At 52.1% G+C, this 282,133-nt stretch overlaps 4 protein-coding genes and 4 long non-coding RNA genes across 24 annotated transcripts; 5 read left to right on the top strand and 3 right to left on the bottom strand.

The window, feature by feature from the left end:
* The first annotated feature begins 10,725 nt into the window (after positions 1-10,725).
* On the top strand, positions 10,726-13,815 carry Camk2n1 (calcium/calmodulin dependent protein kinase II inhibitor 1). Its single transcript, XM_005317542.4, has 2 exons — positions 10,726-11,012; positions 12,452-13,815. The coding sequence occupies exons 1-2, from the start codon at positions 10,847-10,849 to the stop codon at positions 12,520-12,522; spliced, it is 237 nt and encodes a 78-aa protein (XP_005317599.1). The 5' UTR covers positions 10,726-10,846; the 3' UTR covers positions 12,523-13,815.
* Positions 13,816-50,885: 37,070 nt separating this feature from the next.
* Positions 50,886-56,814, top strand: LOC120890656 (uncharacterized). The gene is made up of 5 exons (XR_013427560.1): positions 50,886-51,048; positions 51,178-51,261; positions 51,771-51,899; positions 52,173-52,314; positions 56,105-56,814. It is a non-coding gene; the product is annotated as an uncharacterized LOC120890656 (long non-coding RNA).
* A 22,643-nt stretch (positions 56,815-79,457) lies between these two features.
* On the top strand, positions 79,458-127,202 carry LOC110599226 (uncharacterized). Of its 11 annotated transcripts, XR_013427557.1 has the most exons (7): positions 79,459-79,883; positions 107,581-108,303; positions 108,614-114,807; positions 115,008-115,104; positions 116,165-117,985; positions 118,217-118,269; positions 126,277-127,202. It is a non-coding gene; the product is annotated as an uncharacterized LOC110599226 (long non-coding RNA). The 11 variants fall into 11 exon arrangements; XR_013427559.1 differs by having other exon boundaries at positions 79,458-79,883; positions 108,614-110,223; positions 110,714-117,985; XR_013427554.1 differs by having other exon boundaries at positions 107,581-107,615; positions 108,219-108,303; positions 108,614-117,985.
* Vwa5b1 (von Willebrand factor A domain containing 5B1) lies at positions 118,414-170,987 on the bottom strand. Of its 7 annotated transcripts, none has more exons than XM_078025477.1 (23): positions 170,792-170,987; positions 170,225-170,436; positions 154,288-154,452; positions 152,603-152,755; positions 151,162-151,432; positions 149,642-149,787; positions 148,749-148,880; positions 148,156-148,280; positions 144,236-144,412; positions 139,979-140,089; positions 138,154-138,356; positions 137,589-137,703; positions 135,960-136,145; positions 133,924-134,089; positions 132,515-132,705; positions 128,679-128,871; positions 127,948-128,262; positions 125,823-125,960; positions 123,600-123,722; positions 121,887-121,961; positions 121,216-121,285; positions 120,417-120,534; positions 118,414-118,928 (listed from the first exon to the last, which is right to left on the bottom strand). In XM_078025477.1, exons 3-23 carry the CDS (start codon positions 154,424-154,426, stop codon positions 118,422-118,424), a joined length of 3,654 nt encoding a protein of 1,217 aa, XP_077881603.1. In that variant the 5' UTR covers positions 154,427-154,452; positions 170,225-170,436; positions 170,792-170,987; the 3' UTR covers positions 118,414-118,421. The 7 variants fall into 7 exon arrangements, with proteins under 7 accessions (XP_077881603.1, XP_077881604.1, XP_077881605.1 ...); XM_078025478.1 differs by having other exon boundaries at positions 170,225-170,329; XM_078025479.1 differs by lacking the exon at positions 170,225-170,436.
* Positions 169,978-182,399, top strand: LOC120890653 (uncharacterized). Its single transcript, XR_005735002.2, has 6 exons — positions 169,978-170,129; positions 173,455-173,589; positions 174,115-174,221; positions 175,809-177,704; positions 180,871-180,966; positions 182,033-182,399. It is a non-coding gene; the product is annotated as an uncharacterized LOC120890653 (long non-coding RNA).
* Positions 182,400-249,503: 67,104 nt separating this feature from the next.
* On the bottom strand, positions 249,504-257,568 carry Ubxn10 (UBX domain protein 10). Its single transcript, XM_021733931.3, has 2 exons — positions 257,401-257,568; positions 249,504-252,368 (listed from the first exon to the last, which is right to left on the bottom strand). The coding sequence occupies exon 2, from the start codon at positions 252,351-252,353 to the stop codon at positions 251,508-251,510; it is 846 nt and encodes a 281-aa protein (XP_021589606.2). The 5' UTR covers positions 252,354-252,368; positions 257,401-257,568; the 3' UTR covers positions 249,504-251,507.
* Positions 257,569-259,975: 2,407 nt separating this feature from the next.
* Positions 259,976-270,338, top strand: Pla2g2c (phospholipase A2 group IIC). Its single transcript, XM_078025475.1, is given in 3 exon segments — positions 259,976-264,796; positions 266,751-266,889; positions 269,973-270,338. Coding segments are annotated over 3 exon segments (297 nt in total). The 5' UTR covers positions 259,976-264,750; the 3' UTR covers positions 270,085-270,338.
* Positions 270,339-277,127: 6,789 nt separating this feature from the next.
* Positions 277,128-280,228, bottom strand: LOC144367921 (uncharacterized). The gene is made up of 2 exons (XR_013427548.1): positions 279,201-280,228; positions 277,128-278,926 (listed from the first exon to the last, which is right to left on the bottom strand). It is a non-coding gene; the product is annotated as an uncharacterized LOC144367921 (long non-coding RNA).
* Between the last annotated feature and the right edge of the window lie 1,905 nt (positions 280,229-282,133).

Raw genomic sequence — 282,133 nt, 5'->3', positions numbered from 1 at the left:
GTAAGAGAAAAATCTGAGACTGAGTCATTTACAATAAACAGATTTCTCTCTTGAGGTTCTGGAGCCTGGGAAGTCCAAGAGCAAACACCAGCATCTGGCAAGGGTTTTCTTGCTGCATCACAACATGGCAGAGGGTGTCACATGGTGAGGAAGCCCAAGAGAGACCAAAAAAAAAGAAGAAAAAAAAGAGTAGAACTCATCCTTTTAATAGGACTCCATTCCCACTCTTTCCATAATGGCCTTAATCCACTCTGTGACCTAACCACCTCTTAATGGTCCAAGGGCAATTAAATTTTAATGAGTTTGCAAGGGGTCAGTCAATCCATAGAGGGTCTTTGAGGTTGGCCAGGTTGCAGCAGATCTCTGACCCTTAGAAATAAACCAATGAAGGGCAGTGTGTCATTGCAGGAGAGCCCACGAGAGGAAAAGCATGCCCCTCCAAATCCAGGGTGATTTATTTAAGCCACCAACCTGACCATGTCCCTCATAACAAGAACCTGAGCTCCTTGCCACCTACAGAATCAAGGTGTGGCTCTGTCATGCAAAGCTCTGCATGACCCAGCTCTGGCCAGTGCTCTAAGCCTGTCCACATCCCTCTTGGTCTCACACTTGTGACTTCAGCAACACTGAGCCATTGAGTTCCCAACACTTGCCGTGCTCTTCCTGCCTTTGCTCATGCTGATCCTGCTCTGTAGTCGAGGCCTTCCTTCACCATCTGAGTCTATCTACCCTTTAAACTGTGCTTGAGGTTTCGCCTCCAGAAAAGCTTCCCTGACCCTTCCCCTCTGGACTGGTTGGATGTCCCTCTTCTGAGATTCCAATTTTTTTTTTTTTTTTTTTGCAGTACTTGGGATTGAACCAGGGGCCCTCTACCACTGAGCTACATCACCAGTTCTTTACATTTATTTATTTATTATTATTATTGGTACTGGAGGTTGAACCCAGGGATGCTTAACTATGGAGCCACATCGCCAGCCCCTTTTTGTATCTTATTTAGAGACAGGGTCTTGCTAAGTTGCTTAGCATCTCACTAAGTTGCTGAAGCTGGTTTTGAACTTACAATCCCCCTGCCTCAGCCTCCCTAGCTGCTGGTATTACAGGCATGCACCACTGCATCTGGCTATTATCTTTTTTTAAAAAAAATTTTTAATATTTATTTTTTAGTTTTCAGTGGACACAACATCTTTGTATGTGGTGCTGAGGATCGAACCCAGGCCGCATGCATGCCAGGCAAGCGCGCTACCGCTTGAGCCACATCCCCAGCCCTTTTTTTTTTTTTTTTTCTTAAATAGTGTTTTTAGTTTTTAGGACACTATTTATTTATTTTTATGTGGTTCTGAAGATTAAATCCAGTTCTTCACATGTGCCGAGGCAGGCACTCCCTGAGCCCAGCCCTAACCCTGTTTTTTTTTTTTTTTATTACTTTGAGACAACCTCTTGCTAAGTTGCCCAGGCGGAATTGAGCTTGTTTGGGATCCTCCTGCTTCAGCTTCCTCAGTGGCTGGGATACGGGGTGTGCTCCACCATGCCGGGTCCAAAATACATTCTTGTTTCTCTCTCTCTCTCCCCTTTTTTTTAATGTTTATTTTTTAGTTGTAGTTGGACACAATACCTTTATTTCACTTATTTTTATGTGGTGCTGAGGATCGAACCCAGGGTCTTGCACGTGCGAGGCGAGTGCTCTACCAGTGAGCCCCAGCCCAGCCCCACATTCTTGTTTCTGCTCTTAACCATATTGTACAGATCTCAGGCAGGGGCTGTATTTTTTCATTTCCTTCTCCAGCTTCGGTTGTCAGTATGCACTACTTAGGGTAGACACCAGGGCTGGCTCCTTGCTAGGGACCTGATGAGTGCTGTGTGTGATTGCATTCTCACGTGTCTCTGTGTGTGTGTGTGTGTGTGTGTGTGTGTGTGTGTGTGTGTGTGTGTGTATTATCCATATTTTAAATAAAAGGAAGTTGAGGCCCAGAGAGGTTGAGCATGCTAGGGATAGGATTGAAACTCAGGCAGCCCAACCCCCGAGTCTGACCTCTTAATCCTGAATGTCCATGAGATGGAGGAGTAAACCAGTGAGTGAGACAGTAGGTGTGAAAGAAACAATCCTGGAAGGCTGCCTGGAGGAGTTAGCTCTCGGACTGGAGAGGACAGCCGTGACTTGGTTGTAATGAGTAAGGGGAGGGTCTTCTTTAAGGCCTGGGTGCCAAGAGGGATGAATTGTATAGGAAGAACATCATGTCCAGTGACCTGTCTAGAGCTTTGGGACTCTACACAGGAGATTTAGGACAACGTCATTGGATGGTGATAAATCGTCGAACTGGGAACCCAAAGATTGGCTTTCTCTCTGGTGCTAGTACCATCACTTTGTGATTTTTTCCCCCCAGGGATTGAACCCAGGGGCACTTAACCACTGAACCATCTCCCCAGGCCCTTTATTATATTTTATTTAGAGACAGGGTCTTGCTGAGTTGCTAAGGCCTCCATAAGTTGCTGAGGCTGGCTTTGAACTCATGATCCTTGTGTCAGCCTCCCAAGCTGCTGAGATTATAGGCATGGGCTACCGCGCCCGGCTTGCTATGTGATCTTGATGCAGCGATTTGACTCTCTGGGCCTTTGTTCTGTCTCTAAAAGGAGCAAGTTGGATTAGAAGCTCTCCAAGGTTCCAGACGGCTCAGATATTTTGCATGTCCACAAGATGGAAAGCAAATGAGGGACCTGGAAGGGCGTTTTGAAGCCCTCCTGTGGGGCTGTGGGGCTGAGAGATGAGACGTGACTCCCTCCTGGCTAGCTGTGCCCTGGCCTGCGTTCTCAGAAAGCTGAGCTGGGGCGCACAGCACATTTTCTCTCTAATTAGAGAGTGTGAAGTTATCCATTTTGAATGAGATAAGTTTCCATGCATGATGTCCCCAACTGCTCCCTGAAGTGCTCATTAGTCACTTCCCTGCAGCTGCCTTATTGTTTTCCAGATGCCACCAAGGGACTTGGCATTTCCCTTTCCAGAGATGGGGCAGGCGCTGCTCAGAGGGGCTGAGGAGGCCCCAGGTCCTTTGCTCTTCATCCCTGTCCCTGCCTGAGTCATCATCTAACATTGGAGGCCTCAAAGCCGAAGGTGTCTGCTTTGGGAAATGGCTTTGGAGGGCCACCGCTGAACTGAAAAAACACTGGTTGAGTACTTAACTCAAGTAAGGCACCTTGCATCTGGAATCTGAATGCTCCCTAGACCTGGGGGGTACAAATGAAGTCATCCTAGTGTTAATGTCCAAATTACCATAACCGCAGCCTGGCCCCCTCAGAGCCTCCGCTCAGTATTTAAGTTGCCCGTAGGGTAGTGCTTCCTACTTGCAATAGCTTGCTCCTGGGCTGCCTTTCTTCCTATCTTCCCCAGCCCCAGGATGTGCAGTGGGACCCCTCCTATATGGCAGTCTCTTCCACGACCGCCAGGTGGCACTGTGACCCTGCAGTTGAGGCAGCAGACACCGTGGAGGAGAAACAGGTTGTGCAAAGGGAGGCCTGTGCCAGTCTCTTCCTTGAGGCCTGTGGACCAGGCCTGAGAAATCTAGGGAGGATGCTGGGCCGCTGGTCCCAGGACCAGTGTGACTCAGCCTGGGAAGGCTGAAGCAGAAATCCTCTCTCCACTCTCCTCCTTCCTCTGCCCAGCTCATCAGGGAACTGATTGCAGCTGTGAAAGTTTTGACACACCCAGAAAATTCCAAGGGGGGAAATTTCCCACATGTTTTCTCTATAATTTTCCAGGCATTCAGGTCTTCAAATACATTAACCATGATTTCTTTAAACAAAAAACGAGATATGCATAATGCATTGCACGTTCTTAAAATACGCAAATGACTTCACACTGGGAAAGGAGGAGGCTTGGAAAAAACTGTATGACAGAGAGTTTAGATTGATTTTCTTCTGTGAGAAATTCTGCTTCTCCCTGACGGGCTCTTTCCTCGCTCATCTCCCTCAGTCCTGTCCTGGCCTGTTGCTGTTTCTCTCCTGCTTTGAGCTTCCCCCTTTGGTCTCAATTCCTCTTCCCTGGCCCTCTGTGTCCCATCCCTCCGTGGGTCGGTAGTTCTGCTCCTTTTCTGCTGTCTCTTGCCTCTGAGCACGTGGACTGGTGTCTTCCTCTGTGTGGCTGTCTTCCTCTTGGAGGTTCCTCAGCTCTGATTCTGTGAGAGTGTCTCAAGCCACAGCTACTTTGCCTGTGCTCCACCTTCTTCTCAGCCCAGATGGCCCCCTGCTGCCATCCCCTGCTCAGTCTAGGTTTGGGCCCAGTGGGGCCTCTGTGCCTGTGTGGAGAGTATCCCTAGACCTCTGCTCTCCCTATTCCACAGGAAGTTCTCTTTCTAGGAAGAACAGACCCTCTGTCCACCCCTGCAGGCCCTGTGGGCTACCTGGAGGGTCTCCCTGCATGAAACTGTTCCCTGCCCTTACTCTAATGACTCTGTCTTCATGTCTTCTGAGACACACCCTAATTTTATAGTTCAGAAAGAGCAGTGACTACCTCAAGGTCACTTAGGTGATGCAGATAGTGGGGCATGGAGCTGGGATTGGACTCAGGTCTCCTAGTTGACCTTCACTTGACTTGTGCTTCTCCAGATACTGGAGAGGGAACTGTGTTGATTGTTGAGAGAGTTGGCTGTGGAGCTGGTGGCTCTGTCCCCAGATGGGCAGCTCATCTTCCTCTTCTGGGACTCACCTTTCCCACCACACAAAAGAGATATCCTTGCTTTGCCTTGCCACCCTGTGGGGTTATCATGGGCATCAATTTCACATCTATGGGATGGGAAAGTGCTTAATGAATAAATAAATTTAAATAAAGGGTTTGAAAAATAAATTGAAAGATCTGGAGCTGAGCATGACCAGCCCCCTTGGTGGGATCTGGGCTCAGCAGGTTGTGGCCACATCTCTGATCAGACCCTAGTGGGTCTGACCCCAGATTTCTGGTGTCTCCTTGGTTGGTCCTGCTGCCTCTGGGCTTAAGGTATAAAAAGCTGTTCTGTTCGCCGGGCACAGAGGCAAGATCCTGTAGTCTGAGCAGCTTGGGAGGCTGAGGCAGGAGGATCATGAGGCCACAGCAAGGGGCCAAGTAACTCAATGAGACCCTGTCAATAAATAAAATACAAAATAGGGCTGGGGATGGGGCTCAGTGGTTGAGTGCCCCTGGGTTCAATCCCTGGTACCCCTGCCCCAAAAGCTGTTGGGTGGTCACAGGACAGGATCCAGCCTTATCCAGATTGGGAGGACCTTAGGTCTCCTGGAAATTGTGCGCACAACAGTGTTCTCTGTCTTGGGAAAGAGAATGGTCTCCTCATCTGATTCCCTCCTGGGGAGTCCTTGGCCTGTGACAGGTCTGGGCTATCTAATCTACATCCCCTTGGCAGTGACACCCAACCGTGGAGAGAGTGACCTCTGGGATGGGACTGGCTGCCTCTCATCCATCAGCTACGTGACTTTGGGCTGCCACTCAGCTTTTCTGGCCTGAAAGCCCTTGACTGTAGCATAGAGGCCACAGTCAGCCCCGGCAACTCCCACCAGCCAGGCTGGGGCTGGGGGTTATGGGTAATTTCTCCTCAAAGTTCCCAAACCCAAGCTGTTGACATGGAATGATGGGGGAGGGCACAGGCAGGTGGCAGAATTGCCCCCCCCCAGTGAATGGGGACCTCACTCCCATCATGGTGACATTTGGTTCCTACACTCCCCTGACTGTCCTCGCTGTTGTCTGCCTGAGAGTGCATGGGACCCAAGTTTTGTGGGCATAATAAACACTTTAAAATGACTGTGATCTTTTCATTTTAAAGAAGAACACAAAATCCATTGTTGAACCAAAATCTCTTTGATATTGCAACTGGTGGTGCGTGGCAGGGACTCCCTCCCCGCTTGTGACTCTGAGCATGAGGAGTGACAAGGCGGTGGGAAAGGATGAGGTGGTAGGAATCGAGACTGTAACAGGGGAGACCTGGCCTCGGCCCTTCCCCTCCTGGGCCTCCGTTTCTCCACTGTAATGTGAGGGGTCAGGCTAGATGGACTCTAGAAGTGGTTTACAAACTGAGCCTGCAAAGTTTTGGCCATTCTTTGGGGGACCCACTGGGGGCAGGGGGCCCAAATGGTGGGAACCGAAGCCCCAGTAGCTCCAGCGGATTCCCTTTTATTTTTCATTCAAAAATAAAAAAGGGCCTATGATTGGACAAATGGCGACAGCAAAGCTGACTGAACTGGGAGTGGCTGGGCCTGGTGCCGAGGCCTCCGCAGATGCTCCCTGAATGCTCCTGCATCTAGATCCAAGCCTCTCACTCAGCCAAGGTGCTCACCCCTCGCTCCCCCCATGTGCATGTAGTGACATGGGCAGTGGCTCTGCCTTTCCAGGAAGGTGGGGAACTGGCTGCCACCAGAGTTCCAGTGACTATGGTTTTAATCCAATCTTGGCTTGCAGTGGCCATTCCTGCTGGGTGGCTGCTTAGCCTCTCTGGAGGTGACCGGCTGGCCACTGACGTGGACTGCATCTTATCCTTCCCTCGCATCATCTAGGGCCTGAGCCAGTCTTGGAAAGGCTTGGCACTCTCAGCTTCATCCCTACAGGGGCCTGGTCCTGGCCTGCCCATGGATGCCTTGCAAGGCTGTCCAATGGGTCTTATCACTGATGCTGCTGCCTGTGCCTCAGTCTCCTCATCTTGACAGGAGGGATGGGATGGGAGGGAACCTCTATTTCATGCTGTGGCTTGCTGGGCTGGCCTTCCCCAGTACCCCACAGTTGTAGCCTAGGGCTCAGAGAGCAGTAGGGGCTTCATTTGCAGTGTTTCAATCCTTGAATGTCTATACTGAAAGGACCAAGCCTGAGGAGATGGTTCAGGCTTGTGGTTTTTAATTCCAGAGTCCTGCAATTAAATTTTCTGTGAAGGAGTTTCAGGTGAATTTCAAAGGGAAAGCTGAGAGGTAGGGAGGGCTCTGTGACCCCCACTTTGTGTATCTACTTTAAATTTAGGAGACTTGAAAAAAAGATGGGATCTTTCCTATTTTATGATGTAAAGTCAGAGGACTGAAGAGAAGAGGCAGTTTATTAAAAGCCACAAAGAGAATCAATGGCTAATAATAATAACTATACCTATGGAGGACGTACTATGTGCCAGGCATGATGTATGGTTGATCTTTTTTAGCATAAACCACTGAGTAGGATGATTATATCCTCAATTGGCAAGTGAGGAAACTGAGGCACCGAGAAGTGAAAGGATCACAGAGCAGGGATTTGAACTTGACCACCTCTGGGAACTCTTCACCTTGGTCTAGTGCTCCTGACTGTGCACTACTGGGTTCCTTGCTGGGCACCAGGGAAGGCAGCCTTTTTTGGTCCTTTCCTTCTCCTGGATCTGGCATCTTCAACACAGGCCTGGGCTTCTGACTCAGAGCCAGCCACTCGGCATCTGGGGTGGGGAGAGATAGTAGGAATGGAGTCCCAGGATGGAGAGATGTACTCTGAAGATGGAAGAAATGGAAGATTAAGTGAGGCCTTTGTAATAAAGACAGCTGGGAGGAGTAGAGGTAGAAAGATGCCATTCTGACTCTTTCCCTTGTGAAATTTCTATGTGACCTTGCAGAGATCACCTAACCTCCAGCCACCTCATCTGTTAAATGGGCCAGAGACTCCCATTATTCAGGAGATAATAGTCAAGGAGACCTTTTCAGTTCGTCAAGGGCCACATGTTCAGGCGGGGTGTGTGTCATGACAGTGGGTACTGAATAGGGTGAGATGCTGCCACCTCTGACCTTGTTTGGACAAAGCAAGGTGAAGTTAAGAACAGCTGGGATTTATAACTGGCTTCTTGCTCTTACCTGCTCTGTGTGCCTGGATTCTTGGACCCTCTCTGTGTCTTTCGGCCATGGTACATGCTCAGTGTGTAAATTGCTTCCCACTGCTCAGCAGCAAGGAAGGAGCCAGATGAGTGGGTAGTCTAGCTTTACATGCTGCCACCATTGCAGGGAGTTCCCTCCCAGCACCTGAAATCACAGCTGGAAGAGTGGCTTCTCCTGGCTCCATCGCTAGCCTCTGACCTTGGGTAAGTCACTTACCCTCTTTCTGCCTCATCGGGATGAGGGATGAGGGATGCAATGTTTCCTCTTTGGACCTTGAGAGGTATTTTATTTTGAGAAGCAAGGTCGAGAATGGCTAAAAAATGCTTTGGGGGAAAAACAGCCTAATACAAATGTAAGAGCTTCTTGTGACTTTATCATCCTGCTTGTTATGCTCTTGCTTTCTCTTCCAGCATTTGGCCTTGAAGCCAACCTGGAAGCAGATGCTTGGTAGAGCCTTAATGAATGGAGACAAGTCGCTGTGCAGCAGAGCAGAGGTGACCTGGAGACCTGCTGCTCCTGCCATGGACAAGTCATGGGATTTGGGGCTAGCCCCAACCCTCTTGGCTTCTGCTTCCCACATGAAAATCACAGCATTGGGCTAGGTAATCTCTAGGGATCCTCCCCCTCAGATGGCTCTGAAATGACAAGGAGTGAAGTGTGACTGCTCTTTCTCACCCATTAAGTGATTTCTAAGTGTTTATTGCTCGTCCACTCTCAGCCAGCCTCATTTCACTTTCCCCCTTACTACTGCCGGGAAGGGCAAGGCACCTCAGGCAGCTAGCTAGCCAGGCCCGTGCCCCAGTTTACAGCTGAGGCTCTGGAACTTCAGAGAGGATAGATGGTTTGCCCCAAGTCTCACAATTAGCAAATGTCAGGGCTGGGATTCAAACACAGGTCATGGGTCAAACCCAAAGGTCCTGCTTATCCCATCTGCCACATTGCCTGTCTCCCATTTCTCAGCCTGGCTTCCCTCTCCTCCCCAGGAGCTCTGGCCTCTGGAAGCCAGCCAGTCCTTTAACACGGTTTGGCTCCTTTCAGGTTGTCTCTCTACTCCCCAGACCATTAAACGGCCACCCCCTTTTCCCCTCCAGTCCCGTCCCACCAGAGTTCTAACTGTGGAGTGGAGAGTGAGGCTGACGGTGCTCTTTCACGGTCAGCCTCTTGCAGGTTCAGCCAGGTGAGAGTTCACCTGGCGACCTGGATGTGTTTCTAGCAGGTTGCATGACCTTGGGCTGGTTGCCCTCTACAAGATTAGGCCGGTTCTGCAGTGCGGGTCTCTGGGGGGAGAGCAGGTGCTGCTGGCTCCGGGCGAGGATAATGAGCGCTCCTCACGCACCTTGCTCCCTCAGAGTTACCATCTGCTTGGCAGATGCGCCTCCCAGGCCTCTGGGGTTGCCCCACTCTCCCCCATGGGATAGAAGAGCCTACTCTTCGGCTCAGGCCATAGTCTCTTGCCAGGGTTCATGGTTGTTGCTGGAAAGGAGGTCCCCGGGGGCAGAGTAAGGCAGGCCCGGGACGTCCCCGGAGGAGAAAGGAGGCGCCGAAAGTCGGGCAACCCGGGCAAGCCCGGCGTAATGAGGCGCTCCCCTCTCCTGCCGGAGGCGGGGCTGCCTTCCCTCCCCCTCCTCCCACCGAGGCCCCGCGGGAGCAGGGCGTCGCGGGCAGGGTGTCGCGAGCTGGGCCTTCAGGGCCTACGCAGTGAACCCGGGGCCGGGGGTGAATTTCTAGCCGCTGAAGGTCTGAAGTGGGGCTCAAGTGTGGTAGGGGACCGGGACGAGGGAGGCTCTGTCCGTGTGTCGCCCTGGTGCTCTCGGATCTTTTGCCCTGGCCTCTGGCCTCCAGGGAGGTCAGTATCCGCGTCCTTCCCCGCGTGTGCATCGCGGGTCCTCTCCCCGCAGCTGCCCTCGGGAGGCAGAGCTCGGGCTGGCGGGGCTCGGAGCCGGCGCGCACCGGCTCGGGGCCGGGTAAACACCCGGCGGGAGGGGCGCGGGCCGGGGCGGGGCGCACCGGGCCCGCCGCGCGGGCGGGACAGCGGGTGCTGGGGGCGGGGGCAGGAAGCCAGCGCGGCCCGGGCCGGCCAGCGCGGCCCCGTGACGTCGCTTGGCTTCCAGGGATCTCTCCCCCGGCCCGCGGGTCCCCTCCTCCCCGCCCTCCTCCCGCGCCTCGCTCGGCGCCGCGGCCGGCATTTCTGGTTCGCAGCTCGCTGGCTGGCTCCGCGGCCCCTGCCTCCTTCTCCCGCTCTCCTCCCTCTTTCCCTCTCGACCCTCTCTTTCCCTCCCGCTCCCTCTCCTCCCCGGTCTCTTCCCTCTGTCTTTCCGCTCTAGATCTACCCCCCCCCGTTTTCTCTTTCTCTCCTTCCTCTCCCCCCTCTCTCTGTCTCCCTCTTTTGCTTCCCCTGCCTCCCTTTCTCTCTCTGTCTCTGTTTTTCTCCGTCTCCCTCTCGGTTTCTCTCCCCCTCCCTCCCTCCCTCCGGGTTTCCTCCCCCCGCCCTCCCTCCTCCCCTGCTCCCCTCCCCCTCCGCCCCTCGCAGCCCCGCGGCTTGCAGCTCCCCAGTCAGCCTCGCGGATCCAGCGCCGCCGCCCGCACCAGCCGCAGGACCGGCCCGCCCGGCTCCCCGGGTGCGCCCTCCTGGGTCCCGCGCCCTCCGGGCTCGCAGGGACACCCTCCTCCCTCCCGGCTCGCGGCCCCGCCCGGCCGGCCCCCGCCCAGCGCCCCAGAGCGCCGAGGATGTGAGTCCTGCTCTCCTCGGCCGGAGCAGCAGCCACTCGCGCGCGGAGCCCGAGCGCAGCGCAGCGCAGCTGCGGGCGCTCGTTGGGTCGCTCGCGCGGGCTGCGCGCTCTTGCCCTAGCGGTGTCCCCCAGCCTCTCGCCGGCGCCGCCGCCGCCGCAGCCCAGGGGCCGACCCCGGCCGGCCGCCCCCGGCCCCAGCGCCGCTGACCCTGTCCGCCGCGGGCGGGGACGCGGGCGGAGGAGGTGCCGCCGCGGAGCCCCCGGACGCGACCATGTCGGAGGTGCTGCCCTACGGCGACGAGAAGCTGAGCCCCTACGGCGACGGCGGCGACGTGGGCCAGATCTTCTCGTGCCGCCTGCAGGACACCAACAACTTCTTCGGCGCCGGGCAGAACAAGCGGCCGCCCAAGCTGGGCCAGATCGGCCGGAGCAAGCGGGGTGAGTCCTCAGTCCCTTCCCCGACACCTCCTTCCTTCTTCCGGCGCTGCGGCCTGGCGGAGGCTTGCAGGGGTCTCCCGAACACCAGAGCCTGTTCGAACCGGATGGAATCCCCTCCCGCAGAATTGGGGGATCCCGCACTGCGGGTCGGGTTTGGGCAGACCAAGGGTAGGCGTCCCCCTCAGTTGGATCCCGAGTGGGGTCCACCGGGGGCGTGGCGGCCTTTAGCTGCGGCGGAGGCCGAAGGGTTATACCCGCTCCCCACCCGCGTCAAAGTTTGCTTTTTTATTTCTCACCCCCCTTCTTTTGCGCAGTGGAGTCGCAGCTGCGCTCGCTGTACTGTCCTGGGGGAGGGTCCCAGGGTCCCCCAAGGAACGGCGTGGGAAACCGCGTTGGGGAGGCTCCCACTCCTGCCGCGGTGGCTAGGGGCACTCGGGTCGCACGGGCTTTCGTGTTAGTTGGTAAAGGGAGGTGGTGGGGAGTTGCCACGGCTCGGCGCTCGGCTCGAGAGCTGGAGAAACCCCAGAGAGACCGAGACGCCGGGAGGTTCCGAGAGGAGCTCCAGAGACGCGGGGACAGGAGGTTGCCCGACGGCTGTCAGGAGAGACAGACGTAGCGGTGGAAGGGAGCGGGTACGCGGGAGAACGAGGTCGGCAGAGAGCCGGGGACAAAGCTCTAGGGGCAGCTGCAGCGGGAGAGCCCGGAGCCTGGGACGCAGGTCTCGGGAGGACAGGGAAGCAGTGTAACAATGAGCGTGAGCGGCACCCCTGACGTAGAGACCCCGAGATCTCCAGAGGCGACCGTCGCGCCGAGGGACTGAGAAAGGCTCGGCTAGGTCGAGATGGTGAGAGAGGCAGAGCCCCAGGCAGGCGGCGAAGGAAGACTGTCCTTTGCAGCCACCCGGAGAGTCAAGGGCCGGAGGCCGCCGGCCCAGGCCAGGACCGAACCCTCCGCCAGCTCTCTCGCGGTGGGAACCGGCCCTGGCGTCCCCTCCTGGCTCTTCCGCACCTCCGCACTCAGCCTTGGCCACGCGCTCTGCGCTGGGGACATCCGCGGGGGGGCTCAGAGCCTCGGAGACCCGGGGCTCCCACTCCTCTCCCTTCTCTGCGAAGGAGCCTCCTTTCTCAATAAAATGCACGGGGTGGGGGAAGGACGCGGCCAGAGCGCTCGCTGGCTGCAGCCCGCTGCTGCGTTCGCGACCTCTGGGCTTCCTTTTTTGCACCATTCAGCTGGCACCCAGCTTTCGGGGTAGCGCAGTTCAGAGCCTGGCTGTAAAGGGTCCCTAGGCAGCCTCCCAGGAGGAGGGGGCTGTCTCACCGAGCAGTGAGCCCTTCTCCCTCTCCCTCTCCCTCTCCCCCCTCCCCACTTGGCAGAAACATCGAAGACCCCTGGCAGGGCCCAAGCGTGCTCACCTCTGTTTCCCCCCCCCTTTTTTGCAGTTGTTATTGAAGATGATAGGATTGATGACGTGCTGAAAAATATGACCGACAAGGCACCTCCGGGTGTCTAACTCCCCCAAAGACAATGAGTTAAGGGAAAGAATAAGAACCTCGGCGGGAGCAGTTATTGGCAAAAAGCATGAAAAAGAGAAAGCACTTTGCAATTTATTACTAGCTTGCTACCCACGATGAAATCAACAACCTGTGTCACCTGTCAGGCCGGGCTGGAGACAGATGAGGCGTGTGGAGGAGGAGGAGGAGGAGGAGGAGGAGGAGGAGGAGCAGAAGGAGCAGGAGGAGGAGGAGAAGGCTCTGGGCTCCTCTGCAAAAATAAAAATAAAATACATAAAATTTAAAAAATTAAATCACTATATACACTATATAAAGAAATAAAAAAGAAGTCTCAGTTGCAGCTATTTGTCAAAATTAATATCTATTTCTTTTTCTATACCGTGAATATTGCGCAATTATAGATCTGGATTTTGAACCACTTAACGAAGGGGCAACACCGGATGAGGTGTTGGTATTCTTCGCTGATTTGGCTGTTCCCAATGTTTACATTATTTAATCTTGCAAAAATGATTCTGTGCACTTGGATGTGAAATGCTGTCTAGTTTTATTTTTTTATGTTGTTAACTTTGGATGTACAAAAAAAATCAGAAAATGATATCTGTAGATACTGTTTTATTTTGGTCATCTTTTGAAGTTATCAGGAATGTGTTTAAAACAAGAAGATAACTTTTCTAAGGAATGATACATAGAAAGGATCCTTGTCTTATTTTAAAATGAATTGTAAAGCTTGTGTTTCTTTGTTGCTGCAAGCTATTTGCCCAAGTTAATGCAAATGGACACATTTTATATGTCAGAAAAAAAAAAAAAAACAGGAAAAACAAAGAAAAAAATGCTTGAGCTTTTTCTAACCTCCCCGCTGCAGTCTGTTGTTTGAGCCGCCTGTTTTTTTTTCTCTAATATTGTGTCAGTTTATTCTCTCTAATGGACTGTAAAAAGAAAAAAAAAAATGTAATCACAAGAGTGCCAAATATCTTGAAATGCCAAAAGGCATTTTGTTTCCTTCCTTTTCCCTGTGCTCTGAGTCCACATAAAGGAATGCTTGGAGTCTTCTGTTATTTATAGGGATTCTCTAAGGCACAGCAGCTGCCTGTTTTGCATGGTATTTGCAAAAATGCCTCTTGCGTGAGGAATCTTTTACCATTTTTTGTTTGCAACTTTGGACCTCAAGAGGTTTCCCCTCCCTTTCTTTCCTGGTTCCCTATTTTCTTAAATTGGATATTCTGTATGTTGCACCTTGAACCAGCACACAGGGCTATTTCTCCAATGTACAATAAAATTACCGTTCCTGTGTCTCTCTCCTCTCTTTCCTCCACTTTGGTTCTGAGGGACTTGCTGTCAATTTTCTGGTTGCAGACAGGAAGGAAGGGATGGTGGTTTTGGCTTGTGAGGCAAAAACACATTGTGGGGGGTCCTCTGGGGGGCACTGTGGGAGGGAAGATGGGCTGAATGGGCAAGTCCTTACCCAAAGGGCAAGTTCACTCCATTTTGAATTTGCAGGCTGAATTCTCTGCCATCCTTGGATGGTGAGGAGAGGATGGCTGGGAGGCTGGCAGGCAGGCAGCCTTGTTTAGAGTAGTGCTTACAGGGTGACAGACTCATTCAGATCCCAGCTCTATGACAGGCTCTCAAATCTTCAAGTCTCAGTTGCCTAATCTGTCAAGGGGGGATAAGTCAGCACCAACTTCATAGGGTGGAGAGGAGCAGGAACGACACTCAGCATGCGGGAGCATTCAGTGTTGGGTCAATCTGTGTCCACTTAATGTGTCACTGAGGCCCACCTGTCCTCCAAGACCGGGCTGAGGATGAGCTTAGCTCTTTGTCTGCACCTTCACCTTCCAGAGCTCCTTGGTCCTTGCATGAGGATGAGCCCAGTCACCCCTTCCCGAGGCTTGTTCCGAAAACATCCCAGCCTCTCAGGGGCGGTTCGCGGTGGTGGGTCAGGCCTCTGGAGCAAGAGGCTTTGGAAAGAAAGACCAGGAGATTTTCCTCCTGGGCTGTTTCACATCCAGAAACCCCAGTGCAGGGAGCTTTTAATGTGTTTGTTATAAAACTGTCAGCCGAGGAGTCACAACACAGCTCACAGTGACAGGAGCCTCAGTGTGACTCAGACATCAGGTAAGAGTCCCCAGGAGGGGGTGAGAAGAAGGGGCTCCAGGGGCCCATGGGGGAGGGTGATGTCTCATCCCCCTTCTCAGGCAGTGGAGGCCCCGGCCTCAGCTTCCAGCCCAAGGTTCCTCTGGTTAAGAGGACACCGGAAGCTGGAGCTGGCAGGTCAGCGGGGTGACTGTTTGGGAATGCCAGCTTGGTTTCCCCAGCCACATGACCCTCCTCTTGACCCTGGCTTTCTTCCCTGCTGACCCTGGGCACCTCCAATGCCTTGGAGTTGAGGTTCTTTAGGTACTAAGGAGCACACCGATCCTCTGCTCTTTCCCCCTAGAAGTCCCAGGGGTGCTGCCTGGAGAGTTAGGGGCAGGGCCCACCTTCAGTTTGGACATCCGTTGTCCAGCAGGGGCAGGAGCCACATGAGAAGATTCAAAAAACAGTTTCAGTCCATGCTCAGGTTGCTGCCCCTGACCACCTGGTTCAAGCACAGTGCAATTACTGAGTTCCTTCCCACACCACGGCCCCAGCAACCCTGGAAACCCAGAGGGACTCACTGCCTTCAGCAGGTTAAAAAGTTGAGGCCCCAGAGGGGCTAAAAGGACCACACAGCCTCCACGGGAATTCTCCTGTATATCAGGCTCCCAACAGAGGCATGAAGAGGCACTATTATTACTCTGTTTATACAGTGGGAGGCAGGGCTCAGAAAGGGTAAGTAACTAGTGTGAGGTGACTCAGTAAGATGCAGAGGAAGAACTGGAACGCAGAGCCCATGTTTCAGGGTGGGGTTGCAGAACTATCTGACCCCAAACCCAGGCTCAGACCCAGCTGCAACCATGTCCTTCAGCCCTTGGAGGTCTTTTTGTGGGTTGTTGTCTAGAAGCCCTGGCCATCTCTGTCACTCTGTACAACAGAGGAGTGTGTCGGGTGGGCTGGGGTGGGGGCAAGTCTTGGATATGGTCAGTTATGCCTGGAGCTGCCCTCTGCTGCGAAGGGGGCAGCTCCGGAGCTCTGGGCCATGGCTGCAGGTCCATTTTAATAAGTGATATATTAAATGGGACCTGCTAGAGGCTGCCCCGACAGTGACCACAGGTCCTCTGCCTGGGAAGACAGAGTCTACCTTTCTCTGTGTCTCCATTCAGCCAAAGGGAATATAAATCTTTTAAACAGACTGTAACATCATGTGGACATTTGTTGGGAAGGCACTTTAGGGACTGGACAGATATAAAATTATACCAAGCACAGGACATATTTGAAGGATCTGAATAGGTAGCAGTAAATACGGAAAAGGCTATTAAAAGAGCAAGATAGGGGAGGGGATCTCTAAACACCCAAGCCTCGACTGGAGCACCCAGGGCTGTATGCTGGTAAGAAGCAAACGTCTCCCTGGATTCTGCTTCCATGGTCTGTCCAGGGTGCTGGCCTGAAGGAATATCAAGAAGAACTTCTAAGGTGGAAATGGACAAACTGAGTTTTAAAACAAAGAGACTTAAAAATGACAATTGTCTGCAGGCTGCAGACAAAGGAACGAGCATGGGGTGCCTCTTGGAGAGCAGGGCCTGGGCGAAGGCTCTGGTCTAGAGGAAGGGGACAGATGTTGAGGGGGCAGTGCGTGGATTTGGCTAATATAACTTGGATTTGAAACCTCTACCCTATACTTTCTAGTTGTGACTCTGGAGTATTTCTTAAGCTCTTGGGGGTCTCTGTTTCTTCTACAAAATGGAGTTGATGATCCTCACGATGGGAGCAGCTTGTACCTCCTCCACCTGCGGTCAGGTGCACAATAAATGGTGGCCACCAACGTGAACAATGAGAAGTGCCTGCTGTGTGATTTTGTCCCGTCCCTGGAGTGCCTTCCGCTGGCGGCACAGCACCCAGGACCTGGCAGACAGTTCTGACTCCAAGAAGCTTCTTTGCAGATAGTTTTTGGCATCTGGACTGAGGGATAGTGGTGGCCCTTTGAGGTTGGAAGGTGGGAGTTTGGATGAGGACACAGGGAATGTCTGGGAGGGCCAGTCTGCCTCTCATCTCCACAGTCCTAAGGGAATCCCTCTGCTTGCTCTCCAAAGGCAGTGTCCAGGAACGTGGCCTGCCCTCTTCCAACCAGACTGCAGAACTCTTTCCCGGTGGATGGAGAGTGGGAGGGAAGCTCTTCCTGGCCTGGCAAGGGCTGAGCTTGGCTTTCTGCTTGGATCCCTTCCTTCCACCGACCTCTTCCCGTTTCATTCATTTGACAAACACCGACTGAGCACCTGCTGTGTGCCTGACACCATAATAGTGAAAAAAAAACGCCCCCCCCCCAGGGAGGCCTTGAAAATGATCCTATTTCTTATGGAAGTGGAGATTGGGATCTGGGGGTTTGGACACCCCCAAAATCAGCAGCTCAGATTCTTAGTGCTGGCAAAAAGAAGGAACCAAAAGTCTTGGGGACTGGCCTGAAATGCAAACCTGTGATCCATTTAAAACCCTGTTATTCTAGAATGGGTTTAGGTGTACAGAAAAGCTGTGGAGATGGTGGAGAGTTGCCGTGCCCAACGACCCAGTTTCTTTTGTTGTTCACAATCGTGGCACATTGTCACGATTAAGGAGACACTGTGGGCACATTCCTATGAACCCCACTATCTATTCAGATTTTAGTAGCTTGTACTTATTGTCCTTCCTTGCGGGGGATTCTACCTAAAATACCACACAGCATCTGTCACCAGGCCTGAGGCTCCTCTGGGCCGAGTCCATTTCTCAGACTTGCCTTGTTTTAGGGGGACACTTGAGAGGCGTTTTACGTGCTCCACTCTGGTTTGTCTGATGCTTTTCTCAAGGTTCACCTGGGGTTTGGGGTTTGGGGAGGAAGACCATGGCGGGGACAGGCCATTCTCAGCACATCATATCAGGAGCACACGCTACAGACATGACTCATCACAGCCGATGCTCCCTTTTACCAGCCTGGAGTGGTGCTCGTCAGGTTTCTGTATTGCTAAGTGACTCTTGTTGCTCCCTTTCCATACAGTGCTCTTAGAAGGAAATCATTATGCTAAGCCCACACTTAAGAAGCAGGGAATTCTGCTCCTCCTCCTTCAGGGAGAAATACCTCCATAAATTATTTGGGATTCTTCTGCACAGGCGATTGGAGTGACCCATTTTTCAGTGGTTCGATCTTTGCCCCTGTGTTGAGCAAACTCTCTGTGGTTTAGATGTAATCGGGCATTGGGGGGAAGAGGGTGGGGTAGGGGGGATGGGGGGGTGAACAGGAGCCCAAGCATCCACAACGTCCAAGGTACTGCCTGGTGACAGATAGATGGAGCCTTTCCGAGACAGAGAGAGAGAGAGAGAGAGAGAGAGAGAGAGAGAGAGAGAGAGAGAGAGAGAGATATTAAAAAATTAATAAAAGCAACTTCCTGTGGGGGAACTGTCACCCTGGTTAGAAACTGTGCAGAATTTTTTCCTTGGAAACCTTCAGGCAGCTGCTCTGGTTTATAAAATCTGCCTATTGGAGGGAAGGGGGGGAGACTGTCATTATTCCAGCAACAGAGATTCTCTCAAACTGTAGGCAAAAACAAATCCCCAGTGACAGGGTCACCGAGGAAACCTGGCAATTGGGCTGGAGCTTGTGGGGTAGCCCTTGGGGACAGAGATCCTGTGTCCGAAGCCCCTCCCCAGAGGGACCAAGAGTCCCAGAAATCCAGCCCCTGAGCCTCTCCCACCCCCACCTCGCTAGCGCTGGCCCCTCCGTGCGCCCCAGGTTCTGGGGTGAGGATTTGGCTCACCTTGCTGGCCTCACATTGGAGGGATTTGTCCCTCAGCCCGGGGAAGTAGACTCCCCTGAAGCCTAGAGAATGGTCTTTGACCCAGAAACAGCTGTTTTGAGGACAAAGGGTCACCGAGGGGGAGGGAAGTCAGGGAGGACGGGAGGAGGGAGGAGGGGAACCCGGGAAGCGTGCCATGGGAAATCCTACCAGAAAGGCCCTGGGACCGGGTGCGACCGGGTGCGACGGGGGGCGGGGCGGGGTAGGACACGGTGGGGGAGCGGGTGTCCCGTCAGCGGGCCAGCGGCCGAGCGCTCCGGGCACTTGCTTTGGGAGGGTGTTTGGTAGAAGACACCGAGTAATTGATTAATCAAATCCATATTCATTCACCAACTTTCCGGCGGGCGTGGAGGGGCGGTCCGTGCGCTTGGCCCCGGGGGACCCAGCGGCTACCCGCGAGGCCTCTTCCGGTCCAGGGACCTCACTGCCTGGCCGGTGACCTTTCAATGACTGTGAACTTGAAGAGGAGCGGGGGGCCCCACAGGAAGCGTAGGCAACCCTTGGGGAAACCCCAGTAGCAGGCCGCCAGCATCCACCCTGGGCCACTGCGTTCCAGCCCCAGGTCGGCCAGCGGCAGGCTGTGTGACGCGCGGCACCCGCAGGTCTCAGGGACTCGGTTTCTCAGCGGGGACAGTTTGCACCGGCCCTGGCCACGGACCAGTAACGGTCTGCACTTTGGGCGTTTAGATCATTGACTTTGCACACAGCCCCTAGAACGCAGTTACCACGACTGTCACCCCAGCTAAGGGACACTGAGGCTCAGAGCGGCCAGGTCACCTGCCTGCGGCTGTCCCACAGCTGCAAAGTGCGGGGGCTGGGATTCCGTGGTCCCAGGGCTCCCATACCAGGCGGGGTCGCGGCCGAGGCTTCCCTGCGCGCCCGGCAGCCCCAGCCCCCGGTGCTGGGACGGGAGTCGGAGAGCGTCCTCCCGCGGGGGAGGGAGGCCGCCGAGCCGGCTGCCCGTGAACCCGGGACCGGGCCAGCTGGTTGCCATGGAGACCGCTGGGCGGAGGCGGCCGACAGCCGGGTTGCCCCGCGGGGCAGTTCCGGGGAGCTGGCTCCCTCCCTGGGAGGGCGTGGCACCCGGGCGACACCTGGGGCTGCGTTTTCCTGGCAGCCGGAGCCGCCAGAGTTGTGCCGTCTGAACCGGGAAGACCACGGTCCCCGGCAGCCGTCTGAGCCGCCTCGACCTGAACTCAATCCCCCACGCACGGCGCTATCTCGGTTCATCTGTGTGAATTATTTACAGTGTCTGGCGGCCTCCCGCCCGCGGGCCTCCCTCCGCCCGCCCGGTCCCCGCGGCGTCTGCACATCCTGGTTGGCTCTCCCCTCTTTTCTCACTAGTTCCAGTGTCAGGCCCTAGGGAACCTAAGGGAAGGTGCTCTCCCCACTCTCCAGCCTTCACCTGGAATCCTGGTCCAGGAGGCAGAGAGCACTGAGGTGGGAGCCAGGGGCTCTGCTCTTCTGCTTAGGTCCCCTATGACCCTCAGCTTCCTCCTCTGTGAGGGCACTGATCAAATCCCACCAGGTATCAGGGAGGAGTGGTGGGTATCCCTGCACAATGTTATCATTACGTGTGTTTTCATTTTTACTGTGTGCCCCGGTGGTAATTGTTCTGCATATGTTTTCTAATTTAATTCTCTCAGCAATTGTATCAATCAGGGCCACTCTAGATTATCCCCATTTCACAGAGGAATGAAACTGAGGCCCAGAGGGGGACAAGTAACCTGTTCTTAGGAAGGAGCAGATGGAGAAACTGAACCCAAGTCTAGCTCTCGGGTCGTTTTTTGGTTTTTATTTTGTTCTTTAAATTATTTTTTAATTTTTTTTAGTTGTCAATGGACCTTTATTTTGTTTATTTATATGCAGTGCTGAGAATTGAACCTAGTGCCTCACACGTGCTAGGCAAGTGCTCTACCACTGAGCCACAGCCCCAGTCCCACGGGTGTTTTTAATCCACTTGTCTGGGTGGTGTTACCTCCTTAGCCTCCCTAGGTACCTGAGGCCACTTGGACACCAGTCACATCCGTGACAGCCAAATGCATAAAGACCCAGCCCTGAGTGCCTGGCCCTGTGCTGGGTGCTGGGGACACATCCATGAGTGTGTCCCAGCCCTGCGCTCAAGTTCTTCAGTCTGTGGTTGGGGGTGGGACCCCAGGAGCAGGAGAGGACGGATGTGCTCAGAACTAGTTACACAGATGGAGAGACCCTGTGGTGATGAGGGCTGGGCATGGACTATGTGTTCTGGGGAGATTTCAGCCCTCCCTGGAGGGGAGAGAGGGGGGCCCTCTTGGTGTAGACCCGACCAAGTAGGGACAGAGATGAGCAAGCTTGGGTTTGCTTGAGAAAGGTGGGTCCTCTGGGGAGTAGTGGGAACAAGGTATTTCAGGGGGTATTTGGGTTGGAGAGAAGAAGACTGGGGTCAGACCATGGGGGTTCTTGAAATAGGAGTGCAAGGGTCCATTTGGAGCAGTGTCTGATCCTCCTGGGGACTTTGGCAAGGTCTGGAGTCATTTCCGGTTTTCCGCACTGTGTGGGAGGGGTAGAGCCCTTGGCTTCTTGTGTGCAGAGGCCCGGATGAGGATAGGAACCATCCTCCAGTGCAGACACTTTGACTTCTGCACTTTGGCACCACTCCCACGGTGGATGGTCCAGCCCACGGTGTACTCAGGCTAAGAAATCCTGTTTCAGAGTCTGGTGATGGTGAGATTTGAAATGAGTTACAACCTCTCACGCCTCGGCCCCTGCTCTCTGAAATGAGCTGATTATAACAGCTAAAGCTGAAGGAAGCTGCCACCTGTTCCTACTCACTGAGTGCAGTTAAAATACCCCACATGCACCATCTCGCAGGCTCCTGACTGCCCAGGGAAGAACAGTACACCACAGCTCAACATCTGCCCGCTGTGTGAATGGCCAGGCCCTGTGCTGAGCTTTTCTATAGATTAGTTTATTCTGTGCTCTGGATGACTCTGTGAGGCAGGCACTGTTGTATTCCCCACTTAATAGGCGGGGAAACAGAAGCACAAGAAGATGCTCCCTGAGGACAATCTGTCTTGTTTGTTGCCATCTCTAGAACAGCATCTAAATATTTGTTAAGAAGAAAAATAAAAATCCCTCCATGAGCTTCACTGATCTCCTGAAATTATGAAGAAATGAAGGCACAGAAAGGTTGAGGGTCTTGTCTGGAATCACACAGCAGGAACTTCCCTCTTGCTTTCTGGCTGAGGTCTTGGGAAAGCCCCTGGGCAGATTCTCTGGGCAGCTGGAGCCTGACTGTGCTCTTACCACTGGCAGAGAGGGGCTGAGGTCTGCGTTTCTGAGATTCCAGAGGGTGTGCCAGGCCGGGTTCTTCCTGGGATCCAGCTGAGCTGGAAAGGATTGCATCTTGGTGTCTGACCACCCTGGGAGCTCAGGGTGCTTCGTGCCTGGGATTGGACTCGTCCACTCCAGCGATGACTCCCGTGATGAATGCAAAGAGATTTCAGATACAACCCAACCCTAGTCCTGACCTCAGGGAACGCAGTGGCAGGTGTTCCGGGCTCCCTGGATTCCTGTGCTCTCCATCAAAAGAATCAGATGCAGCTACAACTGCGACGGGAACAGGACCCTGCAGTGGGACTTTCGTTCGAGCAGAAGAGAGATGTGGCATTGAGCTAGAATGTGTCTAGCTGCTCTGAACAATGATCGGAGCCAGCTCTCCTTCCTGGGTAAGGTCTGCAGGTGGGGACCAACATCTAGGGATTTTAAGTGGCTTTGGGAATGTTTTCTGAGGTGTCCTCTTTGCAGGTCCTGGGCACACGTTTCAACCTGAAGGGCAGTGGTTATTCTGTGGCTAATGCGACCCCTCTCCCTGGAGAATCATCTCGGCTTGTGCTAAGGGCTCAGCAGTGCCCAGAGGACACGTGGCGGGAGATTGGTGAGGAAGAAAACACAAATCATAGGAATAACAAGTGAAGGGTCCTGGGAATGTGCCGCAGTCCGGCTGCAGCAAAATAACTGGGGGGTGACGAACAACTTGTGTAGATTGATACAGCAGGAGTGGGAGCCGTTTATTGTAGGACAGGAGGGGTATATATACATTCCACACAGCTTATCTTAATTAACATAAACTAGATACAGCAGTCAACCAATAAGGAATCTCCACACTTAATGACTCGCTGGCGCTACTTCACAAACCACTCCCTCTGCAAAATGCCAGGCGCCATCCAGACTTGTTTACAGACCCTAACAGGAATGGGCTATTTTGGAGGCTCCTCAGCAGTTTGTCCTTTCTGTTGTTTGTCCTTGGAGAGTCATGGCAAGGGCATCCTGTCCTTCATGATGTCCCAGGTTTCTGGGGCTGATGGTGCTTCTGAGAGTGAGTGAGAGCCAGCCGAGGCAGAGGCACGTGCCCTGCTCTGCAGAGCTGACCAGCCATGACCTAGGGGTCCCTGGCTATCACAGGGCACGGGGAGGGCCAGCATGGTCTAAGGCAGTCGCGGCAGCGGCTGTGCCGTCCCCATGCTACCTGCTTTGGGGACGCTTCTCAGCAAGGCCCCCAGCAGAGATTGCGTCTCTGTCTTCACCCCATCGAGGGTTAGGGATGTGGCCTTTGGTCTGAGATTCCCACGGGGAGGCTGAGGACCTGGTCTCTTGGACACCTCCGTTATCCTGAGCCCTCAGCCCACAGCCGGCGAATGACCAGGGTTATCATTCTGCTGTGAAATGGAGTCATGAACCCCAGCCTCGGAGGATGGCTGTAAAGATGGTAGTAATAAGGGAACCCCCGTCCCTCATAGTGCTCAGGAAATAGCCAGTTATCCCCTGGAATTCCCTGGGGATCCATCTTCAAGTCTGAGCTTTGGGCCAAGCCTGGGACAAGGGTGTCATGGAAGGTAGGAGAGGGGAGATCCAAGGTAGGCAGAGCCTTGCAGGGGCTTCTAAGGACTGCCATCAGTGCTGAGGGTCCCTTCCTCTCATGCAGGGCCACCTTTGGGCTGTAAAGGGGGTGTTGTGACACCACACCAGGGGAGGGCATGGTGTGGCCTGTGTTCCCATTCTCTAAACAGGGATGACTGACAGGTTAGAAAGGAGACGGCGCTGGGTCTGCACCGCCAGCCTCATTTCCCTCCACTTCTCCCTGGGCCTACACCCCCTGACCGCACCGTTCTTTCCAGAAGGTGGCACTTTGACCTCTGCCCTTTGGCACATGTGCTTTATGTCCTTCTCTCCGCCTCCTGCTCTTCCCTTGCAGGCATCAGCCCGGACAGCACCTGCTCCAGGAAGCCATCGCTCAGTCCCCCCTTAGGCTCCTGCAGCCTGATGCCTCCCCTGTCCAGCACTCATCCCTGGGTGTCCCTGCTGGTCTGTCCTTTGCCACCAGGCCATGTGTCCCCCAGGGCAGCTGTGGAGCTCCCTCTCTTGTTTGTCTCCGTATCCCCAGGGCTTCGCACCAATGCCAGCTCCTAGCAGTCCCCGCAGGGAATGCAGCTGCTGTTAGAATAACAACAGCCCCCTGCCGGTGTGGTTTCCCAGTTCCCAAAGCCTCTGGAAGCACCTCTCACCTGATCCCCACAGGAAACTTGCGGTGGAGGTGGGGAGGGTTAGGAGTGCTGCCCGGTGGGCGGGGCCTGCTGCCCACCTTCTCTGCTCTGCAGTTGTAGCTGTATCTGTGATATATTTGGTTGCAAGTGGGAGTCTCCTCAGAGCTGATTCCAGGAGCTCTGTCTCAGGGGGTGGCGGGGAGAAGGCCAGGATTTGTTGCTTTCAAGGCGCAGTGAGGAGCTGGGCCCGTTTTGCACGGTGGTCCTGGTGGTGGCTGCGTTCCCAGGAGGGCAAACCGCAGAGGGGCAGAGTGCCGTGGCTCTTCTCAGTGAGGGTCCACTCACCGCTGTGCTGGGGAAAACCCAGGGAAAAAACATCCCAAATATTCCAAACAGGGGACTGACTGAGTCAACTGTCGTCTGTCCACTTGGAATAGCCGGCGACCCTTTAAAATCATGTTTCAGGGGCTGTTGTTCAGCAGTAGCGCGTTTACCTAGCACGCATGAGGCCCTGGGTTTGGTCCAAAATAATGGTTCAGCAGCTCCTGCCATAACATGGGAAAGCGCATTTGTCATATATTCAGGGAAAAAAGGAATATATAAGTTGTACCTATGATAGAAGGGACAGTGGTCTAAAACCTAGCCCTGCTACTTGCTGACCTTGAGCTCAGGCAGGCTGACCTCTCTGTGCCTCAGTTTCCCCATCTGTAAGATAAAATAAGAGTCCTACTTCAGGAGGGTTAAATGAGTTAATTCTTGCCAAGAATTTTTTTTTTTTTTTTTTTTAATACTTTTATTTTATTTATTTATTTTTATGTGGTGCTGAGGATCGAACCCAGTGCCTCGCTCGTGCTAGGCGAGTGCTCTACCGCTGAGCCACAACTCCAGCCCCCAAGAATTTAAAATAATGCCTTGCATATATCCTTAAGGTTTTGGTGTTATTATTAGTGATTATTATCATCTCAGCTATGTCAAATATGTATAAGAAAAAATAAAAAGATGGAAAAAATGTTAAGGGTGTTTTCTCTGGGATGCAGATTAATGGATGGTTTTCACTTTTTTTCTCCACTTCCTCGAATTCTCTGAATATTTTATTAGCGGTGCTGGGGTTGGACCCCGGGCCTTGCTCATGCTAGGCGAGCGTCCACCACTGAGCTGCAGCCTCAGCCCTCTCTAAACATCTTACAGTGAGAATATGTTAGTTTTATCCTCTTGAAATAAACTTTATTTCCCCCAAATAACAATAGTGAGAAGACAGACTCAGGAGCACTTTAACTTGGGACACAAGTGGGGTGGCCACAGGGAATCACCTCCATAATTAACACCTGTGAGTGAGAACACACCTATGTCAATATTTTGCTTGACTGAAATGGCAGCTTGCAGGTAATCTTTCTCCAAACAGATAAGGCTGTGCCTTCCGTCTCTCATCTGGTTGTTTTATAATTTTATATGATGCCTATGGAAACAAATAGCCAAGCTGTTTAAACGTACTCACAACCATAAACTGTCACCACCCGATGACAGTGACAATTCCCCAGGCAGCGCACATCAGAAATGAAACGGAATCATTCTGACCACTGCTGTCATTGTCGCACTCTCCCTCTACCCAGAGAGACAGGGGCATTCACAGGGAAAGAACCGCCCACTGCTGCCGTAAGCTGATATGGGATCCGTCCCTCATCTGGCCAGGCTGGCAGCCTGCCAGAGAACACCACACCAGCCAGCCGGCCAGCAAACGACTCCGCCAAGCACACAGTAGGCGTGCAATAACTCCTTATCAAGTTCTGTTGGAATGTCGTCATTCCCAGTGAATGCACGCCATCTGCCACCTGGTTGCATGGTATGATGAGGTGCCACTCGGGGAGGCCACAGGATGTTCCTCCTGCTAAGGAGCAAAAGCCAGCAGATCTTCTCAGGCCTTTCTGCTGGGACTTTTATGAGTTCTGGACTTTGGGGATAATGGTCCTGTGCCAGGGGGTCTATGCTAGACCTTGAGTTAATTTTTTTTCTTAATCTGTCTTGGGTGTGGGTTTATTTATTTATTTATATATTTTTTTTTCTTAGTTGTAATTATTTTATTTATCTATTTTTATGTGGTGCTGAGGATCGAACCTTGCATGTGCGAGGCGAGCGCTCTGCCTCTGAGCCACAACCCCAGCCCCGGGATGTGGGTTTAAATGACCACGATATCCTTCATTGCCAAGACCGTACCACCTGTCACCTCCCCATCTGTCCTCTACAGTTTTTCACCCGTCCACCCATCCCTGTGTCCATCCTTCCTCTGACCCTCTGTCCACGCATCCACTCATCCCATCTGCAGGGAAGCGGTATAATGGTAGGTAGGTAATGAGAACTTGGAGCCCAAATGCCTGGTGTTGAGTCGGATGTGGCCTGAGAGGGAGGCAGGTGACCCCTCGCTGAACTCACGGTGCAAGTCCAGGTGCTGTGGACACAGGGAGGAGGGGTTGTCACCAGCTGGAGTCTCCCAGTTCAGGAGGGCTCTCATTGAAGGCCTCATCACCGTCTCGTGGTCACCCCTGAGATTTCTTTGTCCAGGGATGGGGCTGTGGCCCGTTGACAAGGTGAGTCTGTAAGCCTTCCCCAGTGCCTGCATGCTCTTTGTCTTCAGCACTCTGACCCTTCTTCCTCTGGTCCCCGTGTTCTACTTTGCTGTCTTCCCTGGCCCTTCTCCATTCTCCCTCCCCTCTTTATTCCTACCCTGTGTCTGTCCAATGCACCTGTCTCCAGAGGCCTGTTGTAGGTAACTGACTGGTAACTCGGCTGTGCAAATGGGTCAGTGTCATCAATATGCACAGTGACACCCCTTTCCTGGTCTCATTTACGTATCATTGTGTTAGTCAGCTTTCCGTCACTGTGACAAAACACCTGAGAAAAATCAGGAGGAAAGATTAATGTTGGTCCAGGCTTTCAGCCCACGGCCACGTGGCTCCAGTACTATGGGCCTGTGGTGAGGCAGAACGTCATGGCGGGGGCACATAGCGGAGCAGAGCTGCTCACCTCATGGGGGCCAGGAAGCAGAAAGACAGAGAGATCAAGGAAGGGGTGGGGACAATACATACCCTTCCAGGCACACCCCAGTGACACACTGCCTCCCACTAGGCCCCACTTCCTACAGTTTCCCTCACCTCCTAATAGTTCAATTATGAAGCCATCGTGGGTTAGTCCAGGGATGAGGTCAGAGCCCTCAAGATCCCACCAGCCCCCAAAGCCCTACCCTTGAACATGGCTGCTCCGAGGACTAAGCCTTCAACATGAACCTCTGGAGAACATTCCAGATTCAAACCATAACACCGTCAGGTACCTGGTAAGTGCATTTACTGTGCACTAGGAAGCTGCCTACTGTGAATACTGGCCCTGTAATATTCAGTGCTGTTTGTGTGCGGTTACGTATTTTAAGCACAAACTGCATGCCTTGTGAATTTCAACCGAGTCTGAGTTTCAACTTTCTTCAAAAGGCCACATGTAGGCTTGGGGCCTAGCTCAGGGGTAGAGCACTTGCCTGTGTGTGTGAGGTCCTGGGATTTGATCCCCAGTGTGTGTGCGTGTGTGTCCCCGGATCTAAGGCAGCCTCTTGGAGGGATGGTGAGGGTGTGGGAAGGTCGCAGTCCGACAGGCCTGGGTTCCAGTCTTACCAAGCCTCTCGATAACTCTGTGTCCTTGGGTGAGTCATTGAACATCTCTGAACCTGTTTCCTTAAGTCAGATGGAGACGGGATGCCCACCTGCTGGGTGGCTGAGAGTCCTTTAAGGAACTTTCTGTGCTGGGCAGATGCCACCCCTCTCAGAGGAGGAGCCCAGGTAACTGGGGACATTTGGAGTGGGCTGAGATCCCCGTGGTTGCAGCCCTGGGCTGTCTGTGGCATGTATTCTAGGGGAGTGGCATATTGCCACAGAGTGGCCTAAGACGGATTGGCATCTGACTGTCCCCCCCACCCCGGGTCCAATTATCAAGGACCTTGCAGGATGTTTTACAAGATTTCACCCATGCTGATGTCCCCCAGGGTCTCTGTCGATATTGCTGGGTGACCCCTTACTTCTTCCCGGAGGATTCGTGTCATCCACCTCTCGGATCTCAGTGTCCCTGGCTGGAAGGCATGCTTTGGCCTCTTGCCAAGGGCCCCGACCCCCTTTCTTAGATTTTGAATCTGCAAAAAAGACGGTTCTCCCGCTGTGAGATTCCTGGAGAGGCCATGCCCTGCACACACGGGTTCACTCATGTCTTCCTTGGGCCAACCTCATCAAGTCCTGCCATTTGCTGAGCCCTGGAGGTACAGCAGGGTGTCACTGGTGACCGGTGCTGTGGTTCCAGACCCTCCCCTCCCCTTCCCAATGGTCTGTGGTCACATCCTCAATAGGCTTAGGCTCAGCAGTGGGGGGCTGGGGGCTGCAACTGGTAACCGAGAACATTGAACAGTGAAGAACACACACTGCGATGCTCCTGTGTCCAAATATTGTGTCAAAATGACTCAATTCTCTCAGACCACTGGAGATGGGGGCTCAGGAAAGTTGTTGGAGCCCGGGACGTTGTTTCTGAGCCCAGACTGAGCCTGGATTTGAGGTGATGGCTTTGCAGGTGGTGGGTCAAGTGGTAGGGGCGGGCACTATCACCTGGTTGGGGTTGGAAGGAGAAGTGAGGGGGAGAGGAGAAGGGAGGAGGGCACCTGGGTGGGCGCTCGGGGAGAGTCCTGGAGGCCAGAGGAGGTGCGTTCAGAGAGATGGGGGATGACAGCTTGAGTGAGGACCTGCAGTCAGCAGTCAGGAGACCCAGGGCCTGTGTCCAGCTGGACGCTGGTGACTTTGGGCATGGCCTCCTCTCTGACCAGGAACCAGAGCACAGGGAATTAGCTAGAAGGAGGCTGGGCAGGAGAGGCGGGACCTCAGCCAGTCTTTGAGAGGCAGCTGAGGGGGCTGGGGATGGAAGGAGGGGCTCTCCCCGGTGCTGCGCGTGTTTGGGGGGAGTACAGAGTCCACGCTGCGTGTGTGGAGCTGCACACACACAGGCCTCGGGACAGGGAAGCGGGCGATCTGGGAGGGTGGAGGAGCTGCAGGCCCAGGTGCGGCCCCTCGCCACCAAGATGGACCTCAGATGAGGGCAGCGGCGCTCCCTGCTCCACCCTGAGCAGCGAAATGAAAACCCGGAGCAGCTGCCGCTCTGCTCCCACCTTCCAAATCTCACGCAAATGTCTCTGCTCCCCACGCCACCCCGGCACCACCCAGGGAAGGGTATTTTGGGAACCTCGTTGCAGTTGCTTGGTTGTTCTGTGCTAGTTAGGTTGATTCTGTGCAAAGCGAGCCCGGGGATGAAGTGGGACGACGTTCGCCGTCCACGGTGACAGATGGGCCTCCGCTTTAGCTCAGGTGGGCGAGGGAAGCCCCTGTGAGGAAGGAGCATTGGCAACAAGACCCGGAGAAGAGAGCTGATGGGTCCCAGGGTCAGGAAGGGGGGCAGGGTGCTGGGCCCTGGAGGCAGGGGGAGAGGTGCCAGGAGGCCTGGGTGGGCAGCGGGAGCCGCGGCCAGTGGAAGCTCTCTGGCTGCCAGGGGTCGCGGGCGTGGTTGAGGTTGTCATTGGGAGTGTAAGCAGGGCAGTGGTGAGGCCTGTTAAGTTTGACCACAGCTCACCTGGGCTGCTGGGTGACGAGGGACTGTGGCGGGGGAGGGGGGGGGAGCGGAAGCAGGGAGCCCAGATCCAGGGAGGGGCCTCTTCATTGATCTTCAGAAGGGCCGATGACAGGGACATGTGATGGCCAATGAGAGGCCAGTGTGAGGGCAGCGAGGAGAGGTGACTGGATTTTGTACCTACTTTGGGCCAGAGACTGGGCTGAGGGGTTTGTGTGATGGAGGGGGGACAGGTGTAAAGTCCTCAAAAACAGCACACAGTATGCTCAGCTCCTTCCCTAGGTGGCCCTCGCCCTCAATGGCCATGAGAACCCACTCTCTGGAGCCCCTCCTGTCCCCTCTCTATCCCCCACCCCTCTGCTTGGGGCTCCTGTCAGCCTGGTGCCCCCAGGGTCCTGTGCCTTTAAGATGGGCTGAGAAGGGGCCACAGGAGATCCATCTCCTCAAAGTCCTGCCAAAGTGAGAGGAGAGAGAGGGGATGATAACAGCAAGAACCTGCCTGGGGGACAGAGTCGACTCCCCCCCCCCCGCCCCCCCCGCAAGTTCCCCTCTGGCTCTGCGAAGCCTCAGAAGAGTTCTCTCCAACATATGAGTAATAACCCGGCCAGGCGCTGTCCTGGGAGCCCAGGGAGGAGACCAGCCATTCTGTGTTTGATTAGAATTGATTTCCAACCTGCAGCCTCCCCGTGCCAGCCTCCCACGCTCGCCGCCCCCCGGCACAGCTTGGCGGCCAGAGAGCGAGGCAGGAGGAGCAGGCAGCGGGAGGAGAGGGGTCTGCGGTGCCCCAAGTGACCCTTGGCGATAGGGATGGGGAGAAGAGATGCATCTTCCACGGGCTGCCCAGAGGGAGAGGCCGTGGGGCTGCAGGTGGGTTGGCTGGGGTAGGGAGCAGCCCGGCAGGCATAGCTTAGACTTTGCTGTGTGATTTTGCGTAGCTCCTGTACCCTCTCTGGGTCTCAGTTTCCTCCTCTGGCTTTGACTAGCTTTTAAGGACCCTTAGAAGCTCTGATTTTAGGACGACTTGTCCTCTCTGTGTGGGAGCAGATTTAGTTCTCTCTGATTGGGTTGGGAGGTTCCTTGGACAACAGATTGGGGAACAATGTGGGGACAGAAGGGAGAAGACCCGGGCGAGACTGGATTATGCAGACTTTGGGTCAAGGGCTCTCTCCTTTTTGGGAAATGGCTCCGGATGCCTCTCCCTCATTTGTTCACTCATTCACTAGTTATTAATCCCAGGCTGCATGCCCAGCGCTGCAAGGTTGTGGTCACAATATTCTCAAGGTGTTGGAAGAGGGGCAAGTACAAGGTTCTGGGGACACCAAGGAAAGACCACTGAACTGGGCATCCCCCCAGAATCTCATGTTTAAGCTGGCACCCCACGGGTGAGCTGGAGAAGGTCAGGGAGGGAGAGGGAGGGAGGAAGCACCCGGAAGAGACAAGGGTCTCTGCAGAGGTGCAGAGGGAGAGCCATCAGGGCATGGGGGGCGGGTTGAAATGTGCCAGGGTGACGGAAAGGAGGCCCAGGGTGGGAGGTGAGGCGGGGGCTTCAGGTTTCATTCCCCGGAGCCTTCCGTATCCCCCAAGCAGCATCTCTGTAGGAAGCATCTGGTCAAGAACATCCCAGGCCTGTGGGTGTCTCCATGACACTCAGAGGTTAAATACCCTACTCCCTGGAGCTCCCTTCTCACCCTGGAAGAGGACGTGGCCATGGCTGGAATGAGTGTGAGGGGCAACCAGATTCCTCTAGCATGGATCTGGGGCCTCAGTGGCACCAGCATCAGAGAAACAGAGAAACAGATTTGGCTCTAGAACAAAATCTAGAGCTGGGTCTGGGTCTGGCTTCCCTAATGGGAACTCCTGCCCATGAAGCTGATGTGTGGCCATCTCTCATCTTGGGACAGATGGACATTCACCGCAGTGAAGAGGGATGAGCACAGGCAGAGCTGGCTTCCCGGAGATGGCTCTGCCAGGCACTTGCTGGGCGTCCTCGGGAAGGTCAATTAACGTCCCCAGACTTCAGTATCCTTGTTTGTAAAAGAGCGTTAACAGCATCTACTTCTGGAGGTGGTTTTGAGGGCTCAGCGAGATGATGATGGTATGATGAAGATGGTGATGGTGGTGACCATGATGGTGATGGTAACAGCTGACAGGCATGGAATCCTGGGAACCCTTCTGGGCACTGTTCGGTCTCCTCTTCAGGACGGAGGCGTTCACCTTGCAGCTTCCTGGCCTGCTGAGCGCCTCCCTGGAATTGCCTTCAGCCTAAGCCAGGGCCACACCCCTTTCCTGGGTGTCACCCACCTCAAGGGTGATGGATCCTGCCCCTGAGCTCCAGTCTGAGGCCACAGCAGAGCAGGTCCACATCTCCCTCTACCCAGTCCTGTCCCCATCGCCTCTCAACAGGCTTCCCTGCTGAGCCTCCTGCGTCCATCTCAGGAGGAATCCAACCCAGGACAGCCCTTTCCCGGCCCTGTCTCCTGTGGTCCTCCTAACAGCCCTTTGAAGGGGACACCACAGTTAAACCATTTACACACATGCAAACTGAGGGGTACAGAGATTAAACCTCTGTTGCAGCCCCCCGGGGAGGAAGTGGCAGGACTTGGATTGGAACACAGGGCACCTGGCTCCAGAACCGAGCTCTCAGCCGCCATGGGGAGCCCGGCCAGCGCTGGGCAGGCGGGCAAGGGGCAGAAGGTAGTAAACATCCCTTCCTGCCCTGCCGCTGTGGCTGAGGGTGACTCTGGGCCATTGCCACCTGCTCTGAGGCCCCGTGTTCCCCGATTGTGCCAGCAGCCAGGATAGTAGCAGCACCAGCAGCGCCTCCAGCCCCACGTGGAAAACAACACCTCCTGCGGCCGCCCGCCCCCTCCCCAGCTGCCGATGTAACACTGTGGTTCTGTGCCAGGGCGGAGCTCTGCCTGCTGCACCTCCTGTGGACATGCAGCTGCAAAAACTGCTGGGGGAAGAGATTTGCCACCTAATCTCCCCTCACCCTGAGATCTGAGACCTTGAAAGGCCAGAGACCCTGCAGCACCCAGGTGCTGGCCAGGCCTGGGGTGTGGCAAGCAGTCCTGAGCGAGTCTAGGTATCTCCACCAACGACTCAGGATTCCAGGGATGGGCAGTGGACCCCTAAGGTCCCTTCCAGAGCTGCTGTTGTGAAGTTCACGTCCATGCAGATGTCCCCCAGGGCTTTTGAGTCTCCCTCCCGCACACCCTCCGGATGGCCAGAAAGGCCTTATACACGGGGTCAGAGCTTTGCATGTATGGCCATGACAATGCACCAGGGCTGGCAGGACCATCTTCCCGTGTCACAAGATAAACAAAGGCACAGAGAGTGGGAGGGACATGCCTCAAGTTATTCAGTCTTGAGATCTCCCCACTTTTAATCTACAGATGAAAATGTGTATGCTGCTGACAATCAGCATTAAGAGAGGGCTTCGAAACCATCCTGTCCTGTTCATTTGCTTGACAGATAAGGAACGGGGAGGCCTGGAGTCCCCCTCTTTCCCCCAAGTTGTACAACCCCCAGCAGCGGAGCTGGGGCCAGGGCTCTGTCTGGGCTTCATTCAATTACTCTTGGTTGGGTGCTTTTCAAATTTCATGCCCTCAATGGTTCCCAGTTAAGATTAAAACTTAAACCACTACTGAGGAGGTCAATGCTGCAATAACCTTAGGGACAATTGGTTCCCTGCCTCTGATTTCCTGTTCAGGGGATGGGGATGGAGCTGTCACGGAGGCAGCATGGCAGTCTGGGGTGTACACGCTGGAGACTGCATTTATTTTCCCATGGGTAGCACAGGCAGCCCAGGGAGGGAGGGTGAGGGACAAAGAGATGTGTGTATTCTGGCAAATTTGGGGAATTAACTCTGAGGTTGTTCCAAGGAGAAAATGATGTTTTGAATCAGGAGTTATTATCCCTCTGAGCTCACTGCCTTTTAAAGAATACCTTGTTTACTTAACGGTTCTGCTTACAGATTTATTTATACCTGGCTCACTTAGAAAAAGAATCTGAAGTGGCTAATTATTCAATTAGATTGTGAGCTCCTCCAGGGCAGGAAATGCCTTCATTAACTCTGCTCCTCTGAAAGGCTAACTCCTGCCCACCCCTGCCCACCTCTGCCCCGGGGCCTCCCAGGCTGCATTCTCGGGGTCTCTGTGCATTTTAAGAACATTTCTGTCTTTGTTCTCCAACTGCGAGCTCAGTGGGTGGGATCAGGGGCTACCCATAATTACATCTCAGTGTCTCATCCATTCACCTGTCTGTGCATCCATTCAGTCATTTATCCATCAACAAATCAAATATCCATCCATCCCAACATCCATCCATCCACATATCTGTCTGGCCAACTATTCATCTGTCTCTACAATCACCCATTCCCACAGCCATCCACAGCCATCCACCATCTATCTAGTCCTTCAAAACCCCAGAGAGTTGCACAACTACAGCTAAATGGAATAGACGACAAGGAGTTGTCCTTTGGCCTGGGCCACACTTTGTTCCAAGCACTGCACCGACTTGCAGAGAGTTTTTTTGATGAAGCTGGGCCAGCCCTGGGCATCTCCAGCCATCTGGGCTCCCTCCTACCCCATACTCTTTACCCTGATACTGATGAGCTGCTTCCTGTCCTCCCCACCGGGCTGGAGTTCCTTGGGGCCAGCACCTTTCCTCATTTACCTCTTTAGGAACCTAAGAATCCTTATAAAGTGGATGAAGGAAAAAGTCAATCCCCACACAAATACTGCAATAGCTCAGGGGTTGGAATCAGGAGGCCAGGGGATTCAGCTTGACTTGAACCTTGTGCGATGGAGTGACAAACGTTGAGCAAGGGACTGTTTCCTGGGTACGTTCTAAGCACTTTATTTGCACTAATTGAATTCTTTCTCTGAGGTAGGTCCATTATTACGCTCATTTTACAGATGATGGAATAGAGGTAGAGCAGCCTGCCAAGGTGCACAGTTAGAAGAGGTGGAGCTGGGATTACCCCGCGACTGCTTCTCCTCGTTGCCCTGGGAACGGGTACGGGACCACAGGGTAAGAGGGAGTATTCCAGGCTCAGGCAACTGGCAAGCCAAAACTATCCCCGAGGGTAAGTGTGAGTGACCCCAATTCTTGAAGGGTACCTGTTGGGTGGGGATGTGTTTTTGGATGAGTCCTGAGAGTGAGAAGTGGTGGTGGGAAGGAGGACCAGGTGGGGGTGGGGAGCAGCTATTTGGAGATACGTGGCTGGGAAGAGGAGGGACTGAATCCTGGTGGTGGAGGCCACCAAGGTTCTCTGGGGGTGACTTGACCAGAGGCTAATGGACTAGAAAGCTCCTAGAACTGGGAGCAACTTAAAAGAAAGTTCAAGAAAGTTCTAAGAGGTCTGGAGAAAGTGGAGCCACCCGGGCCAGGGTGTCCAGGAATCAGGATGCATCTGCTAAAGCAAAATCCTCACACTAAGGTAGACAAGGGGCCCATGGACACCTGTCAGCTCCATGCATTTGCCATTTGCAGCCTGGGGGTTCCTTTGGTTCTAGGTGTTCAGTGCTGACTCCTAAATGAAGGCTCAGCTCCTCGCACTAAGGAGAACTACTGTTTCTGCAATGTTTCCCCCTTCGTCTCTTTTTCTTTGAGATAAGTTCTCTCTGTATTGACCAGGTTGGCCTCTAACTCCTGATCCTCCTGCCTCAGCCTCCCGAGTAGCTAACAGGCCTGTGCTCTCACACCCATCTTCTGCAATGTTTTAAGTGAAAAAATCCCTTTACTTCATTCCAGTGCCTGACCAGGGCAAGAAGGCATTGTTTCCATGTCCTTTCTATAGATTAGAAAATGGCTGCATGAATGAGGAGAATGACTTGCTGAAGGCCAAACAGCTAGAGAGGGGCCCAGGAAAGGAGGAGGGAATGAGAACTAGGTCTATATGAGTCTGGCTTCCATTCCTCGGCTTCCACTCTTGAGGAAGGGTATTTTATCCCGAGAACTGGAGCACCTGACGCGTCCGCGGGGACTCCATAAATGGTTGCCGAGTGGACACAGGACAGCGGCATTAGGAAGAGGTAGGACAGAAAGGTTCTTGAAGCCTTTGGATGGATTACTGAATCAACCCTCCTCACACCTGAGCTGACAAGAGCCGGGTCCTCCCCATTTCGCAGGGAGGAGAAGGACTGAGAGGACTTGATGACAGGGCAAGGGGTCCCACAGCAAGTGAGCAGGCAGGGAGGACTCCTGCAGAGACTGGGCCTCCTGTGGCCACTGGATGGTCACCTACCCACACAGACACACAGATAGACACACACACACATGCCCACTACACACACAAGTGGACACACACACACACACACACATACACACACGAATACACAGACACTCACCCAGCAATGGAGGTCTTCGGAGAACATTCCCTGATGCCTTGGCTAGTGCGTCCCCATGGGAAAATCCTGGGGAGACTTCTTTTGGGCTGTCTCCTGGCTGGTTCCAAACTAGTCCCTCCAGAGAATGCAAACAACTGGGTTTTCTGGAGAAGAACCCGCCCCCCACCCAGCTCCTTCTAGTTTTGGGGAGAGAATGATGGAAAATCCACCTGGGAAGGGGCTGGAGGAAGCCAAGAGCGAGGAGATGGCTGGAGCAGGAAGGTCCCACGGGACTGGATTGCTTTGCCTAGTTCTTAGTTCTTCCTAAAAAAAAAAAAAAAAAAAAAAAAAAAAAAAAGAGGCAGGCTAGCAGGCCATGTCCCCCCTAGTTGGCTGGGCTTTGGGGCTGCCTGGTGGCTCAGGATGATCAGCCCCTTTTCTATGCACCAGCCCCCCTTCCTAAGGTTCCCTTCCACTGGGGGAGTTAGTGCCCCTCTCTGTGCAGGAGGAAAGGACCTTGGTTTGTAGTCAGACCCAGTTTCAAGTGAAGCCCAACCCCTTTCTGACCGTGTAATCTTGAGCAGCTCCCGTTGCCTCTTTGGGCCTCAGTTTCCTCATCTGTAAAATGGGGAAAGTGGTGCCCCCTCCTAGGTGTGGGCAGGATCAACCAGAAGGATTTCTCTAAAGCACGCAGCACTGAGGCTGGCAGGAAGCAGATGCTCAGATAAACTGTTCCCTCTCCCTCCTCCCTCTGAGTCCTCCTTCTTCACCACTGCTGTGACACACTCTGGGTCCTGATCAGAGCCTCGGGGCCTGGCACATAGTAGATGATCAACATACTAGAATCCAGAGCTGCTCCCAGAACTCTTCCAGAAGAGCAAGCTCCTGTGCTTGGTGTTGGAAACCTCTACGGATCAGAGCCTAGAATGCCCTTGTCCTTCCTGTAGCCGGCAGACCTGGGCAGCTGGGCTGAGCACGTGCTTTCAGGGGCTCTGATCTGGGTTTCCCCTGACCAGGCCCATTCCTGAGTCAAGGAGTCTATGAGACCAAGGGTTGGGTCCCCCTGGAAGCCACTTTCTCTTCCAGACTATACTCCGGAGACTTGACCCCCCAATCTCTGCTCAAGTGACCCTGAATTTGCTTCTGGGGTCTCCTGGGCCTCTTCCCTGGTCATCATCCTGTAGCTGGACCACAGCGTGTGCATCCATATGTCCTAGAGATGGCCAGCCGTGGTCACGTGTCAGACCTGCCGATGGTGCGGGGACACACACCTGTGCACGTGAGGGCCCTTGCAGAGGAGGTTGGAATGGGAGCTGGGAAGGGGAGGGGTGGCAGGATGCTCCTTTTGTGTGGCAGTCCCTGGCCCGGCCCCTTCTTACCGAGAGCTGCTCAGGTGTGGCTCAGGAGGGACTGGAGACCTCTGTGCTTTGAGGTCTTCCTGTGTCCTCTGGACCCGGAGCTTCCCTGTCTGTGGGCATCACCTCTGGGTGGGGACAGGCTGCCTGTCCATGTTCTGGTCTAGGGGCCAAGATGGCCAGGAATGATGTCTGGAGGTCTGAGGAGGGAGTGCCACAGCCCTCAAGGCCTGGTGCAATGGCTGGCTCTGCCTGGGAGCTGGGGTCAGGCGGCTGGAGGAAAGGGAACGGGGGAGCAGGAGAGGGGGAGCCCCAGACCCCTCACAAGGCCAGGCCTGCTGAGGTTACAGGAGCTGGTACCACGTACAGCCCAATGACTTGGATGAGGGACAGTTCTGGGCTTTCCTCACCAGATGACCACAGCCTGTGCCCAGTGTAGGTGTGACTCAGCCCCAGGTGGACCCTCAGCTCTGGTGAGGGAGTTGGCTTGCTGAGGGGAGTGTGGGATCAAAACCCTGGGCTCAGCTGGACGCAGAGGCACACGCCTGTAATCCCAGTGGCTTGGGAGGCTGAGGCAGGAGGATCAAGACTCAAAGCCAGCCTCAGCAAATGCAAGGTGCTGAGCAACTCAGGGAGACCCTGTCTCTAAATAAAATATAAGATAGGGCTGGGGAGGTGGCTCAGTGATTGAGTGCCCCTGAGTTCAATCCCAGGTACCAAAAAAACACAAAACAAAAACCCAAAAAACCCTGGGCGCCTCCCCTCCCCTTTGGGGTCACTTTCTTGAGAGATAATAAAAATACAAGAAAATTCATCCATCTCAAGTGTAGCTTCCGTTTTGAAAAACACACTGAAGTCTTGTTGCTGTGACTGTGATTACGATGACAAAAAATCTTTCTCTATTTAGGACCCTTTCTCACTCCAACCCTCTGACACCAAATGCACAGGGCTTTTTTCTCCCTAGGGTTAGTCAGCTTTTTGTCGCTGTGACCCAATACCTGACACACACAACTTAAAGGAGGAAGGTTTATTTTGGCTCTTGCTTCCAGAGGTTTCAGTTGGTGGTCAGCTGATGCCATTGCTCTGGGCTGAAGAAGAGGAGTGACACCATGGCAGACGGGCTTGGCAGAGGCGAGCGGCTTGGCTCAGGGCAGCCAGGAAGTAGAGAGAAAAAGAGAGAGAGGTTAGAGACAAGAAAGAGTCCCAGGGCACACACTAGTGACCCCTTCCTCCAACCATGCCCCACCTTTTTCAGTTTCCATCACCTCCCAGTATTCCATGCGGCTGTTGTGGGTCAATCCACTGATGAGGTCAAAACCCTTGTGGTCCAATCTCTTCTCCAAAGCCCACCTCTGGGTGTTGCTGCCCTGGGGACCAAGCCTTTAACCCGTGAGCTACAGAGGACGTTCCAGGTCCACCTGTAGCCCCCCAAACTCATGCTCACTTTGCAACACCGAGTGCCCAGCGTCTTACCAGTTCCGGCATTACTCAAAAGTAAGTTCCACGCTTCCAACATAAAATGGCAGAGTAAACATTCCCATTCAGAAGGAAAAGGATGGGGCATAGGAAAGGAGGGTGTGAACAAGGCAAGGTGGACCCTAGGCAGGGAAGGCACTAAGTCCTACAGGTGCGCGTCAGGCATCTGGGGCACGCGGTGGTGAGCTGTGGGCCCTAAAGGGCTTTGCTGGTTGCAGTTCACGTGGCGTCTTCTTGGGCTGGTTCTGCTCACCGCCTGCGGCTTCCCTTGGCAGACACTCCACATTCTTGGCATCTTTAATGTCCTGGGGTCTCCACTGGAGTTTCACTCACTGGCCTCTAAGAGGCTACCCAGCAGCCTCCCAACCCTGACCCTCACTTCCTAGCTTCATAGGCCTATCTTTGAAAATCTCAGTGGAATCCTTCATAACCTCATGATTCTTTTTTTTTTTTTTTAAATACTTTTATTTTATTTGTTTATTTTTATGCAGTGCTGAGGATTGAACCCAGGGCCTCATACATGCAAGGCGAGTGCTCTACCACTGAGCCATAACCCCAGCCTCCTCATGATTCTTCCTTTTTCACGTCCGTTAAGCCAGTATCATGTGGATGACATCAAGGTCTGCAACAGGGCTACTGGGACCACATTGGAGGAGCTTCTTTTTTTTTTCTGTGTATTTCTGGAGGAGCTTCTGAATGCCTGAATGGCTGAACAAAGTGAAAGGAATCCTGGGAAACCACTTCCTAGGCAACCCTATGGAAACAAGGTACACAAGGGTTCTCTGCTTCAAGTTGTCTTTCAAATGAATTTTCACTTTTATACCCTTGTGCCTGTGGTGGGTGGGATCTTGCCGATTCCTGAGATGCCTTCAAAGTATCTTTGCCAGTGTCTCCAGACAAAGTACTTGGTTTCTCTTTAATGGTGCTAATCTCTTCAGCAGCCACACCTTCCCTAGCCCCAACTGTTAACATGAACATTTTTCTGGCCAAATGGTAAGATTTCCAAATCTTTCTTCTCTGATTTTTACTCCTGGTTATCACTGTAAAAACCTGGCTAAACCCCTCCAGCAATACCCATGCCATTGCCTGAATACTGTACTGTCTTGAAATTTCCTCTGCTAGGTTAATCAGTCCCTCACCCTTACATTCAGCACAAAGTTTCAGGACAAGGACAAAAAGTGGATAAGTTCTTTACTAGAATGTAACATGGGTGGCCTCTAATCTAATTCCCAATCAGTTCCTCATTCCCATCTGAAACCGCATGAGCACAATCTTTACTGTCTGCATTCCTATCATCTTTCCAGTCTTCTAAGATTCCTTCAGAATTGTCATTAAGGTCAGCTTACAACATCAATGGCTTCTCTAGCCAGAATCTCCAAACTGTTTCACACTCCTCCTGCAAACTAGTTCTAAAGACTTCTGAAACACATGGTCAAGTAGGGCAACAACCCCACTTCCCAGTACCACTTTTCTGATTATGTCAGCTTTTTAGCACTGCGAACAAACACCCAACACAAACAAAGAAGGAAAGGTTTATTTTGGTTCTTGCTTTCAGAGGTTTCCGTCCACGGTCAGCTGATTCCATTGCTCTGGGCTTGAGAAGAGGAACGCCACCATGGCAGAGCTTGTCCAGATTCCCTTGGCTCATGGCAGCCGGGGAATGGAGAAAGTGAAAGAGAAAGGGGTCAGGGACAAGATAGAGTCCCCAAGGGCACACCTCCAATGACATACTTCCTCTAAGTATGCCCCACCTTCCTACAGTTTCCGTCACCTCCACTGCCCCACTCAGCTATCAATGCATTAAGCCACTGAGGAGGTCCAGCCCTCGTGATCCAGTCGCTTCCCCAAAGCACCCCCTCTGGAGGTTGCAGGCCTGGGGACCAAGGCTTCAACCCATGAGCTTCAGGAGAACATTCTAGATCCCATACCCAGCAATTATCCAGTGCCCTGAGGACACCCACGGAGCATCCTACAGTTGAACTCAGTTGTGACCCTTATCAGGAGTCAGCAGGGACCTCACAGACTGTCCCCAGTTGCAAATAGTGGGGCCCCAGGTTACCCCCACTTCTGTCCCACCTGGCTATAAGTTGGAGGTTCCCACAACCACCTCCTCAGGTTCACAGGACGCAGGGCGGTGCTTTACTAATTTTTCCTGGTTTGTTTAAAGGATATGTCTAGACACAAAGGAACCCTCTGGTGGAGAGGTTCAGAGGGGAGGTGTGTGGAGCTGAAGCTCCAGGGCCCTGTCTCCGTGGAGTCGGGGTGCCCCGCCTGCCTGACACACAGACACGGGCTGTCAGCCCGGGGGCTCTCTGACCCACTTCCTCAGGGATTTTAGGGAGGTCTAGTTAGTACCCATGACTGATGGAATCCCTGGGCCTTGATGGTTAGCCCAATCTCCAGCCCTGACCCCTCCCCAGAGGTCAGGGGGTGGAGCCAGAATTTCTCTCCTGTAATCATCCAGTTGGTTCCCTTGGCAACCAGCCTCCCCATCCTGCGACTCATCACCGTAACTCAGGTGAGGTCAGAAGGGGATTCTTAGGCACAAAAAGATGCCCCTCTCACCCCATCCCTCAGGAGATTCCAAGCACTTTGGAGCTCTTATGCCAGGAATGAGGAGGACATTCAGGTGCCTTTTTCTTCCCGGGTTGCAGAGTCACAATGACACGCTGCATTTCATCACCACGATGAGTCCCCTTGTGCCCTTTGCAGTCGATCCCCATCCTTTTCCCCTGGGCCCAGGTAACCCCTGATCTGCTTTCTGTCACTATAGTCTTGTGCTTTCTAGAATTTCACACAAACAGGGTCATATGGCATGTCTTTAGTGTCTGGATTCTTTCATTCAGCGTAATCTCAAGACCCTCCCATGTTGTTCTTACATCCGTGGTTTAATCCCTTTTCATTGATGAATAATATTCCATTGTAGAGGTGTGTCTCATTTTATCCATTCTGCAGTTGATGGACATCTCAATGTTTCTAGTTTGGGGGTGACCATCCACGCTCCTCCAGGTGTTAGACTCTGGCCTCCAATCCAGGCCATGGAGAGATCATGAATGCAGGAGAGCAGGTGGGTGAGGGAGGTAGCCTTGGTCAGGTTGTGTATCTGTGAGGGTCTCAGACTGTCAGATCAACAAGAGCCTCTGGGAATCCTTAAGTTGTGTTGCCATTTTACAGATGGAAAACAGAGGCCCCAGGGTATAAGGGGCCTGTGCTGGTCCCAGAGGGAGTTGGTACTGCAGAGCAGGGAGGGGGCAGTAAGTGGAAGGATTTTGGAGTTAGATGATCCCCAGATTGCAGTCTCTGTTTACTCCATGACTAGCCTCTCCGTTTTTCCTTCTGTAAAATGGAGAAAAAAGCAACCTTACGGAGTGGATTGGGAGGATTAAGGGCTTGGAGCTTGATACTGTCAAGAAATGAATTTTTTGAATGCTTCCTTTGTGCCAGGCACAGTTCTTGGTGCAGGGGAAATAGTGGAGAAGAAGATAAACAAAGTCCTTTTGTTGTGCAGGCTCCTGACAGTCGGGGAGACAGATTTCAAATAAAATCAATAATTAGAACCTGCAAATGTGCTATTTGAAGAAGCCAAATTGCCCTCTCCTTCAGACAGTGTGGGTAGAGTCTCGGGGAAGAGATGGTGTGTAAGTGGGGCCTGGGTGGTGGGAGGAGCTGACCCCTGGGGGGGTGGTGGGCGCAGGTGCAAAGGTCCAGAGGTGGGCAGAGGCCTGCTGCATCTCAGGCACGGAAAGAAGTGTTCTGTGACCCTGGCTCCCAGATCTGGGGAGGGAGGGGGACAGAATCTCGAGAGAGGTGGGCTGGGATCTGCCCCCACTGGGCCTCCCAAGGGTTTGGATTTTATATAAAGAACAGATTTATTTTCGACACTGTGTTAGTTATTATTCTTCCTTGATTTCTCCGTCACCAAGGGTCTTGATTCCAGCCTCAGCCTCTTTCCCAAAGTCTCAAGCGGCAGGTGCAAGCTGGGGTCTGCGGCGGCAGCGCCCGGGCCCCTGCCCGGACCTCTCCTCTGCAGGCCTGGCTCGCTGCAGGCACCAGCTGGCGGCTGGGGGTGGGGTCCGGTGGGGGTGGGGAGGGGGTGGGGGAGACCATCTGCTGTTCCCTATTGTCCATCCTCCCATTGTCTGGTCCTTGCCCTCTGCTCTGAGGACAATGGGGGACAATGGGGAATGTGATCTGGGGGCTCCAGTTTCCAGGCCTGGCCCCTTGCCCCCTCTGTGACACCAGGAGGATGGCCCCTGGGGTGGAGGCAGGGGCTCTGCTGATTGGGAGGCAGCCGCAGGCCTCCCTCGCCGTCTCCCTGGCAACCGCAGCTGCCACAGCGCGGGTTGGAGGTTTTTTTAGCCTTTGGAGAGGGGGTTTTCTACTAGGTCCCCCTGAAGGATGGGGTGCTCATGAGCAAGGATCTGCTTGTCACCTCTGGAAGGCCCATGGACTCCCCAGGCCACCTGGGAGCCCAGCAGACGGTCACGTCAAGTCAGAGCAAGCTGTGCCTCAGGTGCCAACCAGAGGCAGGCACGAAAATAAACTCGGATGACACTTGAGACACGTCACCAGCATCGTCAATGTCCCTCCAAATCAGAGCATCGCTGAACTTCCGGGAGCTCATTTTGCTTCAGTGTTGTCTTTATGCAGACCTCCACAGCACAGCGAGCGGGGAGAGGGAGGGCGTCACCGCGTTCTCGCCTTGCTTAGAGCCTTTAAAAGTCCAAAAGACCCATTTCTGGGGGGCACAAACGGAGGGGACAGACCCTGGGTAGGTACTGGCCACCTGCTTGTCCTTCTCAGAGGATTCCAGTCTTGCAGGGAAGCTCTGAGCACTGAATCGCCTGTTCCAGAAGCCGAAAGGGCCAGAGAATGATAAGCATGGCCCACGTTTATTGAGCATTTACTACACGCCAGTAATCTACATTAACTCGAGAAATCTTCCCAACAACTTTAGGAGGTGGGGATGTTATTATCAGGGCCATTTTATAAACTGGAAACTGAGGTGCCCAGAGGTTAAACATATCACCCTAGGTCATCTAGGCAGCTGGTGGCAGAGCCGGGATTTGAACCTGGGCAGCATAGCTTCACATGCTGATCTCTGTGCTCTCTTGTCCTTCTTTGGCCTGGACTCCTCTCTCAGGAGAGGAGCCCAGCTGCCTCCACCACTGGCAGTGAGCTGGAGTGAGGCAGACCCACGTGTGTGTCCTGATACTTCTGTGAGTTTCCGCGACCTTGGGAGAGCCACTTCACCACGGGGCTTGCTCGCCCCTTCTGCCATGTGGGACCACCTTAGTGCCTGGGGTGGCGTTGAAGGAGGTCGCTGTGGGCACTAAACAAGTTTCCCTGTGTCAGCAGCCGGAAGGGGGCCTCCCTTAGAATATGTGCTCAATAAGCATCACGGGGGCTGATTATTAGAGCCTGCAGCCTTCCCTTCAGGATGATCGTGAGGCCCCAATGATGTGTCAAGGCACTTTGTATGGGAAAGACAATTGCCCAAATGTCAGGCCTTGGTGTGACTCATGTAAATATGGAGTGTTCAGTCTGGGTAGCGGGAGGGGCGGGGGCTGAGATGAGAACCATCCTCCTGGCACCCAGGGCCAGGTGCCAGCTCAGGGGGTGGGGTGGGATGAGCGTTCCAGGGGAGGGGCAGAGGAGGGCTGCTCAGCTCAGAAGGACGGGCTGGGGCTGGGACCCCTGGTATGCTCCTGGCCCTCTCTGGACCTCAGTCTCTTCATCTGCAGAATGGGTGATTAGGGCCCTCTGTCATTTAGAAGCCTCCATGTTCAGCTTTGATTTACTACGACTCTGGTAGGATAAGATGATGTGTAAAAATGGAAGTGGAGACAGCCGCGGTGGGGTAGGTTGACGGAGCCAGTGTGCCCAGTTCTTGCCTTTTCTCTGTTCTCGCACCATTTACCAAATGACTTTGCAGTTTCTCCTTTTTGGGGGGGTGGAGTGTGTTTCCCCAGCCCTTGACTCTGACTGTCCTGGCGATTTGCTCTGGCTCAGAGAAAGTGGAGGAGGTGGCACTGTGCTAGTTCCAAGCTTAGGCCTTGAGGACTTCAACTCCCCCTGACCCACACCCCCAGGTCACTGCCAGGTAAGCAATTCTGGGCCAGCTTGCAGAGGATGACAGACATGGTCATTTGGATCATCCTGGCCAACAGCCAGACGACGGTTAAGACACATGAGTGAGATAGTTCTAGATCACCCAGCCCCCAGCCCACCTGCCAGCTGTTTGGGGGACCTAGAGGCAGACAAGCTGAGTTCAGCCAGGGAGGGAAACCCAACCTGTGTCACCCTGTGCTGCAGAGGTTCTGTCTGTGGATGTTACAAAACGTTGCTGAAGTCCACAGATAACTGATACCTATGGTCAGCAGAAGGAAGTGAGCTTTGATCTGGTGTGACCTCTGCTGGGGACCCTATTGATCTCTTGGTGGGGGAGTGGGTTTAGGTTCTGAATGGAGCTGACACAATGCCAGCTGCTCTTTGTTCCAGCTGTGTGGCCCAGGCAAGTCACTTGACAGGAAGGACTCTGTTTTCTCTAAAATCTAGGTAATCAGAGGCTCCCCCTTCAGGGTGGTTCTGTGGATTCATGCATATGAAGTGCTTCAAAAAGCTGTGCCTATGGCATTGCGTTCACAGGTTCAAGTTCAGATAAGTGGGGGCAGGAATCCTGGAACTGCCATTTACTGAGGGTGTGACCTTGGGTCCTTACTAAGCTGCCGCATCCTCATCTGGACACTGAGGACTGTACTAGCATTTCTCACCAGACTCAGCACCTGCCTGGGCATGCGCAGGAAATCTCAGTAGCTAGAGGACCCCCACCCCCACAGATTCTCCCTCTCCTTGCTCTAGCTGAGACCACCTGCCAATTCTGGGGATAGGAATCCCGGAATGGCATGTCTCTTGAAGAACAGTTCAAGTTCAGCTTCTTCCTATTAAAGATGGGACAACTGAGGCTCAGAGTGGGACTTGCCCAGGTCCCAGAGAATCCGGGGCTGGACCTGCACGCTGACTTCTAGCCTGATGCGTCCTCTGAGATGCTAGGTCTGTCGTGCCCTTGTTAAGTGCATGCATGCTGCGGCTGGTGGCTCAGAAGAGCAGAGCCTGCCAGACCCTGCCTGACCCGTCCTACGGGCTGGATGGAAGGATGAGGCCATTCCTGGGTGAAGAACACCTTTCACTCATCTTTTCCATGTAGTCCTCCCGGCACGGGAGATGGAGGGCATCATGATGATCGTCCAAAGAGTGGGGTCAGAGATTTAGGTGATGAGAGACGCATGTGACCCACAGCTCAATATGAGGTCGGAGGGCATCAGGACCAAGGTTATTTCCTCTGGGTATCCATGGGGAAATCGAGGTTCAGCCTTGCCCAGGATGCCCAGCTGGGCAGAAGCAGAGCTGGGCCTGGAACCCAGGCCTCCTGAGCCCTACACTAACTAGGCTTTCTGCTCACAGTCCTCCCTGCATCTCCGTGGCTCCTGTCTCTTGGGTGTGACAGGGAGCAGGCAGCAGGCAGGCAGGATGGAGCCTGTCCTCCCTGGGGCTGACCTCTGGCTCCACCCCTGTCCCAGGTGATTACAGGGCTGCCAGGCCTGGCTGTGGCCCAGACACTCCCTCCTGGACCCCTCGCTGGGAATCAGCCCCTGACCTCATTGTCTGGGGAGGCCCTGCAGATGTTGAGTGGATGTTGAGTCAGGAGGTCCCCAGGCCCCAGCTTGTCCCCATGGGCGACCCTCTGGGTGTGTTTGCTCACTTGCCAGGGGAGGGAAGGGGTTTTCCTGCTTCTTCCGGCCCCTCCCCCGGGCCAGCCTTGTGGGCTGAGGGTGCTCTGTGTGCGCGCATGCGCATGGGTGTGTGCAGGTGCAGGGTGCCCCCTCTGCTGCTGTACTGGGGGGCACTATTTCAGGCCTGCCGTGCTGATTCTGCAGGCACACTGTGTACACTGCACGGAGGGTGTGGGTGTTTTTGCATAAGTTAGCACTGTGCTCTTTTCTGCCTGGTGTGTGGGCCTCCTAGGCATGGGTTGTGTGCACAAATTGTGTACCGTGTGTGTGTGTGTGTGTGTGTGTGTGTGTGTGTGTGTGTGTGTACACGCGCATGTGTGCGTGGAGTGCATGCACACAGGGGCCGGGTGGGCTCAGGGAGAGGGAGTTACCTGTAGGGAGCTGGAGGTGGGTGCATCACCTGGGGATGGGTCCTGCACTGGACCCTGTCCCACTCAGAGACCCAGGCCCCTGCATCTCCCCCTGGTGGAATTGGGGACATCTCTTTAACATCTGCCCTTTGACCCTTGGCCCCCCAAATCTGTTGGCTCAGGGTCTTCTGTTGTTTTTGAGTATCCTATACATACAGGTCCTTGAACTCTGTGCAGGGGGCACAGACTCCTGGCAGCCCTTTGGCGGCAAGGTCAGAGCTGCCTTGCTCAGGTCAGGAGGAAGAGCTGGGCAGCCTGGAGCCCAGGTCTAGCCTCATCCAGGTCCTGAGCCCCCGGGTGAGAACAGTGATATCTGAAACTTGCATCCCTGCCAGCCCCGGTGTAATCTGGGTCTAGGTGTCTGTGCACATTCGGTGCAGGCTCCTCGCCCCGTCCAGGGCTGCCATGGCAACGCAGAAGTTGGCTCGCCATCTGCTGCCTGTGGGGACCTCAGTCAGGCCTCTGCCCTACTAGGGATTACTGTGGGAAGGCAGCTGACTTGTTCCGGGGCCCTCACTGGGCACATCTGGCACCTCTCAGCCCTGGAGTGTTTGGAGATGAAGCTGGAGTCCCCCAGGCTGCTGGGAAGAGTGCACAGGGAGAGCCTGTAGTTCCCTGGGGGCTAATCTCTCCAGCTCTGTCCTCCTGTGCAGGGTCTGAGACTTAGTCACACCCTGTGGACAGTTAACCCCATTCTGGGAAGGCAGTGGGTTGGGGGATGATTCCAACCGGGACTTTCACTTTTTAAAATTTATTTATTTTTGCGGTGCTGGACCCAGAGCTTCCTGCGGGCCCAGCCAGGGCTCTACCACTGAGCTACACGCCCCCCCCCCCAATCCAAACCCGGCTTCAATGGTAATTGGTGGCTTAAATTAACACACCATCAACAGGGAAGATTTCAGGCATGAGAGGGAGGTGTAGGAATATAAAATAATTTTAAACTTAGTTGCTAAGGTAGCTCTGGCTTGTCCTTGGGCGTCTTGATGAGGGGCAGGAGGTGCCCACGCCCCATCTGGCCCGGGTCTCTGAGGCCTTTGCCTCTTTGGGGAAGCTGAGCTCAGAATTTCTCCCCCGCCCCCGCTCCTGGCACCTTTAAATTTGTTTTCTTTGGAGAAATGTTGTTTCTCGGATGCTCTGTGCTTAGTGAGGAGAGCAGTGCAGAGGAGGAGGGTGTCAGGATTCCAGGGGAGGCTGGGGGGAGGGAAGCAGCGTGGGGGGTGGGCATGGGGGTGGGTGGGGCTGCCGAACCGCTGGGAGAGGTAGAAAGAGAAACCTGAAGGAATGAGGCTAGACCCAGGGTCTGTCGAGTCTGCGATCTGCCACCAGAGGGCAGTGTGTGTGCGAGGGCGAGCGATTTCCCCTCAGTTTCCATCTCTGCAAAATGGGTACAATATCTCGCCCTGGATTCCAAGAAGACGGGGGAAGATCGATGGGGATGGCTTGGCACAGGGCAAGCACACTGCAGTACTTAGGAAATGGCAGTTTACACTGTTCTTCCCATTTGACCTGGATTCTGTGTCAGAGAGGGAGGTGTCTAGACCTGGTCCTTGGAGATCACTCTTAGAAGGAAGATCCTCTGGCATCTGAGCCCATCTCAGGCTGGCCTGGGTCCTGCCGTCTTCTGGAGTGAGGAACCACCTCCTGCAGGCCCTAGGCAGGTCCCACAGGCCTTCTCCTTGCCTGGCAACAGGTCCAGAAGCTGAGTGTAACCCAAATAAATCCAGGTCGGTGTACTGGGCGGAGCTGGGATGCCAGAGTCCTCCGCCTCAGGGGCCCCGAGCCCAATCCCAGGCCCGGGAACTGGGACAAACGGGGAGATAAACAGGGAATCTCTAACAAAGGCGGAGCCCACCTCCCTACCACACCCACCCTGGGGCCTCGACAGCACCCAGCTTGCTTGGGAGGATGACAAAGGATACAGATAGGTGGGGGAGGGGGATGGAGGCCGGATATCAAACCCTCTCCACCAATGAGCTCCTTTCTGCGAAATTCTAGCATCTGCAAATTTATTTCTGCCAGCAATTTACCTTTTCTGCAAGCAAGAGAAATCTGTTCTCGTTTATGAGTCACTGTTTTATGGGGAAAATTAGGAACAGAGGCGTCTGCAGTTTGGGAATAAGACAGGAAGGTGAAGTTCAGCGGCAGGGCCGGTTAAAAACGAGCCGTGGAATAAAGTTTAGTGGGGTCCCGCTCCCGCTCAAGCAGGGGTGATTCTTTTGATGGCTGGAGGCTCACGGCTTTATTAATAGACACACAACAGCCTTTCACATCAAGCAAGCCTTTTTAAAGTAAATGAACTTTGAGGCTGAAAATTGAGAGCTGTACTTGACATAGTATCATAAACTGGAAAATATGCTGTCGGTAGAAACGTGTTAGAAAGTGTAAGGCCAAGAGTGGTCTGAGTAAGGACCGGATGCTAGATCCATAGCAGGGGTCTGGGGAGGGTGGCTGGACCCTGTCTCTGGGAGTAACGCCACCATACTGGTCTCTTTGGGGCCCAATAGGAGACCATCTGGGGGCCCTTCAGGGGCTCCCCTCCTCCCCAATGGTGCCTTGATCAGGCACCTCAGGTCATACTACGTGGTAGCACAGAATCCACTAGTTGTCCCCCAGTAATCATGGTCTTCCTGCTCAAGACTACATTTCCCAGACCCCTTTGCGGCTAGTTGGACCACATGACTGGGATCCAGCCAATGGGAAGTGAATGGAAGTGAAGCCTGCAACTTTATAGAGTTGCACTTTTAAAAGGACAGGGGTGTGTTTCCCCTTCCCCTTCCCCACTTCTTGCTGGGTGGAGACGGCATGAGGAGGCTGGCTGAGCTGCCCTACTGGGCGTGCACCTCTGGACTGTTACATGAGAGGGAACTAAACCTTGATCTTGTATAAACTGGCCTGTTTTGGGGTGTGTTTGCTTCAATAACGTTTTGTATCCTGCCCTCTCCATGTGCCAAACGTGGCTTCATAACTAACCCCCGTCCTGAAGTGAGGTGGGAGTAGAAGGTCAGCCAGTGCTAGAATCAGCATAGCCTTGTGGTGAAAGGTACGGTAGACCTGCTCCCAGGCCCTACCCCTCACCTAGTGACTGTGTGATTTTGGGAAAATTACTTGATGTCTCTGCCCTGGGATGGTTGCCATGAGAAATACTTTTCATAGTCAGGATGGCGCTCGCTTCTCATCTCAGCTACTTAGGAGTTAGAAAGAATCCAAGGTCAAGGCCAGCTTGGGTGACTTAGAGAGACCCTGTCTCAAAATAAAAAGAAAAGGAAAAAAGAAAAGGAAAGGTCTGGAGATATATCTCAGAAGTAGAGTATTTGTCTGGCATCTGTGAGGCTCTGAGTTCAATTCCCAGTTCTGTGTGTGGGGGGGGAATAGGTGAAAGAAACAAGGTTGACATACATACGTAAATGAAACAAAAGTTCTTTGGAACAAAACTCAGCCATCTTACCTACAGTCTACTGTGATGCCTTCCAAACCTAGCAGTTCTCAAAGTGTGGTCCCTGGACCAGCAGCATCAGTATCATTCAGAATCTGTTAGAGATGTCAATGCTTGGGCCCCACCCAGATCAGCTGGATCAGAGACTCTGGGCAAGTGCCTAACACTTTGAGTTCTAACAGGCCTTCTGGGTAATTCTGATGCAGCTATCATTTGATTGGTACTGTCTAACTCTTAATTTTAAAAAATGCTGGTTATCAACTACTAAATGGATCTTATAACCCACTAACAGGAGTCACCGCTCATGTAGACTTGACAGATATCTAATTGTCGTTTTTTTTTTTTTTTTTTGGCTAGCATTCATTTCCTTTCAGACCCCAGAGCCTGGTCAGCTGAAGCAGTGATTGGCTCAGGGGTAAGCACGTGATCATTGTCATCCAATGAGATGCCACTTGAGCTTTTGCTCCAACTCTTGGGAAAGAGAGGTGCCCCCCCAACCCCCAGGGGGGGTTGTCGAGGTATAGGAAGAAAGCCGGGGCTGCGCTGGCACTGTTGCCACACCGGCAGGGGCTTCCAGAGCTGAGGGGTCTTCCAGCCTCAACAAGTTCAGTGCAGGGGGAAAACGGCCCTGGCTTCTTTTCTTCAAAAGGACACTTTCAGGACTCAGGTGCTTCTCAAAGATTCAAGGACAGCCCAGCCCCCGTGGCTGACTGCAGAAAATTTGAAAGCACGTTCTCTCCCTTTCCTTTCCTTTCTTCCTGTTCTCACGTTCTGACCTCAGGTTCTGCTTTCATAGAAACCCAAGCTGACAGATTCCTGTGGACATTTGAGCCCTGAGTTCCAGCTGTCCCTGAAACCAACCTACTCCTGGAGTTTCCCAGTAAGTGGGTCAAAAATCTTCCCACTTTTTTTTTTTCTTCCTCATGTATCAGTTTTGTATTTACTATGTAACACATTACCCCAAACCTGACGGCTGTCCACAGCAACACTGGTTATCTCAGTTCTGTGGGTGACAGTGCCGGTGTGGCCGAGCTGAGTCCTCCGGCTCAGGTTCCCTCACCATCTAGAAGGAAGGGCCCAGCTTCGGCCGCATTGTCTCAGGCTTCGCTGAGGAAGGAGCTCTCCTCCAACTCACTCCGGGGGCAGAGTTCAGTTCCTTGCGGGCTGCTGCATGGAAGTCCTCAATTCTTGGCTCTTTGTTGGCCACAGTCCTCTTCTCCCTGCTGCACGGGCCTCTAAAATAGGACAGCACACAACAAGGCAGATGGCTTCCATCTGAGCAGACCAGGGAGGGAAGAGAGGGGGCCTCGCAAGCAACAGGGGGGCCAGAGCTTGGAACCTCAATTTTAAAGTGACATCTCAACCCTTTTGTTGTATTCTGTTCCTTAGAAGCCAACCACGGGGCCCGGGGTGCCCTCGACAGGAGGCAGGGAGAAGTGAGACCCACCGTGGGCTGCAAGGGGGGCAGAACCCCAGCCTCAAGGCCCTGAGCTTCCAAATCAGCCTCTCAACTGGCGAGTAAGGAGGGCCGACAGGCACCGTGGGGTGAAGGGTCTGCAAAACTCTTGCTGAGCAGGAGAGGGAGCGAGGGGTCCCCCTTGCTCAGGGGAAACCTGCAGAAGATCACGAATGTTCCCTTTGTTTAAAGACTGTCCTTTCTGTTTAATTTCCCCCGTGCTGTTATGGTACTAGCTAACCTTTATTTAATGTTTATTCTGTGTCCAACCCTGGACTCAGAACTTCACCTTAAGTTGATCTTGTTTAATTTTTTTTTTTTTTTTATGAGAGCAGACCTGGAAATATCCCCCTTTCACAAATGAAGAAACTTAGGCCCCGAGAGGTGAAGTAACTTGCCTGAGGACACTCAGCTATTCAGTGGTGTCCACTGGAATCCATCAGAGACTGAGCTCACCTGCCAAACCACCTCGACTCTGTGAGTGTGAAGCGCTCCCTTCACCCTTTGTCAAGAGGCCTTGAATTCCCCACCCTAACATGTCCCTGTCACTGTTTTCATGCCTGGTAGTATTTTTTTTTTTTTTTTAATCTTATTTTTTTTTTTGGTGGGGTTCTTTTTTTTTTTTTGTCTTTTTTGGAACTGGGGGTCGAACCCAGGGCTTTGCGAATGCAAGGCAGACGCTTTGCCACTGAGCTACATCCCAGCCCTGCCTGGTAGTATTTATCCACCTTCTTGGGGTCATGAAAACCCTGGAAATTGTGTGCAATCTATGGCCTTCTGTCCCCTGCCCAGTGCCCTCTGACTCACTCTTGGCATGTGACCTCGGAGGACAACTGATTCTCACGGGGCTCCAGGGTGGACTGTCAGGGCTCACTCGGGTCATGTGCCCACCTGGTGCCGCTCGCTGCAGCCTGGGGGCTCCGTGCCCTGGTTGGCCGATCTTTAGCATCATGGCGTCTCTTGGTCTCATTTTACAGATGGATGAATTCAAGCCTAGAGGGAAGAGTGACTTGTTCAAGGTCACACAGCCTGGGACCCGAGACAGACTCCCCTCCCTCAGCCTGTGCTCCTCCTAGACGGGGGTGGGGGGTGGTGGGGGGGTGTGGGGGGGTGGGGTGGTACGTCTGACTCATTGATGTGTTCGCGGCCCCTTGTTCTGGGGCTGGCATACAGTAGGCATTTAATAAGCACTCGGGAAGCTGGAAAGCCCTCTGAAGGGCACAGAGAAAGCGTCAACAGAAGTCAAGGGTAAAGTCGAGTTTGTCCTTGGACACCCTAAAGCGCCACCCTGCAGGACGTTAGTAGTAGGATTTCCAGGGACAACAAAGGGTTCCAAGACGAAGTAAGTTGGCAAAACACCAGTCTGAGCCTGTTTCTTTACCATCTCAGGCTGCTCAACGGGCTCGGTGCACTGAGCCCTCCAGAAGGACTTAGTATGCAGTACTCCCCACGCTTGTTTGACCTTTTTAATAAGTAGGAGAAATGCCAGGCTGCCAGGGAAGGCTTCCTGGAGAAGGCGGCACCTCAACAGTTTCAATCAAGGATAAGGGGATGGGAGAATCAGGTAAGAGCAGAGGCGTCCCAAATGCACCACAGGAGAAGGCACCCTGAGTAGAAAGGCTTATATAGGTCAGGACTTCACTGGATAGGAGCACCAGAAGCGCAATTCAGACTGCTTAGGCAAAAAGGGGAATTTATTGGTCCATGTAAACTGATTTCAGGCATGGCTGGATCCAGGTGCTTGAACCATGCCCTCAGGGATAAGGATCGGCTTTGTTCTCAAGTAGCCTCTTTCCCTAGATACTTTGGTACAACAGCTTCAACAGAAGCTCCGTGGCGGACTTTCACTGGCTCGGTTTGGGTCAGGTGTCCACCCTGGAGCTGGTCCCTGCAGTCCAGGGGGCTAGGTGCTTTGATCGGCAAGAGCCTTAGGCAAAATGGAATCCCATTCTCCTGAATGACAGATCAAGAAACTGCAGCCCAGAGGGGGAAAGAAACTTGCTCAAGAACACACAGCCTGGGAGTGGGGGCGTGAGGACTGGCTCTCTCAGGGCAGGGCTGTTTCTGCTGCAGCGAGTGCCTGGGGCCAGCTGCACCCGAGTGGGCTGATCAGAACCGGGACTGTGATGGATTTCCGCCTGGAGGATCCCTGCTGGAGATGAGGTCCGGAGAGACCAAGGTTCTAGGACCTCGAGGGACCAGGCAGTGGCAGGAGCAGCGCTGACTGGGAACACCTAAGGGGTTGGCTGTGGTGGGGAGGGCAGAGGGGCAGAGGGGGGCTTCCTGAGGGGAGGGGGTGCAGGGGTGCACGTGAGATCTGAGATCTGTGAAAGAAGGTCTATCTGAGGCCGGGGAGACTAGCCTCTTCTTCCTGCCCCCTCAATCTCCCCATCCAGACCTCTGCTAGGCTTCTACCTCTGAGTCGTCACCAACAATTCAGCTGACCCCGGCCGAACCCCCCAAACACCCGAATCCCTCACGTCTGTTAAGTGACCTCAGCATGTCCACCGTCCCCCACCCCAGCCCCTGGCCATTCTCTGCCAGCTGTCCCGGTGCTCTTTAAAAAGCCCAAACCAGACTCCCAGCTAAAATGGCCATGGGAGGTGGGGGTCTGACTCAGGGGTACAGCCTGTGCCTGGGTTCCACCCCCAGTACCAGAAGCCAAAAACAACCCCCCACCAAAAAATGAACAAGAAATTCTTTGCCCTCAAGGTGAAATCCAAGCGGTCTCCTCCTGGGGAATTCTCCATAGCGCTCCAGGCTCCTGGCTTTCCCCTTTCAGCTCCTTGAACAAGCCCCGCGGTCGCTAACCTCTGAGCCTTTGCACATGCTGTTCCATCTGCCTGGAACTCCCCGTCTCCCTCCTCAAGCGGCTCAATCCTGCTCATCTCTTAGATTCCAGCTCTATCCATGCACCTGCCTTTCTTTTAAGGAATCTTTCCTAGTGCCTCCCCTAAGATGGGACGGGGTCCACCTGCCCTAGCCTTCCTCTGAGCCATCTCTCTGGGAGGTGAGAAAATGAGGAAACCAAAGTTCAGAGAAGGACGGGTCTTACCCAAGATCCCGGGGCCAGCGAATGGCAGAGCTGGCTTAAATTTGGCTCAACAAATGCATAGGGAGCACTGTCAGTCAGGCCTGCACCGACCAATCAGGCCAGGTGCCCTGCCCAGGGGAGACAGGTCTGTAAACAAGGAGGAGTATGGGGGGGGGGGGGAGACTCTGGACTTCATCTCAGGAAGGTAGGGAATTCTCCAGGGACATGATGTCTGAGCTGAGACCCTATGAGAAAGGCGTCCAAGCACGTGCGGACAATTGGTTATTCAGAGAAGTAACGTGCGTCCTCAGGGATGTATGTGTGCATGTGTGTGAGAGCCGTGTTGATCTGCATGCAGGAACGTGCAGTGTAGACGGTTCCCACCTAAATGGGTGCATTCGTGTGAGTCCATGTCTGGGAGTAGAGACGTGGATTTGCCTGGTGGGTACAGCCTGCAGAGGGAGTGGGACCCAACCATCTGTTCGAAGCTTGGCTCTGTCGCTTATCTGTCCAGAGCAAGTTGACCTCTCGGTCAGTCCCTGCGTGAATGAAATGGGGAAAACGAGGACATCTTCCTGTCAGGGGCTGGGCTGTTGGAAGCTGAGCCCGAGCAGCCGATCTTATGCAAGCGATTTATTGTGGGAGATGCTCAAAAAGGAACGAGGGAAACAGGACAGCGTCAGAGGAGCTGTGCCGTTGGCTGGCATCTGGTCCCAGCCTGATGCAGGCAGAGTGTCAACAGTCCCCTGTGTCGTCCCACCTTGAGGTAGGAGGCCAGCCCCTGCCAGCCAGTCACGGGCCGCGTCCCCCGCCCCTCACCTGGAGGGGGACATGTCACCCAGCATCTGTCAGTGAGGCAGCATGAGTCGCCTGAGGGCCATACTCCGTAAAGGTGGCTGGTTTTGCCATTAGAAGCCAACTCGGCCGCAGCAGGAGGATGGACCTCCTTGACTGCCCGGATGAGGTCCCAGGACAATGACACCAGTGTCCTCTGGGCTCTTGATAAAAATGCAGAGTCACAGGTCCTCCCTCAGGATCGTGGACCCAGAGCCTGCCTTGTAACGAGATCCCAGGCCCGGGCACCTTCGTGCCACGGAGGCTCTGTATGAGGCCATGCCCTGGGTGTCGTGAGGATAAGGACTTGGCACAACATCGGGCCCCACCGGGTGCTGTGAGGATTGGCATCAGGGGGGCCTGTGTCTATTTTCTTATCCAGACACATTCTTCTTTCAGTGCTGCGGACTGAACTGAGGCCTGGCGTGCAGGTGAGCTCTCCACCGCCGAATGCCCCAGCCCCTGGTACTCAGCGTTTATAAATCAACGAGGCCACTGAGACCCGGCTGCACAGTTTTCAGGCTCTACTAGGAGGTGAAGGTGGAGCCCTGGTTTGAAAATTGGGCAGCGCCTTCAACCAAGCACAGGCCACAGTGGGCCTGGGCCCCCCGTGACCACACCTGCCACACAGCTGTGAGGCTGGCCCTGAAGCAGGCGTGAGTGGGGACGTGGCCTCCAGGACCTCTCCATGGGGACTCAGTGCACTTTTCTGGTTTCACAGACGAGAAAAGCCTGTGTGTGTGGCGGGGTGCAGAGCAGGGAAGGAGTCGAGTGTCCCATCTTGGGGGTTCTGTTTCCATCCCACCCGGATACGCCCTGTGCGTGCCCCGGGTTCCCCTGCGCCTCCTGGGGCTGTGCCTGTCTTGGGGACTGTCTTGGGGAGTCATGGAGAGGCGCAGTGAGGAACGTTCCCTGGCGTCTGCACACTGGGAAGAGACGTGAAGCACGCTCCCCGTGAGTTGTGGGTACCCATTCCCGGGGAGCTCTAACTGCTTGGGAGAAGGGGTGTGAAATTTAATTTGCACTAATTATCCTGAAGTGAGAGGAGCGGGAAATGAGCTGGCGCTGCGCACGCGGCCTCTGCCAGCAGCTCCCAGCTCCCGTTCCCCAGGTTGCAGTTTATTTATGTGCAAGGGGGTGGGGGTGGGGTGGGGGTGCCGTCACCATGGCAACTGCAGCTGCTGGGATCCGGGGGTGGCTGGGCCAGGAGGGGGTGGGTGAGGGCTGGGGACGACCTGGGTGTGTGCGTCCCTGTGATTGCGGGGGTCATCTGCAGACCCTGGGGTGTCTCTCGGATGGGGAGAAGAGGTGGCAGGCAGGAGCAGGAAGGAGCTCCTTCTTCCCACTTTGGGGTGACAGCCTTTGCCCAGGGCAGCTGGCAGGACTGACCCAGGAAGGGGACTGCTCCAGTGTGGAGGCAGAGGATGGTGTCCCTTGTCTCAAGGATTCTCTGGGTCAGACAGAGTCCTTCTGAGGACCCCTGGGAGCCCAGGCTGAGCTTGAGGGCAGAAACCCAACACAGCTAGCAGGGGAGCCCGGGAGTGGGGGAGGACTCTGGCCCCCGGACAGCCCTGCCTGCCTGCCTCCTTGGCCCTCTCCCCATCTCCCCCTCTTTCTTCCCACCTCCTCTCCCTTCTCCCCTCCTGCCCCCTGGGGTACCTCCTCCTCCCTTCCCTTCCCCCTTTCTTCTCCTTCTGGTGGACTCTTTCCTGCCACCACTAGAGGGCGCTCAGGTGCCATGGTCACCCCAGGAGGAATCAGCCCTATGTCCAGCTGGGGGTGCCTTGGGGGGCTGGGGGGGGCGGGGGAGGAGGCTCCTGTGCTACCTGAAAGGAAAGAACCTGATTTCCATCCCAGTCCTCACACTTCCTGGTGGTGTGACCTGGGACCTGTCACATCACCTCTTCAAGCTTCTTTTCTTCTGTAAAATGGGGGCAGCCAACCCAGCTTCAGAGGCGGGCGGGAGAGCTGGACAGAGTGACACCGAGGAGCACATCTCACGGTAGGCACTGAGATGGGAGCTTTCCTTTGCCCAGGGAGGTCCACTGGTCAGTCAATAAAAGCTTATTGTGCTAGGGAGGGTCTCTACTAGGCTCTGGGGGAAACGGGGGAGGAGGCAGACATGGGGTGAGCATCATGGATCTTTCAACCTAGTAGGGATGAAATTGTTAGACATAAATGAAAACTCATTTTAAAATGAACTGTGAATCCTTAGGTAATCGTAAATGTGCGGGATATGTGGTAGAAGAGAAGTTCTGGGTACCATGGCATTCAGACCAGGGGAAACTGATGGGCTAACGTTCAGTAAGTGCTAAAGGGTGAGAAGGCTAGTCACACAGGAGGTGTGTTAGTCAGCTTCCTTACCATAATGAAATGCCTGAGACAGGCTAACTTTATCAAGACAAGAGGTTTATGGGAGCTCAATGTTCTGGGGGCTTAGGGACGTGAGGCTAGACTCTGCTCGCCTCTGGTGAGGGCCTTCTGGGATGCATCACATCAGTGGTGGATGGTGGTGGGGTGCATGGGGGAACAGGATTCAATATTTCAGACAGGAAGTCAGAGAGAGGCTGGGTGGGGCCAGGCACAGGCTTTTACAACAACTTCAATGAGAACCAGCTTTGGCCCTTCTGAGGGCAGGTCCCCAATGACCTAAAGACCTCCCCCCAGGCCCCATCATTGCCAGCCTGGGGACTAACTCCCACCCCAGAGATTCCTAGGGGGCAGGCCATTTCCAAACTGTAGCAGGAGGCAAGAGGGAGGGGCAGATGCCCAGTGAGAAGGAGGAGAACAGCACCTAGTCGGGCACCAAGGGCCGTCCAGCAGGGTGGAGGCCTGGCGAGACGGACCGACCGGTGGGGGATGAGTGAGGTGGGCCCTGCGGGCTGGCGCAGGTTGTGCAAGCAGAAGGCCCAGCTGCCTCCCCAGGGCAGAGAAGAGATGGCGTTTATGAAGTGGTGACAGCATTTTGAACAGGAAAGTGGATTTTGTCTTCCCCAAAGTCTCAAAGCATCTAAAAATAAAGCAGGCGTGTAGAGAGCGTGTTGGCGCGTGTCACTACGCTGGGCTCAGGGGTGGACAGAAGGGGACCCGAGTGGCCACGGGAGGCTGAGCCCATCTGCAGTGTCCAGGGCAGCGCGGGGAGTCAGCGTCCTGGTCTCTGGCGCTCTCGCGGAGGCCTTGGTTTACCTCTCTGTGAAATGGCCAGAGCTGGTTCTGGTCACCTCCTGGGGCCCTGGGAAGGGGCCCTGAACTTGTAGGTCTGATGTCACCAGGTCGAGGCTTCGGCTGTCTGGAGCTCCCCGCCTCTGCTGGCGGGCTCTGCGGAGCGGCTGGCAGCCTGTGCTGGGCCACCCCTCGGAAGTGCAAGTCACGCTGCCAGCCTCCGGGAGATCCAGCTGGAGGGCAGGCCGCGCCTGAATGTCACCGGAGCACAGGAAGCCGCCTGCAGGCTCCCGCCCCTGCCTTCCTCCCGGTGGTGTCTACCTGTCCTCACCGACGAGCTTCATAAGGAAGAAACAGGTTCCAAAATTTGAGTGACTTTGAGTGCCATGGCTCATGCCTATAATCCCAGCTTCTCTGAAGGCAGAGGCAGGAGGATCGTGAGTTCAAAGCCAGCCTTGGCAACTCAGTGAGGCCCTGTCTTTAAAATAAAATATATTTTTTAAAAAAAGGGCTGGGGGTGTTGCTCAGTGGTTAAGCACCCCCCCCCGTCCCCTCGGGTTCAATTCCTCATATTAAAACAAAAATGCTTTTTTGAATGATTTTGCCTTGTAGTTACTAAATTAAACACCAAGTCTGAATCCAAAGCTGCCTCCTCATTGCTCACAGTTTGTGGATGCATTGTGACCTTTCTCAGCTGTCATCGAGGTAATGATTGAGCAGCAGCTGTGGGTCATGATGGTGGCAGTAGGGGAGGAGGTTGGGGTGGGTGGAGGCCCCTGTCACTCTTTAGTGGTGCTGAGCTTGGGTGTTAGAGGAGAGAGTAGTAAGGGGCACAGGTGGCAGGCAGAAGGAGTCTGGGTGGGGTGTTGCTGGGGGTGGCTGGAGGCCAGGGGCACTAACAGGCAGGGCGAGGGTCATAGGTCTGCTTTGCTCCTGCTGACTCACTGGCCATCTGCCCATAGTGAACCAGATAATGGCTAAGGTCTCCTCCAGATCAGAAAGAGCCCCGGGAGTTGGCTGTGGGGCAGCCATAGCTGGCCTCAGAGGCCCAAGGGTGAACTGAAGCCCAGGCGCAGGTGACAGGTGGTCCATATCCAGGTGGTCCCAAAGACAGGCAAGAAGTGATGGACAAGGCAGCTAGTGGCTGGGCTGCTGGGAGCTCTGGGGGGTTGGGTCCTTGATCACTCTTGGTTTCTCACTGCGACCCACTTCCTGGGCTCAGATGTGGCTTCTGTGGCCCAGAGAGGAAGGGGCTTCCCTTTCTCCAAGCCCCTCCCTAACTCCTCCTGTGCATGGGGAAGCTCATAGTGAACAGGGCCCTGGGCTGGGAGGCAGTCAAGCTTGCGACCTCAGTCTGGCTCTTTTTAGCCATGTGGCCTCAGTCCAATGGCTAGGCCTCTCTGAGTCTCAGTTTCCTCATCTGTATCATGGAATAAACCCACCCACTTCCCAGAGTCCTTGAGAGGTGTACAACAGAACATCTGTGGAGGTGCCCAGTATTCAGAAGGTGTTCAATAAGTATCTGTGAGTTCTGGGTGGGCGTCAGCACTGAGGGTTGGTGGTTCCTTTGGACTGTCACATACTCTCCAGAGAATCCTCCCTGAGACAGGAGCCCAGGTCTGCAAGGCAGTGGGCAGGATCAGGCAGGGCTGTAGGCTTGGAGCACCCTCACAGACCCCCCTCGTCTCCTCTCTTCGGGGCTGGACCTCAGCTGCATGCACAAGCCTTCAGCTCTGCACAGCAAATCTGATGCCTCTGGCCAGCTCCACTCCCTGCAGCCCCCTTCCTCCTCCAAGCTCTGCAGTGGGACTGCGTAGGCCTCAAGACCAGAGGTTGCACTCACACATTCAAAGTCTTAATTTCCATCAAAGTTGTACGTGCATGTTGTTTAAAGAATGAGACAGCTCTACAAGCTTTATCATAAAACTCAGCTCCCTGCCTCACTCCTGGTTCCGCCATCCCAGAGAGGAAACCACTGCGAAGTCTTTTAGCTGATGATTTTGTATTTATATTCATGTTTCTAAACAACATGCTTCTATCACTCCTGCTTATGTTTCCATTTTTTTTTTGGGTGGGTTAGCTATTTGACTTTTTTGGTAGCAGCTTTATTGAGATACAGTTCACATACTATACAATTCACTCATTTAAAGTGGTTGTTTGAATGGCCGTAGCATCGTGCCGCCGTTGCCATGATCGATTTTAGAACATTTTCACTATCTCAGAAAGAAACTCAGTACCTTTTAGTTCTCATCTCCAAATAGCTACTTTGTCTCCTCCTGGCAATTACAGATTTGCTTTCTCTCTCTGTGAATTTGCCTATCTTGGCTATTTCCTACGAATGCTTTAGAGAGTGTTTGGCCTTTTGGGGCTGTTTTTTTTTTCATTGAGCACATCATCCATATTGTGGCCTGAGTTCTTCATTCCTTCATTGGTGGAATAATATTGCACTGGATAGATATATGCATTCTGTTTATTCATACATCAGTGGATGGGTATTTGGTTTGTTTCTACCTTTTGGCTATTATGACTAATGCTGTTGTGAACATCTGTGTGCATGTTTTTATGTGAACATACATTTTCATTTCTTTTATATGTGTATTATCCATAGGAGTAGAATTGCTGGGTCATAGGGTGATTTTATATTTAAACTTTTAAGCAACTTCCAGACCATTTTACACATGGGTGCACTATCTTACATTCCTGCCAGTAACGTGTATGTGGGTCCAACTCCTTCACATCTTTGTCAACACTTATTATTCTCTCCTCTTCAATTTTAGCCATCCTAGAGGGTGTGCATTGATATTGCTTTGTGGGCTTTGATTCATATTGCCACGATAGTGAATGATGTGTATTTTATTTTCATGTTTTTTTTTTGTAATTTGTATATCTTTTAAAAAATATTTTTTGGTTGTAGATGGACACAATACCTTTATTTTATTTATTCATGTTTATGTGGTGCTGAGGATCGAACCCAGTTCCTCATACGTGCAAGGGAAGAGCTCCATTGATGATCCACAACCCCAGCCCCTGGCATTTGTATATCTTATTTGGAGAAAAGTCTCTTCAGATCCTTTCAATATTTTCAGCTTGGATGATTTGACCTTTTACTATTGAGTTGGTAAGATTTCCTTACATATAAAAATGCATATTAAACCTGTGGCTGGCAAACATTTTCTCTCATTCTTTGGGTTTTATTTTTCATTTTCTTGATAGTGTCTTTTGATGCACAAAAGTTTTTCATTGTGATGAAGTCCAATTTTTTTTTTCCTTTTGTTTCATGTGTTTTTGGTGTCACATGTAAGATTTCACTGCCAAATCCAAGGTCATGAAGACTTGCCCTGTGTTTTCTTCTAAGAGTTCTATAGTTCTGGCTCTTACATTTGGACCTTTGATTCACTTGGAGTTGATGGTGTGAGGTAAGGGTCAAACGTCATTCTTTCTCATGTGGCTGCCTCGTTGTCCAAGCATCATTTGTTAATAAAACTGTTATTTCCCCATTGAATGGTCTTGGTATTCTCGCCAAAAATCTCACCCATAGATCCCTGGATTTATTTATGGACTCTCAGTTCTATTCCATTGATCTAAATGTCCATCCTTATGCCAATATCACACTGTTTTAATTACTATAACTGAGTAGTAGGCTTTGGAATTGGGAAGTGTGATTCTTCCAAATCTGTCCTTCTTTTTTCAGGATAGTTTTAACTGTGTGGTGTTTCTTGTAGTTACATTTTCAGGATTAGCTTTTCCATTCCTGCAAAAAAAAAAAAAAAATGCCATTGGGACTTTTGACAGGCTTTGCCCCGAGTCCGTTTGGGAAGGATTTCATCTTAACAACATTAACTCTGATGATCCATGGATATAGGGTGTCTTTGAATTTATTTTGGTCTTCTCTAAATTTTTCCTGCAATATTTTATGCTTTTAAGAGTACGAGTTCTACATCCCCTTTGTTCAATTTATTCCTGTTTTATTCTTTTTGATGTATTGTAAATAGAACTGTTTTTAATTTTGCTTTTGAATTGGATTGCTCTTTGCAAATGTTAAGAAAGACAAAATTTTCCCCACCGATCCTTATCCTTCAACTTTGCTGAACTAATTAGTTAGCTCTAATAGGCTTTAGTGGATTTCTTAGCATTTTCTATGTGCATGATCATGTTATCTATGACTGGAGGTATTTGACTTCTTCCTTTCCCTTTTCTTGCCTAATTTTGCTAGCTATAGTCTCTAGCGCAGTGTTAAAGTGTTGAGAGTACATATTCTCCTTTTGTTACTGGATTTTAGGAGAAAAGCATCCAGTATTTACCATGTTAGCTGTGAGGGTTAGTTCTTTTTTTTTTTTGGTGGTGCTGGGGATTGAACTCAGGGCCTTGTGCATGCGAGGCAAGCACTCTACCAACTGAGCTATACTCCAGCCCCAGCTGTGCATTTTTCACAGATGCCCTTTATCAAGTTGAGACAGTTCCCTTACATTCCTAAATTCCTAACTTGGGTGTTTTTAGCTTGAAAGGGTGTTGAATTTTGTCAAATGACTTTGTTGCTGTTGTTAATGAGATGCTCCTATGATTTTTAAAAATTCTATTGATGCAGTGTATTACATTAATTGGTTTTCTGATGTTAAATCAAACTTACATTTCTGGGACAAATCTCACTTGATCATGGTGTACAGTTATTTTTGTGTGCTGCTGGATTTAGTTTGTTAGAATTTTGTTCATGACTTTCCATCTATATTCATAAAAGATAATCTGTAATTTTGTTCTAGTGCTTTTCTCTGGCTTTGGTATCAGAGTATGGGAATGTCTTTACTTCTTTGTTTTGACGGGTAGTTTTTCTGGATCTAGGACTCTTGGATGGCAGCTTTTTAAAAACATTTTGAATCTGTCAGTGTTGTCCCATTGCCTTCTGGGTGTCATTGTTTCTGGAGAGAAGTTAGCTGTTTATCTTATTGTGTTCTCTTGGGAATGATGGATCATTTTTCTCTTATTGCTTCTGAGATTTTCTTCCCTTTCTATTTGCTGTTCAACATTTTTACAACTTTGCATTTATCCTGTGGGAGGGCTCTTAGCTGTCTCCTTCTCAGGTAATCTCTGGTACACTCGGCAGCCTGTGGTTTATATCACAAACGAATCTATCAGGCCCCTTTTAATTAATTGTATCACAACTTCAATTTTTTTTTTGAGGGTACCCTTGAGCTTAACTTCTCCACATTTTCTTGTAAATGAAATCGGTTCGTTTGAGACAAGCTTTGAACACTATTTTATGGTCTCTCTCTCTTTTTCTGGAAAAATCTATGAGCCAGAATTTTGGAGCTGGGGGGTGGGGTTGTGGCAGGTTTCTTTGTCAGGGACACTTCTACTCTAGGAGTTGGGTACTTGGTGGAGTAGGCTTGCCTTTCCTGGTGTGAGGCCTCTGTTTTACGAATAAGCCAAGGTGAGGGCAACTGGGAACCCTGTGTATCTTATTGTGCATGTTCAAATTAGAGCTTGTGTTTTACTGGTGTAGGTTGGGCAGAACAAAGGAGACCCCCTTCTCAGCTGCATCCCTAGAACTCAGCCTCTGTAATGGTAAATACCCTGTGTTGTTGGGTATGCCACTCCAGAGTGGTGTTTCCATAAAGCTCAGATGGGATGGGAAAGGGAGGACGTGGATCATGGCTTGAATGTCACACACTATTTTTCTTTTTTCTTTCTTTTTTTTTTTTCACAAAGCAATCTTTATTTAGCAGATTCCAGGGACTATGGAGATCTACTGACCCACACTCCTTCTCAGAATAAGACACATTAGCACTTCTGTGAAGCTGATGGTAACTCAGGGCCCCTTCAAACCTGTTAAATATATGTTCAGTTGGCATAGGGATTCTCTATTTAATAAAATAGATTTTTTAAAATTGGTTGTTCAACACATTACAAAGCTCTTGACATATCATATTTCATACATTAGATTCAAGAGGGTTATGAACTCCCATTTTTACCCCGTATACAGATTGCAGTATCACATCGGTTACACATCCACGTTTTTACATATTGCCATACTAGTGACTGTTGTATTCTGCTACCTTTCCTATCCTCTACTATTCCCCCTCCCCTCCCCTCCCCTCCCATCTTCTCTCTCTACCCCATCTACTGTAATTCATTTCTCTCCCTTGTTTTGTTTTTGTTTTTTTTTCCTTTCCCCTCACATCCTCTTATATGTAATTTTGTATAACAATGAGGGTCTCCTTCCATTTCCATGCAGTTTCCCTTCTCTCGCCCTTTCCCTCCCACTTCTTGTCCCTGTTTAATGTTAATCTTTTTCTCATGCTCTTCCTCTCTGCTCTGTTCTTAGTTGCTCTCCTTATATCAAAGAAGACATTTGGCATTTGTTTTTTAGGGATTGGCTAGCTTCACTTAGCATAATCTGCTCTAATGCCATCCATTTCCCTGCAAATGCCATGATTTTGTAATTTTTTAGTGCTGAGTAATACTCCATTATGTATAAATGCCACATTTTTAAAATCCATTCATCTATTGAAGGGCATCTAGGTTGGTTCCACAGTCTAGCTATTGTGAACTGTGCTGCTATGAACATCGATGTAGCAGGATCCCTGTAGTACGCTCTTTTAAGGTCTTCAGGGAATAGTCCAAGAAGGGCAACAGCTGGGTCAAATGGTGGTTCCATTCCCAGCTTTCCCAGGAATCTCCATACTGCTTTCCAAATTGGCTGCACCAATTTGCAGTCCCACCAGCAATGTACAAGTGTACCCTTTTCCCCACATCCTCGCCAGCACTTGTTGTTGTTTGACTTCATAATGGCTGCCAATCTTACTGGAGCACACACTATTTTTCTGATGGAGTTTTGGTAGGTTTTCCCAAATAAACAAGACTTCATTTGCTGTAAACTCCCAGAACCATTTCTGGAGACTTTAAATGGTTGCATTATAATAATTTTCACCAGGGAGCAAGTCTGTAGAGCTCATAGTGCATATCAGAAGGAGATTCTTGCTTATTTGATTTTATACCAAGAAAGATGACATATAGCTTTCTTTGCTATCCTCCCCATTCTCATCTTGCTCTTCCCAGTCCCCTTTCCTCCCATTTTAATACTATTATTTTTTTTCCTTTCTTAGTGCAATTTCTTGTTTTCCCTGGAGTTACTAGTTGACTTTTTAAAAAAAGTATATTTGTTGGCTTCTTGGCCAGTAGTATGAATCTCCTTTCAGGTGCATTAGGTTCTGTCAATTTCATCTTTCATTAGTCTTCTAGAGACTTCTGATTTGCTTGAGTTTGGACTGGTTACTCCCTACCTGGCATGTAGTTATCTTTTTTATTTTTTTAGTTGTAGTTGGACACAATACCTTTATTTGATGTATTTATTTTTATGTGGTGCTGAGGATCAAATAGAGTGCCTCACATGTGGTAAGCAAGGGCTCTACCACTGAGCCACAACCCCAGCCCCATGTAGGTATCTCACTGTCAACCCAGAGCATTCGTCTGTCTGTCTGTCTGTCTGTCTCTCTCTCTTTGGATCTTCAGTTTCCAGTAACCCCAGTATTCCTCTTTCTTTGCTTTGGTGGAGCACACTCTCCAATGCTTCCCAAGAAAAGATGCATGGAGTGTTGTTTTTTGAGACGGCATATCTGAAAACACTCTTATTCCATCTCCCTACTAGGTTGCCTGTTAGGCTAAATGTGTGGGATTCCGAGTTGGCAATTATTTTCCTTCAGAAGACTGGAAGGCTTTGCTCTACTACCTTCTGGATTTCAGTGTTTCTGTGAGGAGAAGGAAGCTGTTCTTGTTCCTAATCTTTTCAACCTGGAAGCTTAGAAGCTCTTAGTTTCCAGAGAGTGATAACATTTCTCAATGATGTGTCTTGGTTGGGTCTATTTTCATTTATTGTACTGGGCCCATGGTGAGTCCTGAAATCTGGAAAGCTGTTCTTTGGGTCTGTGAAATTGGTTTTCTTTTTTCTTTTTATGGTGCTGGTGATTGAACTCAGGACTTGCACAGACTAGGCCAGTATTCCGCCACTGAGCCACACCCCTCAGTACCCGGTGTGGAATGTTCTTGAATTATCACGTTGATGATTTCTTCCCCTACATTTTTTTTCCTGCCCTTTCTAGAACTCTTATTTGAAGATGAAAATTCCTGAATCAGTCCTCTCATTAAAACATTTTTCTCTCCTATTTTCCCCGTCTGATTTTCTAGAAGAGTTTGACCTTATCTTCCAACATTTCCTTTTTAATTTCTGCCGAATTATTGTTAATTTTTAAAAGCTCTTCTATTTTGTTCCATCCTTTTTATTAGAATCCTGTTTTGATCTCACCTGTGCATCTTGTTATCTTGTCTCTTGCTCCTTGCGATTCTGCTATCTTCAAGCTGCGTTTTCTGTTTGGTTTGTTCTTTACCCTTCAGATCAGAGGCTTTCTTCTGATGTCTAGTAAACCTCAGTTATCTTGAGCATATTTAAAAATAGGAATGCAGGGGCTGATGGGAAGTTGTGGGGTGGCCCTTTCAGGCTGTGGGCTTCCTTGGAGAGTGGTGCAGCTGGACTCTTTGGTTAGAGAGCCTCTAGTGCTGGGACCTCTAGTTTCTTTAGGTGTTTTCTTTTTCTTTCTTTTTAAAAAAAATATTTATTTTTTTTTAGCTATAGTTGGACACAATACCTTTATTTTATTTATTTATATGTGGTGCTGAGGATCGAACCCAGGGCCCTGCACATCTAGACGAGTGCTCTACCACTGAGCCGCACCCCAGCCCTCTTTAGGTGTTTTCTCCTTGGTCCATCGTTTTCCCCAGAGCAGACCCTTCCAATGGTATGTTTGCCTGGAGGGCAGACACCTGGCTGCCATTGTCCCAAGAATGGAGGTGATGGGGGGAGGTGACTTGGGTCTTGCTTCCATCCATGACTCTCCCTCTTGTCAGCTGAGTGCCACCCTCTGTCCTGTGCCTTGTGTCCTCATTTCATAGGGTCTCTGGCTTCTTAATCGGCCTCTGTATTTGACCTATCCTGTCCCCCATCCTTCATTTCTAGAAGTAACTGGTGCTGCCCAGGCCTGAGCTTTGGGGGATTATTTTTTTTCCTGGTTCATTTCATTCAAATGCCCATTTATTCTTCCAGTTCTCAGATGCTGTGGCTGTTGTTATGTCCTTGCTGTTATGTTCTTGCCGGTTCTCCCATGCTGTGGGCCCATACTTTCACACTCTGAAAGAAATCCCTTTGTTGTCTTAGCAGCCCAGGGCTGACTCTGGCACCCGGATGGACGTCCATGTTCAGTCCACCCTCTTTTTTGTGGATAGCTCTTCTCATAGCCTTCTCCATCCCAGCGTGGAATTCTACTGCTTCCAGTTGCCTGGGTCAAAACTCTGGAGCCATCCTTGACTGCCCTCTTCCTCCTACACCCCACATTCCACCTCAGAAAATGCAGTGAGCGCTACCTCAAAATATATCCTGAACTCGCCCCCCGCCACTCCCACCAGGCCAGATGCTATTGTCCCTCACGTGGAGCTGTGGAGCTGCGCTGGCCTCCCCCAGTCTTTCTCTTCTTAGCACAGCAGGCTGCTGTCGTCCTGCCACCTCACTCTGCCTCCTGAAGCTCCGTAAGCTCCATACACCTCCCCGCCACGTTGGCCCCTTGGCCACCTCTCAACACAAAACTGGGTGCCCCCTGCTCTTCCCTTTGCCTGGATCTCTTCCTCCAGGTATCTGCAGGACCCCCTCCTTCACCTCCTGCAGGTCACCAGGGAGGTGCTCTTGACCTTTCTATTTAAAAGTAAAACCCTCCTTACTCTGGGCCCTCTCCATCGTCCTGATCCCATTTTCTTTGTCTGTAGCAACTCTGGTGATGGGACGTATTTATAATTCCTTTTTTAGTTATGTATCATTGATCTTCTTCTCTAGAATCCGTAGTCTCGAGGGCAGGGATTTTGGCTTGTGTGCTCTCTGCTGAATCCCCAGCAGGTAGAATAGTGCCTGACACACAGTAGGTGCTCCACCGACATGCGTGGCCTTTGTGTGTGAATGCACGCTTGCTTGGGCCCAGCCCAGGTGCCGGGCCTGACCTTGCTCCAGCCAGGAGCTGCTTACCCACCTGTACGTTATTATTGTTGTTGTTTAGAATATTCATATTGCGTGGCTACGAAGTGGCAGGGAGGGGCTTTGTCCTCAGCCTGCCCGACTCCAAAACTCTGGCTCCTGAGCGTGATGTGGAAAGCAGGACCCCTTGCAAGGCCCGACCCATGAAGGAGGCCAAGACCCGTGGCCTGGACTTGCTGTGACAAGTTCGAAGGGAGGCTGCCTCAGGCTGCCTTTGCTCAAGTTTCAGCCTCCTGGAAAGACAGTCCCTAGAGCGAGTCCCACAAGGCCTAGCTCCAATGGTGCCACCTCCAGGAAGCCCCCGAGGACCACCCGGGGCAGAGTTAGCTGCTGCCCACTCATCCTTGAAGAGCCGGGGCCTCCTTCGGTCAGGGTGGGCCTCACTTGTCTTATAAACAGCTGCCACTCTCAGGCCACCCTCACTGCGAGCTGAACAGGGAGGGGTGTCGTGCAGTTCAGTGTTCCAACAGCCAGGGCAGGGCTGCCGCCTGGAGACACTAGGAGCCAGCAGGGCAGGCGGGCGGTGGCTGCCGTGGAGGCCTGGATTGGGAATCGGGCCCTGCCACTCCCCTGCTGTTGACCTGGGCCAGCTCCCAGGACTCTGGGTTTCCATTCCCAAGTCTAAGGAATGGGGAGAAAAGCGCTCCCCTCTCCTGAGGACGTGGAGTAGGAAGTCACTTTGCTCAGAGCCTGCCGCAGACTAGGCGTGCTGGACCAACGGCTGTTCCCGAGCCAGGCCCCCCGGCCCTGCCCACTGGCTCTGCAGCCCCCAGTAGCAGGTGCCTGCTCTTGACGTCCTCCTGCTGCCCTGGTCTACCCACTCGGTCCTCTACACCAGTGTTGGCCTCCACGCAGCCTGGTCCTGACGCATCGTGCCCTTGCCTACTGGACAGACTGGAGACAGTCATCACTGGGACAGAGCAGGCCTCTCTGGTGCAGCTACAGGGCGTGGGCATCTGATGGGAATTGGAGCCCAGGATGTCCCCGGGACCTGGGTGGCTGCTGGAGGCCAAGGCCAGCAGGGGCTACGAGCCAGTGGCATGAAGGGGAGGAGGGGGCTGTCTTAAGGTTTGGGCAAGTGTGTCTTTTGTTGTCTTTAAAAAGTCAAGAAGAGTTTTCCCCTATTTCGGAGGCCGCCTTCTTTGGCAGCTTGTCAACTCCAACTAAAATTGGGATCCTTTTATGCCTTTGAGGAAGTGGCCCTGTGTTTTCTTACTTGAGGCCTTGAGACTTGGGGCTGGGGACCTGGAGTGGATACTTTGACCTGATAGCACTCATCACCTATATTGTAATTAATTGCTAAATGCCTTCTTCCCTCCAAAGGAATGTCAGAGTCAGATCTATTCAACTTTGTATCATTTTTGTGTCCAATACAGTGCTTGCCACATAAGTATAATAGTTATCTTTCAATGAACACTTGAACCAACCCTGAGGTAGGTTCCATTATTATCCCTATTTTTGGATGAGGAAACAGGTTCAGAGAGGTTAAGGCATCCAGTCTTGGTCACACACCTGGGGTGGCACTGCTGAGATCTGGGCCCTCCTGTGTTCTGAGCAATGTGTCATACTCCTTTTGCCATAAATAAGTTTGCTGAATGACTAATAGTGATAACCAGCAGTGGTGGGTGGCTGTGTCAACAGTGAAGGATTTCAACAATTTGCTCCTGCCAGCTGCAGCCCTTGTCAGGGGCAGGAAGGAGAAGCGTGACCTGGGCCAACCTGTCCGGTGGATGGGAGCAGGCTTAGAGGTCTACAGAGACTCAGACGTTCTGGTGGGGCCTTGATAGCTGTGAGTCTTCTGTCGCCTTCCTTTTGGATGGTTCATGGCTGTGTAGACTCTGATCTCAAGGCAATGGGTTCTCCTTCCACCTTCCCGTGGTGGAAGAGCCACCTTCTCAGGGGTGCTTGGCCTTGAGTGTTGGGAACTGTCCCCTCACCTGGCCCTACTTCCTGCTTCCTCTCTTGGACCCTGCTTCTCTTGGGATCCTGCAGGTTGAATGGAGTCGGCGACCACCCTCTATTTATTAATATAAAGATGCCACGCGGGCCCTTGGGGAGTGTTGCACAAGCTAATATTCCCTCCTCACCTAGCCCTGGCTACTGTCCTCTGTTCCTATTGTTCTCTGCCCTGGGCCACCTCAGCACGTTGCTCAAACTAAGAGACCAGCACTGGTGCATCCCCGTGGTCTGCACTTCAGACTTTATTTCCATGAAGGTCTTTTTCCATCCTAGATCCAATCCAGGATCCCACCCTGAATTTAGTTGTCATGTCTCCTTAGTGTCCCTTGGTCTGTCTGTGACTGATTCTCAGTCCTTGGTTTTCATTTCCTTGATGGGTTTTGTTGTTGCAGTTCTGGGGATTGACTCCAGGGGGAGCTCTACCATGGAGACACACCCCCTGCCCTTTATTTGTGAGACAGGGTCGCACTAAGTAGCTCAGATGGTCCTTCCACTTGAGATCATCCTGTCTCTGTCCCCTGAGTTGCTGGAATTATGGATATGTGCTACCGCATCTGGAAACTGAGGCATAAAAAATTAAAGAAATGTGTCCACAGCTGGCAGGTCTTGGTCATAGCAACTTGGCTCTGGGACTGTGTTCTACCACTGCACTGGACATCTGTCTGTCCTGGTCTGAGCACCCTCCCTGGAGCCCTGGGTTCTGCCACGGCCTCCTTTTGTTTCCTCTCTGGCCTCATCTCCTACCCTGCCTCCCTGTCATGCTACTCCATGAAGGTGCCTCCGATTGCAGGGCCTTTGCACCTGACCCTGACCCCCGCAGTGCTCTGTGTCACCCAGGTGATTGGTCTGGCTTGTCTCCCCTCCTTTGGGCCTGTGCTGAAATGTCATCTCCTCAGTGAAGCCTTCCATGATTATTTTCCTGAAAACTTCAACCCCTGTTCCCTTCCACTTTCCTTTTTCCATAACTCTTACAGCGTTTGGCATCTCTTTGTTTTTTCTTATTTCTTGGTTAATTGTCGTCTCTCCCGACTAGAACGTAAAATCCACGAAGACAGAGATGGGTCTGTCCCATTCATGGCTGTGTCCCCAGTGCCTGGAACAGTTCCTGGCCCGGAGTCGGTGCTTTGTAAACATCTTGTGCCTGACTGCCCCTTGGGTGCTTGCTTCCAGGTCCATCGGTCAGCATGTCCTTGCTGAGAAGGACTGAAGGTCAAATCCCATGCGCACCCTCAGAGACCTCCTCCCGGCTGACATGGAGTGACTGACCCGTTGGCTGGATCACTGGGCAGATCCCAGATCTATTAACCACCCAATCTCTTGGACACAGCTCCTCCAGGAAAGAAGGAGGGTCTTCTTTGTTTAGTACATTGCCTTGCACACAGTAGGTGCCCCATAGATTGTTTATTGAATGAAACATCAAGAAGAGCCAGCAGTGAGTGACATGATGTCCTCCAAAGCAATCGGAAAACGATGTCATTTCCTTGTGGTGCTTGTCGGTCCCCAGCCATTCTTTCTCCAAGTGGCACAGACAGGCGTGGGGAACCTTGGCCTTGGGAGCATCCATTTAACCCCCCTCCGACTGCATGCCTGCCATCCCCGCCCCCACCGCAGTGAGGAAGAGCCATCTGTTTACATGCAGCGTCTCAGTGGCCCGACTGATCTGAAAGGAATGCACAGAGAGCGCAGGTGCCGCTCTCAGGGGAAGAAGGGAAAATATTATGCAATTTAAAGTAATTACACACAAATAGTTTGCTCTGATCAGAGGCTCTGGGGAAACTTCAGTGAGCCGGGTGGTGGGTGGGGAGTGCAAAAACATTCTCTCCCACCAGCAGAGCCACGTGGGAAACTGGGACTCCAGGCGCCTCTAAAAACAATATTTGTTTGGTGCCCACTAAGCCCCAGGAGCTTGGCAGCAAACATCTCGTCTTATGCTTCCCGCGGTCATTTCCTCTCTTGGAGCAGCAGAGATGGAGGGACCCGGAGGTGAAGTAACTGACCTGAGTTTGCAGAACTGGCCCACGGGGAGCTGGGCCCTGAGCCCTCCCGCTGCCTTCTCCTGGCCTGTTCCGGCTCTCTCTTTGGCAGCCTCAGCCTGAGCTGCCCTCCCTCAGCTTGGAGACTGCTCTGTGACATGGAAGAGGCCGTCCAGCTCTGATCTGTGATGGCAGAATGGGTGACGTGCCCTCCCGGGACCTCTGGTGTGCCCAGCCTCCCCCGACATCCCTCCCACCAGGTCCTTGATTGTGGGGCCGAGGACCTCAGGATGGCTGCCCAGGAGACCTGGGCCATCGTGTGAGCTGTGACCTCCTGCAGGCAGAGGCCCGGGACCGGGAGGGCGGGTGGGTCAGAAGCTGGGGAGAGACACCTTCCTGATTTGTGTAAGTCAGCCGTGGCTCTGGAAATGAAGTGCCTTTTAATTTCATCGTCTGATTTTCCTTTTTCCTTCTGTGATGCGGTCTGGTGCCAGGAGGCCCTTGGCCACAGGCTGAGTGTTCGACAAATCCAATAAAGCCTTTTATTTGTCTGGCCGCTTGCTTCCAGGAGCTGGGCCGGCCTGGGAGACATTGTCTCATTCAAGCCTCCCACCCGCATGCCGGGAAAGCGGGGCTGGGGTCACGGGCAGGCACTCTGGTGGCAGGGAACAGCAAGGGCCAGGGAGGCCTGCACTGGGTGATCTGCTCACGGGGTGACACCTTGGTGCCTGGGGCAGCATCCCAACACCTGGTCCCTGGTCCCAGCTCTACCACCTGCTCTCAGTGGGACCAGGGGTGATCCTGGATGGGCTGGATCAGCTTTTCTTCTGTAAAGTGACAAGATTAGACTATGTCAATGGACTATCTATCTACCTATCATCTATCTATCTATCTATCTATCTATCTATCTATCTATCTATCTATCTATCTATCTATCTATTATCTATCTGTCATCTATCTCAGCAAAATCCATTTCCCCCAATGGAATTGGCTATAGTTGTCTCACTTTGGATGACAGAACTGTGACATTATTCTGTTGTTCTCTCTCTCTCTCTCTCTCTCTCTCTCTCTCTCTCTCTCTCTTTTAAAGACCAAGTCTTGCTATAGATCCTCCTGCCCCAGCCTCCCAAGCATCTGGGACTGCTGGGCGCCACCAGCCAGCTCTTCTCTGTTTTTAAGATGGCGGATTTGTTTCAGCCCTTACCTCTTCCTCTGCACCAATGGCCTTTTCTTAGAATGATCTGTGCCTGTCTGGCTCTTGTCAGCTCTGATGTCACTTTCAGAGCCCCTGCCGCCAGCCTGCCGATGGCACCCTGCATCCGAGGCACCCGCGCCCATCCTCACCCCGCTGTGCCCTCAGCACTGGGCACTCTTGGAGGGTTCCTTGCGTCTGGTTTTGCTGACAGGATTTTGTCTGCTTTCCTGGTTGCGTGAGTTTCATGGGGGTAGAGTTTCCGCCCCTGTTCACTGCTCCATCCACGGCAGGCAGCTAAGGTCTGACGAGGGGCGATTGAGACGAGATCAGTCAGTGGGTGGAAGAGGTCCAGGGGCTTCAAGAGTCAGAGCAGACACAGGAGGCTGGGCACCAGCGGCTGGCCTCACCCCTGCAGCCTCCCTCTTCGTACAGTCTTTGAGACTCTTCCCCACTCTCCAGTTAGGGTGCCCCAAGGTCCACTCTGAAAACCACTTGGACTTGATTACCTGTTGGGCTCCTTGCCGCCCTGACAGTCTGCAGCTAACTCTGACAACCGTGGTCTAACCAAGAAGGGCAAGGTCTGTGGTGGTGGCTCCTAAACTGTCATGGAGATCTAGAGGTGGCGCATAGAGCCTTTGAGGAGGAAGAAGAGAGAGAAGCAAAGGGTTTAGGGCTTTTTCAGACACCCAACCAGGCTGACGAAGGGATGGAGTGGGCAGTGTTGGACAGGGCCAGATGCCAGGGGCCTCGGGTGATAAGGGGAGGTGTTTGTGCCTGTTTTGCAACATGTGGTGGGCACCGAAGGTTTGTGCAGGGTGGCAGAGTCATTGGGGCCATGGTGTAGGGAAGGCAGGACTGGAGGCAGGGAGACCAGGGCGGAGACGGGGAAATGAGGAGGCTTGGACCAAGATGGTGCAGGATGGGATCCAGGAGAGAATGGAGCCGATCTCTCAGAGAATTAGTGTGGTGGGAAGGAAGAGGGCAGGTTCTGGGGAGGGCTGGGTTTTCCTACCCAGCCTAGGGGAAGAGGCCTTTGTTCAGGGATTGCTCCAGATGACTGTGTTGGCAGGGGTGGTGGGGGAGGGCCGAGAGGGCAAGGCCTCACAACTCAGCACCCCCTTCAAGTGGCCAGGGCAACATGGGGGACAGCCCTCCAATGTCCACCTCCTCTGTGGGTCCCAGGATGAATGGTGCTCATGGTCACCCAGGGGATGAGCAAGGCCCAGCATAGAGTGCCCTGGGTGTGCTGGGCTGGGGCAGCCACTCGGACCGTGGCCTGGAGCACATGTGTGATGGTCTGAGTTTTGCTAGGCTGTCAGGGCCAGGTCTTCTCTTGCTTACCTCTGACCCTCTTCTTCAGCACAAGCCCTGAGTCCTCCATGATCCTTGTGGCTCAGAAAATCTATTCCCAGGAAGATTAAATTCAAGAGGAAGAAGAGCCGACAGGCACGTTCCAGCTGCCCAGGGACATGGTTAGGGCTTGGAAGCGCATACCTGGAAAGTATACAGAGATTGCCAGCAATGGAGGGTATTCTTTGGACATCGGGGATGTGTTCTGGACCTGGAATTAAATATTCTGGACTCAAGGACAGATTTTGGAATTCTAGGCTTGTTCCAGGACTCTGGGCTCTGTTTCAAAATTCTCAGGAATGTTTGAGAAACCTTAGGTGTATTCTGGCACCTGGGACAGATGTCAGAATTTGGGGGGCCTGCCTGGGCTGTCTCCCCATCATTACCTCCTTGGGCTTATCTCATTGGCTATGATCTGCCAGTGCACATGGACACAGGAAGGCAGTTGTTATAGCAACAGTAACCAGGAGGTGTATCAGCTCCCCAAATTTACTCTGAGCCTGTGACATTTCAGCTGGTGAAGAATCACAGTTAGCTCCTGAAAGTCTGATGAACAGGGATTCCTGCCAGCCCTGTTTTTGTGTCTCCCTTCCCCCCAACCTTAAATAACCTCCCTTCAGGCCCATAGATCTAGCTGTCTAATTCTCCCCTGGGCAAATGAATATTCAAAAGGAGCCAGAAAGCATATTCAAATCTTATGAACTTCCTCCTGCCTTGGTCCATTTAAATGCAACTGCAGCTTCTGTTTTGCCCCATTTATCTGCCAGCAAAGTGAAGGGTAATTCCAGGAGGTGAGAATAAGTGCTTTTCCCAAGTTGCTTTAACTCCTTAAGTGGGATAAGGAGGGGTGAGGCTGGGCTCTTCTCTTCTATAAATTGGGCCCCTCAGACAAGTCTCAGAGAGCCTTAAAATGTTGGAGTGCATCCCCAGAAACTCTGGTCCAAGGAGGGGAAGTGAGTCCAGGTAAATGGCAGAGCCAGGCTCAGCCCAGGTCTTGCAAATCCCAGGCCTGGGATCTCCTCCCGTGCCTGCCTTCTTAACCAGTAAGGCACAGTCCCAGCTGTTTGTCAGAGTAGGCTCTCTTGCCTGAGCCTCTGCTTCCATCTACAAAATCACAGACTGTCACCTGTGAAGAAACCTCGAGATCTCCTGGGCTTTACAGGTAGGGAAACTGAGACCCAGAGACATTTTTTCAATGATTCATTAGTGGCAGAGTTCCCGGCCCACAGGCCTTGCTATCACACTCACCTCTCCCCCCACTCTTGTACCAGCCATCTCCTTACCATCCATCTATCCATCCATCCATCCATCATCCATCTATTCATCATCCATCTATCATACATCCATCATCAGGCGCGTTCAAGGTGGTATGGCCGTAGACATACATCCATCATCAATCAATCCATCCATCTTTCATCCATCCATCCATCTATCTACCCATCCATCCATCCATCCATCCATCCATCCAGAAAGATATCGAGCACCTGCTGAATGTCTTGATGACAGGAAACACAGTCATCTCACCTTGGATCCCTGTATCCAGGCCATCTGGTCTACCACTCCTCATTCACCTTCCCTTCTACAAAACCAGTATTTTCCCACTCAGGCCTCCTTGTGCCTATCCTCCCACTCCTACCCTCAATGTACTGAGCTCTTTCCAGTCTCTACTCTTATGTTCATGGTGTCCCCCCTGCCCAGAATGCCCCACCCCCACAACTTATCACCCTACTCAGATGTCAAGGCCTGCAGAAAAAGACCCCCACCTCCACACAGTGTGTCCGTGCCACTCAGGCCACCTGAGTCCTCCTTTCTCCTATGACTTTTGACTAAAATGGCACAAATAAGTTCATTTCCAGTGGTTCACTTCTGTGCCAGTGTTCTATTTGAACCTCTGATTTTTTTAGTGTGTGGCTGTTGATATATCATGTAGGTGTTTTCTTCAACCACCGTAGGGTTAATAAGAGCTTAATAGAGAAAAACACACCCGTAGCACGTATATTCCATATACAGGTAGCACGTATATTCCATAGAGCTTATTCCATAGATAAGAGGAACGGCACTCAGCGAGTAAGTAGTTCTGAAGTCCAGCTTATGAAGTGTCTTCAGCAAAGAGCAGTAAGCTTTTAGAGAAGCGACAAGACAAAGGAAAAGGGCTAGCTGGACCCTGTGGTGCCGCCTGTGATCCCAGAGGCTCTGGAGGCTGAGACAGGAGGATCACAAGTTCAAAGCCAGCCTCAGCAAAAGCGAGGTGCTAAGCCACGCAGTGAGACCCTGCCTCTAAGTAAAAATACAAAGTAGGGCTGAGGGTGCACCGGCTCAGTGGTCAAGAGCCCCTGAGTTCAATTCCCGGTACCAAAAAAAGGAAAAGAGCTTCGAGTCTGAAGCAGGCGGCCATAGGGGGAAAGCCAACACATCACAGAGGAAGGCTAAATCAAAAAATCTTGTTCACGTAGCTTCCTCTGGTGTCACCATCTCCAGGTGACAAGGGTCTAAAGTTGTCTCCAGTGGCTACCCTTGGTCCTCTGTGGTGGGAGTGAGTGGGGAGTGGGCTTCTTCATTTCAGGACTGGAGCCCCCTGGCTCCCTGGGCTTGTGGTCTTGAATAGTTGCAAATGGCTTAGGGCACAGCCACCTTCCTCTCCAGTTCCTCACCCGGCCTTGCTCCAGGCGATGGCTCAAACCTTCCTTCTGGTCTCCTCCTGGGGAAATAGGCAAGGTGGTGGTGGGGACAGGCTGGGTTGGTTCCCCCCCCCCCCCCCCAGGAAGACTCATTCCCTCCACGGTGGGGCCGGCTGAGGCTGTGAGTGTCCCTAAGGGGACTTTCTTCCTAAGGGACAACCTCTTTTCTGGGAAAACAGGAAAGCCCTTGGCTGGCCCAAAGCCCCTCTGAGGGCCTCTGACTTTAATCTTGACCATGTTCTTCTTTCCTGACGGTGAAGGTAGCTCCCTGGGGGCCTGTGGTAGGAGCTTGAAGCCTTAAACACTATTTTCCCCAGTTGATTGGTCTTCCTTTCCCAGAATTAAGATCTCTTTACATCACAAGGAGAAAAACTCAGCTCTGATCTTTCCTTATCTCAATAGGAGTGAGAACACACACTAATATTGAGGTTAAAAAAAAAAGTGTAGCCTGTGTCAGCCTCAAACCCCACATCCTGGCATTCCCACCACCGCATACAGGCCCAAGTGGGCACATGTAGGTCACAGGCATGTGGGTGTGGGCTCATGGGGCTTGTTTACCAGACCGTGGCATTACTGGGAGATGAAGGAAATTTTGGGTGGGGCCTAATGCTAGGCAGTTAGGTTATTGGGGGCGTGGCCTTCAAGGGGAAATTGGGACTGCTGTCCTTCTTCTTTCTCCTTTTTCCTTCCCAGCTGCCAGGAGGTGAGTAAGTCTTCCTACCATGAGCTCCTGTCATGATGCACTAGGTTTCCCCAGGCCCAAAGCAACAGGACCAAGCAATCTCCGAGATTATTAACCAATATAAACCTTTACCTTTACTAAGTTGATTACCTCAGGTACTTTGTCATAGTGACAAAAGATGGTCCACCCCACATAGCTGGTCCAAGTTTCCACAGATGGGAAGAATGAAAGCTGGGGTTTGAACTCAGGTGGTGGGTACCCCAATTCACACTTGTAACCCGCAGGCTAACTTGGAAATGGAAGCCTTTTAGTATACATATGGTGAGGATTAGTCCGGTCCCTGGCTGGGTCTTTCCTGCTCACAGATGTGGAAGCAGCTGGCCCTTCTACCCACAGTTGTGAAGATAGGCAGGTGGTCAGGTGGGTGCACACCTGTACAAAGCTGTCCCTGTGGGAGCCACCAGAGCATTTCAGCTGTCCCAGGAGACCAGTGCCCTGCAGCTGCTGCACCTGCCTCTCTAGTGCCAGCGCCTCCGCTTATGTTTGCGTTTCTCAAGTCACTGTCCCCAGGCCCACGGAGCCCCCCAGCAGGGAAATGGGCTCCTAGAGCTCCTATTCCATCTGTTCCCGTTCCAACCTCATCTTCTCTTATTGAGATCACTTCTGGGACAAACATCTCCCCTGGGAAACCGTCCTGGACCAGCCTGAGGGTGTCAGGGCCCCTTGGCTGGGTATCCACATTATGGCTTCGGATCTCCCGGTTTCCCTGGCTCTGCTGCTTCTCAGTGGGTGACCTTGGGCAGACTCCTTAACATCTGAACTTCATTTCCTCATCTGTAAAATGGGGTCAAGGTTGATACCTATCTCAAGAGTTAATGGGAGGATTCTATGAGCCGGTACATGGGAAGGGCTTAGAACGGAACCTGGCACTTAGCCACTGTCTTTGTCCCTGGCTGGTTGTTTTTGCCTGGTTGGTCGTCAACTTCCCCTTGAAAGGGACCATGATTTATTTCTGACCTGGCTCAGTCCCTGGCACATCATTGGTACTGCTCAACATCGGCGGAGCACCCGACTGAGGGGCCCAGTTCTTCTTGCAGGGAACCTGTTCTTGCAGTGAGTAACATCGACCCCGTCCCTCCGTCCCTCCGTCCCCTCCGTCTCAGGGGTGGTTGAAGCTGCATGCCATACGCCAGGGATGCAAAGTAGGACAGGCCTCCCCAGGGGGGTTGCCGTGGCAACAGGGAAAGTTCTAATCAGCAGAGACACACGGGGACAGTTGGGAGGCATGGCGGCAGGGCCTGCCTGGGGTGGGGAGGCTGGCTGTTGAAATGGCTCTTCGGGCTTCAGTGACTCATTTGTAAGATGGGGGCTGAGCTCCCAGCTCACTGTCGGGGCTGATGTAAAGGAGTCATGGGTGGTGGAGGCTGTTGAGGGCTGCAGGACACTGTGACCAACGGGCTGCTTTATGACTACCTTCGCCACCAGCCCAGAGGCGACACACCTGAGACTGTGCCCGACCAGAGCAGGTGCTGCCGTGTGTCTGCCAAATGTGGAGTCAGCCAAGAAGGAGGTGGGGACATCGTGACATCCACGCGTCCCTAAGCCAACACCCAGGGTTCTAATAGTTCTTAGTTTGGAACTGCACCAGAGACCGCTCCATGCCACCTTGCAGCCCCCACAGTTCCTGAGCACCACCCCCCACCTGGCTGTGAACTCTGGTTGTGGGCAGGGAAGGGAGTTCCAGGTGGCACGTTTGTCCTAGACTGGGGATCCTGGGCTTGGCCACTCACAGAGGCTTGGGGTCAGGCATGTGAGGTGGTTGTGATGGATACAAAGCATGTAGGTTTCTAGGTCCCCCTAGTCCTGCCACATCAGGCCCCCAAGGCATGGCCTGGCATGGGGTGTTAGAGTTCCCAGCATTCTGGAGGTCAGCTAGGAGGGGATTTCTGGCTAGGATGCAGCCTCCTGGAGCTAGAGGGGCTTTAATGAGTCTCCCCAGCCCACCCGGATCTGGCACCTCTTGTACCCTGGGAGACTGAGGTCCAGAGAGGGGACATGGGTGGGCTCAGTTGTAATGCCGGCAATCCTTGCCCTCTGACATGCAATCCTTCCACCTCCTATGGCTTCAGCTTCTCCAAGAGCAATCACAGGGTCCGCCTGGTCTGGCTTCTCGAGAGGGCAAATGTCACAGCTCTCATCTTTGAATCTTGGTCAAGGTGCAACTGCAGAGAAGTAGCCAGGGTACTGCACTAGGCGGCCATCCTGAGTTTGCAGCCTGGCTCTCCCTCTCCCTGTTTCTTGCAGTACCTGTCTTTTCCTCTGCAAAACGGGTACAACAAGACCCATTTTGCAGAGAAATGGGTTGGTGAGGCCATTAAGAGCATGGGGACTTAGTTTATATTCTGGCTTCACTAGTTTGGTAGCTGTGTGACTTCAGGCTCCTGACTTCACCTCTCTGAGCTTTGGCTTCCTAAGCGAAGAAATGGGGAATGAGCTCGGTGTCGTGGAGGTAATGGTGAGGACTAAGTGTGAAGATGCTCACAAAACACATAGCAAGGAACGTAGCTAAAATGAATACCTTTTTGAAGGATGGCAGGGCAGATGTGACTCAGGTGTCACAGTGTTAGGGGAGCAGGTAGGGAGCTGTGCATCTGTATCCAAATGGCAGTCCAGAGCCGGGGTAGCGGAGGGGAGAGGTGTTTTCTGGAAGAGCTAGCAGAGCTGAGAGGCCCCTGGTGTCCATTATCCAGTTCCTGCTGAGTCGGGGGGAGTTGGAGGCTGGGGAAGTGAGGACTGTTGTCTCAGCTGTGCAATACTTTCTCCACTAAAAAGCCATTTCCAACTCGTTATCTGAATGTGTCCTCACCATAACCCTGGTGATTGTTGGCTTCCTGTCTCAGATGGGGAGGTGAGAGCCCAGAGAGGTTAACTGGCTTGGTCAAGGTCACACAGCATAGCTGCAGCTGGAAGGAGGCAACATGGAAGGTGTCTGTGTTTCTGAGAGATGGTGATAAGCCTTGGGGGCAGCCTGCCTGTCCTGTCTTTTGTCTAATTTCACTTCTGTTTGCCGCAGGTCTCAGTCTGTGGGTCCTGAGTTGCTTTTTTGTGGGGTAATGAAGGAAGATCCTGGGTTCAGATCCTGGCTTTGCCCCTTCTGCCTTAAGGAAGTTGCCAAGCCCCTTTGAATTGGGTTCTTCGTCCATCAAATGGGTCCTGCGCCTTTCCCGCAGTAGCCCAGCACGTGGAGGGTTTGCTGTCTGAGGCCAGGCTTTGCTGCCGCACAATGATGTGTGCCCCTGGAGGTCACATCACCCGTCTGGACCTCATTTTTTAAAAAATCTGTCAAATGGGATGTTCTCTACTGAGCCCTTATTAGGGGCCAGGCACCTGTCACTCAGGATTTCGTTTACTGTTCTCAGCAGCCAGTGAGGCTGGTTCTTGGAGGCCCATTCTCCAGATGAGGAAACCGAGCCGTGAACGGAACCGTCTGTGGTTACTTGGCTGGAGGCCAGGATAATCCAACGCAGTCTCAGCCCTGAGCTTCCGAGCCCCGTGACCTCTCTCTGACATGTTCCTTCCTCCAGGTCTCTCTCCAGGGAATCCTTTAGGGTTGTACAAAGTGCCTGGGACTTTGGAGTCTGGGGAGGTCACCTGCCGTCCACTGGCACCTGGAGCCCCGGTGCTGGCAGGGCCCGCTTTCCTACGGCGGTGCCCTGTGTTCTCCCTCCCTGGCTGCCTCTGCTCTGGGGGAAGCAGCCACAGGTTATGTAACGAGGAGCGGGTTATGTAAGGCAGTAGCTGGCCTGGAGGGGCTGGGGAACAGGGCCGCCTTCAGCCCCCAGAAGAAGCCGCAGCAGAGCGGGCCAGGCTCCTGCGCTCACAGCGCTCACTGGGGACGGAGCTGCAGGCGGGGCCAGGGCAGGCGGGAGGGAGGGAGCCCTGGTCAGGAGGCAGGAGTCCTGCTGGGGCCCAGCTCTCTCAGGACTTGACCAAATCCCCTGCCCTCTCTGGGCCTCAGTTTCCCTTTCGGCAAAACCAAGGAAGGGTGGGCTGGGCGTCTCTTAGGGCTCTCCTGGTTCTAGGGGTGCTGCCTGCCTGGCCTCGGGGAGGGAGAGCTGGATTCCTAGGTTCCACTCCACTCTCTGGGCACGTCCTCTCTCCGGGCCCTGATCTGCATCTTTGGGAGTCGGGGCTCCATTGCCAGCAGCCTTGGTGGGCAAGAGAGGGGAGCTGGGCATCCCTGCTTCTCCTCTGTGCTGGGTCCTGTCCTGGCCATGGCCAGCACGTCCTGTAGTAACCCGTAACATGAAGCCAACTTCCCCGGGCCCCCCGCGCTGGGCCCCTTGCCGGCACCCTCTCTCCCATTCTTACACAGCACCGTGAGGTCACCTGCACAGGCACACGGCCAGGGCACGGCCCAGCCAGGCTCTGATTCCAGGCGTGTTGGACCCTGGCACCCGTGACACTGGGATTCTGAACAGAGCTGGCCTGGTTCTCTCTGAAGCCGAGGAGTGGGTACGGCCAGATGGCACCAGCAGCCCTGTTGTCTGGTCTAGGCTCTGAGGAGTGTCTGTCCTCCTCACTAGCCACCCCCGGGCCTCTCTGGACTCGCTGCACCCCCACCATGTTCCCTTTGTGCCACCCACAGTGGCTATGATGGCATCCATGGAGTGGGCACACAGCCCCCAGGCTATGTGGGCAGTTGGCACCGAGGATACTTGGGCACTTGTATTTTTAAACTCCAGCGCTGCCCAGCCTCTGTGGTTGGTGCAGGCAGGGCCACGGGCTACTCAGGACCCCGTTGACCGAGCAGGAGGCTTGGGGACCACTGGGGTCAGGAGGGGCCCCGTATGCCAGCCAGGGAGGTGCCCAGAATTGAGCTGGGATCTGTGTCCCTTGGACACTGGGAGCTCTGGCAGCCTGAGAAGAGCTAGGGGAGCTATGAGGTCATGGTTTGGAAGGAGAAAACCAGGAAGGGCCTGGGAGAGGAGAAGGGAGGCTGAGGGAGGCTGAGGGAGGCTGAGGGAGGCTGAGGAGCCCGAGATATAGGTGGAAGGACCCCCAGGAAGCATGCAGTCCACCCACTCACTTCCAGACGGGAAGCCGAGGTCCCAGAAGGAAAGTATGAGATTCCACTGTAAGTTAGTGGCAGAAGGAGGACTCAGTCCCACAGCTCCTGATGTGCAGGTCAGGGCCATTTGGAATTACTTCCCACTTTGACCCCCAGAAGTTCTCTTCATGGGGGGAGGGCTCCTGGGCAGGGGCTTTATCTGCCCTGTAGGGAGGTTGAGGAGAAAAAGGAGGAGAAAAAGGAGAAGGAGGAGGAGGAAGAGGAGGAGGAGGAGGAAGAGGAGGAGGAGGAAGAGGAGGAGGGGGAGAAGGAGGAGCAAGGGGAGGAGGGGGAGGAGGAAGAGAAAGAGGAGGAGGAGGAAGAGGAGGAGGAGGAAGAGGAGGAGGGGGAGAAGGAGGAGCAAGAGGAGGAGGGGGAGGAGGAGGAAGAAGAGGAGGAGGAGGAAGAGGAGGAGGAGGAAGAGGAAGAAGAGGAAGAAGAGGAGGAGGGAGGAGGAGGAAGAGGAGGAGGAGAAGGAAGAGGAAGAGGAGGAAGAGGAGGAGGAGAAGGAAGAGGAGGAGGAGGAAGAGGAGGAGGAGGAAGAGGAGGAGGAGAAGGAAGAGGAGGGGGAGGAGGAGGAAGAATAGGAGGAGGAGGAGGGGGAAGAGAGGGAGAAGGAGGGGGGAGAGGCTTCTCGCCCACTGTATACCTCCATGCTGAAGTAGGAGCTAGGGAGGATTTCCTACTGGAGGCTCCATGATGGTGGGGGAGAAGCCGGAGTCTGTGGATGTCACTGGGGAGTAGAGAGAATTAAGAAAGCCCACTGGGCCTCCTGGGGCCGCCTTGCTTCCTCCCCTGACACTTGGCAGATCTGCCAATTCCCCTGCGCTGACCCCCGCCCTGGAGGGTCCTTCATACGCTGTGCAGAGCAGGAAAGTGGGGACTGGAGGAACACCAGGGAGGTGGAGGACAGGGCCACAGAAGTCCTGGCTCCACTCCCGGCTGGGATGCTCTGGAGCTGCCTAAGTTTGTCACAGCATGTTTTGGGCCTTGGTGTCTTCATTTCTCACATGAGGACAACCGTTAGCATTTACCAAGTGCTGACTGTATGCTAGCCACTGGAAAACGTCTCTTGTATTCATGACTTTATGACGATCCACTTTTCAGATGAGGAAACAGAGGTTCAGAGAGGTGAAATGTCACTCAGCAGATGAGTGGCAGAAGCTGCCAGGTGCTCAGCTAGTGTCCAGTGCCCCTGCCCAGTGAAAGGTGTGTGGGGAGAGAGAGGGCTTTGGAGAGTGGGTCAGAGACGCACATGACCAGGTGTCATTAGCACCCTCTGCTGGCCTCTCCCGGATTCCTTCCTGCCACCAGGGCTAGCCTTTGAAGACACAGACATGACCGCCTCACTCCCAGTTCAAAACCCTTCCGGGGCCCTCACTGCCCGTGCAGAGTCCAAACTGAGCTGCTCAGATCAGGGTCCTTTGTGTCTGGCCCTTCACCTCCTCCCCATGGACCTTCTACCCTGGCCACACCACTTCCTGGTCAGGCCTCCCCCGCCCCCCCAGCTCAGGCAGCTCCTGCTGCCATTTCCACTGTGTCCTTAAACTCCTAATCTTCCCCTGCAACAAGCCAATGTCATTTCTTCTGTCACTCCCTCCTGGTGTTCCCATCACCTCAAGGAGCGCTCTGCTTGCCTTGTTTTGAATTTGATGATGAGGACTTTTCCCAACCCGCCTGAGCCTGCCTAGAGTCTTGGAGGAAAGGAAGCTTGAGAGTTGCCTGGTGTCCCCAGCCCCAAGACCTGGAACCGTGAACATTTGTGGCCGGGTGAATGGATCAAGAGAGCGGATCAGGAGCTGTGGAAGATGGTATGTCAGAAAGGCTCTCTGGGTCAAGGCCCGGGCCCAGGTTCTGGACAGCTCCATCTGTATCCCACTCACTAGGTTTGAGAGCTGATGCCCACAGCTGGTCAGATCTGGAACTGAGCTGTGTGACCTTGGTAGGTCACTTCACCTCTGAGTCTGGTTCATCATAATTCCTCTGGTTTGTGAAATGGGATAACAATATGGCTGCTAAGAGGATTCAGTGAGATAGTGCAGAAAAAACTCCACAGCAGACCCTAATCTGCAGGAAGGTAGGTGCACCTGTCCTCCTGGCATTATCCCCATCAAGATCACCTCCATCAAAGCTGCCACCACCATCACCACCACATTCACCACCATCACCACCACCTTCACCATCACTATGATCACCATCACCACCATTATCACCACCATCATCACCACCACATTAACTACCATCACCATCACCATGATCACCACCACCATCACCACCACATTCACCACCATCACCATCACCATGATCACCACCACCATCACCATCACCATCACCGTGATCACCATTACCATCACCAACACCACCACATTCACCACCATCATCATCACCATGATCACCACCACCATCACTACCACATTCATCACTATCACCATCATCACCACCATTACCACCACCATTACCACCATCACCATCACCACCACCACCATCACCATCACCATCACCATCACCACCACCACCACCATCATCACCACCATCACCATTGCCATCACCATCACCACCATCGTCACTACTATCATCACCATCACCATCACCACCACCATTACCACCATCACCATCACCATCACCACCATCGTCACTACTATCATCACCATCACCATGATCACCATGATCACCATCACATCACCACCATCATCATCATCTTTCCATTGTCATGTATAACTAGAAAGAACAAATAAAAAAACAAAAGAAAAAAATAGATGGGTGAACCTCAAGGGTATTATGGAGTTTTTTGTTCTTTTTTTAAATAGGCCCCAAGGGTCGGGATGAGGTTCCTCCTGGAGCATGGGCTGAGGCCTTTGTGGTTTGTGTTTCTCAGCCTCTCCACTGGGTCTCCACTGGGTCTCCACTGGGTCTCCACTGACACCACCTGGCTGGGAGGAGCAAAGGCGGCTCATTATTGCTTCCCACGTGGCCTCCATGGATGGTGGAGCTGGAGAAGGCTTACTGACTGTTGGATGGTGGTAGGAGATTTGGTTTCCACGGCTGTGGAATGCCAGCCTCAGAACATTAGACCGAAAGCTAAAATTACAGACAGCTGCCAAGGAGGGGAAGTTGATTGGATGAACAGCCCCAGGGCACGCTGAGGTCAACCAGAACTGAAGCAGGAATGGGCTGCAGGTCCCGGAGTGAGCAGGCCTTAGGTAGTTCAAGAAGGAACGTTTCAGTATCTTTGTGCCAGTTTTAGAGAGTTGGGGACCAGATGGGAACCAGGAACTGTCATGAACAAAACACCTGGGCTGTACTTAGTAACTCAGTTTATACTAATTCTAGAGTGCAGGGCAGGGGATGGAATGATCTGGGGTGTCTGTTTTCAGAAGTTCTTGTCTTTATTGTCTAAACACTATAGTCTCTCAACAAGTTACTTAGTGTTTACATTGCATGGGTAGAATAAATAATCTACAGGTGAATTACGTGCACAGGAAGCTGTGCCTGGTTATATGCACATACTATGCCATTTCATCCTTAGGGACCCTAGGGGGGCCTGGAACCAATCCCCTCCAGACACCCGCAATGACTGTACAGCCACCCGCCAATGCATGCTCCAGTCACCCTGGGAGCTAGTGTCTTTTCTCTCCTGTTTCATCAGGAGGATCCAAGGCCCTGGAGCTGATGTGACTCACCTGGGGCCCTGCAGGGAGAAGGTGTGCAGGCATGATTTGAATTCCTGTCTGTTCGTTTAGGGTTCAAGTTCTTAACCGCTTGGCTTGACAGCCAGGGATGGTGGAAGGGGTTGGCAGGAGGGGTCTGCTGGAGCTGGGCCCCCACTTAGGAGGGCTCTGGAGAGCTGTCCTGAGTGTCCTCTTGCTCTCTGGTCCTCGAGTGAGGAGCCTATTTGGTGGCTTCAGGCACACATGCCAAGCCAGGCCCCCTGGTGCCTGCCCACTGAGAAGGCCATGGGGCAATGCAAATCATGTTTGCCCACACCCAGTATGGATCCGCAAATCCCTGAATAAAAATTACACATTGCTGTAATTTACCAACACCGCCCTGCCACTCACAGCCGCGGGGGGAGGCTGAGTGCCGGGAAAGCCGTCAACAGCCTGGGGCCTGCTGGGCGGCTGCGGCTCGGGAAGGGAAGCAGTCTCTCAGGGCTTCTGCTGCCACCACGGTGCTGGCAGAGGGAGGGCCTGGCTCTGTGGAGGCCCCGAGGGTTGACCCAGCCCTGGTGTTGGACTAGCACTGATCCCCGCCCCCTGGCCAGAAGCCCGTGGTGGTGACCATCAGAAACCAGTCAACGCAGCTAACCCCCCTCCATCACTGCCTCCTCCTCTCCATTCTTGCAAGAAGCCTGAGAAGCAGGTACTTTGTCACCCTCATTTTGTGAAGGTGGAAACAGGCCCAGAGAGGCTAAGAGACTCACTCAAGGTCACCCTGCCCAGTAATTGGTGGAGATGTTCCCAAATTAACTCGGATTGATTAAAACATCTGGCTCTCAGCCACGAGGCTGCCCTGCCAGACCTGCCTCCCGCCTCCGAGACCCATCAAGAGCCATCCCTCCAGGGCGCAGGCGCAGCAGTGGACTCCGAGAGGATCCCTGAGAACAGACCTGGACCAGCTTACTGTGTGTCTCAGGCCTTTGAGCCTGTAACCATTCCGTGTGTTCACATGCAACTCCATTTGTGGACTTGGGATTTTGCACGTGTCCAGATTGGGTTGTGTGAGTTCCGCACGTGTTCCCTTGCGCATGCGTGCTGGCGGTGACAGCCGGCTGCTTGGTGCGCTTGTCTGTAGGTATTAGCATACATACGTGCGTCATGCTAAAGTGCTTAAGAGTATATCTGATTTGTCTTGGGTACTTACTAGGTTCCAGACACAATCCTAGGTGCTTTTACAGGTATCACCTAATGTCATTCTCCAATAATCCAAGAGGCAGGTACTGTTAATATCTCCAAATCACAGGTGAGGAAATCAAGGAACAGGGAGAGCTGGAGTTGCCCAAGCTTCCCTTCTTTTGCGGGGACAAAGCTGCTTTGTATCTTAAGCATCCTTGCTCCTTTTTGGCCCATGTGGCTTAGGCATTGGTTTGTCCCCCTCACCACACAGGGGCTGACCCGGATGGGGCAAGTCAGAGTCGCTGGGGGGGTTCAAGCGGCTCCAGAGCAGCCCCGGAGGTAGTTCAGTGTTGCTCAAAGAGCAGCCAAAGGTAGGACTGTCACCTTCCTGGGCCGCGCCTGGAACTTGGAGCTGGAGTCTCTACGCTGGGACCTGTGTTTCATCTGCCCTCAGGTCACCCTTGTGCACTTAAGAACCTGGATCCTGGAGCCACACTGTCCTGGATGGGGGTTGGCCCTGCTGCTCTGCCATTCCTTAGCTAAGGACAAGTTATATCAGCTTTCTGTGCCTCAGTCTGCAGCTCTGTGAGATGCAGGTAATACTAGACCCGGGTTTTTTGAGAATGAAGTGGGTTAATTTATACAAAATGCCTAGAGGAGTTCCCAGCATGTGACCAGCAGCAGGGGGGCCTCCTGTCACTGCCATTATGCAGGGATGACTTGTGACCCGGTCCTGCTCCAGTGAGCACCAGCCTTGGGACTTTGGTTGCAACCATGGGGAAAAAGTCACCTCTCCCTCCTTAGGGTGGAGGCCTGGAGATGCTGATGACTGCTTGCCACCACAGAGGGACAGTTTGTCTGAGAATAAAGCCCCAAAGAAGGAAGTCAAAAGGAGAGGGGTCCCTGAGGACATTCTTGGAGAACCTGGATTCCTGCCTGAAACCCCTGGACGTGCATTTCGTTTGAGTCGGGCCCTTGTCACGTACCCTGGAAGCACTCCTGCGGGGGGCTGATCTCACCCCAGCATTTCGCACGTGAGCCCATGGCTGGTGAGTGGTACAACGATCGAACACCTGATCCCCGGACTGGCACCCCTTTTTGGATGCTGGGCCCAAGCTCCCTGTCATCCACAGTCGTGGCGAGCAGAGCACTTGAGCTGTGTGGGGACGTTTTGTTGAGGCTCCTTGGCCTTTGGATGTCAAACAGATCTTTCTCCTGCCAGGCCTCCCTGGAGCAGCTGCTGGGCTCTGTCATTGAAGACGCCTCGGTCCTCAGCCCCAGGCTGGTGATGGGCTGATGCCAGAGGCTGGGAGCCCTCTGGGGCAGTGACTGTGACCCGCTCCTTTCTTCCCTATTCAGCCAAGGGGTGTGTGGGGTGGGCATGGCCAGAGGCCACCTTCTTGCCTCCGTTTTTCCAGCCTGCCGCCCTGGCTTCCGGTGTCTGCCTGCCTTTCTGTCATCTCCCCCAGGGTGTGCCCTATATTTTGCCCAGCTCTCACACTCCTCCCTCCATTTCAATTTGGCCTCCCCATTTCAATTTCCACCTTCTTCTTATCTCCCCAACTCCCAGCCTCCTTTAAGCTCTCCCATCCGGCTTCTCCCCATCTCCCCCAGCCTCGCTGCTCACCCCAGGGACCCCCCACCCCTATCCTTGACCTCTTCCCAGGGCTCCGACTCTCCCACCTTCCCCTGCCTCAGGCAACAACTCACACCTGTCTCCCTTTCTCTCTCTGGCTTCTGCAGGTGGCCCGCTGCCAGTCGGGTACCAGCCGGTTGCCATGGGAACCACTGAGTAGCTTAGGAAGCTGCCATAGATCTAATCACGGGCTGTGAGGCTTCAAGGAACAGCTCACTTTCTGGATGAAAGACTGGTGCTGACAGCCGTTTAGGCAGATGCTGGGGGGCGGCGGGAGGGGGAGCAGAAGCCATGGGTGATACCAGCCTAGTCGCAGGTCACCAGGACAGGAGGCCAGGTCCATCGTGTCTGTGCCTCATGGTCACTGTCAGACCCTCTGGGATTTTCCTGAAGAGGTCGTGGGTACTGCATTTGTTTTCTCCTTGTTCCCCCATAGCTCAAATCCATTCATTCATTTGCTCAGCCGATGCCCCCTGACGGTCCTGTGCTCTGGGCTTCCCTGTGCAGTCAAGGAGACAGATCCCTACCTAGAAACCTGTCCCAGAGGGCCCAGGGTCCCTGGTTGGAGGCATCTAGTGCTGGGGGAGGCCTAGGTGGGCAGGAGGCCCCTGCTTGCGGGGGAGAGTGGGGGTCCTAGGATGTATCCTTGAGCCACGTCTCAAAGGGAAGAACAGGAGTTTGTCAGCCAGGCTGATGGTGAGGGCCTGCAGTTCTGTCTTTGAAGTGGGGCTTGGAAACTGATTTTGTGTGTCCATCCTGGGCAGTTCAGACACAGCACAGCAGGAAGCATGAGGAATGACAGCGACAGACATTTTTGCAAGGGCTTTTTGCAAGAGCAGCCCTCTCTCATAGCTGTGCTGACAACCATGTGGGGGGATTCCACTCCTAGAGAAGTAGCCCCAAATTCATAACCCCCAGGTCTCCTGGGGTGCGTGGCCTGTGTTTGGGAAGGGCAGAGTATGGGGGCTGGGGGGGTCACCTGGTGGCCATTGTAGTTTTGTAGCCAACAGGGCTACAGCTCAGCTTCCCAGGACAGAAGGCCTGAAGCTCGGTCTAGTTTTAGATGGCTTCCCCTGGTTCCAGGCTTTTGATTTCTTTCATCCAAGCCAGAGACTGTGTTTGCACATAATTTGCATACATTTGCATGTGGTGTTGCAGGACCCAGCACAACATGCAGAAAACACGTTTTTCTCGCCAGGGTGCTGGCAGCCTGGATCCGAGCCCGGGTGTGCAAAGACCAGGCCTTGGCCGCTCCTCCTGCCTCCAGGGCCTCCAGCCTTCCTTCCCCAGCCATGAACACAGACCCAGGCCAGCAAGGCCTGGAAGCCGCTGCACATAGGAAGCCTGGATTCTTCGGGTCCTGCCCAGGGCACTTCTCTGTCTCCACCTGCCTTCGTAGGAGTCTAGGGTTGACTGGACAGGAGGGAGGGAGGGGGTGAACCAGAAAGTTCTCTCTCACTTACCCACTCATCTGAGTCTGCTCACCAGGTGCTCACACTGTACCAGGCAGGCCCTCTGTTGTGGAGTGAGTCAAACCAGCCATGGTCCCTGCCCACGGGGAGTTACGAGGAGAAGGGCTTTGATCTGATGTCCGCCCAGATCAAAGCACGATTGCAAGTTTGATATGCAACAGAGACATCTGTGGTGCTGTGTGTGAAATCAGAATTAGTCTTGAAGATCATGGAAGAATTTCTGGAGGAAGTATCTCCACTGAGATGTTAAGTATGAGACGCTAGGTAAAGAGGAATTACAAGAGCCTTCCAGACAGGATAGAAAGCATGTGCAAAGGCCCTGAGGTGGGAAGGAGCAGGAGACCGAGCAGAAGGGACAGGAAGGCAGTGTGACTGAGGGAAGAGGGCTGGGAAGTGTGTAGATAGGAAGCCAGGCTAACTCCTCACCTTTCTGGCACATTCTAGAAGGCTCTCTTTAATGAAGATATGCCTTTATTTAGCCATCACCATTAAGCAAGGAAGTGACATTAGGAGAGTGTGAAGCATGGATAGAGCTAAAACAGGAGCACAAGTCGGAGCTGTGGGGATCACGCAGGTGATAGGAGGCAAGAGCTTGTGTTGGGGGACTGTGGGTGGAGGTGGAAGGAAGGGCAAGGAAGCGTGAGATCACCAGGGGGCGCCAGACACAGATGAGGCTTGGTAGGAGGTCAAGGGTAATTGACAATTAGGACTAGATTTCCGAGCACCTTCCGAGTCAGGAAAGGGAGCCACTGAGGGAAGTGATGGATATGGGGCTGGGGGACCTGGGGGGCCCTGGGTCGGGGAAGAGGAGCCGGAATTGAATTAGGGTTGCGCTGAGTTTGCATTGCCTTTGAGGTCTCCTCCTGGCCGCTGGGTAGAGGGTCTGGAGTCAGGGAAGAGGTGGGGTGGGGTTGTGTCCTCCCACCGCTGCTCCTCATTGCAGGAATCCCTCTGCATCCTGCACCTTCTAGAAGCACCCAGCCTCATCCGTCTTCAGATTTGCATTTTTGGCTTATTGCCACCCTAAGGGGAGGCCCATTTTGGCCACCGCTCTTCTGCTGTTTATGTCCTCATTGGTCTTCCCCCACCAGGCTCAGAGCCTAGAGGACAGCTTCTTCTTTTCTCAGCATCCCCAGTGTCCACCGCGGGCCTGATGGAGGCCAGTTGTGGTGTGCATTTGTGGAAGGAGTGGCCAGATGCCAGGGTTTTATTTTCTAGATTCTGCCTTCCCCTAGGGAGGGGAAGGCTTTTATTTTCCTCTTTTGGGTGTTGCTGATTGAACCCAGGGGTGCTCTACCACGGAGCTACGGCCCAGTCCTTTTCTTGTTTTGTTTGTTTTGAGACTGAGTCTCACTAAGCTGTCCAGGCTGGCCTTGACATTGTGATCCTCCAGCCTCAGCCTCCCAAGTAGCAGGGGTTGTACGTGTGCATCATGGTGCCTGGCGTGCCCTTGGCTTCTCAAAGGTAACAACTGGGCTTCATGCCCAGCTGTGCCCTGCGCAGAGCCGGGCATGCACACAGTTGGTGCTCAGTAGAGGCTTGGGGTTTCCTTCCATAGGCAGCCCCTTCCCAAACAAGTAGAAGCCAGCCTCTGATCCACGTGGGTGGCCTGCGTCCCCTGGGTGTAACAGATCTGCCTGTCTCGTTGCCCACGTGTCCCGCCTTCCCCGCAGAGCACAGGATTAGATGGCTGTTCAGTAGCTCAAGTGCGCAAATATTCCTTTCAAAATTATTACATTCACCCTTTGTTGGCAGAACATGCCACACAAAACATCCAGCCTCTTATTGAGTGTGGGAGTCTGTTTTCTGCTTCTGCTTCACCAGCAGAACTGAGGCCGACAGGCCTCATCAGGGTTCCAAGTGTCTGCTTGGCCAAGTTGTGGCTGGAGCCGAGGGCCAGTGGGAGCTGATCCTGGGTTAACCCGGGCTGACCCAGGCAGGGCCGTCCTCACCATCACCTGGGCGTCTTCATCACTGACACCAATACCAGCATCACCTCTGCCATAGCTATTGCCACCATTGCCAGCCACATGACCGCCATCACCACCACCACCACCACCACCACCATCACCATCATCAGCTTTTTTGCTGCTGTGACCAAAAGACCTGACAAGAACAGTTTCAGGAGGAAAAGTTTATTTGGGGTCTCACGGTTTCAGAGGTCTCAGTCCACAGATGGCCAACTCCATTCCTCAGGGCCCGAGGTGAAGAGGAGCATCATGGCAGAAGTAGGTGGTGGAGGAAGGCAGCTGGGGGGCATGGCTCCAGGAAGCAGAGAGAGCTCTGCTTACCAAGGAGAAAATGTAACTCCCAAAGGCAGCCCTCCCAGACCTCCTCCTCCAGCCACACCCTACTGCCCACGGTTACCACTCAGGAAACGCCTATCAGGGGTTAATTCACGGGGTTAAGGTTCTCAGAACCCAGCAATTTCACCTGCAAACCCTCTTGCATTGTCTCGTGTGTGAGCTTAGGGGGTCACTTCACGTCTAAATCATAACAACATCATTACTAACATCATCACCACTATCACACCGTCACCACCACTATCACCGTCACCATCACCACCATCAGTAACACCTTCACCACCACCACTAACACCATCACCATCAATAACACCATCACCATCACCACCAGCACCATCACCATCACCACCACCACTAACACCATCACCATCAATAACACCATCACTATCACCACCATCACCACCACTATCACCACCACCACTAACACCATCACCATCAGTAATACTATCACCATCACCACCATCACCATCACCATCACCACCACCACTAACACCATCACCATCAATAACACCATCACCACCACTGTCACCGTCACCATAACTACCATCAGTAACACCTCCACCACCATCAAAATACCATCACGATCCTCACCATCACTACCACTATCACCATCACCACCATCAGTAACACCTTCACCACCACCACTAACACCATCACCATCAATAACACCATCACCATCAATAACACCATCACCATCACCACCATCACCACCACTATTACCACCATCAGTAATACCCTCACACCATCACTAAAACCATCACCATTACCACCATCACCACCATCACCGTCACCATCATCACCACCACTATCACCATCATCATCACCACCATCACTAACACCATCACCACCATTGCCACCATAACTACCACAATTAATAATACTATTAATTATTAACATTTATAGAGATTATTACCTGAGATAGATTTAGAGCTAAGTACCTTGTGTGCATAATTTTCTTTAATTTTCCAAATGCCCTTAGGGGCAGGTACATTTTATATTCTTATTTTATAGATGACAAAACTCAAGCTCAGAGAGGTTGAAAAACTTGCACAACATCACATAGACAGAAAGTGCTAAAATTATTATTTTTTTTAAAACTCAAGTCAGACATTTAATGAGTATTTATTAGCACGCAGGATACGGTACCTCTTATGACTAGGGATGCCAAAATCAGTGCTTTCTGACCTTGGGGGGTCTTTATATCTGTTTTAGTCAGGTTTTGTGTGGCTATGACCAAAATGTCTAACAAGGACAATTTAGAGGAGGGGAACATTTATTTGGGGCTCATGGTTTTCAGAGGTTTTAGTTCATAGATGGCTGATTCCATGGCTCTGGACCCAAGATGAGGCATCCTGTCATGAGGGAGGGGCCAGCAGAGGAGAGCTGCTCAGCTCATGTGGGGTCAGGAAGTACAGAGTGACAGAGAGTGGGTGGGGGGGATACCCCAGGGAAGAGGCACCGCCGTTATCCAGGGCCTGCCCACCGTGACCCCCTCCTGTAGCCGTGCTCCCCCTGCCGACAGTGCCCACCCAGCCAGTCCGTTCCAAGTGGGATGGGTGGATTAGGTTGCAGCTATCATCCTGCATCAACAGGAGTTTCTGGGGGACACCTCACATCCTTACCTTAACAACATCCCCCCAGGGAGATCAGACATACAACTAATACGAAACAGCTTAAAGGTCTGTCTTAAAAGAGACGCAAGCAAACTACCCTGAGCCATGGGGAAAGGAAGATCAATCGTGGTTAAGACCCAAACTTAGAGGGACTCGACGAATACAAACATTTTGATAAAATCTGTCCGAGGAGTTTTGCTCACCTAAGAACCCTCCTGCCCCTCCGACCGCCCCAGGGGTCCGGCCAACTCCAGGGAAGCCTCGCTCTCTTTCTAACTCCACAGGCCTGTACCTGGGTCAATGGTTTCTGCTGCTCAGGGTTCCCCCGGCCCACCATCTTGGTTTCGGCTGGAAAGAGTTTCACTGGCCTTTCATAGACGGAGAAAACGGAGACGGAGAGGGGAAGAACTCGTCAATGGCAGACTCAACCTCCGTTTCCATTTCCCAACCGCTTAGCCATTCTGTAAGGACCCGGGACTCTGAGTTTATCAAGAATGGAAGCAGCAGCTCCCCTGTGAGCACGCTCCTTCCTCACCTGCTGGTTTATGCAGTGAAGAGGGGGAGTGCGGGGGACGCGCTGGCCCCTGCTGTCACTCATTCTTTGGCCCCTTCTCAGGGCAGATGGGCGGGTCTGGGGCAGGGGACCAAGACCTCTTTGTCCACCAGTTCTTCAGGGTTTCTATTCTCCGTGTCTGGCCAGGGAACCCTTCCCTTAGATGAGGAAGGCCCCAAGCATGAGGAGTGGTCTCCAGATCCCTCCTCCGTGAAATGGGCCAGCAGCATTTCAGCCTGGGCTTCCCACCTGGACTGGCAGGCAAGAGGGACTCCGCGTTGTTTGGTCTGAGTGCGGAATGGAACTCCCACCTTCTGGCATCCTCTCAAGAGACTGCAGAAAGGCTTCCACTTGCCTTTTGATGAGCTCGGAGTCTGAGGCTCCGGTTCCTTTGAATGTGACTCATGCTGAGGCTGGCTTCAGGGAGGAGGCAAGGAGCCTGCTCTAGGGGGTCCCGCTCCATTCCTTCGCTTGCTCATCCCACAAACAGTTTTGACCTCCCACGAAGGGCCAGGCATTGTGCTGGGAAGGGGGGACCAGGGTGGAGGACAAAGGAGACACGGGTTCTTTCCTTATGGGGAAGAAGGGCCGACAGATGTGACACCCAGAGTTATGTGAGGGGAATGTGATTATAAACACTTCCCAGCTCTACTCCAAAGAGGCAGGGCTGCGTAAGGACCCGGAAGTGCTCATGTGAGAGGCTGGCAGCTCTTCTTGAAGCTGCGCCTGCAGGCTGGGCTTCTGGCCGAGCACCCTTGCCACCTTGGCTAGACCTACGTGTGTCCGTTCCTCTGTCTTCTATCATATTCTTAGTGCTTTACCTCGTTCCTGTTAGCTCATTTCACTTTTATTTCTGTAAGAACTAGATGGGGAAACTGAGGCACAGAGAGATGGAATAATCTGTTCAATAATATATGACTAGGAAGTGTGTGTGGGGGGGTGAGGACTTGAACCCTAGCCCTCTGGGGCCCCGCCTCTTATCACATGCATTCAGTCTCTGGTGGGCGAGTGGGTTTAACGAGGCCGCAGCGTGGTGGGCCTGAGGAGCTGAGGAGCTGGTCAGGCAGACAGCAGAGAGTTGCCGGGAAAATGCCAAGAGGTGGCAGCAGCAGAGAAGCCGCATGAGGCCAGGGCTGCAGGCCCAGGAGGGCAGAGGGAGATGGGCAGGGCCATGTCACATGGGCCCTAAGAGGCGTGCTAGGGTCACGTTAGGGTTTGTTTTGGATCAGGATCCCGTGAGCTCCACCCAGGTGGCCTGTGTCTGTATTTTTCACCGAGTAAACCCGGCTGGGAGCAGTGTCTGGGCGTAGAGGTGCCCAGGGATGGGGACGGAGGGGAGTTCAGCCCCGACCCTACTTGGCTTCCTCAGTCCCCGCTGTCTGTCGAAGTTCCTGGGGACATTGTTAAAAGCTCCTGCCCTAGAAAGTCCAGTTTGGTAATATTCGGGTGGGCCTGGGGTTCACTCTTTCCACGGAAGATCCCAGGTGATTCGGACTTCGCCTGGCTGCCCCGGGGCACTCTGGGAAGCCCCCGGTTCAGCTGTCTTGGGCAGCAGGGGGTGAGGGGTACTGTCCTGCAGACACCTGCCAGGGGACACGCCTTGAACTCACTGCCTTCTGCTCCAGTGTTTACCCATAGCTCTGCGGTGAGACATGCCCATGGCAGGATCCAGTCCAGGATGGAGTCCAGGCAGCCCCGTCCTCTTTGGGGATTGTGGACATCATTTCCTGCGCTGAGTGTGGCTGCACAGAGCCAACTGGGTCATAGTTGACCTTGAGTCTTATGTATTCTGTAAACTACATAGAAATTTGTTGGGAACCAGAAGAAGGAGAAGGGGGGGGGAGGGAGGGAGGGAGAGAGAGAGAGAGAGAGAGAGAGAGAGAGAGAGAGAGAGAGAGAGAGAGAGAGGGGATGAATATGAGAATCAACCAACCAGTCAATCATCTATCCAATCTAGTCAATCCCAGGGAGAGGGGGACAAGGGGAGGTGGGTGGAGACAGGGAGGAGGACAGGGGAGGAGGACAGGGGAAGAGGTGGAGAGGAAATGAAGATGGAGAAGGGAGAAGAAAACAGACGAAGGTCAAGACTGAGGGGAGAGGAAGCCACAGTCGGGCAGCGGTGGTCCTGGCGGTGGGGTGGTGGGGCTGGGGTAGGGTCTGTCCTGAGCAGCAGCAGTTCTAAGCACCTGGTAGAAAGCACTGATGCCCCCAGCTGTCTTGGAGAGTCACAGGGGTCTCCGGGGAACGTGCACAGCTTAGCTGGCAGGTGCCAGGAGAGGGCAGCAAGCCCCACCCCACCCCACCCCCCTTCCTCGCCAGGGCTCAGGGCTTTGGCTGCCTGGAAGAGCCACTTCCTCTCAGAGTCCCAGACCCGGTCAGTCCTGGCTTCATTCTCCCCCAACAGGGATGGGCTGGCCACTTCCAAGGCCCCTCCTGGGCACAAAGGCCACCCCTCCCTGGAACCCATGATTTTCCAGCTTTGGAGGAGGTAAAATAGGTGAACCCGGGGGGAATCTGAAAAAGCAGCTAGAAAATAAGGGAAAGGGACCAGAGATTGTATCTGCTGCTACTAATAGGGGGTCTTGCTCCTGTGTCACCCTCCTTTCATGGGCCGCCCAGGACCCCCTTCTGAGCGTGCGGCCCAGTCAGCTTCAGCCCTGCCACTTCCCCATCACTCCCTTTCTTTCAACCTCACCAGCTTCCTTATTTTAGTCCATTTTCTGTTGCTTTCACAAAATAGCTGAGGCTGGGTAATACCTAAAGAAAAGAGGTTTCTTTAGATAACAGTTCTGGAGGTTAAAGAGCATGGTGCTGGCTTCTGTCTGCTGGGCTCTGGTAAGGGACTGGTGGCATATGGCATCGTGGCGGGAGTGCTTGTGGGAGAATACATGGTGAGATGGGAGTCTTGAGTGACTCTTGAGTCAGCCTCGTTCTTTTATGACAACCCCTGGATTCCAGGGGTCAGCGCTAATCCCTTCTGAGGGCAGTGCCTGCAATGATCCCATGGCCTCGTGCTAGGCCCCACCTCTTAAAGATTTCACCACCCCTTACATCACCACACTGGGGACCAAACTTCTAACACATGAACTCTTGGAGGACAAACCACATCCTTTTTTTTTGAAAAGAGACTGGGAGGTGCTGGTGCTGCCTGAAGTCACAGGCTCTGGGCTGTGGCACTCAGCACTGCCACCCACAGGTCTTGGGTGGTAATGCACCCAGGCATGGCCCTGTGCACGCAACTGATTCCTGCAGGTCCAGGGCGGGGCTGGGAACAAGTGGCCGCTGTGTGGTCTACCTGCCATCTCCAGCAGCTGGGTCCTGGTAGTGCCAGAGAGGGTGCCCAGTCAGATTGAGGCACTGGGGCACAGAGCGGCCCTTCACACCACCAGGCTCATTTCTCAGGCCGATTCTGCCCTTCCTGCCTGGGGAGCCTTCTCTGCAGCCCCGAGCAGTACCTGGCCCCTTGCCTTTGAGGGCAGCAGAGAAGGACCCTGTGCTCAGGCATCTGCTTCGTTGGCTGCCTACCGGCCGTGGCCTGCATCTCTGTGAACTCTGAGCTGAGGTTCACAACTCGTGGTTAAGGGGCGAGATCATGGCCAATTAGAGTCCCAGCTCTTTTGTTTACCTGGTGGGTGACGTTTGGCAAGTCACACAACTCTCGAGCCTCAGTCTCCCCATTTGTGAAAGGGAGATGCCTGGCTCAAAGGAAGTCATGCAAACAGCAGGTCATCTTCTCACCATCTGGCCACATTCAATACTCCCAGCTCCTGGCCAGTTCTGGAGAGCCCCCTGCCCCCTGAACCCCTCCTGGGACAGACTCCTCTTCAGGCACTTTTTATTTCCATGACAACACAGGCCCCAAATTTCCACTCTGCCTGGATGCCTTTCCTTGCCTGTCCACTGAGCCATATAGAACTGCCAATAGCTGCCATTGACCATGTACCTGCCATTGCTGAGTGCTCTAGGGACCTTGTCACACCAGCCTCTGCCATAGGCATCATGGCCATCCCATGTAAAGAGGCCACAGCTTAGAGAGGCCAAGGAAATCCTCTAGCCCTTGGCTGGAGAATCTCAGAGCCAAGAGTTGAACAAGGACAGTCAAACCCTGTGACCTCCCTGTCAAGGCCTAGGGTTTAGGAATGGCTTATTCATTTTTCTAAAATGTGCCAACACAGGCTGCCGTAGCAGTGTTGGCAAGCCAAGGAGTATTCAAAAAAGAAATGGAGTTTGCTTTAAACCAAATCCCCCCCTACTTTTTTTTTCTTTTTTTAATAAAACCACACGGCATATACCCTTTGGCGTCTTTTTTTCCCGACTTAACATTAAAGTCCAAGCGTTTCCCCGTGTGGGTAAAAACTCTCAGTAAGTATATTTTTAATGGCTGTCATAATGGCCTGGTCAGGCATAATATGAGGTCTGGCCTAATTTCCTTAGCCATTCCTTTGTGGTCTCCAAGGCTTCTCTGTTGTGAATGGCGCTGGGACACTCCTCTGGGCCCTCAAGCTTTCCCTATACTTTAGGGGCATCTATTTCTGGGAAGGAAATCTGGGTCAATGCAGGGCTGCCTTTGGGGTGGGTGGAAAGAGGCCGAGGGGTCCAGGTAGACCACCCTGAGAGGGGCAGTTTCCTTCTGAGGGAAGCCACCTTCCTGTGGACTAACAGGCATGCTCCCGGCTCCCGGCAGTGGGAGTGAACCTAGCACAGATGCTCTGATGACACCCTTTGCCTGCTTCTTCACCCTCTCCCAAGAGTGGGTGGGGTGCATGAGGGGCTCATCATGCATTCACCTTGGGACTGTGCTTCTGGAGGCATCTGCTGGTTTAGAGGGCTGGGTGGCTGTGTGAGTCAGCTTCCTGGGACTGTGACAACTTAGGGGAGAAAATCAACTTAGGGGAGGAAAGAGTTACTTTGGCTCCTGGTTTCAGGGGTCAAAGTCCAAGCTTGGCTGGCGCCATTGTTTTGGACCTGAGGTGAGGCAGAACATAGTGGTGAGGGCATTATGTAAAATTGTGGATGTGTAACCCACGTGATTCTGCAATCTGCATTTGGGGTAAAATTGGGAGTTCATAACCCACTTCAATCTAATGTATGAAATATGATATGTCAAGAGCTTTGTAATGTTGTGAACAACCAATAAAAAAAAGGTTATTATAAAAAAAATTAAAAAAAAAAAGAACATAGTGGTAGCTTCAAGGACACACCCCCAGTGACCCACCTCCTCCAGCCAGGCCCCCACCTCTCATTAGTGCCACAGGCTGGTGACCACGCCTTTAGCACACGGCCTTTGGGGGATACTTTGGATTCAAATCATAACAGGGTTCAGGTCATTCATCTTCCCAACACTCACACAGGCGCACTGTTTGACAGGTGGGGACACTGAGTCCCAGCAAGGGCAGGTAACCTGGTCAGAGTCACTCTGCTTGAGAGCAACTTTGCTGAGCCGGATGCAGGCTCCCGGACTCGCCTCCGTTTCCGTCACATTGGCTGCTTTGCTTCGCTGAATTCCAGGTCATATAATTCCATGCCCTGAACATAATGACTAGCAGTCACTGGTACCCTGGTTTCCATGACAACACAGGCCCCAAATTTCCTCCTCGAGGTGCTGGGAGTGGGACTTGGGGTGGGAGAGCCCTGAGGCAGGGGTGGGTGCTGGCCTGGATGAGGCCAAGTCCACAGGGCTCAGGCCAGCGGGATGACATCAGCCTGATGCCCTCCAGGAAGCCCCGGGGCTGAGCCCTGAGTGCGGACTGTCACCGCGAGGCTCAAGTGATGCTCGATTTCGTGCTGAGGCTCCTGTGCAGACAGAAGCAGAATCCAGGTTTCACCTTTATTTATTTATTTCTTAACCAGAAGATGAGAAGCGCCGCTGAGTCCTGATGCGGACAGCCCCACCGAGGAGGGAGGACTCGCTGCTGAGCAATCTCGCGGGGCCTTTTTGAAGTTCCAGGGAGGAAGCAGGGGAGCAGAAGCTCCTGGCGGAGGGTGACAGGTGCAGATTTCTACTGGGAAAACTGTATGGAAAAGTGCCTGAAGAGGAGTCTGGCCCGGGAGGGGTGCAGGGGACAGGGGCCTCCTCAGACAGTCCCGAGCTCGAAGGCAGACCTACCCTCAAGTCTGCCGGCAGCTCCCTGCAGGGCACTGTCCCCACAGGGACCAGGGCCTCTCGTGGTCCTGTGGAAGAAGGGGGACCCCCCACAGCTGCTCCTGGGGGAGATGGGAGGCCGAGAGGGCAGAGGGTCCCCGAGCCCAGAAGCTCAGGGCGAGTCCGTCTTCGCTCCCCTCTTTGCTCAGCCTCTCTCCCCTCCTCGCTCTTCTCCCCCTCAGTCCTCTCCCTTCCCTTTCTCCTGTCCCCCTCTTCTCCTTCCCTCCTTCCTGCATCACCCTCCCCTCTCTCCGTTCTCAAGTCTCCACAGCCGTTCTGTGCTTCCTGCACAGCAGAGCCTATCTTAATTAAAAATAGACGAATAAATAATAATTAAGAGATCCACACTGGGCTCCCCCACCTCCCAGTCATCATCTAGGTCTGCCTGTTTGCCCAGGGGATCTAGAGATTAGACCAAAAGAAGCTATATATATATATATATATAAAATGTGTTGCTCAAAATGTCCAAAGCTAAACAAGCGTATGTTTAGGGCCGTACTCCCCACTCTGTGGCTTATGGACCCCAGGCCCTCACGTTGGGATGTGGTGGAAACACAGAGGCTGGAGCCAGTCTGCCTGCCTCCCATCCCTGCCCTGCAGCACATCAGCCATGACGTTTTAGACAAGTCCTTGATCTTTCTGCCTCATGTTCTCTCTCTGCAAAATGGGAATAATAATAGTACCTGCTTCACAGGTTGCCATGGAGATTAAGTGCCTCTAAATGGAAAGATCTTAGAAGAGGACCCAGCACTTAATAAGTGCTCTGCAAGTGTTAGCAGTTCCCATAGGTGTTCTAGGAAAGGAAGTTTGGGAGGACCAGTTTTTGTGCCCCTGTCCCTGGTGCTGAAACATCACTGGTCACCTGAGTCCCCAATCCCCTGCTCTAGCAAGAATAGCTGTTGCAGAATCTCCTGGGAAGGAGAAGGAACCACATCATACTGTGTCTCCGGGGTCTGGCATGTCACCTGATGAATCACAATCCCCAGGGTTTGGCACAAACCTTCTGCGTGTTTGAACACCTCTTAGGGGGTGGTTTGGAACCTCATTCTCTTGGGTATTTGTGTATCCCAACTCTAGCATATCTGTCTCATGGATCATTGCTTATCAGTCATGTTATTTTCTGACATTCTGGAAAACATTGTAATTTTGATACTTTCACAGGGAAAAATCAAGATATGTTTCATATTAATGGCACAGATTTCACAGGCTGTTGGGAATTCTCTTATTTTGAAGGCAGGAGCATTGTTTCCACTCTGGGCCTCCTGCTTGGTATCTGTGATCCTCTGAAGTCCTCAGGAGCTAAATAAAGTCCACCCTTCCCCTGGGCATGCAGGCCTGGGGTTTGGGTGGTTGAAATGGTCTTAAGTATATTCATGGGCCACTGTCCCCATACTGCACAGCTCTGGAGATGGGTGAGAAGACTGGGTTGTGGTGTTTGCTCTTCCAGATACTGATTTTCTCTGGGACCCTGGAGAGAATCTTCTACTGTGAATAAAGAGTAGCATTGGGGGCGTTCTATTAGAAGGTTGGGAACAGGAGACTTCATTAGGACTCTCTGGCTTCTAATGCTGAAGAAAAGGGTAGATTGTACCTTTGCATTCTGTCTTGTCCTCTAAAGTGCTGGATTTCAGAGCAGGTAAGAACACAGGCTCTGAGGAACATAGCAGTGGCTACAAGTATGGGTTTTGCAACCAAATCTGGGTTCAAATCTTGGACTCTGTCTTTTGCCAGCTATGCAGCCTTGGACAGTTGTTTCAGCTTCCTGGGTCTTGACTGCCTAAGGTATATAACACACAATTCAATATGGACAGCACTGTCCATGTCTTTATGGGAAGAGATCAAATAAAAAAGCTGGCACAAATTGTCATCCTGTAAATCATCGTCACTTACTACAATCGTACAACTGAAATGTAACATGATATTCTTGGAGTCCTGAAAACTTCCACTGCTCTTTGTGAGTTCTAAGAATGAGGTAGAAGGCAGATGTTTGAGCTTGGGGAAGGGCAGGGCTGTGTAACCAGATCAGAGTGTTGGTCAATACCCTTTGTAATGCATCTTCTGCTGCCCTTTAAGGGTAGATGAATGAAGAAGAAAGGAAACAGGATCAAGGTTGCAGAAGGTCACAGTCTTTCCTGGCCCTGGTGTGGAAGCCCCGGATCAGTGTGGGCTTGGTGCTACTATAGCTTGTAGTTGGTCTGAGGGAGCCATTGGGCAGGTAGCAAAACAGAGGCCCAAAGAAGTCCAGCAACTTTCCTTAAGGCCTCAGGGGAAGTTGACAGCAGAAACAGGGTGTTCTTTTTGTCATAACACAAGGGATCTGGGACACTTGCAGTGACTCCAGCCATTGACTTCTTTGTAAAGAAGAAAAAACCCAAGGATATATGGGTCAGTGTCTGGGAGAAGGATTGGAGTGGCCTTGCAGGCCCTGGGGGTTGGGGACATGGACTTCAGCTACAGATTGACTGTCATGGAAGTTTTGACTCTGGTCCCCAATACCACTGTGAGCTTGGCCCCAGAGCCTCTGTTTCCTCATCATGCAGTGGGACAAATGGAACCCTGCTTCCTTGTCATGTGTCAGTAAGATAATCCAGGATGATCCCATGATGACACATGCTGCTTCTTTTGTGACGATGCCTCAGTTCTATGTCATGCTAAGATGTGGAGTGAGGAAGTGACGAGGTCTCAGGGTGGCCTTGTGCAGTGACATCATTTGCAGAATTGTACATGCTGTCTTCTGGAGGTGGAGGGGGCTGCCTTGGGACAGTGAGTGCCTCATCACTGGAGGGAAGCAAGCCCCTGGTGGAGGTGCAGCTGGGCGGGTGCGGCACCTGCTAGAGAAGCAGGCGAGAACCCCAGTGTCCATGAGGCCCACTCTCCCCCTTCTCAGTTCCCTGGCTCCTGCTCACTGGGGGCCTCTGTTTTCCAAAGCAGCAAGCAGTCTGCATGGTAATTACTTTTGGACTTATTAAGCATAATTATCCCCTAATCGCACACAACCAGTAATTACTGTGGCTGTTACCAGGGCCTACCCGTGCAGTGCCGCCCGCAGCACCGGGGTCCAACTCCCAGCTGGGGCTCCGGCCCTGGGGTTGGGGGTGTTGCTGGGTGGGTCTCCTGCATCCCAGATCCCCAGTCTAACTCCCTTCAGCCTGGACACCAGGCTGGCAAAGGAGCGGATCATATGTGCCAGCCCCAGGCCCACCCCAATCTCTGACCAGTTCCCATCCTCCCAAGCCCTCCCACACTGTTTGCTTGCCCACGCCACCCTGCCTTTGCCCCTGCTGTCCCTTTCCCCTAGGACTCTCTTCCTCTTCTCCTTTACCTCTCTCCTTCCCTCCAACCTCCAGTCCTCCCTCTTTCCTTCCTTCACATATTTATTGGGTATCTTTTGTGTTCCTGGAACTATTCTAGGCCCAGAGGGGTAGGGGTGGGGGGGAAAGCCCATGCCCTCAGGGAGCTTCAGCTCTGTTGGGAGGGAGGGTGGACAAACCCAGCAAGTCCCCTAGTGCTTTAGAAGGGGCTGTGTTCTATGGAGGAATAGAACCAGGGTGGTGATAAAAAAGTGTTTTGTTTTTTTTTGAGATGGAAGAGAAATTAGCAATTTTCATAGGCTGGCCATGGTAAGCCTCTTGGAGAATGGAATGTTTGGACAAAGAATTGAAGGAGGTGATAAGCTACTCTGGGGAATGTTCCAGAAAGAGGGAACATCCAGAGCCAGAGCCCAAAGGTGGGTGCAGGTTTGGTGCGGTTTGAGCATCAGGGAAGAGGCCAGGCCAGCCTCTTGAATGAGGACGGAGCTGTTGGGAAGATGGAGGGGAGGTTGCCTGGAGGATCTTTCTGAGAATTGTGACTTCCAAGGATGAAACATCTGGGCAGGGGCGTGGCCTGATCCCACTCCTATTTTTATAGCTCCATTCTGTCCACAGAGAAACCTCAGGGTCCAGGTGGGAGTCCAAGGAGGAGGAGGGTTGCAACAACCCAGGGAGAGAGGAGGGGGCTTGGCTGACTGGGAACCAGGGAGCTGGGAGGAATGGAGGGATTCTGGAAACGTGTTTAAGGTAGAGATGGCAGCATTCTCTGATGGGCGAGACAGAGGTGTGAGGGAGGCGTCAAGAATGACTCCCAGTTTTTGGCTTCAAGGGCTGGAAAGATAAAAGCTGCCTTCGGTGGAGCTGGGCAGACCGCGGGCGGGGCTGATTTCAGGGCGGGAGGACATGGCTCGGTGTCGGCCGGTAAGGCCTCCGCCAGCCCCAGCCCCGGAGGGTGTTGTTCTGGGTCTGGATGGAGGGATGCCTGGGGGCCGGCATGCACGATGGCCTTTAAAGCGTCCAGACTGGATGTGCTCATCTGGTGAGAGAGGGTAGAACCCAAGAGGCCCAAGGAGTCCTATTCCCGTCCCCCAGTGTGGGGACAGGGGGGGGGGACCGGAGGAGCCAGCGAGGGAGACTGGGAAAGGGCAGTCACGGAGGCAGGAGGACGTGGGCGCTTCGTGAGTCCTTGCTTCTTTCTCTCCTTTTATCCCCACCCTCACCCCCGCCGCCCCTCCCGTCTTGGTGCCTTCCTCTGTCTCTCTTGGGCTCTTTCTCTGGGCTTCCCCTCCACTCCTCCTGGCAGCTGGTCTCAGGCCCCAGGGCACGGGGATCCCTGGCAGCCGCCACCTGGGAGCGCCAGTCTCCTGCGGCGGGGGCGTCTCCACCGGCCTTGGCCGCGCCGCGCCTCCTGCCCGCCTAATGCGCTCTAATATTTATTTACACGCCGTTCAGACTATTATTTATCAAGGTATCGCTGCCAGCTGTGCGTGGGCTAATTGATCTTAATGTGCCACCTCCGGGTTCCCACGGTGATGCCTTCGTGGTGGCGGAGCCAGAGCTGCTCAGAGCAGGGAAACTGAGGACCGAGTGCGCGGTTGCGGAGACCGCGGCGGCGCAGAGGGCCGGGGAGTGCGGCCGTCGGGGCGTGGAGGGTGCTGGGAGCGCACTGGGGACCCGAGGAGTGCGGGGCGGGGTGGCGGAGCTAGAGCAGCTACAGCAGGTGTGTGTGTTTGGTGGGGGGCAGTTTGCCAGCCCCCAAGGGGCTGTTCAGGGAACCTGGGTGTATGTCTGATGTTTTCCCGTCTTGTCTGGCTGTCTTTCTCTCTCTCTCTCTGCAGAGCTGGAATGGAACCCTTGGCCTCATGCGTGCAAGGCAAGCGCTCTACTACTGAGCCCCAACTTGAGTGGGATCTTGCAGGGAGGTTTGGATCCCCTGCACTCGGGTCTGGTGCAGGCTACTGAAGGCTGTTGAGCCTCTCCCCGCCCCACCCGCATAGGCAGCCTCGCCTCACCTGGTTCTCCCAGCCTCAGCAGCCGCAGCTGAAGCTGGAGGGAGAGGTTTAATTGGCAGGCTTTTGGGTTAAGGAGAAATACTGCTTTGCTGGGGTGGGGACTAGTCGATGGAGGGGGAAGGGGGTTGGAAAAATACTGAGAGAACCGGCAAATACAGCCAGGCAACAACAGGATATGGAGGCCGCAGAGACACAGGAGGAAGGGAGAGGGGCCTTGCCAGGCTGGCTTGTGCCACTGCCTAGCAGAGGCCCTCATCCCCCCCTCCATGCTGGGGACCACCCAGCCTCCCTGCATCTACACAGGGCTTATCTGGGACATTTATTCATTTAATTTTATTACTGTACTGTGGGTACAGTGTCTGCCAACTCTAAGGCCTTGTCAGTGTTACCCCGAAAGTCCCCTCTCTAGGCTGGGAGTTACAGCATAATGAAACCCAGAGAACTCTGCCCTGTCCCTCACTTAGTAATGACTGATCTGAAGGCCTCTGAACAAGGGTCTCCTGGGACCACCATGCCTCAGCTGGGCCAAGCACAGACAACCCTGGTGAGGTAGGTGTGGTGGTTTTCAGGGTGGGAAACCAGGATACTCAGAGGTGAAGGGAGGTGCCCAGCGTGGGGGCGGGGGCAGATGCTGGCTGGTGGCTGGTCTGGCAGTTACTGCATTTTCCACTGTCTGGGGCTCAACCTCTGATGGTGGTTGTAATTTTGTTGGGTCCCTTTGCCCGGAGGGACATTTTCCTGGAAGTCACAGAGCTTACTAGAACTGAATCCAGGGATCTGCCTGGTTGGGGCTGTGGCCTGGGGCTGGCTGTCGGCTCTGTATGTTCCTGGGTTCGCAGAGCTCATTGCTCTGTCCTAGGACCAGATGCCCCCATGCTAGATCCTAGCTCCTGGAAACTGGCGCCTTTGGCCCAAGAGAAGATTCCTGACTCTGGGAGAGGTGACACAACCTCAGAGGGAGCTGGGGGAAATCCTTGCCACCCCTTTGTCTTTGAATGTTCTGGATAGAGGATGACAATGCTGAGCTCATGGCCTGAGAGTTGGAGGGAACCCTTGGGAGTCGTCCGGTTCTCCGCCATCTTGTAACAAATGGGGAAACTGAGGCCCACGGAGGGGAAGGGTCTTGCCTACGGGCAAACAATTGGAGCACCTGAAATAGGGCCCTCACTGAATGATGGCAGGGAGGCAGGAATGGCGTCTCTTCATCTTATTGCAGTTTGGGGGATCTGGGGGTGGGCATGTGTGTGCTTATCTCCCGTCTGTGCCAGTGTCTCTCCAGCTCACTCCTTCCCACCCCCCCAGCCCCAGCCCAAGTGGCTAGCTTGTGTGATGACCCTTCTGAAATGTCCTTTCTGGCCCTCACCTTTACCTGCATGCACTCACATTTCATGGTGGCTCACCTTTAGACCCCATGAAGGCATTTTTTGGGGGCACCTGAGTGACCTTGGTCCAGGCCCCATCCTCCCTGGGCCTCAGCATCTCCAGCTGTAAGGTGGAGGTGGGGTGGGCATTTGCAGGTTTCTAAGCATCCTTTCCAGCTCTGACATCTAGGGACTGCCCACAGCTGATTCGTGGGTCCTCTAGGCCAGGGCCCATCTGCTGCTTCCTCTGCTTGGGGCAGCAGTGGGAGCAGTACTGGGCCCCAGTGAGCAGCCGAAAGACAGGAAGATTTGTCACCGATTCTCCTCATGTGTCCTAAGCATCCTAGTCTCCAGCTGCCTTCCTGGGGAGGGACAGGAAGAGTTGGGCTATATTTGTCTTCTTGGGATGGGGTGGGGAGGGGGGACTTGGGCAAGGGGAGAGCGAGCCTGCAGGCCCAGCAGCTGAGCAGGGAAGAGAAGTTCTTTCTTTAACTCAGGCAAAAAATGAAAAGCTCAGTCCTTGAAGCTCCCCTTCCCTTCCCTCCTTGGCCCCATTAGCCTCTGCTGGGAGTACTCAGCACACAGTAGGTGTGGAGTGAGTCACAGACAGAGTGAATGAATGGAGAATGCCTTGAAGTAAAGGGACCTGGGTTTGAGTCCTCCCCCACCCGTTTCTAGCTGGTGACCTTGGGCAGATTGCTTGATGTCTTTGAACTTCAGGTTCCCCATCTGTCCCACCCAAATGATAAAAAACTTCAAGAGTTGTGAGGAATCAATGCAAAGGCCTTAGAATCGGGTCTGACATTTAGGACTCCTCCCACGGTAACTTCTGGTTATTTTTACTAAAGATAGAATGGCTGGGTCAGCCTCTAACGGTGCACTCGGGCATACATTTCCTGAGCATCTAAGGTGTTCCAGGCACTGCAGATGGCCTAGAGATGAGGGAGGCTCCGTCTCTGCTCTCTGGCCTCTCGTAATCTGATGGAGGAGACTCACGGCCACACAGCCTGAAAATAGCACTGAATGGCCTCCCGGTAGCCATTATGGAGAGTGCAAAGGGGCCACGGGAGCCGAGTCTGGACAGGACCAATCTGCTCTGCAGCGGCAGGTCAGAGGAGGCTTCCTGAAAGAGGTGGGCTGTAACTGTACTTGGAAGGACGCGGGAGTTTGCCCCTGGGGAATGCCCCTTCTAGGGAAAGAAAGGTGCAGAGACTTGAACTGCTTGTCTGGGGGACACTGAGAATCTAGTCTGTGCTCCTGTGTCACCTTGTCAGGAGGTGCTCTCTCCTAGCCCTGGATTAACAGCACCCTGTCCACTCTCACTCCCTCTCCCTAACACTGCTTCAGTTTTTCCGCCTGTCTTCTTGGCCTGGTGTTGGCCCTAAGTTCATGTTTCTCTCTCTACTAGAACATCAGCCCCACGAGGGCAGTGTAGTGGGGCCAATCTTGTTCCCCCCGAGCAAATATGTTGCAATTCTAGCCCCCAGGACCTCTGAAGATGACCTTATTTGGAGATGGGTTGTTTAAAGAGGTAATAAGCCAAAATAAGGCCATCCGGGTAGCCCTAACTAAATAGGACTGATGTCCTTATAAAAAAGGGGAGACTTGGAGACGGGCATGAACATGGGGAAGAGGCCACATGAAGACCAGAGACCTGCTGCCACAAGCCGAGGAGCTGCCAGAGGCTGGGAGAGAGGCCTGGCACAGATGCCCCTCTCACAGCCTTCAGAAGGAACCTGGCAACACCTTGATCTTGAACTTCGGGCCTCTGGAACTGTGAGACAATAAATGCCTACCGTTTATAAGCCCCTGGTCCTTTGTTATGGGAACCCTAGCAGATGAATACAGGCAGAGACTTTGATTTGTTCTTTGTTGCATCCCAGAGTCTAGAACAAGGCCTGGGGTTTAGAAGTAACTCTGCTCAGAGCTCTCGAAGGAATGGATATCGGCGTGACACGGAGGAAGAGAAAGAAGGAACCTGAAAATCTAGTTTGGGGCAAAATGGTGAAAAGAATCTTATATGTCAAGCCAAGTTTGGGAGGCAGGCAGGCAGCGAGGAGCCCCTGGAGGTATTTTAGAGGATTCCCCTGGAGGTGCAGAGGCCCACTTGGAGGCAGGGAGGCCAGGGCAGGGGTTAAACAGTACAAGAGAGCAGTGACGAGGACAGGGTGACGAGATGACAGTGCAAATGGAGGGAGACCTGCCAAGCAAAGGGTGGTGCAGGGAGGGGAGCTGGAGGACTTCATTCCTTACAGGTCTCCCCTGCACCCTTTCTCTTCCTGTCCAAACCTCACCTCTCTCTCACCTGATATGCAAAGCTCACAGTATCTGGGGTCATATCAGATACCCTTGTGGGAGGGTGGGAAAAGGGGCTGTCCCCAAACCAATCATGCACAGTGCTTCAGAAGGGCTGCCCCCAAGGGTGCACATGGAGGAGGCAGAGCCCTATTTGGGAAAACCCCTGTATGAGGGAGGAGGTAAGATCTCTGACTTTGGAGAACCTCCAATCTGGTGGGGGTGGGACCTGCGTTGGAAAAAGACCTGCAAGTGCAATTAGGAGCACCCGCCCGGTGTGTTGGGGAGACAGACCACAGATGCACGCATTAGTAAAATATGCCACAAGAAGTTGCCATGTTGTGGAGGTCTGGGAAGACTTCCTGAAAGAAGTGGGTTTTGCATGAGGTTATGAGGTGTGTGCCAATATGGCAGAGAGGAGGAGGAGCAGGGAGGAGCCGAGCACGGAAGGACCAAATGGTCACCTTCTCTTTTCTAGACAGGTGAGCCAGCCTGGTTGTCTGGACACACGCCGAATATGTGACAGCCTTTCAGTGGGCTTCTTGGCCATCATGAAGCACCCGTTTTTAGCAAAGAAAAAAGACTGTTGGCAGGGGACAGGAATAGCTTCCAAAGCTTCTCCTTCTTGCGCTCCTGGTTCCCCACTTCTGCTGTGAGGGACCCTGGGTGCGGAAGGCAGAACACACCCACAGCGCCCTCTGCTGGAGAGGCGGAGCCTCACTGTGCCCTTGAGTGCCAGCCTAATCCAAGCAAATAGCTCCTGCTTTCCTGCCCTGGGGAAGCCCCAGAATCTGAAGCCCCCAATGCAGGGTAGGCAGAGATTGGGTCAGTGCCTGGGAGGGCCCTATCTGCCATCTGGAGGATCTGGGACCCTGAGAATTATTCAGTTTAGGATGTCTGAACTAGTCCTGCAGCCATCTGATTGGGGATTAGGTCCCGGTCCTAGGTATCACCTCCCCCAGGCTAGGGAAGGACTTTTCCCAGCAGGTGTCACCCTAGATGCCCCCGTATTTCCGTGTATCATGGAGGAGGTGTGCCCCTTCTTTCTCTAAGGCCCTGGATCTGGGGCAGATGAACTTTGGGTATGGGTGTCTGGATGCTTCCGGGAGGGATTCATGACTGGGAAATTCCAGGTGGTATTCCGAGGGAACGAAAGCAACTGTGTCTCAATGCAGAACAAGAGAGCTGGCAGAGTGGGGCTGGGGATCAACTCGGCATTTTCTCCCCTGATCAGACCAGAATAAAGATGAACTGAGCCCAGGGGAGCTCAGGTTTCCTAGGAGGGCAAACAGTGCCTTGGGGGCAAACTGGCTGCCACAGGAGAGAGGACCTAGGAGACCCGGAAACCCAGCCACCGGGCTCTCTTCATTCTCCCCCTCAGAATTCCTGGAGCGAACCCAGGAGGCCTGAACCCCTGCTTTCCTTGGCATGTATTTCCCTGGGTGAAGGGTGAGGAGCCCCTTACTGCTATTCCAGACATACCACATGTGCATGCGCCTGCGTACCGCGCGCGCGCACACACACACACACACACACACACACACACACACACACACCTGGCTTATACAGGAGGCACAATGGGGGATGAGAGCAAAGAAGCACATTTTCTCCCAGAGTTGGAGGCAGTGTCTGGCTCACAAGTCAGGTAGGTGCTAGGTAGGTGCTCACAAGTCAGGTCTCCTTGTAGCCTGGAGCACCAATGGGAACGGTGAAAAGGCTCGTCTATCTCAGGATGAGCCCGCGGCCCTGCTGATCTCCACCAGGCCATGGCGGGGAGCAGGGTTCTACTGACCCTTTAAATCTCAGCCCGTTGGCATTTTTCATCAGCCCTGTTAGGGGCTCTTAGCATATCACAGAAACGTTTCTGATCTATTGGATTCATTCATCTGGCTGCTCACTCAGGCTGCAGGGACCTGCTCACCTTGTGTGCCTGTGGCAGGCCAGAAGCGCCAAGGAATCGATGCCCCTGAGTGGCTCACAGCCAGTGACTGAGTGGAGTTGGTGCACATGCCCCACTCCTCTGTGAGCTTTGAGATGTGCTTCTACCTGGAGCTCCTGTTTGGAGGAGGGTCCCCGCCCACAGCACTAACCAGCTTAGTAAGTTTCCTTGGGTCAGTGTCCTTCCCTAAGGGTATTTCCTGAGATCCCCAAGTAGACTGTTTGCACTGAATCCTTGTCTCAGGCTCTGCTTCTGGGCAAATCACCAGGACCAACTTGTCCTGGTTTGTCCAGGACTGTTCTAGCCTTAAAACTTTCCTGGCACCCTCCCTCAGTCCTGGGCAAACTGGGACCATTGGCCACCTTAGGAGGAACCCAAACAAGAGAGAGATGATTCACTAAGCGAGGCAAGCAGACCCCTGAACTGTTAGTTTAGAAGCCAAGGATTATGGGCTTTGAGAACAGAAGAGAAGACACAAGTATAATTTTGCCATATGGATGGTTTTTATGTGCTGAAGGCCCACAGGAGAACAGTAGCCACCAGGTACAAGGCATTCCTTTGAGAACAGACGCACGCATAACCTCGGGGCAGGATTTTCTAAGTGTGGTGGATGCCCAGGGCCCAGGACCCATGCCCAGGGCTGATCCCAGGACCTTTGCAACATCTATAATGTAATTGGCTACTGGGTGAGAAGGTGATGCAGATAAGGACGACGACGTGTGACAGGCACAGTGGGGTCATTACAGGGGAGCAGGCGAAGGGGTGGGCAGCATATTAGAGGCACTTGAGGCTCTGCCAGGGACAAGCACCAGCCATGCCACGGACCTGGGCAAATAGTGAAACCATATGACGTGTCGCCACGGTCAGCGCATTGAGGCCAGGCGCTTTGGCTTGGAAGCAGCTGTAAGCTCGAGACAGCTGGCCCCGAGCCAAGGAGACCTGAGCGGGAAGTCCCACCGTCAGGTACCCCAGGAAGGAGGTGCTGTTGAGCGACAGGCAATGGGTTGGGGCAGGGCTGGACACACGAGTCAGGGTGCTCTGTAGCAGGAGGCTGAAAGCCTGGCCGGGTGCTGCTGCTGAGCCCCAGATGGGGTGGTGGGGGGGGCTGATCTCTGCAGCTCAGACTAACCCAGCTGCAGAATGCCATAGCCCTGCCCTGGTTATTTTTACTCTGGCGTGGCGGAGGATGCTGTTCCCAGCTGAGCGATGCATCCTCTTTTTTGGTTGACTTCTCTAGTCCCTGCTCGGGGGAGAAAGCCCTCTTCCAAGAGTCACAGCTACGAATATGTGCCCTGTTCCCGGGGTGCCAATCCCTTCCCTTCCCCTCCCCAGGGTACTAAGGATATGGAATGTCTTTGGGACTGGGGTCACCTGGAGATGTCACAATGTGCCAGTCGTGAGAGGCAGCAGTGGGAGCCCTAAATGGTGAATGCTGGGGTGTCACGCAGTTCTAACCAGGTGGGTGACGGGGCAGCCAATCACCAGGAGGGGGAGGCACCCAGATGGGGGAAGGCCCCTTTCCTTACTCCTTTTCCTTGGGAGACCCTGATGACGGAGAGACAGGAAAACAGGAGGAAGCTTGGCTCCCAGATAAGGGTAGGGATAGCAGGGTGCAAACAGGAGTTAGAGGAAACTTCCAGAAATCTTTACTGCCCTAGGAGAGCCGGGGGAAGAACCCTTTTTCATGCAACTGAAGAGCAGGTGGAAACCCCCAGGAGCTTGTAGTGGCTCCAGCTTCTCCATTCATCAGCCAGAGTAAGTTCCAAAGCGGGTCAAGCGGGACAGTGGACACCGTCCCTTTTGCTCTCACAGGGGGCACTGGCTGGGAAATAGGCGAAGGCTGGAAACCGAGTGGTCTCTGTACAGTGGCATCAGCCTTCCTGGGCATGGGGCCAGAGTTCCCGGGATCTGGAATCGGTCTCCTCAGCTGAGGGGCCTCAGGTTCGGGGACCTGCCGGACCTGGACAAGAGGGCCTGCGGCGGGAGTTCTACTTGGTCGCCCAATGCCATGGCCATCAGGGAGTGTCTGAAACTCGGTGGGCTGGCTGTCCGTGCCAGGTGCTTGGGCAGTGCTAGTCTAAGGCTGGACCCACACGTGGGGGGACCTCGGGGCTAGGAGCACGGTCCGTGTAGACAACCCGTCTGGAACACCAGGGAGGGGGGCCGTGGTCCATGGAGGAGTCTCTTCAAATGCTTCTTGTGCAGCTCTAAAGGGATGGCGACAGCACCCTGGATGCCCACAGTACCCTCGATGCCTGGCAAACAGCAAGCACTCCACAAAGGCTTTTGAATGTCAATGCCAAAGGGCTCTGGGGGGATCTAGACCAGCTGAGTACCCTGGGAAGACCCGCATGCTGGGTCACCTCATTGGAAATGGTGCACATGAACTTCACATCCAACCTAAAGAAGTTTTTCCCTAATACTACACTTGCCCTCAGAATGGCTTCTCTTATTCACTTCTCACTCATCCTTTTGCCGTGGGGGTCATTACAGATGACATATGGCCACAGAGGAAGCAAGCAGTTTGCCAAAAGTCACAGCACCCTGATCGTGGGAGTGGGACTAACCCTTAAGTGCCTCACTTCTTGGCTCAGTCCCCCTGAAGGCAGCATGGGTGGGAGCTGAGCTGGACGCAGACATTGGGCATTTCATCCCTTGGTGTGACCTCAGAAGCAGGGGCTAGTTTAATGAACCAAACCAGATTAATCCAACAACCCAGATGACGGGTGCAGTGTTTGCAGCTAGGGGACCTTTGCAGCCTTCTGAGTCTCCCTGCAGGCGCACATCCCCTAACGTTCTCGTCTTTTCCTTGAAGCTGGTCTCGTGATCCTCTGCTTGACAATGCTGGAGCAGTTCCTGAGGCTGCGAGAAATCTCAACAATGCTGTAGACCTTTCAGAAACTCCTGTCCAGATGTCCCCTGCAGCCCTTGGGTTGCTTGAAACCAAGGGGATTTGCTCCTCTGCGCATGTGGTGCTGGGCAGGGGAGCCAAGGGTTGCAGAGATCAGCACTTTGCTGTGTTGCAGAAGCGCTCTGGTGGTCGCTGCAGGGGCAGGGTCTAAGGGGCTCACTGGGGAGGAGGGTGGTGTGCCCACTGCCTTGCTGGGTTTCTGGGTTATTCCTTCCAAGCATCTCATGGTATTAGTTCCATACTGGACAGTGGCTGGCCTGCTCCCAGCCCTGGTCATTGTCCACACCAAGGCCTGCAGACCCAACTCAGTCTCATGGCAGGGGTTTCCAACCTGGTCATGTTAGAGGAGGAAAGAGGCCCAGGATGCACATACCACTAGTTCAAGGCCACGTAGAGAGTATAGCCAATCCATGTTCACTAAGGTGGAAGCATCTTGGAGTCAGAAAATCTGCAATGTCAGAGGAGGAGGAAGATCCCCCAGCTCCAGGGAAACCACTGCCCAAACCAGAATCAAAGCTGAGACCTGAGTCCGGGTGTTCCCACTTGCAGACAATTTTCACATTCCTGCTAATTCTCGAAGTGGATGCCACCCCTCTCACCTTGCCCAGAAGCTAGGGCAGCTAAGGAAGCAGGGGAGGGGGATTGCAGAGAGATGACCCAGCTCGCCTCACTCCTCAAGGCCCCGAGCAAGACAACCTAGAGCCTTTATCCCCCGCTGTGGCTGCAAGGGCGGAGAGGGTCCCTCTCAGAGGATGCTGCAGCATGGCAGGGCGGGGCACACAGAGCGGGGCACCATGTCCTGTGGGCCTGCCTGTTCCCCCTTCACACCAGTGGCACTCTGCTGAGATCCCCCCACCAACCTCAGTTACACACTGTCCCCCTCTTGACTCGTCATGAGGCTGGGACTTGTGCCAGAGCCACAAGGCTCCCCGTTGGTGACTTTAAGGTCTCTCTGTGGAGGGATGTCTGTAGGACTTCACACCAGACCCCTGGGAGCCACCCTGGGTGAGGAATTTGATGAGAGACTCCTTGGTGAGGTTGAGACCCATCTTCTGGGGGGAGTCTGTGGGAGTGGCTGTGATTGACACCAGTCACGAGGGACTTTGAGGCTGGGGAACACCAATCCATGGCTATCCCATGGTGGGCCTATTTCCCCCAAATAAATCATGCCTCCTAGCCCAAAATGCCATGTCCAAATGCACTACAACTAAGAACCAGTTTGCAAAGCAGGCCCCCCCCCCACCCTCCACAGTGGTTAGAGAGGGACCCACTGTCCCGGGTTGTAGTGCACTTGGAGATGCCTCTCTAGCTGCTCAGCCCAGGGGATGGAGTTCACTTCCTCCAACTCCTGCAAGTGTGTAGATCATTTCAGGTGCTGCCTTAGCTTCTTCACTGATCCCTGTCAGCACGTCTGTCCTTTTTGAACTATTTCTGCACAGATTGAAGCTTCAGTCTAATATTTTGGCTCACAGATAACCTCCCTTGGTGCCGCCCAACACCTCTTCTTAGACAGGAAGTCACAAATGATCAGCAAACCAGTATTGAAATGTACAGAGGGAGCTTCACCCAAAGAAAAGGCCCTCAAGCAACTCTTTTGCAAAAGCTCTCTTGGGAGAGCTGTTTCTCCAGTTGGCTTGGAAGTGGGGTCCTAGACTGTCACCATGGAGACAAGAGCCTATCCCACAGCATAGACACAGGAGGCCTCTCCGTGCCTAGATGCAGATGGTAGGTCTGGTTATATGTTACTGGCTTCTCTCATCTCCCCTTTTATTTGAGCGGGGCGCTGCTGTTTCCGCTCTGTGCCCACACGGTCTTCCTCCAGAAAAAAACTCAGGTTTAATTGCATTGCCTCTTGCTATTCCCCCCAGCACTGCCTGAATGTCTGGGCAGCAAGTAGCATTGAACCATTTTTAAAGATCTAATCCAGATGCCTCATCTCACCCTCTTATTTTATAGATGAGGAAACTGAGGCCCAGGCATCGGGCAGGGACTGGCCTGTACTTACAAAGGTGAGTGGTGGCAAAGTTGGGGATTGAACTCAGGCCTCCTGACTGCCAGTCCAGGGCTCTTTCTAGCAAGTAGTATATTGGCTACAGTTTCAAAAAGGTCCCCACTGGGCGGAAATGGCCCATGCCCCCCTGCCCCCCGCCCCCTCCCCCCACTACACATAATTTGGGTTATAGCAAAGCATATTGAACTCCAGGTTCTCATCCCAGTGCCGCAGGAGTACGAACAGCTGGCGGGCTGCGGCCTTGAGTGTGCCCCGCGTGCGGCCCTCAGGTACTTCCTGCTGCTCCAGCCAGGAGTTGGCCTTGGCCGCCACCAACTCCCACTCAATGAAGTAGGAGGCCGAGCTGTGCTCCAGCCAGGCCAGCCCCACCACGGTGGCCCACAGCTTCCCCGCGTGCTCTATCAGCACCTTGGACTCCAAGCTCAGCCTGCTGTCTGCCAGAGGTTCCAGGGAGACACTGTCGCAGGACAGGTGTCGAGGCGAGGGGCTGTTGCACAGCTGGGGACTCAGAGTCTTGGATTCGGGCTGGCGGGCAGTGAGGGACATTCGGTGGCAGTGGAAGGGCGAGGTCCACTTGAGCTTCTCCATGGGGATGTTGATAGCCTCACAGAAGGCTTGGTTGAGCAGGAAGGCCCCGCAGGCCAGCTGCAGAGACACCTGTGTGGGGAAGCCCTCAGTGGGCCTCAAACTTGTCAGCCCGTGGAGCCCCCCGGCCAGGCAAAAGTCCCGCTCCTCCTAGCTCGCCTGCTCCTGTCCACCCTCCTCACCCTGTGGCCCCGGGGGATATTTGGGAAACTCAGGCCAACTGAGCATCCCCGCATCAGTTCCCACAGGGGCCGCAGACTGATTCTTTCTAAGGCCAATTCAATGTCTTCCTGCTCAACTTGCCTCTTGATCTGGGTGGGTGGGCCCAGCTTGGCCACTGTGACCGTCCAGGACATCCAGGGGACTCTGGCCTCCTCCTCCCTCTCCGACCCTGCACACGGATCAGTTTCCAATCCCAAGAGGATTCTACCTTCTGAATGGCTCACCCTCTGCTTCCTGATGAGCCCCTCTCCCCTCTCTCCCCCTCCCTCCTCAATCCGTCTGCCCTGCACCCAGGGGAATCTTCAGAAGGCACAGAGAGCGCATTGTTTGAATGCTCAGTTCCATGTTTTCAATTTTCTATTAAAGGAAGTTCAGGAGATGATTCACAAAGCCCCGTGCGACCTGCCCCTGTTGGCCCTGGGCTTTCATCCCCCGCTCCTCTCCCTTCCCTAGCTGCCAAGCTCGCTCTCTCCTCCCCAGGCCGTAGGCTGCAGCTCCTCATTCTTTGGGCTTGGCTTAGCCATGACCTTTTCTGGGAAGTCATGCTTGATCTTGCCACTGCCCCCCTCTCAGGCCTGGGTTGTTACCCCCTGTATTTCCCACCACCAAAATGCCTGGCTTTTCCTCTGGGTCCCCCGGGACTCTCAGCCACGCAGTCCCAGGAAACTAGTTTATCTAGTTGCATTGATCTAGTTCACGCTTGTCTCTCCAGGGCCTCACAGTAGCCTGGCTCACTGCTGAGTGCATAAATGCATTTTGAGGGATTCAAAATGACACGTGTGTGCCCTTGGGTGGACAGAGACAAGTGCCGGGCAGCAAGGTGTAAACTGTGCTCCTCCTTTGAACACCCTGTGATTCCCCCAAGTCCTAGAGGCCCAGATAGCCCACCCCAGACCTGGGCTCCTCACCCACTGCAGCATGTGGGGCATCTGCAGAGCCATGTGCTAAACGTGGTGCGTGTCCCTGGGGTGTTAATTTTACTCACTTGTGAGTCATTTCAAGACTTATTTTTATGTACTGAAAAACAGACACACATAGATGGCAAGTAGAATGCAAAATTCCTGTGAATTTTTAGGGTGAAGATAGCAGATTGCATAGAAGTTTTCATGATGCCAGCACTGGCCTCTAGCGACTCCCCAGACCACCCCACCACCTGGATGGGGGGACTCATGCTAACTCCCTCTGTCCTGCTGGCTACTGGGGCGGGGCTTTCTCGTAGGCTCCAGAACTCGGGATCTGAACTCGAAGACAAGGTCTCCTTCTCTCTGGGTGGGGGAGGGATGCTGGAGACTCACAGGCGGGGCTGGAGGGGCTCTGAGGCAGGGTGGGGGTACTCACCAGGGGCAAGTAGTCAAAACTCTGGCTCCCCAGGGTGGCCTCTGGAGTCTTGACCAGTGGCTTTCTCAGGAAGCCCTTGGCTGCTCGGCTCAGCAGCCTGGAATTGTTGAGAGTCAGCCTGTGTGGGTAAAGGCAAGTGTCCCCGGCCATCCCAGCCCCCAGGACCCACCAGAAGCCTGTGGAAGCCAGAGGCAGAAGGATCCAACAGATGGCCTCCTCCAGCCTCCCTCACTGGACAGCTGGGGAAATGGAGGCCTCCGCGAGTTAGCGGCAGCACGACAAGAACAGGTTCAAGTTCTTTTATGACCCTCTTTTTGTTTTGGGGGGGTACCAGGGATTGAACTCCGGGGCACTCGACCACTGAGCCACATCCCCCTATTTTGTATTTTATTTCGAGACAAGGTCTGAGTTGCTTAGTGCCTCACTGTTGCTGAGGCTGGCTTTGAACCCATGATCCTCCTGCCTCAGCCTCCTGAGCCACTGGGATTACAGGCATGTGCCACACGCCCGGCCTGTGACCCTCTTTTGATGCTGTAGCCATGACCAGCCCACTGACCGGAAGAATCCCAGGCCAGCCCTCCCAGGGGGCACGGGCACTCGGAGAGACCCTGGGAATGTGAGAGACGCGGTAACAGTGGCCGAGTCGGGGGTGTTGAGGCAGCGTGAGTCCTGGAAGACAGCGACCCCTCTTTCTCAGTGTCGGGCTGGACCTGCCTTTGTTCTTTGCAGCCAGGGACAACCCCAGGAAAAGAGGGTGCAGTAGAGCCCCCACCATTTCCCCGTTAGAAATTCTACTTACCTGGACCCAAAGACAGTCTCTGAGGCCTTCAAGGAGGAAAGAGCAGTGGTGGACAGGTTGTGCAGGGGACCTGGGGAGCCACAGAATGACAGACTGAGGCCCTGTAGGTGACCTGTCCAACTGCTCACTGCTCAGCTGGGGGAATAGAGGCCCAGAGAGGGGAAGGGACTTGCCTCTATCCCTATGCCTCCAGAGACCTGAGCTAACCACTAGGCAGGTGCTTCTGAGCCAGCTGGTGAAGAGAAGCCTGGAATATATAAGAAACTGACCTCCAAACGTCCTTGAGGGGTGGACCCTGGCCTATTCTGGGAGCTGTGAAAGCTTCACATCAACGTACCCAATGGGGACAGTGGGTTGACACTCTGCCCCTGCACACGGCTGGAGCGTACTAGGCAGAGTGGGGTGGTACAGTGGCCCCTCAGCTGGAATTGGGAGGCCTGACTCCAGGCCTAGCTCTGTCACCAACTTGCTGTGTAACCTTGGGCTTCACCTCTCCAAGCCTCAGTTTCCCCATCTTTAAACTGGGGATAATCCTCTTCTGCTCTTACAAGGCTTTTTGAAGAACCCATAAAGTCCCCAGCACTAGGTTGGTGCTGAGGTCTCCTGCTGAGCCCAGGACCCACCACGGTCACCGTCTTAATTAGGAGAGCCAGTCGCGGCTGCTCACTCACCTTCCGAAGCAGCGTGCTTATCCCGGCCGGGACCCAGGATCTCGCCCAGGGACGCAGAGGGGTTTTCCTCCTTGGCTACAATGCAGGAAGCCAGTGAGCCTGGGGGAGAATCCCGACTCCCCCATGGACTAACCACGGGCCCTTGGCCCACTCATTTTCTTTATAAGTTTGGTTGCTAATTGGAGCTAACCCATGCCACCGTGTCATCGTGAGGACTGAAGGAGGTGACACCAGCTCACGCTAGTGCCTGGCTAAGTGCTCAGCTGCCCACCCGACAGGGACCGGGGCTTGGTGGCTGGGGCAGAGGTGGGCATCTCCTCCCAGGGCTGTGCCTCCCTGAGGAGGCGCCAGAACATGGCACGGACTTCCTGAGGGGCTCCGAGTCCCAGTTCCTCACCTGTAAAGTGGGGGTGACAACTGCACAGACTATTTTCAAAAACACACAATTAAGGTGATTAGTCTTAGAATTGCCATTGCAAGGGTCAATGAGCTGGACCATCCACTCTAAGGGAGTATCCCGGTGACAAAAGCTTCATGGGCAAATATGTGCAGCAAAGCTTCTGTCTCCCCAAATGAGACTGTTCACACTATAAGGACCAGGTAGAGTTTTGTGGGTGACCCTGAGAAACCAGCACAAGAGTGAACTAGAGACTAATGGCTGACTCACTGAGGGGACCAGGAGGCAAATAGGATGATGCTCAACCTCATGGCCTCTGGACCAAACACTGGGTTCAAATCTTGGTGCCTTCACATATCCGCTGTGTGATCTCAAGTGAGTCACTGAGCCTCTCTGAACCTCAGTTTCCTCATATCTTAATTGGGAAACAAACAAACCAAAAAGACCCTTCTCAACATGGTTATGAGGAGACCTGGATAGTAACAGTGTCCAGTGCACAGAACACTCTCCATGTTAGCCATCACCTTCCTTAGGGAGAGAGGGGAGGTGGGGTAGATAAGAGTTCAGAGTTTGAAGAGTGTCAATAGAGGGACAATGGAAAGAAAGGGATTTGTGGTTTTGGTCAAAGCCACTGGCCACCAAGAGCTGAACTGTGGAGAAGGCAGGGGTAGATGGGAAATTCCATGGAGGTTCAGCCTGGCTCTAGGGTGGAGCAGGTGCCCCCGGGGTTTAAAAGCCACAGGGGCCAAGCCCTGGGCAGAATGCTTTAATTTGGAAGAGCAGCTTTGGGTTTCCGTCACCTCCTACAGTGTGGATAGAACATTCTCACCGTCTGGACGCTGAGCTGGTGGCCACAAGGGACCTCTGATGTCCTCCTCATGCATGGCGGAAGGCAGGGCCTCCTCACTGTGCATGTGAGGGTGCCAAGGAGAGGGTGAGGGCTGGCTCAGGCTGCCTATCTGTCTATTGGGTTTCCTGGCATCTAGAGCTGGGGGCGGCCTCGGAGCCTGGAGGGTGGACCAGCCCCTGGGGTTAGTGCCCGTGGGGAGGGGAGACGTGCAGGGAGACCCTGTTGCTCCTGGGCACCCTGCAGCCATCTCCCCAAAGACAGAGCCGTGTCAGTGGCGCTGTGCTTGACCCATGTGGAGGCCCTCTGCCCGTCTTAGGCCTCAGACAGCCCTGGGAGGCCTGGCCTGGTGCTGGCCCTGCCTAAGGAGTCCAGAGCACAGACTCGGAGAAGCCTCTGGGGCCTCCGACGTGGGGGTGCAGGAACTTCAGGGGCCTGGGCTTCTGAACATACCCCACGTGGCTCTTACTTAGGGTCTGAAATTTGCAGTCTCCGGCGGCCGAGTCTTCTTTGAGTGTGATCTGGGACTGTCCGAAGCCAGTAGAAGCGCCTCTCCACTGTCGGGAAAGGCTGATCATCCGCAATGGGGCACCTTCATGGAGCACAAGGAGAAGGATCAGTGGTGCACGCGTGCTTGTCCTATCTCCTTCCCCAAGGCTGCAGAGACAACTCTGGCTTCCACTCACAATGATCCCAAAGCAGGAGAGCAGAGTACAAGGCCAAACCATAAGCTCTGGAGTGAAAAAAAGACCTGGGTTGGAACCTTAGCCCTTCCTAGCCAGATGGGATGTGGTCCACTCTGACCCTGAGATTCCCTACCTGGAGAATGGGAATAACCATCTCTGCGTGGCCAGGTGGATACCACTGCTGACATGATGTGGGTGAAACAGCAAGGTTTCCAGGAAGTTAAAGGGCTGGTTTTCTCCAGACCACACCATTCTCCTCCTCCCACCGTAGTCCATGAGCATACTAAGGGTTCTCAGAGGTTCTGCCGCAGAGAATGTTCTTGGTCACTAAGTATACTTCCTGACCTGGGACTTCCCATTTTTGTGTTAAATGGATATTCGCAAGATGAGAAACTAGAGTTTGAATTTTTCAGAACACACACACACATGGGGAGGTGCTGGTCCAGGCCTAGAGAGCTCTGGGACTTGGGTTAAGATGCGGGCCAGGTCCTTGACCGTCGGGCTGCACCGGGCATGTTAGCAGCCCAGTGGGAGATGGGCGGGAGTGAGAGGCGTCCTAGCAACATGAAGGGACATGCAGTGGCCACAGCCTGCTATCCATGGCTGCTGACCCACGCCTGAGATGGCAGCAATCAGCAGTGATGGAGGGATGAGTGACTGATCATTGAGGTACCATAGATGAGAAAAGGGAACAGGGACAGGAGGAGGGAGAAAGGGCCCATTTTGTTTCAAACACTTTTTTTTTTTTTTTGCAGTTCTGTGTGTGTGTGTGTGTGTGTGTGTGTGTGTGTGTGTTTTTAAAAGGAACTGCAAAGAATAGGAAAATGAAATCCAGTAAAGAAGCAGCACAGAGTTCAGAAACACGAAAAGTATCTCATAAAAAAATTAAAGGAATGCCCCAGAGAGAGTCTTTTCTCCTCTACTAGGTGGGCAGAGTTTAGAAAGGTAAGCAGTACTCAGTGCTGGAGAGGAGGGGTGGGGAGGAACCTAGGGGGGCGAGGGGCAGTGTGGTAATGTGCACAAGGATTTTAGATGGGCACTATGGCCACGGAAGGCCTACTTGTCAGACGGGTGCACCAAGATGTTCTTTGCAATAGAATTTCCAGTCACCAATGAGAAGTCAACCAAAGGTCTAAACAGGCTCAAAATGTGACAGATCTTAAAAGGCAATGAGAAGAGACTCTGGAGCCAGGGCACTGGATTCAAAGCCTGGTTTTGCTTGTCACTCTGTGTGACCTCAGGCAAGTTCCTTAACCACCCCCTGCCCCTGTGTCCCATCTATAAAATGCTAGTAATACAATTACTCTGCGGAATTATCTTATGAGAGTTAAATGATTTAGAAAATATACAAAGCACTTTTGGATGCTTTCTGATTAGCTATTATTTTAAAATATTTTTAAATTTTAGATGGATGTAATAACTTTATTTATTTAATGTGGTGCTGAGGATCAAACCCAGTGCCTCACACTCTACCACTGAGCCACAACCCCACCCCCCTAACTGGCTATTTGGATGATAGCTGATCATCAAATCACATTCCGCTGCTGTAGAATATGCTACGACTATTAAAATGAGCACCTAGATTCCCCTTCGTAGACAGATTTTTACATACCCAGCTTTTGTAAAATACAGCACATTTCAAAATGTTCCCATCATTGTAACATTATCTGTCTTTTGATTTCTCTAAGTGTAGATACCCATCAAGAGAAAGTTATTTTATCTTTCTATACTTGGGAATTTTCTATAAGAACAACATAGCATTGCCCCCCCTTTTTTGGGGGGAACACAGTAAAGTAATTTTCATTTGGTGGGAAAAGTGAGTAGGATGGAGACTGATGTGTCCCCTGCCCGGAGGAGGGTGGACCATGGGTGCTGGGAACTTCCTGCTTCTAGGCCCTGCCCTGCGTCTCGTCTCCCTGCAGGTCTGTGCTCCTTTGTGTCTCAACCCCTCCTCCAGTCCCTGGGGTTGGGTGGCCTCAGCAGTGCCCGGCCGCCAGCCTCCTTACCGGAATTGGGATACTCCACTCCCAGGGGCAGGTACCGGCTCTTGCTCACGTCCACGGGCACGAAGGCTGTGTATTTGCTGATGACATTGCAGGCCCTGCTGGTGTGCACCGCGTTCACTTGGTAGCGGCGATGGGACCCTGCAGGGGAGGAACCCGAGTCACTACTTGGTCTTGGGAAGTCCTGCAGGACGGAGAAGCTCTAAAAGCTAAAAAAGAGGGCTCCTCCACTGTGGTCTCCATCTTTGGGATGAAATTGGCCTTTAAAATCAAGGGGTTGCCCACTTGCTCATGAAAGATGTTAAGAAAACGACCATCATTTCATTTCACAAAATAAAGGATGTTTTCATGTAAAAAGTAAACCCATTATCTGAGAAGAGAGCTAATTCCCTGAAATCAGTTCAGTGTTGATTCTTAAATAAACGATATTGTCTGTTTGTATATTTTAATTTTGCAGATGTCGAATGGAAACCTTGCCACAGGACTTCATAGGGGTGGGTGGGAGCCACCTACCTGACCCATTAAACGGCCAAGAAGATTGAAAATCAGAGAGGGAGGGTGAGAATGCTGGGTCACCCAGCAGATGAGTAATGGAACCTGAGATTCTGGCTGTGTGAAGAGTCAAGGGGATAAAAGGTGGAAATGTGCTTGGTAAACTGTAAGAAGTGCCCACAGAAGCAAAAACTAATAGGCATTATTCAAATATAAATAAAAAATAAACAACATCATTATGTAAATAAAACATAACCTCAGTCAAAGAAATCATACAACTCTATATCTCCTGTTGTTCTCCAAATGTGCTCCATTAAGATCCTAAAGTCACCACTTGGAGGAAAAAATGCCCCAATTTCTGGACTAAATGAACTCCCCTCAGTCCATTCCTATTGTACAGTGGCTTCATCCCTGGGTTTCTTCTTAATAGCACTTAGGAAAAATGCACTCAAGTACATATTTGTTCTTATCTTTTATTACTAAATGAGTATTACTTTATGTCATAGTAAGAATAATCATTAAAATACTTGGCATAATAAATACCTGAAAGACATTTTATTTTATGAATGTATTTTTCTTTCTTGCCATAATAGGGACATTATGAATCATACATTTGTATTAATGACATTTCTTAAAACAAGTCAATGTATGCAACTGTAAACTAAACAAATCTACAAACTATTGTAGGCATCTGGAAATTCTGTTGTAGGTTCTTTGTTGGAGTGTTTTAATCAGTAGATTCTGTTGTGAATGCATTTGTACATTGTTAGGATGCTTTTAAAGATGTTTAGTTGGATAAATGTCTTTGTTGGAGTGATAGCTTGGAAGTTGCACAACTTTTTATTTGTACAAAACTCTATTGTTTACAAAAAAAAATCACTTCTTGTGTAACTGTTTGATTAATGTCCACCTCTCTGCTAGTCTGTGTCAAGCCCTCCTGGGTGGGGAAGGGCGGGATCTCTTTTGCTCCCTTTGCTGAGTAGCTGAGTCTACGGCCTCGGCTGATTCTCAGTAAGTGTGTGGATCAACAGGTCTAGGGCCCTGTGGGAAAGGACTGTCCCAGAGGAGAGCGCAGGCTATTCCAAAGTTTATTACGTTTTTCTGTCTCCGGAGCTCTACAGGGGACACTGCAGGGGAGAAGCACTGCCGTGATTAGGGACTGGGGGCCTAGGAGATGGAAAGGAGGCTGAAGAGGACGGATCAACCCTTGGGGCTGGGAGGAGCCCAGGGATGGTGGCAGGGAGACCTGGAGGTAGCGGGCCGCTGGCTGATCCAGGAGCGGGTGGAGTCCCGGGCTAGGCGGGGTGGTGAGGGGAGGCACCTGGAGGCAGCGGTGGGAGGCGGAGATGGAGCACAGACAGAGGGAGGCGGTGGGGAGACTGAGGGGGGTCGAGCTAAGAGCAGGGCGGAAACCAGGCTTGGAGCAGAATGCGAAGGGGCAGGGCCGGAGGCGGGAGGAAGGTGGGTGGAGCCGTGGGGAGGGCGGGGAGATAAGGAAGGGGTGGGGCCTGGAGGCCCGCTGAGGGAGGGTGGATCGCGGAGGGAAGTGGGCGGGAACTGGGCGGGGCTATAGGAGGCGGGGTCTTGGAGTGGGCGGAGCACTGGGCGGGGCTAGGATGCAAAGGCATGGGCTCACCTTGCTCGATCTCGCGCTCGCGCTCAGCCAGCTGCTCGAAGTCGCGGATGATGGCGCGGGCTGCCAGGTGGTGGAAGGTCTCGCTCCACAGGTCGGCGTCGCGCGCGCTGCCCCGCTCCGGGCCAGGGGGCCCCAGCTCGAAGATCACTTCCCACTGCAAGCGTTGGCTCTCTTGCAGGCCTTTGACCAGAGCCTTGCCCAGCACCAGGCCTGGGGTGGTGGGCCTGCTGGAGCTGCCCAGCTCCTCAGACTCGGCCGTGGGCTCCCAGTCCGAGGATATCTCTGTCTCGAAGGCGGAGGGGTGATGGGATGGTTCTGTGGGCCCAGGGACAAGATGGTCACCCCCCAGAGGATATATCCTTCCCCATGGTGCAGTCATCCCTATGCAAGTAGAACCCAGTCTCCCTTCCCAGGGGCAGACAGCTTCTTTTCTAGGACGACTGGGTGGCATGAGCTTGTCTCCCAGAAAGGATCAGATCCCACTTCCCAGGAGGCCAGAACCTGAGGGGGCCCAATAGGACCAGGTGGGGCACTTGGGCAGAGGATGATCAGGCTGCCCAAAGGTAAGGTTAAATGGGGAAGATGGGATTGGTGAGGTCCTCAGGGCAGTGTGGGCCACAACAAACCTTCAGGGGACAGATAGGCATTGGCCCTCTGGGCCTTTTAAATCCTTGGTCACAGCCAAGGATTCTCCTTGTCCCTAGCCAGGTTCTGGATGTTCCTACACTTACCCAAGTCCCCTGGGCTGCGACTGTCCCGAACAGGCTTCAGGCTAGACCCAGAATCCGTGAGTCCCCAGGCCTGGGGCTCCTGGCCCAAGAGCAGGAAGGGCTGGCAGCCTTGGGGCAGCAGAGAGGGCCTGCGGGCCCCTGGGCCATGAAGTTTGGGGCCCCTGCTGAGTTCCTGGCCACTGTTCGGGAAGGGCTATGGGCACAAGAAGAGGAGGAGGAAGAAGAGGAGGAGGAGGAGGAAGAGGAACCCGAACCCAAACCGGTGGTGGCAGGACCCTCCTGCCCCAATAATGGATCTTTCCCTGGGCACTGCAACTCCCCTGAGGCACTGCCTTATCCAGGACCCAGTAACTCATAACTATTACTCATGAGAAATATCAACCAAATGATGGACAAATTCTAAGCCAAAAACTAAAATAAACAAACATAACCCCAAACCAAAACAACCATGAAAAATCACATACCATGAATAATTCTAAACCTATTTTTTTTGGGGGGGGCATAAAATTTAACATTTTTTTATGTGTGTGGTTAAAATTTGTCAACCCTTTTCCTTATGTCTTCCCATATGTCATGCTTAAAAGGTCTTTCCCACGCAACAATATTCTAGAATTTTTATTTTTGTTTGTATGTTTAAATCTTTGAATCACATGAAATTTGTTTTACTTTAGAGACAGAAACCAGATTTTTCTTGATTTTCCAAATGGTACAAACCTCAACACTGTTTACTGAATAGTTTATCCATTGAGTCCCTACAGTTTATCAGTTCCCCACCTCTCTCCCAACACAGATGCCCATTTGGACTTATTTATGAGCTTTCTGTTCCATTTTGATGATTTAATCTATCTATTCTTGTGCTGGTACACACATCAAAAGGAAAGTGGTAAACTGGGAAATAACATTTACAAGATGCATGACAAAGATCATTTTTAAGAAAATGCTCTTATAAATCACTGGAGGAAAAAAGACAAGCTTAATAGAATCATGGGTTAAGGGTGTTCATAAGCAGTTTATAGCAAAACGATCCAATAAACCCATAAAGAAGCTTAGCCTCCTGAAAAAGTAGAGCAATGGAAATTAAAACAATCTAGCAGATTGACAAATACAGGAGACACCCGGAGTCTCTCCTGGGCTGTAGGTTTGAGTGCAAATTGGTACACACGGTGGGAGAACAGTTAAGCAATTATTTAGCAACAATTAAAATGAACAAATCCCTGAGATCCAGGATTCCATTTTTAGGAATTCAGTCCTCTAGAAGTCCACAAGGGCATAAGTATCTATGTGCAAGCACTGTATATTTGTTGCAGCATAATTTGTAAAAGTAAAAATCTGGAAGCTACCGATCCATCCGCAGGGGAGAGTGAATAGGGTATATTAGTTACATCTGTACACAGGAACCTCACAACACTGAGCAAAAAGAGATTTCTTCATACCAATGTGGAAAGATGTCCAAGATAAAACTTATTTTTAAATATTAAGTTGTGACAGTTCTGTATTTTAATTGTGGTGACCATAAAAGACTTTTGCTAAATCTCACAGAACTGTTCACCAGAAAGAGTAATTTTACTGTATATAAAAAGTGAATGAAAAAGACATTTAAAAAGTAAGTTGGAGAGGAGTTTGTATGTGTAATTGTTAGAAATATATGTGTGTGTTGTGCGTGTGAGACACTCAAAATCAAGTGGTCTAGACTAGGGAATGGGGACATTTATTTGTACTTTATTCCTGAATGAACTATCTGAGAATTTTTATTGCAAGTGATGAGTGTGTATTATTTTCATAACTGAAGAATATTAAATGAATTTAAAATAAATTTCAAATTTCTGGGACCTCATACATCCCCTGGTAGTGGAACATATGAGGAAAACAAAGGCACTTACTATGTGTAACAGATTTTTTTTTAGGTCAATCATTAACCATGGGGCTTTTTCCTATTAAATATTTATTGGGAGGCGGAATATGCCTCCCCATTAAATGGGGGTGACATTCATGCTTCTGGGCCAGAGGTTCTAGGTATAGCACAAGACTGTGGGAGGAGGAGATTGGTCACTTTTAGAATGGCCTCCATGGAAGCTGGTACCTGGCCATGACTGTTGGATCTCAAGGGATCCTTAACCCCATCCCCTTCAGAGATTTGGGATTCCTCCTCCTTCCTTTGCCTTCACCATGATCCATGCTGGGTCAGACCCCTGCCCTCACCGTCATCCGCACTGGGTTAGAGGGAAACCCAAGTTACTATAGATGAATCTAAGATCCAGTTCTTCACAGGCCAGAGGCTGCAGGGAGTGTGTGTGTGTGTGTGTGTGTGTGAGAGAGAGAGAGAGAGAGAGAGAGAGAGAGAGAGAGAGAGAGAGAGAGAGAGAGAGAGAGAGAATGCACATGTGTGTAAGTCAGTTGGGGAGAATCAGACTGGGAAGAAGTCAGGGGTGGGTAGAGGTGGGAAGGGGAAGAGATGAGCAAAGGTGGGCCACAAGAGCTTGGGAGCAAGCTGAAGAGAAGTCAAGGGAAGCCAACCTGCCCCAGCTCTCGCCAAGTAAAGCTGCCATCGGATGCCCACTGCATGCTGGGGGCTGGTCAGCACTGTGTCCTCCACCAGCCAATGGCTGGAAGAGTCCTCCACTTGGAGTTGGCTCCCCCAGAATATCTGTTGTTGGTGGTGACTCCATTGCCCACGAAGCTACTCTCTCCCTCTCACTGATGAGGTAGTTGGGGCTCAGAGAGGCTAAGCGATGCAGGTGAGGAAGTGTCACCTGACTCCTAGGCCAGTGCCTTCCGGTTGCATGGGGTGGTCCCTGGCTAAGCACTGAGGAGAGCTCCCAGGGAGACAAGGTGGCAGTAGGTATCTATGGAGGCAAGGAGGGTTGAGGTGGCTTCTGAGATGGGGAAGGGACACTGGGAAGAGTTCCTGCCTGGTTCTATGGTACCACAAGCTCATGCACCGTTGACATGCAGTCCATTCTCAAGGAAATGGGTTAAACCACGCTTTGGTTTAACACAGTGGTTCTCAACTGATTGATGTAGCCTCCAGGGGACATGTGGCAACGTCTGAGGACATTTGTGGTTGTCATGACTGGGGTTGTTGTTGGTTTCCAGTGGGCAGAGGCCAAGGGTGCTACGGAACCTTCTATCATGCCCGGGATTGTCCCTTTCCCCAGCAAAGAATTATCATGGCCATGGTGCTGAGGTGAGAAACCTGATTTCACGAAACACCAGGTGACCTTTCTACCCAGCCCTGACTTGAAATCCCCTCTGCCCTGGGTGAATTTCCAGCTGCTGGGATTGGAAGAGAAGCAGGGGGGAAAGTGGAGCTTTGAAGACAGAGGGTCCTGGGTTACAGTTCCCTGGCAGGTTGTGTCACTCTGGGGAAGTTGCTTTACCTCTCTGGCCTCAATTTCTGAGTGTGCACTGAGTGGGAGTGATTGGACCCCAAACTACCTCCTCTCCCAAATGTGCTATAAAATCTAATGACAGAGTAGATGCAGATAAATGTGCCTTGCCAACTGGGAAGTGCTGTATGCAGAGAGCAGGCGATCTCATTGATAAGTGAGCATCATTATTAGACGGTGTCATTAGGGGTAGGACAGTTGAAAAATAGGAGGAAATGGCTCACTCCCTAAGCTGCCTAGTCCTTGTAGGTAATTGGTAATTATCTTTTAAATGGAAACCTAATGCTGTAAATTCAGATAGATCTGGACTCTTGTGTTCTATCCATCCATCCATCCATCCATCCATCCATCATCATCTATCTATGTGATAGACAGGCCCTCTCCTTGTGGCTCAGCTCTCCCCACTCATGGTCCCCCCTAGTTCCTCACCAACCTGCCCTGCTGGAGTACCTGCAAATCAGCCGGCCACTTCTGGGCGTCGGGACTGGTCTGATTGGTGAGATCCTGCAGCTTGGCTTTTCGCAGTGGATGTCTCCTGGCTGACATGGTGGGGTCGCTGGCTGTGGTGGTCCTTGGGCAGGTCTTGTGGTTGGAGATCTGGTTGGTGCTGTATGCCCTCCGTCTCTGGGAGGAGTCCATACCTGGGCAGGGGCAGTGAGAAGGGAGCTGTCAGGGCGGAGGACAGAGGGGAAGGAGAGGGGCTTGGATACCCTTTTCCTACTAGGAAACATTCCAAGTTCCTAAGTTCTCTATTGCTGTACCTGCAGGTGCCTCCCTGGCATCCAAAGCCTTGCCTCAACTAGCCTTCATCTGTCCTCCCAATGACTCTCGCTTCTGTCCCGTTTTGAAGGTACAGTGTGCTCCAAACTGTATGAGAAGCCAACCTGTATCGCTTTTTAAGTATCACACCTCCACATCTTTATTCAGGAAGTTTCTGGAACCTTCTCTCTTTACTCACTTCTGAGAACCAGTCCCCGCGTGCAGTCTTTTTTATACTCGAGGGAAGGTTCTCTTTTCTCCTTGGCTGCCCAGAGTTGTGGCCCCTGTTGCTCTGCTTCCATCAGAGCAAAGGTCAAAGGTGTCTCTCTCTCAGATGGAGAGGTAGGTCCTGGAGGACAGTACCATGTTTGTGTCTCCTGTGCCTTCATCTTGTGCTTACCGCCTAACCTTACTGAGTAATTGGTAAATGACCTTTGAATGGAATCAAAAGCTCAAAAGGGACTTATCTCAGAGATAACTCTAGACTCAATGTGTGCTCTGTCTACCTCCTTCATGCTCTGAGAACTTAGCCACATTGCTTTAATTCTCCGAATCTCAGTGTCTGCATCAGTAAAATAGGTATAATGGTACCCCCCTCTGCAGGCTGCTAATTATTCATCGAGATGGTTTTTATAAAGTGCTTTGCAGCTAGTAAGTTATAAATGTTATATGAGGGGTCCCCAAAAAGAAAGTTTAGAGGTGAAATCGTTAGGTTATGAGAGCCTTAATCAGTGCATTCATCTCCTGAGAGAGATTAACTGAGTGGATAACTGTAGGCAGGTCACGTGCGCTGGAGGAGGTGGGGCACTGGGGCATGCCTTTGGGGTACGTATTTTCCCCTGGTGAGGAACAGTCTTTCTGCTTCCCAATGGTCAGGTCCTGAGCTCCTGTCCCCTGCCACACCCTTCCACCCTGATGTCCTCCTTTACCTTGGACCCAGAGCAGAAGAGTCAGCCACCTATGGACTAAGACCTCTCAAACTGTGAGGCCCCAAATAAACTTTTCCTTCTAAAATTATTCCTGTCAAGTCTTTGGGGATCAGTGGCTAAAAGGCTGACCGAAACCCTGAGGTGGCCATCATTATGAAAAAGGGAGCATACCGCGACTAGAGGTGGAGTCACCACTGGAGGGCCGGGTCTCTCTGGTTTTCCCTACGCTCTTGGCACTGTCTCCGCTGTCTGGGCCAAGTCCCTCCTCCTGAGACTGGTAGAAGACAGAGCTGCTGGATTCCTGGGAGTGCAGCATGCTGTACCTTCGCTTCTTGTCCTGGAGGGAGAAGAGGAAAAAGGGCCAAGCGAGGCTAGATATCAGGAAGAACTTCCACTGGGTGGCAAGGGGGATGGGTGGGAGTGAGGGTGGGGTTTCACCTCTGAGGAGCCAGTGGAATAGGAAAACTTGTTTGCTTAAGGGATTGAGGCAAACTTCTGTTCAAGAGCTGGAGAAGGGGACTATCTTTTCATATCATTTATGTTGCTGATGTTTTAAGTGATTGACTTTGTTCATTAAAAATTTTAAAAATGTAATTCTAAATGTCATTCCTATCTCCTAATAGGTAACCGAAATGAACAAATGTTCCTTAATTTCATTCTTCATGGTATAAACGTGTGTGTGTGTGTGTGTGTGTGTGTGTGTTGTGTAACACATTGGCTTTGAGGGTCATTTTTGTTTCATGAAAACTGGACCATATCACTTATATTTATCAGTATCTTGACCTTTGCACTTAAAACATTTTGGAAATCCTGCATATCAAACATTCTCTTTAATATCCGATGGTACCACATTCCACCATCTTTTTATTGTTAATCATTCACTTTGTGAATGTTTATTTTTGCCACCATAAAAATAGGTGGTCACAAATCCATTAAACCTCTTTCATTTCTCTGAGTTAGAGTTCCAGGAGTGGGATTCCTGGATTGAGAGGTTTATCTATTTTTAATTTCATTAGTTACATCTAGGTTGCTTTCCATGAAGTTTGTGGCAGGTCATGTTGACACCGGCAGGTGAGGGTACTCTTTATCCAACATCTGCCAATGTCATGGGTACAAAGGAAGAATGAATTTGATGACTTTATAGGGTTCCATCAGGTTGGAGGGTCTGATGATGCTCTGCTGTCTTTCAGACCTCCAAGGAGGGCCTGGGTTGCACAGAGACTTGGATAGCATCTTGTTTAGCATTTTTTCCCTGCAGTTGAACAATTCGCTCTTGGCAACACGTTAACATTTGCCCTGACAATGGCTCTTAAGAAATTCTATAACATGCAAAAATTTGGAGATTTCACATAAAGTTCCAATTTCTCTTGGAAACACATTTAATACAGGCCCACATACAGGTCCTGCATGGCAGCAGTTTGTTAGAGCTGAGTAGGAGCTTCCCAGATTAGACAGGGCTACCCGGTTTACCATAGTTCTCAACATTCCTTATTGCCTCTCCGACTGTGAGTTCAGTGATGACTGCTGTCCATTACGTCTTTTGCCCCTTTTACTTTTTACAACAAATCCAACTTATACCTGCCTAATCACCCTAGGCATTGGGTTTGTAACTCCTTCAATCAAGATGAGAAGTTCTTTAAAGGGTAATGGAGAGACCCATTAAAGAAGGTAGGTAAGTGAGAAAAGAGCTTGTCAGCCAATCTCCCACATTTTAGCACACATTTTCACTTCCCTCTGAGAAGTCCTTTGCTTTTATCCCACTTCTGCCACCCAATACAAGGGAATTATCCATAAACAAATAAAACACAAGCTCATCTAAGGAGATACGAGTTGCTAAACTTGTTCTTGAGTGGAAGCGTCCATTGCATCATTTAGGGGAGGTGATGTCAGATGCAGATTCCTGGACCAGACCCTCATTTATTCTTATTCAATAGTCTTGGGCTGGGCTTGAGCTCTGCATTTTAAACGAGTTCGACAAGTGGTTCTTCTGAAGGGGCCTCCTGAGAACCACACTCGGACACGGTGGCGCCCAACTAGTCAGTATCATCATGACCAAATGCCCATGGCCTCGCAGCTAGACCCACACCTTAAACCCTGTTCCAGTTAGTTCCTAGATGACTGTATGAATAGTCTTAGCCACTCGTGTGGTCTGTGGGCAGGGGTTCCGGGCTCTCACCTGGCTCCCTGGCAATTTCTAGAATACTTACAGATCTGGGATTGGAGATGTACAAGGAGGCATCACACACAATGCCATACCCCACCAACCGCTCTCCAGGGAAGAGGGAGCTGGTGCTGACAGGTGAGATCAGGACCTCCGTGGTCTCAGGGAAGACCCACTCCACAGTCACGTCGCTCAGGACGGGGGCCATGGCCTTCTTCAAGGACTTGACCATCTGTTGGAACACAGGTGGGATGGATGTGTGGGCAGGGGTTGTGCAGACAAGGGACCTGAAGACTGTGTGGATATGAGCTTGAGGGGGTGTCAGCAGGCAGGAAGTGACAGCAGGCCTAGGGTGGCTTGTTCAGCAACAGGCACACCTCTGAGCCTTTTAGACTCCTGGACGGTCGGGATTGGGATGGGTAGTATTCGCTCTCATCTTCTCTAAGGTGAAAGTTTTATAAAAAGGAGAAAGTCTGAGGCTCCAAGTCTGGCTATGGCTAGCTCAAGGGAACATGGAAGGTTGAACTGGACAGGGATCTTGGGAAAGTAAATTTACCACTCAGCGCCTCAGTTTCCCCTTGCATAGAAGTGGGAGGTGGTAGCTGGAGGGCTCTAAGAGACACCAGATTTGAAGTGTCTGCCATGTGCCAGGTGTTCAGTGGATGACAACTGTGGGTTAGCATCTCCTAGACTGATTCCCTTTCCCAGAGAACATGATTTAGGGGTTGTGGTGGCTGTAGATACATCCTCAAATCTTCCTTCCAGAAAGACATGACATTTTTGCTGCAAGGGATGTAGGTAGTTTGGTGACAGCTTCCAGATCCAGGGCTTTAGCTTTTGAGCCAAGAACACACCTCTCCTTGGAAGCCCTAGACCAATGATTGCAGAGATTCTAGTGCCTGGCCATGCAGACTCTTATGGGCAGTCTTTGCTCCAGAGCTCCATTGAGTTGCCTAAGGCTTTTCCAGAACATCACAATTGGAAGCTCCTGCCCAATCTGCTTCCCCCACCTCATTTCCTTTCACAGATGGTGGATCTGCTTCAGTGTTAGGGTTTGGATTTGAGAGGTCCCCTGAAAGTTCATGTGTGAGACCGTGCAGGCATGTTCAGAGGTGAAATAATTAGATTATAAGAGCTATAATTTAATCAGTGGATTAATTCACTGACTAATGGATGACTTCACTTTTGCTTCCCCCCTCTCCTATCTTTCAGAGATGCAACCCCAGAATAATCCATTTGGTCCCTTCTCCTGGATTTCCTAAGGATTGGGTTATTTGTGACAAATGTGCAAGAAGGAAGAGAAGATGGCAGCCTTCCTAATCTCTGAGTCCTTCAGAGTCTTCTGAACCACTGTGGTCAGCATCAGAAGTGTGGCCAGAAATGACTCCAAGCTCAGCTCCAAATCTATTAAGGTGCGGCTCCTTCAGGAGCCTCAGTCCTGCCTGGCCAGTGGATAAAGCATGTGATCCAGTGGCTGGAGACCAGGAGACCTGGTTTCGCACCAGCTCCTGGGGCTGCTACAAGAGTTGCCTGCTCTGTGGCTGTTGCCTCCGTGGCTCCCACTGGGGTGTGGTGTGGCCTGGTGCAAAGCTCAGATTTGGGGTGAAATCCCGCTGAGTTGCCTGGGTCTGTGAGACTCCAGTCCCGGAGGAGGCTGGGAGGCCCCTCTACCTACCTTTGGTTGCAGCCGCTCTCCCTCTATCAGGAACTCAGAGCTGCCCTTGGACACAGATGCCAGGCCTTTCACCAGACGGTGGCAGACATTGGGTCCAATTCCAAAGCTATAGCACCTGGGGGACAGGGACAGAGAGGCTGCTACTTGCCAGGCCCTCTGGATCGGCCTCTGATGGGGAAAGAGACAGAGCCAACTCGGAGCTGGTCCTGTCTGGGGCAGAGGCAAGGGAGAAGGAGGAAGGACCATCCACAGTGCACGCTCGCGCTCTCTCTCTCTCTCTCTCTCTCTCTCTCACACACACACACACACACACACACACACAGCTCATCAATGCTGCACGGTCAGCACAGAGTCAAGGCCACCTCCTTCTAGGCTGCTCCCTGGGGCTCACATACAGAGGTGTGGGCAACCCTGAACTTCTGAGAGGAAAGGCCAATTTGAAAGCCAGCGCCCCCGCCCGCCTCCTCGAAGTCAAGCACGGTGGGACCATGGGCCTATCTTCTTCCTCTAGCATTTTGCACATTTTCTCCTGAGTCTGGCCCCCACCTCTGGCCGCCTGGCTGACCTGGTGGAGAAGGCGTGGTTCCGCACCAGCTCCAGCACCTTCCCCGTGTTGCTGACGGCTCCGTCCGTGATCAGGAAGAGGAGTCGTGGGTGGCCTTGGTGCACCGGCTGCCGGAGGATCCACTTGAGAGGGGAAAGGATGTTGGTGCCGCCCATGTCAGCCCGCATCCTCTGGATGTTATCACAGGCCAGGGCCAGACTCTCCTGCAGGGAAGGGCCATGTCAGGGACAGACCGTCCCCGGGGTCACTGTGTGGCATGGAGACTGAGCCACCTCCAGGACGAGGTCTTTGTTTCAGCCTCGGGAAGAAGAGGTGGCCACTTGTTTTCTGTAAGCCGCCCTCCACCAATGTCTGAAGGGACACCGTTTGTAGTATATTCTCTCGTGTTGTCCTTTCTGGGCTCCCACTTTAAAAATATAAGCCCCCTTTGAGAAAGGTGACATGCTATACCTCTAATTCCTCGGCATGAAGGACGTTCCCTTTTCTGATGAGGAAAGCAGGCCCCATGGGGCAGGGAACACTAGACTGGGAATCATCAGACTTGGGAACTGGACCCGACCCTGGCACCAACTCCCTATGACACTTTGAAAAGGAGATTGTTTCCCCAATCTGGGCTTCAGATTTCCTCCCTTCTGGACCAACATTGTGGGACCCAATTGGACAGGATTAGGGACACAGGTGGATATCTACAGTCAGTAAGAGTGGATTCCCCCAGGACACATTGTCCTCCTGTCCCCGGCTCAGGAAGATGCTCTCCCAACCTTTGTGCTTGGGAGGGGGCTTCTTAGCAACAGCCTGTATCCAAAGCCTTATGATGGGTGTGGAGGCTTTGAAGCAGCAACACTAGGAATTCCTCCCAAGGGAACCATGAAGCATGCACGCAAACCCTACCATACAGAGACGAGGGAGCCGGAAAAAATGGAAACCACATGAACGGCTGACAACAGGGTTCTGTGAAATAGGTCTCAGGGCATCTGTGCGATGACAGGCAGCCTTAAAGTTATGCTAGATTAATACTTTCTGGCACAAAAATACGTTCATGATAGATGAGGAAAGTCGCTTATGGAACTGTATGGAAGACCTAATCCTATCTTGATTGTGAATGCATAGAACAAAGTCTGGGGGGATCGAGATGAGGCTGTTAACAGTGTTTTCTCCTGTTCTTTTATCTGAGAGATGAATCGTAGGAGATGGAAAATGACTGATTTTTGATGATATTTAAAAAGTATGAGACCATCCATGCGTACTAGCCTCGTATTTTCAAAACTCAAAGTTACTCTTAGTGGAAGAGTAGCCCCCTCCCTCCCTTCCAGGCTTCCATTCTTCTTCACCTCCTCCCTTTTCTTAGCTCTGGGTAGATGCTGCAATTTTGGATGTGCTGCGGGGCCGGGCTCCTGTTTCAGATGGCAGCTTGGGCCTGTGAGCGCCATCTGCAGCCCCCACGACCACCGTTCACTCTCCACCCTCACTGTCCAGCCCTTTGGCTCCTCCTGTCCAGCCCATCGTCCTCCTGAGGCAGGCCTCAGTGAGTGGCAGGCCACAGACATGTTCTCTCTCTGCCTTCCCTGGACTCCACCTCTGTGCACTCACTTTGCCCAGTGCGTTATTTTATTTTGAGGAGGAAAGATGTCAGAAGGCTGAGATGTCAGGAACCGCCTAAGCAAAGATGGCTTCTCCTTCGTTTTCTGCCCCCTGCCTGTGATCTGGGCTGTCTGTGAGTGGGCAGGTGGAGTCTGGCCGCAGGGTTACCTTTCCTTCCCTTTCCCCCCTTCCCTCTGTTCTCTACCACCCACTGCCCTCCTGGCTTCAGCTTCCCCCTCTTTACCTCACTGTAGGTCTGGCTGGAAGGGAAGAGGGTCTTAAATGTGGATCCAAACCCAATGACATTGAAGAGGCAGGTTGGCAAGAGGCTCTTCAGGGCCACCAGCATGGCCTCCTGGTAGGAGAGAAAGGGGTATTCAGGATTCAGGCAGGGGCTACGGCCACTCTGCCATCACACACCAGTACTGCCATTCCCAGCACAGGAGCTGCCTCCAACGGAGCCTGTCACCCTTTGCACCCATCACCTCCTTCTCCCTCATGTCACAAAACTTGCTGATTCTGACCAGAGGCTGGACCAGAGCCACCATCATAAAACTTCTCATCCATGCAGCAGGTCTGACTTGTCAAAGCCACTCTATAATAGCTGGCCAGCTCCATTTCACCTCTCAGTGACCCGGAGAGGCAGAGAGAACAGGGAGTACCCACTCCCTCTGCCAAAGCAAAATCGACATCCAGGAGAGGAAAGTGGCTGGTTCAGGTCACACTGTGGATGGAATGGCTTCTGGCCCTCATCCAAGGCCTCTGCATCAGACTTAACTTATCATGAACCAGGGACAAATTCCTAGGGACAGTCTTTTTAGCTCCTATTTGTTAAATGCAAAAGAGGTACTTAGGTACATTACCTCACTAATCTTCACAGTTGCCCTTGGAGCTGGGCACATTATTATCCCCAATTTATACAATAGAAGATTGAGGCCCAGAGAAGTCAAGTGACTTGTTGGTGAACATCCAGTAAGTAAACAGCACAGCCAGGATTCAAACATGAGTCACCTTGGGGCTTGGGGTTGTACCTCAGCGGCAGAGCGCTTGCCTAGCACGTATGCAGCATTGGGTTCGATCCTTAGCAACACACATAAATAAACCAAATAAAGGCATGCTGTCCATCTACAACTACAAAATAAATAAATAAATAAACAAACAAAACAAAACATGAGTCACCTTGTCTCCAAAGGCTGTGCACAGGGCAGAGTCTATACCTCTGGAGCTATCTAGCATCAGGAGGCCTTGTAAAGTTATATTGAAAAAATAGTGACAAAGGTGGCCGTGGAGGTGAAGACGATGATAAGTGCAATGATAAACATCAAGCAATTCCTGTGTACCAGTCACTGCGATTAGCACTTCAAGTTATCATCAATTTAATGGCTCTAACGTAGGTTATAGCATAGTGGCTGAGGTGATACGCTTCACAGTTCAACTGATCCGGGTGTGAATATCACCATTACCATTATTAACTTGACCTTGGGCTAGTTATGTCACCCTTGTGAGACTTAGTGAGGTGCAAAGTAAAGATCCAGCTAATGGTCATCACAAGCAACCCAATGAGCTATATTTTAGGATTCATACCTACATTTTACGGATAAGGAAACCGAGGCTCAGAATGGTTAAGAAATTGCACTGGATCACACCAAAGCCAAGAATATGACCACGGTTTTCAAAACATACCTCTGAAGACCTTGTTTGTGTGAGTTCTTCCATTGCACAGAGTGCAGGAATGAAGGTCTCCCTTTCTCCCCTACATACTTTATGGATGGCACCCCGTGGATCTCAGAGAAAGAAGCCATCTTACTCCAGAATCCAGAGAGAGACAGCTGCCAGTGGATTCTGCCAATGTTCACTTCCTTCCAGGCTCTGCAGACCCAGGACCCTCTCCCATCCCCCTCTGCAAACACTAGCGTCCTCTCAGCCTCTTCATTGCTTGTGCCAATGCATTTTGTGTCTCAGCAAAAGAACTCAAGATCTGCTCTTTTCATTAGCCACTAATGTCTATCCCTGCTAGCAGGAGACTCTGCTGATTCATACAGATTGTCTCTGCTCACCCCTATTAGAATTTTTAAATCTATGTTTTTGGCAGCAAGTGGCAGCCGAAGAATGAGACCAGCTGCAGGAAATTAAATTGGCTGAACTTTCTCCTTTGGCATCGGCCGTTCGGATTTCTACTCTCTCCCTCCTCCCTAAGCCTAGTTCACCCTGAAACATTGGCTCAATGGGCCACACTGAATGACTCAGGCAACCTCAGTGGGGGAAAGGGAGTGTGGCCCTTTCTGAGCCTTTCTCTGACAGGGTCATGTTTAGCAGAACATGATTGCACCAATGCAAAGCCATTTGCAAAGGGGTGACCTTGGACTCAGTGAGCTGAGCTGGAAAACAGCAAGGGAGACTCCAAGAGGGAAAGGAACTGAAAGGAGAGCCAGGGAAATTTATTGTCAGAGAGCAAAGGCTGGAGAGGGCTTTAGTTCAGGAAGTGGATTTCCACTTATAAACTGATTCCATTTAATGAAAGTAACTTCCTGGAACACGGGGATGAGGGGGGATATAGAGACTGAGTCCAGGCTTAGCAGGAAAAGAAAATGACATGATCAATTATTGATGTCTTCCTGGGAGAGGGGAGCAGAGGGACATGTGACCTACAGGGGCCCTCCCTGAATTAATCCTTCCTTCTCATGTTATGGAAAGGACAAATGAAAGCTACAGTTGAGAATCAATTTGTCCAGAGCCACACAGCAACTCAGTGGCAGCATCGATCCTGGCCCCCAGGCATTGCTCTTTCTACAAGGCCACACAGCAGAAATGGCATAATCAGAGAAGAAAGCTTTTTTTCCTTTTTAAAATGGAAACCCATGTATAATTCCCCATCAGCAGTGTAAGAAGGATGAGCACTGAGGCAAGAGACAGATGGCTCAGTCTTCCTCGAGAACCCTGTGATGCTGGGAAAACGACGTAGCTTCTTGGGTCCTCAGTTTCCTTACCTGGTAAACAGAGGGAAAGGGATGAATCGCTCCCTAGGGGATGTTTTAGGTTTACTCTCCTGTGATGCCCTAAGGGAACTGAGGATGTCTTAGGCATCCACATGGCTGTGGCATGGAACATGGAGAGCCGTGAGGTCCTGGAGTGTGGCTTGGGTCCTCCAGCACCTCGGACAGCTCCCTGTTCTCCTGACTGCCTTTGGAGGTGGGTGGGGTGTGAAGGTACCAACCAGCCCTGCGGGCATCCTAGGGTCGAGATGCCACAGAGAGGACCCTGGGTCTCCTCTGTGAGTCCTCTGTCAAACCTCAGGACAGAGCCCAGGCACAGCAAAGCCTGAGGAGCTAGCTGGCCTCCCCCATTCCACCTGGCTCTTCCTTTCCTGGCGTGGCCTGTTGCTCTGGAAACAAGAGCTTGCTCCAAGGACCAACTAGGGCAGGAGGGGGAGAAATTTCAGGTGACAGCAGAGCCCCACTCTCTTTTTGTTCCTCATCTTTGATTCTCCTGAACTATAGGTTTACTCAGCTCCACAAGCAGACTGGGAGCATTTTATGCATACACAGAACTAGGCCCCACAAGGGGAGAGAGGTAAGAAAGATCTGGCCTTTTCCTTGATGAGTTTGTGACTCCAGAGGGGGCTACACACACCTGCAGAAGTCAAAATACGAGGGGGCTTTGGATAATAATAGAATCAAGATGAATAATCTCTTGCGGGGAGGAAGCTTCTGGATGGGCAAGGGGGGGGTCCCACCACTCTTGCTTATACTCCCCCCGGAGGGAGCTCTGCTCAGCAGGGAGACCCAGCTCTCAAGCTATCTGTTTAGCCGGCCTGTGTCCCTCACTTGACTGTGTGTTTGCATCCAGGTGATTTTTCTGATGACCAAGCAAAGGGCTTTGCACACATTAGGCATTTGAGAAAAAAAAAAAAAAGAACCAATTATTATTATTTTTTCCTGATTCTTCCTCGATGACCAGGGCTGTTTCCCATGAGTCTCTGATGTAGTAAGGTGGTGGGAACAGTCAGGCAGTAGGCCACACTAGCCATGTGACCTCGGGTGGGTGACTGAGATTCTCAAGATTGTTTTTTTCCATTTGGAAAATGGACCCACCTCATAGGATTAGGATCTGGATTAAACACCAAACTTCACTTGAGTGGCGAGCACTGCAGCTGGCATAGGGCAGGCCCTCCGCCAGTGTCAGCCTCCGGCCTCTGTTCCCTGTGCCCCTTCTCTCTCAGGACTCGGTGAGGTGTTCGAGACAGAGCAGGCATTTACGACAAAAGTGTGCAGAATATCAAGGGCGGCTATTGATGACTTCATCCCTGGTACGCCAACAACTCTGCCTCTGCTCATGTCACTTCAGGGTTTTATTTGGGGAGCAAACTGAGTTTGGTTGTCTCTGTTTAAAATGACTTTTCAGAATAAGTTGTTTCTGAGAACAGAAAGTGCTGCGGGAGCCAGGTCAGGGGAGCGGAGCAGAGCGCAGGCCGGCCGGGGGGCGGGGCCCTCCTAGCAGGTACCTTGACGCGGTAGATGTTGGTCCTGCTCATGCTGCCGCTCCTGTCGATGAGGAAGATGAACTCGCCGTTGGTCTTTCTCAGGTTGGTCTGCACGGACTGGAGGTCAGGGCAGAAGTTGAGCATGATGACCGAGTGGTGGAGGATGTCTTTGTGGAGGCGTTTCCGGATGATTTCTGTCTGGAAGAGAAAGGGCGACTCTGACTTGGGCAATCAAGGGATCCCAAGACACCCTGGGGACCCATGCTGGTCCCCCATCACCTGCTAATTGTTACCTAGATCCCACTTCTACTCTGCACCAAAGACTCGCAGGCTGACTGGCCCCCAGCTCCTCTGTTCGTTAGACATTCACTGTTACAACCATAAGCTTGGACATTGCAGGCAGCAAGTCCTGGGTTTGAATCCCAGCTCTGTCACAATCTAGACATGGGATCTTGGGACAATCCTTCCTTTGGGTGTTTCCTCATTTGCAAAATGGGGCTAATACGTCCACTTCTCTGGGTGATGGCCAGCAGTAGCTTCTGGATGACCCCCCCCTCCATGGCATGATCATCTCTTTTGTTTTACACGCGATTCGTGAACCTCTCTCTGGCTCATCTTGGCTGTGAACTTGGTTTTCCTGGTTTACTGATTCTCTCCTGCTGATAAATTCCTACTTATCCTTCAGATTTCATTCGTTTGGAAAGCTTTTCCCCACCTCCTGGTGGACTTCCTCGCTTAGCTTCTTCATCTATGAAATGAGGACGAGAGGACATCCTGCACGGCTGGTATGGATTAAATGCCACACCTGTGAGCCCGCTGCCTGCCAGAGAGTAATCGCCACCATTGCCCTTGCTATGATGCTGTCATCTGTCCTGGAGATCTAGGCAGTTTGCACAGGGAATGAAGGGTTTTGCTCTCATCTCTGTCTCGCCTTGAGCTTTTATACTCCTGGAAGGCAGGTCGCACCTTAGTCTCTCTCAGGTCTTCAGGACTTAATATAGTGTCTGTTTTGGAGATGGATCCGTAAACATAAAAGGAAGGACATCATCTCCTCCCCCTCCTCCTCCTCCTCCTCTTCCTCCTCCTCCTCCTCTTTCTCGTCCTCCTTCTTATTTGCAGTACTGGGGGTTTGAACCCAGGGATACTTTCCCACTGAGCTACATTCCCAAGACTTTACTTTCTGAGACAGGGTCTTGCTAAGTTGCTTAGGGCCTTGCTAAGTTGCTGAGGCTCACCTTGCACTTGTGATCCTTCTGTGTGAGCCTCCCGAGACACTGGGATTACAGGTGTGCGCCCATGTGCCCAGTTTATTTTTTATTATAAAGAAGGGTCTCACTGAATTGCCCAAGCTGTCTTTGAACTTGCAATCCTCCTGCCTCATCCTCCTGAGTTGCTGAGATTACAGGCATGGGCCACCATGCCTGGCATCTCTATTTTTTTTAATGTGTCATCACAGCTGTCCCTGAAGTCACATCTTGCTCATGTTGCTGTAGACCCTCTTCCCGACTCTCCATTCACCTCACTCCATATAGAATCTCATTTCCTCCACCCTTACCTGATGCGCTCTCTCTCTCTCTCTCTCTCTCTCTCTCTCTCTCTCTCCCACACACACAGGTCTCTCCATATCACCACCCACCCCATTGTTCAGATCAGAGACCTAGAAGTTGTCCCTCTTTTCCTCAGCCCCATCTCATTCTTCACAAAGGATCACGGGTGGTCCAGCAAAAAACACATCCCGAGCTCATCCTGTGCTGTCTGTCTCCATCACCGTCACCAGGGTCAGGACAGGGTCATCTCTTCTTCCCTCATACTTGGCACCATGGTGTCTGAAGCCCTAGCTGGCCTGACCCCTGCCCACTGTCCACCTCCTCCCTACCTGCTCTGCTCTGTGCATCTCAGCCACATTAGCCATCTTTCTGTTTTCCAGACTGCTCCCCATCTACTAGTTCTTTGCAAGTATTGTGTTCTCTGTCCACACCACTCGTGGCGGCCATTCACCATTCCCCTTCTTAGACAGGCACTTGCTAAACACCTTGCTTAAGCGCACCCAGGACCAATCGCTCATCATCATTCCATCCCACTGTATTTCTCCATGGCCCCAGCCCTCCCCCAGACTCATCTTGCTCCCTGGTCACTTCAGATCTATCTCCCTCTCCTAGAATCAGTTCCATGAGGACAAGGAGAGTGTCATGTGTCATTTTCAGTGTTGTCCAGAATGCCCAGGACAGAGCCTGACATCTATTGGGCACTGAATGTTTGTTGAATGAATAAATGAGAGCACGCATCTGCGTGGGTCTTTTCTGTCCCTGCCACTGACCTTCATGTGCATCTTTACTGCTGGTCTCTGTCTCTGCGTCTCTGTCTCCTGCCTGTAGCATCGCTTGGTATTATTTGCTCTCTCCTTTCTAAATTATGGTTTTGACAGCTTATCTCTCCCATACTTCCTGAGTAATATCTGCCCTCTGGGTACCCCCAACTGACTTCTTTCCTGCCTAGGGATCCTGTTCTCTGTCCCACATAGAGCCCCTTTGCCAAAGCCACCTCCAGGAACCTGATTTCTGCCTTTCAGAGGAACGAGTGGGTGCTTTGGCCCAGGATTCTCTGAAGTCTCTTCAGGCTGCCATTATCCAATTACAATAAACTCGTCACTTCTTAGCAAGGTCGATCCCTGTCATCCCCGGAGCCCAGGAGAATACAGGGCATTTGCATAACCAACCCAAGGTGGCAAATTAATTCTCCTCTGCCGCGGCAGTCCCAGCGCTAATTGATTTAAGATTTGGCAGGCAGGACAGCGGGGCCCCAGTCCTGGGGGGCCCACTGCCCGCCCCCTTGCCCACACGCTGCAGTTCTCAGAGCTCTGTGGCAACCCTGGCAGGGCCACAGCCCACTCTGAGAGTCGGGCTTCACCTTCTCCATCGAGGGAGGCAGGTGCTTCCTGGGGCGGCTCTAAATACAGGGAGGAGATGATGGGCATAGAGCCGCCAAGTTGTCCCTGTGCTGTCCCTCCTGTCCTCCACCTGGCATGTGCTTCCAGCGGCGTCTCCAATAATGGGGATGACAGGAGCAGTAAGCCATTTTCCACACTTTGCTGTCACTTCCCTCCTCACTGTCCCCTGGGCCGGCTAGGCCAACAGGGAGGTGGCGGAGGAGTTGTTAAGTCCAGCTACAGGTCCCCCATGATTCAACCTAATTCCTTAGCCTCGTTGTCACTAAATCTACCTCCTAAGATTCTGACCCCAGCTCCAACTCCCTGGTTATCTCTGGGTGCAAAGGCTCAGCTTCCTCCTCTACAAAGGGTTCAGTAGAAGGGAGCGCCCTGGGTTTTAACCTTAGCATTGGGTTTGCGACTCGTGTGCAGGGCACATTAGGCAGCGCTGGGCCTGCGCCCCCAGCCTCTCCCCCTCCCCCTGTCGGCGCCTCCTTCACCTTCAGCTTCATGAGTCGGGGGATGGCAGAGGGGAAGGAAGGCTCTGTCCCCGGGTTTCTCAACTCTGCCTTTACCCTTCATGTAACAGCAAGTGGGAGGAAGAGCAAGAGACCATTCAGCAGACGGGAACAGGGAGGCCCAGGAGGTAGAGAGGGAGCTGGGAGGTACCCAGCTGGAGGGCTGGGGAGGCCTGGAGGGCCGAGACTGTTTCTGCCACTCGCTGTGGGTTTTGCCTGGCTTAGGCACCTTGGCGGTACTTGATGTCCACCTGGCAGGAGCAGGAGGATGGACGGGGTGGCAGCTGCATCTGAAGTCCATTTCCACCGTCCTTCCATGGCCCACCAGCCCCCATTAGGAGATGCTTCCTGTTCAGACTTTGCCACACCAGCGGACCATGTGCCCGGGGATGTGGGGGCTTTCACCTCCCTCACTTAGACTCGGTGTCCGTCCCTCACAGGTCCAGCGGAGACTGTTGCCAATACCCCTCCCCTCAGCCCTGCCGCCGTGGGCTCACCTTCCGCTGCGCACTGCTGTCCTTCTTTGTCCCTTTAATGAAATCTGTCCTTCCCTTCAAGTGCTGGTCAAACTCTCCCAGGGTCATGTCCCCTTTCTCCATGAGGACATGTGGCATGTAGGGTTCTGTAGAGATGAGATCAACTCTCAGAACTTGTGTGGGGTGCGGGGAAGGCCAGAGCCTTGGTTTCGGGGACCAGATCTTCCCGGGGCGGATCCTTCTTGGAGCAGGACTCCAGCTCCTTGGCCGCCTGAAGCCGCATGGGGCTGGGGAGAACGCCTGAGCTGAAAGGCAGGACAGCCTGGTGGCCACAAACGACTCACCACCCTGTCTAGGCCTCAGTCGACCCATCTGCAACATGGATAGAGGCTGGGATCAGGGTCTCACTCAGCTTAGAGTTTCAAAAATCCTCTGATCCGCTGACCTGGTGGCAAAGGTCCCAGTGGACAGACGAGACCCCAGGCCTCTGGAACAGCTTAATTCTGCCATCTAGAGTCCTGGGAGCCAAGTAGCTGGTCCTACCCCCCACCTTCCCTTGGCTAGGTTCCACAGGGTCAGCGCTCTGCCCAGGGGCGGGGGGGTGGGCAGCCTACCGCTGGGGTGGATGAGGATCTCCACGGGGCGGTCGAAGGTGTGCTTGTTGGCCAGCGTGATGATGATGCTCTTGGCTGAGCGGGCAGAGGGGGCGGCATCGGCGCGGATCTCATGTGTGGGACTCTCCACCCCTGAAACGGCACAGGAAGGCAGAGAGGGTGGGAACAGGCTCAGGAGCCCCAGAATACATGGAAGCTCAGTGGGGGACACCAAGATCCAGGCCAGAGATGACTCCTGGTTTGCTGTGTGGCCATGAATGGGCCACCTCGCTTTCCCCATCTGTAAAATATGGGCTTAGAGAGGTGGTGTCTAAAGGCCCTTCCCACACTGGCCACAGGGTCCAGTAGGGGTCCGAGAAGCTGCTTCCCCTTCCGGTGCACCAAGCACCCAGCATGCTGCTGAACTGACAGGAAGAGCTCAACACTTACTAGGTGGGTGCTTTTTGCATCTTGCAGTGGAATGACAAGAAACCACATCCTAGCGTCCTCCAACACCCCACGTGCACAGGGGCAGAGAGTCATCAGATCCGAGATTCCGGCCCTGGCTGCACATTAGAACCACCTGGGAAGCTTTTGAATATTCCACACCCAGGAGGGACCCTGGAACCTCCGCCTGGTGACTCGGCCATTGTATGTGGCCTCCAGGAGAGGATCGAGGACGCTGTTCCCTGATGGACATTTGCCCTGGAGACGCCTTGGGGTGATGGGTGGTGGCCCTGAAAGCTGTCCTATGAAGGGTTTGTCTCTGAGCTGCTGGTTGGGGGAATGGAACAGTGTCCGTGTGCTGCAGCTGGTCACCTGTCTGGGCCAGCTGGATCCTGTCCTCCCGTTCCTCTTGTCCTCTCCCTTCTGGGGCTCCTTTGGGCCCCACCCCAGCGGGGCAAGCCTCTCACCTGCGAGCAGACATGGCCCCCGGATCTCTAGCTGGAAGTTGAAGTCGTATTCCATGGGGTTGGACGCCTCAGTGTCCAGGAGAGTGGCCAGGCACAGCCTGTTCCAGGAGTCCAGGGTCCGCGTGCCAAAGCAAGGCCGGTCTTTGCTAGGGAGGTAACAAGTGCAGGCGGTGGCAGGGGTGGGCACAGGGCAAGGCAGGGCCAGAGTGAGAAGACGGTGAGTCCAAGGCAGCCCCGCCAGCAGAGGGGGCTGAAGGGCTCCCTTCCGCCCCAGACCCTGTTCTCCCTCTCAGCTGACCCCAGGGAGGCCCTGCCATTTACATGCACAAGCCAATTGCAGATGACAAGTAGGCTGGCGTTCCCTTGCTTGAGACTGGCTTGTGCCACAGATTCTCTGTGTGCCAGGCATCCTCAACCTGGCCATTATGCCCGCTGACTTCTCTCCCTTCCTCTCCCACCCTGCTGTAGCCATACTGGCCACCCCTCTGCAGTAGCCATCCTAGCCTTTCCGCTGCTGCTCAAACACACGGAACCCGCTGCTGCCTCGGGGCCTTTGCACTTAGTGCTCTCTCTGTCCCAAGTGTTCTTCCCTTAGGGTATTTCCATGGCTTGCTCCCTTTATTCAAGTTCAGCCTCAGGCATTGCTTAATCCTTCTCTCTTCTAACTAAACTAGCACCCACCCCACCCAGTCTTTCTGATCCCAATTCTGCTGGGACCAACCCAGGGTCACTTTCCTAGAAAATGACCTCTGCTGTAGACGCCCAAGGCCATGACCCCTCCTTTCCCCTCCTACTCCTCCAGGGGAGTACAGAGGACTGTCTGGGTCCTGGGCTTGTCCTTTCTCCTCTTGCCTGCTGGAAACCCTTTTAATGGTTTCTCGCTTTGGGGGGAAGGCCAAAGTCTTTGCCAGGGCCTTGCAGTTTCATCAAAAGCCACCTGTGCTTCAGCTCTTCTCTAGGGCCGCGTCCTTGCTGCCTCTGCGATTCTCCAGCCAAGGAATACCCTTCTCTGTGCCTACGACCTCCTCATGGTCAGCTCTCAGCAAAGCCTGGTTTGGTCTTTGGACATCCAGGTGGGATCCCTCTTTTCTACCTTTAGCCCAATGAACTTTTCCCTCATTGCACTCATTACATAATTCATTATGTCTTCAAGGATGTAAATAATTATTTACATAATGAGCTGAACTCTTCCTCCAAGTTTCTAAATGGCAGAAATCATGTTGGTGTAGGTCCCTCTCTATCCCTAACATCCGGCCCAGTGTCTAGCACACAGTGGCTGCTCAGAAAACGCCTCTTAAGCGAGTTTAAAAATAAACCCTGGAAGTTGTGATCCCAATTCTGCTGGGACCAACCCAGGGACATTTCAGGGAGACTCTTAAGTGCCCTGAGAGTCAGGAGCAAATTATTCTCAGGCAGAGCCTCACCTTCTGCTGTGTCCCCGACCCTGCGCCCTGCTGCATCCACCTGGTGGACTCTGCTGCCCCCGCCCCACTGGCGTGATCTGGGCGTGGCCTTCTTACCCCTGGGCCTGCTGGTTGGAGGGGCTGGTGCTCTTGGAACAGAACTGAGGCACGGTCGGGGTGCAGACGGCAGGCAGAAGGACCCTCACAGCCCCGCTGGGCAGTGTCGGAAGCTCGGAGGAGGTGCTGATGAAGACGGTGATGTTCTCCATGGGCGCGATGGTCCCCAGGTTGACCACGAACAGGATCCGCTCCAAATCCTCATCCAAGGCCACCTTTCCCGGTGTGCAGGAATGAGGGGTGATGGAAACCCCCTCTGGAAGAATGTTCCCTAAGTGCCAGGCTGGCGTCAGGGGCTGTGCGTGTACTGGCTCTGATCCAATCTAAGCTCGCTGCATGGTAGGTTTGAGCAGCCCCATTTTGCTGATGGCAAGACTGAGACCCGGTGTGGAAGTGCGATTTGTTTAAGTTACTCAGCCAATAACTGGCCCAGGACTGTACTTCCCACTTCACCTTGCTGAAGGTCACACTGCCATCCCACCCAACCTATTCCCGCATCCAGAACCAAACGGAAGTGCCTCATCTTTGGGATCCATGCTGTTGCTTACCATTTCCTTTATCTGAAAGGTCTGGTCCCTCATCTCTTCTTAGCCAGTCTCACCCATCTACCAACCTCTCGGTGAGAACCACCCTGGTTCACCCTTGACCTCTCTTTTCCTCCTCTAACATTACCAAGATCTTTCTTGGCACAGCCACTTTGGATGTCCCGAATCATGGGAACTCCTGGGCATGTCTCAACTTCCAGGTCATGAGAACTCAACTCAAGGGCACTTTGAGCGTGGCACATAATGAGTGCTCCTTAAAAGATTCTTGGACATCTTGATGTCCTCAGACTTGACCTCTGTCCTAGAGTCCATGGTCAGAATCTCTTCCATCATATGATGACTGGTCTGGGTTCAAGCCCTGGCTCTGCCACTAACCTGCTGTGTGACTTTGAGGCAGTCACTATCTTCTCTGAGTCTCAGTTTCCTCAATAGCAAGAATCAGTGGCCAAGCTTTGAGTACTTTCTGGGGTGTAAGTGATTTGGTGAAGCACCGGGTGGCTTTAATTATTTATTTCACTTACACATGAAGTTACAATTTCTTATCTAAGCTCACACCCCTCATGAGCAACAGGGGAGAGTCAGAGCTCGGTATGACTCACTCTAAGCCTCTGAGCTGGAAGGATTTGCTCTTCTGTCCTCCAGAGATGCCTCAAAACCCCCTTTCCCCCTGCCCTCCTTTGATTCCCACCCCGCTTTGGAGGAGAGAACAGGAACAGTAACCTGTTTTATAGACAATGAAGCGAGAAGTTCAGAGAACTGAATTATTGGCTCAAGGTCACACAGGACGCCATCTGGGGATTCCTGCCCTCCCTGCCCTGTGCCATCTGCCCGAGACTCTGACCCAGGCACCCTCCAGCCAGGCCCAGGCCCTGCCACAGCCCTTCGGGTCTCCTTACCTGTGACAGTGGAGGATCTGATGCGGGAGGGGTCCAAGTGACCACTCTCCAGCTTGGCTTTGTCCTTGATCTGCACCGTTACGATGCGGTCAGCAATGACTGCCTCGAAGCCGATCACTGTGGTGTACTCATCCAGAGGGTACACGAAGAGGCCTGCCGGATTGAGCCAGCATTGCGGGGTGCCCGGCACCCCTGCACACCCCAGCTCTGGAAAGGGAGCCTTGGGCCTGCCCCATGGGTGGAGCCTGGTGGGTGAGAGTAGGGGCCCGGCCTGTGTGGGCAGGGGCAGCTGTGCCTGGCTCTGGCCTGCTCTTACTGTGCAGGTGGGCAAGCCTGGTGTGGCCAGAAGTTCTGATTTGCAAAGAGCGTGGACCTGGATTTCTAGGTGACCTGTTGCATCGGTCTAAGGGAACACATTTGGGTGGTGGATTTGGTCTTCGGCCACCAGTTTGCCATGCTGCACTGGGGGCTGGGGCCCTAGAGATTTGAATCCAGGCCTGGATCATTTCCTGGCCGGCGACCCCAGAAAAGATATTTAGCATCTCTGAGCCTCGTGGCCCCGCCTGCAAGATGCGGATGATGAAGCCAACTCTCAGGACTGCCGTGGCCAAAAAAATAGCCGCCACTTACTAAACCTATGTGTCCTGTATTGTTACATCTCAGTGCTTCTCAAACTTTGAGAATGGCCTGGGAGTCTTGTTAAGGTGCAGGTGCAGGGTTAGGAGGCCTGTTGCAACCCTTCCTCTACCTTCCAATGCTGGAAAGTCAGGGCTGTGTCCACGGCGAACCCTGCGCAAACTCTCACTGGCTGTCCCTCCTGGCCTCAGGTTCCTCGTCTATAAATCGGGGCCCTTGTTCCTCCTGCACGTGGAAAGCCAGGGGGCTGCCTCACAGTTGTTGAGTCTCCCAGGCCCCCAAGGCGGGGGACTTGTTTTAGGTCTCCTTCTCTGGATTCCCCCAAACAGAGGAGCAGGGCCATCTGCTTTGCCTGGATTTTTGAGAAGAAAGTTTCCCTGCTAATTCCTGTTGGTCCCCAGGGCAGCAGTGAAATCATTCCAGAACCTCGGTGGGGGCCGGAGCTCGGTTTGTGGTTGGGAGGCTCCGTCACCATGACTAAGGAGGGACTCCTGGCCACAGTCAGCCTCCTGGCCAGCCCTCGCAACGCCCTTCCTCCACAGAGGGAGAGGCGTGTGATTTCCAAAGAACTCTGACCCGCCAGCGTCTGTCCACACCCTGACTGGCCACGCTGCTGATTCCCCTCCCACAAGCCCTGGCGCCTGGACAGGCAGAGAGGAGCATGCTGAGCGGGAGAGGGACCGCAGCTTCCCCGAGGTCCTAGGACCCAGAGCCATGCCTAGAACTAGGCTCCTGGCTTGGGCCGAATCCTGACTCTTCCTGGGGGAGGTTCCCTGGAGCAGGTGCAGGGAGCGTGCCTTGAGGGACACAAGGAGCACCAGGACAATTGTCGGGGGCTGAGCCTAAACCTCCTCAGCTCAAATCCGGACCCTCTGTTGACCAGCCTTGAGGCCCGCAGAGCAGAACTGGAAAGGCTGCATGCGACAAGGAAACTGAGACTCAGGGAGGTCGCCTGATGCACCCCATGTCAATCATCTAGTTAATGTCAGGACAGGGACTCAACCTGGAGGGGGGTGTGGCCCCGGGGACACCCCAGTGGGAGTTCTTACCCTGGAAGGGCTGAGTTTCCAGGTTGCCATAGGTGAGGGAGGCGGTCAGGCCCAGGGCGTAACCACTGACGAAGGAGGTGACATCAGACGCGGTGAGGGGCAGGGCTGCCCCCGTTAGGCGGTTCAGCAGGCCAGGCATCCCGCCAGCTACTCAGCCTCCAGGGCCTGCAGGAGACAGGAGAGGCAGGAGATGGGAGAGGCCCCACCCTCCCCAACCCTGTGTTCGTTCCTGTCTCAGACTCCCGGGTACTCAGAGCGCCTCTCCTTCCCCCCAAGGCCTCCCAGGAGTGAGCCCCGGGGTAAGTACATGGCCCCTGGGAGGAGTGGCCATTCTCCTCCCTTGTGTTTCACAGGTGGAGAAGTGAGGCCCGCTAGGATTCTTTCAGAGTCAGCCTAAAGAGCTTCTGTCCAACCTGGAGCACCCCGTGACTGTGCTGGGGTGGGAGCCCCACCTCATCCCTTTGTGAATCCCATGACCCTGAGCCTCAGATTTTCCTCTGCAAAATGCCACCAAGTCCCCGCTCCTCGACTGCACTGGAGCTGCCCACAACAGGTGACAGCTAGGCTGGGGTCGGGGCGGAAGGAGTGCTCCCAAAGACGCCCAAATGAAGGCAGCCTCTGGCCCTCCAGGAGCACAGGCCAAAATCCTGGGAGGCCTGTGGGGCATCACCCCCAAACCCATCACCAGGGCCTGTGATTTCTCTCTGGAGATGCCCTTCTTTGGTCAATACCTTTTCTTCTCGTCACCAGCACCCTGGTCCCAAGCTAACACCATTTCTGCCTAGACTGCAGCTCCTACTGGCCTCTTGAATCCGCTCCCTGCCTCTGGAGTCCACTCCCCACCCAGTGTCCAGAGGGAACATTCCCATACACATCGTGGATGCATGACCACCACCCTCTTTGCCCACCGATGGAACCCACAACTCTTCAAACAGATGGAGACCCTCTTGGTGGCCCAGGCCTGGCGTGCTCACCCCTGCCTGCCTCCTTGGCCAGCACAACCTTGTTTCCAGTGCTGGGTGGGCCTTGACAGCTTCCATTCCTGCTCTCTCCAGCTCTGTGCTTGCTACTTCCTGGAGGGCTCCCCACACCTGACTTTTCTCTAGTAACCTCCTCATTCTCCAGTGTGATCGGGGTCCCCTCTGCAGGAAGGCGAGACCCCTGTGCCCAGCATCCTTGGGCGTCCCTCTCCCAGGGGCAGTTTTCTCTCCTGCCGTATATTTCCACCAATTTCTTATGTTCCGTTTTTTTTTTTTTTTTTCCGTGAGGTTATTTGGTTGTCGTTTGTCACCGCCTTCACAGCGCACGGGGTACACAGGTGGGCATGGGTCCCATCTGGTTTTGCTTCTACTTGGATCCTCCTGAATGAGTGAAGGAGCGGGTGGCTTTCATATGGCCCATGTGAAGGCCTTCAGAGCGCTCCTCAGGCCAGTGCACCAATGGTCTCCTGGACTCCAGAGCCCGCCCCAGGATCCACAGGCCTTTGAGGGGTGAGAGTATGAATCAAAGTCGCACAAAGGGCCTCCTGGAAGGCAAGATGAAGGTCAAGTTCTCTCTCTGGTGTGCGAGTTCCCGTGGGCTGGTGGCCTGCTACCATCTAATTGCCAGGCTGATCAGTGAGCCCTGTTTACCCTTTCTCTAGGTCCTCTTTGGGTCCCTGCACAAATCCGGAGGTGCCCCCCAACCCCCACCAGCCCAGCAGTGTCTTTTTAACTGTGTTCTTTCTCCCTGTGGCTCCAGCCCAGACAGCTCTCAGCTCTGCTTATCTCCTGGCAGGCTGGCTGATATCTGGAGGAAGATGGAGAGCCAGGAGGGAGCCGCTGGATCCCCGGTGTCTCTTCTCAGGAGTTTCCTGTCCTGGAGACCAGAGCACCTCGACTGCAGACCAGGATGGCGGAGTTCATTTCCTGACTGAGCCACAGCCCTGGACACCCGCCCTCCCTCTCTCCTCCTCCTGGCCTGGGTTCACTGCTGACCAGAAGGCCAAGTGGGGAATGCATCCCAGACGGGCAATGAACTTGGACTTAAGCTTCAGTCCCTCAGGGGTTCTTGCCGGGGGGGCGGCATCTGGTCTTAACCCACTCCTCCCACACTGGGAGTGGGGCTTGGATGAGAGATGTCTGATCACAAAGGCCGGATTTCTCTTCTTGCCCATGCTTTAAAAATGTCCCAAGCTCTTGGCAGGAGTAAGCTTTAAATCCTGGGGGGCCTCATTCGTGTATATTTGCCGTCAGTTCTTCCAGCATTGATAAGGGCCTACTGTATTACAGGCCCAGAATTAGCCACTGGAGGTACAAAGATAAGACAGAGCCCCAACCACAGGGAGTTTGTAATCTAGCGACAGAGGAAATTGGAGAGTAGGGGAAGATATAGTCACGGCAGCTGGAGTTAATTAAATAATGAAAATGCGCCAGGTACATACACCGTCTCACCCCAGCCCCATGAAACCTTCCCAAGGGTTATTCTCCCATAGACGGGGACAGCGAGGCCTCGAGAGATGTGTTGGGCTCTGGATGTGAGTTTGGGGTGCGTGAAGGACACACAGGTGCTGCTGGAGGATGCTCCCCTGGAAGAACCCAGGGCTGCCCCTGTGGGAGAGGGAGACCAGAACAATAATGTGGAGTGTCCTCCCCTCCGGTTCCTTCCCCACCAGGGTCTCCAAGACCACAGGATACTCCAGGGGCTGCCCTGGGGCCAGCCACACATCTGCAGGCCACTGAGAGACACAGCCTGGGCCTAGGGCCGTGTCCGGTGACAGGTGCCTGGTGTCAGGAGCAGCGCCATCATGTAGTTACCTTCCCCACCTCCTCCTGCGGTCTGCCACGCAACCTGTGTGCCCAGATCCCTGACTTTTAGGATGGCAAACAGCTGGAGGGGTGAGGGAGACCAAAGGGGGATGAAAGGGGGCCGGGGCTGGGTGAGGGGGCTGAGGAAGCTGAGAAAGGGGGGCTTAAGATCCAGGCCTTAGAGTGACCTGGGGAGGAATGGAGAGAGCAGGAGGGAGCATTATTAAGAAGGGCGTCTTGGCTCTCTGGTTGGCTTCTGTTCCATATTCTCTGAGGCCCCTAGAGAGAGCAGGACGACCCGGGGCACTGGCCTATGCTTCTCTGGTGAACCGCGGGCTGATCTGGGTCTGAGGGCTGCGCAGCCTGCGGGAGTTCCCGGGGCCCCTGTCAAATACCCACGGTTTCTGATGGCCTAGAAACGGTGACTCCCAAATGACAGGCGTGTCCTTCTGGCCAAGACGTTATTTATATTTATAAATATTCATAAAGGGAATATTAGGCATATTCATAAGGTGAAATGAATGAATGAATAAATGCGCACTGCTCCCAAGGACGCTAAAGGACATTGGGTGCCGGGGACCCCGTGGGGAATTAGGCAGGTATGAGAACAGAAACCGACGTGAGAGACAGAGAGCAAATAAAGCCGCAGGTTCAGAACCTGACCTCTTCCTGTCACCTCCACAGCTGCCACCCCAACGTTCCCCTACAGTCTGTTTCAAAGAGAGCAGACAGAGCTATCCTCCGGAGGCAAGGATCCAGTCATGTGACCCCATGGCTCAGTCCCCCTGATGCTCTCCATGTCCCTGGGGGTCCTACTGAGTGGCTTTCCTGCTGCCCTCCCCGTGACGCCGCCTCTCTAATGCTTCTGCCTTAGGTCATTTGCACGGGCTGTTCCCACTGCTGGGAATGCTCTTCCCAGATGTCCACGTGGCCTGCTCCCTTACCCCTTCCCGTCCTTCATTTTTTCCCATCACACCTATTGCCAGCATGTGATATATCAATATCTGCTGCTTCTCATCTGCCTGCCCTCCGCCAGGGCTGGGACCGGGGCCTGATTTTCTCACTGGCAAATCCCAGTGGCCCTGAATCATGCTGGCACTAAGAGTTGGTGATGATGACGCTGTGAAGTGGTGCTTTCTGAGGTTCCCATTGGTTGGTCCAGGGAAGGGAGAGAAGTCCTCTGGCCATCAGGCCCAGGGACTCGTCAGAGGAACTGCTGAGGGTAAAGTCCATGGGGATGCTCTGCCCCTCTGGGCCCCTGTGCTGGCCCCTGGCCTTGATGGTCTTGCCAAATCTCCATGTCCCCTGCAACCACTGCTCTGTCCATAGCCAGTGGACCCCCTGACTCTGTGTCTGTCTGAGACTCTCCATCCTGGCCCGGGTCCCTGCTTCCCTTCTCCAGGAAGTGCTGCTGATTCCTGTCACCCCTTGGGGCTGGGCGAGTGCCCTTCTTGGTCCTAATTGCTGCTCCTGCTAAGATCCTTACTCCTCTGTCCCCCTGACACACCTTCTGGGACCCCTAGTGCCTCTGGCTGCAGGAACAGCACATCTGCTCCCTGGGCATTTGCCCCTGGTCCCCGGACGTCAGTTCCCTTGGCTTCATTTCCCCTGTCATGCCCTGGACTTCACGCCCTATCAGTGGCTGCTCTACCTCACAACCGCTCACTCACCCTTGAACTGCAGTCTCCCAGCATTTCCTATCCCCCTTTCCCCTCACCACTGGTCGCCACCCACATTAGGCATATTTTGTGTGTGCATCTTGTTGAACGGGTCTCCCCAACCTTCTTGATTACAGTTGCGTGAGGGCAGGACTTCTATTTTGCTTTGATCACTATTATGTCCGCTACCCACAGAAGAGTGCCAGGCATTTAGTAGATGCTCAATAAATGTGTGCTGCATGGAGGAGGCCCCACCCCAAGCACCTTAGCATATACAATTTTGAATCATGGGTCAGAGGCGGGCCCTCTTGTTCTACCTGTTTTATAGATAAAAACACCAAGGCTCACAGAGATAAGGGAACTTGCCCCCAGTCACAAAGCCAGTAAGTGATGGGGCAGGGGGTTGAACCCAAGCACGAAGGATCACAGGGTCCATGTGCTTGACCATGGGCCATGCTGCCCCCCGCAAGAAGCTTTTTCCTCACCCTTGAAGCTTCTGCTGTTGAAAGTTCCGCTCACTCCCTCCTCGTTTCTCCACTGCTTTCTGTAGAACGTCCCTGTCATCTCCTAACCGGTCCTTCAGCCTCCAGCCTATTTGTTCTCTTTCTGGTCCTCTGTCACTAGGCACACACACTCCACACAGGCATGCACGCGCATGCGCGCGCACACACACACACACACACACACACACACACTCCTCCACCCCCAACTCCCTGAACTTAATGGCTTCCATTGCTTTTGTCCAATAGGTCGAGCCAAACTTCAGCATGGCCTTCCAGGTCCTCCCATCGAGTCTCCTTCTCTGTTCAGCTCCCTCCAAACACCCCGGCCATCTTGGCCCGCCCTGAACAGGCCAGGTTCTCTCCCACCGTGGGGCCTTTCCTGGGGTGAGCATTGCCTCCTCCTCTGCCTTTCAAAGTCCTGCTCGTTGCGCCAGGGCCACTTCCACAGCTGCCTCCTCCACGGAGCCCTCCTAGTGCCCCCACGCACTAGATGCCCCCTCCTGAGGCTTCCACGCTGTGGGCTCTTGTTTACATGTTCCACATCTCGAAGGGCTGTGACCACCGTCTACAGTGACTTGTACCTCCCGGCTGGGCTGTGAGTTCTGAGAGCGCTGGTCACGCCTCTCTTGGCCTAAGTCCCAGCTCCCTGTAGGCTTCTGTTCAGAGGAGGAGCTCTAAAGGGGCCCCTGCCAGGCCCTTGTGATGGTCATGGCCGGTCTCACACCTACCCATTTTACAGGAAGTCAGACCCAGTGTTACACGGCCGTCCGGTGGCCACGCCAGATGGGAACCCGCCCTACCTCCAAAGTCCCATCCTTCCCTTCCCAGGCTGCTCCACAGCCCGCGCTGAGCACAGGGAGGCAAGACGTGTGGGAGGAGCAGGAGGAGGGCTCCTGGGCCTGCCTGTCCGCAGCCATCGTGACAGGGGTGGGGATGCCTGGGTCAGGGTTCTTGGGGCCAAAGAGAAGGGCGTTGTGTCCAGGGGGCATTTGCTTTTCAGAGACTGGAAAGGCAGAAACTCGCTTGGGGTGGTGGCGAGGTCCCATTCTCTGGAGTTCTGCTTGGGGTTAGGGTCCACTCTAGCCACTTCCAGAGTAGTTGACCCATTTTCCTGCTGCACTGTGTTCTTTACACACTGAGGGCCTTGAGTAAATCCAGCTTCTCCAGGTCTGCAGAGCCCAAGAGTGGGCCTCAGTGACCCTTTGGACTCTGGCTCTGGTCTTAGAGCTGCACCTCCACTCTACTATGTCCCAGGTGCAACATGGAGACTCTGCTCCCTCCACCTGCAAGTCATTTTGGAAGGCTCTCCCCGCTCATCCTGGCCAGATCTCTTCAGATCATGCTCCCAAGATTTGGGGTGCCCTGGCCGAGTGGGCCCAGCCAGGCGTGGGTGAGACAGAGACTGCGAGCCCACCATGCAATTCTGTGGCGTGGGCAGGTGGAGCACCCACTTACCTCCGGCTGGGGTCCTGTCCTGCTCCCCATCTCCAACCTCTCTAGGAAGTCCATGATTTCACAGCCCCACTGGGAGCCCCGGCCCCACCCAGACACTCACACCAACGCTCCCAATGAAGTAGAGCAGAGTTGCGGTTTCTCTGGATCTGGTTTGATTGTTCTAAACTTCTAGAATCCTGGGGTCCTCACATTCTGGTCTCCTTGCTCTAAACCTGCCCACCCCAGGCCTGCATCCAGCCAAAGAGGGTTACAAATGCATGACTGGACCTTCACCCCACCCGATTATCCCACCCCACGTTTCCGCTCATCAAGACCTCCTGCTCTAAACCGCCTCCTCTGAGGCTGCTGGCTTTGTAGGGAGGGAGGGCTCCCCCTGCAACTCTGCTCTCCCCTGGGGGAAATCCCATCATGCTTCAAGGTCCAGCTCAAAAGCCACCACCACTGTGAAACCTTCTCAGTGTCCTGCATTGCATAGACGGTCCCCCCACTAGCCGAGTCACATTCCTCATTACTCAGGTGTCAGAGAGCAAGCAGTGAGCAGATGTGTCTGGATGGTCCGACAGTGCCGTGCCAGACACCATGCAGGGCCTGGGCTAAATAGGGAGGGAGATGGACACGGCCCCTGCCCTCAGGCCTGTGTCCTGCTTCCCACCTGCCCACCTCTACAGCTCCACCTCCCCAGACTCATTACACTCCACAAGGAAGGGATGGCATGTGCCCTAGATGTTGAGTTAATCAGTGAGCAAACAAATGAATGGCATGGAACATGTTAGGGGGTGGGGACAGGCTTTAGCTCTAGGTTCATGTAAAGAATCTAAGAGTGGGGAGATCCCACCATTTCAGCCCCGACCTGTAGGATTCCTTCCCCAGGTGGCTGTAGTGGGGGTGGGGCTGGAGGAACGGTCAGGCTGCTCAGTGCTCAGTGTCCCCACGCTGCTTGGGAGACTTGGAGTCTGGCCAGTGCAGACGTCCAGTCGAGGCCCCAGCTGCCCCTGGTTTTGGAGGTTCCTAGTTAAGAGCTTCATGGGGGCCTGCTAAGGAGGAAGGAATAGGCCCACACACGAGGGCCCTGGGCAGGGCTTCTGGGTTACAGACTGGGGAGGGCAGATGAAGGGTGCAGGCGGCAGCGGGAAGGATGGCTGTCCCCTGTGGGCACCCTGACACTACAGCTCCAGAGCCTCTGCTCACGAAGGGCTCTCAGCAATGATCCCACAGGTTGATGGGAAACGGGATTCCATTTAATGTGAATTCCATTTACTTCCCCTTTTCAGGGGCTGTTTAAAGGTGACCTCACCTGCTGAGCTGCCAGATTTAGGACTATAACTGGCATATAATAATTGCTTAATATATGTTAGCTGGTTTGAGGGTGGGGTTGTTTTGTAGCTGCTCTTGGGGCTTATCCTCTCAGGGGTATGGGACAAAGACAAACACTAACCCAGCTGGTGACTCCCCAGCTGTGCGTGGGGCCTTGGCATCTTTTCCTAATGACCAGAGGTGGTGAGCCTGGAGGATGAACCCATGCACCCTCCCAAGCCAACTCTGCCACCCATTCTGTGTGGACCCCAGATTGATGCTAGAGCAGCACTACCCCCTGCAGCCTCTTGAAGGGCACTGATGGAGTCCCCCTGTGGCTTCCAGCCTGGTCCCTATCTCTGGCCCGTCCCTGCCTGCCTGTGTGGGAGCTCACGGAGTGATGGGGCAGAGGCCATTCTGGAATAGTGGCTAGAGCTGACCTCGCACGCTGGGGGTGCCTAGGGAAGTGAAGAGTGACCCTTGCCCTGTGTCCTCGCCTAAGGCCCCCATGTTGGGCAATGGCAGATTGGAGAGCTGATTTCTGCTCCTGCAACCTGCATTTCTCTTCCTTTTCCAGTGCTAGGAACGCCCCTGAAGCTCGGTTTCACCCTCTGGGTAATGGGCAGTTAAAAGGTGGCTTCTTTGACAGGTGACTGTGGAGCTTGCAGGTGAGATGCTGCTCATGGGACTCTGGGCCCTGTGTCTGGTCCTCAGCGACCACTGGCTGCTGCGTTGTTGTCCCATCTCTTTGGGGTGCCCTCCTGTCTTCCTCTCCCACTCACTGAGGCAGTATCTGGACACTGGGGTTTTGGCATTTCCCCAGAGTGCCGGTGGCTGCCCACAGCCCTCACATCTTCACCCAGGCACCCCAGGGCCCCAGCCCAGGTGCTGGCAGAAGAATATGGTCATTGCCTTAGCTTCCCTCTAGGCCTCAGATCTGTTTGTGCCAAGCTGTGAGACTGTTCCCTACACATACTGTCCCTTCATATGGCACAGAGAGGCCATGTGGGTGGCAAAGGGCTCTGGACAGGAATTAAGGTCCCCAGGCCTGCCAGCTCTGCCACCCATTCTATGTGGACTCCAGATTGGGACCCTGCTGTCACACATATTGCAGTGCCCCTGCCTCTCAGGCCTGGCACACGGCACAGCGAGTGGGGCATAGAGTTGCTGGGTTAGTGTTTGTCTTTGTCCAATACCCCTGAGAGTGTAAGCCCCAAGGGCAGCTACAAAACAGCCCCACCCTCAAACCAGCTAACATATGTTAAGCAATTATTATATGCCAGTTGTTGTCCTAAATCTTCATGAATTAGTTCAGGCAGCCCCCAGGACGGCCCTATGAAGTATATATGACTAATACCCCCATTTTGCAGATGGGGAACTGAGGCTTAGTGTGATACCTCACAAGTGGACTCAGATATGGAGCTGTTAGACTCCAGGCTCTGTTGTTCCCTCAAGGTTTATATGTGAATAAGGGGTAGTGCTGCTATAGCATCAATCTGGGGTCCACGTAGAATGGGTGGCAGAGTTGGCAGGCCTGGGGACCTTAATTCCTGTCCAGAGCCCTTTGCCACCCAACATGCACAATGAGTGACTGGGAGCGGGTGATTCCCCAGCTGTGCATGGGGCCTTGGCATCTTTTCCTAATGACTAGAGGTGGTGAGCCTGGAGGATGAACCTACTGCACCATCCCAAGCCAACAGCCCAGGGTCCAAGGGTATGCAAGAGACACACCCTGAGAACGCAGCCCGGGGTTGCTCCCCATCTCACACATGGTAACTGGGCTGCATGTTGACTACCTCGTCTACCCTCCGAGGGGCGCTGTTCTGAAGAGCTAGGAACATTATCTCATTCAATTACTGCTATGACCATTTAGGACCAATTATCCCCACTTTATAGGGGAGAAAACCAAGACTCAGAGAGGTTAGGAAAATCTCACATCCACAGAGCCAGCTGTTGGTAAAGGCAGGATTTGGATACAAACAGTCTGGCCCCAGAACCTGGGCTGAGACCATGTCATCTGCTGCCTGCTCCCTCCAGCCAGTGCAGGTGCCAAGACTCGGTCAGTACACCTAGAGCTAGAGGCGTGACCCTCAGGGTTCTGCATCTCCTGCTTCCTGTCCTTCCATTGTATCTTGCAAGAGGGGTGCGGTGGTAGGAGCGTCCAGCAGAGGTGGCCATCCCACGGGTGCTCTCCCTCAGAATGAGCCCATGAGGGCAACTCCCGCTGGGAAGTGGTCTCAACAAAGAGGTGACTGAAACATGGTGGGCACACAAAGGCCCTCAAAGAGGGTGTCATGGCGCACGGAAAACCTTATCTGAAGGAAAACCTCAGATAAGCGTTGCAGTGCCCCCCTGCTGGTGCAGAGCCAGCCAGAGGTTGATCAGAAAGGGGAGACCCCAGAGCAGCTGCCTTCAGGATGCGAATGCCCTCCGCCATCGGGGTCAAGGAGGTAGCACGTTAGGAGTGAGAGGCTCCCGATATTTTGGACAGATTTTGTCATGGAGTCAGGTGCTGAGCGGCTCCTGTGGGTACCACACTGACTCCTCGGGACCATATAAGCAAAACTTTTATTTTCATTTTATTTAAGAAAGACGTCCTGGGAATTGAAGGCTGGCAGTGTCGTTCCGGTGCCTCTGCATGTACCGTGGTGCCCTAGCAGCACTACCCCTTATTCACATGAGCAGGAGAAAAGGCCTCTCAGAGGCTAAAGCAAGCAGGGACAAGTAGGCTGAGAGGGAGGCTGCTGCAGAGGCCACCTGCTCAGGCCCTGGAGCCCCAGCAGAGTTAGGCTTAAGGCCAAGCTCCACTTTGCGGCGCCGAATGGCACGGGCACAGCTGTGGCTCCTGCCACACAGCACCACATAATGAATGCGGGGGCCTGGCTGACTTACAGGGGCGTGGGCGGCTCTGTCCCGAGGGGAGGATGTGGACTGGGGACCGAGCTGGTCGGGCCAGGCCTCCCAGAAGGCTTGTGAGGACTGTCTTGGAAACATGGTCTCTTTGCACAGTCAACAGTTCAAAGAACTGAAAACAACTGGGTTAAAAGCCACGGGAGGGGCCGAGCCCCTGACCATTAATGCTTTCAAGTCCACGACTGCGTCACAAAGCAAGAACCAGGAGCACCCAGGCCTCGCGAAAAGCTACTTACGACTGAGGCACTTTCACCCGTGAATGAATCAGAGCTCAGGAGCTGGGGCCAGATAAAGAATGCCATCCCCATTTTCAGGACCAGGAGGTTGAGGCCCAGAGGGGAAGTGAAGCGAGGGGATCGGAGCTCCTAGGCCAGAACTTTCTCTGTTAAAATAATCTGCTGCTTTGCTAAGCTGGGGCTTGGGAGAGGCAGAGCGAGTCTGCCGGCCACAAGGGATTCTAATTTGCTGCTTGGAACCAAGTCCTGGTGGCCCGAGCTGGAGGCTGACATCATGGCAGGGACAAACCCAAGATGACCTCTTCTTCTCTCTCTTATTTCCTGTTAATATTCTGATAAGGGCTCTGATGTCCTCTCTCGATTAGGCCTGCGTGCCATCACCACGCTGTTGGCTAGATCTCCCAGATTCTCCTCTGAGCACACAGCGGGCTGCGTGCCACTGTCCCCTTGAAAGCCTCACGGGTATCTTACTTCAGCCACTGAAATGGGTGGAAGCTTTAAAAGCAGGTGCTCTTGGCCTTGTCCTGTTTCTTGCCACCACGGTGACAGGAAACGTCCCAGTGACAAGGCCCACCATCACCAGGAGCCTCTGTTGGCCTGGATCTAGAGTGATGGGGTTCCATGATGACGTGGGTGACCTGCTGGGACACGCAGCACAGGCAGGAATGATGCTGTATGGTCACCGCAGCAGAATCAAACTTGGCTACCGGAGTCGTGAAGGCTCGGTTCCCTGAGCTAAGGTGATGGCCGCAGGAGCTACAATCCTGGGAGGAGAGCAAGAGGTGGACGAAGGGAGGTTGGCCAGTGGTCCACTAGAATACAAGCTGCCCAGAGGCAGGGACCAGTGTGGATAGTTTGCCAACAATTTCATCCCAGAGCTCAGGAGCGCACCTGAGAATTGACAGGTGCTCGTCAAATGTTGAATAAATGGACGAATGGCCTGAGGTGAGGGAGGCACCGCGGAGGCGAGGGACCTGAAGGTCTCCAGGGCCACTCCTCACTCGCTCCTTTACGAACTGCCAATGGTCAACCCTCAGTGCTTGGAAGTCTGCCACCATCTCCCTCCAATAACTAGAGTGGACAAAGGACACTCCAGGGAGAGCCCCAGGATCAGGACGGGAACCAGTTTCACAGGAAATGGGGAAGGAAAGCTCTCAATTGGGAATTTATTTTAAAACATGAAACTAGAACCGTGAAGATAGAATCTTATATGGGGACCAGAATAAGACTGTACTAATAATCGAGGGCAAAGACTCTCAATGAACGAAGAACAAGTGGAGTATGGACCGGGTGAAGGGTGCGGGGGATGATTTTTTGGGGACAAAATGATATGTTGGCAACACGGACTTTTAATTTCAGACTTCCCCATCACGGCCTAGAGCCGGAAGTGCCCAGCGCGAACTCACTGGAGTCAGTTTCCTCTTGTTTCATTGATGGGCGGCCAGGTGCTCATTCGGCTAAGACATGGGGCGGGATCCAAGGAACCCTCCAATGTCCCCTTTGCGTGGCCTCATTAAGTCCCACCACTTTCACAAGGTTTCAGTCCCACCGTGCAGTTCTTTGACTTGGGTTCACAGAGAGCGCAATGGACATCCCTGGTGAGTGATGGACCGGGACTGGCACTGGCCTTGAGCCAACAGATATTTATACAGGAACCACTTTATAGGTGGCCAGTTCACTAACGCTCTTCTGTCCTGGGGGCTACTTGAAAAGCCTCCCGCCTCCCATCTGTGCGGCCCTGCCATGGACTAGGCAGACCCCTGCCCGGGGGCCGAGCAAGGATGCGTACCTGGGTGAACAGGTGGACCTACTCCTGCCCTGCAGCTGCTCCTAGCCATGGCCCCATTCTAGGCTTTTCTGGGACCATGTGCTCCAGAACCTGATCTGGTCTTGTGCCTGTCACTGGCTCCACAGTGGTCCCAGGTAAGGAGCCTCTTGGCTGGTGGTACCAGGGTGGCATTAGGAAGTGGGGAAGAGCCTGGTATTGTCATTCATAGCCCAGGCTCTAGCAGAGGGTTTTCAGATGGGAGACGGGATTGGGGTCCCTCTAGACCCCCAAGTCCCCAGGGAAATTGCAAGAGCTGAACTTCCCCAGGCTCGCTGATTTGTCTTCCTGGGGTGCTGATGGCCCCCCTGCTCCAGGACTCCCAGGAGCCTTCACTGGAGCCAGACTCCATCCCTAGCCCACTCTGGCAGCCCAACCCCACCCTCCCCCAGGGATGTCCCGTTTCCTGTGCTGGCCGAGGCTGTCCTGCACCCTCGCCCTGTGCCCCAGGCCTTCCTGTCCTGCTGTGTCCTTTCAAGTCTTGCCTCCTCTCTGGAGTCTTTCCTGATGGGTCCTCTGAGCCCCTGGGACTGAGCGTCACTCAGCCTTGCCCAGCTGCAATGCCCTCCTGTGTCCTCTAGGGGAGCCACAAAGGTCCTTCTTGTTTTCTCTCCTCTCCTGTAGCTCCTGCTGGGGGGACACTGGGCGAGCCTTCTAGTACATCTACCTTGTCCCTGGTGAAGGACTCTGTCCTTCTCTCTGTGCCCTTAAACCTAGCTCCTGGCAACCTCCAGGAGCCCCTTAGTCTTCTGTAGAGTGGAGATTAAAGCAAACACCATGGGAAGGGGAGGCACAAGGCAGGGGACACACCAGGTTCTTGTTCCTGTCCAGTTGTGCCTTCTTGATCACTTCCTCAGAGACAAGAGACAGGACTCTGGGGTTCATCTCAGGATTGCCTCCTCTGCCAACTCTCTGCTCTCTCCCCAGGTGGTTGACCCTGGCCCTGCCCCAGTGCACGGGCAGGTGTTGGTGAATGTGAACCTCTGATGGGGCCCTTGCCTCTGTGCCCCAGACCATCTCAGAGCCTGGGCACTCACCTCTTGGATCTCAAATCTAATAGCCCTTTGCACGGGCACTGGCTGGCATGAGCTTGGAAACTGATCTGTCCTGCTCCACGTGAGACTGCAAGCTCCTCAAGGGCAGACCACTCACCCTGCCCAGCGCCTGGCATCAAGTGGCACCCAGTGACCACATGGTGTTCATCCCAGCCTGTCTCTTCATTCCAACTGACTTGCTGGACACTTGCTGACCCAGACCTCTTGTCCCTCCGTGCTCTGCCTGTGCTCACACCCAGCCTGGCCCGGCTCCTTTCTGTCCGTCCCCATGGCCACGTGCATCCACTGTTTCCTCCGAGTCTCCACGTTGACACCACCTCCTCCGGGAAGCCTTCTCAGCTCGCCACTGAACACCCTGATCTCAATCTCCTCTCCCTAAGAAATCCAAGAACCCAGAGGGTTTTGTGTGTTGGCCCTGCTGCTGGGCGAGAGCTCTGGGTAGGGACACAGCCACTTTCACTTACAAGGAGACAATGGGATGAGAGGCTCTGGGCACCCCCGGTGACCCAGAGTCATGCTTAGTCCACTGACCCCACTGGGCTGCTCTCAGCCACCTGGGATGTCTGTTGACAATGCCCACATCCCTTTCCCAGTCTGGATGGAGCAGGGATGAGACCAGGAGAAACCAAATCAACCCAGCGAGGCCTGGGGTTACTGGAGGCTGAGGAGAGGGAATCAGAGGGAGGGGTTGAGCAAGAGCCCAAGGCCAGGGTCCTGCCCTGAGCCCCTGGGAGCCTCTTCCAGCGATCCTCTTCCCAGCGTGTCCCCTCTCCCCGAGCATCCAGCCTGCACAGAACCTCAGCCAGTGTTCACGGTAGCAAGAGGCCAGCCGGCGGGGAAGGCGCTCAGAGAGAAGCAGCAGGAAGGGGCCAGGGAGGGCCAGAGTTTGGTTCCTGGGCCCAAGGGGTGGTCAGGCTAGTTGGGGAGCACTGAGTGGACATCCTAGTCTCTCTGGGCAGGGTGCCTGTGTCATTGTCCTGGTAGGCATCTCTGTCTTTCACCCCCCACCCTCCAACCCTGACAACTTTACCAACCACCTGGCAGCTGATGGCTGGAGGAGAATCTTCTACGGCCTTTACATGGTCCAGGTTTGGGCTGTTGTCACACATTCTGTGAGGCCACAGCCCCCTGAGCTTCTCAGCTCCTGAAGCTAGGGCTGGGGAGGAGGCTCAGAGCCCAAGCCATCCCCAGTCCAGGAACTTGGTCCTTCTTGCACCAGAAAAGCAGTGGGGTCTATAGGTCCACCCCAAGGGCACGATGTCCCCCACCTTGGGCCCTGGACCATCACTTGAGCAGCATTAGAAATGGCCAAAGCACTCTCCCTGGACATGGAGGCAAGCCAAGGCTGGGTGACACTGCAGTCACATGTCAGGCCTCACCCTGCAGCCTTGGGGTCAGTTTCAACCCACAATCTTCTGCACAGGTGTACATGTTGGCACACATAACACACGCATGCACACACATGCGTACACCCACACTCTGCAAGCCTGTCGGTAGGTCACGGGCATCCCACGCATCCCCAAACATGCAAAAGTATCTATACATGCACCTCAGCCCCCTACCACCCGCTCCATATATGTTACACTATCCTCTAGGGACACTCCCAGATGCCCCCATATACTTCTCAAGAACACATCTACACACACACACACACACACACACACGTGTGTTCAGCTCTCACTCCCAACACTGCCAAATGCAGGAGCCTTGTGCCCTTGAGCTCTGGGCCAGGATAAGACTGCAGCTCACCCGTGCCCTTTGGCCTCTGCTCTGTTCCCATGACCTGGCTGGGTTCAGGCAGGTGAACCCAGGGAACAGGCTCCTGTCCTGGCAGAAAAAGTGAGGAGGGGCCCTGTGCGCTAAGTCGCTAAGTCGGCGCGGGAGGGAGGTTGTGTGTGGTGCGGGGACAGGCGAGTGGTGGGGGGCGGGGGTCAGGCTCAGAGCAGGACAAGCAGGAAGGTGGCCATTGCTCCTCAGAGTGGAGGAGGAGGGCAGGGAAGGTTTTGGCCGCCGCCCCCTCCTGCGCCTGGTTCTGCGTTGGGCTGGCAGGAGCACCGGGATGGAACTGTTGGGGCTGCCGCAGGGACATTATGACGGGACTTCCAGCAGGGGCACAAGGTTAGCAGACACCACACTGCGCCCGGCGCCAAGTCCCCCTTCCCCCGCCACTTCCCTCCGCCCCGCGGACCCCGGTCGGTGCCCAGCCTCCTTACCGTGCGGGCGCCTGGGATGCGGGGCTCAGAGAGGAGTGCGCGCTCAGCCAGAGGCTCGGAGACCTTCACTCCAGCACCGGAGGGCAGCGGGCAGGAGCCTGGCAGCTGGGGTGGGCAGCCCACAGAGCTCCTGAGCACCCCCAGGGCCCCAGAGGACCCAGCGGAGGTGATGGGGACAGGGAGATGTGGGAAACAGGTGGCAGGATGGGAGGCTGAGAGAGGGAGGAGTAGGGAGGCAGAGACAGGAGAGAGAGAGACACCCGGAGAAGAAGATGCAGACAGACTCACAGAGCAAACAGAGGAAGAGGGACAGAGAGGAGGGGGAGAGAGAGAGAGAGAGAGAGAGAGAGAGAGAGAGAGAGAGAGAGAGAGGAAGAGAGGGAGAGAGGGAGCGCAACATGTGGTCGCCTTCTCCCACTTGTAGCTGGAGCCTCCCCAGCCCCTCCCGTGGTGTGAGCACACCGTGTACACACTTGGACACAGAAGCACACTAACTCCGCTCCGTGCACGCTCACACACATCCTCAGGAGCTCAGGACAGCCCAGGGCCCAGCCCTCCTCCCCTTACCTTGCCCCAGAAGCAACATGTGTGTGGGCCAGTGCCCCCTCTCTGCACAGCCGCGCCGCCTCCCTGCACCCAGGGCTGCTGGAGGGGCCACCAGGGGCCAGGCTCCAGTGCCCAAGCCCAGGCCGCTGCCCTGCCGGCTGGCCTGACCAATGCCCACGTTGCGATGGCTGCTGAGGTGGCCTGCAGGAAGCAGAGACATTTGTTTTGTCAGAGCGTAACCATGACAATCACCCCCTGCGCACACACTACTGGCGCTGTCCCCCTCCCCTCCCCCCTCTCAGAGCACAGGAGGAAGCCGAGGTCACTTAGCAGCCCCTGCTAACTCCTGCCCAGTGAATAGGAAGGATGGCCAGGGCCACGCCTGTGATATGGGCCTTCAGGCAGCCCTGCCCGGCCCGCAGGTCTGTCTCCAGGTGATCCCCACCCTGCAGGGCTCTCAGGGTCCTTCCCCTCTTCCCCCACCAGCTCCTCCGGTTCCCCTGCAAGTCCATTGTTGAGCCAAGCTGTCAATCCATTCCCCGCCCCCCAGAGGTCATGATGCAGCCAAGCAAGTGGTCCTCCTTGGGCCACGCCTGCCAAACCTTCAAGTCCCAACCCCAGCTTGCTGCCCGAGTCATGCCAAAGTTGAAAGGGAAATGTCTAGGTGTTTAGGGGTAGTTCCTGGAAGCCTGCCCACGGCCTTTCCATGATCAAGGACAAGTACATTTGGAGGCACAGGGCCAGACAGGTGGGGCCGCAAAACCTGAACCTGAAGTCTAAGAGTGTTCAACATTGAGAAGACAGATGCCTCAGAGGTACAGGAGGGAGCCAATGACCGCTACTTACACATCTCACTCAACCATTATTAAAACAAAAAAAGAAGAGGGTGTCATCCCACGTTTACAGAGAATTGCAGTTCAGAGAGGGGGAGTGTCTTGCTCGATAGCACAGCAGGGATTTGAACTCACAGGTACCTGATTCCAACCTTAGACAGGGGCCATTCTATCCCTTTTGCCTTTTATTGAGGCCCTTGTGTGCCAGATATTCCATTCCCACTGTTCTATACCAGACACCAGGAAGTAGATGATCTGCTTATTTTACAAATGAACTTAGGGGGTGAAGTGACTTGTCCAAGGGCACACAGCAGCAAGTGGAAGAACCAAGATTCAACAACCCTGGTCCGTCTGACTCTACCTCTCTATCCTGCCTCCTTCACCATATTCCAGGCTATATGCAGGATGGACCAGCCACCCCTTTTCTGGCTTCTCTTCCTAGAGGGTGGACTCTGAGGGTACGCTAGGGATAGTGTGTGGATGCTAGCAGGAAAGGAGCAGAGGTGGTACATGGGGGTTCAAGAACTCCCCCACGGGGTGACAGACGACATGTGATCGTAGCTAGAAGCTCACAAACAAATGATTCCACCATTAGGGGGCCAACCTGAGGATTCCTACCTCCAGTTTCAAGTACCCGCACCCCACCTGCACCTCAGACCTTCATTAAACACGGGGTGGGGGGCTGAGGCCCTGAGGTCTCTGTAGGGGCCGGCCAGCTGGGAGGGAAGCCGGGGCAGAACTCTGGAGAGCAGCGTGGAGGGAGGGCCTGGGGGGTGTGGGAGCAGCTTCCGGAGAGAAGCAAACCCGCTGTCAGAGAAGGAGTGGAAACGCAGGGTCTGGAGAACGGAGGCTGCCCTTGTTCTCGGGGGACTGAGCAAAGCGCTGGGCAAAGCTTGCTTGGTGGCAGGTCTTCCTGTGACTTGCCACCCACCAGGCTCAGGTTAGAGCTTGGGAAAGTGAACTGAGTCCCGGGGGTGGTGGTGGGGAGGCAGCCCTCCTTCCACCCTGCGACCGGCAGCTCTGGACTCTGGGAGGCCTGGCCAGGAGCATGACCTGAGTTCTGATTCAACCATACTGCCGCCCAGGGTGAGGGGTAGGTCCAGAGGGCAGGGGCGGAGACTGAGAGGGGCAGCGTCTGACATGAAATCACAGCCAAGAAGGGACAGTGCTGGGATTCAACTCCGATCGCCCGTGGGTTGGACTCCAAGTCCAGCACTCTTGCCAGCCTGTCGCATGGCCTCATGAACCGTAGGGAGGCCTGGGCAGCTTGTGGGCTCAGAGGCCCCAGGAGGCAAGGGACCAGGAATTTTAGACATAGCCTCTTAAAAAAGCCCCCCCCCAACCCCAAAGCTCCCAAAGCCCAATCCTCAGACCCTGAGAAGTTCAAGATCTCTGATCCTCAACCAGCCCTCCATTCAGGCTCCACGTCCACTGATGGGCCTCTCTCCTCCACCATCCCAGAGTTTGCATTTTAGGACCAGGACTGTGTGGGACAGTATGTCAGCCTGCTTGAGTGGCTATAGGACCGTGGAGAGGACTGGGGAGGGGTACTGGGTGGCGACGGTAGGATGCTGACTTGGAGCTGTTTTGCAGAGCTGCCTCTTTTTGGAGTCTCTGAGATTTTCTTACCCCAGCACACTCATTTCCTGGGGCTGCCATAACAGATGACCACAAGCGGGGTGCTCAGACCCAGAGCATTCACTCTCTCACAGAGCATCAGGGGGCAGAGCTCCTTCTAAGTTTCAGCCAAGGAGTCCCTCCTGGTCCCTCCTGTCTGCTGGTGTTCACCAGCAATCCTTGCCATTTCTTGGCTTGGAGATGCACCGCGCCAATTTCCACCTCTGTTTTCAGGTGTATCTCCTTTCCTGTGTCCCCGTGTGTCTCTCCCCAAATCTGTGCTGCGTTTCTGTCATGGAGATGTCAATCAGGGGCCATCCTCACAGCATGACCTTGTCTAACAGAGAACTGTAAAGGCCCTACTTCCAAGTAAGTCCACATTCACAGGTACCAGGGGCTAAGACTTGAAGATTTCATTTTAGGGGGACAAAATTCAACCCATAACACCCATTCAAAGGAGAGAAATGACATGGGACAGGCATGAATCCAAGAAGATAGATAGTTGGTCTTGCAGACATCTGCAGGGGACAGGAAAACAAGCAGCCCCATCATCTGGTGGTTAAATGTAGACTTTGGTGCTGGATTTCTGGGATTCCAACCCTCGCTCTGTGTGTCCTTGGGGAAATGGTTTGCCCTCTCTGGATCCCAGGCTCCCCTCTTTAAAATGTTGATGCCTTGAAAGAGTACTATGATCATGAAATGAGTTAATGTTTGTAAAGCACATAGGAGAGCAGGACACTTAGTGAGTACCCTGAGTGTTTGCTAAAAAAAAAAAGTACTAAATGGACCAGAATTACTGTTTCATAGGTGTGAAAACAGATCCACAAATCGGAGTGAGTTCCCCCAGGTCACCCAGTTGGGTGTGCAAGGCTATTTCTCTTTCCTTCCTTCCAGAGTTGCCCTCTGGGAAATGAAGTCTCCTTCCCATTTATTCTGCAGTTGGAGGAATCAAGGCAGGTAGTCTGGAGGGGCAGCAAGAGCGGAGGAGCTGTGCGCAGAGGGTAAGCAGGGATCCTGGGGGGCAGAGGTGATGCCTCCTCCCTCCCCCAGACACACACCTCTTTCCCACCCACCCTCTGCTTGCAGGATCGGAAGTGGTTGAGCGACTTTTTCTGCCCACACAGGAAAACAAGCTTCTCAGGCTGGGAGAGAAGGCAAAGGCCTGTCTCCAGGGACCCAACCAGCCAGGGCCGGTGGCAAGATCAGGGAAGGTCTAGAGGGGACATGGAGACTCAGGGGGGCTCTTCCCCAGAACATCCTGAGCAGGGCTGCACAGGCATCAGAGCTGAGGACCCCTGTCCCAGTCTCGGTTCCGGAAAGGAGCCCCACCGAGTGTGGCTGCAGGTCTATGGGCGAGAGGCAGGCTTTGGGGACAGGTGAACTGGTAAATGTCACATTCTTGGCCCCCAAATCCTCATGAAATTTTTTTTCTTTTTTTTACTTTCCTGTTTCAATCCCTCATCTAGAGCAGGGAATTGTATCAAAGTCCCCAATTTATCACACACACACACACACACACACACACACACACACACACACACACACACACCATCCATGCCCCTTGTTGGGTGACTTGGCACTTCTTGGGTCCAGCTGTGTGACTTAACTAATGGTGTATTGGTGAGCATGGTGTCACTCAGGGCTGGCAAAGCATTTGCCTGATTGGGCTTGTTCTCCTGTGCCTCTGGCCCTGATGCCATAAGGTTGTGCCTGATTGGCCGCTGGTCCCAGGAGGAGGGTAAGGTATTTAGAGCAGACCTGGCTGAGACCAGCCAACCGCAGATGCATAGGCAGCTTCAGCCCAGCCAGCCCAGCAGAGCCAGCCAAGATCAGCCAGTGCCCAGCGGACCCAGAGGTCCAGAATAAGCGACTGTTATTTTTAAGTCACTGGGTTTGGAGTGGTTTGGAGTTCAGCATTTTCTGGTGACAGCTAACTGATGCCACCTCTTGTAGATCTCACCTTCCTGATATCTTTTGTCCATCTTCCTCTCCATCCCCTGACCTCTGTTTAGCCTCCTAACAGTTTCCTGCCTGGCCTCGGCGTCTCTGGTCTCATGAATTCTAATTCATCCCCGGAGCTGTGCCCAGATCTCTGTAGTAACTGGTGACAGTTGTCCCCATTTGCTAACCCCCTTTTTAACCCACCCCAAATCCTTCAGTGGCTCTCTCATGGATGTTCATTAATATAGCATCCAAGGCCTGCGACCATCTGCCCCTGTCCCTTCTTTGGCACCGCTCCTGCCCATCCCCCAGTGGACTCTTCACTCCACATCAAAAGTTGTCTCGGACCTTTGCAGTTTATCCACACTGACCCCTCGGTCCCGAAGACTCCCTTCCCTCCTTCATCTAGTGATTTTCTACTTGTCCTGCGAAGGACAGCTGCAGTATCATCTCCTCCAGGAAGCCTGGCCACCCTCAGTTAGGTAACCTGACAGAGGGGGCCACAGTATCCTCTGCTCAGCACAAGGCCTGGCATGCAGGAGGTGCTCAACCAAAATAACATTGGCTGAATAAGTGAATGAGAGAATGAATGACCAGGCCTCTCTCAAGGGCAGCATCACATCTAACACACACATCTGTTTTCACAGGTGTGCCGATTCCGACTCAGGGGGCTTCATGAATATCTGCTGAACAAATGAGCACATGACCCTATCACCTCGGTGTCCCCAGAAAGTCATGACAAGCTACTGTCCCCTGGAGAAGGTTGCAGTGGGAGATGGGATATTGGCACCTGGCACAGCTGGAAAAGTAGGAAGCCAGATTGGGGCATGTGGGTGAGGGGCTCTGCGTGCTCTGGGTCCAGGCAGCAAGAGACACATTGTCCGTGGAGAATGCACAAACAATCAAGCTCACTAAAAGCCCGTGTGTATTTTGTTGTCACCATACACTGGTAAGTTAAAACAATGTCACTGAGAAATTCTCATATCCAGGGCAGCTCAGTTTGTGTGCTGCCCAAACTCACGTGCTTCACCTCTGGCTCCGGTGGCCCTCCCGCTGGGTGTCTTGTTGGCCACTGTAGCACCTCAGGGTTGTGGTTGAGGACCTGACCTGTGCCAAGAGTGCTGTTGTCACCTTCAGCTGCAATGGCCTTAGGAAAGAAGCCCGTGCTGGCTTTCAGGTTTCCTGGCTTCGTGGCAGGGCCAGGCCTGGCTCCTGGCACACCCAAGGGCTGAGCGGGCTCTGCCTCCAACTCTGCGCCCTGTTGGCTGCACCTTGCTTTCCCTCCAGGAGGCAGGCTGCCCGGGGCCGCAGATGGCCGCTTCAGGGGTCAGTGCTGTGGGGAGATGGCTGTTCTGCCACAGGGTCCCCGTTTCTTATTTGTGATCTGCTGCTCTTCATGGTGCTTTAGCACAAATAGGCAGTGACAGCTCCAGACTTCAAAACTCTCCTGGGGACAGGAACGCAGCCTGGCCAGGGTCCCCCATGCAGCTCTCCTGGTAAGAAGAGGCGGGGCAGGGACACACGAAGGTGCCTTGGAACAGGTGGCTTCCTGAGAGCAAGGGGAGTGAGCAGGGGAGGGCCTCTCAGGGGGCAGAGAAGGGCAGGTCTTGGAGGCTGATCCATCTTGTCCTGTGCTCTTCCTGCTCCATAAAAACAGACACATTGCAAAAGGGAAAGAAGGAAAAATCAGTCCTTTCGAGTGTGGTTAGAGCCCCTCCCTCTGCTTCTTGCCCTCTTACTCTCCTGTTTTCTTCCCCAGAGGAAGGGATGTGCATTTCAGTTCTTGAAGACTTCAGCCAGCTCAGGGCCCAGCTCGAGTGCCCTAGGACCCACCGTGTACCCAGCACAGGACACCCTGACTCCTGCCACCCTCAAAATAGCCCCCGGAAGGTTATATTTTGTTGTTTGTTTTAATTCAACAAATATCAGAGTGTTTCCTCCGTCCTGGACACTGGGCCACAGTGGTCAACAGGTTAGACAGTGTTCCACCGTCATGGCCCCGACCGTCTACAGCGGGGAGACTGTGAGAGGTCTGATAAATGATCTACAGGGAGTCATCCGGGTGATAAGCTGCAGAGCCACTGGGGGGTACCCCGGGTTGGAGAGTCAGAGGAGGTAACATGGAGGTGAGAGATAAAGGAAGCTGGGAGAACCAGCTCCCAGCTCTTCAAAGAACAGGGCCAAGGAGGAGCAACAGAGGCAGAGGGAGCGGTAGGCCCAAAGGATGGGAAAGGGCTCTGCAGACCCCCAAAAACAAAGGCAGTGAGATTGGCCAAAGTGAGTGGTCCACAGAGGAGAGGGGCAGGTGAGAAGTGCTGAGGAGGGGTGTGGGTCACCAGGAGAGTTGGAGTTTTACTTGGGGAGCAATGGACAGTCACTGAAAGCATATAAGAAGGAGAAACATGTGCCTTTGTTTGTGTTTCATGAGCTCGTCCTGGCCACCGTGTCGAGAGTACAATAGAGTGGACATTGGCTGAGAGGTCTGTGGGGAAACCACTGTGCTGACAGAAGTAAAAGATGGCGGAATGGTGACGGTGGCGGTGGTGAGAGCAGCGGATGGTTGGGTGGCAGGGTAGGGGAAGATAGGATTGTGCATTTGGAGAGTGAAGGTGCCATTGTGGAGATGGGTAAGGCAGGGGGATGGCCAGGTTGGGTGGTGGCATTGGTGGGAATCTAGAAATCTGTTGGGGACCTGATGAGTGTGTGGTTAAGCACACATTGAGGTAGAGTTTGTAGCTGGCTCATGAGTTACAACACAGAGGACACCCAGCTGGAGATACCATTTAGGAGGCACAGAGCTGTGTGTGGTGATTAGTATTCTCCACCGGGATCCCCTGTGAGCTGAGAGCTGGCTGAACACCAGCTGCAGGCTTCACAGGGGCAGGCACCAGGCCTGTCTTGCTCCTGCCCAGCACCTTGCAAACTGGCCGTTGGTGGCATTTGCTAAGTCATCATTACAGACCAAGGGAGAAGAGGCAAAGACCAAGGGCGTAGTCCCCTTCCTCACAGAGCTTATAGGATGCAAGGCCACCCAGAAACGAATACACAGAACAGAGTCATGTGACCATTTTGGACTCAGGGACCATTTATTTGTATGAGCCAGGGTTGACATTTACCTTAGCCTCACAGAACCTTCCATTGGTGAGTGGTCCAAATGAATAGGCAAAGTGTGCTGATGAGGAAAAAACCTAAGGAGTCTGAGAACTATTTTCAGATCCTTGAGAAGTATCTATGATATGCTGAGTGTCAGACACACGTTCCGTGAGTTCACACACAATTTGCTTTGCTTTCCTGTAGCATGTGGCGTCTCTGACTCCATCGCAGTCCTTTGGTTTGGAGATATTCTGACCCCTTCCTCTCCCCGGCCCCCTCCACACCCATCTGCCCATCTTCAGGCTTTGTGAGGATTGGGGACCTTCTCTCACTTCGTCTCCCTAACTGCAGAGACTGGCTGGGCGCTTTGCGTTGCCACGGGGGATACCAGACAACTGATGCCCATCAACAGATAATGGAAACTTGATGTGTTTATTGAATACATAAATTCTTAGCTATTTATTAAAAGAAATGCTCTGAGGATAGCTCTTAGGTAATGCTGCTTGGAATTACTACATTCGATCCAACGGCAATAAAACTGTATTTGCAGCTTTAAAACTCATGGTAGCTGTGAGACCTGGAGTAAGTCTCTTGGCCTCTCTGCAAGGCCTGTTTCCCGCTGCGTGGGGCATGTCAAATGTACCCGTTTATCAGGCGGGGCTCTGCTCCTGGCTCTGCCGGGGAAGAGTGCCCTGCACCCGAGAGGGAGAAGTTTGCACTGGGTCCATCCTGAGCAAAGACACACGGGCCAGCTCTGGGCTCTTGGGAAAGATATTGACATGACAAGGGTGGATTATTTTTATAATAAAAAAAGGTCAAGTTAGCCATGGTTGGTCTAAAAACAAGCATGGTTGGTTCTCCCCCTGAATTCTCTCTCAATCCACCAGTCTCAACATCCTCCCTGCCCCCTCATGGTCTGGACCCCCAGCCCCAGCCCCCTCTTTCAAGGGCCCCTCTCTCTCTGCTTCCCTTCATGCTCCACGCTCCATGTGCTCATCGCTCAGCCGCCCAAGTGACATTTTAACAACATAAATTAAATCACCTCCTGCTCTGCTTAAAACACTTTAGGGATTACACGACAGTCCAGATAAATCTCTCTGCTCCTCACTGTGCTCTTGAAGGACAGCCCGGCCTTCCTCTTCAGCTTCAACCCCCACCTCTCCCTCAGCTGGCTGCAGCCACACCGGGCTCCTCAGTTCTCCAGGTCTGACCCCCAGGGCCTCCCTGACTCTGTGGCCTCCAGTCGGCAAGCTCTGCCCCTCGCTTTTTGCAAGGATGGCTCTCGGGCCTCAGCATAAATGTCACCTGTTTGGAGAGGTCCTCCCTGCCTGGCACATAATAGATGCTCAATAAGTAGTCACTACGTGAACAGATTCTCCCCACTCTGCATGACCCCCAGCATGGAGAACAGAAGAGGGAAAGAAGTAATCTTGGCATCTTGAGGTTTCATTTTGGGCAACACTAGATGACAGTGCCCTGGCCTTGGTGGTAGTTTGAGCACCCACGAAGGTGCGCCCCACCCTGTGCAGGCAAACCACAGGCCCCGTGCTGCCCACTAGCGTGGGTCTATTTGAACATGCATGTAGAAAAATCCCTCTCAAAGCTCAGACTTCCAGAAATACTTCAAGGGAGTTCTCGGTGGGCATCTGAGGTCTGACCTGGTTGTGGGGAGCCGAGGCCTGTCCGTCTTGAGCCTTGTGCTAGTGACACTCACTAATGGCGGCCCACTTCCCTCATGGCCTCTGCTCTCAGTGGTAAATCAAATTGTTTCTGCCTTCCTGCCCATCTTGCATCTTTGAACAGGGAGTCAGGCTCTGCACACACTCTAGGAATCTGAGGGAGGCCGTCACGAAGCACTGGGGCTCAGGTCTGGGGGAAAGGTGTGAACAGAGCGGGCTGTCACGATGGCGCATGGACCACAAGCCAAAATCAAGACCTCAAACTGGCTGCTGGCGGAGTTTCGGGCTTAGGCTGTCTACTTTTTCACAGTCAAAAAGGAGGAGATAGAGTTTGGAGCCAAGGCATGTCCCTTCACCTCCTTCCTCCTGGAAGCCACAGATGTCCCCTGAGTGCCTGTTCACTCCGGGGCTAACCCCTGCTGTGGCATTGGAGGGAGCCCCCCCCATGTGGGTGAGGAGCTGAGGGCCTGGGCAGCACTATCTCCCCTGCCATGCTTCTCCTTGTCGAGAAGCACTTCTGAGTTGGGAAGAGGTTAGGGGAAAGACTGGGACTTATTGGCTTGCCATGGTCCCTCCCATGGCACACAGGTTGGTGGCTGTGACTGAGCCTTATCAGATGCGTTGGTGAGAAGGTTGGAACTTGTGGCCTGATGCACCTTGGGCAAGTTGCCTGAACTCTCTGGACCTCACCTTTTTCTCTGTAAAGTGGGGCTGATGACACCAGCCTCACGGGGTGTCATGCAGTGGCCAGAGCTGACAGGTCAAGGGCTGAGCCATTTTGTAAGTGAGGGCCCTGGATTCAGAGAAGTGGAGTAGATGTCAAAGTCCAGCTCGACCCCAGGACACCTGCCTGTCTCCACAGCACCCTGCTCCTTCTCTCCCGCCTGCCTGGGAGCCTGGCATGGCCTGCGCTAATGTGTGACTCCCTGTTCCCCAGTGAGGAGCTTCAGGCCCCATGGTGACAGTCTCTGTGGACATGTGGATAGGCTTTCGTGTCAAGCTAACTGATCTGTGGCCCCCTGGACTCTCAGAGGTAATTGATTGTATTCCCAGTCATTCGAAGGTGGTTTTTCTCCCTCACTGGCTTTTGTGGCTCTGAACTTGAACCCTGGGTCCAGTCCCCAGAGAATGGAGAAGTCTGGTTTGGCACCCTGAGAGCCGCCCAGGGCCTGTGAGGAGCTGGGCTGTTGCCATGGCATCTGCCGTAACCCTCCCGAGGCTGGGCCCAGCCAGCCTGGCCCAGAGAAGCATGGGGTCACGCCTGGCTGGTGGCAACCTTGCTGCGGGGATCTGGTCCCCAGGAGGCTCTGATGCTGTGGACACCAGAGAGGCATCCACAGGGATGGGGTATAAGGGTTCAGAAGGACATCTTTCTCCTGAGGGTCCCTGCCTGAGTGTCTGCCCCGTGCCTCACACCAGGCCCTGCTAGAGCGCCGGCTCAGGGCTTCACTCGTTCATTCACGTGGTGCTTCCCGAGCACACCATGCTCCCAGCCCTGGGAAAAAGAGCCAGACATGCAGGGCTGACCCTCCCGGAGCTTCCACTTCAGCAGAGGAGGGAGCCACCGCTTAACGTCAAAATCACAGCTGTGCCAGGTGCAGTGGCACACGGCTGTAATCCCAGCAGCCCAGGAGGCTGAGATGGGAGGATGGTGGATTCAAAGCCAGCCAAAGCAAAAAGTGAGGTGCTCAGCAACTCAGTGAGACCCCGTCTCTAAATAAAATACAAAATAGGGCTGGGGATGTGGTGGAGTTTAATCCCCAGCACCCCGCCCCCTCCGCACACACCGAAAGAATTACAGCTTGGACGAACATGCAGAGAGCTACATGGTGCTCGCCTGTCACAAGAGAGAGTTTGGCCTAACCTGCGAGGCCAGCCAGACTCCTCAAGGTGACGTCGGAATGAGTGGGTAGTAACCAGAGAAGGAGGACAAGGGGCTGCTTCCTGGTAGAGGGGACATGTGCAGAGACTCTGTGGTGGGGATGCATGGACTGTTGGTACAGCCAGAGCAGCAGGAGCAAGGAACAGCATGGGGCAGGTTGGGGATCAGACCCTGCAGAGCCTGCCGTCCATGTGAGGAATCTGGCTTTTATCTCAAGGGCCATTGGAAGCCACCAGAAAGCTTTCAACTAGGGAAAATGTCGAAAGATGTTCAACTACGTCTGGTTTGAAATGACCATGTGGCAGCTGGGGAAGACTTGGAGGGAGTGGCCATGGGGAGCCTGAGGTGGTGGGAGACGTGCTGGGTAAGTATTTTAAAACATGTTTGCCATCCATCGCCCACCTGCCTTGCCCACGGCCGCTGCCCACTCAGTCCCCCTGGCCTCTCTCACATGGCTCTAACCGGCCCCTAACTGGCCTCCTGGCCCCTGCCATTTCCCGTCTGTCCTCTGTCCCCAGGTGGCTGGCAGAATTCCCATTCAAAACTCCACTCTCATCAATCCTCGGGGGTTACAAACGGTTCTAGCTTCCTGTCCTCCGCACGGAGTGTGGGACTCTCGTTGTAGTCACATCCCTTCCATTTCCGTCTCCCTCCAGCTCCGGGAACACAGTGTGGCTTTGATTCCCAGGGGCTGCCCTCTGCCTGCAGTGCTCTGCTCAGCTGCAAGAACAGGCTGCCCCGCCCCCGCTGACTACATCTGTCTGGTCTGTTTATTTCCTTGCTGCCCCTGAGGCCAGGGAGAGAATAGGAGGGAGCACCTACCCAGGCCAGGTTCTTGAAAACTCAGAAAACCATGTTATCCCAGGAACGGCTGGCAAGGAAAGAAAATGCTGTCATTTACATTTTACAGCTGGGGAAACTGAGGCTCAGAGAAGGAACGTGACTTGCTCAAGGTCATGCAGCAGTTTGGGGGCAGAGTTGGGGTCTCTACCAGGCTCTCTATATGGCCTCTGCCTCTCCTTCATTGAGGCTAGGATGGGGGTGTCTTTTGGCCTTCAGGGGTTCCTTGCACCTGGGAAAGGAAGGAAATAGTGGAACAAAATAAAGACAAATTTCCTGCTTCTTTGGCATCTGCTCCTTTTAGAGGTCTCTCTGCCACGACAATGAGTGCTTATATGTTATAAATCACATGACCCTTTTTATTGAACATAGGAGCCTGTCAGTCTCTACGCAAACTTCTTAGGTGGTAATATCTCAAAAATGTTACAAGACCCTATAAGGTGGGTGCCATAGCTCTGCCCTTGCTGTGCAGAGGAAACCAAAGTCCAAACTTTCTATAAGGAGCAAGGCTGGGCCGGGCTGGCCCCAATCCATCAGTCCTTACTTACTTCTGTGAAATACACCCTGTACACATGCACGCAATGACTTGCCTGAAATCTCAAGGTCATTAAGGGCCCAATCGCTTTGTGATCCTCACAGATTCCACAGCTTGGACCCCACTGCTCTCCCAGCCCAGTTGTCTTCACATGTTTCTGGATTCCCTGACAGGAAGGAGGCAACTTTCACTTCAGTTCATTATATCTATCCATCCATCCATTCATCCATCATCCATTCATTCATATGCCCACTCCCCATCCATCCATCCATCCACTAATCTATCTAGCCAGACAGCCAGCCAGCTATTCATCCATTCATCCATCCATCCAGCCAGCCAATCGCCCATCTACCCATCCTTCTACCCATCCACCATCCATCCAATAACATTAATTAGGACCCACTGTGTGCCAATTCCCACGATGTGCTGGGGCAAGAGAACAAAAAGTCCACAGGCCAGTGCTGCTCTCTGTTCCCCAAAGCTGTTGATGCCTGTGCAGATATCAGTCAACAAGTCTGATTTCTGGAAGGGCCCCGTAACTTGTCAGAGGTTGACAGTCGGAAGGCATGCCCAGAAAGTCCTTATTTTTCCACTGCCAGTAAGGGCTGGGGCAGATGTTGCAAATTGATGGGAAAAAGAATTAGCTCAGCTGTTGCTTGTCCCTCATGAGCAGCAACAATTAGGAAACATCTTGCAGGCTCTGGGCGCATCGTCATGGTTGGAGTTCCCCTGGGCCAGGCAGCTTGCTGAGATTTTTCTAGAGGCAGATTGTCACAGCTCTTCTGCCAGCATCAGCTCAGGAGGCATCTCTCAACATCCCGCTCTTCCTGTTGACATATCTGTCAGTGGGGTGACTGAAAGGCAAGCTCTGCCTTCCTACAGAAACTACTGGAACAGCTGGCGTTTATTCTGGGCCTCCTGCGGACCAGTTTCCTGATATGCAATGGATCCACTCCCCACCCTGGCCCTGGGATATAGGTGATAATATTCCCCTTTTACAGATGAAAAAACTGAGGCTCCAAAAGGAGATGACAGTGGGAGGGTGGGAGTCTGGGGCTGGTGTGATGGCAGGGCTGTATGGACTGTCACGTGCTGTGCTGTTTTACGGCTGGGCAGCCCTGTGTGAAGATCAGCATCATGTAACGTGGTGACATCTTGTAAATTTCTGCTCCCTTTTCTTGTGGGGATCCAAGAGGTCCCAGGGGAGGCAACAGAAGCTTATGTGAAGATGGTGTCTAGAAGTTTGGAGTCTGGGATCCATTTACGTAGGGAAGATGGCGGCTGGACTTCCAGATTGACCCTCAGTACATCTGACTCCCACATACTTGGAAGGGCACTAGTGGCATCTCAACTGTATCCAGCTGTCACTTGGAACTTTTTCACTTCCAGAAATGCATCTGAGGTGTTGTTCATGATACCAGCAGCCCCTGCTCCAGAGTCGCACCGCAGAGTCACACCGCAGAGCTCCTCCCAAAAGGCCAAGATGGAGACTTAGCTCCTTTTCCCATGTTCACTTCTGGACCCTGGACCCCAGTTAATACTCCATGCCTAAGAGAAGGGAGGGGGAGGGAGGGAGGGAGGAGAGAGAGAGAGAGAGAGAGAGAGAGAGAGAGAGAGAGAGAGAGAGAGAGAGAGAGGAACTGGAAGGAGAATAAGAGAAAGAATAAGAGTGAAGGTGAGACAGCAGGAAGGGAGACAGGATGGACAGATAGACAACAGCTCCGTTTAGTGCTCAGGTGTTTTGGGGGTGAGGGGCAGGTTCTGCAGGCAAACCAGTCACACAGGCCTGGAGGCTAATCTTGTGCTCTTGGCTGAGTGGCCCATCTCAACGGTGAAGAAATCTCCATGGCAGGAGGGCAGTCCTGGCTGCACCCAGAGGGGCACATGTGGGTGCCAGCAGCAGCTCCCCAGGCCCCGGCTGCAAGGGCGGGGGCAGGCTGCCACCCGAGCCTCACAAATGGCTCCTTTCCATCCTGGGCATCCATTTGCCCTTTACTGATGGAGGAGACTTTGTCTGGCAGACAGGCATCGCTGGGTGTTGCCATGGTGATGGCTATGATGTCACCGGGGAGTAAATCAAATTGCGAGTCTCACAGTTGAGCAGCTCTGCTCAGGGAGGGTTTTTTGGGGAGCTGTGGGCCTGCGCTCTCCCGCCTCCCTCTTCTTTACCCCTTGGAAGAGCCTCATTTGTTCACTCGCTCATTTTTTTTCCAATGATTTTTGAATTCCTACTATGTGCAAGGCACCCTGGGAGGGCAAATAGATGTGGACCCTGCAGAGTGCCCAGTCTCGTGGGAAGCACAGGGACACACACGAGATCACACAGGGGACATGGGCTTAGCATCGAGAGCCAGGCCATGGGGGAAATGAAGTGGACCAGTTTGCCACATGCTGGGTGGCTTAAAAAGGAGAAATTTATTCTCACCATCCTGAAGGCCAGAGACCCCAGGTCAAGGGCTCAGCAGGGCTAGTTTCTTCTGTGTTTGTTTGTTTTGAGTTTTGTTGTTGTTGTTGTTTTTGATACTGAGGACTGAACCCAGGGGTGCTTTACCACTGAGCCACATCCCCAGCCGTTTTTATCTTTTATTTTGAGACAGGGTCTCATTAAGTTACTAAGGCTGGCCTTGAACTTGTGATCCTGATATCTCAGTCTCCGAGTAGCTGGATGACAGGTGAGTACCACCACACCTGACTGACTGGTTTCTTCTGAGTCCTCTCTCCATGGCTTACAGATGGCCACCTTCTCCCTGTGACTTTGCATAGTGTGTGTGTGTGTGTGTGTGTGTGTGACCTAATCTTGTTTTAATGACACCAGGCATATTGGATTAGGGCTTACCCTAGTGACCTCATTTTAACTTAATTACTTCCGTAAGACCCTGTTTCCAAATACAGTCCCATTCTGAGCTCCTGGGCATTAGGGCATCACTGTGTGACTTGGTGCGGGACTCAGCTCAGCTCCCATCAGGAAGTGAGGAGAATGTGTAAGAGGAGGATCCAATGGAGCAGGTGGCAGAGAGGCAGGGAAGGTCTTCCTGCAGAAGACGTCTCAGCAGAGAGCTGCAGGTCCAGAAAGGAAGCAGCCGGGGAGAAGGACTTCCAGGGGGAGGAAGGAGAAGGGTGAGGGCCCAGAGCAGGGGGCCTCCTGATGCGTTCAGGGATCCAAAAGGGGGGCAGCGCGGCTGGAGGAGAGTAAGGGGTGGATGGCGCAGGAGGCATGCGAGTGCCGGGTCACGAGGACCTCCCCGGCAACAGTAAGAATCTGGACATTTTCCTCTGGGCAGTGGGAGGCCACCAAGAGGTTTTAAGCAGAAAAGTGACTAGATTGAATTTTTCTTTTAAATGATGGCTGTGGGTGGGGGAAGCAGCTCAGTGGTAGAGGTTTTGTTGAGCTCGAGCAAGGCCCTGGATTCCATTCCCAGCCTTGAAAAAATAAAGATGGTTCTTGCAGTGGCTTTGGGCGAGATGCCCATTGAAGAGGCCCTCACAGTAGCCTGGGTGTGGAAGGTTGTACTAGTCACCTTCATTTCCTTCCTTCTTCATGATCCTTGCCATAGCTCCTCTCCATGGGAGGAAATTATTTTTCCACCCCATGGTTTTTAGGCTTAGCTTATAGGACTTGGATGTGACCCAAGCAGAGGCCGGAGAAGCACTTGCATAATTTGTTTGATAACACTCATGCATTTGCCACCTGTCATGACAAGAAGAGCCTCTGGGACCAGAGCTAGGTTCCCAGAGAACAATGAAAACTAGAGAAAAGAACTTGCCCCTTAATCCAAATAAATGTCCCAGATGATCTACAAACCTCTTTGCAAGAAAAACAAATGCTTGCAGTGGCAAGTCACTGGGATTGGGGGGGGGTGTTTGTCTTGCAGCAGGATCATGGCAATTGCTGACTCATACACTAAGCAAGAGACGAGGTTGGCTTGAATTAAGGTGATAGCGGTGTTGCTGGAGAGAAGGAGATAGATTCAAGATAAATTTTGAACAAATAGGTGACATTTAAGTGCTGGGATGATTCCATCAAGAAAAGGGTGCAAAGGGAGGAGGAGGAGGAAGAGGACTGATCTGCCAATCAAAGGGATTAATCCATCAATCAAGAGATAGTCCATCAATTTAAGATTGATTAATGTGTCAGTCTGCCTGAGCTGAAACAAAAGCACAGCACAGTCCGGATGGCTTAAACAACAGAAGGTAATTTTCTTGCAGTTCTGGGGACTGGAAGTCCAAGATCAAGGTGATGGCAAAGTGGCCTCCTTCTCTCTGTCCCCACACGGCTGCTTCTCTGTGCGCTCACTGTCCTGGTGTCTCTTCCTCTTCTCCTGAAGGTGACGGTCCCAGTGGAATAGGATCCCACCATGATGATCTCATTTAATCTTAGTTCCTTCCTCCTTAGAGGCTCTGTCGCCAAATACTGCCACACCAGGTTAGGGTTTCAACATAAGTTTTATGGGGACACAATGCAGTCTGTAACATGTAGTATTTCTCAAGTGTCAGGCCCAAGCGAGCAAATGAAAGCTGTAGGTCTTTGGGTTGTAGCGGAGAAGTCACACGATGTTCTTTCCACTGCATTTTATGAGTCAAAGCACAGCTTAGGGCCAGCCCAGGTTCAAGGGGCCAGGGAGAAAGATTGCATCACCTGGTGGATGGAGGCCCAAAGCGGCATTTGCTGAAGGGCCTGCAGGGTCGGGGGACTCTGTGCCCAATCTCTGAAATGAGCATGGCAGAGGCTTCAAGGAGAGTGAGCAGGACCTTCAGAAATCTCCTCCGTCCTCTGTCAGCACCAAGGTGCTGGATAACTGTCAGAAGGCAGAACCACGGGTGGGCCAAGACACTTTTGGGGGGCTTCCCCACCCCCTTTAGGCTAGCCAGTTATTGGAAAATATCCGTGACAGGACCTCCATCACCTTGCGGCTCTGATAGGAACCTAGAGCTGCCAGAGTGAGAAGTGTGCACTGAGGGTGCTGAGGCTGGTGGCCTTGAGTGCCTGGATTTGGTCTCCCAGCCTCATCCCTCTTTGTGATGATAACGCAGCCTGATGCTCCTTTGTGGACACCCTCTTGTGCCACGGGCAGGATTGGTGAGGTTGTCAGTCACAGTGTTCTGCCCATCACCAGCCAGGAGAAGGACACAGACCAGAGCCTGTGCCTGGAGCTCAGATCTCAAGGGAGTCACACGAAGACAGTGACTGAGGGAGCATGGCTCACCTCAGGGTCCTGGCTGAGATGGCCCATGAGTTCCAGCTGTGTGGAATCTTGGTATCTGGCTCCTTCTGAGATCAGACTCTTTTGTTTCAGCTTTTCCTCTGGTCTGGAAGCTTTCCCACATCTTTCCAATGACTTTTTCCTTTAAGTGAATCCGGGTGGATTCCTGCTCTGGTCATCGAGGACCCTTGATGGGGGTCTTGGCTGCAGAAATCAGACCCAGCCCTGTTGGCCACGGGGGCATGAAGAAGCTTTGCCTCAGAAGGAATTAGAATGTGCTTCTTTAAGACAACTTGGAGGCCTGGCCTCCTCATGCAGTGTCTCATGCAGTGTCTTGATTATATGAGCATAAGACGAATTGTCCACTCCCTGGTGCCCCAGAGGCCACTGCTGGCCTGTGTATGACAATGCAAATGTGCAAGGGAACAGGGCTTGCGGCAGAGTGAAGGCCATGGCTGGCCCCTCTGATGGGAGTCCCAGCAGAGCGCTGGCCTGGAACTCTCTCACCGCAGTCTGCCCTTGGGGGAGGTGACCTCCGAGGCTCACATGCCTCCTTGTCAAGTGGACTCATGACAACCTCACATGCAAACGTGGTTCTGGGGGTCCTTAAGTATATATAGGTCCGATTTTCCTGGAATTTGGGACACATATCCCTGGTGGAATGTTAGCTGCTTTTAACTGGTACTTGAATAGACATCTTTTTAACAGGTGTGTGTTTATTTCTGTGTATATCAATATGAATAAAAAGCACACTGCGGATATAATTTTGTGGACATCATTCTTTAGGATGAGGCCAAATTTTATTAGTGAGTCACTGGAGATTAAAACTTAATTAAGCCATAGGAAACCTGGCAACCAGTAGGGAGCTCACCAAGCCAATGCATCTTGGGCAGGCGCTCAGGGAGGAGGGTCTGTGGAAGAGGGACATGGCAGGTGAGCTGGGCAGGGAGGAAGGGCAGTGAGGGCCCGCTGGGTGTGGACCTTGCTGGGGTCAGAGTTGGAGATCTCTGGAATATTCTGCCTCAGGTGATGGTGAGTAGGTATCGGCAGCTCCCCGACCCTAGGGCCTTTCAGATTGGACTTTGTCCACCTCCCGATGCCAGATGCCATAAGGGCTGCGCCTATTGTCCTCAGGAAGTAGACCTTTGTCTTTCACCCCACAAAAACAAGCTGGACTGTAGTCACAGGGGACAGAGAGGGTGGCCTCCGTCTGTGTTCCATTTGCCTCTGAGACTTTCTCCAGTGGGGTGACAGCAGGAACAGCGGTTTGGAATCGGGCAGGCTGGGTTTCCATCCTGGCTCTTCCTTTACTTGGCTCTGAGGCTTCTGAGAAGTCCCGTCACTCCTCAATTGTCATCTCTATAGAATGGAGGTGATAAGAGAAATGTGTTCCCCACCTGATTTCCAAGAAGATCTGGAGTGGCCATTGGAAGGGGCCGTAATGCCCAGGTAAGCTCATGTGGCCGAGGGAGGGTGAGACGCCCACAGACCCAGCAAGGTGTCTATTGATACACTTTCCTCATGCCCCTTTTGCAAGGCCTTGCTAACCCCCAGGGCCTCCGACTGTGTGTTAATGGGAGGGAGCAGAAGAGCTGCCGGAGCCCCTGTGTGTCCTCTCCGAGGCCCCTCCGGGCTCAGGCTCGGCCTCCTTCCACACTGCTCTGGAAGGCTTCTGGCGTGGACCTTCTCGGTGCTAGTCTTTGCTCTGCTCTGAACAAAGCTGGGTGGTGAGATAAGTTTTAGGGGTCGTTCATGTCCTTCTTTTCCCTGCCAGTCTCAGAAATACAGAAAGACCCATGCTGAAATCCCAGCCCTGTCACTAGCCAGCCCTGCGATCCCACACCGGCTCTTCAATCTTTACCTGCCTCAGTTTCCCCTTCTAGGAAATGAAGCTAAAAGCAATGGCTGCTTGTGGGTTGTTGTGGGAAGCAAATGAGAGGAGGCTGTAAGAGGGTCCAAGAGGATTCCCAGCACATAGGACGTAGTCCTGACCCATTGGTCGTTTCCTGTCCCTTAGGAGCTCAGGGCCTCATGGTCCAAAATTATGTTCCCCAGCCACGCTCTGGCCTGGATGATGGTTCCAGCACTAGACGGCTCTCCCCACCCCGCTCCCCCCTGTCTCTCTGTGACAGGTGCGGCAGGAGATGAATAAGACAGGAAGTCACTGAGTATGTGTGTGGTGGGCCAGAGAGCGGGAAGGAGGCCTTGGCACTGGCCCCTGAGTGCCGTTAGACTGATGAGGCCTGGGGTCCCTCTCCACGTGGGCCTGTTAACTTGGCCATTGCCTCTCACTCAACAAACATTGGTGAGGGCTTTATCAGGGTGCTGGAAAAGTGGGGGCAGGAAGTTAAGATTAGCAACAACGACAGCTACTACCTTTGGAGTGCTTAGCAGGGTTATTCTAAGAGGTTTTGTGCATTACCTTATTTAATCTAATCTTTGCTCTTTAAGAGGGTACATTAATATTGGCAATGATTACAGCTGCATTATTTAGTATTTATTCTGCTCCAGGTACTGGATTAAGCACCAAATATATGTATTTTTTTTCTCAATTATTTCTCTAACACCTCTCTGAAGCAGGTACTGTTACTACCCCAACTTTACAGGTTAGGAAACTGAGGCTCAAATAAGTTCCCTGTGTTGATCAATGCTTCTCGTGCTTAAGTGTACATACATAACACCTTGTTCAACTGAATTACTCAGCGTCAGCAGGTCTGGGCTGGGGCCTGAGGTTCTGAATTTCTATCAGAGCAAATGTGGCTGTTGCTGGTTCGTGGACCACACGTGAGCTGGGAGACCCTGGATCCTGCAGCTGGTGCTGCTCTGGATCTGTCATGGACTGTGGAGTCGAGTGTGAGGCCAACTATGTCAGAGAGCACAGGGGAGTCTAAGAGGAGGACGAAGGGGGGTGACTGAGTGGAGGGCCAAAAGAAGACAAGGTAGAGTAGGTGATGTGAGCAGGGCCTTAACAGATGGATAGAAGTTTGACACAGAAATAAGGGAAAGGGCATCTGGTCAAGGGAGGCTGTGGGCAAGAGCTAGAGATAAAAATGAGCAGGCTGCAGGGAGGCAAGTTTGGTTCAATATACGGAAATCAATAAACATAATTCATAACATTGCTAGAATTAAAGACAAGAATCACTTGATTCTCTCAATAAGATGCACAAAAAGCATTGGATAAAATACAACATTCAGGGGCTGGGGATGTGGCTCAAGCAGTAGCACGGTCACCTGGCATGCACAGGGCGCTGGGTTCGATCCTCAGCACCACATAAAAATAAAATAAAGATGTTGTGTCCACCCAAAAACTAAAAACTGAAAAAAAAAATACAACATTCATTCATGTTCAAAACACCAGAAAAACTAGGGATAGTAGGAACATACCTCAACATTGTAAAAACTATGTATGTCAAACCCAAGGCCAACATCATTCTAAATGGAAAAAAAAATGGAAAGAATTCCCTCTACAAACTGGAACAAGACAAGGATGCTCTCTTTCACCACTTCTATTCAACATAGTCCTTGAAACTCTAGCCAGAGCAATTAGGCAAAAGAAAGAAATTAAAGGAATATGAACAGGATAATAAAAGCTCAAACTATCCCTATTTGCCAACAACAAGATTCTATATTTAGAAGACCCAAAAACTCAACCAGAAAACTTATAAATCTCATTAACAAATTCAGGAAAGTAGCAGGATATAAAATTAATGCCCATAAATAAATTGTGTTCCTATACACCAATGATGAATCAGCTGAAAGAGAGGTTAAGAAAACTACCCCATTTACAATAGCCTCAAAAAAGAAATACTTCAGAGTCAATCTAACAAAAGGAGTGAAAGACCTCTACAGTGAAAACTATAGAATACTAAAGAATGAAAATGAAAAAGACCCTAGAAAATGGAACGATTTCCCATGTTCATCGATAGGCAGAATTAATATTGTCAAAATGGCCATACTATCAAGAGCACTATGCAGATTTAATGCAATTCCCATTAAAATTCCAATGACATTCTTCATAGAAATAGAAAAAGCCATCATGAAATTAATGTGGAAAAAACAACAGACCCAGAATAGCCAAACCAATCCTTAGCGAGAAAAGTGAATCAGGAGATATCACAATACCAGACCTTAAATTATATTACTGAGAAACAAAAACAGCATGGTATTGGCACCAAAACGGACATAAAGACCAATGGTACAGAATAGAAGACATAGAGACAAACCCATATAAATACAGTTATCTCATACTAGACAAAAGCATCATAGACATACATTGGAGAAAAGATAACCCCTTCAACAAATGGTGCTGGGAATACTGGAAATCCATAGGTAGTAGAATGAAATTGAACCCCTATCTCCAATCTGTACAAAACTCCACTCAAAGTAAATCAAGGCATTAGACCAGAGATCCTGGCCTACTAGAAGAAAATGTAGGCCCAACTCTCCATCATGTTGGCTTAGGAATCAACTTCCTCAACAAGACTCCCAAAGCCTAAGAAGTACAGTCAAGAATCATTAAATGGGATGGTATCAAGCCTAAAAGCTTCTTCCCAGCAAAGGAAACCATCAAGAATATGAAAGGAGAAAATTTTTACCACTTGCACCTCAGAGCATTAATCTCCAGGATATAAAAAGAACTAAAAAAACTTAACACAAAAAACCCCCAAATAACCCAATAAATAATGGGCAAAGAAACTGAACAGGCACTTCACAGAAGAAATACAAATGGTCAGCAAATAAATAAAAAATTATTCAACATCCCTAGCAATTAGGGAAATGCAAATTAAAACTACACTGAGATTCCATCTCACTCCAATCAGAATGGCAGTGATCAAGAATACAAGTAACAATAAGTGTTGGCAAGGATGTTGGGAGAAAGGTTCACTCTTACATTGCTGGTGGGACTGCAAATTGATGCAACTACTATGGAAAGCAATATGGAGATTCCTCAGAAAACTTGGATTGGAACCACCATTTGACCCAGCTATCCCACTCCTCAGTATATATACCCAAAGGACTTAAAGTTAGCATACTACAGTAATGCAGCCACATTCATGTTTATAGCAGCTCAATTCACAATATCCAAGCTATGGAACCAACCGTAGGTGCTCTTCAACAGATGAATGTATAAAGGAAATGTGGTATATATATATATATATATATATATACATGCAGTGGAATATTACTCAGCCATAAGAATGAAATTATGGCATTTTCTGGTAAATGAATGAAACTGGAGACTATCATGCTAAGTGAGATAAGCCAATCCCCCAAGATCAAAATCTCTCTGTATGTGGATGCTAACACAATAAGGAAGGGGAGGGAAGAATAGAAGTTCATTGGTGTCGTCCCATGACTAAATACTTGAAGTCACTCCAGGTGACCTGGACTGGCATGAAATAATCACAGAGAATACCTTTTTCTTTGGGTCTTGTGATGGCACGTGCTGAACCCTTTTATTGGCAAGAAGCCATTCAAATGAGGCAAGGGGTAGGATTACAAAGGAATAGGCTCGACCCCTGCTGGTGACGCCTACAACTCAAGACCTGCCTTGCTATCCGAGCTGGGACAATGCCTAAGTCACCATGAGATGTGATTGGTCACAGCTTCAGGACCGGAAGGCGTGATCATTCAGAGTGGCTCCCCACACATTGGATTAGACAAGGGGGGATGAAGAGAGGGAGGGGGATGATCTAGGAAAGACAGCAGAGTCAATCAGACATAACTTTCCTTTGCTTATCTATGAATACACGACCAGGGCAGCTCCACATCATGTACAGCCACAAAGATGGGGTCCTAATTAGAATAAGGTGTCCTCCATGTATGTGTAACATGTCAAAATATCCTCTGCTGCCATGCATACCTAAACAGAACAAATTAAAAAAAAATGGGCAGGCTGTATTTGGGGGACACCATTGCTAAGCACAGGGTACGTCATGGGTTGGACTGTTGAATTCATGTCTAAGCCCTAACCTCTAGCACCTGACGGTTCGACCCGGTTTAGAAACGGGGCCACCATAGATGTGATTAGCTGAGATGAGCTCATACTGGGGTAGGCTGGGCCCCTGATCCAGGGTGACTGGTGTCTTTAGAAAAAGGGGGGATTTGGACACAAAGACACCTGCAGAGGGAAAAGGCCACGTGAAGACTGAAGTCACACAGCCATAGCCAGGAGCTTGCAGAGGCTGGAGAAGCCTGGCCCGATGCCTCCCCCTTGGCCCTTCAGAGTTCACGTGGCCTGGATCTTGGGCTTTTCCCTCCTGGGTGATGAGATAATAAATTTCTGTTGTTAAGTCGCTCCCTCTGACGTGCTTTGTTATGGCAAATTAATGCAGGGTATCTGTGGGAGCCTGTGACGTCTGTGTTGGCAGATGGCCCCGAGGAAGAAGCGTCATTCTAGGCCTAGGGACAAAATACTTTAGCAATTTTAGCCCCACGCAGATCCCTGGGCACAAAGGTAAATAGGCGGGGGAATGGCTAACTGGTTCCAGAGGAGCAGCCCCCCCTGGGACTGGGAGCAAGTTCAAGTCTGTAGAAAAGAACGTGGCTTCCTACCTGTGCAGAATATCTGGCACACAAAATCCACGCATAAACGGAGGCATTTTATTTTTTTTGTGATGCTAGAGATGAAAACCAGACCTGGTGCATGCTAGGCGAGTGCTCTACCACTGAGCTACAACTTCAGCCCCTGAGATAATTCTAAGCATCAGAGTTGATGATTTAAGTTTCTCGCTTTAACTGAGAAGGTTGTAGGAGGGAAAATGGGGTAGGAACTACAGTGTACTGAGTTCTGCTACATGTCAAAGACTGGCCAGGCACTCTGGGATTAGTTCCATACCCGCTGCACTCTTACAAGGAAGATCTTGTTCTCCTCACTTCACAGAGGAAGAAACTGAAGGTCAGAGAGTTCTGACTTAGAGCTAAGAAATAGCATAGCAGACATTGGAACCCTATGGTCTAACTTCTCTGGGCCCTTCTACCATTACAGTGAGTGTAATGATGGAAAGGTGACCCACAGCCAAGCCACAATTTGAGGACAAGAAGAAACCCAATGGGATCAGGAGGTTGGTGAACAGATCTGCCTCCAGAAATCCTACTGTGTGAGAAACCAGCCCCCTATAGTTCAAGCTACTTTTAGTTGGACCAACTGTTATTTGCAGCCAAGAGCTTCCTAACAGAATCAGTGGCTTAAGATGAGCCGGGTCTTTAGGTGTGAGAAATATTGCAAGGGCTGCAAGTCAAGAGGACCAATAAAGAGTAACCTTATTTTCCCGCCCACGTTCTGAACCGATTGAGAAATCAGAACAAGAGGACAGCAGATGGAGCCCCCAAACATCACCTGCACTAAAGATAAAGCTGCCATTGGACAGGGTGGCTTTCTCCCAGGGAAGTGGCTTGCCTTATGCTGCTCTCAGAATAGGCCGGCTCGCCCCCGGGTGTAGGCAGCGTTGGACGCAGCAGGACTGAGGAGCCCAGCAGAACTTGGCTCCCAGCAGCCAGCTCACTCCAAGGGGGGCGGGGGGAAGGGGCTGGGCTGCTGCCACCCAGGTCCTCATCCTGGACTCCAGGGAGCTCCAACACGCCATGGGGAGGGCATGAGAGGATGCAGCAGTCACAGTCGCATGGCCCGGGGCTTCATCAGGAGTGGGGAGGACATTCCTTCCATAAGGGCAGAATGGAAAGAAAGGAAGGATCAGGAACAGGACAATTCCATAGTGTGAATTCATTTTTGCTGAAAAAAAAATACTGAACAAAAAAAGCTACCTGTATTTGTTGGCATGAGCACAGACAGGCTTGGAAGAAACTATTCCAAGGATGTCCCAAGGAGTCCAGGTGGAGGCGGGAGGGAGGAGGAAGCAGTGTCCAAAGGGTGGGGTGATGTCCGGGGGAGCTGACCTGCAGAAGCTCTGAGGACCTGTAGGGACCCATCTGGAGAAGGAGGTGAGGGTGTGGCTGTGGGCTGGTTCAGCAGGACCCTGCAGACCGTGGTAGGAGACGGAGGAAGTCGGAGAAGGGCTCACAGAGGAGGCAGACCCAAAGTGCAGGGCAGGGTTTCTCAGACTGGTCCCCAAGACAGTAGCATCTGCATCACCTAGAAACTCGGTAGAAATACCAATTCTTGCCTCCCACCCCAAATCTGCTGTACGGGCTTCCAGGGGCCCTGCTGCTTAAAATGTGAAAACCACTGAGGCAGAAAACCCGGCTCCGAGGCCAATCCCCTGGGTTGAATCCTGGCTCTGGGTCTATAACTCTGTGGCCGAGAGCAACTCCAGTAACTTCTGCAAGCTTCGCTTCCCTTATGCACTGGGGGCGAGGAACAGCTCACCTGTCTTGCATCACGATGATCACAAGGCAAGTGCCAAGCTCCATTCTGAGGTTCAGGTCGTGACCTCTGATCCAAGGTGTTAAGTCAGTGGGTGGCAACAAGAGCCAGTGTGTACTGAGCGCCCGCCGTGGCCCGACATGCTGAGTGCTGTGTGGCATTGTGTCATTTAGTCTCCCAGCTCCCGATGAGGTGAGAACAGTGTCAAGACCCTTTTCAGGTCACCCAAATCCAGAGCCCAAGGGAGAGAAACTTCTTATGTTGCTGAGCAGGTGGGTAGTAAGCCCACCATGGAGGCCCCATTTCCCAGAAGAAGAGAGGTGGAAGCTCTCAGGGGTTCTGGGTAAAGGGATGGGATGGACGAGTGGTTTTCAGGATCCCCTCTTGGGCCGCTCAGGTGTGGATATAAATTTTCTCCTAATTTCATACCTACTTCTCATGTCCAAGGATCAACATCTTCAAAACTTTAAAGTTTTGACTCAAGGTCATTGACAAAATCCTAGAACAGGGGACTATGCGTACTATGCTACGTGTACTAGGTGCCATGCTCCCCTGAATCAAAGCACCCAAGAAAGGACTGAGTTGTGCAGCAGGTCCATCGGGAGAAAGAGGTGAGGGTGTGGGTGTGGGATGGCCTTACCTCATCCGGGGTTGGGAGACTAAATGACACATGCCCCAACACCCTGGGGCTGATAGCACGGAAGTGCCGCCATATTGAATTGTTGGTTGTGTTTAACTTTGGTAAATCTGTCTGTCCCCTCCCCACCTCTATTGCCCCTTGCTGGGTTCATTATCTGTTGCTCTCTGACCTGCTCTGAGTCCCTGGAGGCTGACCACTGCAAACTCCATCCCTCAGCTGTTCTTGGCCTCTACCTTTGGGTTGGAAGAATCAATAGGAGATGGAAGGGCAGGAGGCCCTGCCTGGGCCTCCTGCTTGGGCCTCCTGCCCGGCTACAGGTCCTCCAGCAGCTGCTTCTCTCTGTGGCCACAGCCTCCGTGGAGGTCCCTCTTCCCTGGCTCCAGCTGCCCCCTCCCCCAGTCCCTTAAGGTCTTGCCCCTTTGCAGGAACAGCTTTCTGCTCTCTCCAACCCTTCTTCCCTAACCCTGGCCACACCTCACAGGCTCTGTCACGCCCTCCCTGGAACCTTCTGAGTGCTCCATCTGTGTCCACACGGGACCCTGGCTCACAGGGGCACGAGGCGTAGAGCTGAGAAGCACAGCAGCACAGCAGGTGTCCCCCGCGTGGCCTTGCTCAAGTGCTGTTCGAGGCACAGTCGGTGCCACCTGGCATGGTTCTCGGATGAATTCTCGACACCCTCAGGGATGCCCACCGAGGGAGGGAGCCAGGCTGGTTAACCCAATGCGAGCGCCCATGTCGTGGCACCTGACTGTCATCGCCACGCTGTGGACACTGACGTTGCAGAGCCCCAGTGCTTTTTTTAGTGACAGCTTCTCTCTGGGGTTTATTTCTGCCTCCCCAAGCTCTCTGAGCGCTGGCACCGTTTCCTGTGCTGTGGGTCCCGCCCAGGACCCAGCACAGGGTGAGGAGCTGACAGCTGGATCTCTCCGGGGTCCTGAGGACTGATTGATTGGCTGATATTTGTGGCTGAATGAGTAGATGCTCTCAGAGCAGCTGCTGCCAGGGGAAAATTCCAAGTGCAAAATATTATTATTAATTATCACGATTGCTCTTTCGGCTGCGGGCACTGTGTCTGCTTAGAAGGAAGAGATAAGGCATCCTTGCCAAAGTAAAAATGACTGATTAATGCTGATGGATTTTTGTCCTCTGAGAGAAGGCTACACAGTGTTATTATTTTCTTTTTAAAGACATCTAGACTGAAGTTAAAAAAAAAAAAACAAAACACTTGGATTAGAGACATGGCTTGATGCAGGCCTGTGTGACCTTGGGTGAATTCTTTATCCTCTCTGTGCCTTGAAGTATTCATGGCTTAAATGAGAAGTTAGAACCAGGTAACATCTAAGATTAGTTTTAGCAGTTCCCTAAAGTTGCTGGGCAGTGCCGGTCACAGCAACGCTAAGGCTCCTGCTCATTGACTCTCTGGGTTCATCCACTGTCTTTCCTACCAATGGATTCTCAAATGCCAATCAATGCTCTCCTGCCTCCCAGGCTCTTCAGGACATGAGACTTGAATGTGTTCTGTTTCTGCGTCTGATGGACAGGAAGGCAGGGCCAAGGTGGGGAGCAGGGCCAGACCCAGGACATGGCACGGAGTCCCTTCTTCCTCCTCCACCTCTGCCTCCTTCAGGATCCCAGTAGGAGCCAGCCAGGCCACCACCAGCTCCCAGGGCGGAGCCTGCGCGGTTCCTGGGAGTCAATCCTTTCTGTCCTGGTGACACTTCCCTCGGGGAGGGACACATGGCTGTCACTCTTTTTTTTTTTTAAACAATGAGGTTTTTATTGGGGTATAGGGAGTCACTTCTCTGAGGCCACACAGCTAGGAAGTGGCTTTGGCCTCATGGCTGGACAGATGGTCAGAACCCAGGTTGGTCAGTGCTTGGGATCCCCACAGCCGCTGATGTTGGGGTGTCCTGGAGAGTTCCAACATGCTGGTGCCCAGATGTTCCCACCCCCAGGTTCTGATTTAGCTGGTTTGGGGCACAGCAGCTGGACATGTGGGTGTTTTAAGTCCCAGATGATTCTAAGGTGCGGCAAAGGCCCAGGTCATTAATTTAACCTAATTACTATTTGGCAGAGGAAAGGACAGAGGGTCCAGGCTGGGAGGTGGATGGACAGGTCCTCTGTTGTGTGTGGGTGTGCCCTACAGCCCTGGTGGCCGGAGCCCTAGGGAGGGGACGCTGAGCTTGAGGAGCTGGCCCCTTGCCCTGCGTGGCCCCTCCCAGCCCATGTCTCAGATCTCTCCAGGATGCCATGGGGAGGGTCTCCATGGTCCCCCCAGCCCTTGGCCCAGGTTAGCTCCAGTGAAGCCTTAAGATAAGTCGGGGACCTTCAGAGGGGACCAAGGCCAGGAGCTAGAGGCCTTGCTGGGGCTCAGCACTGGGGACTTAGTTATCTCCCACCCTCCCCGGGCTGCTTTACCTCCCCAGCGCGTGATTTCCTGATCCTGGATCCTCTCAGGTTTGAACTGGTGGAGAGCAACGTCCTCTGACCTCCTCTGGGCCCAGGTGCATAGCAGCCGGGGCTTGGTCTGGAGCAGAGGCCGCAGAGCCACCCCTAAGAAGCACTTCCTGTGGACGTTATTTCACTGAAGCTTCACAAATACAAAAGGGAAATGTCAGGAGTCCTATGTCTCCATTGTGGAAATGGAGGCGGGGTGGGGGGTGCTCACTGGGGACCCAGGGGACAGCCACTTGAAAGCGACAGGTTGGAGATCTGAAGCCAGGTCTTCCACTCACGTTGGCCTGAATGACAGCTCCTTTTGGAAGCCTTCCTGCACACCAGCGCAGGCCAGTACCCCTCATTCTGCACCTGTTACTTGTCTCCCCTACATCCAGGCACCCCGCAGTGCTTGTGTTGGGTGAGGCACAGTCTCTCCCACAGACAGCAACCCCCTCCAAAGGGACTGTTTTCATTCACAAACAGCACTCCGTGTCCCCGGGTCTCAGCATAGTGCCCACAGCATGGCAGACCAGCTGCTCAGCAAGTATTTCTTAAAAGACAGACAATTGGGCCAACCAATCCCTAAATCAAGGCCCAGCTTGACAGATTTTCCCCAAATATATATGCATTAGCTAGGAATGGTCTCCAAAAAATTAGCCTCTTCTAATAAAAACAGGGTGAGTACTCCTGAAAGAGAAAGACCTGGAATACTTCTGCTCTTAAGAATAGTGGGGCCCCAGTAGTGGCGCATACCTTATAATCCCAGAGACTCAGGAGGCTGAGGCAGGAGGATCACAAATTCAAGGCCAGTCTCGGCAACTTAGTGAGGCCCTAAGTAAATCAGTGAGATCCTAACTCTAAGTAAATCACAAAAAAGGGCTAGGAATGTGCCTCAGAGGTTAAGTGCACCTGGGTTCAATACCCCCAAAATAGAATAAAGGAAATACCCAAGAATTTTTAGCCTGAGAATAAAAAGCATAAGTTTTCCTAGTTCTGCACATTTTATGTGTCTTTATTGGCTCACTGGAGGCCAAGTGGCCTGAGCTGAGCCAGCAGGGGCCTGGCCATCCCAATGGTCATCAGAACTCCCTGAACATTGGCACGTGCCAGGCGTAGCATTTAAGGTTACATTTACCTACAGAGAGCAGGAGCCTGAGCGGTAGATAAATCAAATTGAGGATTGTTTTCCACATTTAAAAACAGCCTAGGGAGGGAAGCCTGAGGTTGTCACCGCTGTTCAAGGGGGTTCTTGTGACTCAGGATCCGTCCAGGTGCCTGCTCAGCCCCCCCCCACCCCAGTGTGAGTCCTTCTTCCCTAGGTCACCAGAGGACCACTCCGACTGGGTGTGTGCAGTCCAAGGCTCTAGGAAGGAAGATGAGGTAAGGGTAAGGGCCAAAGGCGAAGAGCCCCCAGGTCTGACCTTGTCTTAGAAAAACTATGGCCTCGTTACAATCCCACCCTGTAGAATTCAATGTGCCTCTCATTGGTTGAAACTGGGTCACGTGGCACCTGAGCTCCCAGGGAGTCTGGGGATGTGAGTCTGTTAATTAAGCCCGGTACTCAGTTGGGATTCTATTAGAAGGGAAGATGGAAGGATGGTAGCAGGCCACTGGCGACATCTGTCATAGAGGCTCTGCGTTGGGCCTTCAGCATATAAAGATGAACAATATGTGGCCTCTCTCCTGTCCTGGGCACACTGCCTGGTGGACAGAGTGAGCGGATCACCTGAGTGAAGCAGAAGAGATGTCACAGAGAGGACAGCATTCGGGGTTAAGGACCATAGCAAGGAATTTCCACGCAAACAGCAGGGGCCTGGCGTTTCAGAAGCTGGTGCCCCAAACTGCTGTTGGCCACAGGCCTTGGAATCACCCCACTCTGGGTGTCTGATGTTGTTTCTTTTTCTTTTTCTTTTTTCCCCTTCTTTGGGGGTGAGTCTTGAAGGATGAGCTGGATAGACGCTGTGATCCTGGTCTTTCAAAATCTGGTTTCAGTGTCTCTCTCAACTTCTGCTCCTGGATAGCTGCACTCTGCTTGCTGTCATGTCCCCAGACAACTTGCCATCCCCGCATATTCTGTACTCCACTGTATCTCTGCTCCTTTCCACCAGCTTCCCCCCCCCCCCCCCCGCTTCTGCCTGTAGTGCTCCTCATTCTCCAGGATATGGCTCTCCTGTGGTGGTGACTCATCTTGGCCAGCTGTTTAGAGGGCGAGAAAGGACTTCATCGGAGTGCAGTGTGGGCGGGAAGATGGATAGCAGTCACTAGGCTGGCTGCAGATCTTGGCCTTGCTGGTCTTAGGAATGGGGGCAAAGGGGTGACTGACCCTGGCCACACGAGGGGTCAGTGGAGGTACCCCTGGATATCAACAGCCTGTAGAAAGGTGTATTATTTTATGTCCTTCTTGAAGCCTGGGAAACCAGAACTCTGCGAGAGGATGAGATCTGATCACCACTGTATAGCAGTAAGTGACATCCCAAGTTCAAGTCCTGCCCATCCAGTGCCAGTGGCCTTTGTCATCAAATCACAAGGGCTTCCTGCTGGCTGTCCCTGTCCTGGTTTCTGCCTTCTTCTGAGCTTACCCTGCCATGCTGCAGGCTATTCAAGATGAAGAATGTCTGCCTTGAGTCTCCTGCCTGTTCTTCACCCTCATTCTGAGGTTCAACAGAGGCCCTCGGCCAAAAATGAGCTAATTGTCGAGGTTTGGGGTTGTATAGTGGGGCCGGTGGGTCACTCTGGAGTCCAGTGGGTAGACAGCAGGGCTGCAGTAGTGCCCAGGACAGACCACCCCCCCATGACAACAGACTGATCCAGCCCCACATGTCAGTAGTGCTTGGGTCGAGAATCCCAAGTCAGAGCTAATCTCCTGCAGTTTTCCTGAACACTGGGAGAGCAGATTCTTTCTGGAAAGTTCCATGAGCAGTTCTTGCCACACCCTCACCACCCCCTTGATATAGTGCAAAGCAGAGAGTGTACCTCTGCTTGTGTTTTCTACATGTGGGCGGTCTCCCTTCTCTGCCTGTTTCCTAAATGCTGCTTTTGTAGCTGCAGTTCTCTTGAAGACATTGAGCGCCACAGCTAGGCTGTTAGGGGATTGAATTGCGAGCCTGTGACTTACCTGGGACACACTGTTTAACTCCTCCAAGCATCATGGTCCTTGTCTTTAAAATGGAGAGAACAACCCCACAAGCCTCTTCAGGGTAGTGTTGAGTACCTCCTGGGACCACTCCTGGGAGCTGGAGTGTCTGGGCAGACGGAAAGTGGCGTGTGTCGCCTTGTTATCACACTCAGCTCCTTATCTTGCCTATTAGCTCTTTTTCTGGAGTCAATTCATATCTTTGGAAAGCATCCGGGACAGTGGGCAGGAAAAGACACTGGAGAGATATGCCCAGAGTTCCCATTCCAGCCCTGCTACTTGCTGGCTCTGTGACCTTGGACAAGGAACTTCGCTGAGCCTTTTTCCTTACCTGCAAAGTAGGGATAATAATATGACTTCCACCATTGCTTGGAAGGACGAAGCCACTTAACCATCAGAAACTTAGTAGGTGATCAGTAAACGCGGGCTTTTGTATTTGTTTGTATTCCTGAATTGTCCTGGGCCTGGATAAATAGCTTTTTTGAAGCATCTCACGAGGATTTTGCCTGAGACTCCCTCGGGGAGGATCACCTCTCAGCTTCAGGTGATGCAGGCACTGGATTGTGCTCCCCTCCTGCAACATGCTATTAACAAAGCGTAGGAAAAGCTCAATATATAGACTCATTCGGGGGTTGGAGCTGCATTCAGTGTTGAGAACACGCTTTAGAAATGGCAGGCGGGGGGCAAAGATGAAAGCAGGTTTAGCAGAAGAAGAGGATGCTTGACAAAGGGGAAGGGGCGTTGTGCTGGAATCTTCTGTACAGCACTCCACAGCTCTACACTCTGCTTCTACTGCAGAGGGCTGGATGGTGGGGGCGCATCCGTGGGTTCTGCCATTTGTGAGGGATGGGAGTGGGGAGGGGGTATTTATGTCCTGTTCCCTCTCTGCAGCTTCATGGCAGGACGGCTGATCTCAGAAGCCCACAGCTTCTGTTCAGGCCCCTCCCTCCCTCTCTCTCTCTCTCTGCTGGCTGCTCCCTTCCCTCTCCCTTCCCTCTCCCAGGGTATAACAGGTCCCCACAGTGGCCAGTCCTGGGGTACTGCACTCCCTCCTGTTGCCCCACACCCACACCCTGCCCGTGTCTTTACAGACAGTCTTTTTATGAGACTGGCTTGAGAGTATCCAAAGTAAGGGTGCCGGCTATTTGTGTTGGGGCCCAGAAAGTGATACCCCAAGAGAAGGCCCTAGAAGCAAAGCTCCTCTCTGCCCTACTGCCCTTCTGTCTCCTCCCCTCTCCTCCCCGAGGAAAGCCACAGAAACCAGAATTCCTCTTCCCCAAGGTGGAAGGGTCACAGGAATCAGAACCCCCTTCCCCCTAAGCAAACCATGAAACCTAAAGATAATACTCTAACTCCCAAGCCCTCTGTCTAAGAGCTGGCCACGGAGGAATCCTCAGGCCCACCACGCTTGGTGGTAGGTGGTAAGGCCCCCTTCTAGGAGAGTCCTGCCCATACATGGAAGGAAGGGGTGCTGCACAGACAGGCCAGGAGTGATCGGGATAGGCTGGCTTGCTGGGCCCCCTTGGTCTGCCCGCTTTAGCTCACACCCTTTTTGTCCAATCACATTTCCACCCAGCTGCCCACATGTCACTGAACCTGAGGATCAGCGTGGAGAATCACATCTTTGGGTCTGCCCTCTAAGGCTCCTGTGTTGTATAAATCTACAATCAAATAAACCTGTCATGCTTCTCTCTTGTTGTCCCTTATTATGGGGGTGCCAGACATGACTCTTTAAGATGCGCAGAAAAGGGAACATCCCCTTTTTTTTTCTGCCCCATCCTTGCTCATGTCTCAACTGATGAAGTTTAGGTCATAGAAGTTCCATCTAGGACTTTCTTAAGTTCCTGGTTCTTCTTGTGGCTGTCTGTATCAACTTATTAGAGCTGCTCTGCTAAAGTACCACAGGCTGGGAGGGTTAAACAGCAGGTGTGGAAGCTGGAAGTCCAAGGTCCGGCTGTTGGCAGGGTTGGTTCTGTTACCAGCCCCTTCCCAGAGGCTCCTGTCTCCCTTCTTCCTGCATCAAGCCCACCTGCTGGGTCTGCGCATGCCCTGAGGATGCCGGCTCTAGTCAGAGATGTGAGACAACGGGACTCCAGGGAAAAGCAATAGTCAACCAAGGGCTTGCACGCTGAGCTCAGCAGAACTCAAGCAGTCTAAGCTGGTTTGGGCGCCATCTTATTTGTCCTCCATAGTGAACTCCCACCTGCTACCGCCATGAGAGTTTATGATTTCATGGGAACTCCCTGAACTAGCCAAAAAAAAGGGTCAGTTATGCAAATAGAGTTTTTGGAGACAATGCTGGTGCTTTCTTGGCAAAATCACAAATCAGCCCATTCATCTGTCAGCTGCTCCCCATCCCATAAACCTCTACATTCCCTTGGCTTACTGGGAAGGGAGGACATACTTTGAGAGAAGAGACTCCAGTTGCCCCACTCACTGGCCATTGAATAAAGGCCTGTCACTCTGGTTGCTCACTTGTGTCATGACTTGTCCTGTTCCTAGGGATGGGGACCCCAAAATTTGGGGAAATAATTGCTGACAGTTCCTTCTAAGGCTGTGGGGGAGGAACTGGTCCTGACCTCTCTTCTTGGCTTGTGGATGACCAGCTTCTCCTTACCTCTTCATATTGTCTTCCTGTCTCTACTGGTCTGTGTCCAAATTTCCTCTTCTTGTGAAGACACCTGTCACATTGGACTAGGGCCCACCCTAATGACATAATTTTAATTTAATCCCCTCTTTAAAGACCTTATCTCTGAACAGTTACATTCTGAAGTACGTACGGGAGGTTAGGACTTTAACATGTGAGTGGGGATGGAGGGGCCCAGTTCAGCTCACATGATGGTGGCTGAAAAATGGGAATGTGGTTATTGGGCAGGAATGAGACATGTGGAAAGTCCTGAGGGCACAGCTGCATTCAAGGGAGAGGTCTGTCTTCCCAGGGGCTTACTCTGTCCTAGTGAAGGTGGGAGCTGGGACCGGAGAGGGATGGACCGCAAACAAACAAGTCAATAAACAGAGCCATTCCAATAGTGGCCATTATGGTTTAGACATGAGATGTCCCCCCAAAGCTCCTGTGAGAGACAGTGCAAGAAGGTTCAGAGGTGAAATGATTGGGTTAGAAGAGCCTTAACCTAATCAGTGGATTAATCCACCCATGTGGATTAACTGGATAATAACTGTAGGCAGGTAGGGAGTAGCTGGAGGAGGTAGGGCCCAGGGGGGCGTGTCTTTAGGGGATTTTGTTGCTAGTGAGGGGAGCTGCCTCTGCTTCCTGGTTGCCATGTCCTGAGCCACTTTCCTCCTCTACAACCTTCCGCCATATTGTTCTGCCTCACTTTGGACCCAAAGCAATGGAGTCAGCCGTCTATGGACGGAGACCTCTGAAACCATGAGCACCAAATACGCTTTTCTCTTTTATGTTTTTCTTTTCAGGTATTTTGGTCACAGAGATGAAAAAGCTGACTGAAACAGTGACAAGAGCAACTGGGATGTCCACTTTGTGTCGCAGGTTGGGGATTTGAAAGCCGGTACCCAGATGAGACGGAGTGAGGCCTTTTGAACATCCGTTTGTGGGGCACATTCCTGGCAGTGGGGGCAAACAAGAAGCAAAGAGGCGTTTCCATTTTTATTTGGAGAGCAGCTCTTCCCAATGCCGAGGCGAGAGAGGCCGAGGGAGGGGGGGTGTTTCTTTTCCCTGGAGAGAAATTTTAGAAACCAGATTCCAGGGCTTTGATCCTCCAGCAGCTGACTCTGCACTTGAACCTTGCCTTTCTCTCTTCCTTCCCGGCCTTGCTCCCCAGGTAGATGACCAGAAGAACCAAGGACAGAGACTGAGGTGCAAAGCCAGGCCTAGCCTTTCAACCACGGGGGCTGCTCAGGACAGGGACGTGGTGTCCGTGTGCAGAGATGACTGGGCGCTCCCACCACACCAGTGCCAGGTCCCCCGGGTCTGCTGCGTGGCAGGGAGGATTATGGTGCCAGAGCCGGGTTCATAGGAAAGTATTAATCTACGTTTAAAAGGTTCCCACTGCGTCTGTGGGGCTGCTGCTCCATAGGTTTGCAAGATCGCTGGGGTCTGCCGGGTTTGATTTTGAGTGTTTTCAAATGAAGGCTAAAAGTGACTCATAATAAAGCGGAGTCAGCAGATGCCCTTCACTAGATTTTGACTGACAAGAGGCTTTTTCCTCATAAGCAGCAGGAGAGGCTGTCAGCTTGCAGCCAGCTCCAGAGACCACAGCCTCCACTGGGCTCAGCCTCCATCCTGCTCAGCCTCCCGCGGTTCACATGCTTCCCTTACCCGCCTCCCTTCCCCGCCCACCTTCCCTTTCTTCCATAAATGTCCCGAGCTGACAGCTGTATTTAATTTCTGTTACAAAGTGCCACAAACTTGGTGGCTTAAATCAACACTAATTTATTATCTTACGGTTCTGGAGGGCAGAGTCCCAAACAGGACCCCTAAGGCTAAGGCTGAGGTGTCAGCAGGGCCCCATTCCTGCTGCAGGCGGGGGAGGAGCCATGTCTTTGACTTCACCTGTTTCAGAGGCCACCCAGGGTCCACCTTCATGGCCGACTTCTTCCATCCTCCAAGTCACCATGGCCAGTCGAGTTCCTTCTCACACTCTGTCACTGAGACGGTTCTCCTTTTGCTCACATGGACCCTACCAGGCCCACCCAGGTGATCCAGGGCCATCTCCCATCTCACAGTCCTTAACCTGGTCCCATCGGCAACGTCTCTTTTGCCATGTGAGACAGCATGGCCACGGGTTCCAGGATTAGTGCGCGGACATCCTTGGGGGCTATCATTGTGCCTACCATCTTCCCCCCATGCAGTTGAAGTTTTCTAAGTTATATTATTTTTAAATGTCTGTATTCCTTATTCACAGAGCCCACCAACATTCTAGTTCTCTACTTTCTTGGGAAGTTATTGATTTGATGTCTGTCCCCTTTTGGACAGAAAACTCTCTGAGGAAGATTATCCATCTTTTGGCCATTTCTGTAATTTTCTGAGCGCTTCCTAGTGGTCAGGGCAAAAAAGGAAACATGCTGAGAAGCGAGGAAGAAAACTAACATTGAATGGCCACTCACCTCTGGGCCAGCAAATGCTTATGGTGTTGGCTGCTGAGATTTGGGAGGCCACCTGTGGTGCAGACTTATCGTAGATGGCTGCCTAGTTCCTAGCCTGAACATCCTATGGCAGGATTCCCTAAGGAAATGGCATCCTACGTCAGGCTGGAGAAGGAGGAGGTGGCCAGCATTCCAGGCTGAGGGAACGGAATGAGCAAAGGCCGGAGGCAGAGAGGACATGACTACTTGAGAAGCTGACAGAAATCAAAGAGCCTCTGGAGGTGGCCGTAAGGAGATCTCAGGGTGACTGGGCACAGTGAAGGAGAGCTGGCAAGAGTTTCTCTGCTCCCACATGGCCCCAAGCAGAATGAACAGATGTGCTATAGCACGGTGCATTTTTGATGTTCCCAGCTATATAGTAATCCTCTTGGGAAAAGGTCAATGATTTATTTGTCTTATCTCCTCTCACCCTGCAGAGCCTACAGCACAATAAACACCCAGTGCTTCTTGCTGATGAAGGAAGGGAGCTCATTAGAGCGGTGCTGAAAGAACAGCACCTCCGCTTCTCCCAAATTTCCCTTCTTGGTAACAATGTTGTTTGAAACTGGAGGCCCTTCTTTCACCCCATCGCTCTCTATTTTCGTGTTGAAATTTTTGCATTTATCACCCTTTGCGTTTATAGTTACACAGCTGCTTTCTAGGATCTCTCTCTCTCCTGCTAGAGAGCGGGGACTCTGCCTTGTTCATGAGGGCACCCTCAGCGCCTAGGACTGCACCTGACACAGATGTAGATGCCCAGGAAATGTTTGTTGAATGAGGGCGTCGCGAAAGGATGAAACGGTCAACACTGAAGAACTCAAAAAAGTCCAACACAAAAGCTAGAATATTAATGATCTGTTGGTTCAGTAAGAAAGTGAGATTTCTTAGGTGAGTTGGGGAGAATCCATGGGCTAAATAAGAGGAGTGAAATCATTGATGATTCTTAGCTGGATGGGTGGGGTTATAATACGTGACCAAAAACCTGGGGCACAGGCATCCTAGTACCTCAGTATCACAGCCTCGTAACATCATTGTATAAAGCTCCTCCCTGCATGAAACCACTTCATGCTCAACCATCCTTGCTTTATATGGAGTTGAATATGAATTATTTCCTTTTAGAAGAATCTGGGTTAATAAACTTATGTGCTGAGATGGATCTGGGCATTCTATCTCCTAGGTCATCCATCTTTACATACAGCATGGCGCACCATATGATGCTTTTCCCAGGAGGCAGGTGGGCTAGATGTGATCTACCTGGACACCAGGTAGGTGTGTTTTAGCCCCACTGTGTTCACAGGGCTCTGCAGGATTGGCTTCCGCCTGCATCTGTAATCTCATTCCCTGCTGCTTTCCCCTCTGGCTTCTGAATCCTGGCTTCTCTGTCCTTCCTCATGGAGCTCCTCCCCAATCCAGGACCTTTTTAGGTGCTGGTCCCTCTGCCTGGGAAACACGTCAGCCCAATTGTCACCAGGATAACTCCTCCTTCAGCACCAAATTTAAATGCCATTTCTTCTTTTTTAACCCTTGCTATTTTTACACTCTTCCACTTCAGTTTGGCCCCGTTCATTTTCAAAGCATCCTATGATTATGATTATTCCTTTTATATCTGTATCCCAAACTGAACAAGATCATTGAGGACAGAGTCCTTAATTTACCTATCCACTCCTGGATAAGCACACGATACAGTTCCTGGTATACAATAAGTGCTCAATAAATATTCTTCGTGTGGATAAAGGATTAGACGAGTGGTGGAGGAGGGCTAGGCCTTGTCCTCGTAAAGTTGGAGCTTATTCCTTAGTTTCTTTTTAGCATAATCCCCTGTAGTTGTGGGGTTACCACACTGTATCAGTTATCTATTGTGATGTAATGAACCAGTACTGAACGAGATGGCTTTAAAAAATCATTTTCTCCCAATTCTATAGGACAGGAATTTGGGCTAAGCTCAGCTGGATGGGTCTGCTGGTCTCCCTTGAATCAATTCATGTGGCTGTCATCATCTGATGGTTGGACTGGGGCTGGATGAGTCAAATGATGCTGGTGCTGAATGTTGACCAGGCCACTCCCTTCCAGGAACCTCTCATCCTAGAGGATGCTGCCAGTCTCAGGGCAGCCATGCTGCTTTGTCTAAAACTATCCTAATTTTAGAAGTGGAAGTTCCAAATCCTGGGAAACTCCTCAGGCCTGAGAAAATCAGGATAGTGGCCACCCTAGGTGCAGGAAAGAAAGACAGTGGAAGTTACAAGGCTTTTGAGTTCTAGGCTTAGGACTTCCGTAACGGAGCTTTGTTGTATCCTATTTGTCAAAACATGTCACCAGGCCAGCCCAGATTCAAGGGGGTAAATAAATAGACTCCATCTATGAACAGGAAATGCAACAAAAACACATATTGCAAAGAGGAATACATACAGGAATGAATTTTTTTTGGTGGTTTTATTTTATTTTTGCAATCTACTATAGGCATTGTGGAGAGTAAGATCACAGACTCAGAAATGAAAGTTAAGTTTTTTAGTTAATTGAAAAAAATGTGTATAAAGTAAAGTAAGAGCCCTTATTTGCCAATAAGTGACAACTGCACCTTGTTTCTCAACACATCAAAATTATAGGCTTTCTTTTACATGTAGGTACAACCTGGGACACAAGTCTGCTTTGGAAAAATGCTTTTTGGTTAGCAAATTAGGAAAGGAAAATATGTTAAAGATCTTTTCGGTTCATGTGCCTGCTGTGACCTGCTTACCCTTGATGGAGCATCTAAAGAATGCTGAATTCTCATTCATGATTTCAAGACCATCAGGGATCTGGCTAGTCCCTTGGGAAGATGAGGTGTCCTTGAGGGGATCACTAGGTCACATACATTGTTAGAATGGAACTTTCTTTGTTATAACTTGTATTTAAGGAGCCCCACTGAGCATAAGACTTTGGAGTCTCACATGTGGAGAGGATGGTCTGCTGGGGACTTCCCAGTCCCAGACCCTGAAAAGCTGCCTCAGGACTCCTCAGCTACATGACTTCAGGTTTTGCTGATCTGGTGATGTATTTTCTTCCCTTTCTCCCTTGCTTCCATATTATTACTAAAACAAATGCCATCTTATATAAAGAGTGTCTTTATTGTTTAGCAGATCTGACTTGCCAAATTCAGCAACTGCACACATACATACGCTCAACCATTACAGAGAGCTGGTGAAATACTCAGGCAAAGAAGAGAAGACTTCTTGGTAGTTAGGAGGACAGGGGAGGCAAATCTTGTAACCATATGTTAACAGTATATAAAAAATCATATTTCAAGGTTAGCATTGTTACCATGTTTGTTCCATATATATTTGGGCCAGCAGAACTTTGCATTTACATAATATTTGCATTATGTGCCAGACACTGTTCTAGTATAGGTAATGTACATCTATGAACACATTTAAAGTTCCCTTTATCAGATGAGAAACTAGGCTCAAATACATCTAGGTAGTAAGTGGCAGATTTGAATCCATGTAATTTGGTTCTTAACCTACCTTTCCAAGTGCTACCACTTTGTTGGAGGGTTAACTTCTTTTTTCTAACTAGCAGTTTGGGATGATAACCTAAGGTCTATCTTTATGGAAGTTGCTCATCCTCGCGAGGTTAGCCAGAAAGGCTGGTCCCGCTCAGCATCGCGGACAGAGACCCAGATACAAAGGCGCAGGTTCCTTCAGAGAGGCCCTAGAGTTTGGCCCCGGAACCGAAATCTAACGCGTGGGTTTCCGCCCGGGCAGAAATGGAAGAGACTCCTGCGCAGGCGTGGTGGCCGAATCAGTGCCGGACCCGGGCCAGCGCCAGCCGAGACTAGCTCGGGGGCGCTGGGATCAGAGGGTTACGCGGCTTTTCCCCACCCCGGATGTGACCGTCGAGGTGACCGGGGAGGCGTCCGCCGCGGGGACCCACGGCGCACGGAGGACTGGGGTGGTGAGAAGGGTGCATCGAGAGCGGGCCTGGAAGAGGAGAACCGCGAAGGGGCCTCAGCAGCCAGGCAGGGCGCCGGCCCGCAGAACCATCCGGGTCCGCGCGAGCCTTCAGATGGGCCAGCCGAGCCCGGCGCTCTGGGAGCCCTGGAGCCCTGGAGCCCGCTGAGATTTACTTCTCCGAGCCTGAGTTTCTCATCTGTGAAATGAGCTGCACACAAGTCCTGCTCGGCCTTTGTTCATTCGTTGAATATTAACTGCACCCTTAACAGGCTCTGTGCTAAGTGCTTCTTATTCACAAGATTATTTGTGGGGAAATAAAAAGCCCTTGGCATGCTTTTAAGAATGTTATAAATGCAAGTTTTTATGAAAGTCTAAGCCTTATGTAATTGTGGTTGGTTTTTATCAAGAAGGAGGTCAAGCTTTGCAGTTTCCTGGCCTCAGGACATCCCATTTCACTCTCCCTGGCCAGATTTCTTGCAAAAGGACCCAATTAGTCACTGGGAGAGTTGAGAATAGAATTGGCTCAGTGCAAATAGAGGACTATGAGAATACCCTTACTATGCAATATATCGTTAGGACCCCCTTCAAAAGAACTGAAGTAAGCTGGTAATTTGTAGCTGCTCTAGGTGTAGTTCTCTGGCAGGTTGGAAAGTATTTCCATTTACTAATTAATTTGGGATATTGGAAATTGTTGCTGTTGAAAATGGAACATTTGGCACCTGCTTCCCTTCTTCCCCCTTTGATTGATAAAAAACCTAGTAATAGGAAAGAGGGGAAAATCACCTTGGCAGCCTCATTACTCCCTGTTTTCATTCCCAAGGATCATTGTTCTATTTGTTAATATATATGATATTTATTTCCTAATAGTTTAAAACACGTTTATGCAATAACTAATATGGACAGGTCACTATGCCACGCTTTTGAATCATGAGAAAATGACTATGTAAGTATCCTTTCCTCAACGATCTCAGAGTATAAGGGGAGAGTATAAGAGGGGACCTGATAGCAGTAAAGTTAAATTAGCGCAAAGGTTTCTGCAGATAACCTCCTTTATTTTATTAAAACCATAATGGTTTTATTTTACTCATGATTGGCATCATGTCTTTCCGTGAACACCAAATTTAGATCCCAAGTTACATGCTTTCCCAGATCCTTAGTTATCATAAGAAAGAACTCAAATGCTTTACCTGTGCTTGCTTCAATGTCCATCATCATAGAAAAGCCACCTGACTCTGGGAACATTCTCAAAGGACCTGCATGAGGCATGCAGAAGGAGAATTTCTAAGGCTTAATTTTGCTTCTCTTGATGGTATCATGGCTTTGGAATTTGCTGCCCTGCCCCTATGAACATGCATTCTAACTCTTAAACTCTCTTGTCCTTATTTTAAGGTCCAACTGAGCCTCCAGAGCTTCCTGACCACCTGTGTTATACTGATTGTGTCTTTCTTTAGCATCCACAGTCAGCAGCTCTTATCTTGGCCTTCAATCATGGGCCATTCGGCATGGTTGGTTAATTTTCATTACCAGTTGTGAGTTGTTGAGTGAGGGTTGAAGGATCCGTGGAGTAGTTGTAAAAACTCAGATCTGAGAGGTAAACAGATTTGGTCCCACAGCTTATTGACTGTGAAGTTGAAACTTCAAAGGTCTGTTTCTTAAGCTATCAAATATAAAACCTATCTTTTTGTAGGTTGTTACTCACAGGCATGTAGTGAGAATTCAATAAGCTAAAGAAGTTGGGAAGCACCTTTTTCTTTGTCCCTCTGCCTCTTTATGTTTTCCCTTCCCAGTCTTATCCAGCATTTGTGCCTTTAAGTTCTATTTAATACTAGTTGAAGGAATGAAGACTTGTCATATTCTGTTAAATCACTAATATACATTTAAAGTTTTCCTCTTTACCAAGAATCATAAAATTTTAAAATTCACATCTTCTGATTCTCAGCCCAATGCTCTGCCCACTTTTGGATGTCATTCACAAATATTTATTTAACACTTGGTAAGGTCAAAGTGCTGTTTTTTCTTTTTCTTTTTTTGAAGAAATAAACTAGGCAGGTTTCCTCTTCTCCAGAAGTTCAAGTCTATCTGGGAAGCTAGGGATTTCTTTTATCTGTGTTGCCTCTATCCCACCAAGTAAACCTCTTAGAATTGGAGTTCTTGGGAGCAGGTTCCAGGTAGTCCATTTGCTTTATATTGTCCTTGATTAAATCAACCAATTCATGACTTTAAATACCCTCTATAAAGAGATTCCCAAGTTTTTATCTGGAGGTTAGACTTTTCCTCTCAACTTCAAACCCATATGACTGTCTGGAATAAATGCACTTACTTTGCAACCTCTTAAAATTTAACCTATTTGAAGCAAGCCTCCTTTTCTAAACTCGCTCTGCCCATCATGGAGTGGCTGGAACCAGGTCCCAGAAATCATCCTTGAAGTCACCCCTCTCTAATTTCCCCATCCACGTCCAGTGAATCACTAAGTCAAACAGCTCCTGCCTTCAAAATATAACTGAAACCACCTAATTCTCCATCTCCACTGATAACATCAAAGTTGAAGCCACCAGATTCTGTCATCTGTATCACTGTAACAGCTGTCTCCCAAGCCACTCTGCTCATCCATTTTCCATATGGAAATGAGCACTCTTTTAAAGTACAAAGCTGATCAGGTCACTTCTCTTCTGAAAATCCTCCAGTGCCCTTGCTGGTAGAATTAAGGTTTATGGCCTTCTCCCAATCCTCTGACAGTGTATGCCAATTGCCTCTGCTGACCTCTAACCCACCATTCCGTACCTGATTGCCTCTTCCTGTCACACTGCCTTTTTCTTTGTGCCTGTATAATCACTTTTTCAGGGAGGTCTTCCCTGCCCCTCATCCTTTAGTTAGGGTCCCTTCTGCCTTTTTATGAAACCCTGACCTTTAAATTTTTTTGCACCACTTACCTTATTTATAACTGTATAGTACTCTGCATAAATATCTGGTCATTGTTTCATCCATTAGTGGGTAAACACCTTGAGGCCTCTCCCATGAAAACATGGTTACAGGATGAATGCAGTAAGGATGCTTTATGGCAGCTCTCAAGGAAAAGCTGAATGCAGTGAGAGCTATGAAAATTCAGAGAAAGGTGAAGTCCCTGGGGCAGGGGTTGGTGAGATTTGAGTTACGTCTTAGAGAAAGAGTGTGTGAGTTTGATAGAAGAGTTTTATTTGAGATAGCAATTCAAAATAAAGGTGGGGATGTAAATTGATGTCATTTTGTGGATGAAATGGGTGCAAAGCTAAGGAATTTTGACTCTGAATTTTGATAGTAGAAAACCATTGATAGTTTTTGAGGATGAGTGGTGACATTTGCAAATCAGTGGCATGAGAAATATCAATTAGACTCAGTTGCCAGCAAGAAAGAAACCCATTCTAAGTAGGCCTAACTGGGAAGTCCAGGGATAGATCCAACTTCAGGCATGACTTGATCTAACATCTCATACGATGTGACTAGCTTCTTCCTCTATCTTTCTATTTTGCAGAAGACTTTGGGTAGATTTGGGGTAGACTTTCCCCTTGATGACAGAATAGTTGTAGCAGCTCCTGGATCACATATTTCATAATAGATCTAGGGAAAAAAAAGTCATCAGCTTTCCCAGCAACTGCAGTAATAGTCTTGGAATTGAGTCTGGGTGGCTGGAACAGCCTGGCTTGGCTAAAGTGCACATCTCAGGAACAGTATTGGTTACCAGAAGAAATGCAGCGTGCCCAGTGGCTTAGGTCTACTTAAATTTACAATCCCTTCTTCCCTAGCTCAGGGTTGGTTCAGCTCCAACCAAACAACATTGAATAAGAGCAGGGGAGGAGTGAATTTCCAAACTAAGACAGGATTGTTACTGGAATCAGAGCACTCAGAGGCTGAGCCCCGAGGCAACAAGTGTCCGTGACAGAAAGGAAGATGACCTGGCAATGCATAGTCATCTGAACTCGGCACACTACTGCAGGGCCTTGTCTGCATCCTTCAGTGACCTGGGAGGATTGGACTGTGCCTCTGGGTTCTTTGCAACCATCAAATCCCCTCTTACAGTGTTCTGCCTGCCAGAGGGCCCCATTGATCTGCTGAATCATTGTGTGGAGATAAATCAGAAGGAGAAGATGGAATTAAGATGATCAGAGGTGTCTAGGAGGCTAGGCTCCCATCTTGTTGTCTCTAAATCAGTCCTGTTTGCCACTGAGGAAAAAGGCTCTTATGGCTTTGTCTTCCTATCTGCTGTCACGGTGTCTGTGGGGGCAAAAGTGCTGACTTCTCAGACTTGCTAATCTGCCCCTTTTTGCATTTATGTGATAAAAATGGGTTTAAAAAAGACCAGATTCTTTTTTACCTTTCTGGGTTTTATTTATTGCACAAATGCTCTCACAAGAACAATAAAGGAAGAGAAAAAGGGGGAGGGGAAATCATAGGATACTGTAGCTGTCTTATTAAAGTGACAGACGGCCCCTGGCAGATGTATAAATATTGTCTTCAATTTATCTTGTATCCTCTAAATGTGATCTTGTCAAATAAAAAGAAAACTTCATTCTGTAACAGTACCAAGAGGTACATTAATACAAAAGTGCTACAATATAGCTTTGTTGAATTTTTAAATAAGTGCTGGCTGGACAAGAGAACCATGGAGTCTCCACTCTTACATTACAGGGAAGCAGGGTGTGGATATGGGAATAAAAGAAAGGAACATATATAATGTTTTATTTCCCTTTTGCCTATAGTCATTTCTTCTACGGTGTGGTCTTATATCTGAAGGAAATGCAAGCTCTAGACCATTTTCTATCTTCTAGTGTCATTTCTTGAGGGCTGGCTGGGTCATTGAGCTTCTGAAAATCCCTAAGCACCCACAAGGCATTAACACAGAGTTTTTGCTTTTTGCTTTTTATAATGCCAGAGATGGAACCCAGGGCCTTATGCCTGATAGGAGCATCGTTCTACTGTACCACACTCCCAGCCCCTAAATGTGTGTTTTTGAGTGAAGGTGATGAATTGTTTTGTTTTGGCTTTGGCTGAGAGGGGAGATTGGCCAGTGAGGCATGTCATAGGGTAAGATTGTCATCTGATGAACTGACCTACTTTGATAGTTGCTTTTTGTTTTCTTTTTCTCTCTCTCCCTTCTCCCCCTACTTCTTTCTTTTATACCTCCAGCACTTTTAAGTGTTATAAACAAATCATGACCTGTCTATTAATTTCATGTGATTGAGACAAACGTCAAATGCTACCATCTTAAGGTCATAATTGAAAGAGCGCAGCTTTTTCCAGTCTGTGGGAAGGCTAGTATTTGCAGAGCTCTGGACATCAGTAACATATGACAGATCTGTAGGTGGTAAATTGAATGAATGGGATCTATCATGTGCTGGAGAGTGGCTTCTGTAAATAGGAAATTAATGTGGCCTACAGTGAGTCAGATCTGAAATAATGGTGTTGAACACTATTGACTCCCACTCAGGTATTTTAAGGACTAAGTCAGCCATGCTTAACCCCTTTCAAAATGCAAGGTACTAGAATATAACAGGTGGTGACCCTGAAGCATTATCTGTCCCCTTTGGGTTCATTTGCATAATACACACACAAGGCAGTACAATCAACATTTATCGGCTCATGCCCTTGAAAATTGAGAAGCCATTTCATGAATGCTTATGTGGGATTGCCTTTTCCCTGTTTCTCCAATACAGAGCCTTGAGTCCTGTCATTCTCCCTCCTATCCTGTTCCCATGAAGATACTCCTACCTTCCTAGCAAAGCAGAGGGAAGCACTTTGCTCCCTGTCCATTACAGCCAGGTGCTTCCCCAAGCCAAACAAGTTCTTCCTTCCTCTCTGAGTTTAGTTTCCCAGAAAATTGGAAAATCATTACTAGCATATGGAGGTTTTTAAGGCATTTTTTAATGATTAAAAAAAATCTCAAGTGTTTAACCCTATAATGATGCTGTAATTGATTACACAATACAAGTGCCTGAAACGGGGGATCAGCAATCCGAATCTTCTTTTTCATTTGGATCAGGGAACTGCTGTGCTTCTGGGGTGCTCTTATGGTGAGGATAATAATACCCCCTCCTCAGCAGAGTGAGCTGCCCCACTCTCAGCTCTCCCTCACAGTTGTGTTTGTCGTGCTCTTGGGACGTGGGGCTCTGAGGCAGCCTTTTTTGCTCCTCAACACTACTATGCAGCTGTGCTTTGCAAGGGGGCCCCTGTTCTGGATTGGAGGTGGGTAATCTTCCCCACAGCGCTCTCTTGTCAGCCTTGAGTATTTAAAGTGCAAATGTGGTTGGCAGCAGCTGATGTGCCCTTGTTCACCTGCCTGTGCTCATCCATTAGCTGTCTTCGCTTGCAGGCAGTTCACCAGGCAAGTACAAGTTCTGGTCCTGTAAGTGCTGGGAGCTGGGTGTTCCTTGTCTTCACTCCCCCAAAGCAGCAGGGGTTCCTTTTTCTCTCCTGTATAGCTCTTGAGTCCAGTTTAAAAAAATAATATCCCCTTGATGCCTCTGCCAGGAGTGTTCTGAACTTTCCGAGGAACAGCCATTTATCACATACCTGTCATGAGGAAGGAAGGCTCCGCCTCTCTATTTTCAATTCTCATATCAACTCTGGAAAGTAGGCATGGAGTCAGAAAGATCTGGATTTGAATGTTAATGCTGCCATTCCCCACTCTGTGACCTGAGATACCTTAAGTGACCTGAGTTTTATTTCCCAACTGTATAATGAGGATAATAATACCCTCTCCACAGGGTTGTGAGATGTAAGCAGACCTTTTACATGGCTCCTTGGCATATAATAAATGCCTAATAAAGGTAACTACTACCACAGTGACTTTGAACTTGGCCAGACTGCTTGACTTATCCAAGGTTACACAACTAGTAAGTGGTGGAATGGGGCTGACAATTCAAATCTTTTGAAATCTATTTCCTTTTCATTCTCTCCACCTTTAGTAGTAAAGACTCTGTTAGTGCCAGAGCCCCACGAGACAGAAATTGGAGCCCTTGGGTACTGTGGCGAGGAGCTGTGCAATTAAACTCTGAGGCCAATAATAAAAAAAAAATCATGTCTCTTGAGTACTACTATACAGTTGGTATGTGCAAGGCACTTGGCATAAATTCTCGAATCTTCTGAATGGTGCTTCATCCAAATTTAGACATTGGTGTTCTGAGCCAGTATCATTGACCATACGGAGAAAATACTCAGGAAAATGGATGCAAGTAAAGCCACATTGCCATGTTTAGCTGGTGGTACGCTGACCCGAGTGGCGTGAGCAGTTAATGAGGGACATTGGCCAGGTGTCGGGCCCTGGGCATTAAAACCAACAGATGCTTCCTCTTGCCTTACTGGAAAAGCTGGAGAAACTGGGAAAGGAACAACATCCTTACTTGCTGCACTGAGTGCCCTGTCTGTCTGCCACCTGATTCCACAGGTGTTTATTTCATGCTGAGGGAAATGCCACCATGCAACAGCTGGCCTGGAATTGTCAGCCCATTTCATAGGTGGGCTCAGAGAGAGATGTAACCCCCCAAGGTCACAGTCAAATAAGTGGAAAAGATAGAGTCAGAATTGAGATCTTTTTGAAAGAAATACGAGAAATGTGTCAAACCTCAAAAGGTCTGATGATGGGGGGCTATCTAGGAGCACAGGTGTATTGGCTTGAGTGCTCTGTTACAAGTCCATTGGCCATTGACCTCACTGAGTGACTGAGAAGCCTCAGAGCCTGAAAAAATGACATCCTGCTATGTGCAATGGCACATGCCTGTAATCCCAGCAGCTCAGGAGGCTGAGACAGGAGGATCGTGAGTTCAAAGCCAGCCTCAGCAACGACAAGGCCCTAAGCGACTCATTGAGACCCTGTCTCTAAATAAAATACAGAATAGGGTTGGGATGGGGCTCAATGGCTGAGTGACCCTGAGTTCAATCCCTGGTACACCCCCCCACAAAAAAACCAGACATCCTTGGGGAGGGGATGGTGACCTAAGTGCCTAGAAGGGGCCGGAGGGACTCCTAACAGGTGGCTGCCAAGTGCCCCCTGCAGCTCTGGCAGCTGGGCTCTGGCAGTGGGTGCAGTTGCCTCCCTGCTTGGAGTGCTACTGGCTGGCTTGCCATGGAGAGTGGGGGTCTAAGAGGATGGACCTGAGGCTGTCCCAAGCATGCTGAAGTCATTGCTGGAGAAGATTGCCCCAGGGAGACACAGAATGTCTCAGACACTGGAGTTCTAGAAAAAGAGCCCAAATTCAAATCCTAGTTACTCCATGAGGTTCCTTAGCATGGCAAACAAAGGGCGATACTTCCCTCTGCACACCCTGGTTTTGTAATGTGAGAAGGGGGAAGGTGCCAGCCGTCACTCTCAGGATTGACTGAAGACCTGAGCAGTGAGCAAAGCCTGAGTCCCTGGCAACATTGCTGTTTTTTCTTCCCCTTACCCTCTTGAGTCAGGTACATACATGCTGCCTTATATCTTCCTTCTCCTTGCAGCCCCCTCCCCCCCAAAATGATATTTCCTTGAAGATATGGGTGGAGGCCACTAAGTATCTGGGCAAGATGGGGAGAGAGAACTGAAGCCCACGTTCTTCCCTTGGGGAGTGCTGGTAGCTGACTGCTTTCACCCTCTTGACTCAGTGGGATGTGACCACAGGGCTAAGCAGCTCCAGGCCCCAGCCTCAGCCCAGGCTCCCGTCATGACTCCATCTCAGCTCATTTTCTCCTTCCCCTCCCTCTGCCCAGGCGTGGGCTGGCGCACACTGGTAAACTCTGTGTAAATCTGTCTCAAGATCCGTGTCGCAGAGAGTCTGGCCTTGGTGTCATCTCCACACATATCCTGGTGTCCCTGAATTTGGTGTACAAGCCTGCCTCCTGCTACCAGGAGTTGGGAGAGAATGGTCCAGAAGCCACGTAGCCTAGATTAGAGCCCCACATTCCACTACTACTCTGTGGACTTGCAGATTAACCTGGGGAGCTCAGCTCCCTTATCTGTAACATGAGCTTAATAATAGTATCATAAGCTGTAGCGAGGCATCAGTAGGAGCCGGGACTGCTGAACACCCACTTCTCCATTCCCAGTTTTTTGGGTTTCCTTGGGATCCCACAGTCCTGGCTCACCTACTTTTCTGAACATCCTTCCTCAACTTGGCTGACACCTTCCCCTCTCCTTCCTGTAACTGTAAACACACTTCCCCTTCTGTCCCTCTCCTGCTCCCGATGCCTTTCTTCCTCCATGCTCTCCCCCTTCAGTGAGCGGTGTACTTGTTAAGTGACGCAGTGCAGTCTGTGAGGGGGACCAGCAGACTTGTCATTTGCATGAATACCCTCAGCGATTCTAAGTCGGGTGTCAGAGCTTTTGAATCATGTTAGTTATTTTGTTTGCAACTTATGCCCTTGAGGAAGGGCACCCGCCTATCTGGTAATTGTGCTATTGTCAAGGCTGATGATGCAGAGGAGGCAAGAGGAGGGGGAGAGATGGGAATCTACTGTATGAGGTTCTAAGACAAGAGGCCTAGTCAAGTTCCAGTATAATGAGGACGCACGATTGTTCTCTTCAGTTTTTTAGACTATTTCGATAAGGTCCCTAAATCTCAGTTGTTTACACAAGCACCATAAGATTTCTAGGAAACCTTAAAATCCATGGACATTATGTGCGACTGTGTTAGTCAGCTTACATTACTGTAACAAAATACTGAGGTGATCAGCAAGGGAAAAGGCTCACTTTAGCTCCCTGTGTCAGAGGATTCAGTTCATGGTCACTTGGTCCTGTTTGTCTGTAGCACAGTGTACCACATTGGAACACTTGGGAGAAGAAGCCTGATCACCTCAAGCAGGCCAGGAAGGAAAGGAGAGGCGGGACCAGTCCCAATAGCTCTATCTAGGGCACCCCCACGGTGACCTCACTTCCTCCCACTAGGCCCCACCTCCTAAAGGTACCACCTCCCAACAGCACCACAGGAGGGGAACCACCCCTTTACCACATGTGCCTTTGGGGGACAATCAAGATCCAAGAAGTTCCAGCAGGTACAAAATTACAGTTAAATAGGAGTAAATTCTATCGTTCCAAAGCACAGCAGGGTAGTGACGGTTAATCATTTACCATGTATTTCAAAATAGCTAGAAGAGGATTTTGTTCCAAAGAAATAAGTGTTTTCAGTGGTGGATATGCTTATTACCCTAATTTGGTCATCATACATTGTAGACATGTATCCAAATATCACACTGTACCGCATAAATAAGTACAATTATTATGTTTTTTTTTTTATTAAAAAAGCATTCTAGCTACGTGGGAGGCTTAGGCAGAATTGCAAGTTCAAGGCCAACCTGGGCAATTTATCAAGGTCCTGACTCAAAACAAAATTGTTAAAAAGAATGGGGGACATAGCTCAGTGGTAGAGCAATCCTGGGTTCAATTCCTAGTACCGGAAAAGGAGGAAGGAAGAATGGAAGGGAGGGAGGGAGAGAGGGAGGGAAAAGAAAGGGAAGGGAGAAAAGGAGGGGGAAAGAGGGAGGGAGGAAGAAATTCTACTAATGTCTGTTTTGGATTCAGTTGTTTGGCATCTAAATCAAGGAAATAGTTTCTGGCTCCACAGTTCTAAAAATGTGCTTTAGGAGAAGAAGAGGGAATGGGACTGTGAGGGAAAAAGATGCCACAGAAAACCGTGAAGAGAGAAGGAAGAGGAGGGAGCAAACATTAGTTATTGCCAAGTTCTCAGGACCTGACAAATGTTTCTCTTTAATGGTCACCAAGGCTCTGTAAGGATAGAGTGCTGTCCCCATTTTGCAGATGGAACGGTAGACCCTTCCTAAGACTGTGTTCAGGTTGCTGCCGCCCAAGGCCCTTGGTGTGAACCCCACCCTGCTGGAAGAGCTAGCCTGTCTAGGAGTAACTTTTCATAGCTCTATAATCAACTTCAATTTCTGTCCTTACCCTCGTGGTGTGTATGGTCAATGCTACGCGTTTGTGAGTAAGATATACCAAAGTCATAATCTTGATCTGTTCATGACAAAGCAGTGAAAGTTTTATGATAAATTCCTACCCCCATCCTTTTAATTCAGAAAACTTTTGCAGCGCTTCAGTTCTAGCTGTTCCTTTCCATACCATCTATGGTTCAATCCTTTGTGGCCACATGAAGTGAACCTACTTACAATCAACCTTCTGAGCTTAGAAAACTCTGGAGGCTGGGTGAGGTTTTAAGATTTGGGTGCTAAGATAAGGCCCTGCGTTGCCAGCCAAGGCAATCCTTTCATCTCTGGGCATGGACAGTTCTTGCCCACACTGCACGACTTCTTATTTGATACCTTCTTATAATGGCTACAAAGATAGGAGAAGGAGAAATTGTTTTGAAGAAGAGAGTTTAGGAAAGAAATGAAGATGTTTCCTTTGCTCTATGCTTGATTAAAAAAAAAAATCTGAACAGCTGAATTGTGGTCCTTTTGGCTTTGAAGAATAAAATCCCCACGGCTTTGTGTTGGACTTTTGTGGGTCTCTGACAGGCTGTAATCCCAGTCATCTCAGCTGTGCGGTTGCAACTGTTCATATTGGCAGTTAAAAGTAACATATCGCTAATAAACAACAAATACCACCTCAATAAACATATCAAAAATGAGGCACTTTTAAAGTGGAGTGTGGTAGGACCTGTGTTGGTCTCATCGTGGTTTGCAAGGGATGATGCTGGGTTTCCATGAACCTCAGATTTGAGGAACCTTTCCAAGATTCTTCTTAGTTGCCTGGAGTCCCAGGGTTTCATAAGGTCAAAGAAAGTCATTCTAGAGTACATCTGAGGACAGATAGAGCCCAAAGCATCAATTTTGCTTTCTCCCTTTTTTTCTACCTGCCAAATATTCTCCAGTGTTGTTCTTAAGCAAGCAATTCTTTGTACTTTTCTGCCCAGACTTTCTAAGTAAGGGGCTGAACCATTTGCTTCAGAAATAAAATGTTCATAGGATTTCTTTCCTATGGAAACCCACCTGCAGGAATAAAGTCTGGATCCTGCCTGCAGTGAAGAAACCCATGGAAATGTCTTGCAAGTGGACCTGGCCATCTTGTCCCTACCCTTCCTTCCCAGTTCATACCCTTCTCGGGCTCTGATTTAGAAGCACTTAATTAGGGTGCTAATTAGAACCTAATCAGCTTGCTAATGAAGTAGCTGACAGCCTGGATCAATTTTAAAAGGAGAAAGCATCCGGGGCCTTTTATTTGTGCCTTGGACAGGAGATGACACGCTCTTTTTAATTGCTTTGAAATAGGCTTTGCCGAACAAATCACACTCTGTCGTTCACGTTGGTCACATTGCCTGTGCCAGCAAGAGGCTGCACTGCAGCAAGAGGGACGCCTTCATACTTTGGAAAGCAAGGTTTGTCTTTCTTTGTGCCTGATGCATATGCAGCTTACCCTTGTAAGGGGATTGTGCTGCCCAAAGATCCCCCTTCCTGAGCTCTGAGCTTCTGACATAATAGCTATAAATCCCGACTAAGCTGAATTATTTGACCAGCACATCTCCCATAGTGTGTATATATTTATCTATCTGAAAATGTAACAGTGACCATTGAAACCAAACAGATATTTGAAATAATATCCCCTCCCCAGCTTTTTTTTTTCTAACCTGAATGCTGGTCTCTAGACATAGAACTCTAGGTTTTGATTATTATTTTTGCAGAAATTACAATAGTAGTGTATTCTGACATGGTAGACATCGCTCAGCAGGACATGAGGTTGTGCTCTAGGCTTTGGTCACCTTGCCCACCTGCAGATAGAAGAGCAGGGCCTGGTGATGGGAAGAAAACCGAGACAAGGGAAAGGGAGAACAGGCAGACAAGGTAGCTGGGACCTGAGGGCAGTGGAGGCGTGCAGGTGCCAGGAAGTGGCGCAAGTGTACAGAAGCAGCCTCAACACTTAAAAAATGCATTCTGCACACCTCTGTGTGTGCTGGGCTCTGTGCTGAGCATGGGTGGTAGGGCAGGAGAGAAAGCTTGACTCTTTGGAAGACAGACACTGAACAAAGAATTGTAAATAATCCAGTGTGCCAGGGCTACGGAGGATCAGTCCTGGGCCCTGCAGGCATGTCCCACATGGACACTGTAGACTTCCTGAGGAGTAAGTCCACACTGAGAATAGAGGTCAAAGAAGAGGTGCCTGGGCAAGAGAGGCACAGCATGCCTGGCGCACGGGACATGAGCAGGAGGAAGACAGCATGTATTGTTCTAGAAACTAAGAAAAGTCCTGCGTGTTGGAGCAGCAAGGAGGGAAGGGTTTCATGATTGAGGCTGGAGAGGTGCCCAGTCACTCACAGCTTTCAAGCCACTTGAAGGATTTTGGATCCTAAGGGAATGGGAAGCCATTAAAAGATTTAAGCAGAGGATTTTTTATGATCAGATTTGTGTTCTTGAAATATCCCAGCAGCTGTGTGGAGAGAAGGTTTTTAGGAGTCTGGGTGGGAGGTGGGGATCATCCAAGAGGGTCTCACTGCCGATGGTGGGAATGGAGAGGTGGGTGGCTCAAGAGAGCTGTAGAAGAACAAGCCAGGAGAGAGGGAACTGGTGGCTGATGGAGTGTTGGATCCAGGAAGGAGGAGGAGTCAGGAGTAGTTTCTAAAGGTGTGACTTGAGCAACCAAGTTCATGGTGGGACCATTTCCTGTGCGTACCAGAGGTGGAGAGAGGAGAATTGAACTGGGGATGGGCAATGAGGAGTTGAAATCTTGGCCATATTGGACTTGAGGAATCATTTAGTGATGTCACATAGGGCTGTGGGATGGCTGGATATAGAGCCCCACAGAGCTGCAGAGGTGGGGTTCCTGGCTAAACCGGTGGGCTGTAAACCTAGGGCTCCAGGAAGTCCCCTTAGACAGAGGGGAGACTGAGCAGCAGCTCAAACCCAAGCAGACCCCCGAAGCATCCAGCATTTAATGGTCTTTTAGAAGATGATGAATCAGGAGTAGACTAGGAGACCAAGGAGCTGCTGCCAGAGACAAGAGCAGACACATAGATGCTTCTTATAGTCAAGGTTTTGTGAGCTAAGAGATGGCTATGAGTGGATAAGCACTTAGCACCGACCATGTGGCTTTCAAAAACATGTAGCGACAACCCCTCTGAAAAGAAAGCTTTTTGCAGGTGACACCTGGAAGGGTGGAGGCTGAGATGGAGCCCTCTTGCTTGACCTTCCGCTCTGCCTCAGCCCCACTCTCACCTCTGAACCCAGGGCTCTGGGAAGGACTTGGGATCAGCCCTGCCCTAGAGGAAGCCCACTTGGCCTGCTGGGTTTGGGCTCCTCCCAGCAGGATGGTCACAGGCTCTGCTCTAAGGCTGCTTCACATGTTGCCTTGGTGTTGGAGGGAGCCACTTAAAACACCTGTGCCCCATCCCCCACCAGTTAGTGCTTCAGGATCCGTCCATCTCCAGCTTGGACGTTTATTTCATGAACTGTTCTACGCCCACAGTTCTACACTGATCACGCCTCCTCAGGGCTGCTTGTCCCCTTAAACATGCACTGATCACACTAACTACTGGGACCATCTGTTTACAACCCTTCCCCCTGCTGAACTTTGAGTCTCTGAGGGCAGGATCCAGACTTTTAAATCTCAGCCAGGATAGCGCCTGGCACTGTGTGTGTGTCCACAGTGGTGGCTGAGTTGAATTAAATCACATGGAGTTAAACTGGAAAAGACCTCCAGTGGCCTCTTGTCCTTCCTTCCAGTGCCCGGGGATGAGGGTGCCCTCCTGCTCCTTGCTGGCAGAACTGGTTCTAGAATCTGGACTTCTGGTCCAGTTTTCTCAGGATGGGTCTTCAGTGCTCAGAAGCCCAAAAGAAGCATTCTCAGCCCTGAGTAAATATGCAAATGTGCGAGAAACCTCCCTCCCTGTAAGCTGTAGGTGGCTCTCGCTGGCTTAAATGGTGCCATCTCAGCATCACCCACCAGACCCACTGCGCAAAGCTACTTTCTTTGGAGTTGCTTTTCATAAGTAGAAGTGTGACTCTCTCTCCTCCTTGTCCTCACCACCTGTCACGGTGCTGGCTCCTTAACTTCTGATTCTCACCTTTGAAAGGCCATTGCCCACATTTCCTAGTAGAAGTGCTTGTTTTTCACCTCTTACAGGCTCTGGCCCAAGTGCAGTTCCAGTATAAAGGCTTCTGGGGCTTTCTCTGTGCAGAGAAGGGCTAGGAAATTCCTTGGGGGAGTAAAACTGGCCTCTTCCCTGGCAACAGAACAGCGATTCTTTTTCTGAGGAGTGGTTGGAGAGGGTTTGTGAAGAGCCGTCCTCCCGAGTACAGGCCCACACACTCCTCTTTCGCATTCATGATTGCAGTGCAGTGACCCTTGATATAAAAGGAACAGGCTGAAGAGCCGCGCGTCTCTCCACTCACTTCTGCCTTCCACTTGCCATTTGCCAGCATCAGCCTTTCCTCTTGGAGTTTTTCTTCTGCAATCTTGGCCCCCGCCTTTGGACCAAGAACTGTCATCTCCTACTAACTTTGTTGAGGAGGTGGAAAAGGCAATGGGAAAAGCAAGCTAGGCACTTAAGCCTGCATCAAAGCCTCACTCTCGGTCTGTCTCCTAACCTCTGCGAGCCTCAGTTTCCTGCTGTGTGAAATGAGGCTACCATGATGCTTCTTTCTTAGGGCAGTTGTGAGGACTAGTGAAAGTGTCTATCAAGCCCCCCTGCAGAACGCTCAGCCTAGGCAGTTTCCTAATAAACATCTGTTGTTAATAAACCAATGGATCTGAGGTGAGACCGTTACCGTTCTGCTGATTTTAAACCTGGTAGCACATCCAGAGTGTTATGATTGGTGCATCTCTCCACCATCTTCACAGCACCGGGTGTCTGGTGCAAATAAATGGTGTGTTGCTCTAATTATGATGGTTGTCAGTATTGCTATTGTGATGCTTATTGATGGGAAGTTCTCTTTGAAAGATAGATTCTTGGGGGAAAGTACTTACTTGTAGATGAACACATCCAAAGAATGAAGCCTCGATTGCTTTATGTATTTTGTGTTTGAAAAATATGTATTAACTTGTCAAAATAAAAAGAAAAAAAAAAAAAGCTTAACTAATGGTGACTCTTGGACAAATCTAGTCTTGATTCCGTAGCTACTCAGGGTATCCTTGGCAACTGTTAGGGGAGAGCTGAGTGTCCCCAGAGCTCTGCTTTCAGAGGGAGGACACAGAAAGGTTAAACTTCAAAGCTCTTTGTGTCTGTCAGCCCGTGTCTGTAGGCAATATGGGCTTTTTAGAGAGCCTTTTGAATTACAGGAGGGTGTGGGTGGCCAGATTTCTTTTCTTGAATAGCAATATTACACTTTTTAAACTAATGTCTGGTCTTGATTAAATGGCCTTCTGGTTAAGTGGTGGCACATAACAGTGTTTTAACCCTGGTTTAAGAGCAACCTTAGAGTTTCTCTTTCTTTATATCTTTATACTGGAAGCTGTTACTTTTCTATTTCCAGGCCTTCCCTGCAGGCGCTGTGCTTCTTGAGTTAGGCCATTGGCAATACTAGCTACCATGACTGATTCTTTTTATCTTTTGTGCAGAACCGAGAATTTACAGAATTTAAGTTTTTGTTTAGGTACATGTCATTGCACATGAGAGTATAGTCTAAGGAAATAATCAGGAACACCAAAAAGCTGAGGAAATTAAGCTCAGCCTTCCCCCATAAGAAGAAAACTTGGGAAATGCTTACAGTGTCCAGCAATGAGGATGTGGTTCAGATCAGAGTACCTCATAAGATAGGCATTTTATAGAGCCACTAAAAACTGTATTTTGGAGTAGAAGATGTGGGAAAATGTTCTTAATGTGATGTTAAAGTAGGGCATCAAACCTTGTGTTGAGCTTGTTCTTGACTCAGAGCAAAAAAGATATACAGAGGAAAAGATGAAAGGAAAATTACTAAGCTGATTATTGTACCCAAGTTGTCGCTTGGGCGTGGGACTGTGATTTTTATTTTATGCTTTATATTTCCCCATGTTTTCTAATTTTTCACAGAACACATAAATTACTTAAATTTAGGTAAAAGTTATTTAACAGGCGCACAGACAAAATCTTGTAGGTTCCGGGATGTTGATAGTGATAGAACCTTCAAATTAGAAACTGGCCTTGAGTGGCGGCTGTTGGATATTAATGTTTAGCTCTTATATAACATGTTGTGGGAGGTTTCTGGAGCATTTTATAGCACCTGAGCTCATTTGCATACTGTCCCTGTGTGGTAGGCGGCAGGCATTGTAACGATTTTATGGATTAAAAAGGAGGGGGCACAGAATGAGCACTGCATTTTGTCTCTGTGATGTGTTTAGGTTGTGACATCGGGGTCCAGGTAAGGACATGGTGCTCCCATTCCTCATTCACTGAGAGCCATCAGCAATCTTGGAAATAGTGTGGAGTCCACTGCCTCTCCAAGAGGAAACTCAGGTGAACAGGGAGCTGGCCTGCTGTTGAAACGCACACTCCATGCCTTGTTAGGGTGGAGGATGTTCTAGAGATTTTTGGTTTAACATAGAACATTATTCCTTCAGAGGATATTAGAGAAGGGGAAGGAGACCCTGAACACATTGGACTGGAGGAGACAGGGTAGGTGAAAGGCTGTTCACAGCCAAGGGACTCCCTGCTTGCTGAATTCCCTGACTGATCCATGGACCTTCTCACTCCCTGTGACAGTCACATTGTAGCCCCTCTTGTGTGAATCCTCAACCCCATTTCCTGGTTTTTCTATGCACCTTGGTGGCATTCGCATCCCAGCCTACCTGTGATAACTCAATTTTCAGGGTCTACACCCCTTAAGAAGATAGAAGAATTCTAATCTTCTCTCCCTCCAAGTTTTCTCATGTACTTCTTCCAGATGGCAACAGTCTCATTTCTATGTAAATACACAGAGTCCCCAACAGTCAGTATCTCTGATATTTTTATCAGTGATTAATGGAGGCTGAACTTTTTCTTTCTTTTTCATAGCACTGAAAGAGTGTGAGGGATTTCTTTTTTTTAAAAAAGGGACAAGCAATGATTAATGTGGTGATGCTCTGTTTAGAGTAAACAGATAACTGGGCAGGTTGAATGGAAGGTCTCCCTTTAGCTGCTTGCTCCTCCAACTGTAAAAATAAGGTAATAAGAATGATATAATAGCAGCTGCACTAGTCAGGGGAGGGTATGCTGTGCTGTAGTAACAAGTAAAGCTAAAAATATTATGAACTTAGTATAGCACAAGTTGTTTTTTTCCCCTTAAAAAAATCTGATGTGCATCATTTGGGCCTTCCTGCATCTGGGGACTTTGGAGTGCAGGTGTCTTCTCTCTAGTGTTGCCACTCTCTCAACATGTGGCATCTAGGGTTATAATGAGGCCAGGAAGGAAGTGTTAAAAGGGTCATACACTGGCTCTTAAATTTTGTGTCCAGAAATGACATGTCATCTCTACTAATATTTCATTGACTCCAACCAGTCATATGGCTCTGCCTAGCTTCAAGGGGATTGGAAGTTTAGGAGTGTACATGGGCCACTAGGTGACCCCCAAGTGTCTCTGCCACCCTATGACCTTAACCGAGCCATTCCTATGTGCTAGGCACTATTCTCAACATTTTACATGGATGGTCCCATTTATTCTCCAACTTTTTGAAGTCATTACAAATATGTCCATTATACAGATGGTAAATTGAGCCACAGAGAGGTCGGGTTTTTGCCCACATCTCATGGCTAGTCAGTAACAAAGCCAGGAGTGAAGCCAAACAGTCTGGCTCTAGGGTCTAAGTTTTCAGCCTCTGTACCTGTTGCCTCCCTAATAATCTCTCTTGGAGGGACTTCTGTAAAATTATAGGCAATGTAAATAAAACACCTGCTGTGCAGTGTCTGGGCATGTAATAGTCATACATAAATGGAAGCTATTTCCACCCTTCTTGTCGTTGTTGTCTACCTCTAATCCTTTCTGAGTCAAGGCGGGGTATAAATAGATGTTGATGTCACCAAGCTTTATTAAAAGGTATTTCTTTTGTCCTGGCATCTAGAGTTGCATGGAATGCTTTAATATAACCTTGTAGAGAACTATCGAGTAATTACCATCACACAGAAGTATTTTAGCAAGTCTTGCCCATTCTTACCCTGTGCTGGCATGAAAGGAAAGCCTACATTTTAATTACTGGCCTGCCATGTCTCATTACTGGTATCTGCAAGGCTTTTCTGAGCAGAATACAAGGATGCAACAGTAGTTTATTTTGTATTTGTTTTAATCAAACATCAGCCCTGATCTTGACTTGTTCAGTAGGTAGTTAAAGCAAAACTACTGTGCTGTAAAGCGATTTCTGAACCTCTTTGTCTAGCCCCAAATACATTTGGTCTGAAAGTGACTCCCCTGTCTCTCTCCTGCCATGAGTTAATTGATATCACTCCTGCTCAAGGCTTGACAGCTGGAGGCTGCCTGTCGCGTGGGTGAGCGAACACGCAGCACCACCCTGGGAAGAGGAGCTATTGGGGATTCTGTAAATGTGCGTGGACCAGTGAAGGATATCATTGAGTTGGTGGAAGGACAGGGCAATTAATGGTGTGCACAAACCTGTGTGATTTCGGTGGTAAGTGCCATTTCTTCTTGCCCAGTAGGAGATGGAGGGCCAAATCTTGGTTCTGGTCAAACCACTGCCTTCTTTCTTAACACTGGGAATTGGGGGATGGTGCCTTTTTATTTCTTACCTTCTTTCAATAAGTATGGTTTCTTCTTTTTTTCTTTTTAAACATTTTTTCTCTTTCTTTTTGTGTGGTGCTGGGGTTCAAATCCAGGGCCTTGTATGTACTAGGCAAGCCTGTGGCACTGAGCCACAACCCCAACCCAAGGAACCCAGTTCCTGCCATCTGTGATAGAAGATGCACTCCTGGGAGTCTCTCATTCATTCAACCACCCAGTGTGAGCAAGGTGCTGTGCTCAGCATTGGGCCAGGGTAGAAAGTTAAAGAGATGCTGCCCAGCCCCACCACATGCAGGTAAATGAGAAGTTCTGTGAGGCAGAACTTCAAAAGGGCTAGACAGAGCTGCACAGAGGAGCACAGAGGAGTCCAGAGAAGCTGAGGATTGCTGAATCATACATGCCTCAGAGTTCATTAGTACAAGTCAAAATCCACAGGTACTTACTTGGTTCCTGAAAACTAAGATACCATTTTAACTTTTAATTAAATGTCATTCTGCAGGTTCTTTGGATGAGGTATTGACACTTTTGGCATTTGAAGTATGTCAACTAGATATTGGATAAAATGTTGGAGGGTCTTTAACAAAAAATAAGTCTTCTCTAATATAACATGCACTCTATGATTACAACTCTATAAAAATACCTACAGAGCCAGCATCCAGATAGGCACATGCAGGGTGAATGTGACTATTTTATAGTGGTGAGGTTATAGATTAATTCTTTTTTTTTCTTGGTACTGGTGATTGAACCCAGGGGTGCTTAACCACTGAGCCATATCCCATCCTTCCCCCTTTTAATATAAATTTTATTAGAAATAGGGTCTCTCTGAGTTTTGCTAAGTGCCTCACTAAGTTGCTGAGGCTGGCTTTGAACTCATGATCCTCCTGCCTCTGCCTCCTGGGATTACAGGTGTGGGCCACCATGCCTGGCTATAGATTAATTCTTTTATGAAATGTTTTTAAATATTGTTTTGCCTCCAACTTAAAGAGAGAAGAAAAAATATTCTGATATAGCTAAAACATTGTACTTAAAAATCAATTGGAAGAACATCAGTGGTGAGGTTCAGAAAGGGAAACTTTAAAATAACTCAAGAACTCATGGAACTTTCAGCATTTAGGAAAGGCTTTTAAAACAGAAGCACATTTTTAGGAAAATACAGGAAGACTTTGAGAAGTCAGTATGTCCTGGCCATTCTCGATTTGCTATTGATATTTTGCAAACATCTGAGCAAAACTGAAAACACTCTAAGAAGGAACAAATCATCCATAGTTACACAAATGCCACAAACCAAACAATTTCTCCTTGTTATTCACCCTCTAATATTTATCCACCTATATACAACATTTAACAGCTTTGGGTAGATACATTTTATTCTGTATCTTTTCCCCCACAAAAGACTATAAGCATTTTAAGTCAATACTATATTATCTCAAATATTTGAAAAAGGGCTTACTGACTACATTTTAGAACCTGTTTTTTTCTGGAACATTTGTTAAACTACTTGGCCTTTTCTTTAAAAACAAACAAACAAACAAACAAACAAACAAACAAAAACCCCTTTGAGACTGTAAAAGCTATATCCGTCTTATTGAATTAAACAACTTTGAGATTGAGATGAGGAAAGGTGACGGTCACAGACCGGCCTGCCTTGCTACCCCTCGGGGATGTGTGGCAGAGATCCTGCAGCCGAGGGCTCTGGTGTTCCTTCTGTTGCTTCAGAGCCTTTGACTCTGTGAGGCTGACCTTGTGGAATGTAGAACTGAACGTGGAGACCCAGCCCACTCAGGGCCAGAACCCTCTGGGCTCTTGTCCTGGTGACAGAGTAGCCATGTGGAAACACAGGTGATGCTGTTGTTTAGGATCAAGGGTCTGCCTGCCCAATCTTGCTCTTTTAAAATAAAATTGAGCTCCTGACCATTTCCTGTTCTGCCATGATTTGATCTCCAGAGCCCAGTTGCACCGTCCCAGCCTGGCCCTGGGTGAGCAGAAGCCTTCCTGCTTACACTGCAGCCAGGGACACAGCCCTGCCACTGCTCCAGGCACTGCCTGCTGCAGTTGGGGACACAGCGCCATCTAGTGGGAAGAAGAAAAAGCCCATCGTTGCTCTTTTTTTTTTTTTTTTTTTTTATTAGTGGAGAACCATTGAAATGGACTGCATCAACTGTCCTCATTCAACACCCAAGCAAATTCAGAGAAGGAAATGGATTTCCTGAATGTCACACAGCCAGCCAGTGGCAGTTCTGATGCTACAGAGTCCCATGAGCTGAACCTTGGTTCAGCATTTGAGGTAGGTAAGGAAAGCAGAAGGTGAAAAAGTTTCTAATTTCAGTTGCATGGCATTTCGGACCTCAGCAGAAGTGGAGGAGGACATATTCTGGTACTGAGGCCTGAAGAAGAGTTGTCAGTTTCTACTGGCCTACAGAAGGCCATGGTCATGGGCATAGGGCCCCCTCCTTCCAGTCCTGAGACTCAGCAGAAGATAAGCCCCTAGGAAGGATGCTGGGGTGGGGAGCAGGAGGTGCCTCAGAGGATGCGTGAGGGTGGGAAAGAGCTTGTGGGATGCCAGCCGGCCTCTCCTGGCCCCCTCCCCAGCTCAGCAAAATTTGAGCCTCTGGTCTCAGCCTTACCTCCTGTCTTTCTTAGAAACCCCTGCAACTCTGAGCTCCTGTTCTGCAAGTGCATATCTTCCCAGATCCCAAACAAGGGGTGGGGGGCCAGCACTCTGTTTTCCACTCTCTAGATACTCTGTGGCCTTGATTTAACTAGACTTCCATGAGGATCTGCGTGGCTCTCAAGCCTCTCAGCCAATCTATGGCTAAAAGACACGAGCTCCGAGTAGACTATTACCCAGGATTTTGAAGGGGGAAATCACACTGCATTATTCAGCGTCAGCTGGAGGGGTGGAGGGAAAGGTTAAAGCCATTGCCTAGCTCATTCCTTCAAAATAAAATCCAAAATGTTGACGTGAAACATATGGCTGTTCTTGGGGCGAATCTTAGCCTGGTTTCCCGTGGCGATCCTATGACAGCATCCTCTGCCTTCAGAGGCTGGCCCTTCCCTTGACTCCTGGCCTGTGTCCCAGCAGGAAGGACAGACAGCCCATCCTTCTTTCAACACGGGATGGCTTGCAGAGCCTAAAGCTGTGGGTGTGAGTGCAAGGGCGGGCTGTGACCTTTCAACTCACTCCTTTGATTTCATTTTTCAAAAAGCTAATTAGAGTTCAGAGAAGTTTTATGCCCCTTGTTTTTCTAATCTAGAGAATCTGACTCAGGGCTTTTGTGGACTGCAATGTCCCAAACTGGCCAACACTGGACAAAACCTTTAATGCCCAGGGCTGAGTCACAGGGTAGTATCTCCTCGGCCTAGTTTGCCCCAAGCAGAATGTTCTCTCTGTTCTCCAAACAACAAAGCCTGCTGCCGGGCAGCCCCCGGCCAGAAAGCCCGCCCCAGCCAACTTCCCTTTCACCTGCTCCTTTCACCTCTCCATGGTCGCTGGCCTGCGCCCCAAAATTCATTCTCCTCCAGCATGCTTGTTTGGAACCAGGCTTGGATGCAGCGTCTGGGAGTCCGTTGAGCGCAGACAGGCATGCTTTCTAGCCCAACACATCCTGGAAAAGGAGTTGTGAGGAACATCTTCATGCTGCAGACCACATATCCCAACAGGAACGTGGTTATAATTGGGGTGCACATCTAACCAGAGACCAGGCACCAAATGCATCAGTGACACCCAGCAGTGTGTCATCAAAGCCAGCGTGCCCTGAAATCTCTGTGATCATTCATCAGAAGTCTGTGACAAGCCTTTCTCTCTCCTTTCCGGCAGGGCCCTCAGCTTGTTCTTCTGTGTCCTGAACTGTGCTGTCCCTGTCCAGTCGCACCTGCCAGAGCACCTACCTCCTTTGCTGGCCTGGCCTTGATCTTGACGTTGTTAGTCCCATATTTGCTCCACAGGATCTGGGTTTTCTTCTTTCCCCACCAAATTCTTCTTGTTTCAAGACCTTTGAACAAGTCCCAGATTCCCATGTCCTTCTATCCGCCACCTTTATGTTGACAATCTTCACTGTGACAAGCAGCCTCCCGGATCATCTTGTCAGCCTCCCTCCCACCTGTGACACCCAGGCTGCGGTCAGCGTGTAGAGAGAGCCCCTGGTGAACACCTACAGGCAAAGCCCTAAAACTCGGGCCCACAACCCCTCGAGGGGAAAGGGAAGCTAATTGTGGCTTTTAGTCTTCCAGAAGGTATTTATTGAGTTCTTTCTGTGACCAGTCACTTTCCAAGGTGCTCAGGATATAGGTGTGGCTAAAATCGATAAAAATTCCTTCTCGGGTGCAGCTCCAGAGGGGAGCCTCCATGGCATTCATGTAATGAGTGGAAATAACTTTGGCTGGGGAGTCAGGAAGTCTAAGAGCTCATCTAGATGCTTCTAACAAACAGCAAAGTCTCGGCTCCCTCTCTGATCCAATCTGCTCATCCCTTCAGTGAAAAGATTGGACTTGGTCACCTGTGAGCACACAGAGCCGCGGCTATCCATTTAGAGCGCAATCCTGGGCTTTTCATCCAGGAGGGTAGAGCTCCCTGCTCCTCCTTATGTGGAACATTCCAGCCAGTTCCCCTCTCGGCCCTCAGGATTCTTTTCAGCTTTGATTATTCCTTGGTCTTAAGAAAGAAAGAAGGCAGAGTGCTCTCTGTCAGCCCGACTCACCTGTCTTCCTTATTACCTGTGTGCCTTCCCTCTCCATTTCCGTGTGGTCACTAACATTTTTCAAGAACAGTTAATTGACCCTTTCTTCCAAGTGTTTTTTATGGGTGGAATGCTTCTTTAGGGTCACTGAGCTGCCTTTGGGGGCATCTGTTCTCTTGAGCATGCTCAAGGAAGCAGTGGACAGATCACAGGGAGGGATTCAGTACTGTTGGTGCAACAGAACCACTGGAAACCAATTAACAGGCTGAAAAACCAGCAAAAGGATGGTGGCCAAAGAACAGGCCCCCTGTGGTAGACAATTACCAGTGTGGGCAGGGACAGCGATGTAGGTCAGCTCTCAGCCAGGAAATAGTTTTGCAAGTGCAAAATGTGAATCCCTTCTGGAAAGAGAATCTAGGTAAAGGTTTTCTTTCTATATTTGGGCAGATGACCACCTGGTTGCCCTGCAACCCCCCTTGCTTTCTGAGACAGCTGGTCTTGGCTTCCATATACCCTCAAAAAAAAAAAAAAAAAGTTCAAGCCCTTCTAACTTTGACCTTCTGGTTGATGATAAAGGAACTAGCTTTATCCTCTGCCTCAGAGGCTGGGCCTGGGTTCTAGGTGGTGTACCCACATTGTACTCTATGTTTTGAAGACAGAATATTTTTTGGCACAGGTCTGGTAGATTCTTTTTTGTTTGCTTATTTTTTTCTGAGAGCACCCTTTTCGGCAACGATGCTATGGTACTTATAAAGATTTTACCAGTTGTAGACAGGTTTCTGGGGTATTGGAAATTAAGATCAACATCTGGGCGTTACACACTATTCTGTCAGGAATTTGACCAAGGAGAAGGAGAAGATCTGGGGGTCAGAGGTGGTGGGTTGGGAAACTGAGCCCCAAAGCCCGTAGGTGCTCATATGCGGAGGCTCAGTTTGGTGAGAGCCACTGTGACCCTCAGTCTCCTCACTTGGCATGGGGCAGGCTCCTGCAGGCTCCCACATTTACTCTTCCTTTGCTCCTCAGAAAGGTTTTAGGAAGTAGGCAGGGCAGGTTAGTTAATGTCTGTGCTTTGTGGATAAGGAAACAGAGGCTTGGGGCTTGCATTTGCTGAGTGTGCCCAGGATAGCCAAGGCTGGAGCAAAGGCCCTGAGGCTGGGGTCTCTCCCCACACCACAGCATGTCTGGATTGTTTCCTGACAAAGCCCTGGTCTGACAGGGCAGTTGTACTAATGAAAATGTGTTTCTGGGGTCTAGTTGCCAACCTTGTTCTAAGAGAATGTGGGGCTTCTGTGACTGTGAAACTTGGTAGAGGCTACTTTCCTTAAGAGACCAGAGCCACAGAACCCTGACAGGCATTTTGCTATGTGGTTCCTGACTCTGCTTCTACGAGAGGAAACTGTGTCTCCTAAATATCCAGGGCTCCCCAGGATGCGGCCTACCATTTGGAAGTCCTTCAGACACTCGGTGCTCTGATCCGCACCCCAGTACGTCTCTGCCCAAAGGCTGTTTCCCTTGCTGACACATTTTGGCCTCTGGATAATATGGGGGTGTGGCTGAACCCCCAGATCCTTCCTGTCTCAGGCCCTGCCCATGGGGAAGCTCTCTGGCATATGGCCCTACTGATGGTGAGACTTTCTGCTGATTTTTTCATAAAAGAACAAAGAACTGTCCTCCTCAACTTAGCAACACAAACCTCCATCCCTGAGAAACACCTGCTCACAGTGAGCCCTCGGACGTTTCTTAAAATGGTCCGTGAGAAAATTCGCAAAGGCCGTTGTCTAGGAGCCTTCTGGTCTTGCCTCCCTCTGCCAGCCGAGTGATCTTCCTAAGTGAACACCAGAGAATCCTGCCTTGATTCATTGCTGACCAGTGGGACTAGCCGAAGCTCACGCTGTCCCCCCACCCGCCCATATCGTTCCATTTGGTAAATGCTTGGCGTGAAGCAGCTTCCAGGGCCTCCCCCAGGACTCATTATGGAGGGGTAAATGCTGGGGGTGAAGGAGTTCACTGTGTGCCTGTAGGAGTCTAATGTCTTTTTTAGACTAGGAATTGAGAAGTGTGACTAATGAGCACCCTGTAAAAGCCACAGACCACCTCATTAAATGTTAGAGTCACTTCCCCGGTTGGGTAGATATGAAAATCCTCAAAGAAAGGCCACCTCATCAATTAATGAAGAACTTTTTCTTTAAGCATGGTAAATATTCAAAAGACATTTTGGATAGTCAAAGAGCATTTACCAAAGACCTTAAAACAAACAAACAAACAAAAAAACCTCCTTGATTCTGTGGGGCTGTGGAGGAGAGTGAGGAAGGAGGGGGTCTGTGTACATGGCCTTCTGCCAAGAAGCAGCTGTGGGTGATTTCAGGGTTCAGGAGTTATATGCTATTTCTCCCTTCCCTGCAAGGACCCTCCTATCCTGAGGGCTTGTGTTTATTCTTCTAGAACAAGAATAAACACAAGGGAACCCACAGAAATCACAAACCCATGTGCCTGGTGCACAGCAAGGGTTTGGGTATCTGCGTCCTGTGTTACATAACATTATTGGGGTCAGAGATGTGTCCTTTTTTGTAGTGGGGAAATAGTGGCAGAGGTCAGGGAGAGCTACTGCCCTCTGGCCACTGCAGAAGGTTCCTTCTGTTCTGGAGCTTGTCCTGCACAGGCCATCCTGACTCTGCGACAGGTCGGAGGAAGCCCAAGGCTGCACATGGATGGTCAGCGGACAAGAACTTGTACCCTTAGGGTGGCAGCTGCAGCACCCATGTGTCCCTGCTGGCTGGGTTGTGCTAAGGCAGCAGAAGCTCTGGCTGTGCTTTATAAAGAACCTCGTTCATTGCCTGGTGCCTCGAAGCAAGGCCACGTACATTCTATCACAGCTTCAGATTTGACCCTCCATCCCTGTTTCCCTGTCCAGGTGGTGTCCCCTCACTTACCCTCACGTGACCTCTAGAAAGGCCTTCTTAAGGCCAGCTCCTGACATTTAAATGGGGGTGTGTCCTGGACCATGACACACCCCCATTTAAAAACCTCTGCTGCCTCTCCTTTGTCTCCAGGGTCAAGTCCACACACACACACACACACACACATACACACACACACACACACACACACACACACACACACCCCTTAGCGTGCCTTCAGGTCCCCTGGTAATCACGTCTAACACTCTCCAGGAAGGACAAGTCCCACCACTCTGAACTCACACTCACCAGCAGGGCAGGCCTCTCCTGAGTTCCAGTTCAGCACACACTCTGCCCGCTGCCTGGAAGGCCCTCTCTGCCCTCTTTGCTTGGCAAACTCCTGTTTCATCATTAGGACTTGGCTTCAGAGTGATCCCCTCTGCATGGCTTCCTGCTAAACCTGCTAGGCTCTTTCATGTACTAGCCAAAGCACTTTGACTCCTGTACAAACAGCGAGCTCCTCAGGCAGGTGTGAATCCATCCCTGTGGCCCAGGGTGGAACCTGACGCATAAGTGACATTTAATGTTTGTCATGTATGTATGTATGTATGGAAGGCTAGGATTTCCAGCAATGTCAGGCTTGAATCAGGCAAAATAATCTATGTGTTTATGTGACCTAAGAAATAAAAACTGGTCCAGTGGGCAGGAGGGAGGACTTGGGGAATTTCTGTCCCCATCATATATTATCTCTTAGGGCTCTTTTGTGCCCCAGTTTGAGCAGGACCCTAGGGCCAGTAGGTTGTTGTCATTTCTCCAGCCTCATATGCTCCTTTGTGAGCAGTGCCTCCAGCCTGGTGGGGGCCGGCTTGCCTCCTGGTGAAGAGCTGCCCAGGGCCCTTGCCTCTTGTCGTGGCTGCTGCAGGGCCTGGGTGATGCTAGGCCTGACCTTGGACACAGTCTTCCTGGCTTGCCATGTGCTGTTTCAGCTACTTTTAGTGTGAATATCTACACCAGAAAGCTGCCTAGACATGAAAATGGTGATTAAGAGATGCTAACACCACTACATTGTCTCATTATCTGTAATAACCACATGGAGAACACCAGGCCCAGAATTGGAGTTCCTAGCAGCTGCCCTGAACCTGCTAATTCCCGTCTCCTATCCCTTTCAGCTAGAAATAAACCCCAGTTTCCACAGAAGCAAGTTGCCACAGGTGGCCATTAAGAAGTCTTGTGGGGACCTTCACCTCATGACAGTGCAGGGCCTCTGTGGCAGCAGAGAGGAGTGAGGCCTTGGGCCAAGCCGAGCCTGCTTCCTCTTCTTCCCACTTCTTCCTAAAGCAGTCCCCAAGGACACATCGTAGACCTTCCTTTCTGTCTGTGGGCCAGCTCCTGTCTGCAGAGGTGTTTCTACGCATGCAATCCTGAGGGTGAGGTAGATGGGCTGGTGAGCGGTGGCTGAGTCTTGGCACCATGGAGTGACCAGGGGCCCCTTGAATCCTGAGTGCTTCCTGCACATTCACCTGTTTGATTCTCACAGCACTGCAGGTAAATACACGACCCACATTTTATACATGGGAGCTAAGACACCAGCAGGTGAAAGATCTTTCCCTGGGTAGCCTGGGCAACAGGTGGGAAAACTGGCATGAAGCTCTGCTGGTCTGGCCCCTGGGCACACGCACTTAACCACTTAACTCCCACACAACCTAAAGAGCATTTCATACTGGTAGCTTGGATAACTGTGTGGCTCAGACTGTTGAGGTCAAGTCCATAGCCCTGGCTTAGAGAAGGTACTTCCAGGAAACTGGGGATTCCACTTCCTCTTAGATAACATACCTGCAGGCTGTCATTTTCAAGAGGCCAAATCCCACTGCACTTGGGTATCTCCTGAGTCCATGGGACATTCCTTTATTTAATCAAGACAAGTTTACAGCCAGGCACTGGGTGCCAGGGGTACAGACAGCAAGATTCCTGCTCTCGTGGACCTCATGTTGGAACTGGGGAACAGCTGATAAACAAATACATCTATAAATTTAAAAATTCAGATAATGATTAAAAATAAGCAAAGTAGGGCTGGGGATGTGGCTCAAGCGGTAGTGCGCTCACCTGGCATGCGTGCGGCCAGGGTTAGATCCTCAGCACCACATACCAACAAAAGATGTTGTGTCTGCCGAGAACTAAAAAATAAATATTAAAAAAATTCTCTCTCTCTCTCTCTCTCTCTCTCTCTCTCTCTCTCTCTCTCTCTCTCTCTCACTCTCTCTTTAAAAATAAATAAATAAAAATAAGCAAAGTAAAGGCAGGTTAACAGGTAGAGAAGGAGCAGTCAGAGAAGGAGAGAAGCAGGAGAGTGGTAGACAAGCTGGTATAACAAGCAGAATTTTGAGTAAGCATTTCCTAATTCTGTGATCTCCTGCAAGCAGAGAAAATGTCATTTGACTGGTACAGCAACCTCACGCCCACTTGTTCAACCACCCTGTTCTGACGTAGCATCAATTTGGGCACAGGCAAAGCATTAAATAAAGGAAGGTCTGTTTCCCAAATGTCACAGATGCTGGAACTGGGCCGTCTGTGAGCCCTGCTTGCCCACTTGGCCCCAGGTGGAAAAGGTACCAGAACCTAGTCCCATGCAGGCGGGGCAGCTGGCTCTAAGGCCATCGCTGAACCTCAGATTTGTGCATTTTGAGGAAAAAAAAAAACCTGTACATGTTCCCCGTTTTTGTAGTAGTGCTTGCATTTAGCAGAATCTCCAGTTACAGGCCATGGAGACTCAGCCTCTGGTGGGGAGTGGACTTACGACATTGAAAGGGTCCTGAGAGACTGCCCAGCCTTGTGAAGTCTGTAATAACCACATGGAGAACACCAGGTCACAAGGCTTCATTGCTCTTCTTAAATAGACCCAAGAGCAGAGCTCCTAGCGGGACCTCCAAAATGGACTTCCCCAGCGTCCGTCCGCAGGGTTGCAGTTCAGCCCCAGGCCTAGTCCCTGAGCTCAGGTCAGAAATGTGGTCCCTGAAAGGGACTGGAGCCAGGGCCCCATGACTCACTGCTTACTGAAGTGGTCCTGTCCCACAGGCACACCGGGCTTCTGTTCTTGTGAAAATGACTTAGAGGACAGGAACCTACCTACCTGTACCTGTCTGTGCAGCTCCTTACAGCAAAGAATAGATTCTCTTTATTAGGGTAGTCAGAGACCGGCTTTGAAACACGTGGATAAAGACTGCGGCAGATGGCTGAACTCATCTGTGCTTGCCAGGTCGACCCAGAGCATGGCCAAGAGCTTTGAACTCATGCCTGGTTCTTTGGGGATGGCATCATTGAGAACCACGTCACTGTGAACTGGCTGAAGGCCCTGGCTGCCCCGAATGACCTCAATTTCATGTTCATGAAGCTGAGCTGAGCTGGGGTTGTTTGGTTTGGTTTGGTTTTTATAAAGCAGGATCTTCAACAGTTCCATTTGGAGGAGGTTGGCACCTACTGTATGCAGAGCCCATTCCTAGGCACCAGAAGGCCACTGCAGATTTTGTCATAGGCTGGCACTGAAGGGCCTCACAATGAACAAAGAGGCCAGCTGTGCCCAGGTCCTCAGTCATGGCTCTTTCTTCTGACTGGTTTTCTTCTGTCCTTTGAGCTCCCATGTTACTTTGTGTCCCCCATCTTTGATCTGTGCTTCTGTTGTTCCCTTCCCATTTATCCTCTCCTCCCCCTCACGCTTACTGAGCCCCTGTTAGGTGTCAGGTGTGGATTGAGGCACTGGAGATGGATCAACCAGGAAGATGGACAGCTGTGCTAATCTCATGGTAAAGATTACAGGCCTTTGCGCCTCCCCAAGCTGGATGGGGAGCTAGGGGGCAGTGAGCATGTCTTCATTTCTGTCCCCTCAATGCCTGGAATGAAGCAGGTGCTTGGCTAAGTCTGTGGGACAAGTGAGGAGAGAAATGACAACAATGTAAGATAGGTACTTACTAAAATTAAAATTAGCATTTGTACATATTTTTACAGGTGTCAAAACATCCACCAAACACGGTTCAGCTGATGCTTCACAACAGCCCTGTGGGAAGCAATTGTGTTCTTTCTGGAAAGGAAGATGGAAGTTTGGAGATATTATGGCCCACCCAGGACTTTAGGTTCTCAATCCTGTGTGTTTGCTACTCCACTGAGGAGGGTGTCTTTTATAAAAACCTGGGGGTGATAAAGAGCTGGGGTAACCAGGGGAGGGCCGGTGTGCCCGGGAAGGCCCGGGCTGAAGCTGAACCCACGAAGGGGTCCTGGCAATCGGGAGTAGTGGAGGGGGAGGCGCCAGCCAAGCTCCAAGACCATAAGGCCCGGGCAGCTCTGGTGGCCATCCCTGCTCTGACTTGGTGAGATGCAGAGAACCTGGACATGACCTCGTCCAGCTCAGAGGTTCTTAGCCTGGCTGATCCTTAGGATTCTCTGGGGAGTTTCTGAGAGTGATTCCCAGGGTCTACCTCCAAGACTTTAATTCAGATCTGGGAAAGATCTTTTTAAAAAGTTCCAGAATCTTTTGGATGCAGAGGCCCCCTTTAAAATTCTCTAGTTGACTTTCGCCTACTAGACATAGTCTTGAATTTAGAAGCCTTTGGGAGGTGTATTTGGCTATGCCCAGTCAAAGCTTCCCCATCCCCTCCTGCAGAAACCACGCGAGCAGAGATGTGCCGGTGCTGGTCTGACTCCCCCAGGCTCAGCCCACCTTACACACTGGCCGTCCAGCCCCTGCTTGAAAATGAACGGGCAGCATCTTGGGTTGACCAAGAACATGGATGTTGACTTGCTCCCTGTTGGCCTGGTGTCTATGACTCAGACCTTGGGCTTCTTGGAGGATGGGGCTGAGGAATTCATACAGGTCGGTACCAGCTACCTTGGCTGGCCACTCTGGAGGGGGGTGGGTGGAGCAGTGCAAACTATTTAATCAGCTGGGACCAAGTCCAATTTTCAGCCAGTGGCGGGAATGGCTCCTCCATGGCCCCTTTCCAGTAGGAGTGGTCCTAGGGGGCAAAGGCTCTGCGGAATGGACTGGTTTCTGCTCCCTGCTTGGCCTTTGCCCTCGTCTGCCTCCCACACCTCCTCTAGACTCTTTTTTAACATTCAAATTTGAAAGCAGTAGAGGACAGTGGCTTAGTGGCCCTGGTCCTTGTCCTCAGACTGAATGCCAGTGGCTTGGACCAAGCTCTTGCGAGCATTCAGATGTCTGCCCGAGACTTCACTGTAGATCAGTAAGAATGTTTTCTGTCACTTTGTGCTTAGTTTTGGAACATTGTCAAGACTACTTACTTACCCTCTGTGCCAATTTTTTATTCACTAGATTGAAAGTCCCTTGAGAGCAGAGACCAGTTGGATTCACCATCATGTTCCACGCCTGACAAATGCACACGTTTAGCTTGTTGGTGCAAAGAACAGACAGGTATGTAAATAAGATGTGATTCATTCAAATCCAGTATGCCAATAGTTCAATACCATATATATTTTGGAAAGTGTACTGCTTCACGTAAAGATGGATAGTAAGAACAAAGGAATTTCTCTCTCAGACTCCTAGTCCCTTCCTTCTTTGGCCTTGGTCATGACCATAAAGAAGTGGTACCTTTAGTTTTTCATTTTAGTCTTAAAAATGTATTGAAAGACATGGTGATATTTAATAGTAATCAATGCCATGCACATTTTTAAAAAAGTTTAGTTTCCATTAAAAAAAAACATTTTTAGCTGTAAATGGACACCATATCTTTAATTATTTTTTATGTGGTGCTGAGAATTGAACTCAGTGCCTCACACATACTAGGCAAACATTCTACCACTGAGCCACAACCCTAGCCCTGCCATTTTTGATGAGCAAAATTTTAAGGAAAATTATAAAATAGCAGTAACCTCAAATGGAAGATGCTATGGCAAAATTCATGTGCTTCTCTCTATAGCCCTTTGAAAAGCAGAGCAAAATCCTTAACATTTTCCATATAATTAGGCCTACTGATCCTATTCGTGGGCATTGGTGCTGAAGAAATAATTCAAAAGATGTGAAAAGCTACACAAATAAGAATTTTAACATTGATTTCTGTGGTTAAAAAAAAGGAAACACATAGATGTTCCAGAAAAGGGAAATAGTTGAATAATTACAGGACATCAACATGTTGAAATATTACTCAATCTTAAAATGATTACAAAGACTGCTGAAATTTGGAAAGAGAATATAAAACTGTGTTTGCTAGGATTACAAATGTTAAAAATACGCATGTGTGCCTATTGGCAAGAAAGTAATGTGCAACATAAATTTAATCTCTAAGGATAAAATAATACTTGCCAAAATATTACCCACGGTTATTTCTGACTGAAAGGATTATGGATGGTTTTCCTTCCCTTTTCAATCTCCTCTCTATTTTCCAAGTTTTGCCTTAAAAAAAACCAAGTGTTTCATTTCGGGGGCAGAGTGTAATGGATCCTGTATGAATGAGTCTTTTCTAACTGGAAAAATAGTGTAAATGATGCTACAGAGCATTGACTTTATTACTATTTTTAGAATAAAATTAATATTGCTTTTTTTTTAAGTAAACAGATTAGATTCTCAGAACCTGGCTACTTCTCATGACCTCTGTGGCTACCACCCTGGGCCTCGCCTCTGGCTTAGCTGATGCTAGTAGCTTCTACTTGCTCTTCCGTCTCCTGTCCTGGGCCTGTCCTCCTCCCAGCAGCCAGAGAGCTGATCAGTCTCCTCTACTGGCACCCTGCCTTGGCTCCCCACGTGACCCACAGTGACAGTGTCCGCCTCCTGCCCCTGTCCATGGTAGCTCTGCCCCCCTTCCCTCCAGCTGCACTGGGCTCTGCTTTTCCTCTCACAGGCTCCATGTGACCCACCCTGGGACCTTTGCATGCCCTCTACTGGCAGCCCTCTGTCTCCACGTGTCCACGTGCTGACTCCCCGCCTTCCACTCTCCACTCAGATGCTCCTTGTCCCCACGTCACCCTTGCCCACCCTAGGGTCTCCAACCCCTCTTATCGCACTACCATTCTACTCGAAGTCCCATGCATATTGTTTACTTTCTATCTCCCCTCAAAAAACACGTGTGACTTCCTTAAGGACAGAGATGGGAGGCTATTCTCTTCGCTGATGAGTCTAATATGTGCCTCGCATGTAGGGACTGGCATATAGTTGTTGAATTAAAGTCTTCCAGGTGGCTTGAATGCGATGGAGGCCTGCGGGGAGCCAGCTGGGGCCGAGTCCTGGGCTGGGGGCCACCACAGAGGTACAAGGGTCTTTAGGACATGGAACACTTGACTCTGGTCTGGGTCGTCCTCTACAGCCTCCCGGGGTTGGATGCAGGGGTGGAGGATGGGGCAGAAGTTTCTAGACTTACTCGAAGACGGGTCGTCTGCAGACCATCCTGGATATGGCCTTCCTGATTTCAGGGTGGATTTGATTGGTTCCAGTTTGGGGGGAGGACAAATAGGCTCTGGAACTTTCATTGTCATTGCAGTGTGTCGCATTTGACTAAGAGAAGAGACATTCCTTGCTAACAGTGAGCTAGCATTGAGCAGACCCAGCCAGTGGACCTGTGATACCCACATTTCCATCCGAAGGCACAGGCCTGACAGCGGTCAGTCCTTGACTGGTCCCAAGAGGCCCACAGGTCCTCTGAGTATAAAGAACAGGCAGGCATGGAAATGGTGAAACCAGGGCTTCCTACTCAGGTCACTGGATGGTGGTTTTATTTGCCCTTCCAAGTAGAAATGCACCCCAAATCAGCTGTTGGATTTGAACAAATGGAATGAAGGGAGGCAGAAAATGGAGGGACAGAGGCCAGGAGACAGAGGAACCATGTGCCGTCCCTGGAGCAGAGGTAAGGTTGTAAGCAACCTTGGTCAGTGGGCACAGCCCTGGAGTTAGTGGCGATTCATTTTAACTAAACGCTAAGTGAAGCAGTGGCCTTTATCGCCTCTTCTCAGTTACAGCAGACAATAGCTTTGCTTTTCTCTGTCACTTTGTTCACATTTTCTTCATTTCCTTTCTATGAGCACGCTGCTGCTACTATCCCCCCCGCGCCTCATCTCCTGTGCTCTGCTGCTGCCATGTTTGTTTTGCCCAGTCCGTCCACACTGGTGACACTGGTCAAGCCAAGTCCACTTGGGCAAATTCCGACTTGTCAAACTATGCTTCCTTTTTTCCTAAAGAAAAGGGCTTGTGTATGTGTCCAGAAGTGGACCACCTCTCGTGACTTCTGTGGATGCCCCCTTGGCCTGAGTCACCATCATTTCTTGCCTAGTAGCTGCGACATCCCAGAGTCCATCTTCTCTCTCTCACCCTGGCCCCGCAGTCTGCTCAATGCAGCAGGCAGAGGCCCCTCAAGCAGGACTGGCTGGATGAGGCTTGCTTAATTTTACCCACTGGCATTTGTCACATCAGTTATTCAGCCTCTTGGGATGGGACAGGATTTAAATGTGTCCAGAAATAGATGCAGGGATTCGTGCTTCCTCCTCGGCTGTTCAGGAGAGCCTGAGCTGTTTGAATGTGGAGGAACCAAGAGGTACAGAGGAGATGGTAGGAATGTCCCTAACGGGGAGAGGAGACCAGCGCATCACTGGTGTGGACAAAAAATAAAACGCCCAATTTTATTTTTATAGTGTGAGTTACTGTCTTGCCTGTTGGTAACTGAGTCACCAAGAGTCTGCTCTACTTTGGCTGCCAGCTGCTCCGTCCTGGATTTGGCCTTCCTGCTTTTAGGGTGGGTTTGCTTGGTTCCAGTTTGGGGTGAGGGCAGATAGGCTCTGGAACTTTCATTGTCACTGCAGTGTGTTGCCTTTGATTAAGAAAAGAGATGTTCCTGATTAATTCTCAGAATGACTTCTACACTAACACCAAAGCAGAAGAACCTAATTTCCACTGTGATTTTGTTTAGAAGGTAGAAAAAGAGATCCTCTTACCACAGAAGATGCCCCAAACTACAGGAAACCAAGTACTCTTTTCTCTTGACTTATTTACACAGACCTGAAAGAATTATGTAAAGAGAAACTTCTTCGTCCCCTGGGTCTGGGTGGCATTAATGTTGGAAACCCTTTAAAATGGCCCATAAAAGCACAAATGAGAGCTAAGTCCAGTGCCTCTGGTGCCACCTTCTCCAACGCTGGCGATCCATCAAGGGGTTTTAAGGTCATTCCTGGAGTGGAATACATCTTAGCGTCTTTGTGAATTATTTGACACATAAACTCGGGGGTAACTGCTGGCTCCTGGTCATGTTCACAGGCCATCTCTTCAGCAGGACTGCCCTGGCCTGATGGCTCTTGACCTGGTCCCTGGGTAATTTCAGAGAGAGGAACATTATGCTAAAACCACCTGCCATCTGTTGGTACAAATTTTTTGGATTCTAAATGATGAGTCACTTATTTCTCCTGCTGTTCTTTCTGCTGCCAAGACTAACTTACCTACTGGACTTAATCAGGGAATATGCTTATTAATAATAATGAGCGTTGTCTTATGCAAAGTTCATGATCCTAAGAGTAGTCTTCCAGCACCATGACTGGAAAAGGTGGGGAAGTTTCCTTTGTAGGAGGCAGAAGATATGGAATCAAGCCCAGCATAGTGGCATGTGCCTGTAATCTAGTTACTTGGGAGGCTGAGGCAGGAGGATTACAAGTCTGAGGCCAGCTTCAGCAACTTAGACCCTGTCTCAAAATAAAAATTAAAAAGGACTGTGGATGTAGTTCAGTGATGAAGTGCCCTTTGATTCAATCCCTAATATAATAATAATAATAATAATGACACGGGATGGTATAGTGTGATCCTTCATCTGGTGTCCTTCATGGGTACAGCCACAGCCACCAACATCAGTAGGCTTGAGAGTTCAGTGTTGGCTTCATATTCCTTTGCATACATTCTCTTGCTAGGGCCCCGTGCCTGTCAAGAGTGGCACAGTGTATGCCCCCAGACCCTTATTTAACTTATGACCAGTTCTATGACCACAAAATGGGTGAGCAAGTCTAGCCTCTCCAGGGCTACCAAGAGAGTGCCCTGGGCCCAGTTGAACCCATTAGGCCAAGGTGCTAAAATTGGTAAGGCCACATGCAGAGCCATCAAGTACTCTGAATTCTGAAATCATCTGTTCTCGCCAACACAAAAGAGCCGTTGTGATGATTTTTAGGAGAAATTCTGGACAGTCTTCCTGTACGGACGCAGCTAAGAGCCGTGGCAGGAGCTGGAACTCAGTGGCACCTCAAATGTGGGAGGAAGACTTGGTTGTGAGGGTAGAACATGGGATTTCCCAGGGAGAAAACCCCAGATGAGGTCTACGCACCCCTCTATCCGCAGTGTATGATGGGCTAAAAGAAAAGATGTGTTTCTCCACAGACCATTTCACACAAATCAGCTTTTATTGTTAGCATTATCATCTTTTGTCCAAAATGTTTATTATGATGGTTCAAATCTAGCTTTATTCACATATCCTCAACTACCAAAAATATTTCTCTGCTTCTTGGCTCCCATTTTATTCACTACCCCCGAGTTCTAGCCTGCAGAGCAGAGCCCACCCCTAAGGGCAGAGGGTTCTGGTCCTTCAGGCAGGCTGCATGTCACTCGAGCTGGCTAAGGCTTTCCTGTCTAGAGAAATTACCAAGTCGCAGTGGGTGGGATTTATTCTTATCATAGAGTAGGTGGGATTTTACGGGAGTCTCTTCCCCCAGGTTGTAGATCAGAGGCAGAGTTATGTGCTTGTGCTTCATCTGGGGGGAGGTGAAGTTCCTGTGCCACAGGTTCCAGGCTCAAGCCCCCAGACCTTCTGTCATGGTCAAAAATTGGAAGAGGTGGCTAGTTTTGTAGCTCTGCCCAAAGCAAGGCCAACCCACTTGGTCTTTCCAATTAAAGGAGCTACCAACTAAATCAGGATAGTGTTAAGAAATTTTGCAAACTTTCAGAACCAACCTGGCCTTGAGTGACCTGGGTACAGCTGGGACAGGCATGGGGTACAGCTGGGACAGGCCAACCTTCTTCCCAAAATGCACCAGAAGTCACATTTCCAACCACCGGCTATATCTGTGCACAAGCTGTCCTTGGAGATGAGGCAGCAACATGTATATGCTGTTAGAACCCCTGACTCTTGCCTTCCCTGTGTACCTAGGAGGTGGGGGAACGTACCAGTACCCATGGCTTGTGAGGGCCAAGCTCTGAGGGTGCTGGTGCCCAGAAGGTCTGAGTGTTCCTTACTCTAAATGGTGATTCAGAGTAAAAGGATCCAGATGAGCTGTGCAGGTTTGGCTGGACCCACAATACAAGAAAACTTTGGCAACTTGTCCACATCTCAACTTCAGCCTTGGAAAATCAGGACGCCACAGTCTTCAGGGCATCTGGGGCTAAGGCACTTGGTGCCAGCCAGCCTGCCTCATGGCCGTGGTCTTGGCACGGGCACAGCAAAGCAACCCCAGGCAGGTGCGCTCCTCCTCCTGCACAGGGTGTGCAGTCATTGCCTCAAAGGACCTTCCATGCTTGAAGTGGGTGTGACACCAAAACTGGGGAATGAAACTATTTATAAGGGGCCCTTAGTACAAACTTGAACAGACTTGTAGGTTTGTCTATTTCAAAAACAGAAGATTCCATCCGTGACGAAAGCAAAGGAAATCAAATTGCATTGGCTTTTCTCAGTTTTGGAGGAAGTGTGCATAGAGAAGCTACAGGAGTGGAAACCCAAGTTGGTCCCCATTGAATAGCAGCACTGCCTAATCCAGGGCTGTGGGAGCACCTACCTCCGGCTCCGGGACGGTAGAAATGGTGCTATCTTGGGGGATTTGCAATAGCAGAAGACCTCGTCTTCCCTTTGATGCCTCATCACACAAATAGAAATCCCTAAGCAACTGACCACCCCCAAGCCCAGCAGAGGGGCTGCTTCCAGAGACAAGGTCAGCAGCCTGTTTCTTAAAGATACACTTGCAAGAAATACAAATGCTAGTTAGAGATTTCCTAGACCCTGGCTATTTACCAGATTAGAATCCTCTCTAGTGTTTAATCCTGCAACAAATACAGAAAGGCAAACCATCGGCTTCAAGAGAGTCAGGGTTTGTGTTCAGAGAGGAAATGCTCTAGAAAGAATCTCTGTTTTAGGAGGACCCGGCACACTGGCTGTAGCTGTTTAAGGAACAGCCTTGGACATTTCCAGCTGCTCCAGAGGTGGAGAGCACGGAGGGTGGTCCAAGGAGTCTTTGCTGTGCCCTCAGCACATCAGCAGATGATATGCCGTGGAGACAGGACCCAGGGACCACAGCTGCACAGGGCTCACATGGCACTCGGAGCCAGGCTGCCTGGGAGGCCCCGGCACCCAAGCATGCTCCATGCTCAGAGACCCAGGACCCCAGCTAAGTGGTGTGGATCAGGGCCACCCCTCCCTCTCCTCCTGGGAGATGCCCAGCACGGACTTGTGGGGGATCCCGCACTCCTGCAGCGATCTGGTGAGGTCAGAAAACCGTCTCCGGGGCACCTCCATGGTCTCAATGCTGCAGCCTCGGTAGTTCGCTTTGTTCCTCTGCTCAGCCACAGCCACCACCGTCTGTAAGTCATCAGTTGGCCGGAAGTGGCGGATGAACCTTTGGCCTGAGGGTGATCGGACAGCGAGCAGCAGCCTGGGTTCTTGGTCTGATGGTTCCTCCAGGTTTCGATCCTGGGAGGGGCCCTGCTTCTTGGTTCCAGTGGCAAACTTCCTCTCCAGGGCACCAGCGCAAGCTCTGGAATCTTCTTTGCTTGGCTTCACAGTGCAGGCCTCCTCTTGGTAAGGGGTCCGGATGCTGCTCAGTTGCAGTGAACTGGCCTTTTTGGCTACCGTGTCCACAGCCCCCTCCTGGAGGCGCCTCCTGCTGATGGAAGGCAGGACGGGGTACTTATTGAGGGAAGAGGAAGCCGCGAGGGGCCCCTGCTGCAGCAGTTCAGGGATCTCCTCGAAGGCCCCCTGGGCTGGAGAAATGGGCGCACAGGCTCCTGGCCTCTGGCTGCCAGGAGACTCGCAGGGAATGGCTGGTGGCCGGGGGGAAGCGGTGCGCTGGGGGCTGTCCTCCTTCCCCTGGGGTTTGTGCAGAGTGGGCCGCGTCCGGCCCTTAGCAGACTTGGGCCTGATGACATGCATTTTGAGGGAGTTTGACTGCCAAAGAAAGCTGCCAGTTGCAATGTCGACGACAGCGCTGGGCTTGGGTGGTGCTGGGTTCACAGGGACTTCTGTGGCCATTGCTTCTCAGGACCCCTGAGGAAGCAGGAAAAAAACAGGAGGCAGTGGGTTAACCATCCCTGAACACCTGGATCCATGCCATCGCTCCCCAAGTACCCAGAGTAAGCACCAGCAGGCCACAGTCCCGGAGCCTGCTCTCTGGATTTCTGGCATCTGGAGAGGGCGCCAGCTGCGATTCATGTATTCATTCATTTTAGGTCATTGGATAGATCAGCAAACCAAAGTCCTCACCACTTAGAATTATTATAGTGAGGAAGGACAGGGGCTAAGCGCACACGTAAAAAGATATTTTCAAAGAGTAACAACCGCTATGAAGAAAATATAGGACTGGCGGAGTGGAGGACTAATTCTGATTCTTAGGAGGAGGGGCTGTGAGCTGGGAGAGCACAATGGTGACGAGGAAGATGCCCTGTTGACAATCCAGAGCAGGGTCACCTAACTTTTCCCATAAATATGTTCTGCTTTGGGAGCCACAGGGTCTGTTACGGCTACTCAACTCTGCCACTGCGGCACAAACCGCCCCGCCATCCGTCCCACAGCAGCTGTGGCAGTTCCAATAGAACTAACTTGAGTTACAAAAATGGGGGGGGGCAGATTTGGCCCCTGGGGAGGGAAGGGCACTGGTGAGGTCGTGTAGCAGGGGGAGCTTGGTAGATTCCAGGGAATTTGTGGGTTCCCAGGCTTGGGAACCCTCCCTGGGGTGGCCTGTGCCATCTATGGACAGATGCAAACGTCAGGAGGGTGGGCGGCAGCTGCTTGGGCTCCAAGAGGAAAGTGACCCTGTTAAGGTGCTAAGCAGGGAGACCAGGCTCAGCTCCACTCAAGAGCTGATAGCTTCTCCCTGTGCCCCCAACTCGCCATCGTAGAGTGTCCTTCCCCACGGGACCCACGGGACCCGCGGTCTACCCAGGCACATTGTCCACTGTGGAGGCACCGACTTCTGGCATGCCAGCTCCCCTCTCGCCTCGGCCCTTCCTCCTTCCTCCTTCCCAGTCTACTCTTGAGCTTGCCCTTGCTTTTCCTTCCTCTGTCATTCCCTCCAGCCTTGCTGGGTGGCTCTGCATGAACCACTTAAAATCCTTAACTTTGTCACCAGGGCTTGGGGGAGAGGAACAGGAAGGTCCCACTGCCTCTCTGGCCATCTCGCTGGAGAGGCGCTCAAATTCTAGATGAGGGGTGCCCAAAGCTCTTCTGTAAAGAGCCAGAAGGGGGCTATTTGGGGCTCTGCAGTGGTCCGGTCTGTTACAGCCACTCAACTCCACGTCTTTGCAGCAGCTCCAGAGACGGCAGGGAGACGAACACAGGTGGCCATGTCCAATAGAACTGCAACTAGGGACTCTGAAATGTGAATTTCATATATTTTTCATGTTGTCACAAAATATTCCTCTTTTGATTTTTTTCCCCAATGACTTAAACATGCAAACAGGCTCTTCTCGTCTCACAAGCCACACAGTAGCAGGTGGCTGACCAGTTTGGGCCTGGTAATTGGTCAGACCCCATCTTAAACCGACTCTAAGGGGAATCGGGGCACATGCTAATCCTACGGCTGCGTGAGCCAGGAGGTAGTGCTGCCTGATGGTCACACGGCGAGCTGGTGGCAGAATCTGAAACAGAGCCAGGTCTTGTGACATTCAGTCCTGGGTCCTTTGTACCCAAATGAGCTGCTACTTGAAGGAGCAGCCTTGGCTCTCTCCCAGCACATCACATTCTGTCTCTGCCACTTGCATTTCTTGCTTCCCAACCACCTCGTAACCCCAAGGGCCTCTGCACTGGGTCTCCCGGAGGCTGCTCAGGCGAGTCAGGGAAATAACCACAGAGGCTACACTCTGAGGCGGCAGGAGGAGCATTTCTCCATGTAGACCCAGAATCACTAAGTCATGTCACTGCTTCTGTCATTGCCATCTTGGTGGCCCCTCCACTAACACCATTACTGCCATCTCCTCCCAGTTCCCAATTGCAGGTTTCCCAGAATGCTGTGGGCTCCCTGCTTCCCTCTGCATTCCAACCATCATGGCAACTCCTGCTTTCTCTACTCAGGCTGACCAGGTCTCTCCCAGCCTTCTGAAGACCTTCTGGTGACTTCCCAGTGCCTCATGGTCCCCAAGAAACAGTATTTCAGGCACAAGAGCAGAGGACCTCCAGATAGCTACATGACTGTTTATTCTGGCATATAACTTTCCTCATTTATCAAATTAGATCTATGACTTTGAAGATGCTACTTAAATACCTCTGAACCTCAGTGTTATTCTCTGTAACAGGAAAACAGGAGCACCAAGTAAAGTGTAAGTGGGAAGAACCAGGCCTGGTACATAGTAGGGGCTTAGTTAAATGTTCAGGGCGCTTGCTTTGGGTGTTGGCTGACTGCCTATCTAGTGCTTTTGGTTATTCTAGGTCCAAAGCTGCATCTGTTGCTCTAGAGCTTTTCCCCAGGGGGTCCTTGGCGTTCCTCCCCGCAGTCAGTGCTAACCAGAGGGAGGTCCTGGGGCTTACACTGCACAGGGAGCTACCAGCTATGCAGTTGCCTCAAAAATGCAAAGAAAAAAAAATCCTAAATTGACCACTTTCCTTTTAATTTCACACTCCACTGACCTCAAATTCACCCCCCTCTAGGCTAGCTTCCCCACCCAGTCCTCAACAACATTCCCCAAGCCTCTCGGCCTGTGTCCTAACCTTGCCACTCTGTGCACGTTACCAGTGTCACCTGGTTATAGGGAGTATTCTCTCCCTTGCCAACAAAATCTTCACCCAAACACACTAACCCCATAAATTCCTGATGTCTTTCTCTGCTGAAAATCTCGGGATAAGTGACTCTCGGCTTCTTGTTTTAAAGGCCTGTGTTTGCCCCATTCCACTCACAGCCCGGGTCTTCCTCTCCTTCCCATTTGCATTCATCCTTCACACCCAGTCTGGCCACTGGTTGTTCAGAAACTTCTCATTAGCAAATGCCTGGCCGGGCACGGTGGCCCACTCCTGTAATCCCAGCAGCTCTGGAGGCTGAGAGAAAGACCACGAGTTCAAAGCCAGCATCAGCAATATCAAGGTGCAAAGCAACTCAGTGGGACCCTGTCTCTAAATAAAATACCAAATAGGGCTGGGGATGGGGTTCAGTGATCGAGTGCCCCTAAGTCCAATCCCTGGTACCCTCTCCCCCCAAAGAAGCCTGCCTGTCTCCTTGTTAGTTTGATCTATTTTCTGATCAGCTTCTAAGACACGTTCTCCCCAAATTCAGTTCTAGAGTCTTTCGCTTGTAATGAGGCAGCTCTGCATGTAACTGGGAACAGCGTGACAAGACCATAACTGTCCAACTCCTGGGCCAAGGATAAGCTTGCTCCCCTCTCTCCCCACCCTCCCTGCCAGGGAAGGGCTATTAATTTGCCACAGCTTCTACAGAATTATCACAGGCTTGGCTTCCAACACCCACACATGCCTCAGGAAGGTTTAACTGTCAGTAAGTTTGGTAACTTAGAAACCTCTTCCTTAACAACTTTGACGAGTGAAGTCATGTGTTCTCACAGTCTCTGCTGGACTATTTTTAACAGTAAAACTTGACTATGTGCATGCACTTGTTATACCTTTTGGTACTATATAATTAGCCATGTTCAGGGGGTGTCATATTCGAGACACCCTGGTCATAAGATAACATGACTGCAAGCTATCTTAGAGAAAAGCCTCCATTATGACTAATTCCCCAAAGCCCACTCATGGTTATTTAGAGACTAACACCTCCTTCAGGTAAAACCGTTATATCCAACCTGCTTCTATAACCCACTGCCTCCTCCTAAGTGCAGGGACCATCTGTCACATGGAGGGAACACCAGCTCCCCCTGGGGCACCCAGCACAAGGGCAGGGGAGGTAGAGGGAACAGGTGTTTGGGGATCTGGCCAAGTGTGCCTTTATATTTACACCTTGGGTCCCAAACTCTGCCCGCCACCCCCAGTCCAAGCAGGCTTCCACAGCACCATCATTATCATGCTCAGCAAATCTCACTACCTCTAGGCCTGGCAGACGCTCAACCACAAAGAGATTTGACAAGATCTAGGCGTAGGACTCCGTCAAGCTGCCAGCTGAGTAGGCAAGTGGCCTGTTTACTTAAACACAATAGCGGCACTGCAGAGGCCTGCTAGGAGGAAACAAACCCTGAGGACGGTTTCCAAGAAGTTGCCAGGGGGCAGGTGCCCATTAAGATTCACACCAAATCAAATGGAAAGGAAGAAAATTTGATGGGAGAAAGGAAAGCCATGATTTCTGCCTTCTAAGGCTACCCACCATGTTCCACGGGGTCAGTGCACCCCATTTTTCAACCCAAATCTAAACCTCCAGTAAAAGCAATAAAATATACCCACCTACATACCATCTGCTGGTGTATACCAAGATGCATACATTGGAATTGGTCTTTTAAAACTGTTTATCAGCTATTCCCAACTCCTGTCACCCACCCCCCATCAACATCTAGAAGGACTAACAGGAGATGGTAGTCAGCCCCAGAGAAAACTTTGGTACTATTCCCAATTCTACCCTAGACTAAGACCAGAACGCACTGTCCTGTGCCCAGTGCCACACTGAATCACAAGCCAAGTGATCAGAAGATTGGAAAGGAAATCGGGGGGTGATTCCAGCAGCAAAGGGGCGGGGATCACTCATTGATTTCCAAGTTTTGGCAGCCCTGGAAGTAAAGAAACTTAAAGCTCAGAAGAAGGGACTTGGGGGAAGGGCAAGACAGCAGAACTGGACAGTGAGAGATGACTAGGGTGAAAGAGCACAGGTCTGGGGGAGGTTCCCTCGGGTTCCAGCCCCTCCGTGGGACTGGGACGTCCTTTGCTCTGTCTGGATCAGTGTCCAGAGGCTGGCTGTGCACAGCCCCGAGCTGGTCCTACTTCCACCGCCGTGAGCTCTGGCCCGGGTCGTGCTCTGTCCCCCGGGAGGAGCGACTTCCCTCCTGGGGGCTCCAGTCCCCCAGGCAGGCGACGCACCAGGGCTCTGGGACCCGCCTGCCCCGGTCCCTTGCAGGCGCGGCGGGGCCGCGGGCGGGCAGCCTGCCCTGCTCACCTCGCCGCTCCGCTCCATCCACCTCCTGCGCCTGGCGCGGCCCGCTGGTAAACAGCCCCGTCTCCCCGGCAACCGCGCGGGATAGGGGGCCACGTGCTTCCGGTCCGACCGGAACCGGCCCCGGAGGGCTGCGGTCCGGAGCGGGGCCGGGAGGGGCGGGTCAGAGCCCCAGGTCGCCGGACCCTCAGCCCTGCAGCTGGAGGCGACCGGACCCCCCAGCCCGCGCCTCCTGCCCTCCCCACCTCGCTGCCCGTTGCTCCTCAACCCCCTGATGTGACCTTGGATCAGACCCTGACCCTCCCAGCGACCCTGACTCCCTGGTTTAAAAGGAGGCTTAGGGACTGATTGATTGCGGCCAACCCTAGAATCCCAGGGGCTGCTTTTTGGGGAGCAGGACCACTGATCCGCTTCTCCTCCTGGGTACCGCTCTTTGGGCACCGGTTCCAGCTGCCCACTCTGGGCGCACATCCTGAACCTCTGAGCCAGGGCCACCGCACCTCCTCTGAGGGCCTGGCCAGGACCTCCTTCACTTCAAACACGGGCAGTCACTTCTAGGGCATCTCTGGGTCTTGCTCTGCATTTCCCAGACCCTGGAGACTGGCTCATGGTGTCAGCCCTTGTCTTGGCAAGAACCTTCCACACCTTGCCTTGCTCTCTTTCTATCCCTAAGGTGCTATGCAACCCTCATCCCGATCCCTCTACCCACATCTGGATCCTAAAGAAACCTTGGCAGGTCACACACATTGATGTGATGGGAAGTGTGATTTCCAACCTCAACTGGACCGTGGGTGCTGCTCAGCAGGTCTGCCATTTTCTCCTCCCTTCTCTCTCCTTCTCCTCAGTGGCTATTTCAAACCTGTCTTCCCTCCTGAAACCTCCTACCTCTCCCCCTTCCTCCTCCATCTTGGAAGATAATCTTACTGCCCTCTGCAGAGAAAAAATAGAAGGCATCATATGGAAACTTTTATAGCCGTCTGCCGTCAGACCTACAACTTGCCTGCCTTTGCTTTCTCCATCCTGTCAGTTGGAATGGAAAGGGGCTGTCCTTGGATTCTGTCTGAGGTTAACTGCGCCTCCACAGGGCCTGTCACACCATGTGGTCACACATACACACTCTCACAGTACTCCAGGACTTTTCTCCTGCTATCCCCTTAACCTGGAAGATTCTCCCCCTTCCTTTGCCTAATTCCCATTCATTCTTCATGTCCTGACCTAACAGATGAAGCTTTTCTTCCAAAATTAATTTTAAAAGAAGCCCCAACTGGACCACTCTCTGCCAGGTTCTATTCTAGACTTTTGGAATATGCAGATGAGTAATTTAGTGGCTGTATTATTAGAAGGCAAAGGTACTAGATATGTAAGAACCATAGATTAGTTATCTAGCTCTGGGGCTAAATGTCTACTATTGCTCCTCAACCCCCTGATGTGACCTTGGATCAGACCCTGCCTGGCCTGGCCGTGCAGGTGTGCAATTTTGATATGAACAAAACTGAATCTTCAGAACATTCAGTTTTGTTGAGAAGACATATTGCATGCTTATAGAGTTACAAATCAGATTGTTTTCAATACAATTTGAGCCAGGGCTAGAGGACCAGGCACGGGCTGGACGTGATCCTGTGTGGATGGGCATAGGCAGCAAGATTTTTGAGGCGGTAGTGGGTGGGGAGGGGATCATGGTCGTGTTTCTGCTCATCTCAGAGAGAAAGCTCTTGATTTGTGGCAGCTGCTGGTGAGGGCCTGGGCTGGGCAAGCCTGTTGGGATGCCAGCTGTCACTTGCCCAGCAGGAGTCTTGTGGCCCCAGAAAGGTACAGGAGTTGGCAGTTTTAGGAGCCCATAGTTTTGCAGGTCGGTGCTTATGGCTTATTTCTTGTTAATGATTCTGTCAGAAATATCTAAGCGATGCCTTCAGCCCTTCAGCACCCACTCAGAAAAGATTAAAGTAGATTCTTCATCAGCTATTTTAATATCACCTAGGAATTATGTAATCCTTTGGAGAAGCAAATGGGCTTCTCACCCCCATGGGTGTGCGCCCTTGGCAGCGCACAGTAAAGTGGTCATTGTGCCCATGGTCTGTTCGTGCTCAACGGTACGTGTGGACCCCCCTTCCTTTCCATCTCTGTCTCACTCCACTCCCCCAGTTCTCTCCCGCACTCCAGCCAGGTGTTCCCCAAATGGACCTTCAGCTTTCTCGTCTCCAGCGTCTTTGCTCCTGCCTGTCCCACCTTGTTCCCTTCCTTGAGGTGAACCTAAACTGCCTGATCCTTCAAGGCCCTTCTTCCCTGAAGGCCTTTCCGGACTACTCCTCCTACCCAATGTCATGTGCTCCTGCTGGTCCCCTCTGGTCCAGTGGAACATGCCCAAGATGGCAGCATTCAGCTCCTTCAGGAGACACCATTGACTCCTTTGCTTTAGAAAACACTGTGCTCAGGACCCCCAGCTCATTAGGGCAGAGCTGTGTTGGAACTCATATCCACCTGGTTCCAATGCCCACTCTGTACCCCAGAACCCCACTCTGCCCCTTCCCCACATTTCCAAAAGCACTGTATGTGGAGCTGCTGTTGAGCTGGTGGTAGGTGTTGCAGGCAAGGTCCCTGGAGTCAAAGCTTGCATTTCAGTCCTGGCTCCACCACTTGTCAGCCAAGGACCTTCCCTTCTCTGGACCTCAGTTTCCACATCTGTAGAATAGGATTGCTGGGAGGGTGGAGTGAGATAACGCCTGGACAGGTCCTAGCACAGTGCCTGGCACTCGGAAGTGCTTAATGAAGGTTATGTTGCTTTCTGACCATGAGGTTCTCCTTCAGTGGGTTATGAGTTCCTCCCCTTTGCCTAGGTGCTGCCTGCTGTGTGGTGGGTGCTCAGCTAATGAGAATTGAATTAGTAATGATGGTGATGTTCATCCATGCTGGCTTTTTTCCTGGGAATCCCATGGGCTGCCAGCTGATGCCCCCAAAGCTAACCGGCTTGAGGTCCCTCAGGCCCAGCTGAAGGCAGAAGGTCCAGTTTTTTAGAGACTTGTTCTGAAAGAGCGTTTGGCCCCATTTCCAACTAGCGATTTCTAGACTTCAGTGTCTATACCCAGGGTCTTTTTTCAGTGGGAGGGTACTGGGGACTGAATCCAGGGGTGCTTAATCACTGAGCCACATCCATGGCCTTTTTTATTTTATTATCATTTTTAAAATTTTTTAGGCAGGGTCTCACTAAATTGCTTAGGGCCTTACTAAGTTGCTGAGGCTGGTTTTGAACTTTTGATCCTTCTGCCCCAGCCTCCCAAGCTTTTGGGACTGTAGGCATGAGCCACCACACTCTACCTGTACCCGGTGTCTTGCTCTGGGGCTTCTTGATCCCATGAGACGTTTGCATTGAGGTCCTGGATAACCTTCAGGAGGAATGTGAACTGGGTGGATAATCTAGTTAACGAGGCTGAGCCGCTGGTACCTTAGTCATGTCTCCTGGTGAATCAGCTTCCTGAGGGCATCTGCCGGAGGGAAGTTTCTAGATAATGAAGCTTACCCCTTGAAGTACTTTAGGGCTTTATTGTTTTCCCCATATTGTTGGAAAATATCCAAAAATGAGTTGCCTACTTTCGGGTCTCGTTGAGCAGACTCCGACAAGCACTGCCGTTACCTTGGCAACTGTCGGCCAAGTGCATCTACCTTTGGGAGTTGGTTGAATCTGTTGGTGCTCCTTGGGGGCTGGGCAGGACCACTGTCTCCATCTCAGAGGAGGAAGCTGAGCTTAAATCCTCTGACAGGAAATAGGGCCAGCTCCAGGCCTCTCTCCTGTGGTAGGATCTGAGTTGCTTGCTGTCTGTCTGTCTAGCAGCTCTGCACAGAGCACCTTGTCCTGGCTGCTCTGGTGTAGTACAGCTGATGCCACCAGCCATCTGCCCCCACACACAGTGGCCCCAGGCTCCCAGGCCTCCATGGTTACTGGTTTATCTTTCCTCCCTGGCCTTTCTACCAAGAAAGCCATTCTGGATTCCATTCCTGTGCAACAGCTGGCTCTGAAAGGGGGTAGGGGTGAGGGGCTTGTTAGAATTGTGAGTAAAATAAGTCCGCTGTGGCATCTGCGGCGCTGTTTGGGTGGCTGGGTCTTCCCAGCTGTGTTTTGGATAGGTGCAGCCTTTGGGCTAATGGTTCACCTAACTACTGGGTGAGGAGGAGTGCCCACTTTGGGGGTCCGGTGCACCTGGGGGTAAGTCTGGCACCTGTCAATTCGCAGGGCCAATGACCTAACCTCTGCCAGGTTCAGTTACCCTCAGTGATAAACTGGGATGGATAACATAAGCCTCACAGGGAATATCCCAAGAGGACTCACGGAGACGACCTGCGGCCTCATGTTGGTACTAGGTTGGTTGTAGGTATTGCTTTTGTCTGTGTGACTCGAAATATGACAAGACAGTGACCATTCACTCATCCACTCATTCCTCAGGTATGTATATGCCCCCCATCTCTTCTTGCCTAGTTTACTTTTGTGTACGATGAAGAAGATATCCTAATAGCAATAACAGCAAACGTGACGTGGTCAGTAACCTAGCAGGGTGTTAAGGGAGTGCAATATATAAGTTGTCCTCTTCGTCATTGGTATTCATTGTGTCAGGCACCGTGCTAGGTGGGTGCTAGGGATTAGGAAGTGGATAAAATGGCTGTGACCTTGGTTCTCATGGGGCTTTGCAGTTTATGTCCATCTTACTTTCTCCTTCGCAGAGTCCACCAGGGTTTCAGTGCTGTGTGTTGAAAGATGGATCAATGAGTTGTGCACATAACCCGGAGGGGCTCCCAGGGCCCCCCACTTGCTGCAGGAGTTGGTTGAATGTGGCTGCCCCTCCCTCTCTGGCTCTCTGGCCCTGAGCTCTTGGTTTTGTCTCAGTCCCAAACCAGAAGTCAAAAGGAGGGAATCGCATCTGTCTCGCCCAAGCCTTAGCCGTGGTCTCTGAAAATGCTGAGACCTTCCGAATGCCACGGGGACGAGGGGTCTAGGTGGGGATCTAGTGAGCAGGAGGAAGCCCTGGGTTTGGAGTTAGGGACAGAAGGTAAATCCTGGCCCTGCCACTTGGTAGCTGTGTGGATTTTTTTCAGATCATTTCTCTCCTCTGAGCCCCGGTTTCCTCGTCTGTCAGATGCGACAGTGATGGCGCCTGCCTTGAAGGGCTGTAGGGAGAAGGAAATGGGAGCAGAAAACAGGCCCAAGTTCATTCAAGGCCTCCTCCAGTGCCCCTCCTGAGGGAAGCTCTCTGTGACCCCCCCCCCCCACCCAGGGTTCACGCTCCTGCCTCTGAGCACAAAAGACATTTATTTCTACAAGCTCCAGAGCGGTGCTCCCAGCTCCACGTGAGCTTCCTCTGGGCTCCCTGGATACAGACTCAGACAGAGAAGCGCATTGTTGGGAGCCTCCCAGGAGGTCCAGCCATTGGGAACTGAACCAGGCAAGACTGGGCGGAGGACAAAGTTGCCTCAGGGGTGGGGTGCGGGGAGAAAAGGCTAATACAGTGGGAGAAATTGACCCAGAAGGAGAACCCTACTTACAGAGGGAGAAGCTGACGTGCATGGGGAAAGATGTCACGGGGGGAGAATCTGACGCTGTGGGAGATGCTGGCAAATAGCAGGAGAAGCTGATGCATAGAGGGGGGAGCTGATGCAGGCAGTCGCTGAGGTCTTGGCCAGTCCTCCAGGGAGTTCTGGGGCCGGCAAGGCCTCTTGGAGTTATCCTGAAAGAGGCAGGGGACAAGCCTTTAAACCAGCACCCCAGCCAGGCATGAACTAGAAACCACCCTTTCCCTTCTCCCCTAAGGGGTCATAACCTCGAGACATAGAGTCCCCTGCAGCAAGGGGCAGTTCCCAGGGAGTGAGGGTGGGGAGCAGCTGGCATGTCCTCCCTGAAGATCCAGCTAAACATGGAAGAACCAATGGAGAAGTGAACCCAGACCTTCTGCCCACACGGCGCTTAGGGCTATATTTGGTCTATACGTATTCGGTATCTGCGGCCAGCTTGGCAGCCTTGCTCGGGCCAGAATCTTCTCATTAGCCAAGCACGCAGTTGGTGCTTAATAAGAGTCTGTCAGATTTCATTACCAGTAGCCAACTTTGACCCCTCTCTTTGTCTCTTTAAAATACCATCGCCTGCCCATTCCAAAGATGTCTCTCCTTTGTGCACCAAAGCTGCGCACAATTATATTTTTCAAACTCAGAAGAGAAAAGGGAAGCAAAAGCCTGTGGAGATAGAACCTAATTTTAAAAACATCCCGCATAGCAAGGAAAGGAAGGGTGGCCAGCACACGACCTGGTCAGGCCTCACAGCATCCACCAGAATTTTGCCAAAGAGGGCAAAATAGTAAACGCACTTGGTCACCCCTCCCCGGGCTCTGCGGCAGGCTGGGTGTTTTGAAGTTTCCCTGGGAAACTTTGCCACGGGGTGAAAATCGAGCTGCAGCTCGGGCACCTGCCAAAGTCTCTAGGCTCAGCTGAGCTATTGTTCACCCTCCAAGTCCTGACGTTATCAGGCGTAACCTGATTTATGATGGGGCCCATGTGGCTCACTGGGACACAAGACCCCATTCTCCTCCATTGGCCCATGGGCAGTGTGCCTAATCTGGGTGTCATTACCACTGATGGTAATGAAAACTCGAGGTTTTCCTGTTACTGTGGTTTATAACAGGTAACAGTCTTATTTTCATTGTTTCAACTGGTTCCCACAAGTCCGTGGAGTAGACAGCTGTAGGATTATAAGGAATTGGTTCAGCTTCTCTGGGCCTCCGTTACCCCCTCTCTATGTGGTCACAGGAACTCCTAAGATGTGAGGCTGAGTCATACAATACCCGCCAGGCCCTTCGCATTCTTAATAAAGGCTTGACGTTACTCGTAGGGATCATTAGTCTCACTTTACAGGAGGAAGCCAAGTTTTGGAGAGACGAAGTTTACCACCAAGACACCAGGGTTTCAAGCGGGGAAAACCCCTGGACAGAGATGCAAGCGGAACCAGGTTTCCATGAGCTGGATCGCCACCGTCAACAGTGTAGGTGTCATTGAGAACAGAGGGACTCCTGACTCCTCCAAAGGAAAAAGAAAATGTTGAAGAGGTGGTGCTGTTCAAAGAAGTTTTTTTTTTAAAAAAAAACAAGATACTTGGACTTTTTAATGGAATCCTTCTTATTTTTTAATATTTGGGTCTAAAAACCAGGAAGGATATTATATTCAGAGAGAATTGAAGAAAGCCCTTCCGAGGCCTGCACAGTGACTGGTTTGCACTCATATGGCCTCGTCTCATTCCAGTCCCTTCTTCCCAAACAGGAGTTCCACTGGCAGACAAAGAAGGTGGGACCCTGGCTCCCTGGACCCTTGCTGTCCTTGGGGATGAAGGTCATTGCCCTTCCTGTTGTCCTTATCTCCTGCCAGATAGGTGGTACCAGGATGCTGTCCTCGCTCTTCCATTGGGGTGGCCCCTCCTGAGGTGGCACTGGGTGAGGGAAGGCCACAAGTCACCGAAACAGGCTGCCACCAAAGCTCTGCTTCTGCTTCTGTTGCGGAGTGTGCTGACCTCAGTGCCGAGACCTCATAGAACTTCTAGGATGTTGCTGGCTTTGTACTCAGAAGAGGCGCCGGCTGTGCTTCTGACCCTGGGAGGGTCTTCCTTTGGATGTTAGTTGCCTTTATTTAAAGTTTTGTGGCTTCTGCACAAAATGGCAGGCACATATCTGGCTAGTTTAGGTGTGGTGCATTATTATCAGAAAGACATTCTAACGATGACTTAAGGAATAACTGGTCACTGTGAGTCATTGTGACCAGGGGAGCAGATTGCATTCCTCTGCAAAATGAAGAAAGGCCCCCTAGGAAAAGGAAAATTCGTAGATTTATTCTGGATTAGTTGAGTAGATATTTGTCCAAATCCATTAAAAAAAAAAAAATGTCTGTTTCAGCTGTATAACAGTAACTTTCGGGTCCCTAATCTTAAAAATGTCTAAGCCACCCCTAGTGGTGGAATTGACAGCTTTCAAGGTCATGGTGTAACAGGAACCTGTATGCAGGAGGGGTCCCTTCTGTAGCCCCACAGCATGTCCTGAAGAGCTGCAGCCCGAGAGGGGTCCCACCTTTCTCTAGGGACTGAAAATGACCCCCCTTGGCTCAGGTCGATGTAAAATAAGAAAAGTTCAAAGCCAAGAACGCCAGCCTCTCTGGATATCATCATGCATTTACAATTTCACAGAAAAAAAAACAAAATATGAATGAGTTAGGAAAGACAGTCTCAATCCATTTTTTAAAAAGGCAAACATAGGTGGACCCAGAAACTTTTCCTCCTCGGAGAGTAGAAGCACCGACTCCTGCCTGCAGCAGGAGGGGGCTTCTGCCACAGCAGTGAGGCTTCCAACAGGGCAACGAGGCAGGAAGGCGCCCGGGAAAATGTCCCCAAATTCTGCCTTTGGTTTTCTTCTTCAAGTTCATGTTTTGACTGTATTTTTATTGCAGAGTTAATACTGAGTACCGGCAGCAGCCCCTCTTCACCTTCCCTGGAACCTATTCCTTTCCTACACGAAGGTGTAGCCACTCCCAAAACTTGGGTGTTCATTCATCTAGGTCCTTACTCTGCCCCTCCCCCAACCTGGAAACATTGTAATGGAAAAATAATACCTGCTCATTGTAAAAAATAAAAACAAATTGCATAGCTGTATACAAAACAACTGTTGCCCTTCGGTTTCTCTATCCACTTCCTAAATCCCATTGTCTAGAGATATTGCTATTAAAGACAATATATTTTCAAAACACCTAATTTTATTACCCACCCTCCATTGGTGGGCACGTGGGTGGTTTCCATTGTTCTGATATCACAAACAATACCGAATAAACATCCTTGTATATATTTTTGTGCCCGCTTCTGGAAGCGTTTTGTAGAAGTAAAAATCACTGAGTCCACATGCATTTGCTATTTTAAAATATGGATCGAGGGTGTCTCTCCTGCCTCGTACATATTTGATTTCTCCTTTGAGGTTGTAAATGCCTGATGATATCCGGAGGGACTGGCATTTCTAGCTTTGAACTTTTCCTGTTAATGTTGTGTCAGACCTGAGGGGGCTTCTGCCTCCAGTGGTGGTTTTCTACATTTGAGGGGAAGGCAGTGGAGCATTGTCCTAAATGTCATGGAAACTGGGTGCTCATCGTGGGTTAGCAAGAAACTCTGTGTGACGGGGTAAACCTGGTCCTATTTCTTCCCCAGGAGAGAGGCCGATGATCCCAACCAGGCCATCACTTTAGGGACCTGGTGACAGCCCCCCTGCAAAGCCCCCTGGTGGGGGACACCAAGGCTGCACCATACTCTTTGCCGCTTTTCCTGTTCCTTGTTTCCTCATTGTCAGTGACAGTCCCCACCCTCAGCAGCTTCTGGCAGTTCAAGAGGATGGTCAGCCACATCACGGGAAGGAGCGCCTTCCTCTCCTACTATGGATAGGACTGCTACTGTGGGCTCGGAGGCAAAGGGATCCCTGTGGACGACCCAGATAGGTGTGTGCAGGGCTGCAAGGCCACCTGCCATTCGATTTGCACTGAAGCTGTAGCTTGGAGCCAGAGAGGGGTGGGGCAGGGGGAGAACCAGGAGCCTTTCATGGCAAGTAGAGAAACCAACTCAGGCCAACGTAAGAAAAGACTGCAAGGGTCACAGGGTGGGACTTGAAGAGCCTGTGTCCGGGGCCAGCTTCTTGAACACGTGACCATGAAGTTGGCCAGGCCAGTCCTCCTAAGGGCCCAACGTGTGTATGTGCTGCTGCCACCACCTTGCCGTTTTTTAATTTTTTTTTAAAGAGAGAGAGAGAGAATTTTTTTTTTAATGTTTATTTTAGTTCTCGGCAGACACAACATCTTTGTTGGTATGTGGTGCTGAGGATTGAACCCGGGCCGCATGCATGCCAGGCTAGCGCGATACCGCTTGAGCCACATCCCCAGCCCTGCCGTTTTTTGACAAGAGGTCTGCGTTCCCTTCCACACCAGGCCCTGCATGGCACGTAGCTGTTCCTGTTCAGAGCACTAGAAGCTATTTTAAAGGAACTGTGTGCTCTTCCCCCAGTCCTTGGATTTTAGGATTACGGGTGTGGCTAGACTACCCTGCTGCCTCCTGGCCCTATTACATGTTCTAGGAGAGAATCCAAGTGGCCCAGTTTGGAAAAGTTGACCATCTGGGTGCGATCACACGGCCCGACCTGGATTCCAAGGCCTGCTCCTAAGGATGGGGTGGGCGAGCACGGCTTCCTAGAAGAGGTGACAGCTGGTGTCATCTGGGGAGGGTGTCGGGAGAAAACTGGGTAGTATGCGTGTTGCTTCATTTGAAGAAATAAGAAGACAAAGTGTTCCTTGCCACGTTCAACCTAGCTGGACAGTTATGTCCCCACCCCAGGGCCTGAAGTATCTCCTGCGCTTGGTGGTGGAACAGCGGACGGGCCAGGACGGGTGGTCTGCAGGAGGACTGATTTAACCCTCCTAGTGAATATAGGAGGTGGTGTCACCACCCCCATGTTACAGGTGAGGACGGGGAGGTCCCAGACCAAGAGCCGCCAAGCCTTGTGGTCCTAAGTGGCAAAACCAGGACTGGAATAGGATTTGCCTCTGTCATAGCCCGTCCCCTTTCCTTAATGATGTGTGCCTCCCGGTCCAAGTTCAAAGGCAGATTCAAAACTATGAGCCATAGATGAAGGCCAAGAGCCCGCCTGCAGATGGGAAAGGGAAAGGGGATGGAATCGCTGTCCTTGGCATTTCTGGTCTTAGGATCTGAGCCCAGGTTTATCTTGTCTTCTTACTGGCTGACCCTCGTGGTGGAAGAAAGGGGCAGAGACCAATCCCCTGCTGTTCCCCTGGCCCCGCCCCCCACCCCCCAGCCCCCAGCCAGCTCTGAGCACTGAGAGCGAGGACTGTGACTGTTCTTGTTGACAGTAGTCTCCTTCAAGACTAAAGAAGAAGATTAACATTAAACAGAGATGGGAGGGAAAGGGAGAGAGAAGGGAAATTGCATGGAAATGGAAGGAGACTCTCATTGTTATACAAAATTACATATAAGAGGAGCTGAAGGGAAAGAGGGGAAAAAAACAAGGGAGAGAAATGAAGTGCAGTAGATGGGGTAGAGAGAGAAGATGGGAGGGGAGGGGAGGGGAGGGGGATAGTAGAGGATAGGAAAGACAGCAGAATACAACAGACACTAGTATGTAAAAACGTGGATGTGTAACCGATGTGATTCTGCAATCTGTATATGGGGGAAGAATGGGAGTGCCTAACCCACTTGAATCAAATGTATGAAATATGGTATGTCAAGAACTATGCAATGTTTTGAACAACTAATAAAAAAAAAAGACTATCCCAGTGCTTGGCACATAGAAGGTGCTCAGGAAAAATGGCTGGACCGATGGAGGAGTCTCAGGGACCTATTTGAGTTCTGGGTCTATCATTCCCAGCCACATAATTTTTTTTTTTATCATTTTAATTATTTGTTTTTATCTTACCTCCCCTTAGTATTTTTCCCTAATTTGAACTGTCACTATTGCTCTTGAAGACACAGGTATTTTCAGCCTCCCCCCCCCTCCCCCTTTCACGAGGTCTCTATTATGTGTCCTTTGTCTTAGGGCTGTGATTAAACTTATTGTATCCACATGATTATGTGTATATTTAGATGATAAGGTTTATTGTTCCCTGCAGGGTAGGATATGTGCTAGGTCTCGGCTACTTAAGGGCAACCATTAGATGATTAGAATGTAAACTCCTGCTACTGCCCTGTTCTTAATTTGTTTTGTATTTCCAGGACAGCAGCTAACTTCACAAAGATTTGTAATCAAAATTGTTGGGTCTTGCAAATATCATGAGTATACTTTTTGTTCTCCCATCATTGCTTCAACATTCTTTTGTTGAACTAAACACTTAACCAGCAACTATTAAGTATCAGATCTATTAATATGATATATAGCAATTCTTTTCCTTTCTGCTTAGACACACACGCACGCACGCACACACGCACCCCACACGCCAGCCACATAATTTTGAGAAATTTGCCTTTCTGAATCACTTTTCCTCCCCTATAAGATGGGGACAATGACTATACTGCCCAGGGGACCGAGTCACCAAGGAAACAGCAGTAGGTACTAGGGGGGCTCAGTGGACGTTACTGGCTGTTTTAATTTATTTTTAATATTACAGTCGGCCACGGGCTCTGCATCCTCAATTCCACCAACCTCACATGGAAACTATTTGAAAAACAATGCGTCTGTTCTGAACACATATGGGCTTTTTTCTTGTTACTCCCTAAACAACACAGTATAATGATTATTTTCATAGCATTTACATTGCACTAGGTATTACAGAGGACATGGGTAGGTTATAGGCAAATATTATGTCATTTTACATAAGGGACTTGAGCTTGAGGACCTCGGCATCCTCAGGGATGCGGAACCCTTCCTCCTTACTACTGAGGGACAACTGTTTTAGTAGTAGTTCGCCACTCTGGCTCCAGGAGGGGAGGCAGGTGAGTCCCTTGCTGTTCCACCTGAGGTCCTCCAGCCGATTCCCCAGGGACCTTGCACGGATGCCGTCTCCCTCTCATCTGATCCCAGATGCTGTGTGACGCATGACTGCTGCTACGAGAGGCTGAAGGAGTCTGGCTGCCAGCCCGTGTGGAACAGCTACCAGTCCCTCATCATCAACAAGACGGTGGTCTGTGAGTAGCCTTCTCTGTAGGGAAATGCCTTAGATTCTGGTCTTTCCTTAACCACTACTTCCTTGTTGACCCAGTGTTCTTTTAGAAAATGAGATTTTTTTCCAGATGCTTTGAGATGGAAAGGGGCAAGACCAAGGACCAGAGCTCCTTGGAAAGGGCTTGTTTTTATCTCTCATTGGTCTCTCTGCCCAAAGCTGTATTTCTAGCACCTGGCAAATAGTACCTGCTCAATAAAAAGTTGTTGACTTGAGATTTCATTGTCTTTGCAGCTTCCCTTGGCAACTGTTGCTGTTGCAAACATTCTTCCTTATTTCTGTCATGTGTTAACAAAGCAGCTCAACCGTCTTTCAGTTGAGCAAACACTCGTTAAGGGCAACTGCATGCCAGGCATGCAGATGGGTGCCATGGGGGACACAAAAGTAACTAGGAGGGGTATAAGAAGGGAATCCATAGGATATTGAGGCCACTGAAAGAGGTGGGAAAAAGCCAGAGTGGGCAGGTACACTGAGAGTCCACCCACGGGGAACGACCTGGGGTTCCGGAGGTGTGGATCGGCTGGTGGGGTGTAGGTATGGGTAGGGCAAGTGTGGTCTAAAGAGCAAGTGGCTTTGGCAGTAGCCTTCTGTGGGTAGCACCCATTCCAGCCTGTGGTCTGGGCCCCCCATACAGGGTGGGGCTCCCTTCCTAGGGTGGGGGTGCGGGAACACCTTTCCTCCCCGGTGTGATTATCCATAGTGAGGGTTTCTGGAGCTCATCTGTCTCCGTGAGGCCAGGGAAAGCCATCCCAAGGACATGCACCCCCCCATCCCCCCCATCCAGAGCGCTCAGTGTGCTGACCCGGGATTCTAACTCGGCTGTACCAGACCCAGGGGTGGGACTGTGAGGTCTTCTGGGCACCAGCTGTGAGGACGGACGTGGGGTAGACTGGAGGCTCCGGCAGACACTGGCTGGAGAAGATCAGCTTCAGCTCCCCCCGCCCCCCATGAGTGCTCCCCTGACCGGAAGCACCCCTTTCCCCAGGGGAGCTCAAGCAGGCTGCAGGCTGGACTCTCTGCCCAGGGTCATCCTCAGGCTGAAAGCCAAGCACCTCTTCCCCCGACGGCCACACTGGGAGAGGGGAAGGTGGGGGGTGCCCCAGGACGTTGTTTGCTTCAACACAAGAATGACACCTTCTTGAGGCCAGGGGCTGTCTGCCCCATGAGGAGGGGCCGGTGACTGTCGGTTAGAGAGGGACGGATGCCTGGCAAGGTCCCCCGACCGTCCCCAACCTGGTTCCTGGTCGGTTTTGCAGGGCTCCCTCTCTTCATCTTGGTGAAGGTGTCAAGTGCCCCTGACCGCCGTCAAAGAGGCCCCACTCTTGGAGAAGAATGCTCAAGGGCGCCCTCCTCTGATGGCTCAGAAAGCGCAAGGACGGGGAAGAAGGGAACAGGTGGTGTCACGGGAGGGCAGTGGAATCAGGGGGTGGAGAGAGGCTTCCTCACTGGTCAGAGGCCCAGACCAAGCCTCCGCTCGGGCTGCTCACAGGGTAGAGGGCCCGAGGGGACACTGTACCTCAGGAGACGGGAGGGTGCAGGAAAGTAACTGGGGGTGGGAGGAGGCGGGAGCCCCACCAGGTGACACATGTCCCCTGATTGGCGTGTGCCGGGTGGTGACGAGAGCTGGACTGGCCAGCTGGTGGCCTGAGCTGTGCTTTCCTCACTTGCTGCCCCGAGCCTTGCCCCGGGCTCCACAGTCTGGAGCCCTCCCTGCCCAGGGGCCTGGCACAGGAGGGACTGTGTGTCAGCACCAGGCATCAGCAACCCCCAGCAGTGAGCCGAGAGCCAGGCCACCTGGGCTCTTGCTGGATCTGTGGCTGCTGTGTGTTGGGACCCAGGCACAATTATTCACCTGCCCAGTATGCACTGAGCACCCCTGGGTGCCTGTCCAATGCCAGCACTGTGCCAGGGCCAGGCACAGAGCAAGGGCAGGCCAGGCTCCTCCTGTCCTGCGAGTCACATTCTTATGGAAACTCCAGGCGGCAAGATAGATGCTCTACATGCAGCACCTTGAACCCCAGCAATGGGCCTCTCAGGTGGGTACTATTCCCTCCACTATCAAAGAGGAGGCTGAGCTCAGAGAGGTTGAGTCACAGCCATGGTCACAGTCAGGGAAAGAAGAGTTGGGGTTCAGAGCCAGGTGGGCCTGCCCCCCACCACCCTGCCCTGTAGACGGTGCCAGGCTCATGCTTGTTGGAAGGACTCTCACACAGATGTAGGCCTCGTGATGTGCAGCAAGCTAGTCAGAAGGTTCAGCCCTGGCCCAGGGAGGGCATCGAGGGCCTCTCTAATGGCTCAGATCTTCCCGCTCCTGCTAAAAGGCGAAGGAGCCAGGCAGAGCCAGGTCCCAGCCCCGCCTCCCCCCTGCCAGCCTCCCCCCTCCCAGCTGGGCCTTCGTCTCCCTGTCTATACAGCGGAGCTCATCACCAGTGTCTCACAAAGTGGCTGGGAGCACTGAGGAGAGTGACCTGCTACAGCGGCTGGCCCGCAGTGGCTACCCAGTTAGTGCCCTTCCTTTGGGACACAGCGATTTCCCGGTCTGTCCAGGTTTCCTCTTCCCCTCTACTGGGTGGGAAAGCACTGGGCGGCCAAGGCTGTTCCGGCCACTCTCCTGGGGTAGGCCCCCCTCCCTACTCCCTACCCCTCAGTTCAAAGAGCTGCCCTGCAAGGGTTAACCCCTCCCCAGCCTCCCTTGAGCTCTGAAATCCTGCACCCAAGCCTGGTCCCATGTTGCCTAGCAACCAGTGGCTGCTGGGGAGGGATGTGGTAGGTGAGCGGGAAGGAAAGGCGCAAAACAACCTGGTCTGTCCACCTAAATGCCACCAGGAGATCAATGCAGAGACAGGCCTCTGACAGAGCCCAGGGGCTGGTTTGCTGGCAGGGGACAGCTGCCCTCCAGCAGCCTGGGGGGTGGTTCTCCCTCCTCTGAGTGGGCTTACATAAGTACTTGGCATTTGCAAGGGACTTTAAGATCACCGGCAGTGACACCCCCCTTCACCCACGCATGCACGCATGTGTCGTGTAGGGAGGAGCCCAGCCTTGGAGACAGACGGTCGGTTCTAGCCACCTGTACTGCTGTCACCTCCGTCTCTGGGCCTCCGATGCCCCCTCTACCAGAGTGGGAAGGCGGAAGTGGCAGCTTCTGGGAGTTGAGTTTGCAGAGACCTTTGTCACCTGTGTGAGCCACAGATCGGGAACCAGATCCTGGCTCCTGGGCCCTGGCACAGGCTCCTTTGGCTGGTGCCCAGGCCACGCAAGGGCAGCCTGGAAGGCCGTCAGCAAACGCTGCGGGGGCAGACCAGCCATCAGGGCGGAGAGCAAAAGGGACAGACGCCACCCCTGTCGGGAGGGAGCTTCCCTTCTAGGGGCAAGAGCCCACGACCTGGTCGCCATGGAGACACATTCTGATAGGGAGCAGGCTGTGGGCAGCTCACACAAGGTGCCAAGCTGGGGCCAGGTGCAGGCCAGGGGCAGGGGGCCTACCTAAGTGGCCGAGGGAGGCCTGCGAGGGGGGTCTGAGGCTGGTTGCCAGTGGCAGGAGCCTTGGGAAGGAAGGGAGAGGGGGCTGGCGCTGCCCCAGGCGGGAGCTTTGTTCTGGAAAGATTCCTGTGGCTGCTGTGCACAAGCTGGGAGGGACAAGGAGGAGGCAGCTTCTGAAGCCCTGTGGAGGGTGACCGGAGTTTGAACTGGGGTGGTGGCATGTGCCGGCTGTGCTTCGGAGGTGCAGTTGCCAGGACCTGCCAGCAGGTGGGAGTTGGTCTGAAGGAGAGGGCGGCTATTGGGGGCTGGAGGCCTGAGGCCATGGGTAGTGGCGCCATCTACTGACCTGGCGAAATGGGGGAGGAGCGGACCACGGAGACACAGGGGGTTTGGTATGAACCATGGAGACACAGGGGGTTTGGTATGAACCGTGGAGTCTGAGACGTGCTGTGGTTTGGACATGGGATTGGCCCCCAGGGGTTCTTGTGTTGGCAGCTTGCTCCCCAGAGTGGCCATGTTGAGAAATGGGGGACTTTAAGAGGTGGGGCCCATAGGAGGTCACTAGGTGTCTGGGGGTTCTGGAAGAGACTAATGCAGTTCTCACGGGATGATGCTTAGTTCCCACAGAGGGTTGTTTATAAAAGCAAGACCGGCCCCTCCCGGGTCTCTCTGACTTCCGTCCTTGCTGTGTGATCTCCCCCTCTGGCCATGCTCCTGCCAGGATGTCATCCACCTCAAGGCAGCCAGGCAGGCCCCACAGAGCCACCACCTTGCTGTCTAGACTTTCAGCCTCCAAACCTATGTGCTAAATAACCCTCTTTCTTTGTAAATTACCCAGCGTCAGGTATTTTGTTATAGCTATGGAAAACGGACTAATAAAGGAACGTGTCAGACATCCAAGGGGTCGGCCGGCAATGAGACACTTGCATTGAAGTCTGGTGCTAAGGCAGAGGTCTGGGCTGGAGCTGGGAATCCAGAAGATGTGAGGTGCTGAGACATTCTGATAGGGACCAGGCTACCAAGAGTGCCACTTGGTAGAGAATTGGGGGAAAATTTGAGCCCAGGCTGGGGGCACAGACAGGCCTGGTGAGGGTCTGGGTTAGCCACAGGCAGGAACGTACACCTGTGGCCTTCTCTCATTCCTGGAGATGTACTTCATGGAAAGGGAAAGGACATTCTGAAGCCACCAGTTCTTTTCTTTGTGCCTCAGTTTCTCCCGCAGCGCACTCCAAGATGCAGGATCTGATCTAGGTTTGCTTTTGGGAGGAGGCTCCCAGAAATGGCGTTTTTGGCCCAGGGCTGCCTCTTCTTCCCCGTCGTGACAGACTGAGGGGTGGCAGTCCCCAGTGAAGGACCGTTGCTGGAGAGCCACTTCAGAAGGGCCAGGGGCTGGGTGAGCTATGGGAGGTGGAGACGGAAGTCAGGGAGGATTTAGGAAGGACAGGGGGACGAGGGGGAGGGAGAGGGCAGTGAGGGAAGGGAAGGAGGAGGCCTGGGAGTTGAGATGCAGGAGAGGAGAGAGGAGGAGAGGAGGGGACAGACAGAGACAAGCAGGAAGAGAGAAGGACGAAGGAGTGGGGGGGCTGCCGCTGCCGCTCTGGGAGGGACAGCAGAGGGGGGAGCCGGGCCTGGGGAGGGGCCTGAGGGACCTTGACAGCTGGTGGCAGATGGGGAAGGGGGAGTGGGAGGGCAGAGGTGGCCGGGGCCTCAGGAGGAGGGGGAGTGGCGTGAACATCCCTGGCACCTTCCCGAGGGCGAGTGGCGAGGGGCAGCTGGTGTGGGGTGGTGACATCTGCCTTGAGAAACGGCGCCTGCAGAAGGGCGCGGGAGGACAGCTCCTGCCGCCAGGTGGACGCTGCAGAGGAGGACGGCGGACAGCCTGCAGCCACGCCGGTCCCCTGACAGCCACCGCTTCTTCCTGTCACGGCAGCAGTGGGCCTGGCAGAGTGCCCTGCCCAGGAGCGCAGCCGCAGGAAGGAGGCACTTCTGTCCGTCACCACTTTATAGAAAGACACCGAGGAGGACTTCCCAGGTCACACGCCAAGGCGTTTGGTGACCTTCTTCCTCACTCCAACCCCACAGACTCAGAGGGAGTTAGAGAGAACGGGGGAAGCTGTGCCACAGACAGACAGACGGATAGACAGACAGACACACACACACACACAGCTAGGACCCTGGACACCTAAGAAAAGGCCCCATCTAGTGGCTGCTCAACCCAAGGACAGACACTGGGTCCCCGAGGCACAGGCTCCAGGGCTAGGAAGGCCACCAGCCCCTTGTCACTCGGCATCTGCTCTCCCGCCGTCCTTTGGCACTGCCACCTCGGTGCACCTTCTCCTCCAGCCCCTGAGGAAGGGAGGTTAGAAGTGAGGCGAGTTCCCTGACCTGAGGGCGCTTACACTCTGTAGATAGAGAGGGACCACCAAGGTCTCCTGAATAAGTGACCTATCCGGACAGTAGCCAGTGCTCGAAGCGATAAAGCCAGGGGTGGAGCAGACAGGAGCTCCCAGCCCCCTCCCACAGGGATCCAGAAGCGGGGAGCCCTACACTCTCCCCCTGCCCAACCCCAGATTAAGATGCCAGGCAGACCTGGGAACCTGCCTACCACAGATCTACCTGGGAGCCCTGGGGACAGAGCAGAACTATTGGGAAATGGGATTCTGGGAGCCACACCTGGTGTCTGGCTCTCATTTGCTCCAGGGCTGCCCCCTGGACACCCACAGGTAGGAGCAGCTCGATGCTGGTTTCGTGTCTTGGGTCAGGAGGACATGTCAGCACCCCCTGCTGCCACGTGGATTCAGGAAGATGCCAAGAAACGGGAAAGAGGGCATCAGAGGAATCCCAGATTTCCATCCCCGTTTAGAAGGCTCTGGTCACTCCAGACTTAAATTCTAATAAACGTCCAAGTGATCTCATCATCGGGGCGGATTCTGATGTTTATGGCCCCAGCTGGACCTGTAGGTGGCAAAACCCCCGTGATTGTCCTTGCCTCGGGATATCCTCACCTCTCACCTGCGGAGCTCAGCTTAAGAGCGTGTGTTCCTAGCAAGAGGCCCGTCTCCCTTCCCACCTTGCGTCTGAACCGCGTGTGATTCACTCAGAACGCAGAAGTGGTGGAAGTGACAGGCCCTAGGTCTCGGAGGTCCAGGGCACTTTGACTCCCTAGGACGTGGGCTCCCACTGGGAGAAGAGGCCTGGGCTCACCTGCGGAGAGATGGCGCCCACCTGGGTCAGGTACACGTGTGCGCACTCGCCCCAGGTCAGCCAAGCTGACTCTGCTCTGGCCACACACTCATGAGACAGCGACCGCCCAGCTGGTCACAGCATGCAGAGCTGCGGGCTGCTGAGAGGCTGCTCTTTCAGGGCAGGACGCTGTGGCGTGGCTCGTCCTGTCTTTATTAAGTGGAGATTCCTGGGCCTCAGCACTGTGGCAGACACAGAGCCCACTGAAACATGGTGACATGGTCCCTGCCCCTTCCCTGGTAGGTGTGGGAGGAGGGGGTCAGACGTGTCATGAAACACACGAGGAGCGGTGCTCATTTCCGTAGGTCACCCAACACATATTTATTGGGCATCTACTATGTGCCAGGCTTGGTGCTGGGCAACAGAGGTGTAATGAACACACACACACACACACACACACACACACACACACACGCGCGCGCGCGCACGCGCGCGCACACGCATGCGCGAACAAAATTGAGTGTAAAAATCCTGGGGGAAATGCTGAGCCATGGTGGCTATCATGAGTTCATGCCGGAGACAGCCAGTCAGCAGGGCTGGGAACCAGGGCCCCTGGGCTGGCCTGGCTCAGCACCAGGGTCTTGCAGCAGCCTGGCCTACTTCCTCCTTCCCTGCCTGCACCAGTACAGAAGGGGTCACCGCAGAAGGGAAGCTGAAGCCAGGGAGCATCAGGGAGGGTCTGGGGGGTCTGTGAGAAAGACAGGGTGGCCGGGCAGAGCCAGCAGCACCTGCCCTGGAAAGTCCCGACCACAGCAGAGACCAGCCCCAGACAGGGTGAAGGAAGAGGCTGGGCGGGAAGGCTGGCCTCCAATGGGAGATCCAGGCTGCCCACAGGGCCCCCAGCACCTCGTCTGGTAGGAGAAAGGACGGGCCTGGTTGGGTGCCAGCCTGTTGGTGTAGAGCCTGGTCTAAGAGGACAGAGGTGGGGCTGTAGAGGGCCGGCTCCATACACCGGCAAATCTGGCTGTCCTCGAGTCACTCATCTGTCCTGAGGACAGGCTCCATGCCAGGCCCCATGCTTCTGGTAGAGAAGTAAAGGTGCATCACACCCGGGCTGTCAGACCCCAGGGTGGCGGGACATGGCAAACAGGCTGGGCAATCCCGGGGGGTCCAGGAGCACAGGCCCTGTCCCGCAGGCTGGGGAGGCTTCCTGGAGGAACGTGGGGCCTGACATCTCCTCTGAGACCTGAAGGAAGAGCAGGCCTTGGGGAGGCTCCCTGGGGGCGGGCAGAGCCTCCCAGCCAGAGGCGCCCACAGCAGTCCCCTCCTCTCCCTACCTGCCTTTCCCCACCACAGCGGAAGCTCCTTCCCCATCTCGGCCCCTCCAGGCCCCAACCCGGGGTGTCAGAGTCTCCTTCTCAACTCTTACAACCAAGCTGTGGGACCACCTTCCCCTTTCATCCCGACTCCACATCCATAAAATACTAGGTCGAATGTTTGCATGAAAAAATAAAACAGGAGGAGGAAAAATCTAGCCTCTGAGCACTTACCACAGTCTCTGAGTCCCGCCCTCCTGCCAGAGCCCGCTCACCTGGGCCTGGGTCACTGCAGCCGCTCTTCACGCTTCTCTCCGCAGCCACCCTGCCCCCTCCATCTTCTCTACACAGCATCCCGCCAGCAGGATGCCAGGTCCCAAGCCACCCCTGCTCCTACCCCCCACATCTTGCCGTACGGCCAGCCTCCCCACAGCACTTCGTACTGTCCTCCACCTGTGTGACCTTGAGCAGCCAGCCTCTTGCCACCCAGGGTCTAAGCAAGATGGGCGCCTGTGACCAAGGCTTAGCTGCCAAGTGGAGGAATGGCGTGGTCTTGGGGACCTAGTGATGTCAGCTGCCGTGGGGGCACTGCTGTGAGCTCCAACCACCAGACTTTGAACTCCCTTTGGATTTTAACCAGCCACCTTTCTCGATGTCTGGGTGGGTAGAGCAATGGGCTCTCCGTGGAGGGTGGGGGTTGGGGCTCCACACCTCACCCAGGAGTGCCGGTCACTCTTTGGGGTAACTGTATGTGTGGAAGCCAAAGGAGGCAGAATTGCTCTTACCTCATCCCGCTCTGGGACACCACAAAGTCTGGAAGGGCCTGCGACCGTGGCCTGCAACATGGGTGACAGTCAGCCTGTGAGGAGTGGGTGGCTGGGCCTCTGGGTCACTGAGTGCACAGGCTGGTGGCTCAGGCTGCTGGCCAGGCACTGCTGAGCCACTTAAGGGGCCCAAGAGCCTGAGTGAGGGAGTAGGGGAATCAGGACATGTCCCCAAGCCTCAGTTGCTGGGTCAGACAGCCTCCAGGGACTGAGAGCCCACGTGGAGCCGGGCCCTTGGGATTCCTGAGCAACCTGCAGGCCTGGGAGGTGAAAATCCCCAACTGACCAAGGCAGGAGGGGTCTGGCTCAGGGCCACCCGGGTGCAACCCAGTGCCACACCTTGAGCTCCTGGCTGTCTTGTTCCAGAAGAAACCAAGAAATGGAGGTCCGTGGGGAAGGGCTGAGCTAGGAGGCTGCCCCCGGGGTCAGCGCTGCCCTGCTGGGGGCCTGGTTCTGGTTCTGGCCGATGCTGGGGAGGGCAGGAATTTCTCTTGAAGTCGGGGTGAGCAGGGTGAGGAGGCTGGAGGGCCTCACGCGAGCCCCCACTCTCTGGGCCTCAGTCTCCTCACAGCAGTGAACATCAGCCCCTTCCTGGGCGCTTTCTCATCCACTGTCTTACTGACCACCAGGGGGACCCCGGGAAGTACTTCTCCCATTCCACGGAGGAACCTGGTCACAGGGGCCAGCTGGCGGCAAACCGTGGCTTCTGATTCCCCGTCTCTCGCTTCCCTTTCTTAAATGGCGAATGTTGGACCCGGAGCTCGCTGAGGTGAAGGCTCAGGGTCAGAGGCAAACCTCCGAGACCTGGAGTCGTTTACTTGGCTTCTCTGGGCCTGATTTATAAGTGAAGCTGTGAATGGCCTTGAGCAGCCCCGTCCCAGAGGCCACCCGAGGATGAGTGAGAGACGCGCTCAGGGCAGTGCTGGAGGGCAGTAGCGCTGGCTGGTCTGTCTTCCTACTGGGCCCTGGACCCCCTGCCGGCCAGGCCGGTCCAGCAGGGCTGCCCTTGGCAGGGTGACATATTTTGGTTTTGTTCTGCTGTAGGCTCTGCCTCCAGAGGCTGGAAGCCTTGGGATTTCTCTCCAGACTTTGCTTGTTGTCACAGTTGGTGGCATCAGCTGCTTGTTAGGAAGCCACAGCTGGGGAAGCTGACAGCCGGTGTGGCCGTGCCGGCCTCCGGGAAGAATTCACGGCCAAGGCCAGGCCCAGGGAGCGGTGGCTCCAGGCCCAGCTGTGACCAGAGTCAGGTGAGGCCTCAGGGGCCTGCTGTGCTTGAGGGCAGTGGTGTCCTTGGAACCTTCCTCTCTGCCTCCCTCCTCTCCCCCTCCCCCCCCTCCCCCTTGTCTGTCCCCTCTCCCCTCTCCCCTCCCCCCCACATAGAGGGAGCCAGGTTTTCCTGCTCAGCCACAGCTTTGGTTCTACCAGGTTTCCGATTTGTCATCCAGGAGATGGCAGGCAATCCACCTCCTGCAACCCCTTCCCAGCTTGTTCCTGTTTCCCCAAATCTGACCTGAGGACCGTCCGTCCATCACACGACTGAAGGCCGCCACTCATCAGCTCTGACATGTCCTACGTGCCAGACCCCATGCCGGGTGCTCCCTTTCCTGACAGTATTCTGTCCCCAACCCTCTGATGTGGCTTCATTATTAACCACACGGTACCAAAGGGAGAATATTGAAGCTCTGGTGGGGTGACAAAAGCCTCCCAAGGTCACGTGGCCTGGGAGAGTCAGAGCTGAGTGCCACCCAATTGATGCTCTTTGTGACCGGTGGCCTCGATGACGACAAGATGGCGGAGGCGATGGTGAAGATCTTCTTGGGCTCTGCTGGGCATTGTCTCCCCCTGGGTCCCCCTTCACTGCAGGTCCAGGGAAGAGGGGCAGGCAGTGTGGACAGCACTGGTGGTGACCAATAATGTCCACGAGGTGTCGCCCAAGTCCTAGGAAACAGTTGGTTCTAAAGGAAGGTCTCCAAGCTACCGATAGGGGAAAGGGGAAGGGAAGGGAGGAGTCTCCGCAGAAGGGAGCAGACAGACCTGGCTCTGGGTGGAGATGGCAGCCCCCAGGTCAGCAACCAGCCCTCCCCTCAAGCCTCAGCGAGGAAGACTCACCAACCTGGAAAGTGTGGCAGGATGTCCCCAGGGTGGGAGAGGCCCGGGGTGTAAAGCAGGGAGCGCCCCTTCAACAGTGGGACCTGTGCCCCTCCCTGGCACTTTCACCCCCAGGGGCAGCCAGATGGCAGCCGGGTTCCACCCTAAGGGCCTTTGGAGCACCTCAGGACTGCCACAGTTAGGGGGTCATCCCCACACCACCTGGCACCAGATACAAAGGTCATGAGCTCCCACTTCTGCTCCCCTTCTGGCCTGGGCTCCCCAGAGCTGAGGCTCAAGGCTCAGTCTTGAACGGCTGAGTGGGCCATTGGTACTGAGTGGCCCCTGAGTGGACAAACCAATGGGTGGCCCGGGCCAGGGCTTTCCACCTTTAAGGAATTCAGCCCAGGAGTCCCTCCTTCTTGCAGTGTCTCAGGAAAGCTCTGTCTACACTGCAGGCTACCCAGGCTGCTCTGCTGAAAGCCGTGGTGGTGTGGGGAGCCCATTTGTTCAGCCTGTGTCTCCCCAGGGATCACCCCCACTTGTCCCCAGGGAAACCCATGGATCTGGAGAACATTGGAAGCAGCCCCTCTGGCCACCATACCCGAGGATACTCACACCCAGATGACAAGAACCTGAGTAGGGAAGGGGACCCGGCTGGGACTCAGGACCTGCTGTCCTGCCGCCTTCTCGGGTGGCTTCCCTGTCACTGACGCACTTCCCTTCTAAGAAGTGTTTGACCTTGGAGCTGACGAGGGACACCTTCTCCTGCCTTCCCTGACCCCTCCCCCACTGGGCGCACAAAGCCCCGTCTCCGTGGCTGGCACAACACGCCTGTGACCCTTCAGGCCAGAGGTGTGGTCCCGTTTCACAGATGGCACAACCGAGACAGCAGAGCTGGAAAGAGAACAAGATTGGCCAGTACCCAGGACCTCCTCACTCCTCCTCCCTGCCAGGCTGCCCGTCATTAAGGAGGTGCCAGCCAGACGCTCAGGATTCCCAGCTTGGTTTATGGCCCGTGTGACTTTGGCAGGTTGCTTTCCCTCTGTGGGCCTTGGTGGCTCAGAGGAGGGGATGAGGACGGCTGAAACTGGAAAGCCTTGGCCCTGGCTTGCTATCACTGCCCCAGGG

This window comes from Ictidomys tridecemlineatus, chromosome 11, assembly GCF_052094955.1.
Source record: "Ictidomys tridecemlineatus isolate mIctTri1 chromosome 11, mIctTri1.hap1, whole genome shotgun sequence".
Classification (NCBI taxonomy): domain Eukaryota; kingdom Metazoa; phylum Chordata; class Mammalia; order Rodentia; family Sciuridae; genus Ictidomys; species Ictidomys tridecemlineatus.
This window is presented reverse-complemented; position numbering and strand designations above follow the sequence as displayed.

What these genes read in the sequence shown, in the direction of transcription:
- Camk2n1 (XM_005317542.4), top strand. Translation starts at nt 10,847, where the DNA reads ATGTCGGAGGTGCTGCCCTACGGCGACGAGAAGCTGAGCCCCTACGGC. An exon ending in GATCGGCCGGAGCAAGCGGG is followed by an intron (nt 11,013 to 12,451) that starts GTGAGTCCTCAG and finishes CCTTTTTTGCAG; the next exon opens with TTGTTATTGAAGATGATAGG.
- Vwa5b1 (XM_078025477.1), bottom strand. Translation starts at nt 154,426, where the DNA reads ATGCCTGGCCTGCTGAACCGCCTAACGGGGGCAGCCCTGCCCCTCACC. An exon ending in TCCAACCAGCAGGCCCAGGG is followed by an intron (nt 149,788 to 151,161) that starts GTAAGAAGGCCA and finishes TTACCTCCCTAG; the next exon opens with CAAAGACCGGCCTTGCTTTG. An exon ending in GAGACTGTCTTTGGGTCCAG is followed by an intron (nt 120,535 to 121,215) that starts GTAAGTAGAATT and finishes TTACCCACACAG; the next exon opens with GCTGACTCTCAACAATTCCA.
- Ubxn10 (XM_021733931.3), bottom strand. Translation starts at nt 252,353, where the DNA reads ATGGCCACAGAAGTCCCTGTGAACCCAGCACCACCCAAGCCCAGCGCT.